Source organism: Balaenoptera musculus, chromosome 14 (assembly GCF_009873245.2).
Source record: "Balaenoptera musculus isolate JJ_BM4_2016_0621 chromosome 14, mBalMus1.pri.v3, whole genome shotgun sequence".
Classification (NCBI taxonomy): domain Eukaryota; kingdom Metazoa; phylum Chordata; class Mammalia; order Artiodactyla; family Balaenopteridae; genus Balaenoptera; species Balaenoptera musculus.
In genome coordinates this window covers 43,072,645-43,331,726 of record NC_045798.1, presented here as the reverse complement: position 1 = coordinate 43,331,726, position 259,082 = coordinate 43,072,645, and the positions used below count along the sequence as shown (strand labels likewise).

The window sequence follows — 259,082 nt, the reverse complement described above, 5'->3', positions numbered from 1 at the left end:
CCTGGGTGATTCTGTGGACGATGGCCCACTGATCACATTTGGAGAGCCACTGCCCAAGATCTCAAAGCCCAATTTAGGATACAAACAGAAAGAATCAGGAGTTGGCTGAATGGGAAATTGATTCTCCTCTTGAACATACCTTACATTCGAATCATTTATGACGGAGGATCATTCTATGCAAAAATCTTCTGACTTGCAGTGTTTCTAGAAGGAGTTTTGAGAAAGAAACACATACACACACATTGATGGAAAAGACTAGATTTAATCTTTCTATTGAATTCAATTTACAATTTTGTAAATTAATTTATTACTGTGGGAAGCCTACTGTGGGTGATCTTATAGAAAGAAGAACCCTTTGTAAAGCAAATAATTGCCTCTGGTTTGTCCACTTTGAACCCTTGATATTCATTTAAACTGAATGTTCTCAAAGCAGAACACACCTGGTATCTAGTTTGTCTAAATACTTAGAAAGTCAAATTGTCTAATTATTAAGCTCCATCCTTATTTCCCAAACATGTACGAGTGAGCTTTCAGGAAGCATTCACAGTGATGTACAGAGACAAAAAACAAAAACAAAAAAACCTGTTCTTAAATGCATTTTCCAGAGGATCTATGTTTAACTTTCTCTTCTAATAGATAAAGGCAATAAAAATGTTTGTCCAACATTGCCATATAGTTTGAAATTCCTTGCCTACTGAAACCCTAGCCAAAAGGCTTTCTGAGTTTTATATTAAATTATCCCATTTGGTTGGCTGTCTTAATCAACTTAACCGATTATTTACCATATCACGGTTTCACTCTGTGCAGACACTCTCTCAGGGCTCTTGTGAACAATTTCTTGGGCTCCTTTCTTTCCTTCTTTCTAACCATTGTCTCCCATCCCACCTTTAGCTGACAACCTCAGGTTCACAAGGCATTGCGGCTCTGTTATTGCGTTTGTCTAAAAAAAGTCGTAATTTCAGATTTTTCTTTCCTATTTGGGGGAGAGCTGACTGGGGCGGGGGAGGGTTGGTGAGGTGACTGAAAAAAACCAGTTGAACAGTTAATGCTTTAACCTTGCGTATAATTTATACAATAAACAGAGTCACATGCTCCCCTAATAATTTAGATGTAAGCAAATGTTGATTTATTCAGGAAGGCTAATGCCTGAAGCCAAGCCTGAAGCACTAAAATTTGAATTAAACTAGGACAGAAGCAAGCTAGTCTATAATAACATTTGTATAATTTTATTTTTGCCCTCGGCTCAGTTCATTTCCTCGTACAGTAGATGCATGAAATTGGTTCTTCAGCCACCTTTAGCTGATATTCATTGATATCTGGGCAGGCGGGGAAGCAAGAGAATGCACCTTCCTCAGCTTTGTGTTTTCAATCATAAGGCCTTGAATTCCTAGGTCATTTCTGACAATGATTATCTTCCTCTGAATTGTGTTTTTGGCAAATATCTCCGAATAGCTTCATATCACCTCGAGATACGGTTTTCCCCTCTCACTGTGAAGGGGCTCTTAGAACTGAGATTGTTAAGTAGATGCAAATGTTGTGCTGTTTTTATTCCTTTATTCAAGCCTGGGGGCATGAAATCTGAGTTCTCTTACTCTGCTTTCAGCAGCAAAATAAGGGCCTTAGGAAATTCTTTAAAGGATGGTAAAAAAATAAACATTAACTTGAAACACTCAGGGACCAAACGCCCTTGTACTATTAACCTTTGACTTAAATAAAAATTAGGAACTACATCTTACCACTTACCACTTTTGTTAGGGACTGAGGCTCCTTTTGAGGGATCGGGTTTAAGCCAGTAAATAATTTGCGAGAGCTTCTGAAAAGTAGGCGAAGTTTTCCATCCAAACAGAGCGAAACTTGGTTTTTCATAGTATTTCCCTGCAATCCGACACACACCAACAGGCACAGTGCACAAAAGAAAGCAGTCTCAAAACCCACAATTGCTTTAAATGTCTAACAATTTTTATTCAGCCTTTCAGGCAAAGTAACAGCTCTTTGGGGGTCAAAAGTTCTGAAATAAAGAATTTCTTCCCTTAGGTCAGGAAATCAAATATGCTAAAAATTCTCCCTAACCTTTTGTTTAGAGGGAGCTAAGGGGAAAAAAAAAATCCTGAAAATTACAAATGAAAGAATTGGTATTTGCACTTTATGTGAAATCTGCATTTATCTCTCCCTTCTTCCAGCTGAGAAGGTAAATAGCAGCCCTAGTGTTTTGGAGGCAAATATTGTTCTGTCCTATTCTTGGTAACAAAATCTGCTCCCAGGCCCTCTCCAGCCCTGTCTGATTGTGCCCTAGGGCTGTCACAGGCCGCCAAAGGAGCCTTTCAGAAAATCCAGGCCATGTTTTGACTTCATTACAAATTCCAAATAGGACAAGTTTTCGCCTGGCTTAGGCTTGGTTATGAAAGTTTCCCACAGCTCCTGAAAATATACAGAATAATAAATGGCTAGGCAGAGAAAGAGGAGGCAATAGTAATTCCATCAAAGCTTTCCGGTCACATCATAGAGCACAGTTGCAGAGCCGGGGGAGCTTATATCATTAGGACCCAGAGACAAAATGTTTTGCCTTCGGCCCGGAGGTTACACACTGGGGCAAGAACTTTGAGGTTCTGTCCTTTGTTCCCCCACGAGGGAGATAAGGACACCTCTTCCCCTACCCTGGCCCCCTGGGCTTCCCTGGAGACACGTTGTGAAAACTTCTCACCCCAAGGGGCGGCTAGCAAGCTTCAAATGTTTTTTGGGCATTTCCAGCATAAAAGCAAAAACTGATGAGTTTCAGTGGGATAAGCCACGAGGCACAAAGGAAAAACTCCCACGGTGGTGGGTGTGAGGAGGAAACTTTTTATTGTCTTGTTGCGGATTTTTTCTTTCATTTTTCTTTTCTTTTCCTTTTGCTAGTCTCTTTATTAAGTCAAGATGTTATAGGAAGGAACCAGTTAAATATGACATGCAAGCTTCTTAAGGGAAGCCTTTCCTCCCCAGTTACAGAGGAGAATCCAGTTTGGCCATATTCCTGAACCCCATCCTTCTTCCTCCCTTCTCCCTTGTTCCAGGTTCTTCCCTCTCTCACCTGTTTTTCAGGGCGAAACATAATGAAACACTTTAAGGACAAATTCTAGCAGGCGGTACCTTACCTTCTGAGAACCCTACCAGCTTCCCAGGCACGCCCTTTTTTTTTCCTGCACGTCTCTATTTTAGAAAACATGCATGAAATACTTCAAATAAGTCCAATACTGTGGGGCACTTACCTAAATTTTTTTCCCAAAATAGTCCGTTAACATATGTGTCCCTCCCTAGAAGCAGATTTCATTAGCTCCTTATTTTTTTATTTTTATTTTTTGGTGGCACCCCATGGCATGCGGGATCTTAGTTCCCTGACGAGGGATCAAAGCCGCACTCCCTGCAGTGGAAGCGCGGAGCCTTAACCACTGGACCGCCAGGGAAGTCCCAGCTCCTTATTTTTGAAAAGCCAATAACAATAGACTGACAATTCCTAACCCGTCACTCTGACTTCGGATTGGTGGGCTGTGGCTTTTTGACATCAAAGCCGTCTATTACGGCTTTTCCACATGTGGTTTACAATGCAGTCATTGCCACCAGCCATACATTATCCACTGTCCTCTTGGAGCTGCTGAAGTGACGAGAGAGACAGGAGAGACAGGCAGTGGTTGGTGCTTAAAGGCTGGACCCAAAATTGCCCCCCAAACTCATTTTTGAAGTCTTTGAACGTGACCAAAATTTTATTAATGAGCTTTAGCTGGGAAGAGCGCTATTGTGCCTCTATCTGTTTCCCACATTTAGTTAAACTTGTAAACTCATCCTCCGGATGGCTTCTGTTGGTAGCTGGACCCAACGGAAGCATTAGATAGCATCCATAAGAAAATGTTAATACCATTTTTCTGTTTATACACCACCTGGAAGAGAATATACACCTTAAATATAAAAGGGAGATAAGTAGGTATTTCTAATTTGACTAGACTGGAATTATAATATGAAGAGAAACTGTTTCACTGGAAAATCTACCATTGGCAGGGGGCAGTCGGCCAGCGTGCGTGTCTGGGTGAGTGTGGCTATATTAAGATAAAGGAAGAAAAGCAGCCAAGAACAAGGTGAAAAGAAGTTCATTCATTGTCTCAAGGAAATAAAGACCTCTGACTTTTAAAGTGAAAATATACCATTGGCATCAGATACTAATCACAAGGTAATTATTTTTAAAGAGTTTCCTGAGTAATACACAGGCACCCATGACACCCTTAGGCTAATATATGTACCCAGAGACTAACTCTGCCCGCCCTTGGTTGTATGTGCGTTTGTTGTCCTTGGAGTGAATAAAAGCTGCTTTCCATGTTACTCTATCCTCCCGTTTTTTAAAAATAAAATGCCACTTCAGAAGATGGGGATAAAAATGCATCAGATTAAAAACACTCCTCAAGGGCAATTTGGATGAAAATTTAAGCTGGGCAACATCAAACTAGGCCCCTTCCTGTAAAATACATCAAATTCAAAGAAGTACTTTTCTTTAAGTTACTAATCTTTCTAATGAATATCAGACTCCGTCAGCCAAACTGCTTTTTTGGCAAGAACAGTTTTTACTGACGTAAAAGGCGGCAAGGACTGGTTTAACTGAAAGCACCCAAAATATTAATCGATTGCTAAAATATTTATCTATCCTTTGTCCAAGGAAAAAGGCTTTATTCAAGGAATTTCAAGCTTTGTTCAAGGAATTTCCACACTGGAGAGGATGGTCCCTGTCAATCCAGGTAAAATGTTATTGGTGGGGTCTTATCCCTGGGACCCCCCCAGTCAGTGAGCACTCTGAGAGGAACCCCCTCCCTCCCAGCACATCCCCTATAACAGCCCTGGAATGAATGAAACACCAGGTCATCTCCCCAAGACCTCTGCATTAACCCACCTCCAACAGTATAAAATATCAGACGCTGTGCCTGATGTTGTAGGGATTTTTTTCAAGTATAAAGAAAATTCCTGGGAATTCCCTGGCTGTCCAGTGGTTAGGACTCTGTGCTTTCACTATGGTGGCCCGGATTCAGTCCCTGGTCGGGGAACTAAGATTCCACAAGCTGCAGGACGCGGCCAAAAGAAAAAGAAGAAGAAAATCCCTGACCTCATTAGACTACATTTTAGACATCATATACAGCCATATCTCATACCCAGCTTCTGAGCCGTCCAATGTTCTGTAACTCTCTTCGGAGCTATACTGTAGTCAGAATTCTGCTTTCATTCATTCATTCATTCATTACTTATTGAAGACCTGCAATGTACCAGGCACTGCTTCTAGGAGCTGGGGAATCAGTGGTGAAGGAGACAGGTAACAACATCCCGCTCTCAATGAGCGATTTTCTACCAGGCAGAGGCATCAACAAACCAGCAAACAAATGAAGACAATCATTTCAGACAGTGATTGGTGAAATAAAAATAAAGGAAGATGATGACACAAAGTGGGCTAATGTGGATAAGAAGGCTTCGTGGGGGAGGGGAAGGTATTGAGCTTGAATCCCAAGAAAGACTCAGCTGTTGTGAATCTAGGAAGATGAATTCTGCCTGTTTCTTAGCCAGGACATTTACTCATATTATTGTATAGATTGTATACACCTGGAACACCCACGTGATTCCAAGCAGAACTCTTAAAACCCAGGTACAGAGAGAACACTTACCTTCTACTTACCTGCAGGACAACCCGGAGCATTATTTCTCAGCTGAGGGCATATTTAATTACCAAATGTTCTGCAAATGTCTTCCAAGTCATAGAGATAAAGCCATCCAAATTGCTGACTTTCAAGAACATATACTTCTTCCTTTATCACAGAAATGCCACCTTCCTTGATGAATTTGCATCTGCAATGATTCATCACTCATTGTAATTTACAATTATTTTCTTAAGTTCTTCCAAATGACCAGCTACCTGCAAAGCACGCTTGCTTTTATTCCATCAGCTAACTAACTTCAGTGCTCCACAAGCAATTCTGTGCTTGAGAAAAAAATGCAGCAGTGTTGCTATTTCACTGTTCAGGCAACACAGTCACCAAAGCAGCCAGATTGAGAAATGATTACTTTAGCTTGTGGCTTACAAGAAAAGACTTCAGATCACATATTAATTGTTTAATTGTTGTTCTTAAGCCCCCTTTAGCCTTATGGCAAACCCAGAGGCCAGGTAAAAATGAATTCTTTGAAGATGCTTTTGTTCAAAGGCATGAAAGTTTACCATTGCCTTTACCCCCCACGTCACATCTGGACACCTCCATTCTGGTTACTTAGGTGTCTGATGGTTCGTCAGAAGGCTAGCCATAACTTAGGTGGAAAACTGGACTCCCATTAAAAAAACATTAAAAGCGGAGAGGGAAGCAAGTTGATGTGGCATGGCTCCCAGCAATGAGGAAGCAAGAGCGCACACTGAAGCTTAGAAATAGAAAGTGATGTCCTCATAAAAACGTGGCTCCAGGCTGGTGTGCCACTAGAAATTCTTCTGTCAGTTTAGAATATTTAGCTCGAAGGGATTTCGACTTTCAGATGTATCTCTGGATGCAAAATAGGCTGCACAGGAGGATATAGCATTGAAGAAGGGAAAGAAGAATTGCTCCCAATTATGATCAGTTTATGTGACGCTGAAGACTTTTTTTTTTTTTTTTCAGATAGCATATTTGATCAGAAAGCGTGCAAGTGGGTCGGATGAGCTACCTCGCTGACATCAAGTGATCCGCTGGCCTTCATAACTAGAAAACGTTGCTGAGAACGGATAGACCAAAACAATATTAAAAGCTTCAGCACTACTGGTTATCAAGGGAAACTTTCAGCCTAATTGGAAAGCTCAGAGCCTTAGGCGTCTGAAAGTTTTGGTTTGGGGCTCTTCCGAGGCATTCCAATGCAGTATTTGCAATCAATAATGCGATGCTACTCACAGCACCATCACGAGGCTTATGAAGTCCCCTGAGTTTTGTATTTGACTTGTTAAACTGTAAAAAGAGTTGGAGAAACAAACAGAAAAGAAGTATCTCAGTCCCTAGCTGCCCAAACATAGAACAATCAAACAAACTCTGGCGGTCAAAGAAAACTGGAAATGGCAAAATGGAAAAGATATACAGATGCATTTTCATGCACAAAACATGAGCATCTTGGGTGTGATCTATCCTTCTGGGTGTTAGGCAAAGAGATCATCTCTCCAGGCAGATTGAATTATGTGCTAAGATTGAGTTATGATGATGTAGATTATCCCCTAAAACCTACAGACATGAGGCTTTTTTCTCCCCCAACAGATTGTGGTATTTTCAGCCCAACTTAGCTACGAGCGTTAGGTTACAAACACCAGTTAAAGCATCCCAAGAAGATTCAGAACAGTCCATTCCTCAGAGCGACTGTCCTCTGCACCTGGAAAACATCACAATTTTCTTAACCAACCTCTTTGCTCAGAATGGAGCAGCAAAATCTTCATACCCTGGAAATGCCGATGTTTATGGAATTGTGTGCTCCAGAGAACTTCCCCTGCAATCACCAGGGAGGGTTGAAAGGGAACAAGTCCAGAACAAGTTCTTTACTGGGTTTGGATTTTCCTTTTCCCCCGAAGGTTCACCCAGATGCCTTCATCAGAGGTTTGAAAGGGAACATAGGAGATCTGAGCGATCTAGTGAGAGAGCGGTAAGGAGCTGAAGAAGTTGAAGTACACATCCAACCCAGCACCTGCTCCTGCCCTTTGGAGTAAAACATCAACTTCTGGAACCAGAAGACAAAAGCCTCCTTCGTGTCCAGGATAAGAGAGAGACAGACCTCGGTTTGAATCTAAAGACGCATCTTTACCCACATTTTAATATTTCTGAAATCAAAATACATCTTAGAATCGCTGCCGCCCAGCAATCGTTGGCCATAGTTGTCATTGCCTGTAGACAGGGATAAAACTTGTGGAACGGCCCAGAAGGGAATTCTAGAGATAGTTGTGGAGGAACCTTTTAGGAAATGCTGCATCACCCATGCTCTGGATGGCACAGAGAACGAGCCTGCACAGCAAAACATGAATATTGCCGACTTCAAGTTGGAAAATCATTCATAAGAGTCACACTCTGAAATGAAGTTTTATAAATTCCTTAGCCAATTTACTTCATTTTTAGTTTTCTTTCTACATATGCACAAGAGATACATAGGAGTGAAATCAATGCCAAAATAAGTATAAGAACCTTTCCAATAAAAATTCTAAGGCATAAAATAATCACTGTGCTACAGCTGTAGGAGTACTTTTTGTTTTCTTAGTGGTACATAAAATCATAGTGGGTCTTACAACCGATGACATCTGAAATTCAATGAAATACAAGATTTCTGTCACCCAGAATAGTTTACTTAACAGCCCTGAACTTCAGATCTCTCTTCTGAAAAAGATCAAAACCTCCACCTCCTAGAGAGATGGGGGCTGACCCAGTAGCTAGCCCCAGCAGAATTCACAGAAGTCTATGTGCCACAGTGTCTATTCCCAGTCAGTGGAAGTAAATATTATTCTCTAGCCATTTATCTGCTTCAACCACAATACAAATACCGTAAACAAACTCATTACTCACCACTGTGTGCTTTCCTTTGTTTGTTTAACTTGCCAACTCTGCACCAGGTGGACAAAACCCCACAGATACCTATAAGGCCTTGATGACAAGAGTATTTTTTGGTGATCATCTGTGAAGCAAATGAAATGATAGGACTATTTGATCCAGTGTTCTAATGATAGAATGATTGTAACATCAAATCCAATTGTTTTTTGTTTTTAATAAATATATTTATTTATTTGTGGCTATGATGGGTCTTTGTTGCTGCGTGCGGGCTTTCTCTAGTTGCGGCAAGCAAAGGCTACTCTTCGTTGCAGTGAGCGGGCTTCTCACTGTGGTGGCTTCTCTTGTTGCGGAGCACAGGCTCTAGGCATGTGGGCTTCAGCAGTTGTGGCATGTGGGCTCAGTAGTTGTGGCTCGCGGGCTCTAGAGTGCAGGCTCAGTAGTTGTGGCACACAGGCTTTGTTGCTCCGCGGCATGTGGGATCTTCCTGGACCAGGGCTCGAACCTGTGTCCCCTGCATTGGCAGGCAGATTCTTAGCCACTGCACCACCAGGGAAGCCCTTTTTTTTTTTAACATCTTTATTGGAGTATAAGTGCTTTACAATGGTGTGTTAGTTTCTGCTGTATAACAAAGTGAATCAGCTATACATATACATATATCCCCATATCCCCTCCCTCTTGTGTCTCCCTCCCACTCTCCCTATCCCACCCCTCTAGGTGGACACAAAGCACCTAGCTGATCTCCCTGTGCTATGCGGCTGCTTCCCACTAGCTAGCCATTTTACATTTGGTAGTGTATATATGTCAGTGCTACTCTCTCACTTCGTCCCAGCTTACCCTTCCCCCTCAAGTGTCCTCAAGTCCATTCTCTACGTCTGTGTCTTTATTCCTGTCCTGCCCCTAGGTTCATCAGAACCTTTTTTTTTTATTATTATTCCATATATATGTGTTAGCATACAGTATTTGTTTTTCTCTTTCTGACTTACTTCACTCTGTATGACAGACTCTAGGTCCATGCACCTCAAATCCAATTGTTTTAAATACCACTCCAGGAGAATAGAAAAGAATATATCAATCTCAAGGTGGGTAGAGGAAATTGTTTTAAAATTCTTTTATCTAAAATATGTTTTAAACTTTGACAATCAGATTATAAGCCAACTAAAACACTTAAATATCTTTAAGTTGAATGGCTGAGCAATAGTTATTTTTCTGATTCTAAAAGTCTTTCTTTAGCTCCCACAGTATGGCTGGCGACATTAGCTAGCGCTCGCTCTACTCTCTTTAACGGGGAAACAGCGGACTACAAGAGACTGAGCTGTATCCGCCCCTATTTCCAACAGACTCACGTCCAACTTTCGCTCACCAAAAAAAGAAAAGAAAAAAAGCCGGGAAAATTTTATTAACCCTTTTTTAAAAAAAGTTAATATAAAATTATAGCAAAAAAGGAACCTGAACTTTAGTAACACAGCTGGAACAATCCGCAGCGGTGGCGGCAGCGGCGGGAGAAGAGATTTAATTTAGTTGATTTTCTGTAGTTGTTGGTCATTCGCTAGTCTCACGGTGATGGAAGATGCACATTTTTTCGAAAGGACCGAGAAGCTGCTGGAGGTTTGGTTCTCCAGGCAGCAACCCGACGCAAACCAAGGATCCGGGGATCTTCGCACCATCCCAAGATCCGAGTGGGACATACTTTTGAAGGATGTGCCATGTTCAATCATAAGTATGACAAAAACTGACAAGCAGGAAGCTTATGTACTCAGTGAGAGTAGCATGTTTGTCTCCAAGAGACGTTTCATTTTGAAGACATGTGGTACCACCCTCTTGCTGAAAGCACTGGTTCCCCTGTTGAAGCTTGCTAGGGATTACAGTGGGTTTGACTCAATTCAAAGCTTCTTTTATTCTGGTAAGAATTTCACAAAGCCTTCTCACCAAGGGTACCCACACAGGAATTTCCAGGAAGAAACAGAGTTTCTTAATGCAATTTTCCCAAATGGAGCAGCATATTGTATGCAACGCATGAATTCTGATTGTTGGTACTTGTATACTTTGGATTTCCCGGAAAGTCAGGTAATCAGTCAGCCAGATCAAACCCTGGAAATTCTGATGAGTGAGCTTGACCCAGCGTCATGGACCAGTTCTACATGAAAGATGGTGTTACTGCAAAGGATGTCACTCGTGGGAGTGGAATTTGTGACCTGATACCAGGTTCTGGCATTGATGCCACACTGTTCAATCCTTGTGGGTATTCAATGAATGAAATGAAATCGGATGGAACTTACTGGACTATTCACATCACTCCAGAACCAGAATTTTCTTATGTTAGCTTTGAAACAAACTTAAGTCAGACCTCCTATGATGACCTGATCTGGAAACTTATGGAAGTCTTCAAGCCAGGAAAATTGTGACCACCCTGTTTGTAAATCAGAGTTCTAAATGTTGCACAGTGCTTTCTTCGCCCCAGAAGATTGAAGGTTTTAAACGTCTTGATTGCCAGAGAGCTATGTTCAATGATTACAATTTTGTTTTTACCAGTTTTGCTAAGAAGCAGCAACAACAGCAGAGTTGATTAAGAAAAATGAAGAAAAAATGCAAAAAGAGAACACACACAGAAGAAGGTGGTGACTGCTTTTTAGATATTGATACCAAGGGCCATGCTTTCCATAACCACCACCTTGTAGTTGCAGAAAGCCCTAGATGTAATGATAGTGTAATCATTTTGATTTGTATGCATTATTATATCAAGGAGTTAGATATCTTGCATGAATGCTCTCTTCTGCATTTAGGTATCCTATGCCACTCTTGCTGTGAAATTGAAGTGCATGTAGAAAAAACCTTTTACTATATGAAACTTTACAACACTTGTGAAAACAATTCAATTTGCTTTATGCACAGTGTAATATTTCTCCAGGTATCATCCAAAATTCCGCACAGACAGGGCTTTTGTCCTCATTAGGTGTTGGCCTCAGCCTAGCCATCTGGGACTGTTCTATTCAACTGCTACCAGGATTTTGCATCCAGTTACCTCCACTTTCTAGAACATATTCTCTACTAATGTTATTGAAACCAATTTCTACTTCATACAGATGTTTTTGCAGCACCAAAGTTCTTCTTCCACGAGTCGAGTCCTCTACGAAAATGACTGCAGTTATCCATTTCGTGTATTACTATCTCACTGCTTCCTATACTTGTGTTACTTTAATTGATTCGTTCCTCACCATGGTGTCTCCCTCCCAACCACAGCCCCTCCATAAAGCAATACACTGTTACACTGTGGGTTTACACTAACCTTACACCCCAGAGGGGGAACAGGGGGAGGGACCCTGGGCTTAATTTTCTTTTAAGGTCAAGGGAGTTTGGCATTTTTCATTACCATGAGCTCTTTTGGAATAAGCTGGTGTTGACTAACAAAGAAGGTATAGATTGATACTAGAGAATATTGGCAGAACTGTATGGAAACTGTATGCCATTCTGTGCCCCCCCATTAAATGAGATTAGCTTCTCATGAGTACCATGCCTTTATTAACTTGCTAAGTAGTAGTATAAAAGAATTATCACTAAATTTGTTAGCAAGGAGATTTAAGATAAAGGTTGTATTGGATTCAACAAGTCAAGTCAGCTCAGATGACTCACCTTAACTTTTACATTCGTAGCCATTTCCACTAATTTCTATTAATGGTAATGCCATAAACTTTGGTTCAGGGCAGAATCAATGTCTTTGCCATCTTGTGACTTAGAAAGTTTTGTGACTTTGTGATGCATGTGATAGTGTTCTGACGGTTCCTCTTACTGGTATTTCTTTCACCATGGAGTAGCATCAAGTGATGAATGAGAACTGTTCAGGTCATTCAGACATACCACACAGTGAAGCAGAATGCTATCCATAAAACATAACATACAAAATTCCAAAATGGTCAATGGGAAATGACTAGAAATACAGGCTTAAAAGAGTTGGCATCTTGTAGCTGTATTTGCTAATATGGACATTTAAGCAGCTGAGAAAAGAGCAAAGCTGACTCAATTTTGTATTTCTTCTTGTCCTCAAACAATTTTTGATTCTTTCTGGATTGATGCAGTGATGTTTTTGTTCCTTCCATATTTATAAATGAAACACTTTTTTTTAGTGTTTCTAAACATAAATTCTACTTGGTTTGAAATCAAGTGGTTGGAACACTTTTGACTTTTAAACATGTTGTTGATTCAAAGCTTCATTGAAGAAGCTTTCAATCAATGGATCAGTCCGATTGTGTAATTAGCGCCCAGTACCTAATGTTTTGGTGCTATTATGAGGACCAATGCTCAAAGTAGATTTTGTTCTTGAACAGTGTCCCACTGGATTTGATGAACATTTATTGGCTTGAGGTCTGATTTCTCCCCCGCAATAGATTTAAGATTTCTATTTAATGTTGAAAAACTGCACAAATTTGTATGGAACAAAGCCTAGAAAAATGAAAGCTATAGATTGAATAGTAATCTAAATTAATCCTAGTGTGTATGACAGAGGAGGGAAAATTTTGGTGCCATAATTTCTCTCTTCATGATGTTGGACTTAAATCAGTTGAAATGTATTACTGTACCATAATTTAAGCTTCAATAAAGGTTTGCTTAATTCATTGTCTAGTGACAAAAATAAATAAATAAATAAAAGTCTCTCTTAAAAATAAAAGTAATAAGCAAATCAGCAATTTTCAATCTAAACTAAAATTTCTAAAATTAACTTTTACTTTTACTTGATGTTTTTTCCTTCCTGAAAATCCATTGTTAAATAGCTACTTCTTTGTCAGTGAATAAACAGAACTTACTGGCTTCCAGGGCTATTTTCTTTCTTTCCTTATTAGTATTTTCCTGCACAAATCCTCACTATGATTCTGTGGACATCTGCTTGCTGCTTGGTTGAGGTCTCCATTGGTGGAGTCAGAATACAGAGGTGAAAAAGCTAGCCAATTTAAGCCTTAACAGATGTGCAACACTGCACTATTAAAAGGGTAGATGGCTATTGAGAGAGAGATAGAAAGACATCAAAATAGAGCATATCAGGATAAATCAGCAATAGTTAATGTAGTCTAAGATGCATGGCATTTACTACTGAATTATATAATCCCATAATTTTAGGTCCATGGACACTTCAAACAAAGAAAACTATCTGTTTCTAACACTCGGGGGAGAAAAGATAACATAAAATATAACACCAAGAGAAAATAATTATACGCGGTAGAAACCCGTGGAAGAGTGAAATGAATAAGGAAGCGGGTGGACATCAATCTTTACCCTGGAGCCCCTTCCTTCAGTCAACTAGGTTGGGCCTCTTGGAACCGCTGGTGCAATTGCAGAATATTCATGAGACCCATTATTTCAGGCTGTTTGCTGTTTTGTATCTTTACAAATAAATACTCTGCATGTCCCAAAATAAGCTCTCGTGTTGGAGATGGCAGCACACCCAGAGCAAAGACCAGGCCCACAAACTGCGAGCCCACGGCTGAGCGCCAATCCCACAGCACGGCTGCTGCTGAAGTTAAAAGGGAATGTTCCCTGCCTCTGCCCATCTCCACGCACCTGGCTCCACACTTCTAGACAAATGTAGCTGTCCAGAGTGTATGCAGAGGCCGTGGAGAAAGACGGTGGAGGCCCTATGCTCCCACGACCTCACCAAAACTGCTTTCATGAAGCACACCGATGACGGAGAGCCCAATCTATGGGCAGTTTTCAGCATCTTTCTTTTCCTCTCTCGACCCCATGCTCCTTAGAATCGTCTTCACCTGGGGGTTTCAGGACACCATCTTCACTTGGGACTCTTCTGACTTCTCTGAATCCATGGGCTCTGTCTTTGGGGCTCCTTCTCACACCATCCCTTGATTGTTGATGTTCCCCAGGGCATCCTACTCAATGTGGGTTCAAGAGCCAGTCCCGTGGGCACTGTTAGAGATGCAAATGCTCAGAATGAAGCTTTGAGAGTGAGTCTACCTTCCACCATCTCCAGTGGGATGCCACCTCTCTCTCCCTACTGTCTTAGTCCGTGACCTGATTATCTCTCATCTGAAATATTAATCAGTCTTTTAGCTGGCCTCCCTAACTCCCTTCTCTCCTCTTCCATCAATTGTTTAAATGCAAATTTTATCATATGTGGAGTAGGCTGAAGAATGCCACACTCCCCAAGATGTCTACATTCTATCTCTGGAAACTATGAATATATTACCTTTTTTTTTAACGTCTTTATTGGAGTATAATTGCTTTACAGTGTTGTGTTAGTTTCTGCTGTATAACAAAGTGAATCAGCTATATGTATACATATATCCCCATATCCCCTCCTTCTTGCATCTCCCTCCCACCCTCCCTATCCCACCCGTCTAGGTAGTCACAAAGCAACGAACTGATCTCCCTGTGCTATGCAGCTGCTTCCCACTAGCTATCTATTTTACATTTGGTAGTGTATATATGTCAATTCTACTCTCTCACTTCATCCCAGCTTACCCTTCCCCCTCCCCATGTCCTCAAGTCCATTCTCTAGGTCTGCGTCTTTTGAAAACTATGAATATATTATCTTACATGGAAAAAGGGATATTGCAGATGTGATTAAATTAATAATCTTGACACGGGAAGAATAGCCTAGGTTATCCAGGATGGCCAAATATAATGACAAGGGTCGTTATAAGAAGGAGGCAGGAGTACGAGAGTGAGTAGTAGCGGGATGCAACAATGGAAGAAAGAGATTGGAGGGATATGAGGAAGGGACCACAAGCCAAGGAATGCAGGCGACCTCTAGAAGCCGTAAAAAGCAAGGAAATGGTTTCTGCCCCAGAGCCTCCTGAAGGAGCACAATCCTACTGACACCTTGATTTTAGATTTCTGACCTTCAGAACTATAAGATAATAAATTTGTGTTACTTTCCACCACTAAGTTTGTGGCCATTTGTTACAGCAGCAATAGGAAACTAATACGTCATCCCCTTTTTAACTCTCTCATACTTACGTCTCCCATAAATCCCATTTTCAGTCTCACTGCCTTATCCTCTGGTCCAAGACCTTCTGCCCCTGAAGACCTGAACATGTGTCGTTCCCTCTGCCTAGACAGGTTTTCACTACCCCTTTTCATTCTGCCAAACTCCGATCTCGCTCCAGGCCCATCTCAAATGTGAAGTTTTCTGCAGGCTCGGGGTGGCGGGGGGTGGGCAGGAGAGGTGTGTGTCTAACCGTCTTCTCTCTGCCTGTCACAGCACTCTGTCAATTCTCCAGTATGGCTCATAGGTCTTGAGAGGGAGCCTGTGTAACTGAGGGGTCTTGAGCCTGAGCTTCATTAGGGCCACAGTAAATCTGTTTCTGATTAAGAGGAAAAGGGAAACAAAAATTGTATTTAATATGTTAAAAGCAAAATGTTAAGCAAAAAAAGAGGAACTCTGGGGAATTTATTTAAGAGGCATATACCCTGTAAATTTTCCTCTGATGAGTGGGAATAATCATGGCATCTTCCTCCTTGGATTACTGTGATAATTACAAATAAAGTAATCCATATAAAGTGGTTGGCACCGCACCCCAAACTTAATAAGTGCTCAATAATATTAGTATTAACTACTCTTTTTATTAGCATTCAGCTAAAAGTTGTTGACATTTATTGAGCCTTTATACACCCCAGGTACTGTTTCGTGCTTTGTGTATAGTCACTTATTTAATCCTCATCTATCCTCTCAAGTAGATACTATTATTATCATCCCAAAAGATGAGGCAACTGAGGCAGAGAGAAGTTAAGTGGCTTGCCCAAGGACAAACATTAAAAAACAGAGCTGAGATTTGAACCCCAGCAGCCTGACTTGTACATGAAACCACTGTGCTACATATTTTATTGATTCTAAGATGTGCATTTTGTTTTCCACAGGATGGTCTTACAATCAATGATTGTCATAGTTTAACTGGCCACATTCTTTTTTGTGAGTGAGGGACATAAAATATGTCTTAAAATTGATGTCTTCTTGGATTCTATGAAATAGAGTGTATTGCTTCATTACAGAGTCAACGTGGAGAAGCTCTGGTTTCTACTGAAAGTCTCAAACAAAAGGTCCCTTCACGATCCAGAAGAGTAAGACCAATGATAGAGACCAGAGTACAGGAATATGCAAGGCCTGAAAACTTTCTTTCATTGTCAGGAGGAGGCCCAGGGGTAGGCGACTCACCCTCCTGTTCAGCTGGGTAGCAGAGGAGAGCCTTGAGGGGCGGGGCTAGGTCAAGGTAGCCCCCCGAGGGCTGGGTGCCTTCCTCCTTACCTAGAAGGTGTGGGTATGTGAGATTCCTGGAATGCATTCTCACTGATAAAGTTGAAAGACTGTCCAAAGTTCACAATAACAAAAACCCAGAAGCAAATTAAGAGTTAGGGTCTGGTACATCCCTCAGATGAAAACTCTCCTTAATTAGAGACCATCTCCTGGAAAAAGGACCAGGGCTTATCAAGACTTCCTTATAACAATACTAATGTCTCTAATCAAGCTTGCACTTAAGCTAATAGATGGTTACGTTTAGTAAGAGATGTATAAGCAGAACTGTTGTTATTTGATGATAAGGAAATCATATGCAGCCTAAATTCATGATCTTTCCTTTTCTAGGAGTCCTGAAGACTGAGAGTAAAGTTTAGAACAGGCAACAGCCTAAGACTATAATTCAGGTCTAATATTCATAAACCTCACAGCCTCTCACAGACTTTTCTCCAGGTATTTGTGGACTGACTGTAAGAATGAATCAATGGAAGAACGAATCAATGAGATGAGACGAACAGCAATATTCTCAGAAATCCAGGATGGGAGATGGTTTAGAGGAAACTGTTCAGAGTCAGGTGTTCTGAGATCATTGCTGGTCCCAGGAGCAGGGACATCTGGTTGACCTGAAGGTCTAGGAGCAGGGTCATGTTCACAACTGCAGCAGATTATATACTGGACCCAAGTGGTAAGTTCAAGATCTCCAGAATGTTCTCAGGCCCTAAAAACTCTAGGAAACCCCGAATATTTTGTCTATACACTTGGAATAGACTGAAAGATGGGGGGAAAAAAAAAACTTCTCGCTGGTTTGGGGCTAAGCTGTTCTGCGGGACTGGGAAGTAGTGCCAGGCATTTCTCGAAAGAACGCCCTCTGTAAAAGCTCGGAGTCAAACGCAGAGGTTGACTTTTCAGCTTACTTGGATGACTTGAAGAATGAGCAGAGTCTTGATGCAGTGGTTGGGGCCGGCAGAGAGGAAGATAAGGGGGAAGAAAGCCTACGAATGATAAAGACACTTTGATTTCCAGTTAAAAGGAAATGAGGGGCAACAGTCATGCTTCTAAGAAGGTAAATGGAAGGAAGGAAGGGAGGGAGGGAGCAAGGGAGGAACGAAGAAAAGAAGAAGGGAGGGAGAGACGGAGAGAGGGAGGAATGGGAGGGAAGAGTTCCCCACAGAATGAAGAAGATTGTTCTAGAAGCCCAAGGTAGCAACTTACTATGACTTTTGCTACCCAGGAACAAGCATCCTTCACCCCTTCACCCATTCCCCAATCTCAACAGCCCAAGTTGCATATGTCTCATAGGGTAAAATGCTACAAAAATAAAAAAGGTTTCAAAGCTCAATCATCCAAAAGATTCCTTTAAATATTATCAAAATAGGCGTATACCGAGTCACTGAACAATAGTTTGAGTTGTTAAAACAAATAATAATAATAACAACAAAGATTCTCTGGGGTTTTTCCCTAGGAAGCATTCTAGGTGCCACCGGGGAGGTGATATACTGATGCCTTATGAACGACTCCTTCTCAGTATGACTTGCTTGGGGGTGGGCTGGCGAGGAGGAGAGGATTCATCGTCTTACAGGCCGGGTACAGTGGGCAGCTGGATCCCCACCAGAGCCAGGTTTGATGTGGTAATTGAGGGTGACTCCCAAGAGAAAGTCTGTAACGGTGAACTTGAGGGAAAAGGGCAAAATCCAGGAATAAGAGGAAAATGGTTAATAGCAAGCTGAAGGGCAAAGAGAAACTCAACGTTCAGAATCAGCTGGGGGCGAGTTAAGGCGCCGTGTAGAGGGGCTCAAGGTCTCCGTGCCTCTGAGCGCAAAACCGGAGTCTGCAAGAGACAGGGAAATGGGAGACTGCTAGACAGAAAAGTGTGCAGATTTATGAAAGCAGCCTTGAAAAACCGCACACTTTATCAGAAACTAATGAAACAGAAGAATCCTCCCCCTCTTCTGCCCTATTACCATCGCTAATCAAAAGAACTGACGAATAAAATGAAAGATCGTGAAATTCTGAAGGAGGAAAAAAAAGAAAGAAAGAAAAGACAGACAGGGAGGGTTTGGTAAGGGGAGGAAGAGCATTCCACGTTTGAAGACAGAATCCTACAGATAAGACTGGGGGCGAGAGTTTCCAATAACAGGGAAGGGTGAAAATGGCAGAGAAGATATGAAATACCGTATTTGTGTTTGTTCTGTACTGCAAATGAGGATCTTCCTACCTCAAGGACAATTTTCACAGAAAGCGAGACGGACTGTGAGGGAGGACGGGGGCTCTTTCCGCGTGCACCCTGCAGGCCCCATCAGGCTGATCCGCTCCGGTCCACAGCGCCCACCAGCGGCCGCACCGCGCACTGCAGCCACGAAGAGGCCCGGCTCTGACCACCGTGGGTCCTTCACAAACTAAAGCATTCACCCGGGACCCAAACACAGCTTGAACACACACACCCACGAAGGCGTCTCCTCTTTTCTCAGCAGCTAATATAGTTCTCTGATTTTTTTTCCCCCTGTTCACTCCAGTCCGTGCTACATTCTGATAAATCTGGAAAATTCAATCTTCTCTGCCGTTCCTATCACCCCAAGGAGGCCTCAGACTGCATCGCAGGCTGACTCTGAACTATTACACGTGATGTTAAACGACCCACCTTGGCGGCGCCCACCCCCCCCCCGCAAATTCTCTCAAACCCACGGCTCAGCTGCTCGGATCACATTGTCTGTGTCTCCTCTGCTCTGCCAGCTTGCTTCTCTCTACTTGTCCAAATACCTCATGTCTTTTAAGATTCACCTCTTTTTTTTTTTCCCCCACAGCTTTATTGAGATATAGTTCACATACCATATAGTTCACTAGTTTAAAGTGTACAGGCACTTAGTACATTCGCAATGTTGGGCAACCACCACCAATATCTAATTCCAGAATATTTTTATCACCCCCAAAAGGAAATTCAAATCCATTAGTAGTTATTCTCTTCTCAGGACCACCCACACCATCCCCTGGCAGCCATAAATCTACTTTGATCTCTATGGATGATTCACCTATTCTGGACGTTTCACATAAATGGAATCATATGATATGTGATTTTTTGTGCCTGGCTTCTTTCACTTAGATTTCAGGGTTCACCCATGTTTTAGCGTGTATCAGTACTTCATTCTTTTCTATCACTGAATAATATTTCACTGTGTGGCTACACGACATTATGTTCATCCATTCATCAGCTGATGGACATTTGGGTTGTCTCCACTTTGGGGCTATTAAGAATAATGATACTCTGAATGTTTGTGTACAAGTTTGTGTGTATATATGTTTTCACTTCTCTTGGAGTGGAATAGCTAGGTCATATGGTAACTCCATGTTTAATATTTTGAAAACCTGCCAGACTGTTTTCCAGAGTGGCTGCACTATTTTACATTCCCACAAGCAATGCACGAGGGCTCCAATTTCTCCACATCCTTGATAACTCCTGTGATTTTTTTTAAGATTCACCTTTAACAAGAAACACACTTATATAGCCAATTTGTTGATCTCACTATGTGCCAGAGTCTGTGCTTAGTGATCTATATATGTTATCTTGTTTGATCTTTAAAACACCCCGAGAAACAAATATTTTCTTCTTTTTGCAAATGAGGTGATCAAGGATTAGAATTTAGTGACCAGACAAAAACTACTGGTAGTGCTGCCAGGACTCATTTCTATCTGCTGCCTCCAAAGCCCACTTTCAAATACTACCCTAGGGAGCCCCCCAAGATCCCTTTCCAAGCCAAACCCAGCCCCTAAGACCACTTCTTCTGAAACGAGAGCTAGTTGGTAATGGCTTGCATACCACCTTGTATTGTTCTCTGGTTGTTTACTGTATAAAACATTATTTTCCCAACTAGACAGTAAACACTGTTGGCTGGAACTTCTTTCCCTCCATTTTGTACTGGGGAAATAAAATGTTTAATTAACACTTAATGAGTTGACAAAAACTTTTGAGAATTTTTTGTTTGCTTTCTTTATTCTGAAGGGTGAGGGATACGTTGAAGACATACGATTTCCCTTTCAGCTTGTTTCCATGATGTTTGAGTGAAGCAAGAAGGAATAGACCACAACGATGCTCATACTCAAACTCACATACCCCTAGAGACTGTGGAAATTTGTGTTTCAGAGAGTGTCAGCTGTTTTTTAAAAAAAACACCAAAAAACAATAAAAAACAAGACTTTATAATAGGAAGCCTTGGCTTTTTCCCTTTGGAACCCAACACACACACACACACACACACACCCCACCCCATATATACACACACACTCCAGGCATACACATGTACATATATGTACATACACATGAGCATTTTTTGCACGTGTATTACTTACCAGGGACTTTATATATGTTATCTCTTATCCATCTAACACAACTGCAAGGTAGGTATTAATGACTCCCATTTTATACATAAGCAAACTTGTACACAAGTTCATTTGACCAAGGCTACACAGCTAGTCAATGACAGAAACGACTTTGGCCACTAAGCTGATGTTCTTTTCACTACACCATATGCCTGTCTCAGATGTCCAAGAAGGAGGCATGTAGCTTGGTCTTGGAGCTTCACTAATTCGTCTCCTTGTCTTCTTTCAGCACTTACCCCATGGCCGCCACAACCCGCCCCGCAAAGTCCAGCTCGGTGTAATCTAGCTCTGCGTTCCCATCACTGCACCCTCCACAACCAAACATCCTGATCAAACCCCAGAGATTTACATAAAAACATTCTGGGAAAAAGAGCAGGTGCAGTTTGGATTTATGGGCCTGGGACTTCCGGTTTTGAAATGATGCACTAGGACTAGACGTTGTTCAAGTAAACTCTTTTTATTTATTTATTTATTTATTTATTTATTTATTTATTTATTTATTTATTTTGCCGCGCCGGGTGGCTTGCGGGATCTTAGTTCCCCGACCAGGGATCGAACCTGGGGCCCTGGCAGTGAGAGCACCGAGTCCTAACCACTGGACCACCTGGGAATTCCCCAAGTAAACTCTTAAAAACATGCGCAGCCTCAATGGATTCCAAAGTATTACCCAATAAACACTGTGGGAAGGAAAAATAATAAATTCCACAAGTTAAAATGGGGTCAGCTTGACCACGTTCTCATTAGTTACGTCTCCTAGACAAATGTGAATGAGGACCATCGAAAGAACCTTCAACTAAGTCTAGATAGCTTGGTTTTAATCCAGTGTGACATTAGTCACTAATTTCCCTGGGCTTCTGTTTCTTCTACTATTTAAAAAAAAAAAAAAAAAAGTTTGATTGAATTACATGATCCCGGAAGTCCCCTTTAAATATGAAATTATATGATTCTTTAATAATGAGCAAGGGCCTCTCTGGGGGGAAGAGGATCAAGAACAAGATAATTTACCTGGAGTCTACAGATGTGCTTCAAGGGGACAAGAACCTCCGCAGAGGAAATGCAGAAAATTTTGTGAGTTCTTATAGGAAGAGAGAGGATTCCTGGTTTCCTTGGATTCTCAATAGAATCAGTAACCTGCCAAATCCACCAACTACTGGCTGCAGACTGGGACTCAAAAGTGGTTTTGGAAAACTCTTTCCCCCAGAGGACTGAATTCATGTGGAGGGCAACTTCAAAGTCCTCTCCTTAACCGCCTACAAATACATAGTTCAAGACAAAATATTTAGACAATTCCCTGGCGGTCCAGTGGTTAGGACTCGGTGCTTTCACTGCTGTAGCCCAGGTTCAATCCCTGGTTGGGGAAATAAGATCTCACAAGCCAAAGAACATGGACTTAGCTGAGCTCTCTAAATGTTCCTCCTCAAAGGCGGTGAGTTAGACCAGCAATGCTCGTGTGTGATGAAGAGTACATAAGTCACAGGGTAGGGACTTCCCTGGTGGTCCTGTGGTTAAGATTTCGCCTTCCAAAGCAGGGGATGTGGGTTTGATCTCTGGTCGGGGAGCCAAGATCCCACATGCCTCACGGCCAGAAAACCAAAACATAAAACAGAAGCAATTTTGTAACAAAGTCAATAAAGACTTTAAAAAATAGTCCACGTCAAAAAAATCTTAAAAATAAAAAAATAAGTCATGGGGTATAATTAGGAAATATAGTCAATAATATTGGAACAACTCTGTATGGTGATCAGTCTTATTGCCGTGATCATTTTTTTTTTTTTTTTAAACTATTTCAAACTTGTATTGGCTATCAGAGAATGTATTTACACTTTTTTTTTTTTAATTTTTTTTTTTTTATTTATTTATGGTTGTGTTGGGTCTTCATCTCCGCGCGAGGGCCCTCTCCAGCTGCGGCAAGCGGGGTGCCACCCCTCATCGCGGTGCGCTGGCCTCTCACCATCGCGGCCTCTCGCTGCGGAGCACAGGCTCCAGACGCGCAGGCTCAGCAATTGCGGCTCACGGGCTAGCTGCTCCGCGGCACGTGGGATCCTCCCAGACCAGGGCTCGAACCCGTGTCCCCCGCATTAGCAGGCAGATTCCCAACCACTGCGCCACCATGGAAGCCCTTGCCGTGATCATTTCATAATGCATAAAAATATTGAATAACTATGTTGTACACCTGAAACAAATATGATATTGTCTGTTAATTATAACTAATTTTTTAATGTCCTTACATGACAGTTTTGGACGCAGATTTTCACCATCACATGACAAGTTTGCTGGGTGAGCCTTTTCAGGGCTGGAATCCTGGAAATCTACAGGGGATTTTTATCCATGTTGGAGAGGATCATTCTTCATTCGTTACAATGTTAGAGATTCATATACTAGCTATACTCCTTTGTGCATAATGCTAAGGAAAGTCTAGATTTGGTTTTAAACTCTGTCTTTTGGATTTTAGTTTATCTCTATAGATAAATAATAGATTGGAACTGAGAGGCAATTAAACTTACAAATTCAGAAGACGGAACGCTGAATTGGGTAAGAGTGAGACTTGACGTCAGCGGCTGGATGCAGAAATGGGCCAGTGTGTGAGAGCGAACAAATGCCTGAAGCAACACCATCAAGGGAGTTGTTGACAAGAAAATCCTAATAAAAGGAAGTGATAACATGAAGAAGAATAAATCCATTTTCTATTATTTCAGCCGTGTGGCTGACAGGGTCTTGGTGCTCTGGCCAGGTGTCAGGTCAGAGCCTCTGAGGTGGGAGAGCTGAGTTCAGACATTGGCTCACCAGAGACCTCCTGGCCCCACGTAATATCAATCGGCGAGAGCTCTCCCTGAGATCTCCGTTTCAACGCTAAGACCTCCAATCAACAACCAGCAAACTCCAGTGCTGGACACCCTATGCCAAACAACTAGTAAAACAGGAACACAACCCCACCCATTAGCAGAGAGGCTGCCTAAAATCATACTAAGTTCACAAACACCCCAAAACACACCACAAGATGCGGTCCTGCCCACCAGAAAGACAAGATCCGGCCTCATCCACCAGAACATAGGCACCAGTCCCCTCCACCAGGGAGCCTACACAACCCACTAAACCAACATTACCCACTGGGGGCAGACACCAAAATCAACAGGAACTACAAGCCTGCAGCCTGTGTAAAGGAGACCCCAACACAGTAAGTTAAGCAAAATGAGAAGACAGAGAAATACGCAACAGATGAAGGAGCAAGGTAAAAACCCACCAGACCGAACAAATGAAGAGGAAATAGGTAGTCTACCTGAAAAAGAATTCAGAGTAATGATAGTAAAGATGATCCAGAATCCTGGAAATAGAATGAAGAGAATACAAGAAACGTTTAACATGGACCTAGAAGAACTAAAGAGCAAACAAACAATAATGAAAAACACAGTAAATGAAATTAAAAACTCTCTAGAAGGAATCAATACCAGAATAACTGAGGAAGAAGAACGGATAAGTGACCTGGAAGATAAAATAGTGGCAATAACTACCACAGACCAGGATAAAGAAAAAAGAATGAAAAGAATTGAGGACAGTCTCAGAGAGCTCTGGGACAACATTAAACGCACCAACATTCGAATTATAGGGGTCCCAGAAGAAGAAGAGAAAAAGAAAGGGACTGAGAAAATATTTGAAGAGATTATAGTTAAAAACTTCCCTAATATGCAAAAGGAAATAGTCAATCAAGTCCAGGAAGTGCAGAGAGTCCCATACAGGATAAATCCAAGGAGAAATACACCAAGACACATATTAATCAAATGATCAAAAATTAAATACAAAGAAAAAATATTAAAAGCAGCAAGGGAAAAGCAACAAATAAAATTCAAGGGAATCCCCAAAAGGTTAACAGCTGATCTTTCAGCAGAAACTCTGAAAGTCAGAAAGGAGTGGCAGGACATATTTAAAGTGATGAAAGGGAAAAACCTACAACCAAGATTACTCTACCCAGCAAGGATCTCATTCAGATTCAACAGAGAAATTAAAACCTTTACAGACAAGCAAGAGCTAAGAGAATTCAGCACCACAAAACCAGCTTTACAACTAATGCTAAAGGAACTTCTCTAGGCAGGAAACACAAGAAAAGGAAAAGACCATCAAAAACAAACCCATAACAATTAAGAAAATGGTAATAGGAACGTACATATCAATAATTACCTTAAAAGTAAATGGATTAAATGCTCCAACCAAAAGACATAGACTGGCTGAATGGATACAAAAACAAGACCCGTATATATGCTGTCTACAAGAGACCCACTTCAGACCTAGGGACACATACAGACTGAAAGTGAGGGGATGGAAAAAGATATTCCATGCAAATGGAAATCAAAAGAAAGCTGGAGTAGCAATTCTCATATCAGGCAAAATAGACTTTAAAATAAAGACTATTACAAGAGACAAAAAGATGCAAAATCTGAAAGTGAAATTAAGGAAACACTCCCATTTACCACTGCAACAAAAAGAATAAAATACCTAGTAATAAACCTACCTAAGGAGACAAAAAACCTGTATGCAGAAAACTGTAAGACACTGATGAAAGAAATTAAAGATGATAAAAATAGATGGAGAGATATACCATGTTCTTGGATTGGAAGAATCAATATTGTGAAAATGACTATACTACCCAAAGCAATCTACAGATTCAGTGCAATCCCTATCAAACTACCAGTGGCATTTTTCACAGAACTAGAACAAAAAATTTCACAATTTGTATGGAAACACAAAAGACCCTGAATAGCCAAAGCAATCTTGAGAAAGAAAAATGGAACTGGAGGAATTAGGCTCCCTGACTTCAGACTATACTACAAAGCTACAGTAATCAAGACAGTATGGTACTCTCACAAAAACAGAAATATAGATCAACGGAACAGGATAGAAAGCCCAGAGATAAACCCACACACCTATGGTCACCTTATCTTTGATAAAGGAGGCAAGAATATACAATGGAGAAAAGACAGTCTCTTCAATAAGTGGTGCTGGGAAAATTGGACAGCTACATGTAAAAGAATGAAATTAGAACACTTCCTAACACCATACACAAAAATAAACTCAGAATGGATTTAAGACCTAAATGTAAGGCTAGACACTATAAAACTCTTAGAGGAAAACACAGGCAGAACACTCTATGACATAAATCACAGCAAGATCCTTTTTGACCCACCTCCTAGAGAAATGGAAATAAAAACAAAAATAAAGAAATGGGACCTAATGAAACTTAAAAGCTTTTGCACAGCAAAGGAAACCATAAACAAGACGAAAAGACAACCCTCAGAATGAGAGAAAATATTTGCAAAATATTTGACTACCAACCCACCAATGTATCAGAGCAGGTAAATTCCTCCCAGGAAGCAGCCTCTGTCCATAGAGAGATCATCACAGAATCTCAGGAGACCTTACAGGGGGATGACAGCAGAGAAAGTACAAGAGTCAACGTCTTCATAGAAGAGAGACAGAGAAAGGAGGAGGGAGAGGAGGAAGAAGTCACTTTCCTGTTTCATCATTCAAACCAGGAGCTTAGCCTATGGATAAAGAAATTGGTTGACTTTTTTCTCTTATTTTACTTGCTGAATATTGTGGCATAGAATGAATTATTTGAGAAGCTCATTCGCTATTTCAGTTTATGTTTGTTTCCTACAAGAGCCTGTTTTGGGTCTAAGAAGCCAAAGATGAGTACAGAATAGACCAGACTGAGAGCAAAATGCCTGGTTATGAGTAAGACAAATGCGAGTTCTCATCTGGTGGAGAGAGCACTGGTCTTGGAGTCAGAAGAAGGCTCTTCCTCTTGCTACAAGACTGTCTCTTTCTTCATCTTCAGTACAACTGGGTAACACTCCCAGTTGAGAGGACCAAAGGAGGTAATGGAGGTGACAGTGTTTGGTTAATTGTACAAATATAACTTCTTATTGTCTCAGTCTGAATGAGGAAAGTTAGAAAGAAGGGAAAGTCTTAAAGGGAAACCAACAGGCTTAGGGTGGAATAATGGCAGAGTTAGTTAAGGCTAAATTTATTGTAGATTGAAATATAGACTCAAATCTGAGAAGTAGGTTTATTCATGTTCCATCACCCAACCCCAGTCCTGCTCCCATAAACCTGCAGAGATGTGAGCTGCTTGAGTTGGGTCCATCCCTTAATTTATTCATTATCAATTTAAAATTTTTTCTTACGTCTCTTCCATAAGGCTTAATTCTTTCTGGCCCAAATACGAGGAAGAACCTTCTATTCTGTTCAAGATTCTCCCTTTTGCTTCTGGGAGACAATTCTGGGAGGAAGAGTTGAATGTCTCAAAAAGACACTTCTCTAAGTGTGATTGTGATAGGCCCCTCTCCCATCAGCACCAACATTCCTTACAGAGAAAACACAGGAAAGAGTAAAAGATGAAGATGAAGACAAGTTTTTAGGTTGAATAGTTTAAAAACTAGTGAGTGACACCGCTATATAAAGAAGGAAATGAAGAAAACAGGAAAAAGCTGTGTTCTTACTCTTTAAAATCTAAAGGTTTCTCTTGCAATTGTTTCCAGAAACAAAAAATTCATTTCTGGGAAATAGAAGGGCACCAATAAAACTATAACAAATTACTACGAGGCTAAAGGAAGTGGGTGTTTAAGCTGAATGGACAGATCCAAGCATCTTTGGATGCCACAAGGAAAGAAGCAAGAAAACTAAGGCTGTGGCATATGTGGTTGATCCAACCCCAAGAGAAATTAAAAAATAAAAACATGGATTTTTAGTTTCATGAATTCTTAAAACAAAACAAGGCATCCAGTTCTGATTCCCACAACTTCCGTTCCATCCATAACGCAAGGCAAAGGATTACGTTTACTTAATTATTTCATTAATCTGCAAACTGTTTTAGATGTTGCATTTTCAAGGTGCAAGGTACAAGGCCATGTCTACAGAATGACAAACATATAGGGCACATCTAAAATACTGTCAAACAGCAGGCTGTTTTGCCTACATAATTCCAAGGATTCAGACACAGATGCTTTCTCTTTGATATTTCTCTTGACTACATAAAGATAAATTTTAAATTATGTATTTCTTGCAGGCCAAAGATTGAGGCTTTCCCACCTCCCCAAAATAATTCTTTAAGTAGGATTTACCAAAGGGAAAAAAACCTGGGAAAATGCAGCAATTTCCAGGGATTTGACCTGACTCAGAATATCCAAGTTTTCATAGCACAGTGAAGGAATCTTCAATGAACATGGGCATTTTCGCTGAGCTGGGTTCAGAATGGTCAGGTGGTCTGAGCTCACACTTGAGTTGGTAAAGAGATATTTGTATAGTTTTTCTTTTTTGTTGAGGTAGTGGTGGTAAAATATAGATAAGTTACCATTTTAATCATTTTTAAGTATACAGTTCAGTAGCATTAAGTACATTTACGTTGTTGTGTAGCTATCACCACTATCCATCTCCAGACCTTTGTCATTTTCCCAGACTGTAACTCCGTACCCATTAAACAATAACCACATTCCGTCCTGTTCCCCAGCTCCCGGTAACTACTGATCTACTTTCTGTCTCTATGAATTTAACCACTCTAGGTACCCCATGTAAGTGAAATCAGACAATATTTGCCCTTTGATCCCCATGGTATTTTGACATGACAGAGCATCAAAAAAATTAAAAATAGTAAACCCTAGGTGTAAGAAATAAAAAGAAAATGACAGATCTACTAATACCGACCATGTTCCAGGTTCTGAGTTAGATGCCTCTTCTTTCTTGTTATTTCTCATCCCCACATAAAGATAAGTTTTAAATCAGGTATTTGTTGCAGACCAAAGATTTCGCCCCTCCCACTCCACCCCTAAACTTTCTCTCAGTAGGATTTTTACTGTAGGAGGAACACCTGGGGAAATTCTTGCCGCCCCCCCCCCAAACTTTGGGAAATGAGGAGTTACAAGATGATTAGAATGCTTTACTGATCAAAAATCTTCAGAAACAAGCAAATAACAGAAAAGGCTGATGAGTTACTATCATTATCTTCTAAGCCCTTTCACAGAGCCTTTGTTTTGTTAGGGGCAACAATTGGGAAAAAAAGAGACACACAGGCTTTGTTTTCTCAGCAGGAGCTGCTGTACATTTGGTACAATGGATATGGGGTGGTTTTTTTTTTTTCCTTTTTAAAAAATTAAGATATCCATTATCTACAAAGCAACCTTAGAGGGACAGATTGAGGATTTTAGAATTTCATGTCTCTCATTGCCAGATGGTCTTTACACAATTGAAGTTCCCTCCCATCATTCATAATTGCTTCTTATCACTACTATCATTAATGTTATTATTAAGAATAATGTTGAAATCATTTCAACCCCCATGTTGATAGTCCTGTGGCTTTCCTCCCCACCTCCCAGTGCCCACTTTAACAGATCAGGCTCATGCTCAGTAGGACTCTAGAAACTGCTTTCTCTTTTTTTTTTTTAAATTATTTATTTATTTATGGCTGTGTTGGGTCTTCGTTTCTGTGCGAGGGCTTTCTCCAGTTCCGGCGAGCGGGGGCCACTCTTCATCGCGGTGCGCGGGCCTCTCACTATCGCGGCCTCTCTTGTTGCGGAGCACAGGCTCCAGACGCGCAGGCTCAGTAATTGTGGCTCACGGGCCTAGTTGCTCCGCGGCATGTGGGATCCTCCCAGACCAGGGCTCGAACCCGTGTCCCCTGCATTAGCAGGCAGACTCAACCACTGCGCCACCAGGGAAGCCCTGCTTTCTCTTTTGATAACTTTAAAGAAAGTACACAAATTCTTGCTTCCCGTGGCAATTTATTTATAGTGGCTCTTACCACATCTTGAAGAGTAATGTTTGTTTCTTGTTTAATTATTATTTTTTGACCAGATCCTTTTTGATACTATTTTTTGAACACATACTTTTTATTGCTGTTCTTGGGTTTGCTTGTTTTCAACTAAAGCATATTCACGATTCTTTTTCTTTTAAATAAATGTTGTTTTTAATCATAGGATGATTCCATTGGATAAGTTTTATAGGGTCATTTTCAGGGGTGGAGCAGGGAAAGGTTTCTTAAAAATTGAAATACAACATCCATATCGTTAGAGTTTTAAAGTTAGTAATGTGCTTAAGGCAGATTTTTTATGGTTAGCAAAGCTGAGATGTTCTGACACCCAAAGGATGCACAAAAAGATAACTTTACATAAATGTATACGGTGCCCCCGAGGGGCCTCAGTTGTATTATGGGTTTTCTCATGAACAGTCTTGGTTCAGACAGAAGAACAGTGAAGCAAAGCTAAGTGGCTCTGTACAGGATGGGCTGTGCATGAGATGTATCACACTGCAAATGGAGGAAACTTTCAATTCCAGCTAGTTTACTATGAGGCGCTGAAATATGACATGGAACAAAATATCTAATGAAATGTTTATCTTCTTAAAAATGTTTCCTTAAAAGAACCACTGCATAGCTTTAAAATGGATAGACTATGGAACAGTCTGAAAATGATATGGTCTAAAGCTTGGGAAAGAAGAATATACCTAAACTGCAGAATGTAGAAAATTGGGTAATACGATGTGATTGACTGATTGGGCCATTTCTTAAAGATGTGAATCAGCCCTGAAGTTCACCTCTTCTGATTTTCCAAACTGTATTTTCTTTTTTTTTTTTATTTTGTTTATAAAGCACTTGCTTGTACTGATTCTGTAATTCCTGAAAGGCAAAAAGCAAATAATTATGAAGAAAGAGCTTCATGGCAGAATTCTAGTTGAGTCCCGTTTCCTATACAAGCAATTATACAAAATGCTTAATTAACTGTTGTCTATGCGTGAGACAGTCTTGTCAAAATCAAGGATCCTCAGAGGAACAAAAAGAGTCTTCCCTCATGAGCAGCACCATTGATATAGGATCTTTCCTAGCTTATTTCCCTTGGAGAAAATCTCATTTCCCCCATTATTTTACATGAAAAAGTGAGGTGCCTGTGTGGTTTCTAGATGAAATAATAAAATGAAATTTATTAATCTTTAGGAAAGATCAACCACAGCAATTTCAATAAATTAGGTGTTTCCCATTGCGAAAATATCCTTCTTCCGTGCTACTAACTTAAACAGTAATACTTTGCTATGGAGTATGTCATTTATTCAACAACTTCTATAAACCACAATGGTCATAATTGCTATCATTTACTGAGAACTCACTGTACGCTAGGCACAATTCTAAATACTTTCCACATACTATCCCATTTAACCTCAAAATAAGGCTTCAAGTGGGGAATGTTCTTTCCTATTTTATGCCCACAGAAACAAAGGATCAGGCCACACTGAAAGTTGCAGAGCTAAGATTGTAACTCTATTAGAGTCATAGCACCTACTTGCAATTATTTTTTTGAAATATAGAATGTGACTGTCCAGCAAAGAATTTTGAAGGCCAGTAATGAATATAGGTGCTTCCCAACTCTCTTCTTTACACATCGGCTTCCTTGCCAACGAATGTATTTCTCTATCAAATAAGAAGAAGTGGTGGTCAGGGTATTCCATGACGCTTAAGTTTTATTTTTGCATTCACCTTCTGTGTTGCTTCATAATGTGAGATTCTAACCGGTGAATTTTGGTAAAAGACCAAACTGATTTAAGGGCCTCAGTACGAGGATTTGGTATCTGTTTCTATTCAGAATCCTGGGTGAGATGAAATTGATGCCCGTCAGCAGATCCGCCCCCGTTAGAAGATCTATCTTCTCGGAAACTGAGATATACAGACTCTTAATGTGGACAGTGATACAGAAAGCTAATCTGTTTCCAGAGGCTAATTATAAACAGGTGGTGGTTGGAGCCAAACCTCCAGGAATCACAAACCCATTCTGTTTGAGCTTGTTAATGCTTCTATTCAACTCCAGGAAAATGTGCGCATTCCACAGTATTATGGGGAGTTTCTGGTTGGCTGATAAAAAACAGGTGATTTCCTCCAAAAAACTGACTCAAAGATAAAATAAAAGAACATAATTTGCTTCCTGTGTTAAAGGGCCTGTCGGTGTAGTTTATAGGTGGATCCCTCTGGAGCCATGATGGAAATATCATCGTTTAGTGACATAAAGGGAGAAAAGTGTGGTGATATCCATGCCTGCCCAGGCTGAACCCAAGCGCTGAGGCTCCTTTCTTCCTCCTAATGGAAAGTGCAATGGAATTTTTAACTTTTATCTGGGTGTTTGGCTGCTTCAGTGGAGGGCTCTTCAATTTCACATTTCATCTCAGCAACTAATGTCCACATCTTGTCAAATGGCCACCAAGACTGTCCCGCAGGGCTACCCCTGGACAAAGCCATGATTTCTGTGCAAACGTGTGATATGAGGGTTCGTTGAATACGAGCTGTCCCCACGTTAATATTCCAAGGGGCCATCGCTCCCCTTAAAGAACATCTCATTTTCTCTTCCTCAGAGGTCCTAGTGCTAAACTTTTTTCCACCAAGCTCCTGGTTTCAATTCAAACTATCCTATCATTGTTTTTATGCCTTTAAAAACTGGTGGAACTCATTCTGAGAGCGAGACCCCGGAAGATGGAAACAGAGGCCTGTGTTTTCTTTTTGATTGTTTCCTTGCTGACAATTTCATTGCCACTGTCTTTCATGTGGCTGATGGTTTTTAGGCTGCTGGTCTCGCTTCAACTATTTATTGAAAAAGAAGGTTGGAAGGATTTTTAATATACTCTTTTCCCCAGTTTCTTAATGACTGGCCAAAAAAACAAAACACTGTAGAAATCACAGAATGCAGAAGTTCACTTGCACAGGTTTTATTAATTAGATAAAAAGTACTTTGGGTAATGTTATGATTGCAGGATTGATTGAGATAACATCAGTAAGTTCATATCCTATACTTGGCAAGATATGGACCCTGCTGTTCACCATTTCATTAAAAATCTATTTAAAAAATTTTTTCATTAAAAATCTATTTTAAAATTTAAAATAAATTCTCATCATCCTTGATTTCAAGGTCGTGACGTTGGTTCATCTGTTTATATTGCACAGGACAAAATAACTTTTCACTCTGAATCCCTATAGTCTCAACTTTGAGTCTCCCTCAAAATACAAGAACATAAAGGTCCTCACCACAATAAAATAAGACCTTACTCTGCAGGCTATTTGCCTCTGGATTACCACAAATTCAGGGATCAACTGAATAGGGTGGATCACTTTAAAATGTCACTGACCTAATGCCCCAAAAGTGCATCTTTTGGTAAGTGATGTCATTCTGAAGCAAGAAAACATCTTAAAAACGAACATTTCAGACCTCAATTTGCTCAAATAAATATTATTCCTTTCCAAGTAGCTATCCTGGAAAACAAAGCCCCAGTAATTCTACTGCTTAAAACATTTTGAGAACTGTCTTTAATCCATTTAAGTGCTAATAAAAAAACTGGCCTCATTGTTTTTAGTCATATTTTCTTTTTTGACTCTAAATAGCAAAAACTGTCTTCATCATTCATTTATTACTCCCCAGACCTGGTACTAATTTTTTTTTTTTTTTTGGTTGGGCAGGGGTTGGGGGAGAGGCATTGTTTCCCAAAGTTAAACATCAAAGGGCAAAGATTTGTTGACATCAGAGATATTAAAAAGAACAAGTTAATAGGCTTTTAGGACAATTCCAGGAAGGGAATTCCGAAAATATGGCTTAAGCCATGTCAGCAGAATTTGGAATGCTGTAAGGTTTCTCAAGGTGAGTGCCTTGGTCAGGGAAGGGGGAACACCATTCACCTTTCTTTTGTCCTGCCTCTTGTGGCCTCGTCTTGGCCCTGTCAGTGGCTGGCTTATGACCTTGGGCAAGCTGCTTTCCTCTCCTCATCTGTAAAATGATGCAAAGAACCAGATGCCCTCCCACAAAGGGTCTTCCCAGCTCCCACATTCCAGGATAATAATACACAGTTCTCCAGACTTGGGTTAAAAGTCACTTTAGGCTACACCTTTAATGTATTAAGTCATATCAATGAATTGAGAATGTTTCTTCCATGGTGTCTTTTCTTCTCATGTTCTCCTATATTAACATTTAGAGCCATTTGGGGGCAAGAACAAAGTTTTTACTCAATTGAATTTGGGGTTTTGTAGCCATTAAAAAATTTTTATTGCAGATCAGAGACTATATCTACCGTGTGTGTGTGTGTGCACGTGTGTGTGTGTGTGTGTGTGTGTGTGTGTTTAGGGGGAGATGGGGAGATTGAAAGAGAATGTGCAAAGAACAGCATAATTTTGTTTTGGGTTGTTTTGTAAGCCACTCTTTTTTTCTTTTTATAGGGTATTGATATTCTGAAACCAGATTCCTATGTCATAGGAACTTGTTATGGTTTTTTTTTTTTTCAGTCTACCAATATCCCTGATTCTCCTGATGACATTAATCTCATGTCATGATAGAACCGATCTCATCAACTATATTTTTTAAAAGCTTGGCCCTTCCCTTTCCTGCTGGTATCGCAGGAGTTACTACCTTCAAGGTAAAATGATGGCTAAAAAATACTTCCTGTGAAATCCTGCCAATTGCAGGTATTTGCAGAACATGTCTGGTTCTATTTAGGGTCCCCCCTCCATTTCTTTCTTTTTTTAGTATCCTTGGCCTTACAGCCTGGTCTTTTTCATAAGAAATGTCAGCAAAGTCTTTGAATTAATGAATTGTGAAGTGCTCAAAAAAAAAATACCATTTCAAAAAGTATGCTGCGTGGATATAACACTAATGGGAGGTGATCCTTGAGTTAAAACCAAATATCCCACTCTAACTAAAAAGAATTAAGATAACGACTGGCTCCAGCACAATCTCTTTGAACAAAGACCCAGAGAGGAAGGAGAAGTGATGGGGAGTGGGGGAGGTCAGAACCAGGGTAGCAATCTGGGGAAATGTGTTTATGTTAGAGTCTCTTTAGCTCTGTTGAACAAATAATGGAATTATACAACCCCCTCCCCCCATAAAAGATCCCAGGTGGAAGGAAGCAAAGACAAGGGAGCAGGGGAGGTATGTTTACAAGGTTGATCAAATAAACCTAAATGTAAGGTCCTTGGCTACACCTAATGTAGGTTTTGTTTTCTTTTAATTTTGCTATTTTAAAAAATGCAGTGTAACTCCTTCAATCTTTTTGCAATTCTGCATGGTTGAACATTTGAAATGAGTTTGTGTATCACCCCCAGGCGCTGATTCAGACTTGATTGGGGCAAAGCAGACTGCATGTGCTTATTTTTATCCACGTCATTTGGGACGTTATGTCGCCAAAGGAACCAAAAATGTGCTGCTCTATTGCCAAATTATCACCTATCCTTTGATCAGACAGGGCGGTGATCCTCATCAACAAGTTGCGCGACCTTAGTGTAACAGCAATGTCAGGTCAACTTGAGAAAGTGAAGAGAGAGCCCTAAACACAAACAAAAAGAAACAACCAACAATCCTTATAATTATCATCATCTGCTGCTTTTCCCTCTTTTGGCAAAGAAACACTCCATCCATTTGCAGAAATCGCCTGCGGAAACGTTACATCAAAACTAATCACAACGATTAAAATCAGCTTTTCTGTGCAAGAGGAGGGTAAAAAGGAAGTTGGAGGCTGGAATAAGACTGTTTTTCCACCAAAAAAAAAAATCTGGAAAAAAATTTCCTATATGTATATTTATCTATACGTCTATGTAGAGCTTTATTTTTGAAGGAGATCAATTGTCTGCCCTGCGATCAGTTAATTTGATTTAAGTTTTATTTTGGAGATTGATTTAGACTGGAGGTAGAGGCATGAGCTAATTGTATCCTGATCCTTGCCTTGAGGGGTTTCAAAGCCCTGGAGCAACTCTTCTCTGTATTTTGTTCTGTCTACCTTAGCCAAGCTATTGCATTTCTCTCTGGTGTGGCGAGCCGAGCAGATCGCTGGGAGAGAAATCGGAAAAGGGGGGAGAGGAAAAGGAAAAGGGGACTTGGAGAGAGACTTTGTGCTTCAATGTTTCAGGTAAGATCTGACGGTTTGGGTTTGTTATTATTTGCTAAGGAGGGTATGGCTGGGACTTTGGGCGCAACTCGCTTTTACGCATGTGCCAGGCATGGGGCGAGAGCGCGGCACACTCGCGCACACACAGCCCGCCGCGGCGGCTCGGGAGCCGCTCGGGCCGGCGGCGGGGCAGCGGCAGCCGCCTCCTCCGGGGCTGCTCCCGCTGCTCCTCGGCGTTCCTCCCCGAGAGGGAGCGGGCGCGAGCAGGGCGGAGCAGGCGGCAGGAGCGGCGCGGCCGCCGGAGCCGGGGCCGCGGCGGCCCGCGCGCCGGGGCCGGGCTTCCGGATTTTGGGGCCCGGTTCCGGCTCACGGAGCGGAGTGGTCGCGGCTCTCGGAGCCTGTGCCAGCGCCGCCCGCCCGCCCGCCGCTCGCGCGCCAGCCTCCCCGGCGGCTGCTTTGCAGCCGCTCTCCCCCCCCACCCCGCCCTCCCTCCCCCGCCCTCCTCGCCCGAACCGCGCGCGTCCCTTTCTTCCCCGGCGCCGAGCTCCGCTCCCGCAAACCGGCCCCGCCGAGAGCCTCCCAGCGCCGCGGGCCCCCACCCGCCGCCGCCGGCCGGAGCGCCCCCAGCCGAGCGCTGGGCCCTTCGGGGCACGCGGGGGCGGCGGCGCCCGCGGCTCCGCTCCTGCCAGGTGGCACCGCCGGCGCCTCCCCGCATCAGCCTCGGCGGCGCCCCCGGACGCCCCGTGAAAGACGCCATTGTGGCTGCCGAGTGGATTGGGTCCCGGGGCGGTTTTTTCTTCCCCCGGTGCCCGGGCCGGACCGCGCCGCTCCCCTTTGTGAGCGGCGCCGGGTGCCCAGCGCTGTCCGCCGTCCGTCTCCGGCCGGGCTGATCCGGATTCGCCGCCTCCGCCCACCCGGGTGCCTTTAAAGCCCCCTCCCATCACCCCTCCCTTTTCCAGCCCCCCTGCTTTGGGTGCAAACGTTTCATTTATTTTTTAAAAAGCTCTCATTCCTCTTTCTCCCCACCTCCTCCCCTGATAAAGGGCATGGCACGTGCTCCGGATTAGAAGTCTCCTTGGGAGGCGGGGACCGGGGAGGGGGCGCCGGGGTGGGGGAAGAATGTGAGCTCTGCAGGTAATGGCTGTGGATTTGCTGCGCTCGCCTCTGCTCCTCGGTGCCTGCAGCGCAGAGTCCGGAACCCGCATCCTTCCCTCCCCTTCTGGCGGCCGAGGTTCCCTTAAAGGGGCAGAGTTTCCTGGCCGCCTCCCCTCTCCGCCGTCTGAACCGGCGCTTGGGGCACGGAGGTGGGCGGGAGGGATGCAGTTTGGCTCCTTTCTGACCTCTTCCTCCCCCCCGCCAGCCCCCCACCCCGCGGCCCTTCTTTTCTGAAATGTGAAGTGTGCTTCCTCTCCCGCCCCCCAGAGGGACTTAACTGGAAAATAGAGTCCGCGCCTCCTGGAAAGTGAACCGGGTGGGGGGCGCGTTCTGGTGAATTCGCGTGAAAAGTGAGGTCGAGCCCCCAAAGCATCCAGGAAGAGGAGACGGGAGCCGTGGTGCAGGAATCCCTTACCTGGACGCGTGCTCCGCGCCGCCGCCCCGAGTACCGCAACTTCCTAGCTAGCGCGGGTCGACGGTGTCTGCCTTTGTGCTTTCGAACACTTACACTGCCGTGGAAATGATTTTCTGGTATCAGAATGTTTTCACCGTGACTGTGCTTCGGGGGCCGGCTGGGTGGGAGCCAACTAAGTGAGCAAAGTTGGATGTCGGCTTTGTGCGTGGAGAAAAGCACGCAGGAACTGTCCAGTATAGCTATGCCATTGGCTTCCTCGCTCAGAGGTGCACCGCAGTGGGCAGAAGTAATTTGGTACAAACCCTGCATTACCTTTAAGATCATAGAATGGGCTGCTTTCAAGCAAATCCTTGACGGGTGTGTGTGTGTGTGTGTGTGTGTGTGTGTGTGTCCGTGGTGGAACTGGGAGAGACATAACAGTTTAACGTACTCATTCTTTAAGAAACGTTTGCCTTCTGTTTTCAATCAACTAAGCTGGCAGCTACAGATACAAGTTTATTTGAGAATACCCTCTGGGTCCAAGCATGCTTGGATTGTTTAGCAAATTAAAAATGAGCAAAATGCTTTTACCTTCTCAGCAGTAGACTCCTTAAGAGACCTCCTGTTTTGTGTGTATGTGTGTGTTTTTTAGAGAAACATTTTCTATGTGTATCTCAAATGCGTTTTTAATGGGGAAAAGGAGAAAATAAAAGAGTTTTAAAGGCTGAGGCTGATGCCATCGAATGATTCATTAAATCTGATTTTACATCAAGGCATTTACCTGCATATATGGGAATCTGTGGAAACTAATCGCTAATCTACTTGGTGAATTTGAAATAGTGGTGGATCCATTTGTCTCCCGGATAACGGGCAATGTGCCGATCTATTCCTTGTGTTTATGTTTGTGTGGCAGTTGTCGTAACATGAGGGGCTGGTGTTCAGAAGACTGCACACTGACTACAAGAATTTGGCTCAGGAGTCCTGCTGCTGCTTGAATGGAAAGAATTGTTAGCAATTGTTCTGATGACAGTAGGTTTCGTGTTTAGTAATTAGGTTGCAAAGGTGATCGTTGATTAGTAATTAGGTTGCAAAGGTGATCGTTGAATTTTAAAACTTTGCATCCCGGAGAAAACTTCATTGATAAGTTTATGTTTATAAAAAGAAAATCACTCATTAGGCAAAAATATCATACATTTGCTGGGAAGAAATTTTGAAATGAATCGAGCGTGAATGATAGTTGGCAAAAAATCTCCCACCACAGTATTCAAAATGACTGCAGTGATTTTGCTGTGTTAATTATGCCTGAAGCCCAATATAAAGTTCTCTAACACACACTAGAGGTCTCTCTTCTAGCTGTAAGATTTTCATGTTTGTAATTCTTTGCCAGGGCATGCATGCATCGTAGGGTGGGAAATGATAGCTTGCTTCAGACTTATTTATGTAATAGTGATTTACTGGCCGTTTACATTACTCTGATGTGAGGTATTTATTTTGGAGAATATTCAGTAATTATTGTACAAATTATACCACCTAAGTACTAGGAAAGTTACTGTAATGAGACTTCTACTACATGATGATGAAAACAGCTTATTCAATTTGTTGAATAGCATTATGGACCTTTTGGCATACAATTATTTATCCAGAGCAATTTGGTTTTAAATGTAAAAGTAATTAGCAAAAGATGTATTATATTGGAGAACTTTCTGAAAATTAAACTTTCATTTACCTCTAGGTTTAGGAGTAAGTTGCTTGCACAAATGCTTTTTTATCTTGACATTTCTAAAATCAGAATGATTGTTTTCTAATCCTGAAATGTGTTGTTTTCTGCTAAGATATTTTCATTTACATTGCTTTGAGTCATTCAAAGGATGTTTGTTTGTGAACCATCAGTTCACCAAGGCTTTTATTTTTTTGTTTGTTTGTTTTGTTTTTTTGCTTTTTTTTTGTTTTTTTTTTTGGCCACACTATGTGACTTGTGGGATCTTAGTTACCCAACCAGGGATCGAACCCTGGCCCTCGGCAATGAAAGCACAGAGCCCTAACCACTGGACCGCCAGGGAATTACCCTCACCAAGGCTTTTATTTAGTTGGATCTTAAGCTGCATTTCTGAACCTTCTTTGGGACTGCAATTTATAATTTTCCAAGCAAGTGAAGCTTTTCTTTTCTTTATCTTTAGGATGAACCATCTTGGGGGAAAAAATGAAATGTTTGGATGCAAGCATGTATGCTTATTTTAATAGCTCATGCAGAAGTGAGGAAAAGTTTTTAAAAATTAATGCAGAAGTGTGAAACAATTCAGTTTTCTTTGGCACTGTAATAGCGTTCTGGTTTTTCATTCATAAAAACGTACTAGATGTAAATCACAGTTATGCTTGTTGATGACTTTGGTTTGAGATAATCGTGCAGAGAATGAAACAGAGAGATTATCCTTTAAGAATAACAAGCCAGTATTCATCAAGTTCATTCATTCAACAAATATTTATTTGTGCCTTCTGTATGCAAGGCACTGTGCTAGATGCCAGAGAGACACGATGGTGAGAAAAAGTATGCAGAGTCCCCAGTCTCCTGGAATTTGTGATTCAGATAGAGAGACAGACGTTAATCAAACAGTTGAACAACAGACAGAGAATAGTGCTTCGAAGGAAAAGAAACTAACCAAAGAGGGGCAAAATTGCCAAGATGGGTCAGGGTTCTGAAGGAAGTGTTACAGACTGAGATCTAAGTAAGTGATGAAGAAGCAGGGCAGGAGAAGCAGAGAGAGAACAGGAAGTAAGTTCCAGGCAGAGGGAAGAGGGAACAGCATTTGCCAAGCAGGGAGAGGCATGGCAAATGGAGAGGAACTCAAGGATTAACTAGCTTGAGCTGAGAGAGGGAAGAGGAAGTGATGAGAGAGCAAGTTGCAGGGAGAGACCTCTAGTCTTAACTCTAAGAGCAGAGTGAAGGGGCTTGGCCAGTATTGGCAGGAGGGCAACAGTGACATAATCAGACTTGTGTTTTGCAAGAATAATTCTGATGTCATTGTGGGCAGTGAATAGAGGAGCCCAGAGTGGATGAAGTATAGCCCTTGGAACGCTATTACAGTTGTCCAGGCAAGAGAAGATACAGCTGGGGTTAGGGCAGTGGCAGGGGAAACAGAGGGATGGGAGATCTATTTACAAGGTGAAATTGACAGAATGTAGTAAAGGATTGGTGATGCGTAAACAAGGAGAGAGAAAGAGAGATGTCAAGTGGACACCTAGGTTTCTGACACATTAATAACTGAATGGACACTGGGATTCTGCAGACTGCATAGATTTTGTGTTTTTCACTTTATTTCTGGTAGACAGAATGAGGAGCAATGACAAGCCTCATTCACATCCTGTGTAACTGAATTCACATGGGAATTTGATCACCAGTCGTATATGGGGCACCTAGTGTGTCAGGCACTGATCTCCCTGCTCTTGTCCTGTTGTCCAAGATGCCTTTTCGTTTATGAACTGCGCCGCAAAGTTTCATTTCTCCAATTCCAGCTGAGTTGGAATGCATCATTTGAATAGCCTGTGTTTAACCTTCTGAAACAAAAATCAAGTCTGTACCTTATAGTGCAAATTAATTGTGCTTAAAAATATTATAAACATAAATTAAATGACTATAAAAATGAACTGCTCAATCATGCTTTCTAAAAGCCCATTTACATACAAATAACTGGCACAATTATTGTGAATCACTCATTGGAATAAAAAACTTTTAAGGACCGTAACACAGTAAAGTTTGTTTGGTCTGACTTGAGTTTACTCAGCTCTGCTTTCTCCCAGTTAGTTAGATTTTAGTATGTTTGTCCTTCCCATGTCTCTAACTTTTTGTACTGATCCTTGGCTAATCTTGTCTCAATGCAACATTTTCATATTTTTCTTAAATGGACATTGTTTTTGGTATTTCTAATATCTTGTCCATGCTTTCCATTTGTTCTTATTTTTCTAAAACTTTTCCCCTCACATCTGGCTTCACAGACATGTATAACAATAGGGAAATAGTGTTTTGGTGATTATTCAACACCAAAAGAACACTAGTTGATGAATAATTGATTAATTTTATTTGTGTGGGGTTTTTTTGTTTTTTGTTTTGCCTGTGTTGGGTCTGTTGCTGCGCACGGGTTTTCTCTAGTTACGGCAAGCGAGGGCTACTCTTCGTTGTGGTGCGTGGGCTTCTCATTGCGGTGCCTTCTCTTGCTGGGGAGCACGGGCTCTAGGGGTGCAGGCTTCAGTAGCTGTGGCACTTGGTTTCTAGAGCACAGGCTCAGTAGTTGTGGCTCACAGGCCCAGCTGCTCCGCAGCATGTGGGATCTTCCTGGACCAGGGCTCGAACCCGTGTCCCCTGCACTGGCAGGCGGATTCTTACCCACTGCTCCACCAGGGAAACTCTGATTAATTTTAGAATAATCTAAAATGAGGCATTCAGTTTTTCTTTCAACATCAAAACTTATTAGAAAGAGGATTTCGGGAAAAAAAATCTTCCATGAATGCTTTATAATTGCTTTTCCCCTTTCTGGTTGTACTGCTTCTAGGAAATTCCAGGTGGGAGCTCCTTCCAGGAAATTTGGGTTTTAGTTATTTCCAGGAAACAATTTGAATATCACTCTCTGTATTGGCGTTTGAGATACAATTGCAATTCCACAAGATACTTTTCTTGGTGGTTCTCCTATGGGTGGCCCTGAGGGCAGGCTCTGGTTGGAAAAACATCTTCATTTTAGCCAAGTCACCTGGGGATCCATTTCTTCTGTATATATGGGAATGATTAATATCTCTCCCAACCTGCCTTATAGGATTTTTGAGAGGAAAAATAAGAGTACATATGGCAAACTGATGTGCAAATAAGTAGCATCAAGCAACCCTAAAGGGCAGTTTTTCTGAAGGACCTCCACCCCTCCAAATTCTGGCCCCTTGCTACAAGTAACAGAGGCCAGCCTGAACTACCTCACTTGAACCCCCAGAACAACCATGTGCGGCAACCCCATCTCACAGGTGAAAGAACTGAGGATTCGAAAGATCACGTGACCTGCCTGAGGTCAAAGTCTAGGCTAGTGGCAGAGAGCAGGGATTGTAGCCCAGCAGGCTGACGACAAGCCCCTAACCTGCCATTAGGCACTTTTTTGGCCCTCCACACTCCTGGTTCTTTCTGTCCAGTAGATAGCATCTTAGCACTTTCACAGGCGTTTTCTTCTCTGCCACCAGCTGCTATTCCTCCTCTCCTCTCTTCTTCCCTCCCTCACCCCGACACCCACCCTGGTGTCATCTCCCCACCAGCACCCTCCCTCTTACACCAAGAGTGAGAAAAAATAAAAAGCAGTTTGAGGTTGGTGCTGTCAGACATCTGAATTGCTCCCAAGTTCGTGCTGAGCAAATCCATCACTCTCACATCTCTGTCATGTTGACCAATATACAGATTTGTTTTTCATCCAATGAGAACTGACAACAATGCAGGTCTCGCTATACCAATGCTGCTATTAAGAAGGAGAGGTATGAACTGAAAAGAATGTTAACTAGATAGATTTCAAATGCTTGCTAGAGGAAGGGATAGTCTTCCTGATAAATCTTCCCAAAGCATCTACTCCTATCATCAGTTACTGTTTCGTAGCACTTTCACTTTGCTGGAAATCTGCTTATAGAACAGAAAGTGTGTGTGAAAGAGAAGACCCATGCTCTCTGTGTGGAGGGGGGCGGGAGGCCGCATGTTATCAACACTTCTCTCTTCTACATACTACCTCTACCCCATGTTCAAATGCCACTCCCAACTCTTCCTAATTCTATTGTCTTGAATAAACGAATTCAATCTCTCTAAGCTTCAGTTTTCTGAACTGTAATTGAGATAGTAATAGTCACTATGAATGAGGTAATAATATGAGACAGTTATACGTGAGATAATAATAGATTCTAGGGTTGTTCTGAGGATTGAATTAGATTTTATGGGAAGTACATGCCTGGCACATAATAAGCACTCAGAAAATATCCCTATAACATTATTAAGAGCAGGAACTATGTTTATTCATCTTTGCTTCCTCAGTTCCTGACACAGTTCCTGGCACACAGGATAAGTGCTCGATAAATAATTGTTGGGTACATGAACACAGAATTTCAGCGAAAGCAAGAATAAAACCAGCTGGTGATTTCACTTCCCTGTAAGTACTTTTTGCCTTTGAGAGGAGGGTCCAGGTTCTGCCAGATGCCCTTGCCGAAGAGTTATGGGCTTTTCCTAACCAATTAGGTCAACTATTTGGGAGCAGACCAAATCTGATCTGGAGAAGTATTAATGCTAACTAGGACATTGCTTCAAAGATGTCGTCAGTTTACCTTTTGATGACTCACATGAAGGTCCTTCTATGCGCAGTTGTCATGAGATTTCCAAAATACGCAGACATCTAGAACTGATGCTGTGAAATGATGAAGCCACTAAGTTCTGAACCCACAATGGGAATCAGTGAATTTGTTTATTACGCAGCAAGGAAAACATCGGAAGTGGTGTGATACCCATTCCATCCAGCAGATGGCAGCGCTACACATTCACAAGCCAGTTCTCAGAATAGCCTCTGGTCTTTCTCTTAGTTTCTCACTACTGCCCCACCTTCAGTGGAAAAGGAAGTCTGAACCAACTTTAAAAACCTCCCTTGGCCCCTCCGCAGGAATAACTGGGCAGCTGGAAGAATCTGCACCTCGGAGTTACCCATTTCCCCCTGTGCTGTGAGAAAGCAGGTACCGGGGTCTATTAGAATCCACTCACTCCCACAGATAAGTACAGAGTCTGTTTTGTTTGCTTAAAGCAAATCAATAGAAGGAATGGAAGTGTGCAACTAAAGACCCACATGTAATGTGCAACTAAAGACCCACATGTAATCTTCTATGTAGGGTAGTGAAATGAGCTTTGGTTTTTGAGTCGCTTAGAACTGTGGACTCACTGTTAGCTGTGTGACCCTAAACCTTGGCTTTATTATCTGTACAAATAAGGATACTGACAACCACCTCAGAGGGTTGTTGTGAGAATTACATATGTAACACCCGTACAACGCTTCTACGTGCCAGGCTGTTTTCCAAGGACTTTACAATGTAGTATCTCATCGAATCCTCATCCATCATTCTAGAGGGCAGTATTCTTGGTAGCCCTGTTTTTGAAATGAGGAAATCAAGGCAGGGAGAGATTAAGTATCTTGCCCAAGGTCACATAGTGGTGAGTGGGAGAACTAGGATTTGAATGATGCACTCAGGCTTCAGAGTCTGTGCTCTCAGCTCCCAGGCACTACTGTCTCTTATTAATAATGATTGTTACCAATAGCCAATAATTATTAAGTACTTTCCCTGTGCTAGGAACTTCACGTGTGTTAATGCCTCTCAGCCACCCTAGAAGGTGGATGCTATTCTATTACTTTCCGCATCTTATCAAATGAAGAAAAAATGTGCCCCACTCTGTGAGAAACACAGGAAAACAAATTAATGGTGAGACTGTAATATGTTAAAGCACTAAATGGTGAGTCCCACTGTAATTGTCACAGTGATTTAGAGATAAGAGAAATTAACAATGAAAGTATATGGGGTTATGTTCCAACTGTATATGATAAGGCACGTGGAAAAATGTTAAATGTCTAATCCTTTAAATTTTCCATCAGGGCCCTTAGGTATTTATAGCCTCGGAATCCTTTTCAGAAATGGTGCGTGGCCAGCAAAGATTGGGGTTGTTCCCACTCCTGTTTAGCACTGCTTTCCTCTCCTGAGAGTCACGGCTCATTATTTTACGAGGTAGGAAGATGCAGGTGCTTTGCTAAACGGCCATCGCCTTCCTCTCATACATGAGGGCCAGCTCTTAGCACATTTCGTTTGCCTGTGAGTTGCAGGAACTCACAATGGTGAAAGAAATTCACCTGCAGCATGAACTCACTCAGCTTCTCCCTGATCAGAAACGCCATTCCAGTCTGGGACGGAAGAGAGGTTTTAGAGTCCAGAATATAATGACTTTGGACTCTACTTTCTGTAAGATGCTCAAATGAAGTTTGGGAGAACAGACAGCTCCTTTAGAATGAGGGCCAAATTTTTAGAATGAAGGCTTCCTCAGGTAGCTGACAGTACTGTGTTTCAAAAATCCGAAATATCTGAGAAGTGGACCATTCTAAGGTTGCAAAAGTCAAACTAGCTATATAAGAACTGCAGGTTCTAGACCTACCTCCAGTGGCGATCATTCGTAGAAACAGCCACAGAGTTCACGATCCATGGTGTCACGGGGACCCCGCCAGTCATGTATATTGCTGGGCGGTGAGCCAGGGCTGAGTAAGTGAAAGATAGGATAGGAGTTCTACAAACTTCCACCTTAAGAAATCAGGGACATTTCTTATCACTGTTTTTCTTCCAAATAAGCCTTTGTGCTCATGCAAATCTTTGCATAATGTTATTCTTTCATTTCTGATTTGTCTTTATGTCTAAATGCATTAGAAATTAAGAATATTTCTAGCTAAAGCACTCAAAAGCTCAATCATTCAGCTCTGCATAATTGTTCAAGGGGTCTTCTTTGTTTCTTTTTCTCTCTTAAAGAAAATTGAGTCAAATGCATTTTTAGATTTAGACTTAGATTCAAATTTTTCTTTTGAAAAGATGCACCCAAATTACTTTTATAGTCATAGTTTTTTTTCATTGTACAGTTGAAGCATTCATATATCCGAGTTTTTTTTTGTTTTTTTTTTGTTTTTTGGCTGTGTTGGGTCTTCGTTTCTGTGCGAGGGCTTTCTCTAGTTGTGGCAAGTGGGGGGCCACTCTTCATCGCGGTGCGCGGGCCTCTCACTATCGCGGCCTCTCTTGTTGCGGAGCACAGGCTCCAGACGCGCAGGCTCAGTAGTTGTGGCTCACGGGCCTAGTTGCTCCGCGGCATGTGGGATCTTCCCAGACCAGGGCTCGAACCCGTGTCCCCTGCATTGGCAGGCAGATTCTCAACCACTGTGCCACCAGGGAAGCCCTAAAATATGAGTTCATATAGCCACATATATAACACAGATACTTAGGCTCAGTTTTGGGGTGATTCAATAGCTGATGACCCAGTTTCCATATGATCTATCTTCTCTTCTTCTTTTCCATTGCTGTCTGCCTTTTGGCCTCGTAATTACTTTTTGGTACCCCTGTCAAAGGATGGAGAAGGGGGAAAAAGCAGGAAATAAATTTCAAATTTGTTTCTCTTTCTTTCCCTCTCCCTCACACAACTTGACAGAGTATGTTGGTGAGGAATCAGCTCTTGATTCCTGCTAACGGAGAGACATAACCGAATGAATAATCCAAAGGGATCGGTGATCCAGAGTCATTTTTATTAATATTTTGATGAGACTTGTAACTAGGCTAGGATTAAATTTTGCAGTCTTCACGTGCACATTTTCTTCTCCGTTTCAACTTCTGCCGTCTTGCTATATGATTTCAGCGTTAGTGTGGGTGACCGAATGCAACCCTTAATGAGTAGTCTTTCCCAATTATGAACATGAATCAGTCTTTTCCAAAGTATTTTCTAGCTCAGTGGTTCTGGACTTCGGTTTGCAGCAGAAGCGCCTGGAGAACTTGGTAAAACACAGATTCCTGGCTCCACCCTGAGTTACTGATTAGACAGGTCGGGTGCGAGACCTGTGTAGTTGCATTTCTAACAGGTTCCCAAAGGCTGCTGATGCTGCCGTTCTAGGAACCGCAGCTTGAGAATCTCTGTTCTTGGAAACAGTAGACCCTAGAGATGCCCCCGGAGGGAAATAAAAAGGCTTCATCAGTCACATAAATTTAGGAAACGACGTCCCTTCTCTTGAAGTCTTTTTAAGCATTGGAAAGATTTGTCGAAGTCTTGCAGTACGTGAATCAGTTTTTAACTCGTGTTTCCTAAACTTATTTGACCATAGAGCCCTTCCTTCTGTTGGTGCCAGTCAACTCAGGATGACTATTCCTGGAGCACGGTGGTGCCTCCCTGGCGCCTTGATGGCTACACTTCAGCACCTCCCACCTGCCAGTTCCTGTTGGCAGTCACCTGCCGCGGACACAGGACAGTTTCATCACTCGGCACCTCTCCAACTCGGCAGTCTCCCACTCAGCTTTCTCCTTTTGACCAGAGTATCTCATCCTCCTACTCACGCCCCACTCAACCTGCTTTTGACGCTCCCACACTTCCTCTTTTCCCACCTCCCTGACCCTCCCTGTCTTCCTCGTCATCTCTCCCTCCTTATCCAGCCCAGGCTCACTGGCACCCTTAATTTCTCCCTCGTCTTGCCCTCTCTGTCATCCCCACCTTGCCAACACTCAGTCCTGGGAAACCTTTCTTTTGCCACACTTTTGACCCTGGGAGCCCAGGTGACCCTGGTAGAAGGTCAAATAATTCTTCTCATTGGTGCCATTACAAAACCATTCAGCCAGCCGAGGCTTCTTTGGATTTTACTGTGCCAGGCACTACCCTAAGTTTTAGAAATACAGCCACAAGCAAGGCTGAAAGGTCTAAGGTCTCATGGAGCTTACATCCTATTGAGGGTGAGTAAGAACTGAATCAGATATGATTAAGCGCTATGCAGAAAATTAAAACAGGGTGGTCAAGCGAGACTTCCATAAAGAGGTGACACTGGAGCAATCGTGTTATCTCAGTGTGACTGGCCCTTTGATATTGCATGGCAGTCCCCAGTCCACTTCTTTTTTTTTTTTAATTAATTTATTTATTTATTATTTTTTGGCTGCATTAGGCCTTTGTTGCTGCACGCGGGCTTTCTCTAGCTGCGGCGAGCGGGGGCTACTGTTCGTTGTGGTGCGTGGGCTTCTCATTGCGGTGGCTTCTCTTGTGTGGAGCACGGGCTCTACGCACGCAGGCTCAGTAGTTGTGGCGCACGGGCTTAGTTGCTCTGTGGCACGTGGGATCTTCCCAGACCAGGGCTCGAACCCGTGTGCCCTGCATTGGCAGGAGGATTCTTAACCACTGCGCCACCAGGGAAGTCCCCCCAGTTCACTTCTTATCTCATTGCCCCATGGAGGCTCTTCTGGGTCTTTTTACTCTTCTTAAATTACAAACCCTTCCCCACTTGTCAGGAAAACTGGCCTCATGATTTACTGAGAAGTCGTCCACTCCCTGACACCAAAACTCCCATCCGTGGCTCTATGAGGCATCTCTTCCATTCCCGCTGTCCCTTCCTCAGTGTCTGACTCTTGCTCTCTCCACTGGCCCCTTCCCCTTAGCTTTTAACCACTAAACAATCCATCTGTTTGTGTCCCCCCAAAATTCCCAGTTTCAAGCCCTAACTCCCAATGTGACTGTATTTGGAGGTTGGGCCATTATGGAAGTAATTAAAGGTAAAGGAAGTCAGAAGGTAGGTCCTGATCTGATAAGATTAGTTTCCTTATAAGAAGAGACACCAGAGAGCTCGCTCTTTCCTCTGGAGCACAAAGAAGTCATGTGAGCAACAGCTAGAAGGCAGCTGTCTACCATCCAGGAAGACAGCCCTCATCAGAAGCCAAATCAGTCAGCACCTTGATCTTGGGCTTCCAGCCTCTGGAACTGTGAGAAATAAATTTCTGCTGTTTAAGCTACCCTGTCTATATAGTATTTTGTTATAGCAGCCTGAGCTGACTAAGGCACCATCCTTCATCGTGAAACAGAAAACTCCCTGCGTCATGCTTCTGCTTCCCTCGCCTCCCCTCACCGCCAGCACACAGCCACTTCTGCACACACCCCACCTACCACAATCTGGCGACTCACACCTCCTTCCTTCCTCTCCTCCCGCGCAGGTTGTACTTTTCAAATCACCTTTTATTTTCGTGCATGCTCCTGTGTCTTTTCAAAATGGAACAGCGTTGCAAAGCCTAGGATGTTCTAGAAGGCTTTATTTTTAACTTCTCTTGGGATCAGAACGTCTGTAGTCTTCCTGTGCTTCATGCCACTTAATTGTCCTTAAACACCAGATTTAATCTCTGCTTGTCCCCCAGACGCAATCATATTTCTCAGTGAAGTTCCCTTTTTCTATTTCCTCACCTGAATGTTTTTGCAAACAATTTAAGGAAATAGGGAGTAGTTATTGCTCGATTTCGTATTTTTCTACATCAACACTATTGGTTTTCTGCCACTTTCCAACTGAAATGGTAATAGCCCTAAGTAGGCCTGGAAGTTTAAAAGTCAAGATTGGGAAGACGGTTTCTTCTTTTTAAGGAAACTTTCCCTGAACTCTGTCTTCTCTTTTAAATTTAATTAGAATTCCATCACGCATTGCTCATTTAGTGGAATATCGTCACAGTCACATGCCCCACAGGCACTGGATCTCTGGGGGAAAGTCAAATGTCATTACTTCCTCAAGTCGACCTGTGGCTTCCAGACCCCAGTCACTCTCTCTGAGGGAAAGGTGATAAGAGGTAGAGCTGAGGCAGGATCAGGTTATCTCACTTCACTGCTGCCATGGATTTCCTCCAAAGCCTCCATGCTGCTCATGGAAAGTTCCTGGGTCTACTCCCATCACATCCGCAAAGGGAAAGCCAAAAATTCGTATCTAACATTGCAGTGATTTAAGAGCAACCCCAAGATTCCACAGGGCGTGAAAGAACAGCAGTCAGGGAAGGGGGGATTAAGTGAAACAATGTCTGTAAAGCACTTTGCATAATGCCTGGCATGTGGTAAGTGCTCAGAAAATGGTAGTTATTATTATCAACACCATTGTCATCCTAAGTATCTCTGTGGCTCATCATACACACATGCACACCTATAGACACATACATACATGATGAATGAGGATCCTCTCTGGCTTTACGTGGAACCTATGAGTCTTGAAGGACCTCAAGATGAAGTTGTGAAGCTCTTGGTGGAGATCTGTTACCTGCCACCCATTATAGTTGCCTAGAGGGCTGGTGAAATATCGCTGAGTTCTGTGCCAAAAGAAGGGGCATAGAGCAGACTAGTCCCTCCTTAACCTCATCAGAGTTACTTGGTTACAAAGAGTCAAATGGTTAGGCAAACATGGCACATGGGAAGGAATGCACCGTAAGCTCTAGGATGAGGGGATGACATAAACTGGGAGTGAGGAAGATTGAGGTGTGACTGTGATACAAAGTAGCGGGGAAGTGGGAAAAGGAAAGTGAACAGAAGTTGTCTCAGCTCCCGGGCGCCTGTGAGCCTTCAAGTAGCAAAATGCCAAGCCAACAGGGAAGAATCTGCCATGGGAAGAATCCACGGAGCTGGGACTGAGCTAAAAAGGGCAGAGGAGCTTCTGGTGCAGAGAAAGTGTATTTTCAAAAATCCAAGCTATACAAGTGAAATAATATGCTCTCTGCTGTGGGTTATGAACATCTAACTAATCAGCACCTTTTTGTCAGGCACTGTGGGCCTCCAAGGAAGGCAGAGCCTTGGCCCCAGATGCTTGGAATCTTGGGGGAAACAAGATCTATGGTGGGGGGCGGTGCGCTTGTAGGGGGAGCATGTGAACAGAGAGCTGGAGGCTCAGTGGAGCCGGCTGGGAAGGCTTGCTGGAGGAGATGACAGTGTAAATAGGCCTTAGAGACGCAGAGGCACAGCACGACAGGCTGGGACAGTAAAGTGAACCAGAGATGAGTATGCAAAAATAATTCCGAAGGCTGCTGAGGGGTCAGCCCGAAACTGGGGTTTGGGGAGGAAAGCAGTGGCTCCAGTGGCCTCTTCCTGTTCTCATCCCATCCTGCTCTGTGCTCTCTGAGTGTTGGCCACTCTGGAACCTAACCATCTGGCTCTGCTGTCCTCTCTGCCCGTGTCCCCAAGCTTCCTCTGCAGATGCCTCCTTTTTGTTCTGTCCTTTCTTCCCAGGGAACCTCACGTCCCTTGACTTCAGTACGAACGCGCAGTGACTCCCCTCTGCTTTGGCCCCTCTGCCTCTAACTGCCTGTAAACATACCCACCCGGCAGCCAGCACCCTCTCACGGGGTCTCAAGGGGAACTCATCACCTTCCTGGTCTCCCCAACGCTTCTCCCTCCCACCCAGGTGCTCAGTAGAGAGTCTTCATGATTTTCCTTCACGCCTTCCTTCCCCTCGACTCCCGCCTAGACACACGCAGACACACACGCTCTGAGTCATCAAGGTCTGTTATTTCTACCTCCTAAAGGTCCCCGTGTGCATCCTCTCCCCCGCGCCCACCCTTGCTGCATCACCCCCGTTCGTCATCTTTCACGTGACCTTTGCAGCTCCGTCCAGCTGTCTCGCTGCCACCACGCTTTCTGAACCACTCCCCACCTACACAGCTCCTTCAGGCTCTCACCAAAACTCTTTTTAAAACCCCAATCCAGAAAATTAGGGTGCCAAACTCTATTTTAAAGGAAACTTCACCTCTCTCTGCACATGTGTGTGTGTTGACTGGGTAATCGCCGAGCAGCTTAGGGGTTCAGAACTCAGGGGCCGGAGCCCCATAATCTGGTCCAAAGTCCAACTCTGCCACGTACCGACCACGAGACCCAGAGAAGCTTCTTAACGCTTCCTCACCTGTTAATAACTCTGTCTACAGCAAGGAGTTGTGGTGAGGATTACATGAGGCAAGCTCTCCATGCAAGACTCATCACGCCTGGTACAGAGTTAGCCCGCGGTCACAGTAGCCACGATGAGAGAGAGAGAAAGAATAAGAAGTAAATACAATAATGTCATCCATGTTTATCTCTGGGCCATTAAATTTTTATTTTCTAACTTTTACTTTTCTGTATTTTTCCAACTCTCTGTGATAACCATGAAATCCTTTTATGACCATTAATCTGATCTTGTCTTTGGAAATTACACGATGTTACACCCTTGTTAAGATTGTTCAGTATCCTCCCACCGTCCACAGTCTTACAACCCAAAGCCCCAGGCTGGCCTTGGGAGTCCTGCGCCGCCTGCCTCAGCTCCACTCCCACCGCCCCCCATCACCCCAGGCTTCAGCCTCTCCAGCCTTCTTTGTGTCCAAATGCTGTGTCCTGCCATCATCTCCTCTTTTTATTGTGTCCTTTCTTCCCAGGGGCTCTCATCTCCTGTGACTCAGACACACCCAATCGCCCCCTGTTCACCGGCGGAGACACAGTTCAGACCTCAGCCCCCCTGGGGGCATCCGTTTCTAACTCTGGGCTACCCTGGGACTCTGGGCCAGCACCACACCCCGCCCACTGGAGCGAGTGCTCCCCAAGTCTGAGGTCTGGGTCGCAGTCCTGTTGACATCTCCAGATGTCTGCAGGATCCCCAGATGTTTGAAGACAGGTGGAAGGAGGGAATTGTGAGGCTCTTCCAGGCGGAGCTCTCCACACAACACTCGTCAGGAGGGCATTTTTGAAGATTTTTTGAGTCAAAGGACAACATGCTAAATGTCCCATTTTAGAAAGAGAAGAAATTGGCAAAATAGTATGCAAAGTGGAAAATGTGGGGAGGCCAGAAAGATGAGATGAGGCTTTGCTCTCAGGTGGACTGGCCATGCCGCTCCTGGTCCTGGGCGCCTGCCGAGGGCCCCCCTCTGCCGAGCCCTTCCCCGCTTGGGCCCAGGGACCCCCACCAGCCTCGGGCAGGTACTAATGTCATCCCACATTACTGACAGGACTTGGTCACACGGCTGACTGCTAAGCAGGAGTGATATGATTCAAACTAGATACATCTGACCCCCAAACGAGGGCTGCTGTCTAAGCTTTTCACACCCTAAATGGCCCCCAAAACACCTTCAGAACAGAAACACCAGGGGTGTTAAAGAAAACAGGAAGGTGTACTCAGCCCTGGAGTATTCTTGCAGGTGTACTTTAAGAAAGTCTTAAGGTTACCCAAAAAACTGAAGTGAGAGATAAATAAAATGTTTAAAGAGGAAAAAGAAGATGTTGAAGTGTCTAGGAAATGATCAAGGTTAGGAAGACAGTGAACTTGGACCCATTCGCCATTGAACTGTGAGAGTGGGAGCTTTTGGGAAGTGAAAGAAGCTTCTATTTTACATAGCAGGCTGCAGAGATTTTAAACTTAATTACGTACAGGGATGATACAGGCTGGAAGTAGAAACTGGGTGCAAAAGGTTTGGACATATTGATGGATGATTGATTTGAAACTGTTTTTTCAAAACTGACTACACATACGTGGGAGGTATTCCCCCAACTTTTTTTTTTTTTTAATTAATTAATTAATTAATTTTTTTGGCTGTGTTGGGTCTTCGTTTCTGTGCGAGGGCTTCCTCTAGTTGCGGCAAGCGGGGGCCACTCTTCATCGCGGTGCGCAGGCCTTTCACTGTCGCAGCTTCTCTTGTTGCGGGGCACAGGCTCCAGACGCGCAGGCTCAGTAGTTATGGCTCACGGGACCAGTTGCTCCGCGGCATGTGGGATCCTCCCAGACCAGGGCTCGAACCCGTGTCCCCCGCATTGGCAGGCAGATTCTCAACCACTGCGCCACCAGGGAAGCCCCCCCCCAACTTTTTGAAGTGACACCAGGGAGAGCCAGCCCGTGATCTCAGACTGTCCTCCAGAAGACCACATAAGATAAAAAGAATAATAATAGTAGCTGCAGTGTCCCTTGTACCAGGCACTGTACAAGCATCATCTTATTCAATCCTCACAACTGTTTGAGGAAGGAATTATTATCCCCACTCTTCAGATGAGAAAACTGAGGCACAGAGGGTTTGTGTAACTTTCACAGGGTCGCACAGCTACTATACTGGCAAAGCTGGGATTCCAGCCCAGGTCAGTAGACGCCAAAGACAATGCTGTTTCCATTACAGACACTGCTTCTAAGGTAGACTCAACACTGGACTCACACAGAGGAGCCTTCCTAATAGTTTTGTGTTCTAGATTCTTCCAACAGCAGAAAACAAGCCTCATCCCACTGAAGCGACAGGCCTCCCTCTCTCTCCTGAAAGAACACGGAGCCTCTTTGTCATGGGCCCCCTCCCCGCTGTTTCTAGCTCTTGCAACCGGCAGTGGGGAGGGTGACCACCCTAGATGGGCCGACCCCATAATAGAAGACTTAACACACCTCTCTTTCCTGCCCACACGCAGGCACCCCCTCCTCACAGCCAACCTCCGCACCACCCCCAGCCATCTGGAGAGTCCCCGTGCCATTCGAGAGAACATCCTGAGCTGTTCCCAGTCTCTGCTGTTCACAGGAAGCCCAGGTTAACTCTGTAGAGTGTTTCTATAGTCCTGTGACGAGCCTGGACTGGGGCTTAGAAGGCACAGATGGGGGTCCCTAACAGTATCAGTTCAAAGGACGCGCAGTCGGGAAGAGAAAGGAGCAAAAGAGCAAAACATGGAAGATGCAGGGAGATTTCCGAGTACCACGCAGGAAAAAAAAAAAAAATTTTAAACCATTTAAGCGATTTGAAAAGCAGAAGCAGTGCTCCATTTGTTTATTTTTGTGTTTATTTTCATTACTCTCAGAGGGGGATCAAAAAAAGATCTTGCTGCGATTTATGTCAGAGAGTTTTCCTCTAAGAGTTTCATAGTATCCGGTCTTACATTTAAGTCTTTAATCCATTTGGAGTTTATTTTTGTGTGTGGTGTTAGAGAATGTTCTAATTTCATTCTTTTACATGTAGCTGTCCCGTTTTCCCAGCACCACTTATTGAAGAGGCTGTCTTTTCTCCGCTGTGTATTCTTGTCTCCTTTGTCATAGATTAGGTGGCCGTAGGTTCGTGGGAGTGTTCCACACGTCAGCACAGTCGCTGGGGCAGGACTCATCCGAGACGCCCTGGCAGTTGGCGGGTGGGCGAGGGAGGGTGTGGGTTGGAGCACCCGCCCCAGGAGCAGATACTCCGGAGTCCACGTCCCTGCTGCACCACCACCAGCAGCCGGAGAATCGCTGGGGAGTAGCTTAAACTCTGTGAATCTCAGTTTCTTCTTCTTTGTAATGGGGGCGACAACGACTGAGACAGTGAAAAATGGCCCCAGGTAGCTGCTGGCTAGGCTGTGATGGGTGCAGCCCTTAGATGTGTGGAACCCCAGGCAAATATATTTTGTGGGACCCCGTCTATATAAGCAATTTGAGTGGAGTCTAAAAAACAAAGTCAAACTCATAGAAACAGAGAGAAGTGGTTGCGGAGATGTGGCGGGCAGGGGATAGGGTGGGGGAAATGGGGAAATTTTGGTAAAAGGGCACAAACTTTCAGCTATAAGATGAATAAGGTCTGAAGATCTAATGTAGAACATGGTGACTGTCGTTGAGAACGCTTATTTGTGTAATGAAATTTGCTGAGAGAGGAGAACTTACATGTTCTCACAAAAAGAGAAATATGTGAGGTGATACATGTGTTAATTAAGTAGATGGGGGAATGCTTTCACAATGTCTGCATATATCAAATCATCACGATGTACATTTTAAATAGCTTCTAAGTTCATTTGTCAATCACACCTCAATAGAGCTGAAAATTTTTTAATTAAAATAATTAAAATATGCATTAAAAATAAATAAAACACTACATGTAAAAAAAAAAAAAAAGGTTACTCCAAATCAGCAGCATTCTGGCAGCTCAGTTTCACACAGTTCTGCAAAAGGAATGCTGTATCAGCCCATGGGAACTACCTGCTCACTAGGCTGCCCTCATGGGACAGGCGTCCACACACAGGCCACGGATGACCACGTGGGCGTGAGTCCTCGAGCATCTCAGGGCATCAGGATGATCCCTGAGCAGGGCAGGTTCACAGGGTGAATCTCTGAAGGGGAGAAACATGAGTAGCAGGCCAGGCTCAGGGGGCCCGGGCGTGATGGCACTGCAGCCCTGGCCGGTCTCGGACACCAGCAGAGACTCAGAAAATCCCAAGGAAGTTACTCCCACGTGAAGGGGGCCCAGCCTGGGCAGGTCTGGACAGCACTGGCTGCAGTGTTCCTAAAGGCACATAAACATCGCTCACAGAATAAAAACAATAATCAGACAAGGTCACTCCATGACTATGTTGGAGCAAACCAGCAACATGGTCACTCGTGACACAAAACAGAGATAAGGGCACTCTGCAGACACAAACAGAATTAATACCCCCCTCTTCTGACCAACTACTCCTCTGTAATGGCGGTTCTATCCACGTTAACCCTCTGTCTTCCTGGGTCAAAAAGAAAAAAGAAAAAAAATTACAAGGTGCCCAATCATCAAGTTGCCCTTGTGCCTGGAGGGCACCCAGGTCAGAACTGGCGCCCCAGCCCTTAACCCTCCTGAGATTCCCCCAGTGCAAGACCAAATCCCATAATAAACCCCTCCAACTCCCTCACACGGTCCCTGGGTGTGTGTGTTCAGCTTGCAGCAAGCTGAATAAATCTTTGTGCAACTAGAGGTATGTTCGTGGTGGTCTTTGGCTGGTGGGTGTCAGCATAACAGAATCCACCTTACAGGGCTATCGTAAGGTTTAAAATGCTCACAATGATGCTGGTGGAGAGTGCGCTTTCATTATTTTGGTGCATTTTAGTTTTTCTGACCACTCAGCACGTGCCCTGACCGACAGCTCCTTACCACACAAAACAAGTAAGATCCACGTACCAGTACCATGGGCATCAGCTGGGAGCTTGTTAGAAATGCAGCCTCTCATGCCCCATCCCAGACTGACCGAGGACCGAGTCCAAATGTGGTTTTGAACAAGTTTGAGAAGCACTGCTCTAGCTTAAGAGGTACCTCCTTGTGCCGCGTATTCAGACGGGGGCGGGGGGGAGGGCAGCGTGACTGAGGATGACACTTACCTCAGGCATAACATTTAAGGGGGCACCAAAAACATTTACAGCACCTGAAACTAACACAACATTGTAAGTCAACTATACCTCAATATAAAATAAAAACTAAATTAAAAATAAAAAATATCAAATTAAAAAAATAAATATCAAAACCCTCAATAATCAAGATAAATAATATTCCAATGCAATATTAATGTAATTAATCAAAATTAATGTAAACATATCTATGATGAACAAAGTATCAAATTTTTCAATAAAGACAAGGTCCAGTGGAGCTGGGATTAGGGTGAGGCAAGTGAAGCCAAGCCAGGCAAGTTCAGGGTGGTATCCTGTCTTTATTTAAAATTTTGATGTTTTTGTTCAACGTGGCTTATTTTTCACATTTTTTTCAAATATTATTTCTCCTGCTTTCGGAGTCTCTCAGCACCCCTTTAAATTGTTCCCCGAGATGAATGTCCCACTCGCTTCTCCTAAACTCTCAGACAGCATTTAACAAATACTGAGAGTTGTACACGTGGCTTGTGGAGTTAGGCTGCCTGGGTTCAAATCCACGGTTTGCCACTTCCCAGCTGTGTTTGTTTGGGCAAGTCAATTAAGCTTTACAGCTTAGTTTCTTCTCTGTAAAATAGAGAGAGCTAAAGTTCAATTCAATGTACTTTACTTTCAAGTGACAATAAAGAAAGACTGATATGATGTAGTCCAAATACATAGTTCCGAAGTTCGAGTTTAATCCAATGATCAAATTTAAAATATGTGCAAGATGGACAGCATTTTCTTTGAGTAGTCCTCTGCAAATATCAATTTTAAATACACAAATGAACAAATGTAACCGTATATACTGTTGTTTTTAGCTCATTCTTTTGTCTTTTAGCTTGATGCCCTTTCCTCCCTCTTTTCCTTCCATTCCCCACCCCTTGTAATTCATGTTAACATACCTAATACGTTATCTTCCGTATCTTCCTTTGTATTCCTGTAATGAGATACAGACACTACATCACAGGTATATACATGGATACACATTTAGATAGGGGGTGGAGTCATTGTTTTACGAACATGGGATTATATTGTTAATGCTTTTCTGCCCCTTGCTTATAAACAATACCTTGTAGAAACCCCTCCAAGCCAACTGGTACACATACCTCTATTCTTTTTCATTGTCTGTGTACTCGTCCTTGATGTGGATTACCTGATTCAATCAGTCATTCTGTATTAATGAGGATTCAGTTTCTTCCTAGTTTTTTTACCACTCTGCATAGTGCTGTGATGAAACACCTTGATACATATGTCCTAACACTGTAGATTAGTTTTTCCTGCTTTGGAAATTGGCATAAATGGAATCATACAGTCTGGACCCTTTTGTGTCTGGATTATTTTGTTAGCGTAATGGTTTTAAGATTGAACCATGTTGTTGCATGTAGAGTAGTTCCTTCCTTTTTATTGCTGAGTAGTATTCCACTGTATGCATAAACCACAGTTTGTTTACCTATTCTTTTGAGTATGTATATTTTAAATGTTAATAGATAATGCTAGATTTCTTTCCCCAAATGCTGTAAAATTTACATTCCCACCGGTCACATATTTTGTAGTTGTTTTTAATTTTGACTGGCTGATAATGACGTGATGTCTTATTATTACTTTCATTTGCATTTCTTCAACTATGGTAAATTCAAGCATCTTTTTGTATGTTTTTTGCCTATCAGGATTTGTGCTTCTATAAATTGCCTTTTCGTATTTTTTGATCATTTTTCTACTGGGTTGCCAATTTATAAAATCTTTCCATATTATATAAGTTAAATTAATCCCTATATTAATTTCTACGTAATTAATTTCCACATAATTTTCTATACTATATGAAGTAATATAAGTATTATATAAACCAAATACTTATTACAAGTATTTTTTTCACAAATCTATGATTTGAGTTTTGAATTTGTTTATGTCTTTTACCATACACATTCTTAATGTGGTCAGATATATCTTTTCTTTTATAGTCTCTGGGTTTTCCAATCTTGTTATGGTTTCCTTGTCCCTAGATTGTACACAAAGTCTCCTAGATATTGAGGCAATATTTTGTTCTGTTTTGTTGTTTACTACTAAGATTAATCTCTGGGGAATGTATTTTGGTATATGGTGTAAAATAAGAATTTTGTTTTATTTCTGTTGGATAGCAGTTATACTGGTATCCTTTTAAAAATAATTTCTTATTTTCCCACTAAATTGAACTACCACATTTGATGTATAATATATATTAAATTCTCATATACAAGATTATTTCTGGATTCTCTTTTCTTTTCCACTGACCTATTTCTCATTCTCATACGAATACCATGTTTATTTCATAATGGCTTAATAATATACTCTGATGTCTGGCAAGGCAATTCCCCTGTTACTGTTCTTTTTTATACACTTGAACATTTATTCTTTCGTATAAAGTTTAAAATCATTTATCCAGTCTCCTCTCTGACTCAAAAAAAAAAAAAAAAGAAAACCTGAGCAACTGTAATTATAATGGCATTATATTTATATATTTGGGGGGAGAATTAATAATTTTGTGATATTTCACATTCTCATTTAAGAAGGCAGTATATCTTTCCATTTGTTCAGACTTTGTTTTGTGACCCTTAATAAGATTAGTGCCTTTATTACTAACTGTATTCCTTGATATTTTTGCTCACTGTTTTATGAATAAAATATTTTCCCTTTTCCATTTCTACATGTTTATTATTAGAATAAATAAAAGCTAATATTTTATGTGTATTTATCTTATATCCTCTGATTCTTAAATTCTCTTATTAATTCTAGTGCTTTAAGAAAACAGGATCGCTTGGAAATTCATATCATCAGCAATAATACCTAGTATTCATTTCTTTTCAAGTATTTATTTCAGTTATTCATTTTTTAAAATTGCATTCACTAAATCTCCCCAGATGAAGTCAAATTGTCATAACAGGCTTTCCTGTCTAGATCTTGATTTTAAATGAAATGGTTTTAATATTGCCATTAAGATATTTGGTGGAGGGCTTTTTTTGGAAATATTTTTATTATATTTAAGCAGTTTCCTTGTAGTCATATTTTAGTGAGTTTTATTAGGAATATCTGCTATGTTGAATCAAATGCCTTTGAAGTATCTATTGATAAAGTCATATTAAATTTTCCCTTAATTTGTTTAAGGAAAGATATGGTAACCAATTTTGTGATATTAAAATACTTTTTCCATTCTTGGAGTAAACACTAACTGGTTTATTGACATGGTGTTTGCTTCTATTCCAATTAGAATTTTTGTCTCTAAATTTACAAATACAATACAGTTTTCCACAAAGGACATTTTAATAAATTTCCGTGGAAGAATTAGAGATTATATTGTCTAACAGCTACCTGGAATATCATCACCATCAATTTTGTCAGAAAGTATTTATAAGTATTGGGAAGATATCAAGATCACAGTAGCAGATAGGAAGGAGTCTTCCAAAATTCTACAATTTTCACATGGAAGCTTGAGTTTTATCATTGGCAACAAGTACACGTGTCGGTTGCTTTCCTTCAAGTGATAGGTATCCTTCATTCAGTTTTAGGCAAATGGCTGCCAGCCCCCCATGTCTTAATAACCATGGTTTGCCTGCTAATTATTTTTCCAAGTGAAAACGGCGTTCCTTGAAAAAGTAGCGAGTGCATCTCACAACTCAGTCGCACAGATGCTTTGTCTTGAGACAAACTTCATACTTCGGTGCTCAGCAGGAGTGCTCTACTACATACTTTCCAGTTCTGAACACAGAATATTAAAAAGATTTGTACTCAAGGGTCAAGATTTAATAAAACTGATGATTTTTATTGCCTCATCAAGGACATTCTTAAGCAAACAGGCACTTTTTTAAACCGAGTGTGTGGCAGTGAAAAACTGACTGCGGGGACTATTCGCTGTACTTCATTATTGTAAGGCACCAGCAATCTTACCCACCCTTGCTTTTGCACCATTCCTATAAATGTCAACACACACACAAAAAGCAAATAGCAAATATCTCAGTGTTATTATGAACACAGTTTTGACCTTGCCGACTTCCTGACAGGGTCTCGGGGACCCTGTGGACCGCACTTTGGGAACCACAGCTCTAGACATCTTGGGCTCCTTTTTGGTTCCTTGGAAGGGCCTAGCTCTTTCCCACCTCAGGGACTTTGCCCACAATGTTCCCTCTGATTGGCATCTGATCCCACAGCACTTCGCCTCGTCAACTTTCCTCCTCATCTTTGAGATGCCACTTAATTTTATTTACTCATTTATTTATTTATTTATTTGGTTGCACTGGGTCTTAGTTGCAGCAGGCGGGCTCCTTAGTTGTGGCATGTGAACTCTTAGTTGCGGCATGCATGTGGGATCTAGTTCCCTGACCAGCGATCGAACCCGGGCCCCCTGCACTGGGAGTGCGGAGTCTTAACCACTGCACCACCAGGGACGTCCCGAGATGCCAGTTTAAATGGCTCTTTCGCAGGACAATTTTTCCTGGGCCCACTGTTCAGCTAGACTCAGTCCCCGCATTCTGTGCTCTCAGTAAACCTTGACATTTCTATCGTAGCTCTTATTAGTTCTTAGTTTTAATTAACATATTACCTGTATGTTTATCCATTAACGTCTGCTCCCCCGAGAATGTAAGCTTCTTGATCCTGTGCACCTTTTCTGCCTCATTATCCCCTTCACCCAGCGCATTGCACTCAATCAAGATTATTAAGTGAATAAGAACCTACTGAATAGCACAGGGAACTCTACTCAATACTCTGTAATGACCTATATGGGAACAGAATCTAAAAAAGAGTGGATATATGTGTATGTATCACTAACTCACTTTGCTGTACAGCAGAAGCTAACACAACGTTGTAAATCAACTATAAAAAAATAGTGTATTGAGATTTGTGAGTTGAGCTTAAATTCTTAAGGGAAACTGGGTCTTAAATATGTAATGTTAAGTAGATTTATTAAAAATTTACAACTTAAAAAAAAGATCATTGAATGAATGAATGAATGATTTGTTTTGCCTGTGACTGGTTAGCTCAGTGGGTTAACTTGAAAGGCTGAGGCTAATGTTGTGGGTTGGACCTACCTTATCCTTTTCCCCTTTACTACTCCAGTCATCAGCTTTTATTTCCCAAGCCCACACTGCAGATGAACTGGGATGAAGGATGCAGGTAAATAAGGGCAAATCCATCACCATTAGTAGGAAAAGAACTCAAAACTTCCTCCCTAATAATGTGTCGTGGATTTGTTGTCACCTGCAAAGCCAGAAAGGCAAGTACAGCACTTCCTGATTATCTTCGTGATCTCATCTCATCTGAGACCTACTTAAACTTCCTGAGACTGTGAAATCTTCCTTATTTATTCATTTGCTGCAAGTCGCCTGGTCCCCCAGCAAATACACACGCCTCACAGAACCTCGGAATGTCATCACAAACTCTCCAGCAGTTATGAACCATAGTTTAAAAACCTCTGAACTAACAAAATTATCATTCCGTCCCAGATTTAAACTGAATTGTGGTGATTATAGCGTATACTCTGCAGTTCTGGTTGAGAGGGCAATTTAATTAGAAGCCTCTATCTTGAGGCTCTTATAACTCCACCCCATTCCACCCCCCCCCCAAAAAAAATAATTCTTTAGGATGAAATTTCTAATGCTCTCTCTCAGCCTAAAGGTATGTTTTTTTGTAGAAATTTGAGTAAGAATCCATTTAGGCTATTTTTAAAACTCAAGAAAAAGGGCAGAAAGGGAGATTTCACCACTTAAGAAATTACTCAGATACTTTTTTACTATTCTTTTTTCCCAAATGCAAACTGCTTCCTTTAGAACTTTCAAGTTGTCCTTCTTAGTGCCTTTGGCATGTTTGAAGAAATTTGGTTGAGCTGTAATGAAGTTGTTCACAGAACGTGTGTTGCTCATATGAAGATTTATTTCTACTCTTTAAAAGAAATTTGCAAGGAGATGCTACATGGGGAATTACGATCCAAATCAGGTCTATTAATAAAAGTGTGTGTGTGTGTGTGCACGCGGGTGTGCGTGTATCTACAAGAGGTGCGTTCACACCTTACCAATAAAAAGTTATTGGTCAACCAAATGGTATTTGCTAAAAACAAACTTCGAATCAATGTGTAATAAAGTTGGTCAAAATATATATATGAAGATTTATTTCCACTCTTTAAATGAATCTTGCATGGAGATGTTACATAGGGAATTACAATCAAAATCAGGTCTAGAATTAAATATGAAAGGATGTAAGAGATAGGAAAGAAGTAAAAACAAAAGATTAACCAGATTTGATGACTGTTTAGATATAGATGATGAATAAGAGGATTAAATGAAAGATGATCTGCCATGTCCCTGAGAACAAAACTGTCCCTAGTTGGCCCGGAGGGCCCCGTGTGCCTCTCGCACCTACATCTTGTCCCTGTCTTGCTCACTCACTGCCCCATGGCATCCAGGCCTTCTTTCGACTCCAGATGCTCCTCGGGCGTCCCCTCTCCAGCCCCAGGGCCCCTGCAAACATTTCACCCTCCCATTTCTGCAGCCCTCATCCTCCTGCTTCAGGTCTCAGATTAAATGTCGCCTTCTCAGAGAAACCTTCTCTGGCCACCCAAATTAGGTCCCCGTCCTCTCACAGGCGCATGTGCTCGCAGGCGCGCGCGAGCATTGTTTTCAATTGGGTCTTTTTTTTTACCTTTATAGAACTTACGACCATTTATAATGGCCTATGTGTTTGCTAACCCCTTATTGTCCTCCCTCACCAGACTTTAGTTCTAGGGTCAGAGGCTGGGAAGGATGCCTGGGTTTAGGTCTAGGTGAGGAGGAGGGAATTTAGTGAGCTGTCACCAGGCGAGGATGCTGGGAAAGACAGACAATTTATGGGGAGAAGATGGCGGCTTTGATGTGGGGCAAGCAGAGGCTCTGGCAGACACCTAAGTGAAAATACAAAGTAGGAAGTACTAGAACGTCAGAATGTAGAGCTTGAAGAGACCTTAGCCCAGGGTTTTCCCGAAACGAGGCGCATCTTTCTCAGCCCAAGCCCACTCACCGCCTCTACTCTTCCCCCTAGCTCGTTATGACTTGGTTCCTCTTTGCCTTCCTCACCTCTTTCTTTTTCTTACTCCTGTGGTCTTTGGTAGAGAATTTAGATAGCTTGCAATCCACAGTTTTATTGGATTGAGAAATGTTGGCCCTAGTAAGTCCTTTTATTTTGCAAATAAGAAAAATATGTCCCAGAGATGCTAAATGACTTACTCAAATCCACACCGCTAGTTAGAGAGAAAACCTGGACTAGAATCCTTTTTTTTTTTTTTTTTTAATTACAGTTCACTGCCCTTTCATTACCCCATGCTCAGTACAGAAGTGTAGGTCAAGCCTTGGGAATTGACTGCCTGAAAAAAATCCATGGACTTCCTGGTTCCTTTCTGGAACCAATTTAATTCTCCTACAACGAGCCACAAAAAGTAAACGAGGACCCTCAAATGCGTATTTTGTTCCTATTTAACGTGGATTAAATGTGCTTTCTGGAATGCACGATGACACTGTAAAAGAAAGATTTGGCTACTCCAGTGCCTTTTAATAAAAGAAGGTGGATTTGCAACCAACTCCGTATTAACAGATATTATTAAAAAATAACATTACCAAGGATCAAAATATTCAACAAGGGGCTTCCCTGGTGGCGCAGTGGTTAAGAGTCCACCTGCCAATGCAGGGGACACGGGTTCAATCCCTGGTCCCGGAAGATCCCACATGCCGCAGAGCAACTAAGCCCGTGAGCCACAACTACTGAAGCCCGCCCACCTAGAGCCCATACTCCGCAACAAGAGAAGCCACCGCGATGAGAAGCCCATGCACTGCGACGAGTAGTAGCCCCCGCTCGCCGCAACTAGAGCAAGCCCAGCGCAGCAACGAAGACCCAACGCAGCCAAAAATAAATAAATAAATAAATTTATTAAAAAAAAAAAAAGTCAACAGGTTGGCCTTCACTGCCCATCCGAGCTGCCCCCTTGTGTCTATTTCATATTAGTGCATTTTGTTAGAACAGCGGACAGGGGATGGGGGTGAAAGTGGGATTCTTCCTTTGCCTTCAGATCCTCCTCTCCCCACACATCAACCCTCCTTCTCCCGTTTCTCCATCTACAGTCCAAATTACAGAATCAGTTCACGGACAACTTGGATTTTTGTGTGACCCTGAATTCCCCCCTCAGTTTTTAGCCATCATTGAACAAATTGTGGAGGAACTAGAAAGTGCTGAATTCAGGGGTTGAGGGCAAATGTGGTCTCTGACTTCACAGAGCTTGCAGTCGGTCTAACAGGGAAAGCATATACAGAACAAGTGGTCACTGGCAAGATTGCTGTTCTGAGAAGAAAAGGACAAAGGGTGAGGGGAGCAGTTATTAGGGGGCCCATCCACATTCATCCAAACTAGTAAACCATATATTTTTAAAAAATGAATTCTTAGACACAACTTTGTGAAGAATTCTTTTTTCAGTGAGGCATGGGCATAAGGATGAGTGCTACCCAGCACACGAAGTCACACCACGACCTTTCTCTCTTCTTTTAATATTGCTTAATATTCAATTATCAGTTTTGACCCTTATCATCACACAGTTTCAGGTTAACATGTTGTCATTTCTCCCTAAGATTTACCTTCACCAAATGCAGGCCCAGTGTGACTTTGGTAAGCACAGCTTTCTATAGAACAGCTGAGGACTCTATATCCATGCTCAATAATTGTCACCTACTGTCGGGTGGCTTTTTGGTCATCAATTTCCTCATTCCACAAAATCTTAGTGCCTGCATTGTGCCAGATATTGTACTAGGGTCTGAGCATGAGGGCAAAAACAAACGAAACAAAACAAAACTCACAAAACAAAAAAACCAACGAAACCCCTAATCTCTGCACTCAAAGAGCTCAAAGTCCTGTGGGAAAGAAGCAAACCAATCATTCCAATTTTGCAGGGTCTGCGTTTGAAGACTATTTTATGACAAAGAAAGTACACACAATATACTACTGAGAGAGTGAATGCATGGCGGGTAGGATGACTTTGGCTATAAGTAACAGAAACACAACTAAAAGTGACTTAAACAAGGCAGCCACTTGTTATCTCACAAAACAGGAAGTCCAGAGATGTCATCCTGGAGCCCATGAATTGGGTGGCTCATCAAGAAGGGAGGTGCCCTTCCTTCCTCCATTCTGCCATTCGCAGTGCTGACATTGTCTTCCCTGATGACCTGAAGATGCAGAGAGTGCCCCCGTCAGTGAAGAAGGGGCATTCCCTCCCATGCTTCCATTTTACAAGCCTCCACCCATCTGCAGCTGTCTCCTCTGGTCCCATCACCCAGGCCTTAAGGCAATCACTGGCCCAGCAACAGGAGCCCTGCGAGTGGCTCCAGCCAGCCCCCTTCAAGCACATAGCTTTGAAAAACGTGAACACAACCAAGTTCTAAAAGCAATGAAGGTGGGGAGAAATGGCTGTCTTTAGAAAACCTGTAGTATCAACCACACCACATCTGTATCACCTCCACAAACAGGCAGACGGCATGCACCAAAGTGTTATCAGTCGTACTGCTGGGAAGTAATAGTATGGAAATTTTTCATTTTCTTCTCTTTACTTTTCTATTTCTAAATTTCCAAAAGTGAGCATATAGTCTTTTTATAATCAGAAGTAAAATCTATTATAAAAGTCAAGTAAAGAAATAAGCAGTACTTCGGGACAATTGTTAAGGAAACAGTCTAACAGGAAGAATGGAGTAGGAACACAAGTAGCATCTGATATATTTCTTATCTAAAAGGAGTTCAGTTGTTTGTAACAACTAGAAGGTTCTGCACTCAACCCCAATGTGTGGGGCTTGGGGATTTCCCTACACCAACAAGCAACTCTCAGATACCAGCTGGGTGTCCTATAATTCAACTGAACTCTACTGGGAGATAGCATCATATCCCGCAGGTGAAGGGCTCAGTCCTACAAGATTGCCCCCTACCTCCCCCCATTTCAGACGCTAGTCACAATCCAGCTTGTCAACCTCCTCTTTGGGTTAGATTAATTTGCTAGAATGGCTCACAGAACTCAGAGAAACATTTTACTTACCAGGTCACCAGTTTATTATAAAAGGTTATAACTCAGAAACAAGCCAGATGGAAGAGACGCATAGGGCAGGGTATGTGGGAAAAGGGCACAGAGCATCCACGTCTCTCCAGATGCACCACTGTGTCAGCATCTCCACATGTTCACCAACTCGGAAGCTCTCCGAATCCCGTCCTTTTGGGTTTTTTGGAGGCTTCATTACATAAGCATAATTGAAGAAGTCATTAGCCACTGGTGACATATTCAACCTCCAGCCCCTCTCCCCTCTGAGAAAGTGTCACCCCTCTAATCATATGGTTGGTTCTCGTGGCAACCAGCCCCCATCCTTAGGTGAGGCCCAAAAGTCACCTCATTGTCATAACAAAAGACACCTTTATTGTTCTCATCACTTACGAAATTCCAAGTGTTTTAGGCTAAGTGCCAGAAATGGGGACGAAGACCAAATATATATTTCTTATAAATCACAATATCACAACAACAAAGGCATATATTTATCACATATCTAGGCTAAATTTTTTCTAGTACTGAAAATTAGTATCAATGATGCTAATTATGGCAACTAGATAATAATTGTGCAAGAATCCAAAGAGAGCAGAGGATGTATAGAACGTCCATCTATGGCAAGAAGAAATAGGCACTGGCTTTTCATGGAGGATTGTAAAATACTGACCTTCATATTCTTAAAAAAAAATTGAAAAGTCAGCATCCAAACAAAAGTGCACTTCTTCTATGTATAACTCCCCAAACGTCAATAGAAATGCAACTATACTTTAATTCTAAATAATAACAATCCTGATTTGGAAAACAGTTGAAACACTAAATGGATTTGCAGCCCATCAAGTCCTGTATAGGACCTAACAGAATGGGTTCACAGGGTCATTCCTGAAACAATTTCTTAAGGTCCTTTTCCATTCACATTTATCTTTGTCAGAGGATCTGAGTGTCTGAGAAAGATGAAGATAGAGGCATTGTTTATTTGATAATGTGTTTCCTTGAGTTCTTGATTTGTGGTCCTTTGAAGATGGAGTTAGAGGTGGTAGGTGGAATACACTGAGTCCCTGGAGTATGAGGTCCAGTCTGCTGGCCAGGGTTCTCTGAAATCACGTAGACACCGTAATTTATCATAAAGGAGTACTGACCAGACGAAGTAGGCTGCTTCATCTCCCTAATGCATTCAGCTAACTTCCTTGAAGGTATATCTTCTGAACCTGTGAGAATCCCTCACACTTGTATAACACTTGAAAATTTCCAAGGGCACTCACCTAGTCTGCACAATCCCTTGTAAGATAGTTGTCCCACCTATTGTACCAATGAGAAAAAATAGGTTTTAGAAAGAAAAAAACAATTTGCTCAAGGTCACATGGCTCTGAGTGGCAGAACCTATTTTTCTTAACTGAGGTTTTCTTGTTCATCCAAGTTCAGGGTTTGTTCCTTCATTAACACAGTCTTGATACACAGACTTAGGGAATCAGTCCACAGAGAAGCACTAGGTACTTGGACTGTGTGGAGGAGGGTTATATTTCAAAAGTTCACATAGGGCTTCCCTGGTAGCGCAATGGTTAAGAATCCACCTGCCAACGCAGGGACACAGGTTCGAGCCCTGGTCTGGGAAGATCCCACATGCCGTGGAGCAACTAAGCCCATGCGCCACAACTACTGAAACCCGTGTACCTACAGCACATGCTCTGCAACAAGAGAGGCCACCGCAATGAGAAGCCTACGCACCGCAATAAAGAGTAGCCCCTGCTCGCCACAACTAAAGCCCACACGCAGCAACAAAGACCCAACGCAGCCAAAAATTAATTAATTAATTAAAAAAAAAAAAAGTTCACATAGACTTTCCTTCTTCCTTTCTTACTTTTTTTTTCCTTTCTCTTCTATTTTTTCTTCTCTCCCTCCCTCCTTGTTTGTCCCGCATTGTTTAACACCAAGCTCAGAGCTGCAGTGTTTGGGATAAAAACAAATATATTAAGCTAAGTTCTCTTTTCCACCCACACCCTATTATTGCCTCATCCAGCTTTTGGTTCCATTACAACCAACATATGGGAGACTTGGACACCACATTCTAAAGGCCAAAACCATTCTCTGCCACACAGGAGACTGTGGCATCGTTTGAAAAATTAAATACATTAAAATTATATTGTTGGCTCCTTAAAATAGCTCTCATCATTTATAAAACATTATGCCCTTTGGTTTCTCTTATTTTTAGCTTTGTAAGTATCCAGTGGACCAAAAGACACTTACTTATTTATCCTGACTTTCCCATATCACATTTCAAAAGCTAAATTGTTAGTTACCCTATTGCAAGACTTTCCTCCCTGGACAAAGCATGGGAGAGAATTATGTTGAGAAGCTTCAGCTATGATAGGCATCTTTGTACAATGGTTGACAGCATACATTCCTCTTGGCTGATATAACTAGCTCTGTGGGTTATTGCAATGCCTGTTCCTTGACCCTGAATTAACTGTACTCCAGACATAATCTATTTCTTGAGCAGTGTTTTTGAATGGACTCAGCCTGGAGAAATGACCTTGAAAGATTATCTTGGAATGTCCAGTTTGTTTACAACACATGGGTCCACCACTCAAAGGTGTTAAGTGAGCAGAGAAAGACAAACTCAGCAATTCCCACCTTCTTTCCCTTCCTTCCTGCACCAAGTCAAGGTCAAGCAGGGTATACATAACAGTCTAATAATAACAGGACAAGTTTTGCTTGTTCTCCACATTGGTGAAATACAAAGAATTGAATTTCTATAAAACCCTACTGGACTGGATTGAGTTCCCACCAGGCATTCTCTAGGTCATGACTGGGAGAATGGATAAGTAAGGCGTGGTGGAGTTCTAGCTTGCTCTAGAAGTAATGGATTAGACATAGACATAATATAATGGATGGGCCTTGAAGGAATAATACAGAGTGCAAAAAAGAAATAGGCATATAAAACAACAGTCCATAATCCACATCTGGCAAGAAGGCGTACAACAAAGAAATACATCTTAAAACCCCTGAGGAAGGTGGTCTGTGGTGGGAGGAGTGATGGGGGGGAGGGGATGGAGAGAAAACGTGCTCGATCAATGCACTGGTCACCCAATGGAGAGAGGGCCTGGCACAGACCCACGATGGTGAGCCAAGAACTGAAGAGTACAACTAACTTCAACTCAGCACCTGAGGTCCAACTAGGAAAAGAAGAAGACAAAAGAAAGAAAAACAATTTTTTACATTATGGTCTTCCATGACAATTAAAAACATTGATGATTTCAATTTCTACTGCTGTAGGCTAGTGCTGCAATGTTTTCTTTTTTTTTTTTTTTTCCATGCCGTGTGGCTTGTGGGATCTTAGTTCCCCGACGACCAGGGATCGAACCCGGGACCTCGGCAGTGAGAGCTTGGCGTCCTAACCACTGGACCGCCAGGGAGGTCCCCTGTAATATTTTCTTTAGAGTCCAGGGCGTATCCCTGGAATTTCCTTTTGTTTCTATCCAACAAAAATACTCCCATTTAAAAATAGGAGGGTGAGTGTTCAGTTCCAGTCACAGTGGAGTAGGATACTCAATCTCAAACTTTTTAAGTGACCAGTACTTTAAGGGGACAGAGTAGTAAGCCTGGAAAAGCCTATCCAAAGCAGACATTTCCTTGACATCTCCTGATCCAGATTTAAAACCCAAGTAGATTTTGCACTCCTAATCAAATAGGTCCTCACCTGAACATTAAAATGCTCAATACTACTAATTTCTTAAATTATTTAACTCCTCTCTCTCCTGCTCCACTAACTGTCCCCTCCCCAAAACTCTGAGTAAAACCGACAGACTAGAAAAGTGATCACTTCCATGCTGTGGTTTCCAGTAGCTCTGACATAACCCACTTGAGCCACAGAGATGAGGGGAGAAAGAGTTCTGACCTGATTCAGGTTTGGTTCAGCCTCTGAGCAGCTGGGCACCACTGGCCCCACCGTTCCACCTGGCTGAAGCTTAGGTTCTCACCTATAAAGTGGTGGCATTGGTTTGATCTGGATGGGGTTGGGAAGGGATGGGAAGTTATTTACAAAGCTCTGATAGTCTATACATTTTCCATCGGCTCATAAACTTTCCCCGCTTACGTGGGGAGAATACTATGATTTATGTCCCCCTTCACTGTTCAGTCCTTCTTACATCGATTGCATGGACTTCACTGGGCACATGTAACCAGATCCAGAGGCTTCCTTGAGAAAATGCCGAGTTCATTTTTATGCCAAAACATAAATGAAGATCCCATGTAAGGTAAGTTTATTATTTTAAAAAAAAAGAAAGTAAATAAATCAATGAGCAAATTGCCAATGAAAGCCCTTAATTACGCTTACAGTGGTGCCACACTTTTATGGTGTATCCTTGCTGAGAGAAAAGGTGTCAGTACGTATGTGTAGGGGATCATGATAAGCATAGTCACCACATTAACGAGCTCAGATTCAGTGATACGCTGATAAACACCCAGGTTTCCTGGGTAGGAGATGGACTAGCCGAAGATGGCTTTAAAATCCTACCTTACTTAATGCCTTTAAGATAAAATTCAAAAGCCTTTGCTGGCTTTCCATGATCAGGCCCCCAACCCTCCATTCTTGCCTCATCTCCTGCTACCTCTTCACAAACCGAAGGAAAACAGGCCTCCCACTGCCAGGACCCCAAATGCCTAGGACTCACTCTGTGTCTTCAGGATGGACTCCCCAGCCCTCCCCTCTCTGCCCATCAAACTCCTATCATTGAGGGTCATTCTGCCTCCTTCCTTTGTGCTTCCAAAATACATTATTTCATCCATCCTTCTGCTTTGTCCTGGATTTTTGTGCTTGTCTTCCTCCTGGAAGATGAAGTCTCCAAAAATAGGAATTGGGGTGATTCATACCATAGTCCCTCCAGGGCTTTTGCACAGAGTAGGAAAGCAGCAAATATTTGTTCATTCACTCAACAAATATTTATTGAATGCATACTGTGGGCCGGACACTGTTCTAGATGCTGAGACTATAGCAGAAAAGGTTTCTATTCTCATGGAGTCTATAGCCAGGCAGGGGACAGACAATAAATAAATGCATATGTGTTGGATAAACATATATGTGTACTCATACATACTTTTTTCTGACTGTCAGATGGTGAGTGATAAATGTAAATGAAGAAAATAAAGCAGGGTAAGTGAAAAAAAAAAGTCACATGGAGTAGGAGTGAGGGGCTGAAATGCTCTTTTGATAGAGTCATCAGGGAAGGCCTTGCTGAGAAGGTGACCTTTGAACATAGGCTTGAATGAAGTGGAGGAGTGAGCCTTGTAGATAGATAATCTGGGAGAAGAACAATCCAGAGGGAACAGTAAGTGTAAAGGCCCTGAGGTAGAGACCTGCTTGCTGATTCTGGAATAAATGTACAAAATTTTGTTATTAACACATTCTGTCAGCACTCTGGTCATATAAAAGTGCCTCTTTTCTCTTTGTTGAAAGTGGGACAGAAATTCCTGCCTGCCTTGTAAATGTTATATTAAAGCCATGAATCTAAAGCTATGTAATGCAGTTTATACTTGGAAGATCTTAGACCAGTTTCTCATGTATCTTTGCCTCTCAGTGTACAACTTCCTTTAGCATTACAATAAAAAAAACAGTTTTTAAAAAAAATTTATTTAATTTATTTATTTTTGGCTGCCTTGGATCTTCGTTGCTGCGTGCAGCCTTTCTCTAGTTGCAGCAAGCGGGGGCTACTCTTTGCTGCGGTGCCAGCGCTTCTCACTGCGGTGGCCTCTCCTGTTGTAGAGCACAGGCTCTAGGTGCACGGGCTTCAGTAGTTGCAGCACGTGGGCTCAGTAGTTGTGGCTCACGGGCTCTAGAGTGCAGGCTCAGTAGTTGTGGCACGTGGGCTTAGTTGCTCTGCGGCATGTGGGATCTTCCGGGACCAGGGCTCGAACCCGTGTCCCCTGCATTGGCAGGTGGATTCTTAACCACTGCACCACCAGGGGAGCCCCGAAAGAACTGAGTTATTTTTGAATCTTCAGAAAGAAACCAAAAAATCTGATTCCCTGTTATTCCTTTCATGCCCTTGTCCGGGAAATCCTGGATACCAAATAGCATTCCATCCTTCTTTGAAAAGAGCTGAGAGAAAAACAGAAATGATAGACTGGAAATCCAGATGAGCAGTGACAGGCTGTTCATTTTACTTCACAGTCTGTGTGGTTTGGGCCCAAGAATTCCTTCCACAGCTCTGTGCTCTAATGTATGTGGCTGTTAGTTTTGAAAGGGAATAGTCAGAGTGTCACTTCTTTGAAAACAAGATGGGAACAAAAATATTTTCGTTTTAGGCTATTTTTCACCACTAAAAGTAGCAAGTTGAGTAAGAAATTTCACATCCATTGATTTTCCATCATGAGTCAATCCTCAGTATGCTGAGTTCAAGGAACCAAAAATATGCTGGTCAACTCAGATGTGTGTTGCACTTTGGTTGTGTGTGGGGCACTAGCCCAGGCATTGTGGTCGGTACAAAGAAGTATTAGACGTGGCCTCTCATCTCAAGGGCTGTGATCCCATTGTCAAGGATATGATCACAAGAATATTAAAAAGTGATAGTGGGCACCACGCAATCAAGAATCAAATGAGGGTCTTCCCTGGTGGCGCAGTGGTTAAGGATCCGCCGACCAATGCAGGGGACACGGGTTCAATCTGTGGTCCGGGAAGATCCCACATGCCACGGAGCAACTAAGCCCGTGCACCACAGCTACTGAGCCTGTGCTGTAGAGCCCGCGAGACACAACTACTGAGCCCACGTGCCACAACTACTGAAGCCCACGCACTTAGAGCCCATGCTCCGCAACAAGAGAAGCCACCGCAGTGAGAAGCATGCACACCTCAGTGAAGAGTAGCCCCCATTGGACGCAACTAGAGAAAGCCCGCACACAGCAACGAAGACCCAACGCAGCCAAATATAAAGAAATAAAATAAATAAATTTTAAAAAAAGAAAAAAGAATCAAATGAATGAGGACTTCTGCTTCCACCTAAGAGGGGACCAGAGTTCCCCTTCCATTTGGAACAACAACAAAAAATCAAAGACGCTGGTTTTTAAGACACTGGCTATCAGACAACAAAGGACTATGATCCCTGAGAGATGGGAAACTTACCCTATGATTGTTGCAGTGTCCTGCCTTGAGTTTCTAGAGCACAGTGCAAGGAGGAGGTATTACTTTCCTAGCACTGCCTTAGCGAAGTATCACAAACAGGTGGCTTCACGGACAAATGTATGGGTCACAGTTCTAAAGGCTGGAAGTCTGAAGTCATGTGGGCAGGGTTGGTTCCTCCTGAAGGTCATGAGGAGCGTCCAAGATGGCTCCCTCACATGGCGGGAGGCTCGGCTAGGGCTGGCTACTGGGGTGCCTTCAGACGGTCTGGGCTTCTCAACGGCATGGCAGCTGGGTTCTGAGAGGGAGCATCTCAAGAACAAAAAAGTCAAGAAACCCAGGTGGAAACAGTAAGGCTTCTTGATCTAGCTTCAGAAGTCCTGCAGTTTCTGCAGCAGCATACTTTTGTGGGAAGCAGGTCAGAGGCCCAGGCCAGATTCAAAGGGAGGGAAAACAGACCCCACCTCTTCCTGGGAGGAGTGCTAAAGAATGCTTCGTCACCTTTGATTACTATACCCTCCGTTCCCTGACACCCTCCCATGTGCATTTATATTTACTTATCCATAGGGTTACAAGGTAAATATGGACGGGAACCACGCACATCTTATGTCATGCCTCATTCTCTTGGCTTCTCAGATTTTTAAATAAAGCACTTTTGAATGAGTTGTTCAATGTTTAGTAGAGAAAATACTCACAAGGTGGGCATAGTGCAAATATCCCCATTTTGCAGCTTACAGACCAAAATCAGCAAGTTGACTCATTATATGTATTTCAGAGGAGAAATTTAGCTCACTCTTGGCAATACCATTTTAGAAGTTTATGTCATTGGAGCCTCTGGAATTTAAATGAACCATCCCAAATGAAAGGCAATTAGTTTTATGCTTGTAGAAGTCACATTTAGAAGGCTTTTTCTAGAATTTCAACCACTGAGAGAACAGAATATCCTGTTGGTGGTTAGATTGGCAGACATGTTAACAGTTTAAGCGTTGGAGTCGATCCAAACTACCCCATTTAGAGCTCAAAAGCAAGGCTTCCATACCATTCTGAGAAATAATCTTAATGAGAAGAAAATCAGTCCATGATTTAAAAAGTAAATTGTATCCCGAATTTTAAAGAGCAAAGAACTTTATGTACAGGGAGATATCCCTATCCTTCAACTGTTAGCGAGATCCCACTTTTAGATAAGGTGGTCCATCACCAGGAAACATGGTCCCATTAACCTCCTGAGGGCTGAACTTGGTACTTGAGCAAGAAGCCTTTTGCTTCAATGCAGTTGGCTTGATCTGCCCAGCCTGGTGGTGTACTGTACCAGGGATGCAGGAGCTGAATTCGTTTTAAAATCACAGCCCTTTAGAGAGAATTAGGCCATGATGCACTAGTGCCAGGCACTTGAGATGTTTCCTCTTTTCATCAAATTTTTTTCTTCTTAAATATTTAATGCTTAGAAGTTTTTATTTAAATGTATCAGACAAAAATGCAACGGCTGATGTGGCAGGACTTTTTCATCGCATTATATGAGGTCTTGGTACTATTTAAAAATTTATCCTATGAATCCAGAGAGGTCTGGTGGACGGGGCACAAGAGTCATCACCTCAATTTTGACATCATCTTCTCAGCCTTGGGCAAGTCACTCATCTCTTGTCTGTGTTTTAGTATCTATAAAACAAGCATCGTAATTTACTGAGCCTCACCAGAATACAATGGAGTATAACTAATTAGTGTTTACAGTCTGGTTTGATAGAAGGCGTTAAATGCTATTGTTGTATTTTTATGTAAATGATTGTTAACTTTGACATCAGAAACAATTGGCTTGTGACAGCAAAGCTTTCTGGTGAAATCAGATCTTACAAGAGGCACACAGAACACTTCTTGCCAGTAGAGTTCCTTCTTCCAACTAATTAAATATACTGTGTTCAATATAAAGTCAAAGAGGCATCCCTGCATAATAAGACATAGGACGAGATTAATTATATGTTCAGATGTTTGGGGACTGACACATAAAATACAGTCATGGGTAATGAAGGGGCAGTGGTTTGGGCCGGCAGCACAGAGGAAGAAGAACAGCCCACAAAAGTCCTTCTCAAATGTGCACCGGTATCTACTCCCAGACTCCTTCCAGGAATGCTATGGTGATTAGCAGGATCATTTTCATGCCTTTGTTCAGGTCCATTCTGTCACAACTTTATCATTTTGCACTAAGGACTGACAATTCAGCCATGTCCAACTGGCATATCACAAATGAAGGAATGGGGTGAAACCTAAAGAATTGGAAACCACAGGTCACAAAATCCTACCTAGTTGCCAATAAACCTGTGGTTAGAACAACTTACTCAACCATCACTACTCTCACTTAGAAAATTAGTGAGGCAAAACAGATGAGAAAGCAAACAGACCAGGTGACTTTTAATCACTTTTAAAGAAGCTCATGGTGGGACATTAAAAGCAAATGTGGGGGCTTCCCTGGTGGCGCGGTGGTTGAGAATCCGCCTGCCAATGCAAGGGACACAGGTTCAATCCCTGGTCCGGGAAGATCCCACATGCCGTGGAGCACCTAAGCCCGTGCACCACAACTACTGAGCCTGCGCTCTAGAGCCTGCGAGCCGCAACAACTGAGCCCGCATGCTACAACTACTGAAGCCCGTGCGCCTAGAGCCCGTGCTCCGCAACAAGAGAAGCCACCGCAATGAGAAGCCTGCACACAAAGACTAAATAAATAAATTTATTAAAAAAGCAAATGTGTACATTTTTAGTCTATTTACGAGGATGTGTGGTGAATGTGGTTGACAATTCAATTGAGCAATTGAGAAACTTTAAGGATTTGAAGTTTTCGGAGAGTATTTGTAAGTAACATGACTGTCCAATATGGGAAATCACCAATCGAGGAAAATATGGCACTGCATAGACTTAAAAGCCACCTGTGGAAAGGAAAAGAGGCATAAACGCATCAGCCGGCATGTGATAAATGACTGAAATTTGGGGGAAGCATCACAGAAGGAAGGACCTAGGCAAAAAAGAAAGCATATTTATAGTTTGAAAGAAATAGAAAAGAGAAAGCATTATATATGCTTAGCACTCTAGCATTTGTTTATTCACTCACGCAACAAATTTTTTTGGTACACATCATATGATGGGTCATCCTTGCCCTCACCTAGCTCAGCCTAAAGGAAAGACGGATGTGGGAACAAGCAACTATATCTTGCATGCTATAACAGAGGTGTGAAGCTCGTTAAGAAAGTGGCTAGATCTGCCCAGATGGGGACAGGAAGCATTCCCACTTAATATTATATTTGATCTGCATCTTGTTAGATGAATTTAGATGATGACTGGACTCAAAAAATAGGCCTTTCAAGGCAAATGAATAGCACAAGCAAAGCACTGTATATTTGAGCTATTGCCACATGAACATTACGGACAAGCCTTCCCAAAGCTTAGTGGCTTAAAACAGAGCCATCTCATGAGTCTACATGTCAGTGAGGCCATTCTGCTGATCTGAGTGTGGCTTGGCTGATCTTGGCTGGGCTGGCTCACTGGTCTAAGGTCAACTGGCAGGTTGACTGAGGGCTGGATGGCAGAAGCAGCCTTGGCTGGGATGACTCAGCACCACGCCACTTGGGCTCTCATCATCCACCAGGCTAGTCCAGGCTTGTTCTAACGGCAGAGACAGAGCCAAGAGGCAGCAGAAGTGCACAGGCAGCTCTATAGGCCTGGGCTCAGAACTGGCACACAGTGATTTCAGATATATTCCACTGGCCAAAGCAAGTCACAAGGCCAGCCCAGATTCAAAGAGTGGGGAAATAGCCCCCATCTCTTGATGAGAAGAACTACAAAGTCACGTTGTAAGCAGAAAGGGTTAAAAAGTGTTGTAATCAATCTACCACAGTTACTAAGATGTAAAAGAATGTGGTATACTCAGGAGAAAGCCAGGATTTAGGTATGGCTTGAGCATGAAGTTCAAGTAGAGAATGAGATGAACAGAAGCTGAAGTTGTAAGCTGGAGCTAGATCCTAAAAGGACTTCATTCAGAAGTAAACCACATGTAGAAGATTGGATTTTTTTAATTTTTAAGGCAACTAGAAAGTTATCATGCAATTGACATGATTACATCTGTATTTTAGAAGAAATATAATACACAATTTTCTAGAGGAAAGAAAGACACGAGTTGGAAAGACCAGTTAAGAAGCTACTGTGTGGGCTTCCCTGCTGGCGCAGTGGTTAAGAATCTGCCTTCCAGTGCAGGGGACACGGGTTCGAGCCCTGGTCCGGGGAGATCCCACATGCCGCGGAGCAACTAAGCTCGTGTGCCACAACTACTGATCCTGCGCTCTAGAGCCCGCAAGCCACAACTACTGAAGCCTGTGCGCCTAGAGCCCGTGCTCCACAACAAGAGAAGCCACTACAATGAGAAGCCCGCACACCGCAACAAAAAGTAGCCCCCGCTCACCACAACTAGAGAAAGCCCACGCACAGCAATGAAGACCCAACGCAGCCAAAAATAAATAAATTAAATTAAATTGAAAAAAAAAAAAGAGCCCTCTTTAAAAGTCATGAGGGACACAAAATAATTAAAAAAAAAAAAAAGAAGCTACTGTGGGGGATTTCCCTGCTGGCGCAGTGGTTAAGAATCCGCCTTCCAGTGCAGGGGACACGGGTTCGATCCCTGGTCCAGGAAGATCCCACATGCCGCAGAGCAACGAAGCCTGTGCGCCACAACTACTGAGCCTGCAAACCACAACTACTGAGCCCGCATGCTACAACTACTGAAGCCCATACGCCTAGAGCCTGTGCTCCACAACAAGAGAAACTGCCCGTGCACCGCAACAAAGAGTAGCCCCCACTCACTGCAGCTAGAGAAAGCCCACACGCCGCAGTGAAGACCCAACACAACCAAAAATAAATAAATTAATTAATTAATTTTAAAAGAAGAAGAAGAAGCTACTGTGGGATCACCCTGTGACATCTGCAAGCCTCACAATTCAGAGGCAGGCAGAGCTTCCAGTTACAGGTGAATGGAGCGCAAATCCCACACTCCTCACGTTCCCATGGGAGGGAAGAAGTTCCCTCCACCCTATGACTGGTGCTTCCCAGTGGCAGAGAAACGTCCTTGAGTCTCCTCACAGACTGTATATTGGTTGCAAAGGGAAAAATAGTAGTCATATGGTGGAGAAATCAGACAACCCCTTGACGGAGTGGGGTGATCACGATCAACACCACCAGGGAGGGGTAGACGGGAACTGGGTGGCTCCAGGAGGGACACCCTGAGCCAGTTACCAGGTCACCTGGGTAACACTGAATTCCCTCCTGACCACGACGAAACGGCAGTGAGCACGAAATGAAGACAGCTTGTCTTAGTTTCTAAAGGTGGGGGAAATCTATTCTGCAAAACTGTCAATGTTACACCAGACAAAGGAAGGCTATGAAAGGTTTTCAGGTTAAGGAAGACAAGAGAGACCCAATAATTAGATGGAAAACATGGCACTAGCCTGCACCCCACCCTGGAGGAAAGAATCAAGGACATTATTGTTGGGTTAATTGTCGACATTGAAATACAGACAGTACCTTAAATAGAAGTACCTAATCCAAGCTAACTTGACCAAAGTTGATCAATACTCTGGTTCTGTAAGAGAATATTCTCATTCCTAGCAAATATGCACTGGCGTATTCTAGGGTAAAGGGCCACAATGTAGGCATTGTGTTTCAGAAAAAGAATTTTAAACATCTTAATAGCAAGTGAATCTCAGTGAAACGTGCTGTCCTCATTTTTATAACTTTCTGTAAATTTGGAATTATTTTCAAATAAAAAGTTTAAAAAACAACAACAACGAAAAAGAAGCTACTGTGGTAATTTGGGTGAGAATTGACTAGGGTTTAATACAAGGGAAGGAGGAATGAAGAAGAAAATGGGGGGACAAATTTGGAAAATTGTTGGGGACAGAATTGACAGATTGAATGTGTGGTAGGAACTACTTGTTATCTCTCCTCTTTTCCCACAATAGTAAACCTCCTAATATTCGTGATTCTGTGTCAACTCAGAATAAAGACCACATTTCCCAGCTTCCCTTGCAGCTAAAGGAGACCGTGTGAATATATTCTAGTCAGTGAGATGTAAACAGGTGTGTCATGGGAATCCCCTGGCAGTCCAGTGGTTAGGACTCCAAACTTTCACTGTTGAGGGCCCGGGTTCAATCCCTGGTCGGGCAACTAAGATCCTACAAGCCGTGTGACATGGCCAAAAAAAATTAAAAGCAAACAAACAAACAAAAAAACACGTGTGTCATATAGCCGTTTCCTGGAACCTTTACTAAAAGACACTTGAGGCTTGCCCTTTACCTACTTTTTTTTCCTTCCCTTATCTTATTGCCTGGAATGCAAACATCCATTTTATATAAGGGGTGAGGGCTGCACCTGGGAATGGCAGAATAGTGAGCTAGAAGGAACCTGAGTATCTAAAGAGTTAATTGAATGAAGCCACCATACTATCCCTGGGCTGCCTGCCCACTTTCTGACTTTTAAATGAAAAACAAATAAACCACTATCACATTTAGGCTTCTATATATTATTTAGCGTCTCTGTTATTCACAGCTGAGCCTAATATGAACTGATACAGATGTGGAAAGGAGAATTTAAGGTTTGAATTGTGACGTTATTAGGCCAGGAGGAGGGAAGTTCATGAGTTCTACCATGTAGCTCATAAGTTTATAATGCCTAGGGAAGAAACGATAAAAGTCTTTATTGTCTGGGAAGAGGAATTGTGTGATGAAAACCTGAAAAGATTTATCTGATACTAAAAACATTTTGGTATCTTTGATATGTATTTTGTAGCATTTGCTTGTTTTACCTAAGCATAAATAAATATCAAGTGTCACAAACACTTCCAAAAAATAAAAGAGAACGCTTCCCAGCTCATTCTATGAAGCCAGTATTACTCTGATACCAAACCTAGATAAAGACATCAGAAGAAAACTACATCAATATTCCTAATAAATATAAATGCAAAACTCCACAACAAAATGGTAGCAAAACGAATCCAGAAACATATAAAACCACAATAAAGTGGGATTTAACCCAAGAACACAAGCTTGGTGTAACATATAATAATCAGTTGTGTAATACACCATATTAATGGAATAAAAGACAAAAGTCACATGATCATCTCAACCAACACAGACAAATCATTTGACAAAATTCAACACCATTTTATGATAAAAACATTAAACAACTTCTTCAACTTGATACATAAAATTTTTATGGCTACATCCATAAAAAGCCCACAGTTTAACATCATATTTACTGGTGAAAGACCGGATGTTTTCTGCCTAAAATCAGTAACAAAACAAGAATGTCTGCCCTCACCACTTCTATTTAATATTATACTGGAGGTTCCAGCAAGGGCAGTTAGACAAGAAAATAAATTTAAAACATCTGGACTGGAAAGGAAGAAGTAAAATGCTCTCTATTCTCAGATGACATGATCTTGTATACAGAAAATACTAAGGAACTCACCAAGAACTATCAAAATAAATGAGTTCTGCAAGGTTGCAAGATACAAGATCAATATACAAAAATCAGTTGTATGCACTAATGATGAACAATCTGAAAATGAAATTAGGAAAAAAAATCCATTTACAATAGCCTCAAAAAGAATAAAATACCTAGAATAAATTTAACATATGAAGCCTAAGACTTGTACACTGAAACAAGTCTGCACAACAAAATTGGAAATTTTCTTTCCAGTGGAAAGATCCCATGTTCATGGATTGGAAGACTTAATTTTCTTAAAATTGAAATTTTCCCCCAATTGATCTGCAGATTCAACGCAATCTCTGTCAAAATCACAGCTGGTTGTGTTGCAGAAATTGACAAGCTCATCCTGAATTCATGTGAAAATGCAAGGATCCAGAATAGCCAAAACAGTCTTGGGAAAAAAGAGTAAAGTTGGAAGAGTCACACTTCTTGATTTTAAAAGTTAGTACAAGGCTCCAGTAATCAAGATAGTTTGTTACTGGCATAAGGATAAGATATAGATCAATGAAATAAAATTAGGAGTCCACAAATAAGCCTTACATTTATGGTCAATTGAATTTCATTGATTGCCAAGACAATTCAATGGGAAGGGATTGTCTTTTCAACAAATGTTGCTGGGACAACTGGATATCCACATGCAAAAGAATGTTACAAGAAAATTAAACAAAAGGTATTCTTCCTCATACCATACACAAAATTATATACATACCATATGCAGGATACCATATATACAAGTTAAACTCTTACACCTAAATGTAAGAATAAAACAGTAAAAGTTGTAGAAGAAAACATAGAACTAAATTTTTGTGACGTTGGATTTGGCTATGGTTTCTTGATATGACAGCAAAAGCATAAGAAACAAAGGAAAAAATAGGTAAATTGGATTGGATCAAAATTAAAAATGTTTTTGCTTCAAAGGAGACTGTCAAGAAAGTGAAAAGACAAACACACAAAATAGGAGAAAATATTTATAAATCATAATCTGATAAGTGACTTGTACCCAGAATATATAAAGAACACTTACAATTCAACAATTAAAAGATTAAGAAAACAATAAAAATAAATAAACCAATCAAAAAATGGACAAAGGATTTGAATAGACATTTCTTCAAAGAAGATACACAAATGGCCAATAAGCACATGAAAAGATGTTCAACATTAGTTATTAAGGAAATGCAATTCAAAGCTATAATGAGACACCACTTCACACCTAATAGAATGGCTGTAATCAAAAACACAGGCAATCACAAGTGTTGGTGAGGATGTGGAGATCTTGGAAGTCTCAGATACTGCTGGTGGGAACATAAAATGATGCAGCTGCTTTGGAAAACAGTTTGGCAGTTTCTCAAAAAGATATAACATTACCATATGACCTCACAATTTTATATACCCGAGAGAATTGAAAACACATGTCCACACAAAAACCTGTACACAAATGTTCATACCAGCATTATTCATAATAGAAAACAGTGGACACAATCCAGATGTCTGTCCATCAGCTAATGAATGGATAAACAAAATGCGGATTATCCATACAATGGAATATTATTCCACCATGAAAACAGATGAAATTCTGATACATGCTGTGACATGGATGAAACTTGTAAACATTTTGTTAAGTGAAAGAAGCCACACACAAAAGGCCATATGTTGTTTAATTCCACTTATGTGAAAAGTCCAGAACAGGCAAATTCAGAGAGACAGAAAGCCAGTTATTGATTGCCAGGAGCTGGAAGAATCAGAGAATGGGGAGCGACTATTAATGTGTACAGTGTCGTAATCAGCCATTTCTCCAAGGAGTCCTGGTTTCTTGGACTTGAGAATAGTATTTAGAAGCCAAGATCTCAGTCCTAGGTATGCTCATTACTACTGGAATGGTGTTGCGCCCAGACAGTCTCAATATAAAGAGGGAACTCATGTATGTACACACACACACATAATTTGCATCTATATTTATTTCTGTATCTACCTATGTTGAAAAACTTGAGATTATACAGGTACCTTCAATCCCAATCCCTCATCTCAGGACTCCCCTGGTGGTGCAGTGGTTAAGAATCAACCTGCCGGGGCTTCCCTGGTGGCGCAGTGGTTGAGAATCCGCCTGCCAATGCAGGGGACACGGGTTCGAGCCCTGGTCTGGGAAGATCCCACATGCCGCGGAGCGGCTGGGCCCGTGAGCCACAATTGCTGAGCCTGCGCGTCTGGAGCCTGTGCTCCGGAACAAGAGAGGCCACGATAGCGAGAGGCCCGCGCACCGCGATGAAGAGTGGCCCCCGCTTGCCACAACTGGAGAAAGCCCTCGCACAGAAACAAAGACCCAACACAGCCATAAATAAAATAAAAAAATTAAAAAAAAAAAAAAAGATGGCTAGCAGGACATCAGAGCCGTTTAAAAAAAAAAAATTCATTCTGTAAACCTCTTAAAAAAAAAAAAAGAATCAGCCTGCCCAATGCAGGGGACACAGGTTCGAGTCCTGGCCCTGGAAGATCCCACATGCCGTGGAGCAAACTAAGCCTGTGCGCCACAATTACTGAGCCTGCACTCTAGAGCCCGCGAGCCACAACTACTGAGCCTGCGTGCCACAACTACTGAAGCCGCTTGCCTAGAGTCCATGCTCCGCAACAAGAGAAGCCACCGCAATGAGAAGCCCAACGCACCACAATGAAGAGTAGCCCCTGCTCACCGCAACTAGAGAAAAGCCCACACACAGCAACGAAGACCAACACAGCCAAAAAAATTAATTTTTAAAAAGTGTGTGGCCAATCCCTTATCTCAGGGTAGTTTTCTCCCTTCCCATATTTGTTAACTCCCTTCTCTGATGGTGAGAATCAACTCCCTTTATCCTTATGCACTTTACTTATGTGATCAATCCCTTATGTGCAGTCAATATCCAATCACCACTACTGCCCAACCCTGCATAGATACGCTCCTCTCAGTTTTCAGGCACTTCAAGGCAGTCTACCCTTCCTTCACACGGATATCCTTGTCACTTGCTCAGCTCTGACAACCTACACCAGGGTCACTCCTTGCAGAGTTGCCCTCCTGCCCCTAACTCCAGGCTCCAGCTTCCATCTTAGGCTTCCTCTCTCTGGATGTGTCTCCTCAACCCTACTTGGGCTCCAACAATGTGCGCCAATCTGCCTCTCCCTCTAGATGACCACCTCACCCAGCTGGGGGCTCTACTTACTTCCTGAGACCTGAGGGTGCGAGAGATGGAGATCGAGGCTTGAAGAGAGAAGAATGTTTAAAAACAACCATTATGGAGAATAATAACAGTAGTAAAAAACAATAGCAATATGGCTACCTGTTATCTATTAAACCATTCCTATGTGCTGGGCACTTCGATTTAATTTAGTCTTCACAACAACCTTGTGAGTTGGATATTAATTATTATCTCCAAATTTGCAGAAGAAGAACCTGATGCTTAAAAAAGGTAAAGCAACTTGGTCAGGTCACTCAACTCTCAGAGACAACAATGGAATCCAAATGTAGATCTACCTGAATTCAAAGCATGAGCTGTTTAATCGCTAAACTCTCTTGCTAGAAATTCCCTTACCAGGTACGTAGTTAGGATTAGGTTAAACTGCAATCTTAATATTAAAGGTGTCTCTTCTTTAAACATAAACCTTGGGGAATTCCCTTGCAGTCCAGTGGTTAGGACTCCATGTGTGCACTGCAGGGGGCACGGGTTTGATCCCTGGTCGGGGGAACTAAGATCACGCAAGCCCCGTGACGCAGCCAAATAAAAAACCCCAAAAAAACATAAACCTTTGGAACTAAGAGGCTCTAATTAAAGTAGACGGAAGCCCAGGTGTCCAGCGGTGTTGAGCTCAAGGTAGATGACGTTGCCACAGTGCTGGACACCCAGGCTTCTTCTGTGTGATTGCTCCCCTGTGCACGGCTTGATTGTCCCAGTCACCCCATGGAGATTGAGCCATCACATCTGCATTCTCTGCCAAAAAGAAGGAGGAAGGAAGACAGTGCCCGCAAGCTGCACAGACCCACTTCCTCTCACACCCCATTGGCCAGAACATAGTAACAAGGCAACTCAGACCTGCAAGGGACACTCGGAAAAGTAGTCTTTATTCTAGATGGCCGTGTTCACCTAAGAAAGTAAGGATTCTGTTTTCTAATCGACTACTGAAAATGGAGAAGGTTATTGGCAGTACCACTAGCAGCTTTTGCACACCAGAGAATGAGGAATCCTAAAGAAACTGAGGGCTGAGCTGAAGCCCGGAAATGAGAATGTACAGATGCTCAGAGCTGTCACGGGGATAGGGAAGCGGGGAGGGGGAAGACCCTATGCCAGGCCTGACATCATCATGAAGAGCCTCAGATTTAGACTTTATGTCTATAGCTATACACAGGTCTGTATTAATCAGGGTTCTCCAGAGTAAATAGAGCCAATTTGATGGAGAAAGAGAGAAAGAGAGAAGGGAGAAAGAGATTCTAAGAAAATTGGCTCATGTGATTGTGAGGGGCTGGTGGGTAGGCTGGAAATTTCAACAGGAGTTGACATTGCAGTCTTGAGTCCAAAGGCTGTCTGGAGGCAGAATTCCTCCTCCGTCTAGTCTTTATATTTAAGGAACTAATTGAATAAGACCCACCCATATTATGGAGGATAATCTGCTTTACTGAAAGTTCACTGATTTAAACGTTAATCACATCTAAAAAATACCTTCCCAGCATCTTGACTAGTGTTTGACCAAACAGCTGAGTACCACAGCCCAGCCAAGTGGACACGACAATGAACCATCCCAGTAACGTGAGGTTACACTGACAAGATTGAAATAATTCACCCAACAGCGTTTGTGCTGCAGTCTTCCAGATCTTGCTACCTAGAGAACCTAGAGTACACTGCAATTTTTTTTTAACTTTATTTACTTATTCATTTATTTATTTTGGCTGCGTTGGGTCTTTGTTGCTGCCCGCAGGCTTTCTCTAGTTGCGGTGAGCGGGGGCTATTCTTCATTGCTGTGCGTGGGCTTCTCATTGCGGTGGCTTCCCTTGTTGTGGAGCACGGGCTCTAGGCGCACAGGCTTCAGTAGTTGTGGCACGTGGGTTCACTAGTTGTGGCTCACAGGCTCTAGAGCGCAGGCTCAGTAGTTGTGGCGCACGGGCTTAGTTGCTCCACGGCACGTGGGATCTTTCCCAGACCAGGGGATCAAACCTGTGTCCCCTGCGTTGGCAGGCAGATTCTTAACCACTGTGCCACCAGGGAAGTCCCACACTGCGATTTTTGTTTCAATTATCTATCATATGGATAGCACGATCATAATGCAAGATATGTGTATATATTTGGGGGGGTGCCAGTGTTTTTTTTCTCTTCCAGTTTTATTGAGATATAATTGACATACAGCACTGTATAAGTGACTATCATACATCATGAAATGATTCCCACAGGTAAGTTTAGTGAACATCCACCATCTCATATAGATACAAAAGAAAAAGAAAAAGAAGTTTTCCTTGTGGTGAGGAACTCAGGATTTACTCTCTTAACCAATATGTAACTTATATTCGTACAGCAGTGTTCATTATGTAATCACGTTGTACATTACTCCCTAGACTCATTTATTGTGTAACTGAAAGGCTGTACATTTTGACCACCTTCATCCAATTCCCCCATCCCCCTTTTCTGGTTTGTTTGTTCTGAAGTATAAACTGACCTACAACGCTATGTTAGTTCCTAGTGCACGATAGTGATTCGATATTTCTGTACATTACAAATGATCACCACATAATGCGCTATGTTTTTTAACATTAAAAATCTAATTTGTGGGGACTTCCCTATGGCAGCAAGCAGGTGACAGTTAGCAGAAGATCCGCCCTGCCAATGCAGGGGACACAAGTTCGAGCCCTGGTCCGTGGAAGATCCCACATGCCACGGAGGCAACTAAGCCCGTGTGCCCACACAACTACTGTAGCCTGCAGTTTCTATGTAAGCCCCGCGAGCACAAACTACTGCAGCCTCACCGTGCTGCAACTACGGAAGCCCAAGTGCCTAGAGCCCATGCTCTGCAACAAGAGAAGCCACTGTAATGAGAAGCACGAGCACCGCAGCGAAGAGTAGACCCCACTCGCCGCAACTAGAGAAAGCTCCCCACACAGCAACGAAGACCCAACGCAGCCATAAATAAATAAATAAATAATAATTTTTTTTAAAAAATCTAATTTGTTAAATACGAACTTTAGGATTTTTAAGGGAACCTAGAAGTCTTCACCTGACTACTAAGCATCGATTAAGAAACAAGAGTCAGCATTTGGATGCTAAAATTATACCTTTACTGCTGAATGCACTTCTGTCGGGGAATGCGTCATACAGCCACAGGTGAACGAGCTTCCTGATGTCTTTCAGGCAAATTTACCCACGCTGTCACTGGCAGCACTTGACCTAGGCCTTCCCCAGTTGGAGTGGGTGGAAGCAACCCCTTTAAGGTGGTGGCTTGAAGGAGCACAGGGAAACGCTTGGAGGACAGAAAAGGAGGAACTGCTTCCAAACTCTCCTAGTTGATAAATGGCCACTTGTTATGTTAATGGAACTTCTGGACCAGGGAGGGAATATTTTCCCAAAATGTAAACATTTAAATAGTCCACAGTCTTTGGACTTTTCTGTCTCCTATTCCTATTCCTCTCTGTACCCTTTCCTCTCCTCCTCCCCTCCCGCCTCGTCCTCCCTTTCCCCCTCCCTCTCCCCCCCACCTCTCCGTTAATAAATATATGAGAAGCTTCAAAAAACAGAAATGCCTAGGACCTCCTGGCCTCGCTGAATGCCCTCGGCAGTCAGGGAGCAAGAGTGAGCCATGGAAGTGGGGCATCTTCCCAGGGGTAAGTGCTAACCAGGACCAGGTGGTGAGACATCAGAGGAGAGAGTGAATAAAATGACTGACTTTGAAGCCCAGGGGGGGATGGGAGACTGGAAGGGTCCCAGGACCTGCCTTGTCTTTGAGATCTAAGAATAAAGTTGTAGGTGTGAGCACTGCAGAGAGTGAAGGGGAGGGGAGAAACCAACTTTACTGAGCATCAACTAAGTGTCTTGCTTGGTGCTTTCAGTCCCAGGATTGTAACCCACATCACAATGCTGCAAAATCGGATGTTTCTCTTTCCCACATAAAGAATGGGAGGCTCAGAAATATAAAGTCATTCGCCTGAGGCTACACAGCTAGCAAGTGGTAGATCCAGTATTTAAACCCTCTTCTCTCTGGTTCCCAAACCCGTGTTTTATTTGCCCGTTATATCAGCTGCCTCCAGGGACATGAGGAAACTAGAAAATAGGAAGTTGCAGAGAAAAGAGGATTATAATGTTTAAGCTTTCAGAGCTGGAGCAGTTTCCAGTGAAGACAAACTCAAGGGTATGGCCTTGGGGTGGTTTGCTGAAGTGGAGTGGAGGTCAAGGTCAAGCTCTTTGGAGTAGAGAAGGTCACCATGATGGCTCATGTTGAATGGACTGTGGTGAATCAGCCTAGGAGGCTTGTCCAAGTAGAGACAAGTAACATGTCAGGTAGAAACCCCAAACGTATGTTGAGGAGGGAATTAGAGGTTGGTAAGCACGGAATGATGGGCACAAAACCCTTACACCTTGGTGATATGGTAGCCATGGAAATATTGTAAATGAACACTCCCGAGGTAACCACGGAATTCCAAGATTTTATCCTTTTCATGTTTTTCTCTGAAAAGGACATGTTTCAGTCTCACAGGACCACAGGCATCTTCATTTACTTCACTGCAGGAGAACTAAACATGTTCTGCAATGAAGAACGGAACAGTTTTGAAGAATTATTTAAATCATTTTTCCAGCCAAGGCGGCGGGTGCAAGGGGGGAACCTGTTTCTAAGTTTTTGTAATATAAGAGATTTTTTTAAAGGATGGGTTTTAAGAATGAAGATAATTCCACTCTTAATAGATAGAAACTGAGAGCTTAATCCTTTGTTACTGGAGTAACAAAGTAACCAGTAGTCATGGTTACTGTGTAAGTGTGTGATTTTTAGGCTCTAATGTTAAAAATAATTCATTGTCCCAGGATCTTTATTTAATTGCTTTCGATAGATAGGATGTAAGGGTAACTAGAGAATTAGTACAGCTGATTACTGGGTATGGAGATAATGGAGTTCTTTTCTTCTACCCTCTCCTTCTGTGTACCTTTTGAACAGTTTGCTACTTATTACAATTTCTGTAGACAGGAGACCATGGTGAAGGCAAGGGGGTAATTCTAGCATGCTGGATGGAGTTTGGGGTACATCTGGGCTCTGCAGTCAGGTGAACCTGGAGTTCAGTCCCAGTTCAGGGCCTCTCCTTTACCAGCTGGGAGGCCTAGGGCAATATGCTTTAGTTTTCATCTTCAGGTACATTTGCTGAAAGAAGATAAAATAAGCCTTTAAAGACATGTAAAGGAGGTTGCAAAATAATTTAGTTTTTCAAAATATTTTGATATACTTTAATCAGAACCATTGATCTTTATATTCCCCTTAGTGTGGATATCAACAGTTAGCTTTCCTGGTCTGTCAAATAAACCAGCAATGACTCAGAGTTTACCATCAGGACTGTTGGACGTGGAAAAAAAAATTTTTTAATTAGATTGTTTTCTTTTAAAATTGGTCCCTGTAAAAGGGAAAACATGGGATCTGGCCAAAATCTATTGCACACATGACAAAATGGATATAATAGATCCAGATTTCTGGAGTGAGAACTACCAAAAATGCATAAAGGCAATTTTCACTTGTTAAGGAACATAAATAGTAACTAAATAACTGAATATCTGCAGCTGCATCATGTAACCTTTTAACATTGTTCTGCAAATATCTATTCGTTTTTCAGCAGGTACAAGGGTACCAGATAAGCAGAAAAGAAAGCCTGACTGAGTTTATATTTTCTAAGAGAAACCTTGCTAAAACAAAAGGAATGTATATTTTTAAGGTATTGCTTGATCAGCTACCTTTCTAAATAGATAGGGCAATACATTATAAGTAATTATGTCATTTAGGATGCTTTGGGCTACAAATAATGAAAGACTCAAAAATGATCTAATACATTTCTAAGTAAGAAGAATGTATTGTCACTTAAGAAGGACAGAGGTTGGGTGGTTCCAGGGTTTGCTAATTCAGCAACTCAACAACAAAAGCTTTGCCTCCTTTCAGTTCTGCCTTCTCAGATCAGCTCCCCTCGTGGCCACAAGAAGGCTGCCACAGAGCCGGGTATCACATGTAGAATGACTACATGAAGTGGGAAAAGGGGCTATTTCTTCCCATGTAACTATTTATCAGCAGGAGCGTATAACATTCCCCCAGGAAACATCTCGTCATATCTCACTGTCCAGAATTGCCTTGTGTGCCTGTATCTGAACTGTCAAGGGGATGGAATCACCCTGATGGGCTTAAACCAGTCAAGATTGGTCCTTTAGGGTCAGGGAGGGGCCCAACCTCCCTTGATATCTGATGGCCACCAGATATCAGAATAAAATTGGGGTTCTGTTAGCAAGAAAGAAGGGGAATGGCCAAAGGGTAGCCCATTAATAGTAACTACTAGAATGACCAAGGTATTTTGAAAGCATTGTTGCCGTGTCTTTGATAACTTTATTCAAGTTTATTTAAAGTCTGAAAGACTTTATATGACTTGTTTTCCTTGAAGATTTCAGAAACTTGGTGCTAATAATATATGAATATTGATTTTTTTTAAAGAATGTAATTTAAAATACCAGGACAACACTTAAATGGCTTTTCTAGGGCTTTCCTTAACCACTTATCACTTCAGAATTTTTTTTAATCACAATCTTTTTTTTCAGCTTTATTGAGGTATAAATGACAAATAAAATTGTTATATATTTATAGTGTGATTTAATGTGACGATTTGATATTTTGTTACACATATACATTATGAAAGAATCCCCACCATCAAGCTAATTTACACATCTATCACCTCCCATATCTACCTTTTGTTTGTTTGTTTTTTTGGTGAGAACATTTTTCTCTCTTAGCAAATTTCAGTTGTACAATACAGTGTTATCAACTATATCATCATGTCCTATATTAGATGCTCAGACCTTATTCATCTTAGAGCTGAAAGTTTGTCCTCTTTTACCAACCTTGCCCTATTTTCCCAGCGCCCTGGCACCTGGCAACCACTTTTCTACTCTTTGTTTCTATGAATTTGACTTTTTCTAAGATTCCACATATAAATGATACCATGCAGTATTTTTCATACAATCATCTTCTGTTGTCTTGGCTATGGCCTAACTACATTTCCAAAGCTGTGTCTCCAGCTCAGACTCTATCCTGCTCTCAGTTTTCTGACTCAGGGCACCTCCAATTAGATGTCCTATAAACACTAAAGATTATATGTTGAAAACTAAGCTCCCTGAGGGCAGGGACCATGCTCACCGCTCCGTCTCCTGTGAGGTACTTAGTGGGCGCTTCACAGATATTTGTTGAATGGATGGTTGGAGGAATGGTAGAAACAGCAAGCTCACTACCATCCTTCTTAAACCAGGACGACTCAGTGCTTAAGAACAAGGGCTCTGGGATCACATTACTGAGTTCAAAGCATGGCTCCATTGCTCACACCCGTGCGCCTTTGCTCCAGTTATTTAATTCCTTCAAGCTTCAGTTTCTGTAAAATGTAGATGGTAATAAAACCACATAGAGGTTTTGTGAGGGTTAAACAAGATCATCCTTGAAAAGTGCTTAACAGGATGCCTGGCATATAGTAAAGTTCTCAGTGCTAACTGTTATTAACCCTTCACTCTTCACAATGTCCTCACGTGGCCAATTGGCTGGCCCAGCGTGCAAGACTCAAACGCTGAGCCCCACGTCTGAGCCCCATCTCTCTGTTGCCATCCTATCCTCTCCCAGCTCCGGTCCCGCAGCCAGGGGTCTGGTCGGAGCCTTTAATTGTGATGTAGCCTCCCATAGATGTGCCTCCCTTCCAAGCCTTCCATTCCCTGTCCATCTCCCCCCCCGACACGGGCTCAGGGGAAGGGAGCCTTGGACCAGACACTCAAGAGTATTTACCGGTTCTGCTGATGGTTTGCAGTTAGATCAGAAGCCTCAGTTGTGCTGAGTATGTAACCCACCTCCTCACCCCACCCCTTACATGCTTCAGAGGAAGGCAATCCTAGCCCACATTTCAAGTTTAAGAAGTCCTGATTAATTTAAAACAATCAGAGTAGGGTTGTTCCCTTTGTCAGTGATTGGCTTGGGGCTTGACATGTGACTCTCTTCTGGCTAATGAGATGAGAGGGCAGGTGGGCTGGGGTTAGAAGTTCTTTTTGTATTTTTTTAAAAATAAATTTATTTATTTATTTTTGGCTGCGTTGGGTCTTCGTTGCTGTGCACGGGCTTTCTCTAGTTGCAGTGAGCGGGGGCTACTCTTCGTTGCGGACTTCTCACTGCGGTGGCTTCTCTTGCTGCAGAGCACAGGCTCTAGGCATGCGGGCTTCAGTAGTTGTGGTGTGCGGGCTCAGTAGTTGTGGCGCACGGACTTAGTTGCTCCGTGGCACGTGGGACCTTCTGGGACAAGGGCTCGAGCCCATGTCCCCTACCTTGGCAGGCGGATTCTTAATCACTGTGCCACCAGGGAAGTCCTGGGTTGGATGTTCTGAGAAAGCTTTCATTCAAACTCCTAAAGGGGCATTGGAAAAGACAGAATCCCTCAATTCGATGTTTCTTGGATGTGATGCCTGGAATAAGTGCATCATCTTGTGACCGGAAATGACGAGGTGGAGGGACTGAAGAACCAGAGCCCATGATGACATGATTGAGCCACTGGATTCACTAGCCTCGAAGCTACCCTCCCTCCCTCCAGACTTAGCAGGTTGGAAAGCAGGTTCCTATATTGTCCTAAGCATTTTGAGTCAGGGTGGTATTTCCAGATGAAGACATCAAAACTGACCTCATCATGTAGCTGAGAAGTGGCAAACCCAGATTTCATCCCAGGTCTGGCTCTGAAGCCTGTGTTCTTTCCACTTCATTCTACTATTTTTCAGAATGTGAAATTGTTTAAAACAAGGGCTAGAAACTTCTGAGTTCTGTGGGGAACGAAACAATGGCCATTGTTCTAAACCACTCAACTGTCTACTCTAGCACATTCTTCATACATTTGACAATAGATTTAGCCACTGCACAGGTAGATGTGCAGTAAGTACAACATAATGCTTAAGTATATTTTGTATTTTCTTCTGTACTGTCCCTATCTTTCCATATGAATCATAAGTTCTCTGAGGGCAGCACCCATGTTTTGTTTTTCCATAAATCTGTATTTGTCAGTTTTCTTTTCATTGCAAGTGATAGAAACACATAGTGAATTAACTCGAAAGGTGAAAAGTGAAGCTCTGGCTCCTGTAACCAAACCACAAGAATGGTGAAGCTGACCTCATGCATGAATGGGCCCAGGATTGGCTTGTGACTCATATACAGTCAGGCCTCTCTGCAACTCACAAGGCTTTCCATTGAACTTTATGCCTTCACTTTTCCCTGCTTGGCTGGGAACATGACTGCTGGCCACTTCCAAGTCACAAATGCACAGCTGCTAACAAGTGAGAAGTGATAAGGGTTTCTTCAGCTTCTACAGAAACCTCCTGGAGAAGCCTCCTGATTGGTTGGACTTGGGTCACATGCCCATCCCCGGACCAGTCACTGTGGCGAGTGTACCATGATTGGCCCATCCTGGGCTCTGTGTCTGCTCCCGTGTTCACAGGGTTGAGTATGTTAAAGAAAAGTATTCTGGGCAGATAAGGAAACGGGATACCCTCCCCTCCCCCAGGGCTTCTTTTCAAACTACTAGCTGAGTGGTGGGTAAATAGTGGTCACTCTGCAAATACTGAGAGAGCTTATGAAGACAAACTAGTCTCTCACTGGTCATTAATGAACACACACACACACACACACACACACAGTGCACCCTCACCAAGCTCTTTCCCAACTTCAGAACTCCATGCAGACACCATGGGAAGAGCCCTAGCTCTTCCCATATGGGTGCTGGGGCTCTTTTTTCGGCCTTAAGTCCTCATGTGTATTTTATACTTACAGCACATCTCAATCTATGCTAGCCATATTTCAAAGCTAGTGGCTACTTTATTGGACAACGTAGGTAGATCCACTCCAAGAAATTTCTGTCCTAGGATATTTCCGGGATACTGATGGCCCATTATAGCTATCCCTCCAATCCCAATATTGCTTCAGAATCCTGGTCTTCCAGACCAGGAATGATCTCAACCTTCTGGGCTGGCACCAGACTCATCTGGCATCTGGAAAATACAGAGAGGCCACTGTGTAGGACTTGCCCTTTGATCTTTGGACTCATGTCAACTCGAGGATGTAAAAAACAAGCTAAACTCAAAACTGAGGAAAGCCTGATGTTCATTTGGAGGGAAACTGGGCGGTGTGCTGTCCTGTACGGTGAGAAAGTAGATACCATTATGGAGATTATCATAATCTTCCCCCCAGGATCCTTATGAGCTGATTTTGTATTTTGTTAGACTGAGAAGTCCGACAACTTATCCTAAACAGAAAGGATATTTCTAAATTTCCTAAAACAACTGTTAAGAAACTGTCATGTAATCAAAATAATAGCTGACGTGACTGACTGGTGACCTCACTGTATCTTTGTTGTGCCAAAGATTGAGACATAACAAGATCAGATGAAGGAAATTTTATCCATTTTAATTCAATTTATCAACGGCCAAGTGCTTGTGAATTCCTATAAGGTAAAGCAGAATGCATTAGATAGTACCCACTTGCATAGAATAAAGTCACATGGAGCCAAATTACATATTTTAGATGATATGTAAATCATATTCAGAGTATATGAATATACTCTGAATATGATTTACATATTTATGATTTAGTACTTGAATAAATAGAAGCCCATGCTCACTTTTGCTGTCTTACATCTTCATTATGACTTATTTTTTAAATTACTATCCACTGTTACTATCTATCCACTATTAAACATTATAGAAATATATAATTCAAAAGTGAAAGTTCCCTATAATGTTAGTTGTATACATTCTTTCAGATTTTCCTATGTATATTTGCTATTTTTTTCAAAATTAAATTCATACAATTCATATTTCAATGTTAATTACATTTATTAAATAAGATATAAAAGGATCAAAAGGTATGAAGTAAAAGTGAGGCTTCCTTCCTCCCTGTTCCCCAGCCAAACAGTTCCCCTTTCCAAAGGCAACCACTGTTACCACTTCTGTATTTTTCTAAAGATAGTCTATGCAAGGAACTCCATATAAATCCTTTTCTTTTCTTTCTTTTTAAACAACTGGTATCATTCTATACATGTTCTTTTTATCTTTCCCCTTAATATAACTTACAGATCCTTCCATATCTGTACATGAAAAGCTGCCTCATTCTTTTCTAGGGCTGCCTGGTATTTTTTAGCCTGAACATTCATTTATTTCTCCTATTGATGGGTTATTTCCAATATTTGGGGATTGCAAACAATGCTGCAATTTAAAAAAATGTGTAATTGTATCATTTCAAATGTGACTGTTTCTACAGGATGACTTCCTAGAATTAGAGTCAATAGGTCAAAGGGGATGTGCACTTTAAATTTTGGTTAGATATGGTCAAATTGAACTCCCTAGAAAACTTTGCCAGTTTACAATTCCACTAGTACAATGTGTCTTAATTAGCTGAGAGATAAGATGGACATTTTTAGTTAAATTTGTTTTTCTCTGATAAGTAGCTTGATCATCGATTTGCTGTTTCCTTTTCTGGGAATTGACTGTTAATATTCTTCATCAACGTTTCTATTGGGTTGTTGATATTCTTATGGATTTGTAGGAGTTCATTAAGGAATAGACTCTTGGTGCTTCTTTTGAGGTTTACCAGTAGTCTGTTGACTGCTCATGGTGGTCTCACCATGCAAAAAATATGTTTCTTATTTTTTAAGTTTTTATGTAGCCAAAGTTATAAATCTTTTCTTTTGTAGCTCCCTAGATGTTGCATTATATTCATTCATTTATTCATTCAACAAATATTTACTGGGAGTGTTCCATGGATCACAAGGTTCTAGGTACTGAGGATACAACAGTGAACAAAACAGACCAAGGACTACTGGAGAACCCAAATGTATTGCACTCAAATTGTTTCCATCTGTTTTACTTAACATATCACAGACATCTTCCTGTGGCAATAGATAGAGATTTATATCATTCCTTTTCATGGTTATAGTGTTCTTTTTTTTAGCATATACCATAAATGTTATAGTCAGTTCCTTGCTGAGCCCATACTCTTAACCAGAGGTCAGCAGACTTTCTTATAGGGCCAAACTGCAAAGACTTTAGGCTTGGTGATACAGTCTCATCACAGTGTTCAGTTCTACTGTTGTAGCATAAAAGCAGACATGGACAATACCTAAAAAATGAGCATGGCTATGTTCCAATAAAACTTTATTTATGACTGCTGAAATTTGCATTTCACATCATTTGCACATCACAAAATATATTTTTAAAATTTGTCCCAGGCATTTAAAAATGTAAAAAAAACAAAACAAAAAACTTAGCCCATGGCCATATAAAACAGACATAAAAACAGACAGTGGGCTGGATTTGGCACGTGGGCTATATAGTTAGCTGATCTCTGCTCTAAGCCAGCAGTGGGTAAGAACAATCGTTGTAGTAATAACCATAGTAATAAATCACATCCTCAAGTGCAGAAAACAAAGGCTTGTTCCCAGCCACTGTTTGTCCTGCAGTGTTGGTTATCATAGTGTGCCTTGTCCTTACTAAAATGTAGATCTGATTAAATGATTAAGGTGCCAGGTTCATTCCAGAATCACTGCTCATTGAGACCTGCGGCCACGGGGCACCCGAGTCTCCTTCCTTTCCAGCAGCAATCCCCGCCCACCCCTAGCGGTTTCCCCTCATCTCTAGCCACCAACCTTGCTTTGTTTTTGCTTGTTGCACTGAATACAATTGACACCTGACAGTACATTATATATTCATGTGTTTCTTGTTCATCTCCCCCACCAGAAAGAGGGCAGAACTCTGCCTGCCCTACTCGCTGTTGATTCCCAGAACCTAGAACCAGGCTTGGCATACGGTGGGTGCTCAGTACTAATTTGTTGACTGAATGAATCACCTCTCCTCGCAAGTCACCCACTTGGCATTGGCCAGGTGGAGCCGGAACTCTCATAAACATAGAAAGTCTTGCTACAAATGGAACTTATCTGCTTCAGAGAGAATCAGTGAGGACCAAGTTACTGTTGGCCAGCATCTCCAGACAGCCGGAGAGAGGAGGAGAGGGAAAAAAGGGGGCAGCTCACATTTTCTTCATTGTTCTACACTTCCTCCGTGACTCAAAGGATAAACAACGCTCCTCCCCTTGTCCAGAGACCTAAGCACCAATGATGAAATAGTTCAGAAATGGCCAAACTAGAGCCTGAGAACAATAGGTAGGCAACTAAGTGCTTTGTTTTGACTCAAGCTGGAAGGAGAAAACCAAAGCAATTTCTCTGGTTGGGCCCCTGCTTAGCTTTTCTCCTTTCAGCTTAATAGTGAAAAACAAAGCACTTAGGTGCTTACCTATTGTTCCCAGGCTCTGGTTTGGCCATTTCTGGACTATTTCATCATTACTGAATGTTTTCGCATGATAATAAAGAACGGGAATATGAAATTTCTTTTGTCTTGCTCACCTTTTTTTAAAAATGAAGTATAGTTGATTTACAATGTTGTGTTAGTTTCAGGTGTACAGCAAAGTGATTCAGTATACACACACACACACACACACACACACGTTATATTCAGTATATAATATATATATTCATTTTTCAGATTCTTTTCCATTACAGATTATTACAAGATATTAGAGTTCCCTGTGCTATACAGTAGGTTCTTGTTGTTTATCTATTTAATATATAGTAGCATGTATATGTTAATCCTAAACTCCTAATTTATCCTTCTCCCCCCTAGTCTCCTTTGGTAACCATAAGTTTGTTTTCTATGTCCATGAGTCTGTTTCTGTTTTGTAAATAAGTTCATTTGTATCATTGGGAATATGAAATTTTGATGATGAGAAATAACTTCTGGTTTTTGCATGTAATTTATGGGAAAATCTCTTTTCCAAAATATTTCTATATAATATTTATATCTTAAGTAGAACACAACTAAATTTGAAGAAGAAAATTAAGCTTCCTAGAGGAAGCAGTACAGAAAACCCTAAGTAAACTTTATGTAAATCAGGTTGCAAAACAGTTGCCCAATTTAATTAGTTCCTAAGTTCATGCCAAAAAATAAAACAATTACCTATCACCAAATAGCTTGTGATTGCCAAGTGTGTAAGACATTTTTGGAGACTAACTGGGAGTAAATATAGGTGAGGTCCAGGGCAGATACAAGAGTAATGTTTGATGATGTCTTTGCCTACAGGGTTACTATAGCCAAGTGGAGATTGTAGAGCATAAACCTAGGAAAGGGGCTTTTTGGCCTTGTAGTCACATTGTCACACTGAGCCTTATCCATACCCACTGTGAAATTTGGTGGAGGGGCAGTAAATTGTTAATCATTAAAGTAATTTCCAACTCTAGGGACTTCCCTGGTGGCACAGTGGTTAAGAATCTGCCTGCCAATGCAGAGGACACAGGTTCGAGCCCTGGTCCGGGAAGATCCCACATGCTGCGGAGGAACTAAGCCCGTGCCCCGCAGCTACTGAGCCTGCACTCTAGAGCCCGCGATCCACAACTACCAAGCCCGCATGCCTGGAGCCTGTGCTCTGCAACAAAGAGAAGCCACCACAATGAGAAGCCCGCACATCGCAACGAAGAGTAGCCCCTGCTCGCCGCAACTAGAGAAAGCCTGCGCACAGCAACGAAGACCCAACGCAGCCAAAAAATAAAATAAATTTATATTTTAGAAAAAAGTAATTTCCAACTCTAAAACTTTTTATAAATTTAAATGCCACCCTAGCATATTCAGGCCTTTGGATGCTTTTTTTTTTTTTTTATGATGGCAAGAAAAAGCTCACACTGTAAAAAAATTAACTTCCTTTCTACTATATTTCTACTATAGGTATTTTAAAAATCCAGTAGTACATTTAGAGCACCTACAGCGTGCACAGCTCAGTGCTGGAGGTACAATGGAATAAGACAAGTAACGAGTTTGCGGTCTAGTATGTTTCTTATTTCCTATTTCTTTGTCTTCCATACGTATTCAGTATTTGGTGGAGTAAAAAAAAAAAACAAAAAAACAAGTAAGAACAGATCCTGTGGGAGCTATAGGGGACACATAAAATAAGCCTGGCTTTGTTGAAAAGCATTCTTATTTCCTATGCAATTGGCATGTGGTAATTATATTTGCTTTCTAATTCCTAATGAGCACTTCTTGAGTAATTGGCACCCTGTTCACGCTCCCCAGAACTAAGAATTACACTGGATAACCCCCACGGAAGTGGTGTGTGTGTAATTTGAGGAACTGGAAGGGTAAAGCATCCACTGTAATTGAAATCAGTTTCCCTGTTGCATTTAATATCGGCAAACTAAGAAGGGGAAGAGAAGTCATGTATAACGATGATTAAAAGGGAATTTGTCAGGCATTTCAAGGGATCCTTCATACAGTGACCTAAGGAAGAAATGGGTGAAGTCTTGCTATTTGCGTGGCGTAGAGACCAGAAGTCTGCAGTGGAGAATCTACTGAATCGGTTCAGTTAAGTTCAACGAACCTAGTCGAACACCAAATACATGGCATGCACTTTGCTAGGTTCAAATTAAAAAAAAAAAAAATTGGGAATTCCCTGGCAGTCCAGTGGTTAGGACTTTCACTGCTGGGGCCCAGGTTCGATCCCTGGCCGGGGAACTAAGATCCTGCAAGCTGCACGGTGCAGCCCCCTCCCCCAAAATTAATAAGATGCAGCTTCAGAGTTCTTCGTAGGGGTGGGGCGAGGGGATAAATTAGCAAGTTGGGATTAACATATACACACTACTATATATAAAATAGATAACCAAAAAGGACCTACTGTATAGCACAAGGAACTATACTCAATATTTTGTAATAACTTTGAGGGAAAAGAATCTGAAAATAAATACACACACACACACACACACAAACACACACATATGTATAACTGAATCACTGTGCTGTACACCTGAAACTAACACAATAGTAAATCAACTATACTTCAATAAAAAAATAAAATAAAAATGAAGCAACAACCAACAAAAAAAGTTCTTTGTGATTCTTCAAAGAGTCTACTGTCTACTTGGGAAGACAGGACATAAGAACAAATGGTGACAATAGTTTGTGATACAAACCATTTCAATTCCTTGGTAGAGTTTTTGTTTTGTTTTGTTTTTGTTTGTTTGTTTTGTTTTCTGTTTTTTGGCTGCACTATGCCAGATCTTAGTTCCCCAACCAGGGATCTAATCTGTGCCCCATGCAGTGGAAGCCTGGAGTCCTAACCAGGGGACCACCAGGGAATTCTCAATAGAGTTTTAATTTTAGTGTAACTATGCTTTCATTAAAGCCAGTTCAGGTCTTTTATAAACAACATGATGCTACCAAAGTTTGTCCAAGTGATTTATGGAAGAGGAAAAATGCATCATTATTTATAGAAGAACTTTGCTGTTATTGCTTATTAGGAGGCAAAGTAGAGATAAATAGGAAAAGCTGTGGTGAGTACAGTGATGGCATGGAAATAATAATCTTGACTGACATCTTTCCAAATCCTTAAATTCTTTCTAACACAATTCAAATCACATACACAATTGTACTTACGGGCAATTAGAGTTAAGAGATGCTAATGAATTTATCTGAAAGAAACAATTGCATTCAAAAGAAGCAAAAGAGCCCAGTTCAAGATGGCAGGCCAAGTACTTATCTCTGCTACCTCCCCAAGCCCCATCAAATAATAAAAAAGATATCCTAAAAAGAATTGGTTTTTAACAACTCTAACAACAAGATAGGTGTTATTAAGAGACAAAAAATCTCATCTAATATCTGGATGCCAAAAGCAGAGTACAGGAGAAATGGAAACCATTAAAGCCCAGATATAAACATCATAGACCTTGACAGCAATGGTGTAGATGAGAGAAATTTGACGGAGTGGAGGGGTAGGAAAGTACAGATGCTCTAACATCTGCCAAGCACCAGCAGAATACCAGTATTTGCTGTCTAAGGTTCAAGCAGCAAGACAGAATTTTAAGGAGTTTATAGAAGGTAATCAATATAACCACTAAACACAAGGACAGAAAGAAAATCAGGAGGTGGAAGGGGGAATGAGATGGAGTGAAAGCACTAAATTCCTCAACTTTCTTATCAAGGAGTTGATAGATACTATCTGATGTTGAGAAATCAAGAAGTAATTTGGAGTTGTTGGGATAACCACCAAAAGTAGTAAAACTAAGCACGATTACAGGTGTTTGCCTCTGAGGTATGGAATGGCCAAAAGGATAAAGACAGTTTTACTTTACATTTTATGCCTTCTGGACTGTTTGACTTTTCAAGCAAGTATACTGAACATTTTTATAATGAACAAATAAGAAGATAAATACCTGAGCAAAGAAATATTCTGAGTTTAAAAATAAACAAGAATGAGATATTTTATATATTAGGTAGAAAAAAAGCAATACACAGAACAATACCTGAAATATAACCCTGTTGTGTTTCTTAAAATATTTTTGTTTTTATATTAAATATATGTTTATAAATGCAAAGAAAAATCTTTAACAGTGGTTTTCAGTGGAGGAATGGAGTGGGATCGATGAGAAGAGATGAAAGGAGAATCATTTTTTCCTTTTAATATACTTTTGAATTATTTGAAATGGTTACCAGGGGCCTCTGTAACTCTTGAAAGCTCAAAAACAATTTATTAAAATGAATACATTAATCAAGAAAATGGCAAAAATACATTAAAATCTTAATATAGGTCTACACACGTATGTATCCATTCGTCCACTTAACAATCGTATACTGAATTTCTACCATGGGCTATGCATTGTACTAACCACAGGTGAAAGGGCAATAAACAATACAATCTCTTGCCTTCAAGGAATTCATTGTCAGATGGCTCAAAGGACAACAAACACACAATTACAATATGGTGATAAGTGCTTTGATGTAGGCAGAATGCTCAAGAAGGGTATAAAAGGGATATCTACCTTAAAGATAGATGGGGGAGAGGGGGGAGGGGCAGTGTTAGTAAGCCTTCCTGAAAGTGAGGATGTCCAAAGGGAGGACAGGTGTATGAGAGTCAAGGCACACATGGAGGGTGCACTTCTGTAGGTATTTTATGCATTAGTATTTGTATGAAGTAAAAGCAAGCAAGCCATGCCAACAGCAGGGTGATTCCATATATTGCCATGGCTGACATTAGAGCCTCAACCCTTGGCTCTGTTTTGGGAGCTCCAGTGACCCCAAAATAGGTGTGTTCAGTGAGGCTTTGGGGAGGGTCTAAGGGAGAGAAGATAAATTCTCAAATTTCCAAGTGCTCCAAACTCCCTGAGAAATTTGGGGCCCACGATGAGGTATGACCGGCACAGCCTAAAAAACGAACAAATGTTTTCTTAATGGTTGAGTCTTCCCTTTGAAGATCCTAAAGCACTTTTGCAAATAAAGACTCTCCTCTTACAGATGGTGAGCCTGAGGCTAAAAATCCATTTCCCCAAGTCACAACAGACAGGCGCTTGGAGAAACAAAACAGACCACACCATTTCTGGCTTCCCTCTGGTGTTGAGATCAGGCCCCTCCCTCCGCCACTGAAGACACGGAGAGGAAAGTTACAAGTGGTCCTGCTCAGGGGGGTGGTCACAGAATTTGGTGTTAACAAGTGTTTCCTGAGCCCTGATCGCACGCACACCTAGTTCTTCAGGACACGCCGCGTGTGGTTTCCGAGGAAGGCAGACCTTGGCAAAGCACTTAGTGTTTCAAGTCTGCATGAGCACCCAAGTTGCCACAATCGGCAAGGCTTTTCCGGCAGGTTAGTTATGCCCTGCAGTACTTTCGGTTGGCTTTTCTGATCTTTAAAGCCACCAAGAAAGTCATTGGGCCTGGAATTCAAAGTTCTGAGATATTTGACTCTGTTGCTGAGATTTCAGTGTTCAAACCTGTTTCTTTTTGCAACAGGAGTCTCAGCGTTTAAGACAAGATAAACATGATAAGACAATGGCAGAGGAAATTGTGGGTTTATGTCTCCAGGTGGGCTAATTTCCAAATTACACTAGGGAAAATTGCTCAGGATAATTTCACAGGTTTCCTCCATGGCTCGCGGTGGCAGGATTGTTGCACCTGCAAAATTTAATTACGGGTTTATTTATTTTTTTCCACAGCAAAGATATCACTATAATTGGGAGTTGCTTGCCTTAGCCAAACTTGTTTCTTGTAGGGCCCAGGAGAAATAGTTTTATCCTGGGAATGAATAAGTGATGACGTGAGGCTATCTGGCATAATTAATCTGCAGATTTCAGGTTAGTTCATTTTATCTGCAATGAAATCACTGGAAGAATACCTGCATGAAGAGTTTTGATCTTCATCACAACTGACTCATGTTTGTCTTCACTGATTGTAAGATGATGTACTTGAAAGTGGATCGTACATTAAAGTTCCATCTATCTGGAGGAATTGAAGCTAGGGTGTTTTGATTAATTTAATATTGGTAGTGACTATAAATATCTTACATGGGCAAATTCTAATCATTTTCATAAATATTTATTGAGTGCTTTCTGGGTTCAAGGCTACATGGGAGGCACTGTGAGAAACAAGAAAATGGAGAAGGCCTGACTTCAGGGCATTTGCATTCTTGAGAATTACATTTTTTTTTTTTTTAAGTGAAGAGACAACAGTAAAAGTTTGTGTTAACTCAGACCCATTTTGAATTTGAGTTAATCTTCCTTAAATGACTGGAGGTACTTCAGGTCACTGCACTTGCCCAAAGGCCAGTGGTGAGGAGTCCCTTGGCAACGTGCACCAAGAATTAACTTTTAGAACCAGTATCTGATATTGGCTTGTTGGTCACCTTTTATAAAAGTAGAAAGGAGAGTGTTTATTTACGATTCTCTATTATTTGGTTTTCAGCTAATTGGGCAATGCTCTTAAAAGCCATTTTATTACTTATGATCGATAAGAGAAAAGAGAATTATGAGCTCCAAGAAGGAGGAAATCATAGCGGAATGAGAAATCTTGAGACAACATCAGTGAGAGTGTGACTGGGTCTGGGGCACAAAGGATGGTCAGCATTTGTCAGTGGCTGTCCAGAGGAGGCATGATGAAATTTGGGGGGACTTTTGGTTGTCACAGTGACTGTGGGGCACTACTGGTATTTGGTGAACAGGGGCCAGGGATGGGAGATGTCCTGCAGTTCTAGGAACAGTCTCAAACCACAAAGACATATCCTGTGTCCTTCACAACCCAATATGTAAGTGAAAAATCTGCTCATAATTATCTAAGGATCCAACTTGTTTTACATATAAACACAATGTATCTTTGCATGATTCTAAATATGCTGAATTTACCCCAAATGCAATTCCCACATACATCGAGAGAAAATTGTGCTTTGTTTTGTGAACTTCCTGAGAGTTCTTCACCACTTGGTAAATGCCATCCTCAGCGTCGCTGCTCTGGAAACGCACATATCAGACCGAATCTGTACCACTCACATCATGATGATTCCATGGATAGCCAGCTTCTAACCAACTCCTTATGTTTTCTAACATAGGTGTGGCCAGGCATTAAGTTTTTGTTATTTGTATTATTTCAGAATAAATTACTATCCCTTTATTTCTCTTGTACATTACAAGTAGGTCAACATAATGATTTTTTTTTAATTGTGGTAAACTACATTTACCATCTTAGCTACGTTTAAGTATACAGTTCAGTGATATTAAATACACTCACATTATTGTGCAACCATCACCACCATCCATCCATGAAACTCCTTTCATTTGCAAAACTGATACTCTATACCCATTAAATAACTCTCCTTTCCCTCCTTCCCCTACCCCGCTGGCAACTACCATTCTACTTTCTGACTCTATGAATTTGACTACTGTAGTACTCACAGTATAATTTTTCAGAGTCTGTGTGTAGATAGGTTATAGTATCCATGACTTGTGTTGCAGCAGGACAGTAAGGAGGAGTTACAAGATATTTGTTACAAAAAGGAGGCATTGAGTCTGATAGGGTTAGAACTACCAGTGTCTATGAATCAGCTAACAGTACATTTGCATGGTCCGTATCTTAGAAAATCAACCTTTAACTTAGTAACATGTTTAAGATAAAATAAAATTATTTCCTCCAAACCTAAGCTGTTTTGAGGAGGGCCTTTGTTTACTTGAGCTTCTCCAGTATTGTTTCAATTCCTACACTAGCTTGATCTGATCTGAAATGACAACCATCTTGAAATTGAATTTAATTAACAAAAATGGGAGCTCCTTGCCTAGACTGTGGTCTACTTTATTTAGTACCTCGGGGTTCTCCAGCATACTGAGCCATTCCTGAATAAACAATTGCAGTGTGGTTGACTGAAAGACATTTTAAAGAGAAGAAAACTGGAGTGTTTGGCAGCCCTAACCCAAAAGGCTCATCAGTATCAATCCGTATCCCACTTCGCAGTTCCCGCCTTCCTTGTGTTGTGACCCCGCACACTGATCAGTTTGTTTTTTTTTTTTTGGCCGCGCCTTGCAGCATGCGGTTCCCAGACCAGGGATCGAACCCACGCCCCTTGCAATGGGAGTGCTGAGTCTTAACCACTGGACCTCCAGGGAAGTCCCCTGATCAGTTTTAATAGGAGCACAGTACTGTCACAGTCATCCTGATGTGACATCCCTTAGGCCCTCTGATAACTCTGGCTCTAATAAATTACCACCAAGAACCGATCAAAAGAACTTGGTATAATCTGACTCATGCACTGGTTTGTACCATGCCTGTGACTTCACTCTCTTTGAATTACCTGAGATGATTTTCTCACATAGAGAGAAATCTCATTTGTCATTCTTTAATGGCGCCAGCTAAGAATAAAAAACCTTACCACTAGCATGAGGTTCGATTTTTTAAAATGGTTGCAGAATTAAGTACCATCTACTATTTTGCATTCAGTGTAAACTCACTCAGTGAGTTAATTTGTTCTTCTTGGCTACTACATGAAACATTTCATGCCCTTTTTTTAAAAAAAAAAAAGACAATATGGAACATTATATATGTAGGTACGTTTTAGCAAAGCTTACATTTGCTGTCCTGTGATTTTTTTCTGGGTTATATTATGACTGCCACTTAATATGCATGATCACCATAAATGATTCCAGAATACCAATATATATAACGCTAACTTTTTCATTCAGATGTGGGCATTTTTAAAAACTGCAACATGGAGTGTTCTTGACTGTGTCTCCTCTTTTTGTTAAGGCTGTGCCAGTTTTCCCAAAGTTTGGAATATCGGATCTCTGTCACTCATTTATTTATTCCTCCCTTCAACAACATTCATTCCTGTTAATGCACAAATCAATGGGACTCAGTCCCTGCCCACCAACCAGTGAGAGAAAGAATTTTTTTTTTCATATTCGGTGGTTACTTGAAAATTTCCTGTTGAGCCCTTACATTCTGTAAAGGAAAGCCAGGGAATTTTAGATGCAACGGATATTCAACAGTAAAAATAGTTTATGATTAGTAGCAATAGAAGCAAAGAATTTGGAAATTTCATCTGGCAAAAATATACTTTGAACTACGGTAGTGCCTGGAGCCCACTCAGAACGTAATAGACTTATACCCAGAGTATGACTGGACATCTTCGCAGGTAATGGAGTTACTCAGAGGATGATTAAGACATCCTGACAGAGTAAGGAGCTACCAATGACTGGGTCATCCCCACAGAGTAATGGAGCGATATGCTCAGAGCCTACAGGGTATCCTCAGAACGTAATAGAGAGTTATAATCTTAGTAAGACTAGAACATTCTTAGACAGAATGGAGTTATACAGTCCCCTTGATGAGAAGCTTATTTTCGAATTTCCTCCTTTCAGTCAAGTGAGGCACCATTTTCCCTGTCTGCAAGGTGTGAATCACCAGAATCATAGAATTCTTTCATGTTAGAGAAAGAAGGCAACTTAGTCATTTTCAGATGAAGTCCAGAAAGGCTTATTTGCCCGAAGTCAGAGGTCACATCATAAATAGGAAGAAGCGCTCATGCTACAGCCCAGCTCCCCTGAGGAAGATGTCCTCACTGGATTCCTTCTAATCAATCGTCTGTTCTAGAAGCTGCTCCTTGCAATGTTCCTCAGATTTTGCCCTTCCTCATCTCTGCTTCTCCTAAGCATCTTTCTCCTCCAAATTTCTCTGCACGTTCCTACAAAATTAATACTCCCGGAACACAGCTTTCTTTGTGTCACTCCCTAGTATGAGATTTACAATGACCTTAGCAAACACTTCCTGGAAGAGTAACACAAAGCCCTCCCCGCCTCCATGAAACCCTCCCGGGTTATTCAAAAGTGTATTTAGTTCACCCTATTTGGAACTGAGTTGCTTTACTACCTAGCATGTGAGTACAGCCTGATTGGTATTGTGGGTCAGTGATTTTACTAATATGTCTTTTCTCAGTATTGTTGTCAAGGATCTTTGGTTTCAGAGAAGTTAAAGTCTCACTGCACAGGGACTTCCCTAGTGGTCCAGTGGTTAAGACTTCGCCTTCCAATGCAGGGGGTGCGGGTTCAATCCCTGGTTGGGGAGCTAAGATCCCACATGCCTTGCGGCCAAAAACCAAAACATAAAACAGAAGCAATATTGTAACAAATTCAATAAAGACTTTTAAAAAATGGTCCACATCAAAAAAAATCTTGAAAAAAAAAAATTCTTGCTGCACATGGATTGTCTGTTCTGACTCATGGGCCCTTGGCTTCTCCCATAATTTTAACTTGCATGTGACTTTGGTTGGCCTTGGTGCCAAATCTCCATGATCTTTTCCTTAATTGACTGCTAATATCTAATGAATTTAGTTTCTCAATGTATTACTCAGTTATCTGTGAGTGGATAACTTTATAAGCTATGTGTCTTTCTGTCCAAAACTAAGTTCCAATCGGTGATTTCAGGTCTGAGCCAGGAGAGGGTTGAGATCCAGTTAGAGGAATTATTTCATAACCAGAGGTGAGTCGGGAATTTTCTGTTCTTTGTGAATAATCTGTGTCCTTACTTCCCCCTCAACAATGAATGCAAGTTTAGTTGCCATTGCCATGGGAATCAAGGCAAAGTGCCCTCTCCTCCCTGATTGGAGTCCCAAATGCTTTGCAAGAAGAATCTGACAGCCTGAATTGAAGAGTGTTGTCGGGGGCGGGAGAAAGGCGAGAGGGGTAGGAAGTGTTCCTTTTCCCTGACATTTGAGCTGTGAATTGTCAAGAAGAGGGAGATCTTGAGTGGGTTTTATCACTGAGTGAAGCTCTGCTCAAAGCACTAAGCTTATTTCTCAGAGCCCACGGGATGCTGTAATTTTTTTAGGTGGTAGCTGTAGTAGTGAAGGAATACAGGATTTGGGATCGAAGTACTGGGGCCACTGCATCTTAATACCTGGGTTAAATAATTTGGGGGCAAACTATTTAAATGCTCTCTGCCTCCGTTTTCTTCTGTGTCAAGTGGGGAATAACAATAGCACTCCTTGGGATTTCCCTGGCGGTCCAGTGGTTGGAACTCTGTGCTTCCACTGCAGGGGGCATGGGTTCGATCCCTGGTCAGGAAACTAAGTTCCCGCATGCCCCGGGGCATGGCCCCCCAAAAATCCAAAAAACTAAAAAAAAAAAAAAAAAAAAAGCACTCCATTCTTTGTTGTGAAGTCGAGATGAGAAAAAGCATATGAAAGTGCTTTGTAAACTCTAAAACATCAGACAAAGATCAATGACACATTATTAAAGGTGCCTCAGCTCTGTCTAGTCCGTATGATAAAATGCTGTTTATGCAATGGAGGTGGGATCGATGAACAGGCTAATTACCTTTTTTAAATGTTAAACAGTAATTCCTCTCCCTTCCCCCCAACCCAAAGCAAATTTTTATGTGGAAAAGAAGAATAACACTGGTATTTTCACAAAGAAGATACATTTGGAATGCAACTTTTGGTTTTTCAACAGTACCAGCAAAGGCCCCTTTAGCACAAGAAGATATCAGGGCCGTTTGCTGGGCTCCCGGGGTTCAGCTTCCACGCTATTGAGCTCAGTCTCAAAAGTATATCAGTAGCAGCAAATTAGTTACAAATTAATAGGGAGCAAACCCAGTGTTGGCCTTGGTTAAACTCTCAATGGATCCTGTTAATTACTCTATTTTTTACTTGTATTATTCTACGGTGTAATGGTTTTAGATGGAATGATTATACAAATGGACTGCCTTTACACCTTACCTACCTACCTCTTTTTTTTTTTTTTTTTTTGAAGGAAAAAAATCATTTAAAAACGCATGAGCTGGTTCATTTATATTGTTAACTTCTCTACTCTTTCCCCCTTGATAATTCTACTTATATTACTTCTGCTGTATTTGGGGTTTCATTTAGCACCACCTCTTGGAATTTGTTAATCATGCCTTATTAAGTAGAGACGAAACAGGTACAGAATGAATTTTCAAGTGGTCAGAGAAGAAAACAATCTAAAATATTCTAACTTAAAATCCTACAAATGTTTAAGAAAGTAAGGCCTTGGTTTTCTTGATTTTGATTTCATAAACAATATTTTTCTGAAAAGATATCATCACTTCATTGTTGGTTTTCTTCTCATGGGGTCATAACACACACACACAGAGACAACTGCTTTTTTACATAGGTTAGACGAAATCTTAATCATCATCTTCAAAGTGTGTATTCAATTCCTATTTGCTATGGATTTTTTAAAAAAATTATAATTGACACACAATATTATATTAGTTTCAGGTGTACAATATAGTGATTTGGTATTTTCATACATTACAGAATGATCACCATAAGAAGTCTAGTTACCATCTGTCACCATACAAAGTTATGACAACATTATTGACTCTATATTCCTTATGCTGTACATTACATCCCCGTGACTTATTTATTTTATAACTGCAAGTTTGTACCCCTTCTCCTACGTTGCCCGATATGATGGGTATTTTAAACGGAGAAGTACTAGATCTGTGTCTCTAAAACAACAGCAGTTCCCTCTCATCACCCCTAAGACAAGTCTTTCTTTGGCGTTATAACAACGCCTCTAGCCCCTTACTCTCAAGACAAAGTGAGAGAGTGGCATGGACATATATACACTACCAAATGTAAAATAGATAGCTAGTGGGAAGCAGCCGCATAGCACAGGGAGATCAGCTCTGTGCTTTGTGACCACCTAGAGGGGTGGGATAGGGAGAGTGGGAGGGAGGAAGATGCAAGAGGGAAGAGATATGGGAACATATGTATATGTATAACTGATTCACTTTGTTATAAAGCAGAAACTAACACACCATTATAAAGCAATTATACTCCAATAAAGATGTTAAAAAATAAAAAGAAAGCACGTTGGAATTGCAAATAGATTCCAGGGTGGTAGTTATGTAACTTGTATGTAAACAAACTTCCAAGTTCCACATTTTAGAATTAGTAACTCATTTCTTGAAACAATGAGAAATGCCTGGACATTTCTTATCCTTACACAGAGATTAGCAGAAACCATCCAATTCCAGAGACACTGATGTTTGGATACATCTTTTGTAAAAATAGTTTGTGGACTACTAGGCAACTAGTGTCAAGGGAAACCTCAACAGCATTTGAACTCCACTGGGAGACAGTGGGTTTGCAGGAGACCCTCTGAGTCATTCCCCTTCTTCCCTGGCTCCCAGAGGGCCTCCTGCAGCAGGGAAAACGTTCCCTTGATCTTTTGCCTCAGGAAGTGGCCCTCTGTGGCACCAACCTCTAAGCTGTTGCCTGACCAGCCCGAGGACACGGGGGCACAGATTCCTGGGCGGAAAGGAACAGATGGCTTCGTCACAACCCTACCATCTCCCCTTCAAGATCTGGCTTCCAAAACAGCACTTGGGGATTATTGTCTAAGATTCTGCAAGCCACCACGGGAAATGGCAGCTGTGCAGGCTGTGACTTTGGAAGCAGACCACAGAGCCTGTAGAGTCCAGGTGAACCTCCAGGTGCCAGCCTTGTGGATTTCGGCACAGAGGCTGCTCCAGCAGAATGTTCCTGCAGACGCTCCACAAACAAGCTCCCTCCCCCAAATGCAAATTCAGACCTCCCCAGCAGATTCGTCAAGTTGGAAATCTCTACATATACCCACTGTCACCCTCTGTAGGCAGGAGCAATTTCAGAGCTGTCTTTCTCAGTGAATTGTTAACCAACTCAGAGTCCGGCAGTGCGCCCGCAGTGGCAAGCTTTTGTTGGTTTGTGTTAGAACAGCCAGAAGGAGCTCGGTGGAACTGGTCTGGTGCCTCTGTAGTGCAGGTGTGGACCTGGGTGGGCGGGGAGGGGGACTGGAAGTGCAGCCAGGGAGAAAACTCAGGGCAGCAGACTGGGCAGATGCAGCTGTCCTAGTGGAATCCGGCTTCCTACTTCCCTACCCAGGCCACAGATACAGCGCTGGGATCCTTGGACAGACTATGCAAGCTTGAAAATTGGAATTTCAGGAAGAAAAATGGTTTAAAATGCCAAACTTCTGAGTTGACTTAATGGAAGAGGAAACAACATTTAATTACAGCTACTTGATCACATTTCAAAATGGCAAGTCATTCAGATTCAATTCAGTTCAACCAGTGGTTGTAGGTCCCTACTATGTGCTTGGTTTTATGTTAGGCACTGGGTAGGAAATGAAGAAACAGACAGACTGTATCCCATAGGGTTCATACACTACTAAGATAAAAGGCTATTTTGGGTACAAAATGCAAAGAATACTTGTGAAAGAAACATATTTTTCCTAAATAGAACTTAAGATGTCAGAAATCCAGAGAGAAAATTATTCAATAATAAAATACTCTTTAAATGGCAAATTCCCACAATAATAACAAAAACAGCAATGACATGTATACTTAGCGCAGATCTAATTTTGCCTTTCATCTAATGATTTCAAAGGGTTTAGCCACCACTGCTGAGTTAATCCTCAGTGCTAAACCTGACTCTTCCATTTTCTTTTGAAAAAAAAAAAATTGGCACTAACACTTAACATCCCACAGGGAAGAAGTTCTGGAAACAAAGAATGCTCACCCCCACAAAAGCATCAAGCAGCGAATTAAAGATAGTCTAATGTATTCAAAAAAGTAAGCTGGGACTCAGAAGAATCAAACCAATGCCCACAAAATGAAAGTCACTGGAAAAAGGAGTGCAAATTGTTCTTGCAGATGGAAATGACCAACTTTAATGTACTTTTAGACATTCTTGTTGGGCTTTCTGTATTTCTCAGGGACCTAAGGTCCTGAGTATATTCTGAGAAGTCTTGTTCCATATTCAGAGAGGGAACTGCTTCCTCCTGTTTTAAAAACAGAATGGAAGATAAAGATTTCATTTCCATAACATAATATATAGAGGCAACCTGATTCAGCTGATCTCCAAGCCCTTTGATGGGTCCCCTTAGAACCATGTTCATATGAAAGGAAAGGTTATGAATGAAAGAGTTCAATTGTCTGCAGAAATAAAGTGAGAGTCTGCCAGAGATGGAGGTGATCTGGAACAGATCTGATGGCTAATTACATAGTAAACTGACACTTAGCACCCTCACCTGGCAGTCTTCATCTTCAAAGGATCGGACCAATACTAATGAATTCTTCACCTCCTTTCCTCTTATCTACTCCCAAAATAGCTACTCTTTCAAGAAAATTGGTCTAACTTTTAAGCAGACCTGACTCTCATTAGCATATCATTCTAGGATACAGTTACAAGTATCTCTTTTTCCTTTTGATGTTCTGTGATGTTGCCTTTTGGCTTGTTTTGAATAGATATTGTATAGTCTATGACCGTGTTAAGACTGTTCTTAAAAAATACACACACATATAGGCACACTGGAGCCTCTCTGTGGAGATATTATTCTGACAATAAAATAATATGCAAGTATTAGCATAGGACAGAGATCAGAGATGGCTTCATGAAAGCCTCTAAGACATGAGTTGGATCAGATAAGTACAGATCAGTGGGAACGTGTCAAGTATGAGGGAAAGGCATCCTAGGCAGAGCGGAGTTGCACAGACAAAGGCCCAGAGCTAGGCACAATGCACTGAGCTAGAGCCCAGGCTGTGGATGTGGGTAATGTTAATTGGAATGAGACTGGAAAAGTGAGTTGTTCAAGGTTACCCAGCTCGGAAGTGACGCAGCCATGACTTAAAGTGGGCTGTCTAGCTCTGAGTCCACGCTCACGCTAACCTATGCCTCACCGCCCCTCCTTATTCAAAGAGTAAAATGGGTGCAGGGAGCTCACAGACTAATGGGTGATGCAGGCAAGTAAATTCATATTAAATTAAATTCATTATAATACATGCAACAGACATCTATTGAATATCTTCTATGTGCCATAACTATGCCAAGCAAAGTGAGTTAAAAATAAAAGACTCAAGCTCCTTTCTTTTAATGAAGGCAAGGAGTCTGATTAAGGAGAGAACAGCAATTATAATACATGCAAATGCTAAACCACAGGTCTGTCCAAAATACCAGGAAGCGTAGGGAGTCAGAGAAGGTGCCTGGGAGGACTTGAGTTGGGAATGGAAGGCTCGCCATTCAGCAGACGGGGCCATAGGTCCTGCGCAGGGTCACCATCAACGCTCACATTTATTATGCACTTACAGTATACCAGCCACTGTTCTGGGCACTTTGCCCATATAAACTCAGTTAATTGTCACAACAACCCTCCATTCTGCAAACAAAGACACAGGCATAGAACGGTGAAGAATTTTGCCCAAGATCACATAACAGGTAAGCAGCAGAGCCAGAATCTGATCTGAGTTGTTTGGCACCAGAGCCCAAGCACTTCACACCCACACTACACTCTCTTGATACAGAGAAAGAAAACCCAAGCCTGCTGAGTCAGGGCAGGCTTCCAAGAGGGGGCAACATGTGAAATCATTCCCAAAAGATCTCTGGGAGTTCAGCCACTGGGGGAGGGGATGAAAGAGATGTGAGGCCAAGGGAGTAGGAGCTAAAGTATGCGGGAGGAGAGACAAGCGTTCAAAAAATTCCTTCCTGGTAGGTGGAGGGTGGAGGCAGGTATTGGGGAATGGGGGGCCACTCACATTGGTTGGTTTTCAAGGAAGAGAAGCTTACACAAATAAGCCAAGTTAAAAGATCTAAAGGTATCCCGTGGACATCTCAGGACAAGGCACTAATCCCAGCCTGGACCCCAGTGGAGGTTGCTCCCTCTTCCGTGGCTGGCACTGCCTCAGTCTTGGCTTCTACTCTGTTCCCTAAATCACAGAACTGTGGAGGAGATGCCTGGATTAGGATGAAGGCATTGGAACCGCAGAGCACGGGCTGAATGAGACGGATAACACGAGGGAACAGTGATGGTGACCGCTGGGTTCCTAGCTTGGGTGCACCGCAGAGACAAGAAATATAAGGAAGAGCAGGTCTGGAAGGTATCATGGACTGAATTGTGTGCCCCCAAAGCCATATGTGGAAGCCCTGATTCCCAGTGTGGCTGTATATGGAGATAGGGGCTTTAAGGAGGTAATTAAGTTACATGAGGTCATAAGGGTGGAGCCCTAATCCAATAGGACTGATGTCCCTATAAGAAGAGGGAGAGAGACACCAGAGATTTCCATCTCTCGCTCTCTCCACACATGCACAGAGAAGCAGCCAGCCAAGGACGCAGCGAGAAGGCGGCAGTCTACAAGCCTGGAGGAGAGGTCTCACCAGAAACCAGCCCTGATGGCACCTTGATCTTGGACTTCTAGCCTCCAGGACTGTGAGAAAATAAATTTCTGTTGTTTAATCCACACTCGGTCTGTGGTATTTTGTTATGGCAGCCTGAACTGACTGATATAGAGGGAAAGACAATGAATCCACACTTGGATGAAGATGGATTTAAAGCTAATGGTGACTTAGAATTAGCAGGTCTTGGTGCTTCGCTGGAAGTGGAGGGTGAGAAAGAGCACGAAGGAGGAAGAAGGGGAAGGGATGTGGTCTAGGTTGCAATCTTGGATAGAGGATGAATTGTGGGGACTTTCTGAGTCTGAGGCTTGGGAGCTGGACCTGGGCGGAGGGTGAAGGTGTAGATAGGATTTCTTGGTTGTAAGCACGAGAAATTAAGTCAGGGGTGATGAACCGTAGGGATGTAGTGTGCTTGTAATGGAAATGGAAGTTCATTGAAACCCAAGGTCAGGATTCCAGTAGGGTCACCCCCCTGGAGTCTGGAGACAGAGCAGCTCCGGGGCTCTCAGCAGACGCTCATTCCACGAGCAGGGCTGTGCTGCCTCAATGGTCTGTCTTCTCCCTGCTGGCTGACTTACTCTCATCATAATTCCTAGAGAGTTAGAGAGATAGTTTGGCTCAGGAGTTTCAATGCTGGCTTCTAGATAGCTTAGGGATTGGTTGTATAGGGACCTCTCCTTGATCCAATCTGTTAAGGCTGTTGGTCACGTGACAGAATGAATACTTGGCTTGGAAATACTTGGAAATCTGTCCCTTCATCAGTGGCTGTGAGCAAAGCAGCATCTTTTAGAAAGGTCTGGGGTATGCCAAGCAGTGTCACTGAAACATCTAGAATGGGGGGGGGGTTAGTAAGAAGATCATTATTTTGGTTTTAGGCTTGTTAGGTACGTTCGTAAAATGTGCATATATCATTTTAGTTCAGTTTTTGCAACAAATGAACTCATACTTTACATTAATGTTCTTCACTCGTTTAATAAAACGTCTTGGAGATCTTCCACTCAGCACCTACAAATCTATGTTATTCATTATATCTGCAGCTAGTATTCTGTTGAATAGATGAGACATAAATTTTTTTATTCACCATCCACCTCTAGAGTTAGATTGTATCTGATGAGTCTTTATTACAAACAATGCTTCAAGAACATCCTTGTACATTTTTCTTTGTGTGCAGCCTAGATTCCTAGAAATGAATTGCTGGGTTGAAAGGGATGTGCATTTTGCATGCTGATAGCTACTGCCAAATTGTCCTCAAAAGACACTGTATCAGTTTATACTTCTAGCAACAGAGCATGCATGTGCTTATTTCTCCACATCCATATGAATGTTTCAACTATTTTGAATCATAAACCCCTTTAGATTCTGCTGAAAGCTATGAATCCTTGTTGTAGGAAAATACACAGATGTACATATACAGAACATTTTGCATACAATTTCTATGAGTTCACAGACCACCTGAAGACCACCCAGGAATCCCAAGACTTCATATTAAGGGCCTCCGAATAGACATGTATGAATGGGTCTCCCAGTCTAGGTCAGTGGGTCTCAATCTTACCTGCACATTTGAATCACTTGGAAAGCTTTGAAAATTCCCCATGCCCAGGCCACTTCCCAGACCAAGTCAATCAGATTCTCTAGAAGAAGATCTAGGTATTAGTAAATTTTCTGCCAGTTTTCTAGATGAGATGATTCTAACACACGCTCAATGGCAAGAACCACCTCAGTTTAGGAGAGGCCTAAAGAAGGATAAAAAGAAGTCATTTGAAGACAGAAAACCAGAGTCTACAAGGGGCTCTAGGGACCTCAGACCTGACTGCAGGTGTTTTTATTTTCATGGGTCGGTGTGGGGGGCAGGAGGGATGAGGACCTGGCATTGATACATATGTTTTCACTGAGAAAATGTTCCACATACACAAAAGTAGAGAACCTGAACACCCACATGACCTAAACTGAACACTTATTAGAATTTTGCACATTTGCTCTGTTCTTGGGAGGGCGGTGGTGGGTGAGGGCTGACCCTTCTCCCTCAAATAATTCGGTGATGTTGTTACTTTTTAAAAGCTGCCCCTGGTGATTCTAAGGTGTAGCCAATGTTGATAATCACTGTGCGTTGTGAAGCCTCCCAAAGAGAAGAAACCCCAAGAAACGAGAGTAGAAGGAAGAAAAACTAAATGCAACCCTGAGAACTTGTGACTCAGAACCAACAAGCAGAGCAATACCCCTGTGGGTGGCACTGACAAAAGGGCTCATCCAGGAGGGTCAAAAGCAGGGACAGTTGGCTTCAAGCTGCAAGGGTGAAAGAAGGCTTCATGGGGAAGGAGGATTTGGAGCTGGCCCTTAAAGAATCCAGACAATTTAGATCAGCAGAGGGGATGAGAAGAGGAGTTTCCCAGTCGGAAAGGAAGCTGGTAATTAGGGCTGGTTCAAGCCTCCTAACTGTTCCTCCTATTATAGGCTCAATCGTAGGAGTCATACGAGAGGTTCCCTCCCCCCTGATCCTGCCCAATCAGCTTAGGGGTGCTCACCAGGTTCCACTCCTTCAACCTCTAACCCCATCTTTCCTCCCTTCCTGCACTGATTCTTCCCATTAGAAATGTTGATCTACCTTCTCCTGGGACGGTGGTTCTCAAAGTGGGGTCCAGGAACCAGCGCACCTGGGAGCGTGCACATTCCTGGGTCCCAGCCTTGACGTGCTCCATCAGACACACGGGAAGGATGGGGGGCGGGGTCCGACATCTGTCTTGACGAGCCCGAGCCCTCCGGGGCATTCAGATGCACACTCAACTTTGAGGATCAATGTCGTGGGGACTCCCAGCCACATCTCCAGCACTGTTCTCTCTGGAGTCCTTCCCCACAGAGGGCTGGACTCGCCGTAGGGAGACGCAAGGAAGAACGTTGGGAAATTAGCCTGGGGCAAGACTATGGGGCGTTTGGACTTGAAACTAACGTAAGAAATGAGCCATGAAGACTTTTGACCAGGGGAGGAAAAGTACTCAGATGGTGCTGGAGACCACGCAACAGTGTTTTCAGAATGCAGGTGGCCCCCAATCCCACCCCACCCCCCCCGAAATGGTAGGCAGAATTCAGTGTGAATGTGCATCTTCTGAGGAAGAGGTTTCATAACTTCCATTCAATTTTCAAATGAATTATGGCCCCTAATTGATTTAGTAATCATTGCTATAGAGAGGAAATTATTTTATTGCTTGCTAAATTATATTAGCTTTTGAGGCCGTTTTTCTCAAAGCATGGTCAGATTAGTATCAGAATTATCTGAGCTGTGTGTTAAAAATATACCTTCTTGGGCTGTACCCTGGACCTACTAAATCAGAATCTCTGCAGTTGGCACCAAGAATCTGCGTTTTAAAAAATGTTCCCTAGGTGATTCTGGCTGATTCTGATGCATTCTGAGGTTCATGAACTGCTTCAGGCTTTAAATTCAAAAGCCAAATAATTCTAGGAAAGCTAAATTAATAATGAGTTTGGAAAGCATGTGAGCCATTAAAGCATGGTGCTAAGGCACAAAAAGTCTTACGATGCCCACAGTCCCACAGAACTGGGAACAGTAGCCAGAGCAAAGATTTTCCTGGGCTGTTCAGTGATCATTTAAAGCTAGGTTCTATGGGAGTTTGGGAATGACATATACACCCTACTACATTTAAAATAGATAACCAACAAGGACCTACTGCATAGCAAAGGGAACTCTGCTCAATATTCTGTAATAACCTAAATGAGAAAAGAATTTGAAAAAGAATAGTTACATGTATATGTATAACTGAATCACTTTGCTGTACACCTGAAACTAACACAACATGGTTAATCAACTATACCCCAATATAAAATAAAAATTTAAAAAATAAATACATTTGAAATAAAAAATACATAAAAATAAAATAAAATAAAGCTAGGTTCTATGTGTATTACTATATGGATGGCAAAAAAGATCTGAAGCGAGATTCATCCTCAAATTCTGAGTCCAACTCAACTTCCCACTGTTGGATAAAGAATAAGTTAACGTGTTTTAGGGACTTCCCTGGTGGCACAGTGGTTAAGAATCCGCCTGCCAACGCAGGGGACACGGGTTTGAGCCCTGGTCCGGGAAGATCCCATATGCCGCGGAGCAACTAAGCCCGTGCGCCACAACTACTGAAGCCCGCGTGCCTAGAGCCTGTGCTCTGCAACAAGAGAAGCCACCGCAATGAGAAGCCCACGCACCACAATGAAGAGCAGCCCCCGCTCGCCACAACTAGAGAAAGCCCATGCACAGCAACGAAGACCCAACGCAGCCAAAAATGAAAGGAAAGAAAGAAGTTAACGTGTTTCTTCTGTGGCAGATAGAAATAAGGCAGAAGGAAAACTCTTGACCACCTGGACCTACTGAAGGTTCACCCCTCCCTGCAGTCAGGCCAGACATGTTCCTGGAGAGAATCTTCCGCTTATCCTGCCTCGTAGCATATACTTGGCAGTTTGCCAGAAATCCACTAATTACATATTTTGAATTACAGATTTTGAAATATGTAGTACTTAAACAGAAAACCACATAAGATCAAATTCATGGAAATATACTCGAGTAAAAAGAGTGTTTTTTTTTCTGGGCAATGGAAAACAGAACTGAAGGACCTGTTCTGGTGGATTAAGAAAGTGTGTGTGCTCGAGTCTGACCCTCATTAGCTGTGTGATGTTGGGCAAGTTATTGAAACTCTCTGGGTTTCTCCTCATCTGGAAATTGGGAACAATGCTCACACGTATTCATGAGAATGACTTGAGAGTGTTAATATAAAAAACCAGACCTGCAGCGAGCACTCTCTAAACCTTAACAAGAACGAAATAGGGTGCATATACATTTTTCCAGGTTTCTAGACTTTCTGAACCTGAAGACCCACTGCTTTTACAATCGGGAAAGAATGATAAACCACAGTTTTGCTGTGTTGTTGTTGTTTACTTGAAAGTAACAAGGAGCCGTAAAGAGAGAAAGGATAGTGAAACAAACAGATGCCATCACAGTCAGATGAGTCAGTTTTTATTTGGAGTAGTGACAACATGTAACCCCCGGAGTATCCTAATCTAAGCACAGATTGTAGGAAGAGTAAACACCAAGAATGATGAGTTCTGTACTGGTATCTCCCATGCCCTGGCTCTACAAATTTAGATCCCAAAATAGAGGGGTTAGGTCACAATGTTTCCTGCTTCCCCACCCCTCTCCAGGGCAGTCTTCTTCCATCAGGTTCAAAGCCTGGATTTCCAGCATCACATTAAAGAACTAGAACAAACCCATCCCAGGGCTTCTTTAAATATTCAGATAAACCCATGTGCCCCTATCGGTTAAATTAAGCTTTCCTAAGAAAAAGTAAGTCAATTAGTTCAAAATGTGGGTTAGTGCTTCTGGGTATTTAAAAGGGGATTTTTTTTTTTTTCTTTTTTAGTTCATTTAGAAACAGCCACGGGGCAGGTACATACCTACTCCTCAGCACGTCCTGTGAATTGCCATGACATACCTAGATACTAATTTCTGATATCTAGAGCTTTAAAATCTGGTCCTTAAACTTTCTCCAAGTCATGAAGATATTGAAATATGAGCTTTAAAATGTATCTTGCTTTGCCCTTTTAGTTCATATACTTTATCTTCACCTTCATTACTGTTATTTGTCAAAGGATGCTTGGCATTGCTATATAGAACATGAGAAGACAGGATTCTACCCTAATTGAACTTCTTCCTTCATTCAACAAATATTCTGTTGAATATTTGTTGTTCATTCAACAAATATTCTAAATGTCTATAAACAAAGGTCAGTGTCCAAGACACAATGAAATGTAGTTCTAGAGCACACTTTATGACGTATACTGCAAAACTCATTTGTCCGAGTGGTCCAGATGCAATCAACCAAACTTTACCAAAACACAATTACATATTTCTTAAGAAGATGAATTTCCAGAAGCAATTTCTGGGTCACAGAATATGAACGTTTTTGTGGCTTTTGAGAGGTTGCCTACTTGCTTTCTTAAAAGGCTATCTTAATTGATATTGACAATAAAAATACATAAGAATAACATTTTCATACCAACATTTGGGGATAGAGTGATGTTTGACATTTTTGTTGTTTGTTTTGTTTTGCTTCTACTAATTTAATAGGTTACTTTTTTGACATGTAGCTAATAGTTTCAGGAATATTTTATCTTCTGAGACAACTGTAAATAGCTCTTCCATTATGTAAAATACATGTATTAGTTACATGACATTAACACATATCTTTATCTCCTTTTCCACCTTAATTAGTATTGTAATGGCATTGAAATAAATGTTATTTAATACTAGGACTAACATCCACTTCAATCCTACATGCTCTTTAAATATATATGACTAGAAGATAAAGAAAGAAATGACTATCATTATTAATTTTATGTTTGACTTATCTTTGACAGACTTTACGTTTGACTTCTTTATTAGCCAAGAGGAGTTTCATTGTCAGAATATCATAACAAAGAGGAATAACAACACACTTTTAAGCTCTACAAAAACACGATTCTCTTACGGAAAACTACATTCCTCTCATATATTATTCGTTTTACAAACAGCGTAGGAGACTGGTAGGTGATTATTAGGTGGAAAGATCAAGAATTATAGTTACCAGGTGGCAATTAGAAACTAAAAATTCTACTCCTGCCAATCTGTGTGGTAAGTTCATTCAGACCTGTTTTCTGACAAAACATCAAAGATAAAAATAGGTAAAGCCCTCCTTACCCCCAGGAGATTTATGCAGGACAGCCCAGGGTGTTTCAACAGAAAACACCTAATTCTAGTCTGATTGAGTTTGTGGGTGTTCCTTTTGCCTCTAAAATCTTCACCATCATTTCTTCTAAGACACAAATGGGTCTCTACTTCCCATAGCCCAGGAAAATAATCCCAGTTTTTTAGGTGCCAAATGACAAAGGTGACAGCTTCTCAGGCTATTTCTGCTGTGCTCACTGTCCGAGGACTTGGCTTGGTACTGTTCTAGCTTTCCAAGATTCCCAAATCAAATGACACAGAGAAGTATTTTAATGATAGGAAACTGTTCCCTTGAAGATTTTTATTTTTATTTTTTTCATCCTTTGGTTTCTAGAAACTGAATGTGGCCCGCTAAGCTTGGGCTACAGAGCCAAACTTTCCTGCCCTCAGGAGGCCTGGGAGACCTTGGGCAAGTGGCTTAACTTTTGTGAGCCTTTCTGGCCTTGGTTTTCTTGTTTATAATCAAGCCTGGAAAATACTAGAGTCTTAATAACTAGGAGCTAACAGTTGAATGTTTACAATGTTCCAGACACTGTATTATGTTTATTCATATTAACCCATTTAATTCTCACAACAACCCTGTGAGTTAGGGGTCATTATTATTATCATCCAAGATAATAAAATAATGAGGGCAGCTGGTAAGGCCAAATTAGGATTCAAACTCAAAGATGCAGTTTTTAAGCACGCTGCTCCATGACCTTTTGTGGTGGTTAGCTCTCTCCCCACACATAAATATTTGTATGTTTACTGAGTGTCTACTATGTACCTGCCACTCTGCTAAAATACGTGAAGGAACTGTACTGGAAATGAACCAGAGTTGAAGTGATAAATAAGACACAGTTTCTGCTCTTATGGAGTTTTCTTCCACCTCACAGAGTTAGATTACATGGGTTCTATTTTCATCTGAGTTCAGAAAAACATTGCTCAAGACGATCTTCCATTAAATTCAACAGAATTTAGTAGTAATACTCTGAAACAAAGACATGTCAAAACAGCTTCAATTTGAATTCATATTTAACCTCCAAAGTTCTTTATGAATCTTTTGGTAATCAAATCAAGAAAGCATGACTTAAAAGTGACGAACTAAAAACAGTGATGAACTAAAACATGACTTAGACGATGAACTAAATGCTTTTTCTGGCCTCTGCCCTCAAGAGCCCACAAGATTTCTTGAATTTATCCATCTAAATCCTCCCCAACTCACATCTCTTGATACATAGCTACCTCCCTTCCCTGGTCCCTTGCTCCTCCAATAACTTCCTATAATGTGGTCCTCTAGAGAGGGATCTAATGGCAGGAAAATATTAAACCAAAGCAGGCATTACATTCATTTTAACTTGTAAACATTATTGCAAACAGTAATGTTGCCTTATGGTTACTTTTCATCCTACGAAATTTTTTTAATATAGAAGTTCAGATGCATGATATTTCTGATTTTTCCTCCACATGTTTCTTCCTTAAAATAGGGGTTAACTAAACACAGATCCTGTTCATGCATTCATTCATGAAAAACAACTGGAGTGTTCACCGCGTCCCCGGCACCAGCCTAAACTACACAGGTATATCGGTTTAGGAGAGGAAACATCAAAAGCAACTACATCAATTACATAACAGATGAGGTCAGAAGGCTGCAATCAAAGAGGAGGAAGAGGTGAATCTGTTTCTTTATGGCGTAACCTTTCATAAAGTGTGAACTGAATGGGAGTAAGTAGGGGGGTTATAAAATGAGGAAAAAACATTTGCAGTTTTTCCTTCCAAAATAACCATGTCACTACTTTCAAGTAATCTTAGAAATGGAGAAGCACGGATGGTACTTTATAATGATAATGAAAGAGACAAAAAATGTGGAGCATCTTGTTGAAGTTGCAAACCTCTTAGGGTCGCTTACAGTAAAGAGTTCTCTGACAGTTACATCATTGCAATCAGTGTGCCACACAGTACTGGGATCGTTTTTATATAAAGAAGATATGTGTTTTATATGTGCAGAAGCTGTTCTACACAAGAAATAACTGTCCTTGCAAAGGAGTGAGGGACAGCTGTCAGTTTCAAGTGGCGAGCTAAAGGGATTTCATGATAGGGCGAAATCAAAGTGGAGGAATCGAGGCTGGGCTGATAGGCAGAAGATAACCAATATTGCCTGTCTACCAAAATAATTAGAAGAAAGCTCTTTTGATTCTGTCAGTTTGGAATTGTGTGGAACCACAGGATGTTTTTAAGGAACCATTTATTAAAGCTGGAATTGAACTCCTGTATGAACTCAACTGTAATTCTGTGTTATTGGGTTTTAAAAATTAAGCAACATTTGGGTGGGGAGCGTTGGTGTGTGTGTGTGTTTGGGGGGGGGCCGGTGAACAGGTTTATAATTGCTTGGTTTCCCTGGGTGTTCTTCCTGGTAAATATTGTAGGTACTAACTTGAAGAGGTCTTTTCCAATATTTGATGAAGTATCATTACGGGGAAAGAATTCTGGTAGCGTTTCAGGAGCTGGTGCCACGAAGCAGATTCACAGTCGCCTGATAATCAGTCAAGGCGTACTTTCCAAGGTGCGTTTTTTCGTATCTAATATTAGCGGGGGTCCTGCCCGTTGTTTGCAAAATATCCAGGCAGCCTCTGAAGCTGCTGTTTTTCCAACTCCGTTAAAAAGATATTTGTGCTTGGGGTTTTTTGGTTCTGCTTTTCCCCAACCCCGCCCCCTGGCTTTTGCCAGTAGAGACCTGCCCTGAGGGGGAAGGGGAGGAGGTTTGTCCTGGGAGCACAAAACCATTTTCTTTCCTGGAAATAAGTTGACGTCAACTGGGAGCTGTTTTTGGTTGCTTTGTTTCCCGGAGCGTCCAACCCAGCATACTGCCTTCGGCAAATTGCAAGCAATTCAAAGCAGCTCGCCCAGCAGGGAGGGGAACCGGGGAGGAGGGAGCGGGGAACCCCCGCCGCCCGCAGAAGTGGGGAGACCTGGGAAGCGGCTCCTGTCCTGGACTGGAATGTGGGTCCGAGTCCCCAGGCCGAGCCGGGAGCGCAGCCCCGAGCCATCGCGGCCCCTAGGTTCACTGCGTTGGCGGTGAGGGCCGCCGGGGAGCAGCCCCTGGTAGGTAACTTGCCGGGCGCCCACCTGAATTCTCAGAACCGCTGAAATGCCCAGCCGGAGAGTTCCGGCGGCCCAAAAACCTGGCAACACCCCGGCACAAAGAGGCTTCCGGAAGTAGCCGGTGCTACTGGTGTGTGCCAACTCGTGTGCGCGGGCCCGCGTGTGCGACTAACTTAGCTGCCTACTGCCTTGGGCTCCTTTCTACACATTTCCGGGGGACAATGTATTTTGAACAAAGCGGGCCGCACCTCCGGGACGATTCCCGAGGAATGCCACCTCCGGATTCCTCGCGTCCCGAGACGGTTCTCTGCGGATGAGAGCGTGTGTGTGTGTGTGTGTGTGTGTGTTTCCCCGAAGAGCGGGAGAGGGCCCGCGATGCAGGGACTTGCTCTAACTTGTTCACACCTGGCGCGGTTTCCCCAAAGCTCGGCAGCGTCCAGGGCCGAGGAGGAACACGGAGAGCGAGGACTCATCGCTGGGGAGACAGTCAACTCCCACTTAGACGCCCAGGCGGCCCAGAGACCTAGTCTTCTTCCCTTCCTTCCTCCCTTCCTTCCTTCCTTCCTCCCTCCCGCCCTCCCTTCCTTCCTTCCTTCCTCCCTTCCTTCTTACAAATGGACAGATGGGTTACTTTTGATGCGCAAAATTATAAACTGCCCTGAAAGCAAGACAGAGGGCCCCGGGGAGAGGGGGTCCTCGGGGGACCGGCAATTGACAAGACTCTCACAGCGGAACTGCTGAGAATTCAGACTCGGAAGGAAATCCGAGGACGCCCTCGAGGAGCTGGCGAGGCAGCCTCACAGGCTGGCCGGCTTGGGCCGCGCGCCGCTGGTACCTGACTCCGTAGGTTCCCCTAGCCCCTGGGACTCGGAGTTGACTAGCGCGCGGGGGGACACTCAGGCTGCCAGAAGAGGAGAAAGTTAGAATACAGGGCGAAATTCGTAGGTGGCCGTGGCTGTGCGTCCAAAAAAATCAGTCGAGGCCTCCGGAGGCTCTGGGGGCGCTGCCCCCGGGCCTGGAGACCTGGAGGCGGTGACGAAGACGTGCCCGGAGCCTGGGCGCGCCGGGGGCGGGCCTTTGGCTGGAAGTGGGACAGTGTCTCCGATGGGAAAGCGGGACCCGGGCGAACTCTTTGGCCGCCTTTCCAGTTTCGGAGGTGCCCGCCCCCGCGCGCCGAAGGCAGCGCAGCCCTGAGGGCAAACGAACGGCAGTTGGCAAACTTGGAACTAGAGCACGCTCCGGATCCCAATTGCCGGAATTGTGGCGGCGGCGGGGGCGGCCGAGACCCAAGTTCACTTTTTCCGCCCTCCTGCCCGACGGATCTTAGGGACCGGCATTGCTCGCTCCAACTAGGTGGAGCGCCTCGCCGGAGGGAGTTGTGTCAGTTTGCTCCGAGGCAGGAGGGCGGTGGCCTGGGCGGGTGGGGAGGGTTCCCTGGGGTCCCCAGCGCCTCTTCCCGCGTCTCCCCTCCCACCCGCCCCTCCCAGTTTTTCTTCCTCGCTCCTTCCCCAGGCTGGCTGGACCGGCGCGGACTTGCCCCAGACCTACGGGGAGCGCCCCCGGTCTTTAATGACAGCTTAAAAGTGGCTGTTGGAAAAGTCGAAAGGGATGAGGCTGACGTGGGGCGTGTTTTGCTCCTTTGCAAGAGTCGGAAAGGGAGCTGGGAGCCTTGCGGCTGGCCGCAGGCCCCCGCGCCTCGCCCCCAGCAAGTAGGTGGGGGAGTCGCCGCTGCCGGCAGCCCCATCCCGCTCCCAAGCCTCGCCCGCTGCGCCCTGGCCGCGGGCGCAGAGAGGGTGCGGGGCCCCGCCGTGCCTCCTCCACCCTACTCATTAACCTGCCTGCTCCGCTCCGCTCCGGGCGGCCCCAGACACGGGCTTCTCGAAGTAGCATCCGCGGCCCACCGGGTGCTGCCGCCTCCCGGAACCCCCGGCTCCGGGGGGCAATGAGGGGGCGGTGGAAGGGGCACTGCTCCTCGGGCATTACTTAGAGAAGCGAGACCGCCCCTCCCTCCCGCCGGCCCTCCCTCTCACTCTCGCCCGGGCCCGCGCGCCACTCCGCCAGAGGGTAAGTTGGGAGTGTTTCACCCCCACCGACAGCTCTCCCTCCCCTTCCTTTTTTTCCCTTCAAAGTTTTCTTCGGAGTGGGGAGAGAGGTGGGGGAGGAAGAGGGTCCAGCCAGCCTCGGTCCTTACGCTCTCCCTGTCTAATTTACCCCCGCCTCCCTACCCCTCCATCCCCTGCGCGCCGCTGCCCCTCCGGAGCAGCGCTCCGAACTGACAATTGGAGCGCGGCTCCTTTAAGAGCCCGGCTTTGCCTCCCGGTAGCTGAAGGTCATTAAACACAAAAGCTCTCAGCGCTGCGGTCCAATATAGCGCATGCGCCCTGCCCGAGGACTGGCAGAGAGACGGCAATATGGCGAGAATGCCTGGCAGCGGGGACTGTAACACCAGCGCGGGCGGCAGCGCCAGCGCCGCCGCCGCCGCCGCCGAGAACAATGGGGAGCGGGGCGAGGGCGAGCGCGGTGCGGGGGGCCGAGGCCGCCGCCACGGCCGCCCGCACTACTGCAGCGCGGGCGAGGAGGAGGAGGAAGAGGAGGAGGAGGACGAGATCCAGGAGGTGCAGATAACGGGGGACGAGGAGGAGGACGGAGGTGGGGGGCTGGAGGAGGAGGAGGAGGAGGAAGAGATGGGTCTGGACTGGGACGAGCCCCTGGAGCCCGAGGACTCGGCCGGGGAGGAGCTGGAGCCGGAGCCGGTCCATATGATCAATATGGACCAGAGCGCCGCGCTGGAGCCCGAGGCGCCGCCGCGGCTGCTGGCGCCCCGGGCCCGCGGCGGGCCGCCTGGGGACGGCGCCGAGCTGGACCCCGACGTGCTGCAGCGCCCCGAGCGGGCCCGGCTGAGCGAGAACACCCGGCTGGCCACCCGCTACGCCGTGCGCATCTTCCGGGAGTACCTGAGCGAGAAGGCGCAGAGCCCGGACTTCGAGACCATGGACAAGGGGGCGCTGTGCCGCGTGCTGCGCTCCTTCTACGCCGAGGCCCGCTCCAAGAGCGGCCAGCTCTACAGCAAGTCGTCGCTCATCAGCATCCGCAGCTCCCTCAACCGCTACCTCAACGAGCCCCCGTACTGCCGCACGCTCGACCTCACCAAGGACCCGGAGCTGCGCAGCGCTAACCTGACGCTGGCCGCGGTCATCCGCAAGCTCGAGGAGCAGGGCGCCGGGCCGGTGGTGCAGAAGCAAGCCATCACGCGCGCCGACCTGCGCAAGCTCTACACCTCCAGCGTCTTCAGCACCAACACGCCCTTCGGGCTGCTCAACAAGGTCTGGTTCGAGACGTGCATGTACTTCTGCACGCGCGGCCGCGAGAACCAGCGCGAGCTGGAGGAGGACTCCTTCGGGCTGGCCATGGACGAGGACGGCCGCAAGTTCGTCTACTTCAAGTCCCTCGGGCCCTACCACAAGTCGCGCTCGTCGTCGTGGAGCAAGAAGCGCGCCGAGAGCAGCGACGAGGAGAACTTGCCGCGCATGTACGAGACGGGCACCGAGTTCTGCCCCTACGCCAGCTTCGTCAAGTACCTGTCGAAGCGCAACCCCCTCTGCAAGGCGTTCTTCCAGCGGCCCCGGGACCACTGCAGCGAGGGCGATGTGACCTGGTACGAGAACAAAGCCATCGGCAAGAACTTGCTGGGCACCAGGATGCAGATGCTCTCCAAGGCGGCCAAGCTCTCCAAGACCTACACGAACCACTGCATCGGCGCCGTCTCCATCGCCACGCTCAACAGCATCGCGGGCATCGGCACCAAACTGGGCTCGCCCGCCCCGCAGGGCTGCTACGCCGAGGCTCTGAACGGGGCGGCTCGCCACCACTCCCCCCATCCCCCCACCCATCCCTCTCACCACCACCGCCCCCAGCCGCCCTCGCTGGGGAACACCTATATCCTCCCCAGAGACAGCCAGGTCGGGCCCGACGTGAAATCGGAGGCTGCGCCCAAGCGCGCCCTGTACGAGTCCGTGTTCGGGTCGGGGGAAATCTGCGGCCCCTCTTCCCCTAAAAGACTTTGTATCCGCCCCTCCTCGGAGCCTGTGGATGCGGTGGTGGTGGTTTCCGTGAAACACGACCCCCTGCCTCTTCTTCCAGAAGCCAATGGGCACAGAAGCACCAATTCTCCCACAGTAGTTTCACCTGCTATTGTTTCCCCCACCCAGGTAACCAAACCAAACTCTATGCATGAAATGTTTCTCTGGTACCACTTCGAGACTAACTTGGGCTAACGCAGGTCTGGGTTGGGGGGAAGTTTTTCAAAGTAGCAAATATGCTGAGTCGGATTTGATTTCACCCTTAGAAGCTTAACTCTCTTGATGCTTTTCAGGACAGTTTACACCTAACCTTAAAGGCTGTGAGAGGGCAAGCTACCTAACAATCTCTGCTGCGCAGTAACGCTGAAAACGTCAAAGTTCGCAGAACAAAAGGGTCAGCTCAGCCCCCGCAGCCTCTCTCCACCGAATGCCTGCGTTTATAAGGCAAAGAGTGCAGGAATACTGTGCATATAAATGAAGCAGTTACTTAAAATATCTTTGAATAAAGTAACCATTAAAATACTGTATTACATATTCGCCCTAACTTATGAAGGTAGAAAAAGTTATAAATTATTTAAAAAGAAAACATGCCAATCCTACTTACTGTAAAGGGGTGGGTTTTGGAGAGACTGGCAGTTGAGTGCCAGTTTATACCGGAAGGTGTAGTTGAATGTCAAGCAACGTTTGGGATGTAGTTTTCATAAACTAAAGTCACTTGTTAAAGTTATGGAAAGGTAGTATCTCCACTGCCAGCCAGGCTCCCAACTGGAGCGTGCCCCAGGGTGCCCAGCAGAGTGGGCACTGAAACATTGCCGTCTTTCCTAGCACCATGGAGCTCTCTGTCTAGGGGGCAGATAAGTGGTGGGAAGACAGACTACTGAGATAACAACACAGTAGAGTGGAAAGAACACTAAAGTAAGAGTGCTAGCCCAGAAGCTGAGCCACCTTGGGCAAGTCAGTTCACCTCTCTGGACTTCAATATCCTCAACAGAGATAAGGAAACTGTTTTTACACAAAAATTATTTATTTCTAAGCACTTAGAATTCTGGGTAGAGATTGGGGATTCAATTGGATGCTTGTCTTATTATTTTTCCTGGAGGAATATATTCATATTATTAAAACTAGATTCATCTTTTGGGTACTATGCTGTAGCAGCCAGAAAGCAGGGGTCCTTGGGGGCTCTGCTCTGTTCTCCAGGCAGGAGTAGCCACTGGGGGTTTTACAGCTTTGCCCTCCCTGCCATCAAGCAGAAGTAGGAATTTCAGCTCTAAGTTTGGAGGTGTAGCGCAGGCCTTTCAAGGAACAGATGTCAGGTACCTCTGTGCTTTTTCCAAAGTGGAAATTCCAGTTCTGGACACACTGACCCTTTCAAACGTTTACTTGCTAATCAGCAAGCCTCAAGGCCAACCGAGAAAGGGGCTGTGAAAGGTACTATAAACACCAAAGTTCTCTAAAATACACGAGACCCGGAGGCTATGTGTCTTTCTGTACTTGTAGTGTGCCCAGTAGTTTCTGACAGACCAGGAGGTGGTTGTAGGGAGTTGTAAGGATGGAGAGGAGAGTTCTTTCTCCTCTTTGGGGAATTTGTGTTTGCTTTTTCTTTGAAAGCAGAAATAAATGATCACATTCTTCTGTTAAAGTAAAAACCCTTAAAATGCCCTGGTTTCAAGTAGCAACTGATTAATTAAGAGTTAAAAGCCTAAGAGAGTTTATTAAAGTATCTATCTGCTTGAATTTAACAATGAAGCGGTTTGTCCCCTGGCATTTGTCTACTGGTTTCTTGACACCAGTGTCACATAGAATAATGACTTAAGATCCACGGAAGATTAGGGGGGTTTGTTTAGTTGGTTTGGTTTTGTTCTAAGAATTGCAGTCACTCTGTCACAGTCTTTCATTTTAACTGAGTGAGATCAATCATTTCTGTAAACCTGAACACTGATTCTTTTATTCTTGAGTGATTGTCAGGTAACTCCCAGGTTAAATGTAGATTTGAGGGTCCATATGTTGGTTATGTTAGCATTATGCCTCTCAAACAGTATCTTAGCTAAGTCTCTTGCAGTTAAAACACTACAAAAAGTTGCTCTCTTTGCTTTCACTAATGTTAGAGTGGACAATTTTTTTATCAGCATTAAGAAGTTTAAGGGAACTCTTTAGTAACTCCTGTAGAACTCACTTTATGAAGTCTGAGCATTCTAAGTATGAAACAGGTGTTTAGTTTAAGTACAAAGCTGATATTAAACTTTCCCTCCTGTATTTACTAAAATCACTGTTGAGGTTCAGGGCATTTCCTGGGGATGAATGACTGGTTGGGGTTACTGGCCGGGAGGCTTTGCTTTAGGTCGGCAACTCCTTTGGCTGGTCATTAATCCCCAGGAAATGCCCTGTGTACCTTGAACTTTGGTCATTAGCACTTAATTATAAACATAGGCTGTCTAACCTTAATACAGGCTAGACCCTCGTCAAGTGGAGTGGCACAGAATTCCACTAAGGACCACTTGATGCCACAGTCCCACCCTGATGTTTGATTCTTTTCTAACATTGCAAGTTTCTCAAAAAAATGAAGAGCCTATTACTATAAATGCATTTACTGTTTTTACTTCTTGAGGGTGTTCATAAGTGTATCACTTATGGGACTGGTTGAAAAATGAATGCACTCAAGGATTAATGAAGATTATGGAATTTGTGATTTTTTTACTCATGTGAAGTGCCTGGTGTTAGTTGGTTTTGGAGTGGGTGGAGGGCTTGGTGGTTGTGATGGTGACCTTAACTGGTTCACTCATGAATTCTCTCGAAGGTCTGTATTCAAAGTAAGGGATGGTTTTAGTTCCCTCCCCTCCCCACCCAAGGCTGTTGTGATTTAAGATGATCCAGTTACTAGTACAACATCTAGCTCCCAGGTGGAGATAACGTGGTTCATATGTAAAGGCTTAGCGAGTCCCATATCCTACCTCTTCATAGCTGTTCTCTTTGCATGAAAATGCAACATTTTTCCTGCCTCAGTCAACAGTACTTCAGCCTAGATGGGATGATAGAGATCTGTAACTTCAGTCTTTATCATTTACAGAAAAAAGAATCCTAGTAGGAGTTTAGATCCTAAATATCATAGTTTTGTTCCTAAAGTTTTTATGGACTGTACCTTTCTCGGTACCAAACAAAAATGTGAAAATTAGCTCCCTAAAATATACTTGGCAGCATTCGTAAGCTTGTGACAAAGGTGCCTTCAGTTGGAGCTACTTGACCCTAACCCAGATTACTTCCAGAAATACTTTTAAGGAATTCTGTAAGTAGGAAATCTATTCGTGGAGAGATTTCTGGGGTTGATGGTGCACGTCCAGTGTTTCTGTTTCATCGACTTCACTAGGGGCCAGAGTCTGTCCTTAGAGTCTCCAGGCTGGAAATTAGAGCAGCTTCCCTGTGAGGCACACCCAGTGGTTCATGACCTTGCCTTTGAAGAAGCCAGATACTGATAGCACTTGGGAAACCAGTCTTCATTCAGGTGCTGTCATGTGGGAAGGGAGAAGGAATATTCATTCTATCTACTTACTAGAAAAAACATGCATTTTATGTATTATTGAAATTATCACCAAAATCTTATTTTGAATTTGGAGACTAGGCGGGAGGGATACACTTTTTTTTTTTTTTCTTAAAGATGGAATCAAACTTCTGTAAACGTGACAGGAGAGTGTGTTTAACAGCTATGGCAATTATAGGTTATCTGGAGCAATTAGGATTAACCATCTTGTTTAAAATGGGTATTTTCCTGATTTTTAATAATATTTTGTGGCTGTATTATTTTTTCTGATGCAGGAATGTTTGCTCTCCTTTACAGAAAGTTCAAATTGGTGAAGAAACTAAATGGCATTAACATAAGTGTGGAACTTTTTTCATTCATTCAGGAAACAATTACTGAGCACCTACTATTTTGGCTTTGGTACCAGGATTTGGTGAGGATTAAAGGAGACCACGTAGCCCACTATTTTGGCTTTGGTACCAGGAATCTTTATAAACTGATCATTTCCCACTTGGCAAGTGGTCTCATTGGCAAGATTTTGGCCTCATTAAATATTAAAACGAGATTAAAATAAAGAAGGTTAAAAGGTGACGCACTCAGTGCAACAGTCACTTGGGAAAGAAATCTGTAGTTTTACTCTTGCATATTCATATTGCAGTGAGTACTCAGGTGTATTATTTTAAATTGATGTGAACCTACATATATGTCAGCTCACTATCTATCATATCTGATCCAGGAAATAGAAAAAGAAGTATTTGCCGCCAAAGGAAAAAGTGGATGCCATTCATCTAGAACGTAAACCCTGATTTAAAATCTGGTTCCCCTAACTAATGTCACCTAAAAGGCCATCCTCTCGTCATTGTAGATGGATTTCAAGCAAGAAGATCCCCTTCTTCAAATAGGACTGTGAGTTGTATGTGAGACCTCTTAGGTTTTCACCTTGATTTAGGCCAAAGCTCCACTTCAGTGATTTAATAAAAAGTTCACTTTCAAGTTATCTTTTGGTATCTCCACTGCCATTTCAAAAGCAGAATCGATATAGGAGTTGCTTTGTTGGTTACGTATGTTGAAAATCTTAGGACCAGACATAAACTAGTAATCTAGAACCTATTTTACTTCTCTTGATTGATCATTCACTGCATTGTACCAATTAGTCAGGATGCCATTTGAAAGACTTCTTTGGAGAATTTAGATAGGGGATAGGTAGTGGGAATTAATTGGTCCAAAAAGGGAGATTGATTGACTTTGATAAATGAAAATGAAAGAAAATGGAGCTTTAGAATTTGAAACCTTGTGCTGGTAAACATTTTTATTTAACACTAGTGATATTCTAAAGAAGCTGAATTCAACTCAACCATTGTATTTTGTTGTTGTTTTTCTTGGCCGCACTGCAGGGCATGCAGGATCTTAGTTCCCTGACCAGGGATCCAACCGTGCCCCCTGCAGTGGGAGCAAGGAGTCTTAACCACTGGACTGCCAGGGAAGTCCCTCAGCTCAACCATTGTTACCTGAACCTCTTGCTACCTGCTAAGTACTGCTGAGAGGAGCAGGATTCAGTTTTCACCCTCGGTCAGGGTTTGCAGAGGACGGGCTTCCAAGCTGAAGTGATTCTCTGCTTGATGCATGAACATCACAAGGGAAACAGATGAACTTGTAAAGTTTTAGGCCCTTTGGGTTTCCAGATCTGTGAAAGTTTCTTTTTGCCTTCTCTTCTCTTTCAAGAGAGGATGGTCTCTGAATGGTGTCGTCTTTATAACAGAGACTGAGCTTCTATATGGTCTAGAAATAAATGGGCATTTAAGCCATTCAAGATACCTCGCTAATATCAGCTATGGGCTGAGATTGAACCTGCATGTGAGGGGATATTACCTAGCGCCCATGGCTGTGAACTAGACACTGGACCCCAGCGCATCCTGTCAGACTACCGGAGGCCCAACCTAATTAGACGTGTTTTAGGTTTTCAGTAATTCTGTTCAACACTTTTTTTCTTTACTGTTAGACTTTCTTCCTTTCAGCTTATGCTATAACAATCTGACGGAGCCTTTTTTTCCTTAAAAAAAAGATCCATTTATATCTGACAGCAAACTTTCCTTAGTGACTGATTTTTTTTTTTTATTCATATCATATCCTAAATTTGTCCACGTCTTGGGTCACAGAATTTTCAAAACAAATGGAAGTGGGAACCATCTTCCAGTATTGGAAGGCCAGAGTGTCTGAGCTTTAATTGTAGTTTTCGTCACAGCAGTTTGCTCTTGGGCAGCTTTGCAAACCCCAGTGGAAACTTCCTTTTTTCTGGAAACCCACTACTTTCTGAGATTTGTGATTTGTGTTTAGTAACTGGAAACAGTTCAGCTCTTGTGGGCGCTCCAGGTAGTTAGTTTGGTTGTTTTTAATATGGGGCCGGGTGGCGGGGGGAGGGGGCGGGGGAGCGGTAGGGAGGGGGCAGGGGGAGTACAGGGAAGTCCCACAGGCGTAAAGGAGCGGGGATGGGGGGCCGTAAGGGTCTCCTATGTCGAGTCCATTTCTGGAACCCTGGGAAACTGCAGGAACCTGGGGAGGCCTTGGAGGGAAGCCCCGGGCACCATCCAGGGCCACTCAGTTCTTCCCCCATCACCAGCCCCATCTCCACCCGAGTATAGACATTTGAAACTCATCTTTGTAATGCAAGCCTTTCCTGGGAGTGTCTAGACTCCTTCACACCCTGAATTACTGCTTTCCCCTGATCACCTGGCAGTGAACCCTGGCAGATGGGCGGTTTGATCCGGTCTGTAAGGAAGGAGGCAAAAATGTGCTACCTACAAAGGGCTGACAGATTTAAGAGATCGTTAGGCTGTAGGCTTCTGGGAAGAAAGAGGAATTCGGAAAGGAATGCCGGAGAATGACAGAGATAAGTGTTGCTTCCTTTGTGATAATTGGGTTACCGAATGTCAAGACTAGTTTGGAAGCTTGTAATTATCGATTTCTAGTTTTAACTACATGTCCCCAGTCCAGGGTAACTCACCCGGTTCAGTCCACGGTCTCACCGCTCAGTCCCCATCCTTCCTCTCTTAACACAAGACAAAGGGAACTGTTATTTTTAGCACCGGGTCCCATAAGGGCTCTTTCCACCACGTTTCTTAAGCTTGTGGATTAGTTTTGATACCTAAACTTGCTGTGGCTTTTGCCATGTAGTTTTTGGTTTTTGAGTTTTTTTGGCTGCGGCGCGGCAGGCAGGATCTTAATTCCCCAACCAGGGATCGAACCCGCGGCCCCTGCATTGGAAGCGTGGTCTTAACCACTGGACCGCCAGGGAAGGCCCTGCCATGTGGTTTTTAAGGAACTTAACACAGGTGAACCGTTTCACCATCCTGGCTTCTTCGCTGTTCTGGGTGAGGGAATGGACATTTGGACCAGATCCACGCAGGAGTGAAGGGAGGGAGCGCGCGGCCCCGAGGCTGCCATTTCACTGGGCTGCAGTCCAGAGACAAACGCGATTCCCTCCTCGAAGAGTCTCACAGTCAACTGTCCCAGCCTCTAACTGACTCTGTAGTTAGGAAGTGGAATGTCATCATGAATAATAGCCAAGACGAACAGAGGGCTTTAAAGTGGTCCCCCGACCGGCAGCCTCTGCATCGCTCGGGAACAGTGGGCTACGTGGTCTCCTTTAATCCTCACACAGGCCTTCCAGGAGTTATGGTTATTATTTCCATTTTACAAAGGAAGAGTCTGTGAATAGATATTGACTTAATTTACTGAAGGTCCAGCAACTGATTAGTGACTATGCTGGGATTTGAGTCCAGAACTGTCAGACTTCAGAGTCTGCTTTTAAATCCATGGTCTGTTGATTCCAAAATTCTTAACTGTTCAAATAAAAGAATCTATTAAAGAGAAGATGATATGACATTAGATTCATATCACTGCCTGAGGTGCTTTCCTGGAGCAACTTAAGAAGAGCGAACTTGTTAAAATACAGCAAAAAAAAAAAAAAAAAAAAAAAAAAAATTGGGAACACAGAAGAATATTTCCAGTACTTAACATGCTTCCATTTTGCTGTGTGTGGTCCCAGCCTCTGACAAGTCTGGGGACAGTATCAGCCTCTTTTGAGAAGCCCCATCACATAGAACATGTTAAGAGTAGACTCCAGGGCCGGACAAGCTCAGCTCTGCCCAGAACCAACCTGGTCTTCAGTTTCCTCCTGGGTCAGATGGCGACAGTGGTCATACTCACCTCCTAGGGTCGTCAGCGTTAAATGAATTACTGTTTAAAAAGTGCTTAAAACAGGAGTGCTCGATGAACGTTTTCTATCATTTTATTATCTTAGCACAGAATGTGTGACGTATGAAAAACGGCTGATCTTGCTGATAAAGTCCCAGTCTCAGTCTTCAGCGTTTCTCTTGTGAATAGGTCGTCCAGGTGCTGCGCAGGGGCCTTTCTGCCGTGTCTCCTTCTGGGGTGTCTGTTGCCTTGGGCCAGTAGCACCCCCTCTGGTCTCCTAGGAGATGGGCAATCTCAGGAGGCCTCTGGCACTGTGACTCACCCAGGCCCCCTCCCTCTCACTGTCGCCTCAGACAGCCCATCCAGGCGGATGCTTTATACCAAAGCTGGTTTCTCTCCCCTCTGCTTTTCTTTGAGATTTAGCCCCACAGCTTCTTCTAAGTTTGTTCTGCAGACCCTTCCCATTGCTAGAGGGGGTAGGGGGCACTCTCTGAGGGGCATAATTGCCGCCCAAACTCCAGGGGATTCACAAAAGTTGGCTTAGAAGGTGATTGACAGTTCTTCACAAGAGTAAATTTTATTTGGAATGGTTTGGGATTAGGGGAGCAGTCATAATACTGGGGTTCTTAAAACATTATGAAGGTCGTTATGGCAATGACTTTCGTAAATTTTTTTGGGGGGGTATAATTCAGATTTTATTGCTTATTATGTCATTCCATATAACTTTAAGTAAACAGACGTTGAGAAAATATACTGGAAGTACTAAACAGATGATGGCAATATTGGTGAGAATGTTCAAGTGTTTTACATAAGGTCCTAAGAGGCACCGCTGCCACTATCACCCCCCCTCCGAAATTTGTACATTTCATATAAAAAGAGTAAAAATAGTTCACTGGCATTTAACTAGCATTATTGGTAATGACTTTCATAAATTTTAATTCCAGTATTCTAGAAGTAGGGCCTGTATTTGGCTAGATCTTCTGTTATGTTGTTTGCATTTCCCTAATGCATAATTGGATTATAATTTTCTAATTCCTTTTTTTTTTTAATTTTCTAATTCTTAACTTCTGTCCTGGAGACTATATAAAATCAATAGAAGTTTTACTTGAAGTTGATGTGTACTAATATATGCTTTGAATAGGCTGCAGAATCAGGGTAATGGGTTGGTGTTCTTTTTTTTTTTTAAATTATTTATTTATTTATTTATGGCTGTGCTGGGTCTTTGTTTCTGTGCGAGGGCTTTCTCTAGTTGCGGCAAGCGGGGGCCACTCTTCATGGCGGTGCGCGGGCCTCTCACTATCGCGGCCTCTCCTATTGCGGAGCACAGGCTCCAGACGCGCAGGCTCAGTAATTGTGGCTCACGGGCCTAGTTGCTCCGCGGCATGTGGGATCTTCCCAGACCAGGGCTCGAACCCGTGTTCCCTGCATTGGCAGGCAGATTCTCAACCACTGCGCCACCAGGGAAGCCCCTGGGTTGGTGATCTGATGCAGCATTGCTGACCAGTTAATGACCTCTTCTGACTTGTTCTTAGTTTGACAAAGCGAGCACTCTTATAAAGTAGAAACGATTGCTGTGATGATGTAGGGATCTGTCACCTCTAATTTAGTTTGCTTTTCAAATAATCAGTATTCAGCCACCATATTCCCAGTAGTATAAGTTTGTGGGTTTGAGAATTATATTAATTAAATTAATTAATTATTTATAGCTTTAATTAATAATTCTATTAATTCCATTAAGCCAGCTCATCTGGAATGTTGGTTTCTATTTTGTGACTTTTTTTCTGACAGAATTATATATAAATAGATTTTAGATATTTTCTTTCCATCTTGAACAAATATCTCATTGTTTTTTACTCCAGAAAAAAAAAAGACTGGCAGAATATTTACTTTACAGTGGAAAGCATGTTGCTGCAGAAACACACAGACCTAAATAAAAGTATAACAAGAATATTAGAAAACGGATTATGCTAGCTTCATTCTCTTTTCTTCTCAACGTGGTGTTCATTCACACGTTGAATTTTTATAATTAACAGTAGGATATTCATAGTGCTGGTGATTTCACTATTTTCAGGATTATTTTACGGGTGGGGTGGTAAAGTTCAAGGTATGTTTCTCAAGTTTATGTTTTTAAACTTATGAAGAGGATCATGGAATCCTAGATCCTATTCATAGCATTTAACTACTATCTCAAGTGATGTATTTTAGTACCACCTCTTGGGATGTGAGTGATGATCTGAGAACAGTCAAGATGAAGGAGACTGCTATACAGAAAAGCTCTGAAAATAGGATTCATTTATTGAGCACTTACTGTGTGCAAGGGCAGGAATTTGGAGGTAAAGTATAACTTAGAAATAGTTAACATGCTGGAGAAACGACAGTGGGAATACCTGGGGCAAGTCAGAAGGAGGACCCAATGGAGAGGACGAGGGTCTTGTACCATCTAATGACTGTTCACAAGTAAGCCTGGGTAGTAAACAGTGTGTATTACTTTCTAAGAAATGGGACCGAAGGTGGCCCGACCAAACTGAAAGACTAAACATTTAAGCCTTAGAAGTGTGTGAGGAGAAAATGTAAAAACTCAGAAGAAATAAAATCTTGCCTTGTCAAAATGTAAGCCTTTTCGTTGCTGTGACATTGATCTCTCTTGGGAAGGCCTTAGTATACTACTCTTTTAGATGTCCCAGAACGAAGTAGGCTGCCACATCTCTCTCCATATCAGCCCCTCTAAATGTTCACACTGTGTTAATCCACGTGTTTTAAGACTGAGTATTTATGTAATAACCCAAAGAAATTCAGAACTGGTACTGTGTCCTAGTTTACATTTCAGTTCCAGCTCTTTGAATTACTAAAGCCTGGCTCCTTTGGTACCCAGCAGTATTTCTTTCACATCTCCAGTCTGGGACCATACAACGAGTAATCAATTACTAAGGTACATGAGAATAGTGCTTAACGATTTGCAAACGGCTTTCTTGTATGTGACTTCATTCTAAGAAAGCTTTGCAGGGCCCTTTGTAGTATCAGATACTGGGTTAGATAGATGGTGCGGGCACAGGTAAATTCCTTGTCCTTGGAGGACTCAGTCTCGTGGAGGGGGCAGACAAGTAACCTGAAAGATAAACCCCGATGTGTGATAACTCCTGTGATACTCTGTACACACAGTATAAGCAAGCTGAAGGGGGAGGGGAGGAACTGTGATTATACCTATCCTACAGATGAGAAAAACTGACCCTCAGAGAGGTTAGGCAGTTTCTCAAGTTCACCTCACCACTGAGGAGTGAAGTTCCAAGTCCAGGTCCAGGCCTCTTTTACAGTGCTACTTTGGGGGCTGTCATTTATAGCTGAAGTTTTGTTTTGTTGGTTTTTTTGGCTGCACCGTGTGGCTTGTGGGATCCTAGTTCCCCGACCAGGGATTGAACCCGCACCCTCTGCAGTGAGGGCACAGAGCCCTAACCACTGGACCGCCAGGGAATTCCCTAGCTGAAGTTATAAAAGCAGTGCAGTTAGGCATTAAAGAAAGAAAGAAAGAAAAAGGACCCTGAAGCACAAGCATGTGGATGGATGTGTCTTTTAAAAACTAAAAGAGGCTTAATGTGATTTTCATGCTTTTGGTGTTTCAGGACAATCCAAGGGAACATTCTGGATTAGGGTGAAATAGAATGGCCCAGCACAGGCTCCAGACTGTCAGTGACTGACAGCTCTAGCCAGACTGACTGGGGGATCTTTCCTTACAGTGAAGCCAAGCTCCTGGAACCCTTTCTGCAGTGGTTGAGGGCTGACCCCCAAGGGGAGCTGCACAGTTCTGTCTGATCCCTGACTGGTTGGCAGTTGAAGACCAGCTCCCCAAGGCCTTCAGTCTTTCCCACTTCAGCCAGAGCACTTAATTAAAACAAAAAGTGAACACAGCTCTGATGCAGCTATGGCTAGTAAAAAGAACCAATAAAAATGACAGTGAAGTGCCCGCCAAATGGAAGATGTTAATGATACTAAGCCGCTTCATGGGGCAAGTCTGTACCTCTTGGCACAGGACGACAGGCTGCCCACAGAGGCTTTTCCTCACAGCGGCCCTTGGCCGCCAGCTCCCGCCCAGACTGCATGGGCGAGCTGCCCGGGCTCTGCCGACCTGGGGCCACCCGACTTCTCCCTGCAGGAACATCGCTGGGAAGTGACCACCACCAACATGTAGCCCTTTTCACTGGTGACAGCAGATAACACAAGGTTTCAAGGATACTTTGGTGACACGGGAGCAAAAAGGAGACAGGGAAAAGGCACAGGAGCAGAAAAGTAAAGGGGAGGGAAGTAGCCAAGGTACCTCCAAGCTTACTGGACATTTGGAGCAAACCCAGCATTCTCCATCAGTTCTAATTAGACTTACCAAAGGGTAGACCAAGTTAAAGCTAAGAGAATAATAACTCTGAATTACCCTTGGGCAAGTTACTTAGTTTCCCATCTGTTAGATGGGAAGAATGGGAATCCAGTTTTTCCTCGGTATCCTTGGAGAATTGGTTCCAGGACCCCTGCAGATGCTCAAGTCCCGTATGTAAAATGGTGTAGTATTTGTATATAACCTGCACACACCCTCCCTTATATATTAAATCATCTCTGGGTTACTTATCATAACACCACGTAAATGCCATGTAAGTAGTTGTAAATACAATGTATTGTTATAGTTATAAACACAAATACTATTATAAATACAATGTAAATGTTATGTAAATAATTGCTGGTGCATGGCAAATTCAAGTTTTGCCTTTTGGAAGTTTCTGGAATGATTTTTCCAGTATTTTCGATCTGCGGTTTGTTGAAACTGTGGATGGGGAACCCATGGATATGGAGGGCTGACTGCACTCCAGTTGTGAGTGGTAAAAGCCCATAGTAAGTGCTCAATAACTGACAGCTTTTAAAAAATTTCAATTGGTTAGAGATTGCTGACAGGCTAGAGGAAAAGTAGAGGGATTGTATACAATTTCCAGCTGATCCTCAATATTCTCCTTTAAAGCTAAGACCGTGGATCCAAAAAAAAAAAAAAAACCCACAAAATATTTATAAACACAGGTGAAAGAATGGAAATATGCAAAGAAACCAGCTGGAGGACCCACATCTATGGTAAGAACAAAATAACGATAACAAAAAGGCAAATAATAAAAGAGAAAAATGTGTATTAAATTCTAGGTATCCCTGTTTGAGCCAGTGTATAACTCACTGAAGTATAAAAATAAAATTAAATCTGCAAGCTTTTATTCTCTCCTTTATACCATGAAGAGGATAATTTAAGTATATATAAAATGTTTAACGGATTAATTTTGGACTACCTTTTAAGTAGATCTTAGAAAAAAGTTGAAATGGCTTACAAGTATTGACAATATGTCTTCAGTGTTCAATAAAAGTATCCATCTCATTAAAAAATACACAATTTGATTTCTTTTAATTATAAGCAATAAATTTATAGAAATTGATCTCTTTTTATTTGTAATTTTCATTAGAGTGTCGTGATTCCGGTAAAGTATATTCTAAATTGATTTGAATAAACAAAATATCTTAATCGTATAGAATATGGAACTGAGATCTTTTAAACTTTTATCATTAAAAACAATACATGTGACCAGATGATAAATTGCAGGTTTTGTTTTTTGGGTTTTTTAAATAATAGTTTTAAAAACATTCTCATGGCCACTTTACAACCAGAAAAGATCTCATCCAGATACAATAAAGAATATGAAACTTTCTGGCAATGTATTAAATAGAACAGTGGCACTCTTTGTGTCAAAGTGCTAATTTGAGAGACTATGTCATGCTTTTAACTCTCTTTTCCGACGTGGCAATAAAGTACTTGCTCAACTGACATAAATCATCAAATATTTCACATTTTAGTCTTAATTTAGTTTATACCAACATGTTTAGAAATGAAGTCAGTAAATATTATTTGCATCATGAAGTACGGATTATAATTAGATTATTAGCCTTCAATGCATTGCCTTTACCAAAGATACACATGTCATTCCTGAAGAATTCGTCCCTGTGATCCATCCAGTAGCTAACACATATGTGTGGAACTTGTTACCATACATACTCAGCATACATGATTCGATCCAATCGCATAACAATCTTGTACCCTAGAAAGATTAAGTAGCCTGCCCCAGGAAGTTCAGTTAGTAAATGGCAAACTCAGGGCGTATCCCAGGGCTCTCACTTGACCATTTATTCAACAAATATTAATTCTTTTTTTTTTTTTGACTGCGCCACGCAGCTTGTGGGATCTTAGTTCCCCGACCAGGGATTGAACCCGGGCCCTCAGCAGCGAAAGCATGGAGTCCTAACCACTGGACTGCCAGGGGATTCCCATCAACAAATATTGAGTACCTACTATGTGCCAGTCACAGATGGCCCAGTAAAGAACAAGACAGAAGGTCTCATTTCTCATAGACTTGACATTCAAGTGGGAGAGACAGACATTAAAACCAACAAGAGTATCATTGAAATAGACTGAAGTGACTGGGGTCTACTCCCTCTCCATCAGTTGGGTCCCACCTGCTGAGGAGTGGGCCACACACACTGAGCGCAGGGGATCTCCTAATCCCAGAGGAGGCTCTGCATGAGCCCAGAGCAGACGGACCCGTGACTGGTCTTGTCCACTCTTCCAGGTACAGGTGGGCACTTTTAAATCAGACTTATAGTTTCCCTAATTAAAATACTGGTTTGGCCAGAACGTGCGTTCGGGTTTTTCCCGAACGCACGTTTTGGCCAACCCGATGTTAGGGGAAGGACGGTAACCTGTATAGAACAGGTCTTAGTATCGTTTCTTAAGAGCTCAGGGCGGACAGCACATCTGAGCACCTCAGCTCGTTAGGCAGGGAGAGGAGACGGAAGTCCAGAGAGATGGGTAGCAGAATCCGATCCAGAGTCAGGAAGCGCTCCTTATTCATAGGCTCAGAATCTCCTTCCTGGTCAACAAAGCCCCCTCTTCTCACTTGCTAGGTTATGTGCAACCCTTACGATGTGATAGTTTCAGACTTTATTCAGTTGATTCCCATCCCGGGCAAGGTCCTCCCATGCCTTCAGAGGACTGGGGTCTTTCTCTCAGGGACATACTTCCCCACACTGCCTCACTGATGATATCTGTCAGAAAATCTGTGCTTTTCTCCCCACTCCTATACTAGAAAGCAGCCAAGGTATTATTGATGGAATCAAAAGAAAATATCAACATGGGTGGGCACTTGTTAGTCCATATTTGTGATGCTGAAGGATCGTGGGATTAGCATTTGAGAGTGAGATCACCTGGCACGGCTGCTGGTTACTGCCCTCACCTCACTGGGTGTTAGTCTAACTTACCTAAACCAATTTATGAGAAGTCCTTCTTGATGAGACAGGCATTACCGGAATACCTGGTCAGGTGATCTTGAGAATCCCTTCTGCCCTAAGAACCTATGATTCCATCCTGGCAAAAATGTCTGCAAATCAAAATTTTACAAATCAAATGTTTGTAAATTAGATTGCAGTTGAAAGACACTGAGTGAATTCTCTTTTGGAGCCCTCATTTGTCCTCGATGTGAATTCCGTTATTGGGTCAGGCTGTTTAAAGTTAACGATACCTTGGTATACTTTCTAGTGTCTGTTGCCATTTCTGGTTGGGATTTATGTTTCAAGGATGTATGTCTTTTTCTACAATATTCAACTTAATGTGATGTATAAAGTAGTGTATCTGATTTAATGTGTCTCAACCTGCGGTTGAAATTTTCTTACTAATTTAGGGTTGTTTCCTCTTTTATTTGCTGTATGCAGAGTAGCCTCTCAAAAACTAATGGTTGAATATTTTTTAAAGTGAGAGTTAATATTTTCATGATTTTTATTCATTGGACCCTTTGCATAAGGACCATTCCTGGGACGTTGCTTCCTTTTCTCACTGCTCTATTCTCAGTGCCTGGCACAGTGGTTGGCACATTTTAAGTGCTCAAAAGTATTTGTAGAAATGAATAAAAATATTCTGTAATAACAATAAAGGTGAATTTATAATCTTTGCCCTCCTAGCCTTGAGCAGAACGGGTCTAAATATTTTACTCTCATTTGAAAAAATGAAAACTAATTCTTCAGCTGTGAAGGTTAGAAATAAAAAGCTCCTCCAATGGCACATACGGAAAAAAAGTTTCCTTAAATATGTGTGGCACACCTACTGTGTGCCTGGCACTGCGCTCTGCTCTGAAGGTCAGACGATTAAGACAGTGCCCTGAAGATTAAATCGAGTTCTGTCCTGCATATGTTGCAGAAGCAGTTTGTTCTCTTCTGTCGATTTCTTAGCACACGACAGGGATCACATGCACCCAAATAAATCAGCAGCTAGGTTAAATGCGGTGGTGGTAGCAGTGCTGTCCTAGTAGAGGTGCAGGTCTGGTTGGTGAGTTGTGCCCTCTGGGGATGACGGTGGGGCGAGACAAAGATGGACTTGCCCTGAGGTCACCACACCTGGACTTCAGCCCCTTCTGTGCTTTAGGTCTGGACTAGTGTTCACCTCTCCACCTCAGGCCTACTCAGGTTTTCTTTTCTTTCTTTTTTTTTTCCCCCAGAGCCCTCATTTCTCCTCTGCCTTTCCCTGGGTCAACCTCCAACCCCATAACAACTAAGAGAAACCCTTTTACAAAGGAATCCGTTTGATTTCGTAGAATCATCCAATATGTAGTATTTGCTCAAATTATAGAGTTGACAGTGCACAACTGCGAAATTCTTAGGGAGGGGACTCCAACTTTAGGGGGTCAGTGTTATAATTTGGATTTAGGGAAAAGAGTTCCTTTTGCTTGTCTGTCTGTCCAGTTGTCTACGTTGGGCTTTTGTGGTTATTCTGCCTCTTCTTGCTCTCCTATGTTAATTCTATCAATATTAGGATGTATCATATACTGTATTAGGAAATATCAATGACTATTGTCACTAATACCATTTTTCTTTTTTTTTTTAATTTTATTTATTTTTGGCTGAGTTGGGTCTTCATTGCCGTGTGTGGGCTTCTCATTGCAGTGGCTTCTCTTGTTTCAGAGCACGGGCTCTAGAGTGCACAGGCTTCAGTAGTTGCAGCATGTGTGCTCAGTAGTTGCGGCACATGGGCCCTAGAGCACAGGGGCTTCAGTAGTTGCAGCACGTGGGCTCAGTAGTTGTGGTGTGTCGGCTCAATAGTTGTGGCACATGGGCCCTAGAGTGCACAGGGGCTTCAGTAGTTGCAGCATATGGGCTCAGTAGTTGTGGCACGTGGGCTCAGTAGTTGCGGCACATGGGCCCTAGAGCACAGGGATTTCAGTAGTTGTGGCGCGTGGGCTCAGTAATTGCGGCATGCAGGCCCTAGGGCATGCAGGCTTCAGTAGTTGTGGTGCGTGGGCTCAATAGTTGTGGCTCGAGGGCTCTAGAGCGCAGGCTCAGTAGTTGAGGCACATGGGCTTAGCTGCTTCGCGGCGTGTGGGATCTTCCTGGACCAGGGCTTGAACCTGCGTCCCCTGGATTGGCAGGTGGATTCTTAACCACTGTGCCACCAGGGAAGTCCCATTTATCTTTTATGAGATTTGATCGTGGACTCCAGATGCCTTTTGATTGATCACAGGTACAGAAAATAAAATCAGTGCCCTCACAGTTATTTAATTCCGTTTGAGAACTTATATCTGTTCTGGCTTAGGCACAACCTCCTTGGGTTACGTTTTCTTTTAAACTTAAAGAATACTGTCTGAGAGGGCAAAGTACAGTTAATAAAGGGATATAAACCAAACTGTCTGTTTTTCCTTCTTGGTGCTTTTTTCAACTTACCTATTTCTCTTGGTTCTTATTCTCCCTTGGGCTTTACTCTTAGTTTTCACTTCAAAGGGGTGTAGAGAGAACAGAGAAGGGAAGAAGGAATTTGATCTGAGCGACGTGACACGGGGAGGTGACACAGGGAGACACAGGGAGGTGTGTGAGCAAACACCTGTGATGGGAAAGAGCATGGTTCATTCCAGAATATTCCAGAACAGAAAGGAAGTCTGTGGGCTTTGTGCATAGAGTGATGGGGAAGGGGTGAAAGAGAAAGCTGAAGGGTTCGGCTCCAGCGCTGTGGCATCTAGACCATGTTAAAGGTTTCAAACCTCATCTGTGGTCGGGGCAGTTGTGGAAGGGCTGGAAGCAGTTGTGGAAGGGGTGTAAGCAGGACAGGGTTCAACTTATTTGCCTTGTTTTGTTTTGTTAACAAGTTCTCTTTGGTTGAGAGATGTGGACCTTGGATTGCAGAGGAACTAGAGCAAGGGAGAAGTGATGGTGTCCAGGGACTAAGATAACAGTAGCAGGAGGGGGGAGAAGTAGTAGATGGTTCCCAGAAATATATGGGTGGTGTACTCCACAGGACATGGACGTCGGTGTCCGGGGGACAGGAGTTCAGGTGATGGACAGGTGAATGGTGGTGCTACATATTGAAACAGGGATCGCTGTGGGGGGGAGCCCTGGGGGTAGATGGTGAGTTCTGCTTGGGAGATGTTGGATTTGAGAGGCTCTGGGACACCCGAGGGGAATGTTGACTAAGCAGGTAGATAAACAGGTCTGGCAAAAGTCGTCTGGAGGATAATATTTGGAAGTTCACCAGTTTGTGGATGATAATTGAAGCCACTTGGGGTGGATTATTTTGCTTTAGAAAGAAATCCTAGCTAGAGAATAAAAGAGAGCCCTAAGAAACTTGAATATTGGGTAGAAGGGTAGAGAAGGGGGTGCTGGCATAAAGCCAGGGGGGCGGAGGGCACTGGTAGGTTGTAGTGTATTGGGACCAGAGGGAGTAGTGGGCTTTGTTAATGCGGCTGAGATTTCCGGAAGATGAGACCATGGTGTACGTCCTCTGGCTTCTCTGCAGAGCAGTTCTGTGGGGTGGTGGGCAGTGGGCAGAGGCCATATGGAGGGACCCGAGGGAGGGAAGAGAGGCGAGGAAAGGGGAACAGCTGGGCTGCTTTCAGGTTTGACTGTCCAGGAGAGGGGTCAGGAGAGCGGGAGCTGGAGGGAGCTGGGGCTGGAGACGAGTTTGTGGGGGATTTTATATATTTTTAACGTGAGAGACACAGGAGCATGTTTACATGCTGATGGGGAGGAGTCGAGAGCAGGAAGGAGGGGGGGTGGGGGTGGGGTCCCCGAGGACAGATGAGGTGGCAGGTTTGGGGTGGTCTTGTTAATATTTTATGTACTTTTCTAAAATCACAGAAGGAAAACACTGACCCAGGTTAGACGCAGATGACACTGCGACCTCAGCTCCCCTGCCGGCCCTCAGAGCCCCTCCTCCTCCATCCGGCCCATCGTGCTCCCCAGGGAGTCTGGGATCCTGGTCCTAAAAGATCCTGGCTCCCACTTCAAGGGCGTTCCTCATTCAACCGGAGAACATCCTTTGTGTTTTAATTGAGTCAGTGACAAAGTGGAGGATCACATTCAAGGTAGGGGCCCATTTTATCGAAAGGAAAGCTAGATAAAATAGGAACACTGCCCGAAAATGTTTCTCAGCCAGGGAGGGAATGAACAAGTTGCACGAGAATGAACGTGCTGGGTCTCAAGTTTCATAGCATGAAGATGGGCGCTTTTTTGGCATCACTTGAACTGATGTCGAGTATTGTGCATGTGCAGAGAGAGTTTCTAGATTTCAGGCTTCTATTCACTGGCTTTTTTCTGGGGGAAAAATTACTGTGACTTGCAACAAGTGTAATTTTTTAAATTTGTTTTTTTTTAATTGATAAACTTTGTTTTTTAGAGCAGTTTTAGATGCCCAAGGAAACAGAGCAGAAAATTCAGAGAGTGCCCACGGATACCATGTCCCACACAGTACAGCCTGCCCCACTATTGATGGTACGTTGTTATAATTGGTAACCCTCCACTGACACCTCCTGAGCACCCAAACTCCATAGTGTACATTAGGGCTCATTCCTGGTGTTGTACATTTTATGGGATTTGACAAATGTCCAATGACATGCATCCACCATGTAGTATCATACTGAGTAGTTTCACTGCCCTAAAAATCCTCTGCTCTGCCTGTTCATCCCACCCTCCCCTCTATTTATTTCTATGTGTGTTTGTTGGCTTGTTTGCAGCCATCTTCTTCCATGTAAGCATAGCAATTAGATTTTCAGTCTCTCCTTCTGAAGATCTTGATAGAACCTTAATAACAGCTTTGTTTGGGCTTTGAGTACTTTTGTACCTAAAAGAAAAATTCAGTCCCTGACCTGGAATTATGATTTTAAAGCAATGACATCTAATTCTGGCTTTATTCTCCTCTCTGCAAGTATTCCCTGCCCTACTTTTTAAGCTCTCTGTAGTTAACATTTCAAGGAAAGTTTTTTTTCCGTTTCTTTGCGGGGTGGCCAGGAGAGCTGAGAGATTCACCCTTGACCCTCCCAAACCACCACAGGGCAGCCAGCTGAGGAAGTGTTCTGGGCCTCTCCTGAGTCTTGCAGAGTAGATTTCTGTTCCTAAAGGGCCGGAGGAGAAGCAGAGAAGTAGCGCTTCTTAAAGGTACTGGCAACAATGTTGGCAGCAGGGGCCTTAAGAGATGGAGAAAGGTAGTTTGGGGATTAAGGGGTTAAAGTATTAGCGTTCAGGGCTCTGCTTTTTACTCATTGCTACTTTGTGCAGAAAATATGTTGCTTTAAAGCCTAGGGAAACTGGTCATTGTAAATTACGCGGTTTGAAAACTGTTGGGAAAAAATCCCAAAATGTGCAGGGAGAATTTGGACTGCAAATACCAGTGCTTCAGAGAAGAGCCCCCTGGGCGTTAAGCTTCTTGACCCTCGCATTGTGTTTCCATTACCAAGGCTTTACCCAGGTCATCTCGGTTTCCAACATCCCTCTGGATGCCTTGGAGGAGACGGGGTGGGGCTGTAAAGTGGGGATCGCTTCTCCGACGTCGCAATGCAAGGACGTCGTGACTTTTGATGTTTCTCGTTTCGCCCATGTTCATGTTTACCTGGCATTTTTCCTGACTATTTCCACTCATCCCAAGTGACAGTAGCCACGAAATCACAGGTTTGATGTGCTAGCTGTATATTCTAATACTCACTAAAACATCCAGAACTATTTAGAAGCAAGAAGATGCACGGTGCCCTGTTTGGGAACACCGGTGTCGACCACAGCCTCATAGAGCTGGAAGGTTTCCCCCCCCCCCCCCCGGATTTCCTGAAGCCCATGAATCGAGGCCCCCCCCCCGGAGGTTCATCGTGCACGTGAGGCACGGTGCCCCTTGTCCAGTCGCTCCCCGGTGCCCAGAAGTGTCAAGGAAGGGCTGCTTCCTTGCTGGTCTCTCCTCACATTTGGCTAACTCACAATTTTGTGCATCTTGGATTTTTTTTTTCTTCCCACGCAGAGGAAAATGCTCTCAAAGACTGGTCTCCAGCGTCCAGGATTGTGTAAACGGAGGGCCCCGCCCTGGGGGGGGTGGAGCTTAGAGATACCTAAATCATTTGCGTATTTCTCAACTACTTTTAAACACCTACCCGCAGGTGCTGCGTGGGCCCTGGAACGGACAGCTGTCCGTCAGACTGCCGAGGACGAAGCCTCTCCTCAGCTTATAGACTCTAGCGGGTGAGACAGACGGAAAGGGGAAATAGGTAACAGCGAGAAAATGGGATACAGTAGCAATATAGTAGCATATAGTCGGATATGTTCTACAGAACATGAAACCCTGGGGACATGACAGGTGGTTATGGGCACGCGGGGCCACTTAGATGGGGCACGAAGAGACCCACCCTGGGAAGAGTGTTTTCAGGCAGAGGGAACAGCGTGTGCAAAAGTTTTGGGAAATCTTTGGGAAATGCAGGTTAGTTTAGTTTAATTCTGGGTTGCCAAGAAGAGAATGAGGTAGACAGTAGGTTGGACCTTACTGGAGGCAGTGGGGAGATAGGGACACCGGCTTACACAGGGTAATCATGTCCCAGAATTTAGCACGGGACGAAGCAGATCGCAAAGCGGACCAGCGCACGCGCGTTGGTGCAGTGTCTGCGGCCTGAAGCAGGTTATTGACCTCTAAACTGCACGTGATCTGTCCTGGCTGCTTACTAGCAGGGCTGCCTCATGCAGGGGTGTCTGTACCCCGCTTGGCACAAGGCCTGGCACACTGAAGCCCCCAGCTGCAAAGGTTTTGCTAGCCGAATCTTCCTCTTAACCCCGGAGGCCTTGTGGAAAGTCCTTATGGGTAGAAAGAGATGCACGGTGAGAAATAAGCCAAGATTTAAAAGTTGTTTGGGTAATTCTGCTCCTTGCCAGCCTCATCAAAGGAAGGCTCTGGAGAAGAGTGCCTGGTATTGGCTGGGTTTTATAGGAGAGAGATTTTTTTTTTAGGGAAATGAACTCTTTTGATATTCAGCATTCTTTCCAGAGGGCCTTTCTGGGCAGAGTTTATCCAGGCAGTACATATAAACAGTGAGATCAAGGCATTTTGTTTGGGGAAGAGTAAAAGTCGTGGCTCTAACAAATAAGTCTGGAAGGGCATATGTGGTTTTGTGTCTTTAGATTCTTTTCTTAATTTAAAGAATGTTTTATAATTTAACACATGCGCATATTAGATTTTTTAAATATGCCATGAAAAACGGCCTTGCCTCCTACTCCTGACTTCCGGTTCCCCACTTTCCTCCCTAGAGACGGCCACTGTTACATTTTCTTACAAATTCTTATGATTCAGCCATTTAATACGCATATTCAAATATATTGCATGCATCCCATATGTGTTTTGAAAAGTAGTGCTTTCTTAAACGTTTGGGTGTATGGCAGCTACTCAAAGGCTTGGGTAAAAATCAGACGACATAGAAAGGAGATGGAATAATGGGATATTATTATTGGAATATTGATTCCTGAGCATGAGTGAATTTGGGGGTTCACATAAGTAATACAAATCATTGCTAAGGGAAAAAATTAAAATCATATGTACAGTACAATGGAGCTCATTCTATCTGTAGAGACAGATTGTTTTGGAAATAAAACAGAACCTTGAATATTCTGGTTATGTATATACTCTTGGGGAATCTTTTGGAGTCTTTTCTTCTCTCTCTCACCAAAACCTGAAAGCGTTTGAGGTGCTTGTGAGTGCCTTCATCTTGGCCCCTACAGCAGGCAAATGTGGTCCACGAGAAAGTGGAGAGGTGGGCCTGGGAGCTGTCCTCAGGCCCCCTGCTGGAAAGCAGGCAGTTTGTGCAGGTGAGGACCAGCATCCTCATACAGATGTTAGGGTAGGCGCCTCACCTCCTGGTAGCCCCTAGGGGATCCTCCTGAACAGGGCAGCGGCGAGATGCTCCAGCTGGTGATCTCAGGGCATTTGCATTAGAAGCCACCAAGGTAACAGCTGGGAAGCTCGTGAGTTAATACCTCCCTGCCCCCCAGCGTAGTGTCCAGTGCAGCTCCTGAAGCCCTCGAATCCTGTTCGGCCGAGGTGTTCCAGCTTCCAGTCTGTTCCCTGCTTGGAACCACCCTGCTACAGCTGGGTTCCAGTGAGAGTGGGCAGACCCCGGAGCCCGAGAGTGGTTCTGAATGGCGCCAGCCACAGTTCCATCACCTAAACCTTTATCCTTCTTCCACAAATGGCCTTTGCCCGTCTGCTAGCAGCTTTTCTTAAATTAGCAAAGAAGAAATCAGCAGTAGGTAAGGCAGATCTCCCCACCACGATTTTTCCAAACTGAAAAACTGGGTTAAATACAGGTAAGTAAGATTTTTCACAAAACCACTCAAGGCTTGCCTTAAGTTTATGATTTTTCAGATTTTAATGTCCTTTCACGTATATTATATACGTGACCCCGACAACAACCCGTCGTGACCGTAAAACATTATTATCCTCCTTTGATAGATGCAAAAATCGAGTCTTGTAGTAGCCAAATCCCATAGCAAGTTCGAACAGAAAGTAAGACATTGTACACAGTGGACTTTCCCCAGAGGAAATGAAGGGAAACACTGGTTCTACAATAGGTTCCTAAAAAGTAAGGTTTCCAGGTCAGGTGCGTTTGGGGGAACATTGCCATCATCTTGAAACCCTATGTAAGGAAAACTATTTAATTCAGTGTTTTCCAGATTTATTTGAATTAACTCGTCATCTTCCCCCACCTGGGATAACTAGCACTACTACTTTTCATAACATTTTGGGAAACACAAGTCTACGTCACCAGGGAAAATGTAATTTTTTTGCAACTTTAAAAAACTGCATCTCTGTAAATTTATTTGTACTATTTAAAATAATTTTAACTTTAATAATTTAGAAACTGCAAAAGATAACCACATGGCTATCAGCCACCACTAGTATTTTCTGATTCAAGGAGCAGTGGACAAGCTGTGGGAGATGCTTGAAATCTCCTTTGGTTCTCAGCCACTTACTGGCTTTGTGACTTGGCCAAATTACTTAACTTGTCTAAACCTCAGTTTCTCTGTCTGAAAATGGTGTTATATTAATTCTTACTTTAGGGTCATTGCAGAGATTCAATGAGTTGACTCACGTAAAGCACGTGGCACATAGTAAGTGCTCAGGAAACACTAACCTTTATTATTCCTGAGATCCACGCAGATTGCTGTTCAGCAGAGTCTGGTAGACTTATCTGGGGGATAGATGCCATCAAGATTTGATTAAACTTGAGAAAATTACAGCTGAGTTTCCTAGGGCTGCCATAGCAAAGTACCATAAACTAAATGACTTAAACAGCAGAAATATATTATCTCACAGTTCTGGAGGCCAGAAGTCCGAGATAAGGTGGGTATCGGCAGGTCTGGTTCCTTCTGAGGGCTATGGGAGAATCTGTTGCATCCTGCCTTCTGGCTTCTGGTGGTTTGCTGGCAATCTTTGGTGTTCCTTGGCTTTATAGTCACGTCACCCCGATCTCTGCTTTCGTGTTCACATGGGGTTCTCCCTGTGTGCTTGCCTGTGTCCAAGTTTCCCCTTTTTCTAAGGATACCAGTCATACTGGATTAGGGCCCACCCTACTGCAGTCTGACCTCATTTAAACTCATTACACCTTCAATGACCCTATTTCCAAATAAGGTCACCCTCTGAGGCACCATTCTGAAGTTAGGGCTTCAACATATGAATATTTGGGGGACACAATTCAACCCACAACACCAACATAGTAGGTCAGTCCCACTGAGAACGTGCAAGAGGAAAGAGATCTGGTTAAATATTTGGTTGTGAAATTTTGTACTTGCTTTTTTTTTTCTTGGAACTACTTTTTTTCAATCACCTTCATTTTTTTTTTTTGTCTTTATTGAATTTGTTACAATATTTCTTCTATTTTTTGTTTTGGTTTTTTGGCCACGAGGCATGTGGGATCTTAGCTCCCCAACCAGGGATGGAACCTGCACCCTCTGCTTTGGAAGGTGAAGTCTTAACCACTGGACCACCAGGGAAGTCCCTGAATCATCTTTATTAAGGTGGGATTACATACAACAAAATGCATCCAGTTTAAGTGTAAGTTCAGTGAGTTTTGACAAGCGTATACACCTGTGTAACCACCACCCCAGTCAAGACATAGATCATTTCCAGCATCCTAGAAAGTTTCCTCTGGTCCCTCCCCAGTGAGCCCCCTGCCATAGCCCAGCCCCTAGGCAATTGATCCCTGGCCTGCTTCCTGCCACGGTGGATTAGTTATAGTTGTATCTTTTCTAGTCTTTCACATAAATGAAATTTTACAGTATATATATTCTTCTGTGCTGGCTTTTTTGCTTGTGTCTGCTTTTGAAGTGAACCATTAATCCACAGGAATCTAGTGTAGAAGTTTTTAGTAACTATAAATCCAGCCCTTAGAATTCTGTAGCTAGATGGAGCACAATTTTGATAGATCTTTTTAAAAAAACATTATTTCCTTACTATGCCTGTGGTTCTTTATTAGAGACCTTATGCCCTCATTAAATCCTTAGATCAGCCTTGTGAGGTAAGTATTCCTTTCTTCGTTTATAAAAGAGGCAGTTTCTTGGTGCTTTTTTTTTTTTGTCTTTGATTACTGCTACCTGGAAAATGTGTTTAGTTGAGGGAGGTTGAATGTCAGAATATTGGAATATGGCTGTAATGGCATTTTTAGTGAAATGTCACAAGGTCATTATAAAGATTAAGTGAGATCGTACGTGTCGCGTGTTGGGTATAGTGCTTGGCACACAGTGAGGGCCCCCAAGTGCCTCTTGTCGCTATGGTTATTAGTGGGCTCAGGGGCTGTCGCAGCTGGAGCCCCTCTATGATAATCCAGGCCCAAGCTTTTCACCCTTCAGGGCCCAGGGAGGGGTGGGCCTGGTGGACAGAAGGTGGTCCTGTCCCCCCTCCCTCTCCCCCTCCCCCAGCAGCACTGCCTTTTTTCTGCTTTTCAACTGCAACTCAAGTGTAAGCTCTCTTCTGAAAAGTAAAGGTTCCACGTGAACAAATGAGGGCGCTCCCCTGAAGTTCAGCCTCCTCATTGCATGGCAGGAGAAGGTTTATTGACTTCAGGCAGCAGGAGCACTTGAACTCAGCTCTCCAAACTTCCAGCCGTTAGGAAATTAAAACAGGGGCAATGCCAACCCAACACTGAGTTGGTAACATTGTGCCAGTTCAAAACGAGGACTGTTCTTACCCATCTCGGCATTTCCCGTGCCAGCCAGGCTGGAGTAAACGTTGATAAGCATGCATATTGAAGTTACTCACCTTGCAGTTTCTTGTGTGGGACGTATTAAACATTTTAGAGCTAAAATATGGAACTGGCTGACACCATCTTTTTAGCAGTCATTTTCATTTTGTTTTCTTAGTTCTAATTTGTCATATTTTCCTCATCCCTTACCCTTCATATCACTTTTGAAATACGTGTGAATTAAGGTCAATTAGCGTGTGTGTTGACACCCAGCTCCAACTAGATCTCCGAATTATCTTCATATCCACCTTGAAGAGGTGGTAATTTCAGCTTAAGTGGCAATTAAAAAGCAAAGAATTACACTTAATAACCTCCGCGGGGGGTACCTGAGGTCTTCTGTTGTGGCGTCTCAACAAATGCTATTGGTCATCAATAATTTAGGCAGGATAGCCTGTGACTTCCATGCAGTTTTACAAGGTTACCAAGGGCGCCACTTCTCTCTGGGGAGATGGCAGAGGGAAAAGAGCCGTGTTGAAGCCCTGCTCACCAGATGCTTCTTAGCTGTGGGCCTGGAGCAAGTCTCCAAGTGTCCCTGAGCCTCAGTTTCCCTTTTTGGGGAAAACAATCACATACCAGCTCTTTTCCAGCCCTGAGGTCATTTGCTATTTATTATCAAAGTAGTAATGTACAAATTCTGTTTTAGAGCTGCTACCTCAAATATGATCCCATGTTACGGGATTAACAGTAATTTAGTTAAGCGTATTGTCAGAGTTGACAGTGAGGATATAGTCATGCTAATTAGAATAGGTACAGTGAATAGGATCTCGCTAGAGCTGTCTCATTAAGACTGAATTGAATTGATTTTGATGCTTTTTTACAGATTTTTAAATTAACAGTAACAAATGGCAGCAATTGGCTCCAAGTATATAGACTTTTATCTAGAACAGCCATAGTCCCTCTCCACGATGGTTATTTTTTTTACATTTCAAGGATGCTAATTTCTTACCTCCTATCTCCTTTTTTATCATCCAACTAAATTTATTAGTGCAACCGAATATAGCTTTAGAGAGAGACGTGGTAATCACCGCTTAATTTAACGTTTTAATTTCCGTAGTCCAACTACATGCAACAGGATATATCAAGTACATTATAAGCAGATAAAATAATTCCACTGATGAAATTTATTTTGAGTCTTATTTTATATAAATGGTTGAGTGAATATTAATACTGAGATCATCTTCCCCATTATTACTAACTTCCTTTGATTACCTTTTAGTTTGGGATTTCCATTAGAAGGCCAGCACGTCTTTAAATGTGAAGATTTAGAATATTTATTTGTTTCAACATAACACTTTCCCGTACAATACTGGACTGACTTACAAACAAGTAATTACTATTTTAGCATCACTCTCATACCAGACTCTCATCTTTTGCTTATTTGTCATACATACAAGCTGCAGAAGGAGGCATGTTATCTATGTTTGAGGGCACTTAATTCACATGGGAATTCTTTAGGTGGGCTAACGAAGCCCCTCATCAGAGTGAGGAGTTTCTGAAGACATGTGAAAAGCAATCTTGTGGGATTTATTTTTTATTTATTTATTTTTTAAATTTTATTTTTATTTATTTATTTATTTTTGGCTGTGTTGGGTCTTCGTTTCTGTGCGAGGGCTTTCTCTAGTTGCAGTAAGTGGGGGCCACTCTTCATCGCGGTGCGCGGGCCTCTCACTATCGCGGCCTCTCCTGTTGCGGAGCACAGGCTCCAGACGCGCAGGCTCAGTAGTTGTGGCTCACGGGCCCATTTGCTCCGCGGCATGTGGGATCTTCCCAGACCAGGGCTCAAACCCATGTCCCCTGCATTGGCAGGCAGACTCTCAACCACCGCGCCACCAGGGAAGCCCCAATCTTGTGGGATTTAAATAACATAATTGTGAAAGTCGGGCAAGTTTTCATTAACCAAGTGTCTTCGTTGAGCTAGAAGTTGTACTTCAACAGATTTGAGGATAAAGTAATAAAAGTAATAAAGTAATGAAAAATAAACTAAAAGCAGGAAAAAAATGAATTTACTGCTTACTGTTCTTGGCAGTTAATAATATCAGAAGTTCATCAATATACACTATGTGTATCAGTTAGAGTATATTCTCTTTTCTTAGCAGAAAAGATAATACTTGTAAAGTTTAAGTTTCTGGGTATTTGGATAGTACTGCATACTATGCAGTATAATGTAAGCTGGGACCTCAGAGCAAGTTCAGAACCACTAAACAGAGGGAATGAGAAAGGTTGTATGAGCGACATATGTGTAAACAGGTATTTTGTAAGTATCTCTTAAAATAATCATTAAATCCTTTAGAAATAACATCATTTGTAAAATCTTTAAAACCATCATTAAAAATAATAGCTTACTTGTGGACTTCCCTGGCGGTCCAGTGGTTAGGACTCCACGCTTCCACTGCAGGGGACACAGGTTTGAACCCTGGTCAGGGAACTAAGATCCCACAAGCTGCGAGGTACTGCCACAAAAAGAAAAAAAAAATAGCTTACTTTTGTTAAAGGTTATTTTCCAGGCACTAGGTAAGTGCTTTTCATAACTGTCTACTCTTATACATGAATTATTGATTTTTCACAATAATCACAAAAAGCATTATTATTACCTTGTTAAAGATGGGGAAACTGAGGCAGAGAGTGGTTAAATCGCACAGCAGGCACGTGATGGAACTAGGATGGAAGCCCAGCGCTCCGGCCCTGGAGCCCTCCATTCCATTCTGCCTCTGTGCACCATTGCTGATGTGTTAGTAATATTTTTCTAAATAGAATTTAGAAAGAATAGCTGTCAATTCATAAGATTATACCGTAAAATATTTTACTTCATTTGCAAATGTTATTCTATTACCGAATAAACGTTCACCTAAGTTATTCGTAACATTTCTCATAGTGTCTGTGTTTAAATAATGTGTGGCTCTATGTTGCTCTATTGTGTTGCTTGAAGCGTTCTGCCTGTTCCAGCCCCAGGTTCATTTTCTGTTTCCCCTTCTGCTTCTATTCTCTGTACAAAAGTGGTTTCCAGTCCCTTCAATGATTAGCGCAGCCATGGTGCTCCCATCTTTCCCAGCCCCTCCTGGAATTCAGTATTAAATTATTCATCAAATGGTGGTTAGTGCCTGGTAAATGCCAGGCTGTGTGCTGGAGACTGTCAACAAAACACTGTTCCGGTCCCCGCGGAACCTGCAGCCTGGTTGATTTCCAGGGGTGACTTTGAGTACATCTCATTTGTGAAACGCTTCACCCCGGACTGGGACTTGGTGGCGTTTGACTCTCTACTCTTGTCCAGCCTTACCCCACCGACCCCGAGTCTGTACGTCGGAGCTGCAGGAACCCAGAATCAGCTCCACAGAGCTGGCCACCTTGTCATTTTATGTAAACCTCAGCAATACCAAGACTCCTCATGCCCTGCTTCTCCGAATGTGGACTGCTAACCCCCGAGGTTCCTCCCAGCGCCGGTGTTTTTATTGTGCTGTATGGCAGCATTGAGCTTCTGTCTTGGGAAGTATGCGTTTATTTCCACAAAATCCCTATCGCCTCATTAGTGTTTAGTTTTTCCTTAATTGACATTTATGCCTATTAACACCATGGGATGGTGGGTTTTGTCTTTTCTTTTTTTTTTTTTTTGATGGATGGGATGGGTAAATAACAAATCCAAAAGTGTTTGGGGCCACGGCCCAAAGGGAGAAATCACTGAGGTCATTTACTGGAAGGCGAGCAGAGCTCTCAGTGATGGAGCCTTATAGACTTGCTTTATCATCATCAGTACTGTTTATTCATTTTCTACTGTGTGCAAAGATAAAAAAGTGTTTCATTAAGTACTGCGGGGAGTTGGTAGGAAAAGTAACTGGGCAGGGCTTACCCGCCTCATTTCACTCTGATTGTGGCTGTAAGCTTTCATTTGATGCCTGTGATCTTCCATCCTGCGGGCTGGAGCCGTTGATCTGCAAGCTCATATATGGGGCCAGCTTTCCATCAGGGTCAAGGATCTATCTACTTGGTTCTGTAAAAATTAGGCTTCATCTCCACAATCTTCAGAAGGAGGCAATACATAGTGGGATCATTCAGACTGATTATGAAGGAGACCAATGCAAACTGTAGGACCTAGAGAACGCTTCAAACCCTCCCCGCAAACCTCTCTCGCTGCTCCCCACTTAGAGGGATTAAGTAAGATCTACTGTGGAATAAACAAGAGGACCTGTGGTCCAGCAGCCGGGCGTTAGAAACTGACCTCCTGAATAGAAAAGTGGATAGGTGGTTGGGAAATGAGGAGATGAAACTCGTCCGATTCACCCCACTCTCCAAACACACACACTTTTCTTCCTGTCTCTTTCTTCCTGTCTCTCCGGAATTTCCCTTTTCATCAATTTCTCTTCCCGTCTCCCTCCCACATCACTGGCCTTTTCTCCCTTCCTGCCCCTCCTCCATCCTTGTCTCCTCATTTCTTCTTGGCCTCTGCTCTTGGGCTATTTTCTATTCTTTTCCTGCTGCCCTAATGGCAACCGCTTTTCCCCTTAGACGACATTTCGTTACCCACCTCCTCACTCCGCCACCCCCTCCGTCGCTGTGGCATTATATAGTGTCTTGTGGTTAAATAACCATCTAATATACAAAATTGAGCCGGGGCTTTTAAGACTACCAAAGGCGTTCTGCTGCATGTTGCACTTCCTTAAGTGGAAATGCTCCAGTGCAGTGCTGTCTGCTGCTTGCAGGCAAACCAGAGGGCAAGAAAGGATGGAAGAGGGGCAGGAAGGGAGAAAAGGCCAGTGATGTGGGAGGGAGACGGGAAGAGAAATCGATGAAAAGGGAAACGCCAGAGAGACAGGAAGAAAAGTGTGTGTGTTTGGAGAGTGGGGTGATTCGGACTTGTTTCATCTCCTCATTTCCCAACCACCTGAGTCTGACCCAAGTCCTAGTGGGTCAGGCACTACCAGATTGCCCCAGACCGAGGCAGCACATTTGAGAGGGGAAAATGCAAGCTTAGATCCCGGAATATTTTGCTTCTGACTTTTTAATCAACTAACTCTTTATGACCTCGGGCAACGATTGGGCCATCTGAATATTCCTGCTTCAGTTTCTCTTCTTTGCAAAAGACAGTATCGGCCTTCCTTCCTTCCTCTCTGGACCTTTTGGAAGGCTTATGGGTTGCGATTGTTCATAAGGTCTTTGGAGTTCTGGGATCTCATAAGTTAACTGCTTCTTAGGCATAAGGCACTATGTAAATTCCAGGTATGATTTTTTTTTCTAATGCATTTCCATTTTTGTACCATACTTTTCTTGCCAATCAGGTTGATCTTTAAAAAGTTAGTTTGTTTTTTTTAACTCTTGTTGGTATTTATTTTAAGATACTTCTCCAAGAACACAGACGTCTCCTTCTTTATCGCGTGAAAACTGTAAGCAATAGCTTGTTGCAATAAAATCCGGAGGAGGGTGGCCCCCTTGCTGCTGCCTTTACTGCTCATTCACTTTCTTCTGAACCCGTGCTTTCGGTGCTATCTCCTCATCCATGTGCTCCTAAGCAGGAGGTTTCATCAATCAATGTCCCCTCTAGAATTTCCCAAGAAACAACTCTCATCCCAGGACCAGCAGTTCACCTGCAGGCACTGCTGCGCCTCCCAGGGTCACTGGGCACCGCTGGCTGCTGCCAGATCCGGCTTCAACCACGTCATCAGGGGCAGAGCCAGAGCAATCCACAGAGTCACCTCCACTCTTACTTCACACCAGTTCCCACTGGCAGCTCAGATGGGACTCATGGAACTCAGAGTCAGGATGACCCAAACAGCCAGAATCCGGCTCCATCTTCTGAGGACAGATATTCCACCTGGCACGAGATGTCACCCGGGAGAAGCATTTTTGGCAAGCCACTCGCCCTCTGGCATGCCTGTCAACATGACACGCCACCCATTGGTTCTAGTGTGGAAACATCGAGACTGTTACTCTCAATTGCCCCGATTTTTTTTTTATGACTCAATATGTCTTTTTGAAAAGATGACACTGATTCTGCTTATAAGAGATTCTTACTTTATTAAAAAGCATTTGTTTTCTATCACTCAAATAACTGTTTTCTATTCTGTAAGGGAATCTCAGATAAGCTGCTTTCAGACCACTCTAGTATTTTAGAACAGTATTGTTTATAAATATATAAACAATACTGCAGTAAAATATTGCACCAAGGAAAGAATATCTCTGAAGTAGGCATTCTGCTCATTAAGCACCATATTTTATTGGTCATTTCCTCCTGTCAGTGAAGGCAAATAAAAAGCAGTAGTGATTAAAATTTAATCCTCCTAATCAGCTAGAGAAAATGCTATGATTGTTAAGAAATCTCTCTGTGTTGGCTTCTTCTTCTTCTTCTTCTTTTTTTTTGCCCTCATAGTTTTGGAATGCCTTTCATTTCATGACCAGTTCTTCTTTCTTTCAAAAGAATTTTGAATTCCAATTCTGACCTCCTAAAATGCTAACTTTCTTAAAACATTTGAATCTCTATGGTTTATATTTTTAAAAATCATAGAATTATTTTTTAAAAATCAGGATTGAAAAAAGCACTATAGACCAGCTGGTTCAATTGCATCTATTACAAATGGGAAAACTGAAGTGAGAAATGAAATAATTTGCCAAGGCCACATAACTCATCAGTAACACAGCTCAGACTAAAACTTGGGCCTCCACTCTGTCACATCCTCAGGAAAACATATCTGAGTTTAGAAACTTCAGTCGATGTCAACACTGTTAGAAACACTGCAGCTGGTTTCCTTTTTAAAAGATAATTGGGTCAAAAATTAGGAGTATGATCCTTGTAATGTGGAATTACTAAATACAGGTATGTCTTATTTAAAAATAACGTACTCTGGACTCATAAAACCAAGAGTGATTCATTCCTTACTGTACCAAAGTAGTGTTTGCCCTCCGAATGATTTGCTTAAGTAGTTCTCGGGACATTTAAAATATAATTTGATTTTTTTTTTTTTTTCTACATGGGTCTCTCTTGTCATCAGGAATTCCTTGTGTATATGGTTTATTCCTAAATCAGACTCTTACTCCCTGAGTTGTTCACTTCCACAGTACCCTAGCCCGGCACCAAACAGATTAGTGAGCCAACATTTTCTCAGCGAATGAACAAGTGAGCAAATGAACTTTTTGAACACACCTAGTATGTAAATGAGAGTAAGTCAGCATACTTACAAATTTGTGTATCTTAATTTTTTATTTTTTAATGCATAAAGGTCGAGCAGGGCTTCCCTGGTGGTCCAATGGTTAAGACTCCGCGCTTCTAATGCAGAGGGCACGGGCTCCATCCCTGGTCAAGGAAGTTCTGCATGCCATGAGGCACGGCCAAAAAAAAAAAGAAAAGTGTTTCTCATAAAGGTCAAGCAAATAGGCATCTTAAGAGGAGATTTCTAAGGACTCAGTTAAGGTTAGAAGGCACCCATTTAGCTTTTGACACTCTACCGGACAAGGAATTTTTATGGCCACATCGAAGAAAACAGTAAGTCAAGCTTATTGTTTATTTAGAGGCAGATGTGTCCTGTAGGTAACATCTAGGACTAGCAGTTAGAGCAATCAATGATATGCCAATTCTCTGTGCCGGGGAAACAGAGTCAGGGGCTGGGGGGAAGGTGTCCGCTTCCTAGACCAGCTGGCTCCTGCCTTGTGCCTGACCACTACCCATCCATCCTTCAAACTCTCCAGCCAGTTGTCTTCATCCCAAAACAGACCGAGTGGAAGAATGTGGATGGGGCAACACAGATCTCTCCCTTCTCTTGTGAAAACCAGGGCATGGATCGCCTTGTAGTAGAGAGTGGCAACCTTATCCTGGTACACAATGGCTAGCGTGTAAAATATCACAGTAAATTCATTACTAGGTAATTATAGGCTAAGCCACTTGACCTCAGAGCCAACTTCCTTCTCTGTGAAATGGTGATAATACTTAACATTGTGCAGGGGTTTCTGGTTTCAGACTAGGCCCTCTCTGAGTGTCAGGTACTGTTTCACCGTCAACCTTTGCTGCCATCTGCATCTTCCTTCCAAGAAAGCAGGTGCAGAACCGACTTCTGGAAACACCGGAGGTGTGTGTGTGCAGCTTTTATAATCTTGCTGGGTTTTAGATCTGGGAATGGAGAGGACCTGGGGGAGGGGACAGATGACCAGATAGCTCCCAAGAGTGTAGAAATCATAGGCCCCTGCCCCTTTCTTTCAGGATCAAACTAAATAGACTTGTGTCAGCTAAATATGAGCTTACCGTGACCTGAGGCCCATTTAATTTTCTGTTCCGCACATTTCCTCCCTGGCAAGAAAATAAAGGGAAAGAAAGCATTACCCCTAAGTTCTGTTCCATTTCTGTATTTCTTCATTCAGTCCTTCATTTAAAAATGTCCAAAAAATGCTGATTATGAAAGTAAGATATAACAGTGTGCCAAGAGTATGTACTAATTGATTCGATTGAGCAAAATAGTGCTGTTTTTCTCCTTTTTTAAAATAATATTTTTTTTAATTTTGAAAGTAATAAATGTTCAACACCATAAAGCACAAGAGAAAAAAACAAAAACAAAATTTGCCTGTAACATCATCACCCAGTCCTGCCCCCTACTAATATTTTGGTGCATTTAATTTCAATTTTTTTCATGGTACATACACATATTTTTGCAAAAAAATGGCCTTTCCCTATAGAACTGTGACAGAGCCTGCTTTCGCTTTAATGCTATGTTTTAATTTTTAAAAACCAGTAATATCCATAGTTGAGCTACAATGTCTATTTTAAAATACTCTATGATGTTTTAAGTACATTTAAAAATATCCAAGAAATCTAATTTAAAAATTAATCCAGCTATAATAAACACAGCAAAACTCTATCAAAGTGTTCTCTTTTTACAAATTCACTTTGCTTTTGGGAAAAAAAAGCAGAGAAATCTTGGCAAATAGTTGTTCTTTTCATGGTCCCAGCTTGATAATCTAATACAGGAACTTCTTGGATATGTATTTCATTACTGGAGGGGAAAAAGGCACATTGAGGGCACTCACTCCATATCTGGCAAAGATTGTGCATTAAAATAGATAAACAATAGTAACCCCTACTCCTGGCCCAAGGCAAGAAGAGTAACATTTTGCTATTTCAGATTAGGAAGTAATTGCAGATTAATTTAACACAGTTGCTAGTCATTTTGAAACAACTTTGAAGTCTCCTATTTTTGATTTCCGTTTTTTTTTTAATCTGTGAAATTAAGATTTGATCTGAAAAAAATATTAATACAGCTCAAGTGCCATTTCATTTATGAACCTACTGTGATGATCTCATTCTCTACTTCCTTTTATAGGCTTTGTCCAAAGCACGTAACTCACATGTTGTTATGCTCTGTCCTATTTTGTTTTTATTTATCTATATCCCACTATGTAGTACTTTATCAGTGTAAAACGCTGTCTTTCTCACCCATGGGTCTTACCTCCTCAACTGCTTTAAAACTTCTCTATACTTCTCACTGGATCCATAGACATCTTCTCTGTACATCGGGTGTACTGGTGTATTAAATTTCATTTTTCACGTGCAGAAGGAAAGAAACTTCCTTTGTCTTTCTCTATGCCATGCACTATATTGTATGCCTTCACAAACATCTCACCCACTGCCAGCTTTATCTCTCTGTGGGGTGGGAAGATTCATCCTGTCTTATAGATGAGGAAACTAGAGTTGCATAGGTTTGGTAACTTCTCCAAGATGACACAAAGGCTGAACCTGAACTCAAACCAGGTCTTCAGATTTCAAAAACCAGGGCTCTTTCTCCTGTACACTTGAGGTGTTCTGTGTAGGTGATTTTTTTCCCAGCTATATAAAGTTTTGAAAGTTGTCTTACCTTTAAAAGAAGTTTTTCTTTATCATATTTGGGCAGAAAATTTTCTTCAATATACTATATACTTTCCAATCTAAGTTAGTCTGAGGTTTGATCTGGGGATGACTTAATTTTGGATGATTCTTGTATAGGCTAGAAAACCAATGACCACACTTGTTATACGTCTCTGAATTAAGAGTAAGCAGGTTCTACGAGTTTGAAGGGAGTTCCTGTGAATAAAGTGAATGGAAGATTTGATATCAAATTTGGATGTTCAGAAGACTTCTCAGCCTAATTCTCTGCTGACTTCAGAGATTGACAGAAACAGTCTTTTGAAATAATGCTAGGGCTTGGTTGTTTTTTTTTTAAACCTATATGATATTATAAGAAAAGATTTTTTTTTTCTCTCTCTCTCTCCAGGGTCATTCTGCTATTTAAAGTCAGAAGAGACCATAAAGTTTGACACATAGTAGGAGCCCAATCAATACTACTTGAATGAAGAAACAATGAGGGCCCTTACAAAATATGTTGGCTTTATGGTTGAGAGTCTTACTACCCGTTTGAGTAACTATGGTCGGTGAAGGGATGTTTCTCTCTAAAAAACCTTCACTGTGAGTCCAACAGGATTGTGTCAGCTCTAAACTAACCCTCCCAAGGTAACCACAGATTTCCATCCTAGGAATCAGGATCCTGGTCTAAGACACTTTGATTACAGGCTCATGGCCTAAATGGTTGGCCAACTATCAGAAAACAGAATCAATCAGAACACTCCATTCTCCATGCATTCCATATAATTTAGAAGCTACTTGAGTATGCGTGTGAGAGTGTGTGTGATATAAAGACGTGTATTTTAAACCCAGGCTGAAATATGTGGAAAAGTTATGATTTGTGTTGGATTCCTTCGCTGCTCTACTGAATGTTATGAATTATAATATCAAATAATATAGATAAATATTTTACCGTAGACATGCTTTTCTGGAAGTATCCCTAAGAAACCTGTTTCTTTTCCCAGTGATAGAGGTAATATAGTCCTACCAGATAGTGAAACGTGACATGAGACAGGGGCATATATTCTTAACAAATAAAGTCATTAAAACTTTCAGTTTAAACTTTAGCTCATTTGTTCTAGGCGGTGCCCCTGGGGCTCCTGTTTGAACAGCACACAGCAAGGTTAGATTTAGGAGGCAAAGTTTTCATTAGCTTCTTTTGAAAGATGCCTGAAGTCAAATCCCTTGAAGGACTATCCTCCCCCAAAATCATTGCCGCTCTGTTGGATAGGTGAGATAGATGATTAAGCTACAAGGAAGCCGCAGACTGAAAGCAGCTGGGAAATGGAAATTTTAAAGATAAACTGATCAACATGCCTGGAAAATATCTACAGGATAGAAATGAGGGAAAGAAGAATTAGAAATAGAATTTCAGGTGCTGTTTCATGTCAGGGTATTAGAGTCAGATTTGGTGAATCCTACGAGAGGGAATAATAGACGTCTTTTTGGCTTTTAAAAGAAGACTGTATTTCACAGAAATTTAAATGAGTATCTGAACAGGAAAGTGTTTTGATTGGAGGAGTTTCTTCCAAGATTATTTTTGGTTTATTTTCTTTTTAAGTATAATGTAAGAGTCAAGTGAATAGGGGACTTCCCTGGTGGTCCAGTGGTTAAGACTTCGCCTTCCAATGCAGGGGGTACAAGTTCGATCCCTGGTCAGGAAGCTAAGATCCCACATGCCTCCTGGCCAAAAAACCAAAAACATAAAACAGAAGCAATACTGTAACAAACTCAGTAAAGACTTTAAAAATGGTCCACATCAAAAAAAAAAGAGTTAAATGAATAAATCTTAGACATACATACGTATACAACTGTTTAACCTCCGGGATTAAGATTCAGGACTTTTCTAGCTCTCCAGAAGGCTTGTTCTTATCCCCTCCTAGCCAGCTACCCCCCGCCCCCCAGAAAAGGTGGCCAGTGTTCTAAGCTTTGTCATCACAGATTCCTTTTGCTGTCTGTCACCTCGGGGGAAGGGAGTCGTTCGGGATGTGCTTTTACATCTCAGCGCTGGCTCTCTGAGCTCCAGAGATGGGTATGCAGTAGCCCCACTGTGTGGTTACTAATCTCTTTTATTTTCATAAAATCAGTAAAAAAAAAGGGAGAAATACTGTTAGAAGGGGAGAGGGAAATGCATGTGTTGGGTGGGGGGCAGTCGCAGACCATTTGTACTCACTTTAAAATGTCCCTGCTTCTCCCTGAGTGATAAGTTCAAGTTTATCATGATTTGGGCGTCCAGAGATTAAGAAAAATTCAAGCAAGGTTTACTCTGCTGTCCCATATGACAGCCATGAGCCACACTTGGCCTACCTACCTTAAAATTTAAATTGATTAAAATAAATTAAAATTACAAATTTAGTTCCTCAGTCGCCCTAGCGCCACTTCAGGGGCTCAAATAGCCACATGGGGTTCGTGGCCACCCTACTAAATGGTGCAGATATGGAACATTGTTTCCGTTCTTGCAGAAAGTTCTGTTGGACAGCGCTGTTTAGAAAGCTGCCTATGAGCTTCCCTCCTCTTCCTCTTCCCCTTTTCCCTTCATAAGGATGTTACGGTGGGTTTACTTATGTTTTCATTGTAAGTTACCATTTAATTCTGTGGTCCTCAGACCATCGTCTTACAAGCTTCTGTTTCCTGCACTTTCCCTCCATACTTGGGAAGAAAACAAGTGGAAGAATTCTCACAGTGTACTGAAGTTTTAATTTCTAGAATGTACCGTGTGCTCTCCTTCCTGCATCCCACTGTGAGTTGACTTCTCATCCATGAGATCTCAGCTTAGACTGTCTCCAGGGAGCCTTCCACGTCCCACCTCCCAGCCCCCAAGACCGGGTTATGTATCCCTGCAGTTAAGCTACCACAGTAAGCTGCTGGCCTTCCCCTGCCTGTTTCCTGGCTTCTCTCTCCCACTGAACAGGAGCAGCCTGTCCTGTTCGCTGGTGTATGTCCATCCCTGGGGACACTGCCTGGGACTGTGGAGGGAAGAAACAGTGGGCTGCACAAGGAAGGGGCAATAGCCAAGTAACTTAATGTTAGAGTGGGGTTCCTTCCCCCAGCCCACCACCCGGATGAGGAGTTCCAGAAGGGGGATTATCAGAAACACATTTCTGTCTGGCCACCCTTCCGGATACACCTCGGTGCTCTGAGCTGTTTCTCCGGCAGTGATGATGGCACATCCGAGACGCTTGCCCTCTCTCTGGTTAAAGTTCATGGTTTCCGTCTCATCAGAAGTGAGAGGCTAAAAGACATATACAAACTGAGATGGTGCTGGGCGAGCAATTAAAAATGGGCATGTGTAGTTGAAGAATGGTGATAATATGATAGAAAATTCTGCTGCATCTGGCAGCAGGCAGCTGTTCTTGGCATCACAGGCCAAGTCTCGCCGAGCCGCGTGACCTCCTGGGGAGGCGGCTGTATCCAGGAAGGGTAGGAATCAGGATCGGTAGCAGAAATCCCAACTCAGACCAGCTTTAAAGATGAACTTATTTTCCCAAGTATCAGGAAATCAAGAGATTGGAGGCTCAGAGTTGGTTGATCTGGTGTCTCAGCAGTGCCAGGGAGGACCCAGATCAGCCATCCTGGGCATTGGCTTCATCCTTAGGCTGGTAGGGAAGTGGCTTCTGTAGGCTCAGGCATCCCATCCGGGACCTCAGCATCTACAGATAAAAAAGAGAAGGTGTCAGTTCCGGTCACTGGTGAGGGGAAGGAGGGCCAGAGTTGTGTCACTGAAGCATCTGGAGTTGATGTAATAGATCCGAGGGTCTCCTACAAGCGCCAAGACCACCTGGCCCAAATATGCTCCCCCACCCCAGCCTGTGCATTCTTTCAGCCTGCCTCAGTGCAGAAAATACTGAGTGGAAACCCTTAACTCCATTAGTTAATGGCAGTTAATGCTTTAGAAATGATCTAACTAACGGGACAAATACGGAACACAGAAAGCTCCCAGGATGGGAAGAGAGAGCCTCGGAGAAGAGGTAGGAAGGCTCACCAAGGACCAATTATAACACGTCAAGTCTTACTAGAACCAACAAGGACCTACTGTATAGCACAGGGAACTATACTTAATAGTTTGTAATAACCTATAAGGGAAAAGAATCTGAAAAAGTATGTGTGTGTGTATACATATAAATAACTGAATCACTTTGCTGTACACCTGAAACTAGCACAACACTGTAAATCAACTGTACTTCAATTTTTTAAAAAAGTCTTACTAGTCTGCCTGAGCCAAGCCATTAGGAAACTTCCTGCTTGCCCTTAAGGGCTAATTCCCCCATTACCCCTCACCCCCCAGCTGAGGAAACACTGGTTTAATTTTAAATTTAGCAATATCTATACATACACGATTTTCAGCGTACATGGTACATATTCTGAGAAATCTGGAATCCTGCAACCGATCAGTTATGCTTTCACTTTTTCCTCCTTCTCCATAGACCTCACAGAATTAGAGCTGTGCTGAGTGAGGTCACAGTCTAACTACAGTATTAACCCTGCAAAACTGTTCATTTTCGCCCGAGCACCCAGAGGCAGGATATAGAATGTGTCCAACTGAAAAACTATTACAGATGATGCGGTGCTGCGATGGACTGAATTGTAACCGAGACGGGAATGTGTGTGTGTGTGTGTGTGTGTGTGTGTGTGTGTGTCTTTAGCCAAGAAATCATTTTCTAAAAGGAAGTCAGGTAGTACATAGCTCTTAAAAGTCGAGGTTATATGATTGTATTTTTAAAGGAAACATGCATTTTCTGACACCCAAATTTTAAAATGCTACTTTGAATATTTCCCAGCCTTAACTCTTTTATATTTCCTACCAACTGTGTCCTTGGTTTTTAGTTTTTTCCCCTATCCAGTACCTCTTTCACTTTTCTCTCTGTGTTACAAACATCCCTTGTGTTTTTTAATATCTATTTTGCATTGTTAAAAATATACAGGAATGTATAAAGAATAACACAGGGAACATCCACGAACCCATCACCCAATTTAAGAAATAAAACATTAGCTCTTTTTTCTATGACTGTTCCTGAGCTCTGTTTAATTCAGCCTGGAGAAAAGCACCACACAGATGGTCAACATTTTGTGTAAAGGCCCAATCACCACCCCGTTCACAGTAGATGCAGAGTTTCAGAAAGCACGTGCGTTCCCAGTCTTGCCTGGACATGTGGTTAATGCTAACTAGTCTAACAGTTGTGCCCCAGGTAACTCCTAAAGCTGTTTCGGATCATAAAATCTAGGATGTTTTGCAAATTTATATTTCATCATGCTGGGCTTTATGCACAAAAACTAGATGACTTCCCATTTGTAATCTCCATCAAAGGCATTTCTCAAAATCCCTTTGTTATGCCTTATCACTGGCGCTACCACACATTGTTTGCATGTTTGCAAACAATCTCTGGCTAAATTATAAACCTGCGAGTATCCTTGTGGCGTTCGCCTCGCAGAATTCAGACATAAGTGCTATTTTAGCTTATTCCTCAATCGTAGATTCTAAATATTTGACCCCCTTCATTGAGTGCCAGAGACCTGACTTGACTTGTCTGTGGTTTGGGCTCTAATTTAAAAGCAATCAACCATGTCTGAATAGTGTTTGAAATATTTATATTGTATCCATGGAAAGGATGTCATATTTTATTTTCTCAAGAGTACAGTTTCTTTAGCACACTCTCACTGCCGTCACGTGATGCTCCGTTTGCTCCCGTGGTACCTTTGCCTGTGGGGCAGCACATTGTACACGGACATCTGCCTCAGCCCAGCCTTGGGAACTTGATCTCTTCCAGGAGCCCAGCATGCAGAAGAGCGGCTTGCTCGTGGCTCCCAAGCACATACTTAATCACTGGAGGGGACATTCTTTTCAAAGTGTCCCCAGCTCCATAGTCTTATAGGGAGAGAGGCAGGAACCAGATGGGTAGAGTGTGGGTTGATTTTTTTTTTTTTTTTCATCTGTTGACTGAAGAACTTCTGGTGCTTTTTTTTTTTTTTTTTTAAAGAATTTCACTTTTTAAAAAATTTATTTATTTATTTTTTGGCTGTGTCAGGTCTTCGTTTCTGTGCGAGGGCTTTCTCTAGTTGCGGCAAGCGGGGGCCACTCTTCATCGAGGTGCGCGGGCCTCTCACTATCGCGGCCTCTCTTGTTGCGGAGCACAGGCTCCAGACGCGCAGGCTCAGTAGTTGTGGCACATGGGCTTAGTTGCTCCGCGGCATGTGGGATCTTCCCAGAGCAGGGCTCGAACCCATGTCCCCTGCATTGGCAGGCGGATTCTCAGCCACTGTGCCACCAGGGAAGGGAAGCCCCTCTGGTGCCTATTTGCAAGGTTGCTTTGAGTATGTGAGCTGGTGGCTAGACCAGTCATGTCCTCTTCTTCCTGATTTGGAAGATAGAAATTGAAGAAAACATTCTGCAGACCCCAAGTGCCAAAGGTCTGAATTTGTCCCGAGCCTACAGCAATAAGGACGTTTTCCAAGAGAAGGATAAAGCATATGTATTTTATTTAGAGTGGACTGTTTTAAGTGTTATCTTTTCATTTGGAATGAATAGTAGGTTCTCCACATGCCATTAACCAGTTGTTAAATGTGAGAATTCATTAGTAAAATAAGCCATCACAGTGTGTGGGATGATGTGAGATGAACATTAGCTCAGCTCCTTGATTCTGAGCATGGGAAGTTTTCCTTTTCTTTGTTACAGATTTGGGGGGCTTTGTGATATTCATTACAACAAAAGCGAGAGCTTGCTGATCTTCCAGATTTTATTGCCAAACGAATATCAACACTAGTCACTGGCTTCTTCTGTAGGATGTATGGGTTTCCTTTCTCTCCACAAAAGAAGACATGTCTAAACTTGCTTATCTCTCTATAGGACAGTCGGCCCAATATGTCAAGACCTCTGATCACTAGATCTCCTGCATCTCCACTGAACAACCAAGGCATTCCTACTCCAGCACAGCTCACAAAATCCAACGCACCCGTCCACATCGACGTGGGCGGCCACATGTACACCAGCAGCCTGGCCACCCTCACCAAATACCCCGAATCAAGGTAATCCGAAAAGCCGCAAAGTCACGCTCCAAAGTGCATGTATTTGATGATCTAACTGTTTTTCCTTTGACCAGCTTAGCAGTGCAGCCTCGCCAGGGCCAGGGGTAGGACATGAAAGCGTCATGTGGGCCACCTGTTATGGAGGCGGCTCTGGGACATGACCGTAAATCTCCTACGAGTCAGGGTTTGATCCAGAGCTTAGCCGAGTACGTGTGAAAGTGTCACTGAGAATGGAGTTCTGTGATATTTCACTCCTCTGAGAGCTTCACATTTCTCAGCGTAGTAAACAAAGGATGATGATTTCTACCCCTGACCTTTCTTCTGTCCTCTTCTTCTAAAACACACTTTTTTATCAAGTCTTAGAATTTTATAGTTGGCCCAACTTGTGAACTGGAGAAAAAAAAAAATGAGAGACTCTTATCAGTAGGGCAGTATATTTAGAACAGTTGGCAGAAGTCCAGAAAGATAGCCTTGTCTGAAAAAAAAATGAAGGGCAGTGGAAGTTATGAACGCTCAAGGCAGATAAGCAAATAGGAAAAGGGTATGAAGGGGGAGAGTGGTTTATAAATGGGCGTGTACACCACGCTGATGAAAACTCCCCTCCCACACCCCACTCACCCATTTCTTTTTCTTTTTTTAAAATTTTATTTATTTATTTGGTTGGGCTGGGTCTTAGCTGAGGCAGGTGGGCTCCTTAGTTGCGGCAGGTGGGCTCCTTAGTTGCGTCATATGAACTCTTAGTGGCAGCACGCATGTGGGATCTAGTTCCCTGACCAGGGATCGAACCTGGGCCCCCTGCACTGGGAACGTGGAGTCTTAACCGCTACGCCACTAGGGAAGTCCTGCCACCCAACCGTTTCTAAAGGAGTTTCCAAGGAAACAATTTACTTTGTGCCCCAGGACACCCCTCCTGGCTCCACCTAGATCTGGGGGCTGAGGCAGATCCTATTAGGGAATTTATCTTCGGGCCACTCGGCTGGTGGGTAGAGGAAGAGGCATGAGCTCACGTGGGCTGATGTCAGGAGAAAGGGTGTTTCTCTGCTTGTTTCTGCTCAAATGCAATGGAAACACAGCACTTGGCCTTCAGAAAAGCACTCATTGCATTTCTGAGAACCTCCTACAATATGACAGGTATCAGGTAACTTACAGCCCAAGAAGAGAGCACTGACATACAAATCACTGTCATAACTGCACAAAGACTGCTTTTTTGGTTTTTGTTAGTCTCACTTCACTATCTGATATTTTATGAAGGAATGTGAAGGTTGAGAAAAGATGAAATATTTTCCCTCTCAATTTCCAGATTTAATTTCTACAATAGACATGAAATGTTTTTTAAAAAGTAGATGTTATAAATTCAGTTACCCAAAACACCTGTATATTCGGAATTCCCTGGCGGTCCAATGGTTAGGGCTCCATGCTCCCACTGCAGGGGGCATGGGTTCTATCCCTGGTCAGGGAACTAAGATCCTGCAAGCTGTGCAGCATGGCCAAAAAAATAACAATTAAAAAAAAATGTATATTTTAAAATGAAATGATCATATCAGTCAGTTGTTAGTATTACTGAGTCTCCACCCTCCCTAAATGCATTGTTATTGGATGCTACAAAACTGTTACATGATGGTTATATTTCTTAAGAGTATCATTATATAAGGAGGCTCTTTTTTTTAAAAAAAGTCTATTTCCATTCCTTCTAACCTTCTAATACCAACATCGACAATAGAAAATCACTGTGCCTCTTCAGATGAACACTTAATTCTAGGGGGCAAGTCACCAAACAAACATGAGTCAAAAAGCAAGTTTCGACGATAGCAGAATGCACTGGTCTGATCTGGTGGCCTTTTGCTTCAGTCTGATTATTAGACTGTGATACAGGAGGGAAGTTAGTCATTACACTATTTGCATGTGACGTAAATGGTAGGTTTTCTCGTGCTCATTGCAGCTGGGTGGGTCTCTTCCCACTGACTAAGGCCCACCAGGGTTTTGGCTTTTGTGAAGCTCACTGGTGTCACTTGGTGTATTGGCAGTGGTATAAGATAGACAGTGAGGGACTCTGTATATTCAGTTCCTCTCTCTCAAATCATTTGCCGCTTCAATCGTTTCGATGCTTGTCAGTATTAAAGACCTCTGATAGTGTCTCATTTGGAGAACCTTCCTCAGGCCAACTTTCCATGGGTATTTCTAAGAGTCCCCTTTTTGTCCCTTGTTATTTTCCCCCTGAGACGTGCATCACGTTTCATGGATCTCAGTACGGATCCAGCGCTCTCGGTATCTGTACTGTCTCATATGGGAACCACTAGCCACGTGCAGCTTTGAGCACTTGATGTGTGGCTGGTCCAAACTGAAATGTCCTTTAAGTGTAAAATATACACTGGATTCTAAAGACTTAGTGCCCCCCAAATGTGAAATATCTCAAAAATTTGATATTGATTTCATGTTGGAGTGATACTATGATAATATGTTGAGTCGTATAAATAATAATAGAGTTAAATAAAATATATTAAAATTAATTTCACCTGTTTCTTTTTACTCTTTTAATGTGGCTACCAGAAAACACAAAATTACAGACGTGTCTCGCTCTTTATTGCTGTTGGACAGCACGGAACTATATATATGCACAGAGTTTTTAAAAAATCTCATTAAACCTCCCCCTCCCCAAACCTGATACTTACATGCATCATAAATTGAATTTCTCTTTCGCCAACTTAATTAGAAAAGATAAAATTGTTCATCTTTCTTTCTCGATCTTTCTCTATGCTTCACTGTCACCTCTATGCTCCCAGTGTCCTGGGAGCAACATCAAAAATAATATGTGTAGGGGCTTCCCTGGTGGCACAGTGGTTGAGAATCTGCCTGCCAATTCAGGGGACACGGGTTCAAGCCCTGGTCTGGGAAGATCTCACATGCCGCGGAGCAACTAAGCCCGTGAGCCACTATTACTGAGCCTGCACATCTGGAGCCTGTGCTCCGCAACAAGAGAGGCCGCGATAGTGAGAGGCCCGTGCACCGCGATGAAGAGTGGCCCCCGCTTGCCGCAACTAGAGAAAGCCCTCGCACAGAAACGAAGACCCAACACAGCCAAAAATAAATATAAAAAAAAAATAAAATAAAATAATATGTGGTTCTTTAGTCCCAGGTTTGAATGCTGACGCTCCCATTTAATAGTTGTTTGGCCATGGATAGGTCCAATTTCTAACTGCCTGTCTTCTGTCTTGTAAAATAGACACAAATACGTCTTCTTCCAGGGTTATTGGGAGGATTAAATGTGATTATGGAAAGCACGACATGGCCCTGTGCCCAACACGTAGTATTGCCTTTATACTTAATCTTCTGCCAAACCCAGCAATTGTTTCTTTTCAAACTGCCTTCCAAATTCCAAATATATACCATTCCTTCATTTCCTAGACCACAGAAACAGCCTCACTTCTGAATACTTGCCTGGATCCGTAAAGGCTCAAGGGCCTCCTTGCCTGCACCTTCTGGTCCTTTATCTTTAATGTCCGCACCTGTCTCGGAACTGCCGAGCTATTCCAAGATCATCTTTTTTGTTAGGAGATATTTTTAAGCCTATGTCCAAACTTTTGGGAACAAGCCCTACAAGTAATTTCTGTTTCTGTTGCTTACACCTAAAGCAGACGACATTGGTTGGAAGACAATGCTGTGGATGTTGAATGGACCACTGTGTGTTGCTTTGCTTCCTCTTGGATTTGGGAGGGGGTGGAGGGGGTGCTTGGAAAGAAATTAAATGTTCATTTCAAAGCAGCAGTCAGTTTAATGGGACCCGTCCACAACTTTTAGTAGTCAAAGATATAGGGAAGAAATAGTTCTTCATGCTTTTTGCGCAGATGTCAGATGCTCCTTCCAACTTCTGGGAAAATCTTTCACATATATCAACCTTTTGGGGATAAATTGTAGGACATTAGGTTGCGCCTGACCATAGAATTACAAATAATTCCAAGTCGAGTTCTCTAGATCCTGGGTGTCTTGAATACGTCTCACCCTACTGGACCATTCCCTGCCCCCTCTCCCTCTTAGAGCACCCTGGTTCCTCTCTCACCCACACTTTCCTTGGTGTAGCCCAGAGGGGAAAAGGGCTTTTTCCTCGGTTTTCTTTTCTAAGATTTCAGGAGGAGACTTGTAGTGTAAAAGTACTAAGTTGTTTGTAACAAGTGATCCTAAAAGATGTTGTGTCCTTCTATAATTTCAAAGGTCCTGCAAAGGTCCTTAACTCCATTTTGAAATATTGTGGGTGATTTTTTATTCTATTTCTATTTGTTGTCCTCTGGGCTAAAGACTACCTTTAGAACATTGTCCCCAGAAAGTGGTACATTGGACCACGCAGCTAAACATTAGAAGCACCTGCAAATCATCAAAAGGCCATGAGAGGCCACGCCCCAGACCAGTGAACCGAGAATCTCTGCGATTTTCCTAAGAGATCCTGATTTTAACCATATGGCTTTGCATGGTCCCTCCAAGTGAACACAGGCCTCTTACTTAATGAATCTCCCATGCTATATCATAATGGCCATTCCACCAAAGAAAATACATTTTGATCTTCATTTCTTTAATTAGCAAGGTTACCTGGTTCCACTGTCTGTGCACCCACATGCCCTATTTTTCTTTTTTTTTTTTTGGCTTGTAAACCCTGAGGACGGATTCAATATGCAAGTTGACTTTTATATTTTACAACAAGGTTAATTACTTATGTTGTTATTCACTTTCATTATTGGGTGGGTTTTTTTTTATAAATTTATTTATTTCACTTATTTTTTTGGCTGCATTGGGTGTTCGTTGCTGCACGCGGGCTTGCTCTAGTTGCGGCGAGTGGGGGCTACTCTTCGTTGTGGTGCGCGGGCTTCTCATTGAGGTGGCTTCTCTTGCTGCGGAGCATGGACCCTAGGCGAGCGGGCTTCAGTAGTTGCAGCACGCGGGCTCAGTAGTTGTGGCGCATGGGCTTAGTTGCTCCACGGCATGTGGGATCTTCCCGGACCAGGGCTTGAACCCATGTCCCCTGCCTTGGCAGGCGGACTCTTAACCACTGCGCCACCAGGGAAGCCTATTGAGTGGTTTTTTTGCTAACAGGACTGGACATAAAGGCTTCAAATTAACTGAAGTACTGCATACATCCGTGGTGTGGTCTGACTTTACCAACATTTCGTGTGAGATGCCAAACAGTTCTTCGGAGGTGTTTATGAGACAGAGGCTGATCCACACCACCTCAGTGAAAAACACTGTTCCCTTTCAGGGGAGCCTACAAGTCTCCAATTCTGGTTGCTATTTTGAATTGCAGTCACCAAGAAAAACACCCAGTTCAGATCTGCAGTAATTTTACATCAAATAAGTAAAACCAAAAATATATATATATTTTTAAATAGATATACAAAGAAGATAGAACATATTTAACAATTTGTTACCCTGATTTCTAAGTTGTAAATACCTAGACATGTGGGAGGTGGACCTCACTTGTACTCTTGCCCTGAGCCCCCCAAATTTTAAGGACAGACCTGATTATATCTGACTCAGAAATCCAAGGTACCCACTAACATCATTGGTAACAAAAAATCTAGGTATCTAATTTGTCATAAGTAAGTAATATTGGTACCAAATTACATGGCCTCTTTAAAATCTCCTACTGTTGACAGTGAAATATCTTCTTAGCCACACGTGTGTGTGATATTAAAGAAACGTTCTATGCTTTAAAAGAAGACGTAAGTCTTAGTTCAAAGTTAGGTCTGTTTCATCATTTACTGTCACCTCGAACAAAAACAATATTAACAGCAGTTATGTTGATGGTTATTCAGATGTGGACTTTTTAAAACCAAGAAGTGGGCAGATACTGCTGATTAACCACAGCTATTGGGTGGCAGTGAGGCAGGGGTCTTAGCTAAAAGAGCTACTAACCTAGAGGTGAAAGACACAATCTCCTGTTACAATCCCCTGAGCCATCCCATCTGCTTGCTTGACAGAGCTTTTGTATATTTTAAACCAAGTATATGAGTTAACTCCGACATAAGGAGATTATGCTGAATTGGTCTCTCCTAAATAGCAGCAGAGTTACTAAGCACACTGGCGTATGTAGGTAATTGCAAAACTCAAGAGACTCAGCTTTCAACGTTGCAGTCGACACCCATGGCCACCCAAGGGGTGTGTGTATCTGGAGCTTTAGGATGGCGATGCCAGGCATGTGTGCCTTGCCAGTAGAGATCTGGTTTTGGCAGGCTTCACCCCCGATGTGCTGGCCATTCCAGAGTGGTTTACGTGGAGCTGCACTGAAGGAAAAGTGGGGCACTTGCAACGTTAAGGGGCTGGTCCGCTGTCTCAGGACAATTGAATTCTAATGTCTGGATTTCCGGGTAACTGCTGGGCACCAGCCCCGGGGGTTTTCTGTAATCCCGTGTCAGGGCTGGGGGTTCTGTGCTCTGATTTCGACTTCACAGTTCCAGTTCACGCTCTGGTCCCTAGACACACATGGTGCGTCCCACGTTGTCATCACACAGGCTCACGCTTCAGGATCTCAACAAAAATGCCCCCAAATTAATGCATCCTGTTTGTTTGCCAAACAGTTCCCTGAACTTTCTTTCAGAATGATTGCGTGGCACTGAATACAAAGCTTTTTATTATGACCTGCTCTTTAGATCAGCATGATTTATAATTCAATATCTATCTCAAGTTTTTAAAAAAAATCACAGAATAGGCTATTGGGGGTTTTTAGATGAGTGGACATCAACCTGGCCTATATAGTCTCAGCACAAATGGAAAAAGAGAACGTATCCCTGCTGCTGGGAAAACGCCTGTGGAAATGCGTACAATGAGGACAGTCTAATGGTGAGCAGTTCTGACTGGTTGATCTTAAAAAAAAAGAAAATTAGTTTACGGAGGGATGTAAAAGGAGGAAAAGCACTTGGCCAATGAAAAATGGAAAGTTTCTCCAGGATCACAGAGACAAGTTTTCCTCTGCTCTGTTTCTTCTTTTCATCTTATAATAATGCTTTTCCAAAACTGCTCCTCGCTTATATAGGCAAAGAGTAAATAAAACCAGCTTCAAAAAACTTTTTTTTTTTTTCAAAACGATGAAACTGGATTTTCTGTTTAGTGCTGAAAATCCAGCTTCAGTAACAGGCTGCACTGCTGGCAGATTCAGCAAACTTTCTTTGCCACTTGGGCACAACATAGGCCTAGCCTTTAAAGTAATCTAGCTCATCAAGTCTTTTTTTTTTTTTTTTTTTTTTTTTACAATTTAGAACACAAACTGAGTTTCTAATTTTTTTTTTTTTTTTTTTTTTTTTTATGTCTGTGTTGGGTCTTCGTTTCTGTGCGAGGGCTTTCTCTAGTTGCAGCAAGCGGGGGCCACTCTTCATCACGGTGCGTGGGCCTCTCACCATCGCGGCCTCTCCTGTTGCGGAGCACAGGCTCCAGACGCGCAGGCTCAGTAATTGTGGCTCACGGGCCCAGTTGCTCTGCGGCACGTGGGATCTTCCCAGACCAGGGCCCGAACCCGTGTCCCCTGCACTGGCAGGCAGATTCTCAACCACTGCACCACCAGGGAAGCCCATCATCAAGTCTTATCTTAGACAATCATTTAAAGAAAAATGCAGCCATATTACAGGTACTGGCCTGTAGTTTCCCTGTCATGTTCTTTTTTTCATTCTACAGATTTATTCTGTGTTCCTTGTCAACCAGGGCATACACTGGCCAACAAAAGTCCTTGCTCTCTTGTCGTTTACTTGGGGGCAGGAGAGGACAGACAATAAACAAGTAAACAATCAATTAACAATATTTGAGTTGGTAGTAAGTAAAGTAGGAAGAAAAATAAAACAGGATGAATAGCCTTGGGATGTAGTTTGCTTCCTATGTTAAGTCTAAAGATAATTTTATTCTATGGTTTGTTTCTTCAGGATACATCTTTATTAGTTCGTCTACATTTTAAGACAAAATCTAGTTTACATTTTACAGTCGATGTAGAAGCAGATTATTGTTGCTTCAGTATCACAAGTCACACCTTATCGATGATCAATGGCCTCTTCTGAGTTCTGTGATTCACCTCCTGTTATCTGATATGTGGCAAATACATATGTTCACCCTTCATCTCAGCAGGAGGGAAGTACAGGGTGAAGTCTACTGTCTGGGCTACGGGTGTGGAACAGCTCCAGGCCAGACCATCATCTTCAGATCACCTTGCTAGTTATATTAACCATGATTTTTTTTTATATTAACTCAGTTCAAATGTCACTTCTTTATATTTTATTTATTTATTTATTTATTTATTTGGCTGCATTGGGTCTTCGTTGCTGCGAGCAGGGGCTACTCTTATTTGCGGTGCGTGGGCTTCTCATTGCGGTGGCTTCTCTTGTTGTGGAGCACGGGCTCTAGGCCCGCGGGCTTCAGTAGTTGCAGCACACGGGCTCGGTAGTTGTGGCTCGTGGGCTTAGTTGCTCCACGGCATGTGGGATCTTCCCGGACCAGGGATCGAGCCCGGGTCCCCTGCATTGGCAGGTGGATTCTTAGCCACTGTGCCACCAGGGAAGTCCCAGCCATGATATTGTTTCTGGTACATTTTCTGTAATTTTGCAGTTGGTGGTGACTGAAGTTAGATTTGGTGTTGACCAAAGTAGAGAGTTAACAGATGTTAAAATAAATATGGGCAGAAGGCCCTGGGAGGTAAACAGTACCAAGGCCGGCGGATCCCTTAGCCTGATCCTTAGACCAGGAAGAAGGTGAGGGCCGCCTTGCCCCCGCAGATGGTGCTGGTGCCTTTGATGGCAGAGCAGTAACAGTGGTTGGGGAGTAACACTGGGTATTCAGCGTGAAACAGCTCAGGACAGGACTGTAGGTCACGTTCTCGATTCTTATTAACTTCTCACTTGCCGAGAACTCAGCCTCAGCTTAGCTAGAAACCCTCTTCCTGAAAAACTCTTTCTTACTTAGTTCTCATCCCTGTGTTCTTGGTACCTAGTATCGGGCCTGCCACAGGGGACATTCACAAGTTTGCTTGATATATGGATTAATTACTGGGTGAGATACTGTACCCAGAGGCCAGATCCTCAAAACAATGAAGGTCAAATAATTGAATAAAGCTATTCAAAATAGAAAGGTACGTTTAAAGCTGGGCTGGGTTCGTTACCTATATCATTCAGTGTGCCGCCATAAGCTTACAGGTGGGGCTGTTACTGACCCCAGTTAGCAGATAAGAACGAGCAGCTCTACGAGGCTCAGCAACGTGTTCAGCCTTATTCGGCAAATGGGGAAGAGCCAGGATTTTCCAACTCCCACTCTGACACCAGGACCTTGGTTTTTTAATTCTTTTATAGCCATGCTTCTCAACCCTGGGGGCATGTTAGAATCAACTGGGATTCAAAAAAAAACCTGGTCCTTCCCACAGAGATTCTGATTTCATTGGTCTGGACCCGGGCACGGGATTTGCTAACACTTCCCGTGTTCAGCTATGCAGTCCATCTTCCCACCTTTTGGAACTGTGTTCTAAAGGTGAGCTTTAGCCAAGGGGGCAGCTCATCTACAATATCTCAAGCTATTTTATTCTCAAGGTGGCCTTCACCTAATTCTGGGTCAGTGCTGGGGCGTGTGTGAGCCCTGCCCTCTGCCCGTGGTGCCGGAGGTCCCAGCCTGGTCTCCTGCCGAGAGCAGTCTTCTCCTGCCGCCCAGTGTCATACAAACACAGTGCTATCATTTTCTGTGTGTGTCATGACTTTAAAAAGTCTGCAAAGCACCGCCTTAGACTGGGCAATGGGATAAATGAATCTTGTTCTTATTTGCCTGTGGGTTTCAGGAAGCTCGTTTTTTTCATGCCCCCATGTCCAGTGCACACAGTCATCCCATAGCAAGGGACAAAGTTGGCCTTGGACCAGTGACCTTGCCACCTGCTGATGGCCACTGGGTTGACCTGTGAAGAGAAAATCATTAGCACAACATTCAGTGACCAGCTTTGGCCCCAGCACGCTGTGCCCACGGGAAGGAACGGTCTACCTGATGCCAGGATAGGTAGGGCTGCTAATCAGGTTAGGGGCGTCTAGGTCCACTGATGTGTTAGTCACCGCCTCTCTGCTGGGCTCCTCCCTTTCCTGTTGCTACTGGAGCAGTGGACCCGAGTGCCCCGCGATGCAGCAAACTATCTCAGGTTCACACCACTGCACAAAACACACGTGCCTGCACCAATCAGAAAAATTGTTTTAAAAAGATTTTAAATTTATTTCTAAAACATGCCCTCTAAGCTTACGCTTTAAGTTTTAAAACAAATAATAGATCTACCAGTAGTCTTCAGTGCTTTGAACTGTGCCTGGCAATGCTTGATAAATATTTGTCGAATGTTGAATGAGTTTTGCTTAGTTGAGTTGAATGAGTTTTGCTCTGACCTGGAGCAGCTCAGCCATCACAGGGCTGCTGCAGTGTGAAGGTCAAACATTTTGAATCATCAGGTGCTAACAGTGATGTCAGATCGTAACGGCAAGCCTAGTCCAATCTGGGCAGCAAAGATTAACATCCTTTTTCCTTCAAGGCAGAGACCGGAAAGGGATTTTCTAGTCTAATTACGCTGAAGGGAAAAGGTAAGGAGAAGGGAATAAATCAATCCAGTCACAACCCAGAGACCAATGAGCCAGATTAACAGAAGGGTGACACCTGCCTTCAGAATGTTTTCCTCCAACTGATAATCTCCTCCCTGAGCCCCTCGGATCATCTCCAGATGCTGGAAAGAATGCAGATTCCTTGTCTCCAGCCGCCATCTGTATCCCAGGATGTGAGGGAAATGAGCAGTTTTCATTGGCATGCAGGTAATTCACCTGCATCTCCGAGTTTGGGCCACAGATCTGCAGAGAAGGGCAGTGAAACATCAATGCATCCCCCTGCAGCATGGTGGGGACAGCGGTGGTGTGGCTAGAGACACAGTGTTAGAGCGAGGCTTTTCTTAGTGCTTCTGGCTTGATTCTCAGCACTTGGGACAATAATACGGACTGTGCTCATTTTGATCTGTCGTGATAAATGGTGTCACTGGGCAACGCCAGCGTTGTTTTTGCCCCGTGTTTGTTATCGTACTTTCATGTTTCCTGCCTCATCATACAAGAAATACTTTGATAATAAACTATATGTTTTATTTACTTGTTTGAAAAAGTTAATTTGTAGGTATTTCGTAGAAGATTCTGGTAATTTCGTACAAGGTTAATATGTGAAAAATATGCTCCACTTTACTGTGTTCTTGAGAACAGTTCCATCAGAAGGGCTTAAAATTGACAATGTTATTTTCCACAACCCAGCTCACAAATCTCCTATGACTTTGGTTCCTTAAATCCTGTAGTTTCTGTTGCTCACATAACTCTGATTCTGGTTGAGTGCTTCGTTCGAGAGCTTTTTTATGGCAAATGAGAACCAACATTAATTTTAGGTGAATTTCCAAAAGACAAACTGCATTTTGGCTACGTAGGGAGCTTTGTGGGCAGAATATCACACCCCAGAGCTTGTGTCTACCATATACCTCTTAATTCTGTCTTCCCAGACCACTATGGTCTACTTTGCAGAGAGATGAAATCTCTCTGTATTTCTCCGTGCAGGATACAGCGAGGTGTCTATGTTGTGTGTATTCTTGCCTGGAATAAAACAATGCACAAGTTATTCTAAAGTTGGGGGAGCCTTTTTTATTAAGCCAATGCAGAAAATAAACTTCCCCTCCCTTAATTTCTGAAGAGAAGCATTTATTCAAAACAAAATCACATGATGTTATAATTTGCATGTAAACTCTGAGGACTTAAAACAAAACTCTGAAAGTCACACTGAAGGATCCCTTATGGGTCCACTGAACACCCAGATGCCCTCTGCTGAAACTTGAGCTGTGGTCTTAGAAGAGTCCGTTTCACTGCATCTGCCATGTCTGGCAGTTTGTTCTAGTATCAGTATATAAATAACCTATTAAAATGCCATTTCTTTTCATTAGAAATGCAGGATTTATTGACTCAAGTTGATGAATTATCAATATTATGCTTCTGAATGATTACTCTCAAGGTGCCTGGAGATAGAAAGTAGCAACAATTTGTCTCCAAAATAGCAAGCTGAACTGGGTGCATAATGCTTTACGTGTGGCTTCTGAATGTGCCCAGGGTGGTCCTGGTGGGAGGATGAGGAATGTGAGAGGTGGTGAGGGATGAGAAGTCAGTTGTGCTCTTACAAGGCGTATGCATTTCATGTGGTCATACTCCAAAGGCAGACACCCAGAAGTTCCAATTGGGTGGCAATTCCATTTGCAAAAAAAAAAAGTTAAAAAACAAAAAAAACACTTTCTTCAGTCCCACAGTTATAACAGTTTTTTGCTGGACTGTCTGAATCTAATCAAGATGCAGTGTCAGTAGAAATGACACAGTCACTTGGATAATGGCTTCCTGCTGCCACATAAACGCCATGTGTCGGTTTGCTTAGTAATGACCTTGCTGTTTATCTTTTTTGGTGGTAATGATTATTTTTACTCCTGTGCAAATTTTCTTATTGTGTTCCCCATATTCAGAAGATAAATTACAACTGTGCATAACAGCTAACCACCACTTTCAAACAGTGGCGGACCTCACCAGGCTCAGAGAGCTTCGTAACCGAGAGGTGAATCTGAACTCACCCAGACCTGTTTCCATGATTTGAGCTGAACGTGCTCCAGAACTCCCACCCAGCCTCATTAGGGCTTGGCTAGGTGCCTGCCACCCCTCCAAAAATTGATTTTTTTTTTTTTTTTTTTAAAAACAGCTTAGAAGGCCCTGAGGGCTTCAGAGCTTACCTAAAAAATGAAAACCCTTCTAGTCTCAAAGCGGTGCAAAAGAGTTAATGTCACAGAAAAAAAGAAGGATCTTTTAAGTGTATCCTGCTGATCCATAATCTTAGTGGTACGTAAGGTACTTCATCACAACATCACCATTTTGATGATACGTTACAGAAGGGACAAGGTGGCATGAAGGGTGGAATTCAGAGAAAATTGTTGGACACGTTAAAATGGGCTGGAATAAAGGTTATAACAGCGAAGCAAACCTGGGGAGCCATGATCAGTGTGAATGAAGCTCTGGTCTCCACTCTGGCAGACATCTGTGACGATTACAAAAACCCAACAGTGACGACACAGTTTGTATTTCCAAATACACGTCCTGAAGGGCTCTTGAAGAACCTATTTGTAATCCTTTATGTGGATTTAAAAACTTCGAGAAAGTAGTTATTTGTAAAAGAAGATTTGGCTTTAGTGCACTTTCACTCAGGACTTGCAAATGAAAAGTTATGTGAACAAAAGATAGGGGAAGCAAATGGTTATCAAATGACTCCTGCAGTCTGTCCAGTTCTATATATGATCACAGAAAGGAGGAAGAAACATGAGAAATTCTTGTCATTAGCTGGGATACTTTTGTTTCTTTAAACGTTTTGCAGGTCAGGGCTTGGTTCTGGTTTTTGTTGGAAGGGACAGGGAGAAACATCGATAGATACACCTACCGCCCAGCGAGTCTATGGACCGGCTTGATGTCTTTGGGTAAATTCTTAAACTGTGATAAACCAAGCCTGAGCCCCAGAAGGGCGTGGACGATTACACAAGACACTCAACTATGACAGCACATTGTTGACCGTGGTACAGCCAAAGGCAGGTGCTGTCAACAGCCACTTTCCTTATTTCTCAACCCCACACACCCGAGAATGTTGTCTTTGAATCATGAGCTGATACAAACTTCATATTTTTCACATGTCATTTTTGATTTGGTGACTATGTAAATAACGTTGCGACATAAATTCGAAATCTTAAGCTTCTCAGAGTACAAAGCCAACCAGGTACATCATCCATCGTGGTTTGAAGAGGCAATTAGATGGTGTTTTCAACGAAAGGGTAGGGTGGACATTTTATGTATTCTTTAAAATGTTTAGATACTTCTGAAGCTCTGTAAATATGACTCTTGTCCAATTAGCAGCTTTCTTTCCTTCTTCTAAGGAGGTATAACTCACAGTCCTGGGGCTAAATCTCCTCCCTTTGTCTTTGTCGTCTCAAACTCAAAAGCCTAGTTTCTGAAAGTGTTTTTAAACCTCCTAGTCACTCTGAAGTCATACAGTGACAGAATAATTCATTTTCATTCATCCAACCACCTTTCAATACTCCTGAGTATTTGAATGATACTCTAAGGCTCTTGAACGGTGTCGGTAATGACGTGTGTGTGTGTGTGTTTGTGTGTGTGTGTAGCAGGATAGGTGTACAAAGGACACAGTATAGATTCACTTACTTTCTTCCATACATCTTCTGTTAGGTTTTCAAAAAGCATTTACCTCGCCTTTAAGTAAATTATATTTTTCTTGTTCTTTCTTTTTATATTGAGCACTACGTGAAGCCTCTGGCTTTTTCACTTTTAGGTACTAAGCAAAATATGTAAATACTTCACTGTAAACTGCTGTTTTGCTGGCTCCATTACAAGTAGGAAAAAATTGTTAAATTGAAAATAGAAACAGCTGGCTTCGCCCTAGCCCTCTCCTAGTGTCATATAATTAATAGGATGCTTTTATTTGAAAGGACTGCTGTGACGTACAGTAAGCCAGTTCCAACAGCCTGGGATAGTAAGATACCAGAGGAAATAGGGATGGGCTCCGTTCCGCATCCTGTTTTTACTGATAGCCTCAAAGTATGGTGGAGAGAGTGGGGCCACTGGGAGAGCACAGCCACACGGGGATGGGCTGAGTTCATGCCATTTGTGAGGGAGATTGAGGGCACAAATGGAAGAGTCAGGAATGTTTCATCATATAGGAAGGCACTCCTTCAACAGTTGGGGCCGCTAACACTCAGAATCCCAGGAATAAGAACAGTCACTCAAAAATAAGTTAAATTCAACGGGAACACATGCAAAAGAGTTTGCTTATGTAACAAGAAAACTGGAGTGGTGCTGCAAGATGCAGAAAGGTTGGCAGGTGGTGTCTGAGTGGGAAAGGAGCAGGAGTTCTGGGACAGACGGACACGAGAGTCGGAGACAGTGTCGAGGCTGGGCTGGCCCCCCCTCTTCCAGGACGGGAGGCTGCATAGTTCAGCAGTGACCTGGTGGCTCTGCGCCTCAGTTTCTCCATCACTAACATCGAAGTATCAGCTATAAATACTCTACCGTTGCTGTGAGGATTAAAGCAGATAATCCAGAGAGTTTTTAGCAGAGTGCCTAACACAGACTCAAAAAATGTTTTATAACATTTTTTCTCTGAATAGTAATTATCACTGTAAAATGGAAAACATATTCGAGAGTTTTAAGTCAAGAGAAAAAAGGAGTGTGTCACAAATACCTCCAAATATAGAACAGCCCGTTGGGAACAGTGGGGGTGACCTGGGGGGCCAACTCGTGCACACGTGCGGGCTCGCCTGCCCACAGAGAAAGCAAGAGGAAGCCTAAGCAGAAACCGCTGGAGCCGAAAATACCAAAGTGGGTTCCCATGGGACACCATGATGCTCTGCTCCAGGACTGACCTTAAAAAGTAGCCCTTTGCCCTAGAAATCATTTTAAAACAGACACTTGCTCAAACCAAAGAGCAGGACCAGGTGATGTAAAATGTTGTCTTCTGGGACTTCCCTGGTGGTCCAGTGGCTGAGACTCCGCGCTCCCAATGCAGGGGGCCCGGGTTCCATCCCTGGTCAGGGAACTAGATCCCACAAGCCGCAACTAAGAGTTCAAATGCCGCAAGGAAAAGGTCCCGCGTGCCACAGTGAAGATCCTGCATACCGCAACAAAGACCTGGCGCAGCCAAATAAATAAATACTTTTTTTTAAAAAAAAGGGAAAAAAATAAACTACAAATTGTCTTCTGGGACTTACCTGGTGGTCCAGTGGTTAAGACTCCGTGCTTCCACCGCAGGGGGCGCAAGTTGGATCCCTGGTCTGGGAACTAAGATCCCGAATGCCCCGGGGCACAGCCAAAAAAATTAAAAGTCTTCCAATTCAAGATGCACAACAGGATTTTATATACCATCGGATTCTGTTTGGGCATTGCACATCGTCTCCAAAGGATGAAAATCTGTCAACATTTACGGAGCCCAGGCTTAACCGAGGGGCAGAGCAACCACTGGGCAGTAAGGGAGTGGCTCCAAGCTGGACTCTGCAGTCCCACTGCCTCAGCGCTGGCGGACAGGCTGCAGTGCCTTCACCTGTAAGACGAGGGTGATGGTGTCTACCTAGCAGAGTCGTTGTGAAGGCTCAGTACCGTGCCCTGCATGTAGTGGACACTCGGTAAACGTAGCTCGTATTAGACATCCATTTATTCCTCATAAGAATTCTTTGGACAGGGTATTATCCCATTCCTCAGATGACGAAATCAAAACTCAAACCGATTTGGTCCTGAAGATGGTAAAGCCAGGATTCCAACCCAGGCCTGTGAGTCAGAGCTGAACATCCAGGGGCTTCTCTGTCCTTCCATAGCACCCAGCAGGACCACATCTTGTTCATTTGAAGAGACCCGGCAGAGCACCAGGAACATGGTAGGCATTCAATAAATGTAAGAATAAAAAGGCTACTTTTGTAAATTCTGGTGTTTTTTTTTAAAAATCAAGTTAATTATAATACATTTTTCATAGTAAGCAGTTAATGTAATTTCTCCTAATTTAAACAACTTTCCCCATGAGTCAGGGGAGGACCATGAGATTCTTCGAGGATCTGCAGCCCCCCGAGTGGCTCTGGGCTCCCTCTGAGCCATCAGTATTGCCGTCAGCGATCAATTCTCCAAAATGCCGAGTTCCGCGATTGTTGGCGCTCTCATACATTTTCTTATATTTTAAACTTGCCTTTCCTTTCTCCCCTACTTTCTTCAGCTCTATGTATCATTAAAGAAAATGATGCTGCCACGGGGAACAGGTACTGGAAACGCTACTTCCCCATAAGTAGATATAATTTGTTCTGTTTGCTTTTACTTAGAAGGTATTTTCTTCCTTCTCTTAAATTACTTCCATCCATTTCTATAACAAGCTCTGAATTCATTTTTATCTGTGTTCATGAGATATAGACGAAACTTCCCAAGTCTGGAAACTATAAAGAACTATTTCTAGAATTTTGTTAACAGTTATAAGTGAATTAAATGCTGTGTGATAAGTAAGGTTTCAAAAACAGTAAGTTAACTGGTGATTTTTTTTAACATTATAATAATACCCAGCTTAGCAATCTCCCCCTTTTTTTAAGAAAAACTTTTTATTATGGACATTTTAAAATATATGCTTGGACTTTCCTGGTGGCGCAGTGGTTAGGAATCCGCCTGCCAATGCAGCAGACACGGGTTCGATCCCTGGTCCGGGAAGATCCCACATGCCACGGAGCAACTAAGCCCGTGCACCACGACTACTGAGCCTGCGTGCTGCAACTATGTGGCATGCGCCTAGAGCGTGCACGCCTAGAGCCCGTGCTCCGCAACAAGAGAAGCCCCTGCTCGCCGCAACTAGAGAAAGGCCCGCGTGCAGCAACGAAGACCCAACGCAGCCAAAAATATAAATAAATCTAAATATATGTATATGCAAAAACAGAGAATACGATATTGAACCCTCACATTTCAAAAAGTTTGAGATATCAACCTAGCACTTCTCTTCCCTTCCACCCATTTTGTTTCCTTCCTCTCCCATCTCAGCAGAAAGGAGGGAAGGGGACCCACTGGTTGCAATGCTGACTTTTCTGTCCCCATCTCCTTCCTTCCCTGCTGTTCCGTGTCCAGGTTCCACTGCAGTGACAGCTGCCCACACACCTCTCGTTTGTGTACCCACACCTACAAACACAGACCTCACACACACACACCCCCACACACGCAACTGCACAACACAAACACACACACCTTCACCCAGCCCTCTACCTCATTCACCATCTTCCTTAGGTATATGATATTAGGACAGAAACTTGGTTGGCAATCTACTAACTTGAGTTAGTAGACATGAAAAAGTATAAAGCCACAAGTGCTTCTGAAAACAAAATTATTCAATAGAAAAATACTCTGTAAATCAGATTTTTTAAAAAAGTAACATCCTACTGATCGGTGGACTCGTGGGCGGGTGTCCCCCATGGGCTTCAATGTGACCGTCCTCTGCCCATCCCCCCAGGGGCAGCATGGAGGGCTTACAGCCAGCTCTCTGTCTAGCCAGCTGTGCATCCTTGAGCATTACACTTCTCCATTTGTAAAACGGGACGTTGATCTAGGCCATCCTGGAGATTGTCACCTCTAAAAGTGTGGTTGGCTATTTAAGAAAAAGTGCTGTGACAGTTCAGAGTGACAGAATGACTGACTGAGAGCGTCTCAAGTCGGCGACGTTGACTTGCTCCTCTTTAGTCTCTCTGCTCATCCGCCTTTGCACTGGTTCTCAACTCAGCTGTTCATTAGGCTTCCTTGGGGAGCTTTTTAAGAGATGCAGATGCTTGGGTCCCAAGCCCGACCAATAATTACATCAGAATATGTGGCACTGGGCATCTGTATCTTTTAAAAGGTCCCCAGGTGATTCCACTGTGCAGCCAGGGTTAAGAAGCACTGCTCTATACAAATGACACAGTCAAAAGCAAAGCAAAGGAGGCAGGACTTGGGTAAGTTACAAGCTGCATCTGTGAGGAGATGTGATTTCAGATAAAGTGTTTTGATTGTCTCACTTCTAAAGGAGCTCTTGTCCTTAACATCGCTGAGAGCATAGCCTGACATCAGTCCCCATCGCCCTCAGTACCAAATCCAAACTCCTTGACCTGGCTTACGCAACTCTTTGTGATCTGACTTTTGCTGATTTCTGCTGCCCCAGCCTCATTTTTCAGTTGGCCCCAGTGGAGAGTAATCACGTGTCTGGTTTTTTCCAGCTTCAAGCCTTTGTATCTTCCCTACCCCTCTCCTTTCTTATCTAACCTTACCTCCCACCCCTGTACTTGGCCAACTTCTGCATATCATTCAGGTTCTCCAGTGGACTTTCTTTTTCTTCCCTGGGTACTCCCATAGCCCACTCTGCATACCCACTGGCACACTCAATCACACTGCACTTGATCTGCATTCGCAGCCCCACAGACTGTTAAATTCCACAAAAGTCAAGAGTGTGGCTTATTCTCCACTGCGTCCCCTGTATTTCACATGGCCAGGTTGAGTGAATATTGGTGGAAAGAATGAATGAATAACTGAATGACTACACAATAAAAAAGGAAAGAGAAATTCTTAAGGAACTGAGTCACGGTAAATTAGAGAAACCAGGTCCTCTAAATGAATGACTACACAAGAAAAAATTCTTAATGATTGATTCACACTAAGCCAGGTAAGTCAGGTCCTATCCCTATATTCTCTTTTATTTAAGACCATTCTTTAATGCCAGGGAGAGGGGGAGCCACAGTGAGGAAGCAGACTAACTTTCCACCAAAAGGAGCTTAATTTCCTTGGAGATTTGGGCTGCATTATTTCCTCCATAAACAAAAGTAGTCAACAGAGTTAATAATACTAAAAAGCAAAAAAGAGGAATGTATTTTAATATCTGTTAATGCATTTTTTTAGTGAAACTTCATAATTCTTTTAATTAATGAAATATTTGCAGATAAAAATGATAGTATGTTTGCAATTTACTTAAAAACTCCAGAGGGGGGACTTCCCTGGTGGCGCAGTGGATAAGACTCTGCGCTCCCAATGCAGGGGACCAGGTTCGTTCCCTGGTCAGGGAACTAGATCCCACATGCATGCCACAACTAAGGAGCCCGCAAGCCGCAACTAAGGAGCCCACGTGCTGCAACTAAGGAGCCGGCAAGCCGCAACTAAGGAGCCTGCCTACTGCAACTAAGACCCGACACGACCAAATAAATAAAAATAAATATTAAAAAAAAAACAAACAAAAAAAAACTCCAGAGGGGGAGAGGGAGGCATAGAGGTACAGGTGAAACAAGACTGGACAAGAACTGATAGCTTTAGAAGCTGGGTGGACACATGGGGGTTCATTATATTATTTCCTCTGCTTTGGCATAAAGTTTGAAACTGTCCAAAGTAGAATGTTAAAAAATAAATGTCAAAAAAATAAACTTGTAGAAGGAAGTTTTTCCCTGCATTGCCACTTGGTTCAATGAGTGTTAAAAAAAAAAAAAAAAAAAAAGGCAGCCATACATCATCCGGAGCCAGCTTGGTCTTGGTCAGTTGAAAAACAGGAATGTTCTCCAAGGTTAGTAAACTGTAATCAGTTCCACATAGTTTTCAGGCACCAGAGTTTACAAGTCACTGCAGTTGATTTGTAACTCCATTCATATGTCCACAAGAAATACAGCCTGTGTCGATGTTCCCCTCTATTTGCTTAGCCAAACAATGCTTTTCCACAGCACATTCAATCTCGAAACCGACCCAGGACCCCATTTTACGATCACTGGCACCACCCTGTCTTTCCGCATTGTTTTCACAAATTCAAAACCTCCTCTTTTTAAAGTTAGCAAAAATCTGCAGCAGTGTCTCTTTTTATTACTTCTAACATTTGTTGACCCAAACGCAGGGATTCTTTCTTCTCCCAGGGGCCTTTCACCGCAGCCAGGAACGTGCATCCATGTGGCCACGGGTTCTTCCTTCCCGATGCCGCCGTCCTCAGCTGCAGCTGCTTCCACCCCGCGCAGAAAGCGGGAGGGTTTTCCCACCAATTTCAGGCCACGCCCTTCCCACCTTCTGGTCCGCAGAGCCCGCCCTCCCCAGCCTGGCGCAAGCTCGGAGCGAAGGTTCCGGGCCAACACAGGTTCCGGGGCTTCGGTGGGTTTCTCATCTAACGCGGGGAGTCCAGTCCTTCCTTCCAGCTTCTCACCCCCTTTCGTCTTGAATGATTCCACCTACAGACTCCATTTTTCCCACTGCCTCGCCCAGAGGTCGCAGTCACCTCCCTGACCCCGCCCCCCCTCCGCTCTGGGTCTCCTTTCAGATTTCCCTCCTCTTTCCTTTGCCTCTTTTCCTATTTCATCCAAGTCAGATCTGAAGGCGCTTCTGATTGCAACTATGTGCAATTTCCCGTGTCTGCTGGAGGTGGGTTTTGTTTGTTTTGTTTTGATGGTATCCTAAAAACCACTTACGTGACACGTTTCTCCTGTCTTGGAAAGGTCTGTATCAGTACACTTAAGCCAAGATTGTTCCTTTTACCTCTTCAATCCTGTACTCTACTGTGCCCGTAGGCTTCTAAGAACTGTTTTCGTAGACATAGTAGTTTCGTAGTTTTCGTTTGCTACTTTGGGGTACCTTCTTTTGCTGTGTTGTTTTTGAGCGTGCCATGACTCTTTTTGTATCTTTCATCAACCCTGAGAAAAAGGGTACTTTTATAAAAGAAATGGAGACGCAGAGAAGTTGATTCACTCAGATTACAGCTAGTGACTGGCGGAGCCCCATTCCCCTCCTCACTCAGTCACTGCTTTACCCATTCACTCCGTGAAGATTTATTTAATCACTCATTCTGTGCTGGCGACCTTCCAAGTCTAGAGTTTGAGAATGAGTCTTTAAAAATTAAAAGCCTGGGATTTATTTAAGAATAAAATATTTACTTTTCATCTCATTAGTGAAGTGACTTGTAATCTTTGATATTAATTTATTTCAGGCCACAAAAATCATCAGTGTACACACTTGGATTTCATTATAAAACTTTTGCTGAACAAATGTAAGGTAGAAATGAAAACCCTAGACCGAAAGCTTTCATTCAGTAGTGGTAATTCTTTTCATTCCAATCATTGTAGGGAGGCCCCTTTAAGATCAAACAGACTGTGCCCAAATCCCCCAATGCTACTTAACTAGTTGGGCAAGTTACTCATCATTTTGAGCCTATTTCTTCATCTTTAAAAGGAGGATAATGGATTTGTTGCATACATAAAGTGCTTAGGCGAGTGTAAGTTATCTGGAAAGCACTTAATAAATATAGTTCCCTTTTCTTCCCCTGTCAACTGTAAATTTATCATTAACAGTGAAGAGTAGAATGTTTTCATAATAGGCAAACAAGTCTTATTCTTTCCCATCCTGCACCAAACTGTCCTGGAAACAGTATAAATACGTGACAAAATGTGTTTTAGTTTCACTGCCTCTTCTTTCTATATTCTACCATTTGATTGATGTGTTTATGAGAAATGAATGACAAGGTAGCATGCGGTGGAAGGATCCCAGGATGGTTGTAATCTACACCCTGGATGATCACCCTCAATTCGTGGAAAGTTGGATGAAAATAGTAGTTGAGAAAAATATACTGAGTTTTAAAAATATGATCTGACTAGTTGCTTTCTTCTTTGCGCTTACTACCTTCAGGTAGTACATGAGTTTTCTAATTATCTTTAAAAGATTTTTACTGAAACAAATTCACAAGTCTTTCTTTTTGGGGAGGGAGGGGAGCAGCTTTCCTATTTGTTGGTTGGTTTGTTGTATTTTAAGAGGGATGGAATTGTCGATTTACCATTACATCTGTCCCATTTCAACAATAAGATTAGAAAATGTATGATTTCAAAATCATCTTCAAATCAAAATCATCATCAAAACAATAAAGTGGTGTTCCAGATCAGAGAGAGACTTGTTATGAGTTCTACAAAATCTTTTCTTAAAAAATGGAACCATTTTCCAGCCTACACTGTTCATGAAAATCAAATGCACCTCTTAGCAAAGGAAGAGATTTCAAGTGTGTAAATTCTATTTTCTGATACAGGATATTTATTTGTCATTAGCCAGCACTCTACCTGTTCATACTATAGATGTGACTGCTTCCTATTCTGAGTATATACTAAAGTGTATAGTTTCAGCCTTCCTTAAACAGATAAATGATAATGGATACAAAATGCTTTAACTGTAGCACACTTTTCAAATGTTAACTGTAAAGAGGAAAAACATATTATAGATTCCTGTTTTTAAAAATTACCCATAGCCACTTATGTTCCAGAACTAGGTCATATTTTTTGGGTGGTCAAATGTTTATATTTTATAATGATTCCTGGCTGTTACAAATGATTTTTGCTGAAACCTAGGAAACTAGACTGCATGTTGTTAATGGAAAACATATTCTCTTAGGTGAGTGATATTCTCAATTATTGTTTTTTATAATTAAATGTAGATGTTAGCATATAGGCATTGCTTTATTTTTAGAAAATTTGGGATTCACGGGTAGGGAAAGCTCAGAAAACAGATTTCTTAAAAACAAAATTGCTTTTTTTGTAGAATCTGTTTAAAAGACACTTTGGAGCAATAATATATATATACACATATATACATATATATATATTTTAATGGCAGAGAGGGTTGTTTTAAGTAACACAGAGGGAAAGACATGATCTTCCATTACAGTGACAGCACTTAGCCATAATCACCATGTCAGGACATCTTCTTTACAGGTAAAAGACATTGAATAATAGAATTTACTTGAGAAAGGCTGAGACTATTTTGAATTGTCTGGTCTTGAGATATTTATCAAGCAGGGGCCAGTACTTCTCAGAGAACCATAACTACTTAGTGGGTGATTTTCCCGGACTGCCATCTTCAAAAGTGCTACCTTTGACAGTGACACAAAACAGTAGCTCTCAGTCTTAGCGGCCTAACAATTGATTCTAATTGTCTTCACTGTTCCCTCTTTCCTATCGCAGAATCGGAAGACTTTTTGATGGTACAGAGCCCATTGTTTTGGACAGTCTCAAACAGCACTATTTCATTGACAGAGATGGACAGATGTTCAGATATATCTTGAATTTTCTACGAACATCAAAACTCCTCATTCCTGATGATTTCAAGGTGAGGGATTCATATTAAATTACCAACAGCATAAATATGTGCTTTGTTTTGATATGCTCCAAAAAATATTTCCAGTTCTACGTTTTTAACATACACCAACTCTAATGGCATCAGAGGTTTCTGACATGGTTATACTGTCTTAATGAAATAGAGTATATGGTCATTAAAGTTTTACATGGCCAAAAGAGGACAACTTTTATGTGAAGAATAGAATTACAACTCATTTGAATACATTGAAAATAAGTTGGTTAAATTCAAAGCTTATTTCTGACAAGTCTTAGGTAGAGAATAAAAGGAAACCTCCTTACCTTAATAAAGACTTTCTCTCCCAGAAATTTAAAGGAAGAATTATACTTATCAGTAAAATTTTAGAAATGTTCCCTTTTAAAGTTACTAACAAGTGTTAAAGTTAGTCCTACATGGTGCTGGCAACTCCAGGCAATGAAATTAGACAAGAACAAATAGAAAGTGTTAATATTAGAAGGGTGTATACAAAAATGTTATCTTTGCAACTGTTAATACTTCTCTAAATAGAAGATTCTAAGGGATCAATTAAATACTATTACAACTAATAAAGAACTCATTAAAGCATCCACATTCAGGGTCAATATATTACTATCAACAGCTTACCAATAGAAGACCAAAAGCCAATTATAAAATGTAATGGGAAAACGTACCACTAACAGTAACAACGAAAATTATAACACCCAGGAATAAACTTAAGAAATATGCAAAGCCTGATTAAGAAAACTGCAAATCTCTACATACAAGTTTAAAACAAGAATTGAATAGATGAAGAGACATCCTCTGTTCCTGGTTGGGAAGCTTCAATATTGTAAAGATGTCAGCTATGCCCAAATTAACTTATACATTCAGTGCAAACCCATTTAAGTCACAAATTTTTTTAAGGAAATATGACCCATTTATAAAGTTTGTGTAGAAGAAAAGAATGCTTAAGAAGAGCTAAAAAATATTTGGTGGTGATAGTAATGGTGGGCAATAGTGGATGTGTCCTACCAGACATCACAACATACTATAGCGCTACAGTGATTAGAAAGTGTGATCCTGACAGGGCTAAATTGTACACATAGATCAATGGAGAAAACAGGGTTTGGAGACAGATGTGTGTGTATGTAGGAATTTGATATATTATAAAGGTGGTATTTCAAATCTGTGGGAAAAGAAAGGAATAGTCAGTAATTGGCACTGAGACAATTGGCACTAAGATCTTTGGAAAAAATGTAAAGCCAGAGCCCTATCTCTGTCATAAGGTCACCAAAATTCCAGGAATAAACATAAAAATTAAAGCTATAAAAGTATTGGAAGAAAATAAAAAGGAATTTCCAAAAGTATAATTTTCAGGCAGTGAGGGCCTACTTAAGCAAGACTTACTACCCAGAAGCCATCCTTAAAAAAAGAAAAAAATTGTTGAACTAAAGACACCATATACAAATAAAAGACAAGTGTCAGACTAGTTGAAATATTTGCAACAAAAAATTAATATCCATCATAAAATAGCTCCTAAAAATCTATAGGAAACATGCAAACAATCCAATGGAAAACATTTAAAAATGTAAACAAAAGCTTCTCAAAGAAAAGAATAGAAATTGCCAATAAACATTTGAAAAGATATTCAATCTCTCTAGTATCAAAGAAATAAAACTTAAATGAGATACCCCCTTTTATCCATCAGATTGGCAAAGATTAAAAAATTGGTAATATATAGTATTGGGGAACATACAGTGTGGTTGGGAGTGAAAACTATTAAACATTTTTGGAGGACAATTTAGTGGTAGTTTTAATTTAGTTTTGATTTAGCAATTCCATGTCTATTAATTTATCTTCTAGAAGTAACACATAAATATGCAAAAATATATGTACATAGAATGTTTATTATAGTTATATTTGTAATAGTAAAAATTGGACACCATTAACAAATGTTCAGCAATGGCAGATGGTTACAAATATTATACACTATTCATACTATGGATTAGTTGATGTATGGGGGGAAAAAATCACCAAGATTTTATTCAGTGAAAGCATTAAGTTGCAGAATATGTATAGTATGTTTCTATTTATGTAAAAAATTATGGGTATGTATGTGTCAATAGATAGAAAAAGATCTAGAAGAATAGATCCCAAATTAATAGGGGTTCGGGGGGCTCTCATCCATCCTCTCCTTCAGGACTTTGACCTGTGGGGTACGGGCCAAGGGTGAATAGCCATATGGAAAAGAGAGTGTAGAAGGGTCATATCATGGACACATTTCTCTTACATGAAAACAATATACATTTGGCAGAAAAATAAGAGAATCATAACTGCAACGAGTGTGTGCAGTGCCCCGCAGCCCTGGAATGAATCGGAGGAACTCTTGTGACCCTGCTGTTCCCCAGCCAGTTGGGGGTTCCCGGGGGCCTCTCACGGTGCTGAGCAGGATTCCAGGGTTTACAGACGTTGGAAGTTGGTTTGTGCAACGTGGCTCCTAGATGCAAAAGTCGGCAACTTTACCAAGGATGGTCTCCTCCAACTCAGGAAGGAAAACGTATTGCGAGTCTCTAATACGGCGCCTTCCTAGACGGTGTTCAGGGATGCTCTTCAACGTAGACACTCTTCTCTCCACTTGCCCTTTCCTGCCTTCCCCTCGTGCCACGTAATTCATCTGCGAGCATCTTCCGCAGTGGCCGCAGGGGACTCTCCGGGCCCCAGCCCTCAGTCTAGAGCTGGGGACCCACCTGCTTAGACACGAGGGCAGAGCGAGCCGGCGGGTTTAGACAGCGGGCCCCTCGCTGCAGGGACCCCCCAGCTGCAGAGTTGACAGCCGGCCGCTTCGCACGCCAGCTGCAGCGGATCGGGAGCTCGGAGGGAAGTCTTCTAGAAAGCGGGCAGAGGCCCTACGTGGAGATGCCAAGCGGGGCTGAGTCCTGCACTGGGCACAGAAGGGAGGGAAGGAGTGGGGGGGGGGAGAGGCCTGCTGCGCGTGGGCGGGGGCTTCGGCGGGGACCCCAGCCTCTCATCAGACCCGGCGCCCCGGGGGGCAGGCGTTCGCTCCCAGGTTAGGGCTGGGAGAGCAAGTCGGCGAGTAGAGAAAGGGCTGAAAGAATGAGAGCCAAGGTTTCCTTCCTCTCTGGTGTTTTCCTAGAAGGAAGGCACTAGGAGTGGGAAAGGGGGTGGAGGAGAGAAATTTCACCTTTAGCTCTATTTGAAGGTGATTGCATTTCCAGACGCCCACTCAGAACATTGACCTGGGTAGTTCACTGGCTCCTTAAACGAGCTGCCCGCCCAGGAGCGGCGGGGCCCACCTCCTCCTCCTCCCCGCCGCCGCCAGCACCGTGAAACCCGCGCCTCTCCCCTTGCGTCCTGTCCATCTCAGTGAAAATGCCAGAATCCACCGTCCTGCTCCAGGCCCCACACTCCCACATCCATCCATCGGTGGCTCTGCCTAGAGCACCCTCCGGATACTTCTGGAATCAATTCACCCCTCTCATCCCCCCCCTCCCTAGTCCAAGGCCCGGCAACTCTCTGGATGACTCAGGGTCGCTTCATAATTGGTGTCCCTTCTCCCACCCTTACCCCTTCTCATCCACTCTCCATGTTGAAACCAGGAGACACTTTTTTCCATTAAACTTTTTATTTTGAGATCATGGTTGATTCTCATGCAGCTGTAAGAAATAATGGAGAGATCCTGTGTTACCCAGTTCCCCCCAGTGTAACATCTTGCAAAATTATACTACAACCTCACAACTGGGATGTCAGCATTGTCACAGTCAAGGTACGGAACACTTCCATCATGGCCAGGATCCCTCCTGTTGCCCTTTTGTAGCTATGCCCTCCTCCCTCTCCCCCTCCTCCATCTCCCACCCCATCCCTCACCAAGGGACGCTTTTAACAAACATCGTGTATAGTGACTTGCTCCTGCTTCAAACTCTGCAGGAGTTTCCCATTCCTTGTTCAGGGAGCAAAGCAACACACCCCTGTCAGAGCCCACGAGGCCCCTGCCCACCTCACCCTGCTCTTAACCTACACATGTGCCACACCATCTTCTTGTTCCCCTTCAGAGCAGCCCGCTGTGTCTGTCTGATGCTCTTTCCCTGGCCTTTATTTGTCACTAAGGGCTCATCATATTCATCATTAAGCCATCGTGTGCCTAGTCTAGCTTAGATTTGCCTGTATCCCCACTTCTCCATGGTCACACACAGTGTATTTGTAATTATTTGTCTCTGTTGTTTAGCACTATGTACCCAGCTGTATGTTAGCAAATGCTTTCAGCTGCAAGTGTTGAAATAGCCAATCAACAGCACCTTAAACTAATGGAGATTTGTTTTTCTCACATAAGAAATCAGAGGTACATGGCTGTTGGCAGTGGTATCTGCTCAGTGATGGTATCAAGGACAGGACTCTCTCTTTTTGTTTTGTCACCCTCAGTGTTGACGTTCTGCCCTCATGCTTGTCACCTCAGGGTCTTAAGGTGACTGCCACAGCTCCAGGCATCACATCCTCATTCAAGGCAGGAAAAGGGGACAGAAAGCTTATAACTCACAAGACTTCGTCCTTGTCAGAAGATTCCCAGGTTCTCTTTATATCTCATTGGCTAGAACTGAGCCTCCCCTAGCTGCAAAGGAGGCTGAAAAAGTGAATTTTTTTCTTTTTCAGCCTCTACAGTGAGAGAAATGGGCAAAGGCTAAGGGGTTGGGAATAGCTTTTGGGGAAGCTAGCCAGCAGTGTCTGTCACACTTAGCTTAGCCCTGCACGTAGTAACATGTAAATATCTGTGGCATAAGTGAATGCATACACGGATGGATGAGTAAATGAAATGAGTCTCACATTCAAACCAGATTCTCATTCATACCTGGTCATATACTTCCTTATATGTGAACTTTGGATATTTTGTATGTACATCCTGACTCTTTAAATACTTTGTAAGAATCTCACAAACAGGATCATTTTTATGTTTTTCTAGAGGACATTGTGTGCTGGACACGTAATAATTAGTTAGTATTAATTAATTTAAACACAGCTGAAGAAGGTCAAAAGAGTCATAGGAGACCAGAAACTAACTATAAGTAGGCAGAGTACACTTCCATTTAAAATCATATAGGACTAAATGGAAAATATAAAACATGTATGTATGTAATATCATCATCCTAAGCTACTTGTCAGGGTAGTATATTAATTTATAATTTCCATGATTAAAAGAGATGCAGAGTCCAGGGAATATAAAACAATTTATGGGGAATTACAGTCAGAAAATGATAATAGCCATTTGTTTTTAGTTGCTTTATGTTCCAGAAACAGAGCTAGGTGTTTTAAACACATTTAAATGTGGCAGGCATTATTTTTCCTCCAAGAATATTCAGGTTGGATGCTGGGGAGAGAAAAACTGCATGGGAGATAAGCTGTGGCCCATTCCAGAAGACAGTCCCTGAGGACTCACCCAGTCACCACCCCCACCCCACCCCCCCACCTTCCCCCCCCGCCCCCCGGCTAGGATTGGGATGGGTGCTTCTCTGCACCTTTGGTGCTCCCTTGGGATTCCAGAGCTCTGAAAGACCTGCTGTTCATCAATTCTAAGCACAGAACACACCCTTTAATTGCCTAAGGTTTTAACTGTAGCCCACACTTGGGGAAAAAGACAAAAAGCATGTCAGATGAAACTCACGTATCCCAGGGCCCTGAAATGTTTCCCACAGAACCTCTGGGTGACAGGCTGTAAATTACAGGGAGTCTGGAACCTGGCAGAGCAGCCAAAGAGCAGGTGATGATGGAAGTGCATCCACCGCAGTCTGTGCGAATCACAAACGTGGGCGCACACAGATGGGCTCAGTCTGCCCGTCCCTGAGCAGTACTATAGTGCTTTCTTCCTTGGCAGAGTTTATCTCCTGACCTTGGAAAAGGGACACGGCATTTGGCTTGTGGAGAGAATCTCTCTTACTGGGTTTGCAGGGAGAGCATTCCTTGATGAGCTGCTCCCCTCTCCAGCTATTTAACGCTGGGTTGAGCAAATGCATGAAATCTTGAAATCACAGCATCCTATGACCCTGAAAATCTCGTTCTGCAAATGTGCCGTCTGAGCTAGATACCCATTTAACAATTTAGATAATTTCATACTTCAGAACACCACTTAAGTGGCAGCTGCTTGTGCGCTGCTCCCACTGAAAGGCGTTGGAATCTGTTCTCTAGATAAGTGATTGTAGAACTTCTCTGCCGTGTTTTATTATGGATAATAATAAAACTTCCCTTCATTTCCCCTCACCCCTAATTATACTGATTTGTTCACTGTTGCTCTGTCTTCTGCTCACTCCCAGGCATGCATGGGCGTGTGTGGGTGCACACACCCATATACACACGCATGCACACAGTTGGCATTCCCAGCACATCAGGAGTCCAGAGCTTTGGTTCCTTTTTTGATGGGGAACCACAAAATTACCCCTCTCTAGGCTTCTATTCTGAACCCCTTTGGTAAGTGCCCCCATGTTGCTAACATCTTTTGCGGTCTCTGGATAGATGTCTCCCCTTCTTAGATAAAGAAAAATTTGCTACCAGACAGCCTCCAGCTTACCTCTCCCTGGCTTAAGTTCAAAAGTCTATTAGTTATTTCTAATAACCTTTTAATATTGCAGAAGAAGTATATGTACATTGTAGGAAATCTGGAAAAATAGACAAGCAAAAAGAAAAGTTTCAACAGTATATTCCCACCACTCAGAGATTGCCGATGTTAAAACTTTAGTGCATAGGCTTCTGGGTCTTTTGCTATGCTTATTTCAGACAATATCTCTACCTTTCCATTTTAATAAAATTTTATTTCCTCTAATACTGCAACCATATTCAGATTTCCCTGGTTGACCCCCAGAATGTCCTTTCTATGTGGGGGTTTTTTTTTTTTTTTTTGATCCAGGGATTCTTTATTTTTTATTTTATTTTTGGCTGCGTTGGGTCTTTGTTGCTGCGCGCGGGCTTTCTCTAGTTGTGGCAAGTGGGGGCTACTCTTCGTTGCAGTGCGCGGGCTTCTCATTGCGGTGGCTTCTCTTGTTGAGCACAGGCTCTAGGCCTGCGGGCTGCAGTAGTTGTGACACACAGGCTCCGTAGTTGCGGTGCCCAGGCTTAGTTGCTCTGTGGCATGGGGGTTCTTCCCGGACCAGGGATTGAACCCCTGTGCCCTGCATTGGCAGGCAGATTCTTATCCACTGAGCCACCAGGGAAGTCCCTTCTGTGTGGTTTTTCCAAGCTGGTATCTGATCCGAGACCTCAATGAACCTAGTTATGTCCCTTCCTTTTATTATCTAGCATAGTCCCTTTTAATATGATGCTGACTTGCTGAAGAGACCGGGCCAGTTGCCCTACACAATGTCCCACCATCTGGATTTGTCTGGTTGCTTTGTCATGTGAGCTCATTACGCTAACCTCTCATTTCCTGTAAACTGTAACTTGTATCTAAAGACTTGATAGGTTTAAGTTAAATGTTTTGGTGAGAATACATCTCCAGTGATGTTGGGTACTTCATATTATGTCACATTAGCAAACACATGTGGTTGAATCACCATTAATGATGCTAGGAGTGACCATTCAATCAGGGTGCATTCTGTGCTCCTGTAGTTGCAACAAAAATGATTCCTGTCTAGCTCAGAGTTTCTCAGCTCACAGTATTAACATTTTGAGCCACATGATTGTTGTGGTACGGCTGTCCCGTGCATTGTCGGATGTTGAGTAGCATGTCCGGCCTCTACCCACTACATGCCAGTAGCACCCAACCCCTCCCAGTTATAGAACCAACAATGTCTCCAGACACTGCAAAATGTCCTAGCTTAAGGAAAAGAGGAAGGAAGGATTTATGGGAAGGATTCTCGTTTATCTCACAGAATTAGTGGGAACATTCTCTCAGGGGTGGAAACACCAGGGCAGCTCTGACAACCTCGGTTGTGGGAGTCTGTGGGCTTCTAGAATGCTGCCCTTAACCTGGCTCTGCCCCAGCAATGCCCAGGGTCTCTCTCCCCTTTTTTGGTTCCACAGAGAGACCATCTGATTGGCTCCAGTTGGCTCCGATGCTGGTGCTTTAGCCAATCAGCTGTGGCAACACAGACGTGGCTTCTAGGTACTCATTCCTGAGGAACGAACTTTCTCAGAGGAGGCAGAGTGCTGAGCTGGGGAGACCCCCCCCCGCCCCCCACCGGAAGTTTCTTCTTCCCTAGCACCTGAGAGGGTGCCCACTCAGGATGTCGGCCCCCGCCCACAGTCTCAGCTCTGCCACCTAGAGTTTGCGTCCCTGCTGCAGAGACCGTTGCTCCTGGTACGCCTGCCGAGCCCCACTTCTCTCCCTCTCCCCAGGACACCCCCTCCGAGGCAGGACAAGCTGCAGTAACCAGAGGTAGCAGCCAGCGCCAGCGCCCTGTCAGATAGCATCCCAGCCCTGGCCACACGCCAGGGTGTGGCTTCCAGATGCACATGGATCTGCCTTGGGCTCTGCCCTCGGCGCCCTGTCAGATAGCATCCCAGCCCTGGCCCTCGCCACACCTGCACATGAGCCCTAACTCCTGCAGCCTCGTGACCCGGTGACTTGCCGCGCCAGGGTGTGGCTTCCAGATGCACATGCATCTGCCATCAGCACCCTGTCATTGTCGCCTGTGGACACCTTAGCTTTTCTCTGGGAGAGTCAGAGAGTGGGGGGTGGAGACAGTGGCCGGGTAGAGAAGGGACCTTGCCACCTCTCGCGTTACCTTCAGTAGCCATCAGGCCTGGGCATCCTTGGCCCAGGAAAAGGAGTGGTCGCGAGGAGCTGGCAGATGGTGTTCAGATGGTGCTGAACAGGGAAGAAGCCTCCTGGCCAGAAGTACCAAGTGGTAGCAGGGCAAAAGGAGTGAGTGGGCCAGTCCTCCTGGGCTTTGAAGAAAAGGAAGGGGTTTGGGGGCGGGGAGAGCAGACTAGGCGGAGCACAGAGGAGTTTTAAGGCAGTGAAACTACCTTGTATGATATTATAATGGTGGATACATGTCATCAGACAGTTGTCCAAACTCACACAATGTTCAACAGCGAGAGTGAACGTGAGGACTTCGGTTATGATGTGTCAGTGTAAGTTCATAGATTGTAACAAATGGACCAGTCTGGTGGAGGCTCTGGGTAGCCGGGGAGGCTGTGCATGGGTGGGGGGAGGGGGCATATGGGAAGCCTCTCTAACTTCTGCTCAGTTTTGCTGTGAACGAAACTGCTCTAAAAAAAGAAAATTGAAAGGAAGGAGAAAAGGAAGGAAGGGAGGGAGGAAAGGAGGGTTATAGAGCCAGGGAAATTAAGAACCTTAGAGGTCCCAAACCTCAAACACTGAAAAAACTGTGATGGCCCACCTCCCCCTAAAAAACAAATGTTTTTAAAGCAAAGTTTTATAAGGATCTGTTTTTGTTTCTGATGACTACATGGATGCTATCGCTGAAATGTAGAATATAAAATCCTTTCATTTCCCCTCATTGTCTTGGCGCCTCCTCTTTGCAGGTGCCCAGATACATACACACCCTGCCTTCTGGGGAACCAAGCACGGCCCAGGAGACCCCGGAGCAGGATCCCCTGTCCCGAGCGTGGGTAGGAGAAGAGTTTCTAGAGCTCCGGGGAGGAGGTGGATGCATTCCTCGTAGAAAAACCTTCTTTGTGCCCACGGTACCTAGCATGGCCGCTGCACATAAACAGGTCTTAAAATGAATGAGTGAGTGGCTGAGTTGCCTTTTGAGTGGAAGGACCTGTGAAACTTCAAGTACATTAGGCGTGAAATAAGCCTTTCAACGGTTTTGTGGAGCTAGAAGCCATGTGTGGTAGGCTGAGTAATGGCCCCCAAAGGTGTCCACATCCTAATCCCCAGAACCTGTGAATGTCACCTTACGTGGCAAAAGGGACCTTGCAGATGTGATGAAGTTTAAGGGTTTGGAGATGGGGAGATGATCCAGGATAACCCAGGTGGACCCAAGAGAACCACGGGAGTCCTTAGAAGTGAAAGAGGAAGGCTGGAGGGTCAGAGTCGGAGAAGATATCAGGAAGGAAGTGGTGTGATGGTTAGCCACGAGCCAAGGAATGTGTGGGCAGCCCCTGGAAGCTGGAAAACACGAGGAACCTGATTCTCCCCTCGAACCTCCAGAAAAAAAGGCAGCCCTGCCAACACCCCATCTTTGTTCTGTGAGACCCGTTTCAGACTTCTGACCTCCAGAACTGCAAGAGAATAAATCTGTGCTGTTTTACATCACCAAATTTGTGGTAATTTCTGACAGCAGCAGTAGGAAACCAATATACTGTGTATATCACTTTCCTCCCTGTATGGAAAATGTCTTCCGAATTCAAATATTTAATCAAGAAATAAGCTTTTGAAAAATGGCCCATCTGCCTTTTGGGGTCCACCCACATTTACTTTCCTGTTCCATGTACTTCTCTCCAAGGTCTCAGGGAAGCCCAGTGTATTCACCTGTAAAATGAGATCTTGATCTTTCTGCCTCTCAGAATTATTGCAAATCTGAAAAAAAAAATTTTTTGTATTTTAAAAATATACATTCTAGGATTTTAAATTATTTAAACAGGATAATAGGTCTGTGAATAATCTATCTTTTACTGAGTATGAGGCTAAGCAAGAGATATGGTTGATGCTGTCTTAACGAGAGAAGGTAAAATCAGCGTGGGAGCAGAGAAGAATAATGGCCACTAGAACATTCTGGACCTGCTTTGCTGAAAGCAGATACGGATGCTTTGGATTCACTTCCTTCAAAAGAAGAACTGGGGCCAAACCTGCTGCAGCCCCATAAACGCCTGCCCATTTCCACCTCATCCCTTGGGAACAAGAGACTGAGTCATCTAGAGTTTGTAAAAGCCAATGAAAGGAAGGCGGGCATCATCAGATAGGAACTGAGTCTTCAGGGAAAAAGACTTCAAAAGATTGAGATACCAAAAGAGATGAGCACAAGGCCAGAAAATCTAAAAGGAAACAGGATAAACCCTAAACAACGTGAAATGTAGACAGTAAAATTATATGATCCTGATGGAGGAAGGAAAGGAGGACGAGGTTTCTGGAGAGAGTGGCCGTGGAGACTGAATCTGTTCTGCAGGGAGTTCTCGGATGAGATGGGAGGCGGGCGTCAGGAAGCAGAGAAGGACGGATGTAAAGGAGCCTGCCGTGAAAAGAACAGCCAGCGTGAGCTTAGCTGTGCAGAAGATGGTTACGGGGTGACCTTTCTGGTGCTCGGGCTGGTGGGGGACGATGCTGGGAGGCGAGTCAGAGTGGGGAGCCAACGGCCACGCCAAGCGCACGTGCTCAGCTGTTCTCCAGCCTTCGCTCCCTAGCGCAGAGGGCGGCCCTTCCTGCAGACCAGATGGCGCAGCGGTAAAGGAAGAAATGGAGCCAAGATAGTCAAGAGACAGTAAAAGAACACCTGGCAGCTTGAGGTAGTTCAAGGCTAGGCCTGTGAGATGACGTCCCAGGTGCAGGATGACCTTCGGGGGAGCCCTTTTAATCCTTCACTTTAACGACAGCTAACTAGCAGGGTCCTTGAGACGTCGCTGAGCAGGGCCAAAAGGCTGATAAGGGCCAGTGTTTCCCTAATTTTCCAAGAGCAGCTAATGATAACTGTGAGCAATCTTATGTAGGGAGGGGCTGTCAGTCCATGGGCGGACTTCAGAGTGGATTATTACACACTTGGTTTGTGAACTCAGAGGAAAAAAGGAGGAGGTCAGAGTCAGCATAGGGGGGACTTGTAACCCAGGCCCTGTGAGTCTCATTACTTTGGGGTTATGGTAGTCAAACTGGTAGATCAGGGCATTGGCACGGACACAGGCTCATACAGTAGCAGGGCTGGAAGCAACTTGAATGCTATTGATTCCACTTGCTTGACAGGTAAGTAGACTGGAGCCCTAAACAGTTAAGGGGACTATCTGGCAATATGGTGACTTGGAGCCCCTCCCAGACCTCCAGCCTTTCCCCTGGAGTCCCACCCAAACACACAGTATTTCAACAAGAATCTAACAAATGCCACAGTTATGGGCTGGATTACAGATTGTATAACCACTTGGCAGCCAGAATCCGGAGACTTAATTTATTACCTGACTGTCAGCCTAAACAAAAGCCTGTACGTAGCCCTGTCCTCTCAGGACTTTTAGAAATGATTCACACATAGAAACAGGACACCCAGTTCAAAATGACACAAAAACGAGAGGGAGACCGAGAACATTGGGTGAAAGAATTTGAATTTTTCTCAATACCTTGGAACAAACTCAGAGCCTACAGTATGTCATTTAAAGAGGGATAAATAATGGAGGACTTAACATTTTTCACAAACGCTGAATGAGGAAGACCTAGCTCCATAGCAGCTTGGTGAAAAAGGTGTAGGGATTTCACCGTAAGCCAAATAAGCAGAATGTGAATAGCGTGATGGGACTGTGGGGGTGCCAGGAAAGCTAATGTGACCTTATGCCATGTGGTGGGCAGAATGATGCCCCCCAAAGACGTCCATGTCCTAATTCCTGAAATCTATCACTATGTCACCTCACACAGCAAAAGGGATTTTGCAGACGTGACTAGATGAAGGGTCTTGAGATGGGGGGATTATCCTGGATAATCCAGGTGGACCCAACATACTCAAAGGATCCTTACACGTGAAAGAAGGAGGGGAAAGGGTCAGAGTAAGAGGAGGAGATGTGACAACGGTAGCAGAGCGGGGAGTGATGCAGGACCAGAAGCCAAGTGATGCAGGCAGCCTCTGGAAGCTGGAAAAGGCAAGGAAATGGATTCTCCCCTAGAGCTTCCAGAATAAACACAGCCTCAGTGACTCATCGTGGACTTCTGATTCCCAGAACTATAGGAGAATAAGTTCATGTTGTTTTAAACTACTAAACCTGTGATCATTATTACAGCAGCAACAGAGAACTAATACAGACTGCATTCATAGCGGTTACAGTGTCCAGCCAAGCAAAGGCGGTGCAGTGCACTCATGAGATCACATCTGAAATGTTAGGTTCCATTCTGGTTTGGGTTTTAGGCAGCATGTTGACAAATTCAAGTACAGTTGACCCACGAACAATGCAAGGATTGGGGGGCCAACCCTCCTCGCAGATGAAAATCTGCATATGATTTAGTTGGCCCTCTGTGTCTGCAGTTACACATCCGCGGATTCAACCAACTGCAGATCATGTCGCACTGTGGTACCTATTTACTGAAAAAAGTCCACACGTTAGTGGACCCGTGTAGTTCAAACCCGTGTTGTTCAAGGGTCAGCTGTACGTACTAGGTGTTGAAGAACTTCGAAGTCATAACAAATGAAAAGGAGCTGAAACGATTGGGTATTTTCAGCCTGAATAATATTTAGACATAACAGTTGTCTTCAAATGTTTGAAGGGTAAACATGTCAAAGATTAAGATCACTGAAACCCCAGAGGGCGGAATTAAGAACAAATATGTTGAAGTTACAGGAAATTCAGGTCATTCTAACAAAGACATTTACAACAATCACAGCTTCAAACAAAGTAAATACTGTGCCTTGTTAAGTAGTAAGCTTCCCATCTCTGGAAGCATTCAGTCAGAGGCTGAATGATCACTACTCAGTGATATTAGAAAGGAGTCCTCCATAGGGTCAAGGTTGGTCAAGAAGACTGCTGTGAGCACTTTTAAGATCTGAAGACTTGATGGCATGTTTTTCACCAGAGTCCAGATTCTTTTTCATGCTAAAATTTGTAATTAAACCTCACAGGAAAATAAAAAGCAGTAGCAGAAGTTCTCACTTCTATTGCTTGTGTAACTCTCAGTACTGTTTAACTCTCCTTGAGAGCTGTCATCTTGATGAGTAAGTAAGATATTAAGGTCAGTATGTCACAGTTGGTGGACTTCAAAGACGGCCAGGGCACGGTAGTGGGGTCCCCAGGTTGACCAGGAGGAACCTGCAGTTCCCTCACTCCTACCCTCAGGCTGGGCTGGTCTGGGGGGCTCGGTTCTGCCCTCAGAGGGACCACACCTCAGCTTGGCTCTCAACACCTCAAATCGAGCAGTATCTCCTGTGAGACAGGAGGCGAAGCAGGTGAAATGAGATGATGGGAGAAGTGGGCTGCTCTCCTGCAGGGAGCCAGGCTCCTGTAGTGATGGGGTTGCTAGGAGACGACAGAGCAAAGCAGCATCCCCTTCTGCTGACCAGCGTCCAGGTCATGTCTTCCACCTGGCCCGAGTTTCTCAGCACGGAAGGTAGACGATCCAGCTAGGGGCCCACTCGTACTTTCTTGCCCCTCCACGCTGTTTTCTGTGGAAGCCTTGAATAATGCTCCAGCTGTTGATTTGCAAGAAAAAGCAAAGTGCCAAATAAAGCAGCTCTCCTGAAGTCATGACCTCCTATGCTCCGTCCCGAGGCCTCTGGCGGCCCTCAAGCCCTGGGCTCAGGCATTGGCTCTCCTGCAGGCACCAGGCACCGCCTGCCAGCTCCAGCCCGTGGAAGGAAGGCGAAATGCGTGTCAGTTGATTAAAATGTTCTCAACCAGCGTGTCTGGACAAGTGTCCACGTACCTCACAGCCAGAGATGATTGTGGCCATAGCTACGTTTAGACATAATATTGACCTGCTTGATAACATTCTCCCTAAGCTGCTGCCTCCCCGTCATCCTCTTCTGTCCTCCCATTCAGTGGCTTGTGTGTGTTTTAACAGATTTTTTTTAAAAGACAAGAGAAAAAGAAACCACGCCCGAAGACTGGGTGACTGCATTTTCAGAAGTGGACTAGCTTCCTTTCCTGCACATCTGTCTTTCGGGAGCCCAGGCCTGAGGCTCTCTCACTCTGTTTGCCTCTCTCACTTCGTGATGGGGGCACCGAGGGCTGGTGGAGGGCAGTGCGTCCTCCATCAGCCTCCCCCAAACCATCACCCATCCCGCAAGTTTAGGTAATAACAGCATGCGTGCCCTCCAGGTGCCCATCCACCCGCTCTCCAGCCCCACCTCCACCATGGCCCTGCCCCTCCCCCTCCCGTGAGAAGTTCTGGAGCTGCCACTGAAGGCGACAAGGAGCATAGGCTCCTGGTGAATGGTGCACAGCTATACCTCCCTCGCCTCGACCCATATAGGCGTTCCATCCAGCTGCCATAAAGTGGATTCTCACGGACACAAACTGTAAACACCCAAAGGCATTTTTCTGCAAAAAGAGAAAAGTCTTGGTGAATCCTTTCACATCCTAGTTTACTCATCTGCAAAATGGGAATAAAAATGGTTCCCAAGTCACTGGGCAATTATGGGGATTTCATGAAAGCACTTAGAAGGGTCCCACCTGCCCCTTAATACCCTTAGCTCCTATCATAATCACTGAATGAATGAATGAATGAATGAATGCAAACTGAGTCTGTATGAAAGTGTTATAAGTGAAAAATTTACACCCAGATTTGATTATTGAAATAACAGGGGTGAAAAATTCACCTCTCACATGTGGACATTTTTGGCAGCTTATGTTTGCATTTTACACTGTGAAATACCTTTTTTTTTTTTTTCAGGACTACACTTTGTTATATGAAGAGGCAAAATATTTTCAGCTTCAGCCCATGTTGTTGGAGATGGAAAGATGGAAACAGGACAGAGAAACCGGTCGCTTTTCAAGGCCCTGCGAGTGCCTCGTGGTACGTGTTGCCCCAGACCTCGGAGAAAGGATCACGCTCAGCGGTGACAAATCCTTGATAGAAGAAGTGTTTCCAGAGATCGGCGACGTGATGTGTAACTCCGTCAATGCAGGCTGGAATCACGACTCAACGCACGTCATCAGATTTCCACTGAATGGCTACTGTCACCTCAACTCAGTCCAGGTATAGTGTCGTCACACACTGTGTGTTATGCTGTTATCTTGCCTTCATGTGGTACCCTTCCTCCAGAGAGCTGGAGAACCCTCACATGGTTGGGGGGGCGTAAACTGTTCACCCCTCTACAGCAGTCATTCGGTCATTCCACAAACATTTATTGAACATCTACTGTGTGCCGGGTGCTGGTATGAGCACTGGAGATACAGAAGGGAAGAAAACAGACAACAGCCCTCTTTTCATGGAACTTACATTACGGGAATGGGGGTGGGAGGGTGCAAACAATACCCAACCTAAATGATGGGCAGGTAGTGAGAAGAGGATGCCTAGGGCAGGGTATCCTGGCAGGAGGAGCAGCGAGTTCTGAAGCCCCCAGGGTAGGAGCCCGTGCTTGACATACTGAGGAGTATCAGGAAAGCCAGCGTGGCTTGAAGCGAGTAAAGGTGGGGTGGGTAGTGCAGAGCCCCCCCAGGGGCAGATGGTGGAGTGCCCCACAGAGGGTGGGAAGAGCTCTGGGATTCTTTGTTTTGGTTTCTTTGGGGTTTGGTTCCCTTGCTTGTATGAGTCAAATGGAAAGCCATTTGAGGATTTTGAGCAAGAGAGTGACACGTTGTAACTCGTATTTGAAAGTGAATATTCCAGCAACAGGTGGAAACCAGGGGGAGCAAGGGGACCAGTGAGAAAGCTGGTCCAAGCGATAACTGAGAAGTTTCCGACTCTGAATATCTTTTTTTTTTGGGGTGGGGGGCTGCACTGCGCGGCATGCAGGATTTTAGTTCCCCGACCAGGGATTGAACCCATGCCCCCTGCAGTGGAAGCACGGAGTCTTAACCACTGGACTGTCAGGGAAGTCCCAAAGTAATCTTGTTTGTTTGTTTTTTGTTTTGGAGGCGCCGCACAGCTTGGGGGACCTTAGTTCCCTGTCCAGGGGTTGAACCCAGGCCCTCGGCAGTGAGAGCGCGGAGTCCTAAGCACTGGACCGCCCTGAATATCTTGAATGTAGAGCTGACAAGGTTTTCTGACGATGGCTCTGGGTTGTAGGACAGAAGCCAAAGATGACTAAGATTTTAGATGGAGGAACTGGGTGAATGGAATGAGTATTTTCTGAGATAGAGCAGTTTATGGGAGAAGAAGACTTAAGGGCAGAATTCAGAAGTTTGGTTGACAAGGTGTGAGGGGCCACGTGCCTTAGACGATGGTGATTGTGGTCACCGTCGTGACTGACGCGTGCCAGCCCTGGGCCAAGCGTTGTCCGTGCTTGTCTTCTTACACCAACCCTGACAGGTAAGCACTGTTAATTCCCTGTCTTGCTGATGAGAAAACGGAAGCACACCTGGGTCTTGACTCCAGGTCTGTGTGATTCAAAACGATTTGAAGTCAGTGGCGTGAGGGTTTGGGGGTTTTCTCTGTCTTTTTAATTGGAATGGGTCCATGGCTTTATTCAATATTGAACCAACAAAACCTCTTCCCAAACTCCAAGACTAGAAGCACCCACTCCACCATTCTGCCTCTTGAGGATGGTTTCACAACTATTTATCATTTTAACGTTTTGTGATCAGGTGTCTGAGAGCACAGCAGCAGGAAACTGGCAGACACTGAGCCCTGGGCACGCCAGAGGAAGGCACACAACCCAGCAGGCAGCGGGTGGCCCCTGGGCTGTGCAGGCCCGGAATCGCACCCTGAGCTGCCCTGTGCAGTTCCTGAGCGGGGCCTCAGCTATTTAGAAAAGCCTCTAGAGCCCTGAAAGCCTTTGCCCTCCTCCCCGCGCCCTGCCCCGCCCCCCTCCCCCAGCTCTCTCTAGACAGCATTTCGTTGCTTCTCTAGGTCCCCACCCCTCGGGCCACTGAATAACTATCAGAAATTCACAAGCCTGACATGTTTCCCAGTCATTCGAGTCTGATCAGATGTGGCTTTTCATCTGGATTAGTTTCGTCCTATGACATGGCCACACGGGCTCCTGCTCCATCTAGAGGACAGGCACCATCCTCTAGGCATTCAGAGGCTTTGGGAGAAGGCACAGGAGCCCCGATAGCTACCCAAGTGATTTTAATATTCCCAAATGATCACTAACTTTAAGGAACTTTGCTATTAACAAGTTGTGGCTTAAAAAGGAACGGTCAAGAAGCATAAGCTATCTGCATTACACTGGAATAAGCTTTACCATCTTCAGGGTAACATTGGATCATATTGAATAATTATCATATGCATATTAGACCCTCTGGGGAGGGAGCTTAGGGGCTTCCTTATATTAGCAATTTAGCGACCTAACAACACTGAAAGACAAACGATATCAGAGTTAAGTTCTTTATTGTTCAGCTTCCTCTACCTTTGTAATTTCTCTCCTGATCAAGGCAAAAAGTCCTTTCCAGGGCGGTGGTTTGGCCAAGCAGACTGGGGTGTTTCTTGCTGACAAGCTACATGCCTGCCTCTACTGGGGAAATCTCCTGCGAGAGAGCTATTCACCTTTTTATTCACCTGCCACCAAAGCACATCTTAATGTGCTTGATTCTGAACTTAGAGATTGTTTTCTTCATAGTGTCCTTTTGCTGCCTGGTGTGCATATGCATTGTGAATTTATGTACAGAAGTAGACATTGCAGGGAAGAGTGTTCATTTTGTTCCCGTAAGGACTTGTTGTTGTTTTTTTTTAATTTGCCACCATTTGAAGTTTTAATTTTTAGAATGCATACTCTTGCTTTCCCATCCCATCTAGTTAACTGTTTTGCAAAATAGCAGATTATATCCCATGCAAAAGTAGCCAACCAAAAAATAATAATTCAAAAAAAGACATAGTAAGGATTCACTGTACATTACATTTTGAGAGTTATTTGGTAACATTTCACTTTGTTCCAAAAATTTTAAAAATTTGAGCCAGGCATTTTTTTCTAAAGTTATGATTGAGTCGTCTTGCCTTTAGAGTGGTGTAGATATAATTTAATTATATCCACAATCCTGGCAGGGAACATTTGCAAGTCTAATATTTGTTGGATTCCTAAAGAAACAGCATGCTCTAGATCAGTTTCCTGTATTTCTGCGTATCTAAGAGTTGCAGGAAATGTTTCCTGCATTCAAGAGTGTCAGACAAGTAGTGACAAACCCAGGGATCTTTCTGGCATTAGGTATTTGATTTCAAAATCAGAGATTATATGGGTTATGTTTGTATGAGAAGTTTAGAACATCTTTATTTTTGGATATATTTTCTAATACAGATCATGTACAACCATTGCATTTATTCTTGCCTCCCTGGATGCACACAAGGCAATAGAACTATTTCAAAAGCCACAAACTTGAAAAGCTGTAGATAAACCTCGACTGTCTTTAATAGTCCATTTCTTCTGCTGTTGAAATTGCATCAGTCTTTCAAGCTGAAATATATTAACTCAGTATCAGGAAATTTGAACAATGGCCCAGTCAAGAGTGAATGAGTTGAGGCTGCATCACCGATGGAGTAAATTCAGATAATATCACTGTCTCTCCATCGTCTTTATCATCTCATCGAATATATGTTAGTGGTAAATGAGCTTTGAAATGTGAACCCTCCCTTTCTGTAGAGAAGGTGGAGTTGCACATTGCAAAAAACATGGGATTTGAGGCCAAAGAGACCTGAGTTGGAAACCCAATTCTATCACTTACTAGGAGTGAGCCTCAGTTTTCTCATCTGTCAAATGGACTAACTCCACCCATTATGCAAGGTGGTTGTAATGAGTAAATGAACTTGGCATGTGTAAAGCTAGCGTGTGAAGGAACATTTTAGGTGTTAAAAACGTTTGCTCGCTCCCTCCTGCCCTGTAATCCGGAGCTTTGTTTGAAAGCAGAAAAACAGAGAGATTTAAGGGTTGGATAAGATGAACCAGAGCTGCGCATGATCTCAAACTTTGGGACAGTCTTTGGGCTGTTTATGTGGCCAAAGGACCTAGCTCACCCCTAACTGCATGCTTGTCTCGGCCCCTCGCAGGTCCTCGAGAGGTTGCAGCAAAGAGGATTTGAAATCGTGGGCTCCTGTGGGGGAGGAGTGGATTCATCTCAGTTCAGCGAATACGTCCTGCGGCGGGAACTGAGGCGGACGCCCCGTGGACCCTCCGTCATCCGGATAAAGCAAGAGCCTCTGGACTAAGTGGACATATTTCTTATGCAAAAAGGAGAAAGCATACACAACAAATAATGCAAACAAGAAAGGGACATTTATGTGCAGTTGGGACAGCAAACCAAGTCCTGGACCTAAAATTGAATAAAAGACACATTTATATCCAATAGAGACCACACCTGTATTCATATGGGAACAATTGGAATAGTGATATCCTCAAGGTGTAAAAAATATATAAATATATATATATATGTCAAAAGGTAGGAAATGCAAAAAAAGAAAAAAAAGAAAAAAAGGTGGTAGCTACAGTTGGTGCTGTGATGGCCTTGAAGTGTCCTGGGCCTCCCAAGGCCTCTGACCAATAAACAAGCCATGAGCAGTGAGGACGCATCTCCTTACAGTTTCCATCTCCAACAGCCATCCATTCTTTCTTTTTCCTTTGTCCTTCTTTTTCCTTTTTTAAAAAAACAAGAACACTTAGAATCGCATTTCTTTGCATATGGAAGTTTCATGTCTCTCTTTAGACGGGGGACTAGGCAGGACTTCAACTCTCCTGAGCACACTGCATTCGAAAGACGTTAGACATGAAATTTTAAATGTAGTTTGTACAGAAGTCACACTTTTTTGTCCGCCTCACAGATGTGAACATGACTTTGTTTTTAAACCGATCAGTTTTGCAAAGGGGCCAGAATTATTACTTGTTAGAGTTGCTCCAGTTTGAGTCTGCTGCTTTCCTACAATTTTTCAAATTTTATAATGTATTAAATACAATAAACTCTGTTTAAAAAATAAGGTCTGTGTGAAACACACGTGTTGGGGTGAGGCTGTATTAAAACGGAATTTTTCTATTTTAAAACTTTCTGTGTCGAACATTAAAAAGAGGCCTAAAAGCTGAGGCCAGTGTTGAGATCCAAACCCACTAAAGGATAAGGATGTCGACCCTCATTCTGAACAGTTCTGTTCCTGCTCTGGAAGTGTTAGCTCGAGTGCTTTGTTATTCTGCATTGGTTAGCAACATAAACCTTCCTTCCTGTGAGTTTACAAATTTCAGTTCTCTCTTGCTGCAGAGCGAACCACGCCCAAACTTAGCAGCTTACAACATTTTCTTCTGTCTCTTGATTCTGTGATCCTCTTGGGTGGATTGGCCTGCGTGTGATGTCATCTGGGGCGTGACCGGGGCGCCAGTCCCCACTGGCCATGGGCCTCTTCATGTGGTTTGGGCATCTCCCAGCGTGGGGGCTAGGTTCCAAGAGGGAGGAAGGAAGCCACGGTCCCCCGGAAGGCCAGGCCTGGAGCTACTCAATGCACTTCTGCAGGAATCTGTTAGTTCAGCAGATACAGAGCCAGCCCAGATTCAAGGAGGGGCAGGGGATAAAAACGCACCTCCTTTAGGGGAGAGTGCCAAAGAAGTTGTAGCCAAATTGAATCTACCATAACACCTGTCCAAAAAAATCCAAAATTAAGGCATTAATGGCTTTGGAAGAAGTAGGGAAAAATCTCAGGGCCAGAATGGTCACTTTCTTATTAGCCAGAGAGGCGAGAAGCCGGAGATGTCAGTACCACTTTGGAATTAGGCCCTCAGCTTTTCCAGGGTATTAGTGATTCTGAAGCCTCCTCTGTCAGTGCTGCCACCACCTTTCTTCCTTACTTCCTCTTCCTCATTCCAGACACTCAGAATAAACCTGGCATGATGATAAGATTGACAGGTAAACTATAATGTGTTTCTGAGGCAGAGATGTTCCTGTGGTGATACACTATTTCCATCCTGAACTTTCTTTTTTTAAATTAAAAAGTCTATGCCTGAGGACACTAGTAATAAAAATATTTGGGGCTTCTGAAACTAAAGGTAAGCTGTTAATGGCTCCAATCACCCCGCTGAAACACAGAGGCAGCCCAAACACTGAATTACTCTAATGACTGCCAGCCAGGCTTTCACGTGGTTGTTTAATTTCCCCTTATTGGCGACTAATACACACCACTGTATCAGATGGAGACAGCCAGGGCTGCTCCCACCGGCTGCTTGGTCATCCGCATCTGCTGAAAGGAAAACAAAATTGCTCTATGATTTTACTGGTAATCCATTCTCAGTGGGTAAAATTTCCTAAAAGCAATAAAGCAAAGGCCCCACTTTGGGACTTTCTGCTGATAATTGTCACCAGTGAACATTTACCCAGCACTCTCTCTGGGCAGGTAGTATTGTCCCAATCAAACACTCCACAGAATTATGTGTACTGTGTTCTTTTCTGAGCTCTTATGCCCATTGATACAACTACAACCCAGTTGTGCATTCTTTCTACAGAAACTCCAATCAACAGAGCAAACACGTCAGATGCTATGTTCATGTTTTTAGGTCTTACAACGAATAGATTCCCAGACACCAAAGTACTTCAGGAAAGAGCTGGTCAATCAAAATATAATTGAGTTACAATCTTATTTTTTTTCCCTACGTTTAATTATCCAGTATATAGGGTTATCCATACTTCACCAGTTGTCCAAATAAGGATCTTTATAGCTGTGCTTATTTTCCCCACAGAGGATGGGATCAAGGCTCAGCACTGCATTGATTATTAATGTCTTTAGACCCTAATTTAGAAAGGTTTTCCCTTTTTTTTTTTCTTTTTCTTTCTTTCCTTCTTTTCCTGTGTTCCATGACATTGGTCTATCTGAAAAGCAAGAGTCAGTTGTTCTGGGGTTTGTTGCACAATCTAGGTTTATGTGCTTGGTAGAGTCAATTTTTTTTGCAAGAATACTACATAGGGATGTTATTTCCTCATTACATCACATCACAAGGGTCTGTTTGGCCCATAATGGTGATGATAATTTTATTTATATTTTTTGTTTTTATTTTTTGTTATTGTAGATCTTATTGCATGTCAGTTGTGGTTTTTCTTTGGTGGCGGTAATTCTGACCCCTCAGTTGAGGTGACAGTCACCAAATTTCTCCAATGTAAAAGCAGTTCGTCCCTTTGTAATTAATAACTAATCTATGGGATGAAATTGTGAGATTGTAAATACCCTGTACCTCAACACACTTTCACCTGATGGTTTTAACATTCATTGGTAATCTCTTCCTGAATCAGTCATTACCTTGGTGGTTATAAAAGTGTACTCTTAAAAAAGCTACTATTGCCTGAAACTTTGGTATTTGAAATAACCTTTTTTTTTTTTTTTTGAGCGAAATACATTTCTTTAGTCTAAGTCACACAAACTATCATCTTTGACCTACTCTTTACTAAGAAGTATTTTTAGAAAAAGTAGAATGAAGCAAAGCCAGTTCTGAACTGGTTTCTAAATATTAGGTGAGTTTTCACATAGTAATAATAATCGCCATGCACTTGATGTTTGCTCTGCCCAAGGCACTGTGCTAAGTACTTCACCTGCACATAACTCACTGAATCCTTATGACCACACTAGAGGTTGTATTATCCCCGTTTCTCAGTTAAAGAAACTATTAAGCCGTCAAGTAAATGATATGATAAAGGCTAATGTTCAGTTAAGCTTTCTAAGGAGGGCCCAAAACAAAATATTTGAGAAAAAGTAAGTTTTCATGTTGTAGTAGGATGAGGAAGAAAGTAGATTATTAGCTAACAGCATTTTCTCCTGAGGATGGAGATGTATTCCTATATTTAAATATTTTGATCATCTCTCACAATATATTGGGCTCTTGGTTTTGGTGATACTCTGAGAATCGTGACATGGTTTCTGCCATGGGGCACTGGGGGGGGCGGTGTTCCCACACATCAAGCAGCAGAATTAGGGCCCGTACCCAGCTAACCACAGGACAAGGCACTGCGGATGTGCGTCACATTTACAAACCAACGATTATAGAAATGCCAGATGATAAGGTTCACATCTGGCTGGGGAAATCAGAAAAGCATCACAGGGGAGGTGGCACCTGAAAGATGGGTAGGCTTTCACAAGGAAGGGGTATAGAGGGAGGGCGGAGGCTCCACGCTGGGAAAGAAAGATGCAGGTTCAGAGAATGCTGTGGATGCAGCTGGCTTAACTGGGGTGTGAAACATGGCAGAAAAGGACAGTGGGCTTGGGGTTATCTTGAGTGCCAGGCTGGGGGGGTGGACTTGATTCAGCAGCTTTTGGAGGATCATAGGAGGCAGGCACTATGGATATTCACCTGCGGGGTCTGCGGACTGGAGTGGCTGGGACAGTGTCGGTGTGAGGGGCAGTTGAGTGGCTGTTTTTCCAGTTTATCCATTTATGACTACTAACCAGGTTAAGAGTTGAGAATTCAAAGATGTATGAGAAAATAAGACGTCACCTTGGGTGTCAGGGTGACAAACTCAGAGGCCTACAAGGGCCAGGTGAGTCGCAGAAATTAGGAAGCAGACAAGCAGGAGCGCATGCGCCCCATTCAGAGGGGCAGCCCCTCCTCCACTCCAGCAGGTACTCCAGCAGGAGAACAAGAAGCCTGTATCCTTCAACTTCTCATTTTTCTAGAAAACCTGGAAATCTAGATTTTTGTGTGAAATCTCTAGCTGTGAATGTTAGAACAAACTCATTTTTTTTTCCAAGCGTACAGACCAAGCAAGACATCTGCAGAGTTTGTAGCTCTGAAAGTTATGAAAATAATAAAAACAGTTTTAGACATTCTAGAAAAATTCCATTTGGGTGGAATCATAAGTGATGGCACCAGAACTAAATTGTGTGAGAACATGACTTTTATAAAATACGGAAATTTAAGGCAAGCTTTCAGTCATATATCATTTGATCATAAAGATTTAAACCCTGGTGTATAAATGACAACAACGATTATAAGCTACCTTCATTCCGTGCTTTCTACATGCCAGGCGCTGTGCTCAGGGTTTTACAGATGTTCTTCAGTCCTCATACAAACTCAAGGAAGTCGGCGTTATTATCCCAATTTTACAGATGAGAACATTGGTATGTTAAAAAAAAAAAAATGTGCCAAACTCCACAAGACACTTGGAACAACACGTTCACACACACACACACACACACACACACACACACACACACACACACACACGTTTGATGAATACCTTGGACTCAACTCTTTCTGGTTTTCTAATTCATGCAAAAAATGATTTTTCTCTGTCATTGGCAACTTCAGTAAGTTCATCATAAAGGCACTAGACAAAAGTGTCGCTGCAGTAACTTACTGGCTCTAGGGTAGGAATTACTAAGCCCTGAGGAGAAGTGTTGTCTCTGACTTTGTAACCATCAAGCAACTCTTCTCAATAAAAGTTTACATTGGTTATGTCGGGGCTCCCCCAACTTGCTGGCTCTTAAGACACGCAAAAGGCACTTGTTAAAGTTACAGTTTCCAGTCCCCCTCCCCAGCCCCCCGATCTCCCCACCAATGTCTTGAATCTCAGTCTCCAAGTGAAGAACCCGGGAAGCTGTGTTTTAACAATGCCCATCACAGGAGACATTTCGATTAGGCAAGTTGGAAATTACTGGGTGATATCACTGTGTCCCTCAACCTAGACTAAGAATAGTAGATGAGAACCTTCTGCGGGTACTTTTGTGACTTGGCTTTTTATGACTTCGTTGATGTTGATTAAACAATAGTTGGCCTCTTCCATTGATTTGAAGGCCAGATTGAATACTTCCAATGGAGTTAGTGGGGGTGGGGAAGTACTTAACTGAAATTTAACCTGAGGGCCCTCATCCTTTCCTAATTAGGGGGAGAACTACCTGATCCTGCGGAAATAGTCTATCAGCTACAGAATCCTTTCACCTCCTCTTAACAAGCTACCAGAGGTTTGAACGAACAGAAACCTTACAGGAGAGAATTACCGCAGCATTTGCCACGTGTAAAAATAGCTGACTACAGGTGTGCAGGACTCCGACGTTTCCCGTATATTTTAATTTGTGTGAGTTTCTTTGAAATTTAAATGATGATTTTTCAACCTTCAGAATTTGAAGAGGTATGTAAATCTATAACCCTAACCAGTTTAACACAGACGTCCTTTGCATATGCTTTAAAAATGCTAGATTCAGAGAGCTCAATCTGACTGTATTTCACACAACTCCAAGTTCATTCTCTCTCTCTCCACCCCCTCAGCTTCCTCTTTCTCCCTCACTCTCAGGGTGAAACCCAGTGTTTCATCACTCCTCACAATCTATCAGATCGTGCTTGTCAGAATTCGGAACAGACAGTACAGGTATTAAATTATACTGTTGACTAACACGACTAAAAAAGCCAGAGCAACGCTTGCTGTGCATTCCACTCAAACTCTGGAACTTGACTCAGAAAGCCTGTTCTGGAAGCTGAAAACCAAATCTTTGTCACAGAAGCCTCACCTTAGTTGGAAAAGAGGCAAGATCAGTAGGGACAGTTGATTAAATCAACTGAGGAGGCCCAAAAGGATCATTTAAAGATCGGCAGCTTGAGCCATCTATTTGATGCCACTGGTTCTTTTGGCTACACCGAGTGGCTTGCGGGATCTTGGCTCCCTGACCAGTGACTGAACCCCCTGCCCTTGGCAGTGAAAGCACAGAGTCCTAACCACTGGACCGCCAGGGAATTCCCTCCACTGGTTTTCCTATTAGTCAGCAATAATGGGCAACTAGATTGGCAAGAGAAAATGATGGGAGATGGATTGCTGGTGGGCCTTAACGTTTCAGTTTTGCATCCATTATTGCTCTGTATTTGAAATGGTATTGTGTTATTTAAAATATTGTTGTCCTACAGTCTTATTCTCACATATGTGCTCTCTTAATATATATAAGTACCAGAAAATTCAGAGTTCTGTTAAGTAGGTTGCATATTCGTGAAAACAATTCAGTTATAGCTCTTACTTTAAGCAGGGTAGATGTATTTCTACAACAGAACACTGACCTATATAATCTTTTCCCTACTGCCATCATAATTGCAAAATCAGAGTTATTTCTCATAGCTCCAGAGTCAGGGGAACTACATACACATCCCCACATCCTTCCTTCCTGTAGCTTTTTGCCTCTGTCCAGTCTGCATTAACCATCCTTCATCCCCCTGCCCACTCCTTGGATATTTTCTTCCAAGCAGAGATAGTCAAGTGGTGGATCAAAATATGTCTGTACAATCACTAAAAGCTTTTGTGTTAATATTTAAAATATACAAAGGAAATGACTTACCTAAACCAAAAACGCTGACAAAGCAGGTGGTATTTCATGGCGTCCATGGGAAAGCCCCATGGCAATGTGAAGCCAGGTCACTCATTTCTCAAATTCTCACCCCAAGGTGTGAACATCTTTTTCTGTGTGTCACTGCTCTTCTTGGGCTCCTCTCTCTCCCTGGGTGATCTCATCCATTGATGGCTTCCCCATCACCTATGCTTCAGGTCCAACCTAGTCCAGAGCTTCAGGCAGGGTGGGCAGCTGCAAGGACACAGTGACAAGTAAGCTATGGTCCTGCCATTCGACTTTCGTTAGGCAAGTGACTAAGATGTAATCAGATCACTTCAATATATTCTGTCATAGCAATGACAGATGTAGGGTCTGTTCAATGTTTCCCTTTGACTATCCAGAACTGAACTTATTTTAGCCCCAGCCCTGTCCTTTCTCCTTTTAAATTTCCTATCTCAGTTCAGGATGCCCTCTTCCATCCAAACCAGGCATCCATTTCCTGCCCTCTCCATTCTAGTTGGTCACCAAGTTCTACAGAAAGTATCTCCCAAACATTTCTCAAATCAGTCTCATCTTCTCCATCCCTACTACCACTTCTCAATGTCATATTATCAACTCCTCTTCCATGGACTATTTCCATAAGATCTTAATTGGTTTTTCTGCCAGGAATTGGGTGTGTCATCCCGCAAATGCTTCTTCCACTTTGCAGCATCTCACTCCCCTGTTAAAAGCCCAGCAATGTTTCCTCATTGCTTTCAGAATCATCTTGTTTCCTTAGCATGGCATCCAAGGCTCTCCTAGACCTAACTCTCAGCCTCATCTCCTGCATAAGTACAGGAGCTTTTAGCTCCCCCATGTGTCTTATTGTTTTAAGTCTTCCTGCTTTGAAATATATTTATCATCTTATTTGCTTAATCACCTTCCCCTCATCCTTGAAGATTCCCTTTACCTATTGCCACATTCCCATGGGCCCTTCAGCTGGGCAACCCTTCTTTATGGTCCTAAAGCATCCTATTTGTACTTTTATTATGACATTGATCACATAATACTGAAATATTTATTTACATGTCTACATCGAATGACCAAACTTAAGATCGTCAATGGGAGAAATCTCACTTATTTCTGTCACACCTAGTGGGTGCTAAAGAAATTATTTGTTGTGACAGATGAAATAAACAAATGAAGTCTATTATTCCTAGAAAAGGCAGAGTCTGTGTTTTCGTGTTACTAACCCCATCACTTGGAGAGATTATTGATCTGCATAAGCACTAGATTAAATGTAAATTATTTGTAAAGGAACAGGCATACAATAGGGAATACATTACTAGTCATATTAAATCCCTCAAGCACTATAGGTTTTTAAATGTGTACTTTGGATTTTGCCCAATTAAAAGTTATGGTGGACTTCCACATTTGACCAGTATGGAATAACAGATTTACTCTACCACATGAAACAACTAAAAAACTGGACCAAATATATGAAACAGTGGTTTTCAAGACACTGGATATCAGGCAACAGAGGACAGTGATGTCTGAGAGGTGGATAACACACAGCGTGATCAGACTTCCCTGGTGGCGCAGTGGTTAAGAATCTGCCTGCCAGTGTGGAGGATGCAGGTTCGAGCCCTGGTCTGGGAAGGTCCCACATGCTGCAGAGCAACTAAGCCCGTGTGCCACACTACTGAGCCTGCACTCTAGAGCCTGTGAGCCACAACTACTGAGCCTGCATGCCACAACTACTGAAGCCCGCATGCCTAGACCCCGTGCCCCACAACAAGAGAAGCCACCACTATGAGAAGCCCGCTCACCACAACGAAGAGTAGCCCCTGCTTGCTGCAACTAGAGAAAGCCCACACACAGCAACGAAGACCCAATGCAGCCAAAAATATAAATAAATAAATAAATTTATTTAAAAAAAAACAAACAAGAAAAAACAGGGTGATCCCTAGATTTGCCTGGGCATGGTACAGGGAAAGGTAACTCAGGCAGAAGCCAGTGGTCTCCTTGAGTTGGAGAGACAGAGCTGGCAGTCCAGGGAAGCCAAGACATCTAGAGTTTATAGAACAGAGTAATGGGGAGATGAGACCTGCACACAGAGAGAGAAGGCCAAAGAACTGAAGAGGGTCTTCCTGGAGTCTTCAGCTGAGTACTGATCAGTGCATGTGGCTGAGGAAACTGCTCAAGGTTAGGCAAAGAACTACGTAGAAGGATTAGAAAAACTATTGCTCACACAGGGCCAGCAATAGTTCCTATTTCCACCAGAGTGGAAAACCTCATAATTAATGGGGCATTGTCTAGAATACTCAGAACGCCTTAGTGGTAGGAAAAAATTAGCCATAAATTAAACATAGCTCTGATCTCACCTAACAAAGCTTAAAAGCAAATCCCAAAGGGATCAAACTATTTCCAAGTAACTCAACCTCATGCTAAAACAAAGTTCAAGAATATTTATAGGAATACAAATATATCCAGCAGCCAACAAGGTAAAATTCACAATATTTGGCATCTAATAAAAATTACCAGGCACGCAAAAGAGCAGGAAAGTTCAACCCATAGTAAGACGAAATATCAATCTATCTAAATCAACCTAGAAATGATAAAGATGATAGAATCAGTGGACAAAGACATTAAAACAGCTATTAAACTATATTCCATATGTCCAAGGAGCTAAAGTGAAGAATGAACATGTTAACTGGTGACACGGGAAATATAAAAAAGAACAGAGTCAAATTTCTAGAAATAAAAATTCCAGTGCCTGGAAAATACACCTGATAGAATTAATAGCAGATTATACATTAGAGAAGAAAAAATTAGTGAACTTGAAGATACAGTAATAGAAACTATCTAAAATGAAACACAGATTTCTGAAACAAAATGAACAGATCATTGCTGAGCTGTGGGGCAACTTCAGTCAGCCTAATATACATGTAATTGGAGTCTCTCTCAAGGAGTGAGGGGAAAGAAACAGAAAAATATTTGAAGAAACAATGGTTGAATATTTTCCAAATTTGAAGATGACTATCAACCCACAGATCCAAGGAGCTCAATGAACTCTGAGGAAAAGAAATATGAGGAAAAACACACCAAGGTACATCATAACCAAATTGCTTAAAAACAGTGATAAAGAAAAAAATCTTAAAAGCAGCCATGAGGGGAGAATGAAAATACATTATAAACAGAAGTAGATAGGATGATAGCAAATTTCTTGTCAGAAACAATGCAAGCCAGAAGACATTGGAGTAACATCTTTAAAGTACTGAAAGACATAATCTGTCATCCTAGATTTCTATACCTAGTAAAACTATCTTTCAGAAACAATGGCAAACTAAAGACTTTTCCAGACATACAAAGGCTAAAAGAATTCATCACCAGCAGACCTCTCTACAAAAAATGTTGAAGGAAGTCCTTCAGGCAGAAGGGAAATGATACCAGAGGGAAACCTGCATTTATACAAAAAAATGAAGAGCACTGGAAATGACAACTACCTGGGTAAACATAAAGGGCTTTATTTTTTATTGCTTAAATATTTTTAAAAGATAATCGACCATTTAAAGGAAAAATAAGAACACTGCATTGTAAATTTATAGCATATGTAGAAGTAAAATGTATGACAATAGCACAAGGAAGAGAGAAATACAAGGTTCTCATGTCACTTCACTACTTGTCAAGTGATCATATCACATGAAGGCAGACTGTGATATCTGAAAGATGATACTATATATAAACACTAAAACAGCCACTGAATCAATGAAACAAAGAGTTACAGCTGATAAGACAACAGGGATGAAATAAAATCATTAAAAACACTCACTTTATCCAAAATAAGTCAGAAAAAAGGAGAAAAGCAAACAAAGTGCAATGGAATAAGTAAAAAGGAGCACCCAACTAGAATTAAGCCATATCAAGAATCACATTAAATATAAATGGCCTAACACCTCAATTAAGAGACAGATGTTGTCAGATTGGATGAAAATACAACACCCACCTATATGATGCCTACAGGAAACCCCACTTTCAATAAAAAATAGGTTAAAAGTAAAAGGATGGGGCTTCCCTGGTGGCGCGGTGGTTGAGAGTCTGCCTGCCAATGCAGGGGACACGGGTTCGAGCCCTGGTCTGGGAAGATCCCACATGCCGCGGAGCAGCTGGGCCCGTGAGCCACAACTACTGAGCCTGCGCGTCTGGAGCCTGTGCTCTGCAACAAGAGAGGCCACGATAGTGAGAGGCCCACGCACCACGATGAAGAGTAGCCCCCGGTTGCCACAACTAGAGAAAGCCCTCGCACAGAAACGAAGACCCAACACAGCCATAAATAAATAAATTAATTAAATTAAATAAAAAAATTAAAAGTTTAAAAAAAAAAAAAAAAGTAAAAGGATGGGAAAAAAATATACCACACTAACACCAATCAAAAGAAAGCTAGAGTTACTGTATTAATATCAGGCAAACAAGATTTCAGAGCAGAGAATATTACCAGGGATAAAAAGGTCATTCCATAATTGTAAAGAGGTCAAGAGGACATACTTCTAGCCTTTTTTTTTTTTTTTTTGGCATGTAATAACAGAGCATTAGAGTAGAATAGAATAGGAACTAAAAAATGATAGAATTGCTGAGAGATATAGGCAAATTGTACTTACTGCAAAAGATTTCAACACAAATCTTTTAAGAACTGATAGAGAAAGTAGACAGAATATTAGTAACAATGGAGACAACTTGAACAACCCTAACAACATAAATCAGAAGTGAGTTAAGTCATACTAAGGATGTTCTCTAACCATAATGGAATTAAATTCAAAATCAATAACAGAAAGATCTCTAGAAAATTCCCAAATATTTGAAAACTAAATAATACATTTCTAAACAACCCATGAGTCAAAGAAGAAACCAAAAGGACAATTAGAAAGTATTTGAACTGAATGAAAATGAAAATACAACATATCAAAAAGTGTGGGATTCTGCTAATGCAGAATACTCAGGGGGAAATTTATATCACTAAACATCTATATGAGAAAAGAAGAAAGGTTTCCAGTGAATGACCCAAGCTTCTACCTTAAGAAACTAGAAAATGAAGAGCAAATGAAATCCAAAGTAAGCAGAAGAGCAAAAATAACAAAGATCAGAAAAAAAATCAACAAAAAAAAAAGAAAGAAAAAATAGAGAAAAACAATGAAATCAAAAGTTTTCTTTGAGAAAATCAATAACATTGATAAACTCAGCCAGATCAATCAGGGACAAAAAGTAAGAGGACACTTATAGTCAATATCAGGGATAAGGCAAAGAGTAAATCAATGAAGGAGCCCAGATTCCAGCCAGGTCTGACCACCTGTCACACCCAGGTTCCATGGACTCTTCAGGGTTCCGAGAGGCACACTAGATTGGCAAACAGGTTGGGCGAGGCTTGTGTAAAATTTTTTCTGGGCCCATAAAAGTATCTAACAAGCTTAATAACCCTCCAAATTACACATTTGCAACCCAAACACTTCACAGCAATACTTTTATGTTAAAAAATTTATATTTTGTAAAAAATTTTTTAAAAACATTATTTTTTTGGCAATTCATCTGACTTTCAAAATTAATTTTTTAAAATAGATTCTTAAATTCTGTACATCTTTCAAACTAAGAGTATTTTCCAGAAAACAAAAATAATTATGGCTTGTATTTCAAAGACGCTTTACGTATGGCAACATGCTGGAACTCTGGCTATACTGGTTTGAGGTAGCGCTGTCTCCTCTTCTTATAAGCATCAGGAAGTAACTATAGGGTTAATCAGAGTGATGGAATAGCAGCGGAGAAAAGAGACAAAGAGTCTGATCTTTCCCTCTGCCTCTCCAGTCTGAATGAGCTGATAAATGAGTTCATCTACCACACAAAACAGCCTTTGTTTTATCCTGTAGTTTACTGGCTTTACACTGCTAAGAAAAGAAAAGAGGTAACATGGTTTGCCCCAACTTGCCTACTTACCACCGGAGCTTTTCGTTTTTAGGCTTACAACACAGTAAAAATTTGCCTTAATTTCAATGTTAATCCACTCTTGCCTGAGCTTTCATTTGAAAATATTCAAACCTACAGAAAAGTTGAAACGATAGTACAAATAATACCCTCCACTTAGATTCATCAGTTGTTAACATTTTACCATGTTTGCTCTTCCCACTGGTCTCATTGTGTGTATAGTTTCTGATGAACCATTTGAAGATAAATTGCAACCATCACGACAATCTAACCCTAAGTACTTCAGCATGAAATCTCCTAAGGAAAAGAACATACTCCTACATAACTCTCAAGAAATTTACCATTGATGCGATAATATCTCATATGCACACACCCACATGTGTAGGGTCAATATTCAAATTCCCCCAATTGTCCCAATAATTTATTTTAGAACTGTTTTGTTTGGTTTGCAATTCTGGAACCAATCAAGGCTCACACGTTACATGTAGTTGTCATACTGCCAAGCACTTTCTAACCCACACTAAGTGTGTCTGTCTGATTTGCCGCTCCCACCAATTAGGAAGTCTCAGATAAATTAAAGCTTGATTTTGCAGTTAATTTGGAAGTAATAACACTTGAAGTAAAGCCCTAATACCAGACCCACGATTCCAAAAGGCAGAAGGAGCTATTTCATTAAATTATGCTTTTGAATAAGTGACGTAACTCATTGGAAAATGGTGCAAGGCAGCGAACATCGAGCATTCCGCTCACAGCCATGCTGGTGTTTGCCGGGTGGCTGGTGGGGGACATAAGGGCATCAGTCGCTTGCATCCTGTCATCATCTGCACAGTGATGAACACAGTTGGCAGAAGGGTCTGATGTCCAGCATGGGGCCTCCTGGCGATCACAGACACTCAGAGCCAGGGCCCGGAAGTATTCACCTCCGCGGCACCCCTGCCATGATCTTCCAGCTTCTCCTTCAACACCTTGATCATGGGAAACTCAGGGAGTCCATCAGACTGGAAACCAGAACACCTGGCTTCCAGTCTTAGCTCTGCCACTTGTGAGCTGTGTGACCTTGGGTCGGTCGCTTAAATGCTCTTTCTTTAGCTGTGCCGTTTCTTTGGCTGCAACGAGAGCACATCATCCTCTGTCTCAACTCTACCCAAAGGCTGTGTGGGGAACAAATCAGAAAGAGAATGTGGAACAGCGAAGCCCCAGACGAGTGTAAGCAGCCGCAGTTACGGGGAGCTCGCCACGCTCAGATGCCACATGCTCTTGTCACCTGGATCACCTTTACCTTGGTCCACTGGCCTCCGCTGTTTGAAGAAAGGCATTGAATCCACCCTTCATACTTTCTTCATCAGATCCAGCAGCCCTATTTTCACGTGAACACTACCCCCAGCTTAGTGCAGCCCAAGAAACAGACACCACCCTGAGCTTGACTTCCATCAGGCCACGTATCCCACATCCCTTGAGCAGTTGATCATTTGTAACCAGATGAAGAACTTGGCATTAGTCCCAGTGAACTTTCACAGAACTGGTGTCTGTCCTTCATCCCCGCCTCTCGGGTCCCGGGGGAATCTTGCCTCTGTCCTCCAGGAAGCTCTTCACTCTCCGTCCAGTCTGAGTTGTCTGAGAATTCTGTGATCCTGGCCTGTTTCCCCCCAAGCCACGGATGTACTTGTCCAACTGAAGCACCATCCAAGTTCTCTCTCCAGCATGAGGCCAGTCCATTAGTCAGTATTCTGTGGGTCAGCTGTCTTTCCTGACAGCTTTTCTTTTTCTAGACGTCACCCTCAGTAGGACTCGGACCCCGCTGCTGCCGCTGCTTTCTCCAGGCTGGGAGACCGCACCCCCCGGTCCCCACCGCCTCCCTGGCCACAGAAGGCAGTGCCCTGCTGGCTAAAGAAATAAATGTTGCCGCCCAGCAACGAGGGAAACCATCTCAGTAGGGCTTTTCACGCTGGAAGTTCTTTACAGTGACATGGGCAGGGGAGGGGTGTTCTCTCATGATACCCAAATCAGACAGCCTTGGTAGGCGGCAGAGTTGAGAAGCTGCCCCTCCTCAATCTCTCCTTAATTTTCTGCTACTGAAAAAAAAAGAAAGAAGTGAAATAAAATTTACCAAAATGGACTCGGAGAAACTGGAGGTCCTAACCAAAGCAACACTTACAAACTCACATTGGGTTTTTCCTAACTATTAGCACTGCCATCTAACAAGCAGTGCTCGAAGTAGGAAAGGGGAAGGAGGAAGGGAGGTTCATTCTTTCACTCGTTGGCCAAGCCAGAAGGCGGGCTGATGTGCCAGGCACTGTGCTAGGCACCAAGGACACAGGCAGAAGGAGACGGCGCCCTGCCTTTGAGGAAGATGCATCCAGCAAGAGAGGCAGGTGGCCTGCTCATATAGCAACAGGGTTGATAGATGCCCTGACGGGGGGTGTGCAGACAGCCCTGGGGATACGGAGGAGGGGACAACTCATTCATCCCAGGGAAGCCAGAGGAGGCTTCACGGAAGCCTGTAGGATGAGCCCACCAGGAAAACAAGGGAGGGGGAATGGGAAGCAGAGGGTGTTCCAGGCAGAGACAACAGCCCAAGCAGAGCAGAGAGGCTGCAAAGCACAGAGGCTTGAACAAGCAAGATGCCAGTGTACTAAGAATAGCACATTCCCCGTGGGGCAGGAGCAGGTGCAGGGAGGACAGCTTCCAGACCCGCCCGGGGAAGTTAGGAAAGGAACTCCTTTTTACTGCAGGTATCCAGGCCTCACCTAATGACTCAGAATTCCTGGGGTGGGCCCCCAGGAATCTATCTCCAGGTGACCCTGAGGCCAGGCACCCTGTGTGGGAACCAGCCATAGTCAACAAGGAATCAGTGACGTTTTAAAGCCCAAGAGTGACGCAACTACATTTGTTTTTAAGAAATACTATTTTTTGGTGGCAGAATGGAGAAGGAAGTGGAGCAGACAGAGACTGAGAAATAAATTGGGAGATTATTCCAGCTGTCTCGTGGAGCTATGATAAATGAAAGCAATCGGAAGGTAGAAGAGGGGGTGAATTCATGAGATATTTCCAAGGTAGAAACAACAGAACTTGATGAGCAATTAGATGTGGGTGGTGAAGGAGAGAAAAGAATCAAGAATGATTCCAAAGTTTCTACCTCAGGCTCTTAAGGGTTGGGGAGCCCTTAAGAGGAGGAGGCAATGGAGGCCAGGCAGAAGCTTGCATTTGTAGGGCAGGTAAAGAGGACACTCAGTCGGGTTTGGTTTTGAGCATGTGGCGGGGAGGTGTCTGTGGGCAACCAGATGTCCAGACTCGGGGCAGGAGGGGTGGGCTCTGGGGGGAGGAGCTGCGCTTAAGCACGTGGCTTTGGCGTGGTGACTGCCAAGAAAGTGCCCACAACGTCCAGGGAGAGCGTAGAGAGGGGGCGTGGTCCCCACACGGAGAGGCCACCAACACCTAGAAGTGGTTGGGGATGCAGAAGGAACAGTCAAGAGGGAAAATGAAAACCAATGTACAATGGGGTGGGAAATTGGGGTGGAGGAAGAATTTCAAAGAAAGAATGAGCGTGTCCAGTGCCGGAGCGAGGTCCAGCAGCTCTGGCAACTGCAAGGCCATTGCTGACCCTAGAGAAAGCCATTGCGGAGTGCTGGGATCCAGAACCAGACCACGGCAGGCTGAGGAGGGAATCAGAGGCGAGGAAGCAAAGACAGTGATTGTCCATTATTCTTTTTAAGAACTTGTGAAAGAAAATAGAGCCAGGGCAGCAGCCAGAAGGAAAAGGCAGAGTGAAATACGCAGATCCTCTTCTTTTTCGAACTTTTTACTTTATTAAAATGGCATGCCTTAACACGAGTCAGTTGATATAATTATTGTTTTCTACATTCTGTAGACCAAGAATTATGAGAAATATTTTCTACACCAGCAATTCCTAATGATGTATTTGCAAAGGGTACAGGCTCAGCGAGTTGGGGTGTTACTATTTTTTTCAGCTGGAATATTTGAGAACCATATCTATGCATGTCATCTCATATTCTTGCAGTGAAAAAAAATTAATGCCAGGGTTACAAGTGAGCTTACATCTTACATGATATTTATGAGAAGGGATGGTAAGTGATAAGAATGAGGCTCAAAATCCATGCTCCTTGTGTAACTCTTGCATCACAGATGTGTTTCTATGAAGAGCGTATGACCCATTTAATCCTCACAACAGTTCAGTAATAATATAAATAATAGCAAACATTTATACGGTGTTTATTATATTCCAGGCAGTATCCTAAGTGCTTCAGTATATAAACCTAATAATTATAACTTGGGTATATATTCATATGAATATATGACATATATTTTTCCTGTTTTTTACTGTTTTGGTAATACGAATTGAAAGAAGAAATATTACTACCACAAAGGAAGAACCCCAACCAAAGAAATCTGAAATATATAGTAAATGCTTTTTTCCCCTTTTTTCTTCATTTTAGATGCTGGTACTAATCTTCCAAGTATCATGATTTTAAAATAAATTTTATGCCCTTCTTATTTATTTCTAGGATGAAGGGAGGATAATATTTTTTCTTTTCTTATGTGACTTCCTTTGAAAATGTGCAGTATGAAGGTCCTCAAAAATAAAATTTTTACCCTTGAAAGGAAAAAAAAAATACCCAAAACAATTTTATGAAAAAGATGCTATTGCCCAAAACAATACCTGAAAAAAAATCTTATAAAAAAGATACTATTATTATCCCATTTTACAGATAAGGAAGGAAACTGTAGCTCAGAGAACCTAAGTAACCTGCTCAAGGTCACATAGTAAGTGGGAGTGAATTTTTTTAAATGATTGTATTATATTTAGGAATTAAGGGAAAACAGCTAAATGTAAAAGAAGTTAAAAACACAAAAAGTCCAAAATCAGAAACAATCCAAATGTCTTCTAATGAGAGAGTTGGTAAACAAATTGTGATTTATTCAAACAACAAAATATAGTAGTCAAAAAGAATGAACTACGGGTACATGCAACAACGCAAATGAATCTCAAAAAAAATTATGTTGAATGAAAAATCGAGCAACCAAAGGAATACATACCCTATGGTTCCATGTATGTGAAGTTCCAGAACTCGCAAAACTAGTTTCCAGTGATAGAAGTTAGAATAGTGGTTACCTCTAGGGTGGAGGCGAGGGGGTGAGGGCTGGTGGCTAGAAGGGGCTCGAAGGAACTCCCTGGGGTGATGAAAATGTTTCCTATGAGGGTGGTCATCCCAAATCTAGTCATATCTAAATACATTTTAGAAAATAGGAAAAGGTCCAGAGCTAATTGATGGAGCAAAGCTGGGGAGCAGGCTGAGGTGCTGGGTTCACAACCAGAGATGCAGGCTTAGCTCCAGACAAGCCACTAAGGCCTGAGGAGGACAAGTCAGCCCAGGGTCTGGGCAGGGCCCAGCTGGGGGATTGGCAACCGAGGCTTATGTGTCGTTCAGCTGGACGAGTGAGCACAGGGAGAATTCTTTTCCAAGGGCGGAGGTTCTTGGGGTTAAGGACGTTAGGGCTGGAAGAGAATCCTCTCTTTATAGATAAGGACCCAGTGTTAGTGACTTATTCATGGTTCCACAGCTAATTAGCCACAGAGCTGGGATTAGCATTTAGTTCTTTAAGCATCAATAGGATAAGTCAATTGGGGGAGTGTAGGGCTTACCTCACCTCCACTGTTAATGAGGGCTCTGACCCTGGCTTACACACAGCAAGGAAGGACTTGCAGTCATTTCTTTCATTTAATACACATTCATTAATCACCTCCCATTGGCCAGGTGCTCTCAGGTGCTGAAAATGCAAAAATAAAAAGCCACTGCCCCTGTCCTCAGGTAACGCAAGGTTGGTTAGGGGAGGCCCACGGGAATAGACAACGCACTGTAGTATGAAAAGCATTAAGAGGAGAGGGGATAAGATTTACTGGTCAAGCAATTCTGCTAAGGTGCTGGGTTGCAAAGTCTTCATAGAGAAGATATTTAAGCTTCTGAGAGGATGAGACAGGTTGAGGTTAGGGGAAATGAGGGAGGAGTTGAAGAATAAAATAACTGCATTGAAAGCACGGGGAAGCCCATGTGCAAAGACACGGGACCCTGCCCTCCCCCCTTCCCACCCAAGACCCCAGGCCCCAAAGGCAGCCCTTAGCCAAATGCACCAGCCAAATGGACCCATCACATCAATCAACGCCAAAAGTGCCCACGAACAGACTGACATATACACCCCTGAAAATAAATGCAACAGAAGCTGGACCTTATTTTATAGATAGAATGTCCACGATAGAGTTAGGACTGAGTTTTGCTGAGTGGAAACCTGGTATTTTTAAGCACGTTTTAACCAACATAATGGTCTCAGAACAGTCACCTAAACCGGTTCCACAGGCAGTAATCCTGGCAGGAACCTGCTGGTTTTATCAACCACTATCTCCTGAGTCCAAGAAACATGCACAGTGGCTGAAATGCAGGCTAGGGCTCCACCAGTGATGGATAGCAAAACAAAGGCAGCACTAATGAAAAATTAATGAAAATGGTTACTTCCATAAGAAAAATGATCTGTTCTCTCTCACCTTTGTATTGATTTTTGACCAGCCCTGTGATTGGAAATGTATGATTTTATCCTAAGGTAAAGGCAGGCAGAGGGGCAGAGTATGGGAGGCCTTCAGCCACCCAGCCAAGCTTCACCCTGGGAGGACAGCCTGCATCCCTCCCCCGGCCTCTCTCCCGGAAACCTGACCCTCCCAAGCCCTGAAGCCTGAGTCATTTGAAGGTTACTGATAATAAATGACACCTGAATGTTCCCATGTCCACCAGCCTTTTGGGATTACCTTTCCTGTGTTATTCAATTAAGATAAATACAAGCCTCAACCTACATAACGCAGGAGGCCCCACCTCTCCCCCAATTTTTTAGGAATTCCTTGGGAAGGTATTTCTCTTTTATCAGGTGGTCAACTGTCACATCTCACTCAATTCCAGCCTCACCACTCCCACCCCTTCTTAGCTCACCTGCCCTGTCTACCACACGGGGCCACAAGCTTGGATACAGCCCACCTTCTGGCCTTGCCAAAGACACTGATCTAAAGCAGTACTAGCTTAGGTTAGTTAAAGCAGGCTTTATTGGAGGTTGGAGGGCGGACACCTCATTTGCTTTGCTCACCACTGAATCCCACGTGCCAAACTACCTCTTGAGTCATCATAGGAGTTTAAAAATAATTATTGACCTAGGGTCATCAAATTTATGGAGGCAGAAAGTAGAATGGTGGGTACCAGGGCCCCGGGGGGATGGGGAGTTATATTTAATGGGTATGGAGTTTCAGTTTGGGGAGATGAAAAGTTTCAGGAGATGGATGGTGGTGATGGTCGCACAACGGTGTGAATGTGCTTAATGCCACTGGACTATACACTTAAAAATGGTTAAGATGATACATTTTGTGTTATGTATATTTTGCCACAATTTTTTTAAAAAGTTGAATGAAGTACTGATATTATAAGAGAGGGCTGCAACTCAGAATAAATATAACCTAAAACTTGACCTCAGAATTTCTAAATTTCCCAGCTTATAGGGTGGCTGGTCCAGAATTCTCCAAAGTGAATGTTCCAAATCTATTCCTAATATAATTCAACTGGGGAGAGGAAAAAAAATACTAGAACTTCTATGTATATATTTGAATTCATTCTTTAAATTTTTCTATTTGGGGATAGATTTAAATACACATAATATAGAATAGTATAAATGCACATGTATATAATTTATAAATAAATAAACTTACAGAGGAGGAACAGTATCAAAAACTTTGTACTCCTGGGTTGCATGGTCAACAAACTCTGAAGACCACCATTGGGGTGACTTTATGGTGTCTGGCTTACCCACTGGGCTGTGAGCTCCATGAGGGCAGGGGTCTTTATGTTTTGTTCAGACATGTATCCCATACCCTGGAACAGTGCCTGGCACGTGATAGGTTCTCACTCAGTAGTTGTTGGATGGAAGAGCCATGGCTGCTGTTACTGGTGCTCTCCCCATATGCAGGTGCTCTCAGCCCATGACAGCCATATTGCTGGGGGCTCTGGCTTCCCTAGACCATCTCCTTTTCCTCCTCTTCCTCCCCTTCATTTTTTGCCACTCCATCTCCCAGTTTTTAAATCTGTAAAATAAGGACATTGGACCAGATGTTTCCAAAGTTCTTAACCTTCTATAATGCCAAGTTCCTTGCACAAATGCCAACTGCCAGGTAGAAGTCATTCCAAGTGACAACATGATTCTGTGTCAGGGATGGAGGCAGCTCACCCCTACTGCCCCAGCTTCAAGGTGACTTTTGGAACTTGGTCTGACTTTCAGTCACTGACAAACTGCCAATACTTCCTTTAGGGCACCAAAAGCCGCATACCCTATCTAAGATCACTCATCAGGGCCCTTCCACTGTTCAAAGTAGGTATCACGAAAGCTGGCCCTTTTGGGGGTAGAAAAACAAATCTATATCAAGTCTCCATTAAGGTCTTGTTCCTATAGAGTCTGGGTCTAGTGGGAAATCTGTGTGTTTGAGGACTTGGCCCAGTGCTGGCTTTGCAGCCAGGCCATCCTGGACATAAGTCTCCTGTCCCCCACGCATTCTCTGGGTGACTCCAAGCAAGTTGCCTAACTGTCCTGAGTCTCAAGTTCCTTTTCTGATAATTTCAGAAAATAACACCTGTCTTGTGGGGCCATTGGGAGAATAAAAAGGTGAGTACACAGTAAGACTCAATAAAATATAACCATGATGACTACTATTATATTTATTGATAGTTTCCCCGTATGTGAAACAAGAGATTAAATCAGTAGTTTTCAGAGGAATTCTAGAATTTTGAAGGGCTACCAGAACTATTAGAGGATGGGGCTCGAGGTAGCTCACCCTCCAAGATGCTTCTCTTTTTCAGCTCTGCTTTTCTCAGATTTATGAATTTTTATTTATTTTGGGAAAAAAAGAATTCTAAAACTTTTTTAAAGTGCTTGAAAAATTCTGGACTAGATAATCAGATAATATTCAACCTTACGAATCTAATTAAAAGATAGTAAGACATTGGAACTCCAATCGGGGAGGCGGGATCTCACCTGGCAGGGAGAGTGTGACAGCCTGGCCCCAGAATTCCAGACCCCAAACTTCCTAAGTTTCCTTCACTGGGCTTTGTAAGGACTAGTTCCCTGTTAATCTCCAGGATCAGTCGCTCCTCTGCTGAACAAATGGTGGTTAAACCCCTCCTCGGTGAGATATCTCACACTGTCATCTCTGCCTACGACTGCTCATTCCCCCAAACTCTCGCATTCATGAAACGGAGGAGGGGAGAGGTAGTTATTAGGAAATACTTCTGGGTACTTCTGTCTCTCACATCTTTTCAATCTAATTTCAGCCCTGGGCATGGATTTAAAACGAAGCTATTCTGGAGGTGATCTTCAAATGCTTGATGATCAAGGCTCACGCTGTCCTTTGAGGCCATGGGCTGTCTTGTGCACTATTCCCCATGGCTGCTGCTAATCTGGGCTCAGGGTAAGGGTGGAAAAAGCCTGGCCTAGAAGTCTGGAGCAGACCCAGCTCCTTCATTTGTTGGCTTAAAAACCTTGGGCAAATAATGTGCATTCTTAAGCCTTGGTTTCCAGTCTGAAAAATGAAGGTAAATAATATCTGCCTTGCCCACCCCACAAGACCTTTTTAAAGATCTCATGAAAGAATGGATACAAGAAGCTCACAGAACTACACAGAAGGGAGACAGAGACCCCAAGGTTACAGAGACCCTCGGAGCTGCCCCTCCTTGAAAAGGTCCAGCTTGGCAGAGAGGGGCCTTGCTCTGGACACGCACGTGGGTCCCTGGGCGTGGGGTGATCTGGAGAAGGCTGGGCCATGGGGGCTGCAGGTTACCACACGATCCCTCCTCACATCTGATCAGAGCAGCTCACATTTACGGCTTGCCCAATGCCAGGCAGGTTAGGATGAAAGTGTCCTGGCTGAGATTCCATCCAGATACCACTGGTTCTTCCATGATTAAACAGATAGTGGATCTTACTCCCCTCAGCTTCTCCAAGGCAGAGCTGGCCTTTGGCTCATTGGGACCCAAGGCAAGAATGGCTGGGGCCCCTCCTCCACCCAACGCTCCCATCCAGCCCCTGAGGAAGGTGGGTGTGAGTGATCCACAGGTGTAGCCACTTATTTGGGGACCATCAGGATGTGGAAAGCCAGAGAAAGCCAAGAGAAGAGGGCTAGTGACACGGACCAGGAAACACGTGTGGCTGAACTGATGTAGGGAAGTGAAACAAGATGAATGCGAAGTTCAGTGCAAAGTACATTTGGAGGCTTACCCCGTGGTCCTAGACTTGGGCTCCGGAAACCTGGCTCTGCTCCCTACTCTGGGGGCCTTGGGCAAGTCATGTCTCCTCCTCAGGCTTCTATAAATCTGTAAACTGATGGGGTTGGACCAGAATCTCACTTCTCAAATGGGTGCACTTAACCCCAGCTTACTCACTAGCGAAAAAGCTACAAGTTTCTTATCTTCCCGGAATGCCAACTTTACATGAAGATGGTGAGGGACAATTTTTATTTTTTTAAGAGCTTTATGTGATATAATTCATATCACATACAATCCACCCATTTAAAGCATACAATTCAATGGTCTTTAGTATATTCATGGATTGTGCAACCATCACACAATCAATTTTAGATCATTTCCATCACCCCAAAAAGAAACCCTGTACCCTTCAGCCATTTCCTCCCATCTCCCCCAGCCCAGGCAGCCCTAGGCAACCCCTACCCCACTTTCTTTCCCCGCAGATTTGCCTATTCTGGGCATTTCATGTAAGTGAAATCATATAACATGTGGTCTTGGGAGGGTAATTTTATATGAAACCAAACAGCTATGTTATGAAAAGCAAGCAAAAAATTACATTCATTTTTAAGTCACAAAAGATATTTCAAAAAAATTTCTCTTAAATCTGGCAGCTTCATGGTAAGTTTGTCTCCTTCAGGGAGAGTGATTCACGGTGCTCTGCCCCTAGGGCCACTTGGTAGAAATTCTGGGGAGCACTGAACTTAATGATCTTTTATCCCCATCCTAACTCCAATCTTTAGAAGACACCAAGGCCCAGCCTGATAAACCTACAGAGAGATTTTTCCAGGAGAAACTGCTAGTGACCTTCTGTTACTAGTTCTTCCTTCATCTCCTTATCTGTCCATCTCACCTCTACCCAGAGGTCTGCATTTAGAATAACTGAAAAAATAATCAGATTACAGCAATACTGCAGCTTTCTCTATAAAAGAATGACAGGTTGGGTTGTCCTCCCTGCCCACTCACCCTATACATTCCCCCAGATCTTGGGAGGAGCTTCTTGATCTGTTTTATTCACTGAAGTCTCTCCAGTGCCCGGTGCAGTGACTTGCAACATCACAGGGACTCAATAACTATTTGTTGGAAGAAAGAAATAAAAGAAAGGATGAAGGAATTAAAGGAGGGAAGGATAGAGGAAAGGAAGGAGGAAAAGAGGGAAGGAAGGCAGGAAGCAGGGCGGGCCTTGGTTAGCGTCATCATACAGGAAGTTAGGCTGTGAGAGGCTCTCAGCATCAGTGCCAGGAAAGTTTGTCTGTCTTCCAGGTTTGACACTCTGAAGGAACTGGTTCTGCCCCTTCAGTTCCATCCAATGGGAAAGAAAAAAAGTAACCATGAGCAAACAAAAGAAACAGGAAGATGAAACAGAGAAGGGACTCAGGGTGCCCTCTGAGAGGGGGCCCAGGAAAGTAGACAGGCAGTTGCATCTTCTGCACACAGTTCAGTACTCTCTAATAGCGAGTTTCTTTCCAAAGTAAAGTCCTGACCCAACACGAATGCCAAATAACCCCAGGATCCCTCCTTATACTCATGGACAGGGAAGCAGCTCAGGGCAATTTTGACACAAAGAACCAACCACTCACCAGAAATAGTGGCAAAGAAACATTGAAGCCTGGGACCCAAGGGCCACCAAGGCCATAGAGAAGTGGGTAGTGAACTTCTGTGGATTTGGCCTGTCCTGGTTGCCTGGACCCCTGGCTGCCTGGACTCCAAGGCTCTAAAGACAAGAAATGAATGAAATAAGCTTTTGAGCTACATAAAATCTATTAATTTAGTCAACAAGGATTACTGTTCTTATCACCAAACTGATGAAACAAAGAGAAGAGTAAAGGCCACTTCTTTCCTTTTGTATCACTCAGCTTTTTCTAGGTTAGGCTGCATAACAAATGTCCCCCCCAAATCTGTGTCATACAACAACAGGTTTCTTGCTCACATTTCACACCTTCTACAAGTTAATTGCAGGTTTTCTTCCATTCTAGTACCAAGGCTGAGGGTGCAGCCCTCTCTGGAACAAGCTGGTCTCGTGGCAGAGAAAAAAGATCCAGAGGGCTGGTGGAGACAAGCAATGACTCACAAGTGGCAAATGCCACTTTCACTCACATCTCATTGGCCAGTGGAAGCCATCCACCCAAGCCAATGTCAATGATGTAGAGAAAAACAAAACTCTCACAAGAAGGGCAGCAAATAATTGCAAACAACTGTATGGTCTACCACAGTCCAAATGTTGCCAGAAAGACTAGGCTGAACCTCTTGAAGGGCAGAACTGAGACTTTTTTCCTTTGCCCCAGTGTCTGGCAGAGCCTGGTTATAGTAGAGTGTTCAAGAATGAAAGGATGGGGCCCACATTTAAAGGTGGAAAATAAGGACAATGACATTGCCAAGATTAGAAATCAGACATCCTGATATCAGCCTCCTCTCTTCCCATCACCATGCCATCCTGAAATGCATCCACCTAAAGAGCTTTGACCTTGCACATGGCAGTAACTTTGCTTTTCAGAAATCGTTCCTGTCCCAGATCAGGACAACAGAACCAACTGCTGACTAAAGAATTTGAAGATGAAGAGGGGTGAGTGAGTTGGGGATGGTGGTATTAAGTCAGGAAGCATAGCACTTTTAACTTATAAAGTGCTTTTGCATATGTTAAGTCATTTGACCTTCCCAGAAACCTGGTGAGAAAGCAAAGTTTATTTAGGCTGTTTTTGATGAAGAAACAGTGCTTAAGTAGAAAACAGTGGTTTAGCACACAGGTTCTAGAACCACTCAGCCTGGCTTAAGTCCTGGCTCAGCCCCTTGCTAGCTGTGTGACCTTGGGAACACTGCTTTACCTTGGTTGTGCTAATGGACACAGGCAACAGCACTGGTCATTGGGGCAGAGGCTGGAACACACAGGGAGAAGGGGCAGCCGGTGCTTGGGTGCTGTATTCTCCCGGCATGGTGCCCCATGCCTGTGCTCCAGGAGAGGAGACCTCTATCTTTCTACTGGCCATGAAAGGAGCCTTGGAGGGTGAGGGACAGGTCAGGCCGGGGTACTAGGAGGTCTGAACATCTGAACATAGACCTGGGCTGTTCAAGGAGGTGCTGGGAGTGCTGGTGCCCAGGATCTGGAGACAGGGAGCAAGTCAAGACTGTGCACAGCCCTCCCACCTTGGTCCCAGAGACCCTGTTGCCAGGCAACTTGAGGGTCATCCATTGAACAATTCATCTGACATTACATCTGACATTTGGAGTGGGAAGGGCTGGGCACAGTGGCCTCCTGGAGGGGCTCACGGGGCGGAGGGGGCAGACACGCAGGATGTGAGTGTAACACAGTGGGTGTGGTGGGTGACTGCACAGAACTGTGAGCGCTCGAGCTGGACCAGTGGCAGGCAGGAGGGATGCTTGACGAGGGAAGAGGCAGGAGCGGACACCTGAGGAGGTGAGGGAGGCCTCCCAGGTCAGGGTCAGCCCAGCAAAGCGAGAGTCTGTGCGGGGAGCGCTGAGGGGCCTGAGGCTGGGAAGAGCCACCCTGACCTCCGAGCAGAGAACAGATGGAGGCCTGGGAGGGATGCGGGGCCGGGCCTGGGAGCTTATAGGCGCACACCTCATTCTGCATGGATGAGGAGCCAGTGAGGCAGGCCCGGCCACATAATTAGGGGCCCAGTGCAAAATGAAGATGCGGGGCCCCCTTGGTTAAAGAGTGTTCGCAATTTCAAGACAGCAGCAAAAGAGCATTATACCAAGTCCAGGGTCCTGAGTGCAGGCCCGGTGAGACCGCCCAGGCTGCAGCCCTGGGAAGCTGGCTGTGGGTGTGGCTTAGGGAACGAACCCAGACCCAACAGCTGGCAGTTCCCAGTCTCGGCCAGGAAAAGCCTTGTACTTGTCTGTCTTTGCAATACTGCTATTTTACAGGCACACCTTCATTTTATTAGGTTTCACTTTATTGTACTTCACAGGTATTTTTTTTTTTTTTTACAAATTGAAGGTTTGTGGCAACCCTGTGTTGTCAGATGATAGTCAGCATTTTTTAGCAATAAAGTATTTTTAAATTAAGATATGTACATTTTTTTAGACACAATGCTATTGTACACTTAATAGACTACAGTGTAGTGTAATCATAACTTTTTATGCACTGGGAAACCAAAAATATTGTGTGACTTGCTTTATTGCAATATTTGCATTATTGTGGTGGTGTGGAACCAAACCTGTAATATCTCCAAGGTGTGCCTGTAGTTTTTCTTCAAATAGAAAATTTTAAAATATATATTTTAATCTTTTATGAGATATTGACAATTTTTATAATGTTATATGCCATTAAATACACAAATTATTCAACTAATAGGAACATTTCAGAGACAATTTTTTGAGAATCTCTCTTCTCCAGAGAGGGACAGCTGGAGTAAATCATCAGGGTTGCCCCTGTGGCCGGCATGCAACTTGCTGCTGGGGTCAGGAGCCAGCAGTGCCTCGAAAACAGGGCAGCGACACCTAAGGCTTAAGTTCTGGCAACAGTGGTCTGTCTCCTTCCACATATTTTACATCAAAGCCAGCCAAATTTCTCTGAGATTCCCTAAGAATTTCTCTCACTATATTCCTAGGAGAAGATAGAGTTGGAGAGAAGAAATCATGTTTTTAAAGGGCCAGTGAGGACCCTCCTTTGGGGAGCCTCACAGCCCTTTGTCCCCGAGCCCTGGGCTCGTCCAGCAAGGCGGGGCCCCAAGGGATCTTGAATCCTGTCCAAGTTCACGGTCAGATTCCATGTCCCACAGGAGGGAGCCCTATGGAGAGAAAGTTCTACCTGTGCACTCCATGCTAAGAAGAGACCCAGACCCTCTCCAAGTGGACGGCACATGAGGCAGCAAACTTTCAAATATAGATGTGATTTTTTTAGGTTCTTATTTCTCTGGTCCTTGAATTTCTGCCTGGAATGTGAGGAGGTTTCCAATAAGACTCCAAGCTGTACCCTGAACTGGAACACGCAGAGTGGGAGCCTGGGCTTCCTACCCAGCTTCACGGAGGGTGTGACCCAGCCCTGCTAAGCCTCACTTTCCTCATCTGTAAAATGGGCATAAAAATACTCTGCTGCCACAAGTCCCAGTGGTGCCATGAGTATGAAGTGGGGAGAAGGACATGTCTGCACACAGTGAGAGTCTAATAAATGTTGACTGTTGTGATTTCTGCCCAACAGAAGTTTGCTTTAGTTACCTAAAGCAAATATCCTCAATCTGGAGGGTTGAGAATAGTCAAGCTGTTAGAAACGGTCTGGATGGAAGGCTGATTTTTCATAAAATTACTGTCTTCACTGTCCTCGTAATAACCCCTGTGGGATGCCCACCCAGAGGCACAAGTTTCCCCCTGTGAACCCACTGCCCTGGATTTTATCTGTGGCCTTTGACCTCTGGTAATGGCCATGGGTGGGACTCCCAGTGATGCTCTTGAGCTTAGCCCCACCCCTGCTGCCCCATGCTCAGTGCACACCAGCTGATGGCTTTAGTTGCCGTAACAACGCAAGCTGCTGCCCAGAACACAGCTTCAAGTTTTTCCATCCCTAAACCGTGCTTTATGTGTTTAAACTAATAACAGAGTATCCATCAGCACAGAAAAGTGGATTTCCTCCTTCTATCGGAGAGAGGAGTGAATGGGGAAGCAAATCACTTAAAGGGGTTTCAGAAATGAACAACCAGGAGCTCTTGGTTGTGAGCAGGTTGGAAGGAGACTCTGCCCTCTCTTCCACAGGGTGCCCGCCGCTCGCCAGGGAGCAACCACCAAAAACCACGGACAAGGTGGAAATCTCCAGAGAGGTGAGAGCTTCTGTAACTCCTACAGAGCATGACTTGGGCCCTGGGAACACTCCAAGAACTGTCACCTGGACCTGAAGGCTATTCGCTAAAGAAGAGTTAATTCCAACTGCTGGTGGTCACTGAACCTCCAGAAGGAGAGAATAACATGCATCCTTTCCAAAACAGAACTCACCACAAAACGCTTTTATTCACGGAGTTCTGAGGGAACGGCTCCCTCAAGCCATTGCTCTAGGGACGTGAGCAAAGGGAGAAGACACAGCTCCCGGACACAGGAGGGGACAAGCAAGTTGAGGCCATGCTGCCACCATGTTGAAGAAACCAGACACACGACCCCAGGCAGCCAAGCCAAGGGACGTTGTCGTGGAGTGAAGGGCCTTCCCCTTCCTTTGCTCTCCCTCCTTTCTGAGTACACGCTCCTGGGCGTTTTCCTGGTTCTACCATAGCATCCATCACAGAGGCTCGGGGGGTTGGGGGGGGTAGCCAGGGTGGGGAGGTCCAGCCCCTCACATGGCCTGGACACCTGACCCAAGTCCCAGCCAGGCCTGAGACAGAGGTGGGGATGCTGAGTTTTGTCTTTGTGTTTTCTATGACTGTACTTTCCACCATCAAATGGACTTTTTCAAAGCAGTCATTCTCATTGTTTTAAAGGATGAAATTTATGGTTTGAAAGTAATGGCTGCCAACCTCATAAAATGAGCTTTAATATCACCACAGACATTCTCACAATTGGCCAAATCCCCAGGACCCCTATAAAGAGTGAATCGCCCTAGGCAGAAAAGGATTAAATTCACTGAACATCATAAAAATACACAATGAGCTCCATATCCTTTCTCATTTTCCAGTGACAGTTGTGCTGGAGAGGGGTTCTTTGGTCATGATCTCCTCTCCCCTCACCGTGCCCTCCTCCCAGTGTCCATGTGCTGGCCTCCACACTAACCCCACACAGCCTGGTCTTCTACCGCTGGTCTCGGCCCCTGACATCAATGTGGACCTGCTCCAGCCTGATCACAGTCAGTGTCTTCTCTTGGATCCTGAAGAACCAGATGAGTCCAGAATTTGTTTCTAGATGTTGGGAATATGGACTCATTAATATAAGGCAATTAAAGGCTAATATTCACCTTGACCTGTGAGATGTGTGAAAATCTCTTTATAGGTAGGCTATGCTCTGCTTTATAAACTGTGACCTTGAGAAAGTTACTTAACTGCTCTGAAACTGCTTATTCATCTGTTAAAAAAATTTTTTTTAATATGGAAGGTAACTTTATTATATCATCTCCCTTAATACTCACTAAAATCCAACTTTCACAGCAGTTGAGGAAACTGACATTCCCCAGCCAGTATGAGTGGAGTTGGGGTTCAGATTCTGGTTTGTCTGATTCCAAAATTCACACTCTTTTTCGAGAGCCCTCCACCATATCCTGGGGTGGGGGGGAGGGGTGGGAATTTCTGGAATAGTAGGCAAGATGGCTGAGAAAGGAAAGAGGCCAATAGCAGAGCCTGGCACACTGGTCCAGAGTGAGAGATCCTAAACCAGAGTAACAGCAACTGGAGGGGACAGAGATGCTGTGAAGGCTGAACCAACTTGATAGGAGCCAAGGGGGAGAAGAGTAAGAACGTGGGAGGGACCATACTAAATTGAAATTTTTTGAACCTAAATGACCCGGGAGGTGATGGAAGAGATGAATGTAAAAAATTTAGAAAAGAGAGGCATCTTGAGCATCAGGACAGTAAATGAAATGTCTGGAAGGTATTTAGGGATACAAGATTTTAGATTTAGAAGAGATTAGATGCAGAATCAAGATGTGAAAAGCAGCCCCATTAATTAAGGCTAAAGTCACGAAGGCAGGGGGCCCCCCAGTACAGAGAGGAAGGCTGTGGGCTGAGAGAGGCTTGGGTGGAGCGGTCACAGGTCACGGGGCAGGGGGAGCACCCCAGGGAAGGGATACTTTCCCAGCAGGAGTGCTCAGAATCGGTACACAAAGCTGAGGGAAGGATGTGGTGATAGAAGGAAAGCTTTCCTTTTTAAGAGCATAATCTCAGTAGATAGGTAAGGGTGGAGGTCAGATTATAGTTGGTTAAAAAAAGACTCAGGGCAAAGAAAGAAGACAGAAGTCATAGACCACATGTTTAAGATACTTGGAAGGGAAAAGATAAAAAAGGGGACACAGGACCAAGGGAAGAGATTTTTCTTTCCCCTCCAAGTCAAATACTTGAGTGTGTCTGGCTAGAGGAGGGAGGAATCTAGTGAAGATGGAGAGTGAGTAAGGAAAAGAGATCATTGGAAAAGCTGATTTCTAGAGAAGGCAAGAAGGGATTCATTTGTTAAGTGACAATGAGCCATTGTATGCAAAGTATTGTGTTCAGGACAGTAAGAAATAATAAGGATAAAATGAAAAACAGTGCTTTCTCTAAGGAGCCCACAGTTTAGTAGGAGAGATGACAGTTAAACAAATAGTAATATTGCATGGCAGTGTGAGCCCTGTGTTCATTTAGCAATATAGTGTTATTTGAGGTTCAGAGAGGAAATTTGAGATGAAAAGGAAAGGGACACCTCAAAAGGCATCACAGAAGAGAAAGTACCATATTCAGCCTCAGAAGATGAGCAATAATATGACTGACAAAGATGCAAAGGAAGTGTGTGAGAAAGGAGGAATTCCAGATGCAAAGATAATATTCAGCACAAGGATAGAGGAGGTAGCCCTGGAAAGAGGAAAAATTCTCTAAATGGGACTTAAGGAAAGAATAAGTAGGGCGGAAAAATAGGATAAAGAGGTATTGGAAAGCAGAAAGGAGGGAGTACAAGAGAACTCATACCTGATGGTCTCACTGTACTTTGTAAGGTTGGCAAGCAGAGGAGCCTCTGAAAGCAGAGGGTCAGGGGTCAAGGTCAAGAAGAAACGGGTGCATCTGAAAGAGATGGAGACACAGACTGCAAAGCAGCCAGGTGGGCTTGTTCTACTGAAGTTAGAAGCTCCCAAAACTTTGTCTAACAAAAGTTAGCACTCTGGGAATAGGAACTGGAATAGTAACTGTTGGGAGGACTTTTACTTCTGGAAGCATGGAAGAGATATGCTGGCCTACCCTCCTATGGAAAACGATTAACAATGCTGATCTATAAAAAGCATTGTTGAGTTTGGCCAGAAAAATGGCAAGAGACTGAAAATTAAGTGAAAGTGAAAAACTAGAGAGATGTGTAGACTTCCAAAGCCAGCTTTTACCTTGATGACATTTGCTGCAACAGTGAACTTGAATTTTGTTTTTCACAGCCTTGCTGGGTGAAGGAAATAGGGCCCAATCAAGGTGAGGAGTCTAATAGAACACCCCCTACATAAAGTTAGAGACTCACTGGGTTATATCTTTCATGTAAGAGTGAACTGAGAAATAGACTCATCTATTCCCTCCTCCAAGGGGGTGCAAGGAGTTTCCCTTTGTGAACCTAGAACTCGGGAAGAAGGAAAAACTTCAAGTTGAATATTTAGTTTAAAGTTATTTATGACAGGAGCTGCCCCAGATACCTGAAAGAGGCAAACACAAATTTTCCCAAGAGAAACTCATCAACCAAGCCTCAAATAATTCCCACAGGTATCAGCTCACAGTCAAGAATCACAAAATACATAAGGAAACAAAGCATGAGTGGGTACAAGCAGGATTTTTAAAAAAAAAGATGAAGAAGAATCAGACCCATGGAATTATCAGATAAAGAATATATGTTTTAAAAGATAAAATAAGGAATTTTAAATATGAGTAAAGACAAGACTATATGAAAAAGAACCAAAAAACCCAAGAAATGAAAATGATAATTATAACATGAAACTCAGTAGTTGAGTTTAACAGCAGATTGGATACAATTGAAGAGAGAATTAGTGGATCAAAATACAAAACGTTATAGCATATAATCTGAGATTAGAGGAGGGGTTTTTTCATAGGAGTTAAACTATCCCTCAAATCATGTATTGTTCAGAAAGAGGGAAAAAATACTGATTAACTTTGATGTTAGAATTTCTAGAATAGTAAGAAAAAATGGGGGAAAATTATATAATTTTTAAGCTAGTAAGGGGGAAAAGGAGATAAGAAAAATAATTTTTACTGTAAAAAAAGAAAGAAATGGGTGGGCCTTACTGGATCCAATTCAAGCAAACCAATACAACAGTAAAAAAAAAAAAAAAAAAATTGGTGAATGTGAGACAATTAGGAAAATTTGAATACTAACTGGATATTTAATGATATTAAAGAGTTACTATTTTTTAAGATGTAATAATGGTAACATGGTTTTGTTTTATAAAAGACTTCTTAAATATTATAGATACACACTGAAGAAGGTATGAATGAAATTATATGATGGCTTTGTTTTGCTTAAAAACAATCCAATGCTGGGTTGTGGGGAAAATATAGAGGATAGAAAAAATTTATTTGGTGAAGCTGAGAGATGGTTTTTCCATTTTTGTATGTGTTTAAAACTTTCTGTAATAAAAAGTTAAAATAAGAAAATAAATATTAAAAAGATAAAAGAAGGCAAGTAAGGAGAGAAAAAGAAACAAAGAAGGCAAGACAAATAGAAAGCTTTTGATAAAATGGCAAATATATCAGTAATCACAATCAATACAAACTGACAAAGTTTCAGTTAAATAAATCTGTCTATATGCTATTTATAGGTAACACATAGAAACATAAAAGGTGAAAGTAAAAAGGACTGAAAATGATATTCCAGGCAAATGCTAATCAAAAAAAGCTGGTGTACCTAAATTTAGAGTAGACAAAATAGACATGAAGGTAAGAAGCACCACTAGAAATAAATAGAATCAGTATACAGTGATACAAGTTTCAGTTTACTGGGAAAATAGAGCAATTTTAAACATGTGTAACCCAAAAATATAGCTTCTAAATATATAAAAGAAAAAATGTACACAATTACAAGGGGAAATAAGTAAATCCACTCTTATGGTAGGAAAATTTATTATACCTGTCCCAGTAATTGAAATATCAAGAATACAAAGCAAAACAAAACAACAACAAAAAATAAAACAAAAAAGCAAAAAACACATACAAATATAGAAGATTGGAACAGCACCATAAGATTGATCTAAATATATTTATAGAGAACTATACCAAACAACTATAGAATATAAATTATTTTCAGTGATAACACACTGAGTCAAAAAATGTCTCTATAGATTTTAGAGTATTGATATCACACAGACCACATTCTCTGATTACAATGCAGTTAAAATGAGAAAGCAGTAACAAAAAGATAACTTCCTAATGGTTGGAAATTTTCAAATATGCTTATAACCATTGATTCAAAGAAGCTAAGGCAAACAATTTATAATAGAATTAATGAGCTAAGCATGCAACTTAAGAAGATAGAAAAAGATAGAATGAACCCAAAGAAAGATGAAGAAAATAAAGATGAGAAATTAATGAAATAGAAGACAAAAATATAGAGAGAATCAACAGAGCCAAAAGTTGTTTTTGGACAAAACTAATAAAATTGATACATTTCTGGCAGGATTAATCAAGAAAAGGAGCAGTCACAGATAACAATATCAGAAATTAAAAATGAGACATAATTATAGATGCTGCAGACATTACAACGATTTAAGAGGTTAATATAAACAACTTCATACCAATAAACGTGGAAGTGTACATGAAATGGACAAATTACTAGGTAAGTATAATTTTATATAACTGACTCAAGAAAAAATAGAAAACTCAAATAGTCCTTTAAACATTAAATAAATTGAAATAATAGTTGAAAATCTTTCAAAAAGGAAACACCAGGCTCAGATGATTTTACCAGCAAGTTCTACTAACATTCAAGAAATGAAACTAGTTTCAAATTATGTTAAGATAGAGAAAAGTAGGTACGACTCACCATTTCATTTTAATGAAGCTGGCAGAACTTCGGTATCAAAAGCAGACAAGGAGGGCTTCCCCGGTGGCGCAGTGGTTGAGAGTCTGCCTGCCAATGCGGGGGACACGGGTTCAAGCCCTGGTCTGGGAAGATCCCACATGCCGCTGAGCAACTAGGCCCGTGAGCCACAATTACTGAGCCTGCGCGTCTGGAGCCTGTGCTCCGCAACAAGAGAGGCCGCGATAGTGAGAGGCCCGCGCACCGCGATGAAGAGTGGCCCCCGCTCGCCGCAGCTGGAGAAAGCCCTCGCACAGAGACGAAGACCCAACGCAGCCAAAAATAAATAAATAAATTTATTAAAAAAAAAAAGCAGACAAGGACAGTAGCAGAAAGTTACAATCTCACTTATGAAATATAGATGTAAAAATAGTAAACGGCTAGCTAACGATGGCAGATTAAAGATGACTGCACTTTTTTTTTGCGACTTCTCCCATTCAGAGGTAGAGTCTAATTCCTTCCCTTTTCTTCTAGAAAAGTGCTTCATCAATAGAATGTGGTAGATGTGCCACTGCATGACCTCCTTCTGCCTTAGTCTCTTAGAAACTTCCTCTAGGAAGCCCTGAGCAGCCATGTAAGGAATAAGACTACCGTGAGAACGCCAGGTGGAGAGGCAACATGAGAGCACTGTGATTGACAGTCCCAGATGAGTCCAGTTTTTCAGTCATTTCTGTCAAAGCACCAGACGCATGAATGAGGCTGTTTTGGACCCGCCAGACCAGCCCATCTGCCAGCTTAAATCCACCAAGTGACCTCAAGGAGTCCACATGAAGCAGGAAAATCCCTGAGCTGAGTCCTGTCCAAATTTCTGATCTGCAAAATTGTGAATAAAATAAAATGAATATTGTTTTAATTAACTAAGTTTTGAAGTAGTTTGTTATGCAACAAGAGATAACCAGAAACACTAACAAATTCCAGTACTGTATAAAATCATTTATGACCTAGTTGGTCATAAATATTAGAAAATCAGTTAATATAATTTACTCCATTAACAGATTAAAGGAGAAAAGTCCTCTTATCTTCTCAAAGTAAAAAGAAAGGTAGTTGTTAAATTACTACTCATGATTTAAAAAAAACAAAAAACTCTTAGTAATCTAAGTACATAAAGGAACTTCTTCAGCCTAGACATCACTTTACAGACATCATCATATGGTAAAACATCGTCTGTATTTCTTTTAATATCGGGTACAAGACAAATGTGTCCGCTCTCACTACTTCTAATCCATTTTGTACTGGAGATTCAACCCAATAGAGGAGGGCAAGAAAAAGAAGTAAGAATTGTAAAGACTGCAAAGGAAAAAGCAAATCTGTCGTTATTTTTTATTTTTTATTTTCTTATAAATTTATTTATTTATTTATATTTATTTTTGGCTGTGTTGGGTCTTCGTTTCTGTGCAAGGGCTCACTCTAGTTGCCGCAAGCGGGGGCCACTCTTCATCGTGGTGCGCGGGCCTCTCACTATCGCAGCCTCTCTTGTTGCGGAGCACAGGCTCCAGACGCGCAGGCTCAGTAGTTGTGGCTCACGGGCCCAGTTGCTCCGCGGCATGTGGGATCTTCCCAGACCAGGGCTCGAACCCGCGTCCCCTGCATTGGCAAGCAGACCCTCAACCACTGCGCCACCAGGGAAACCCAAAACTACAAAACTTTTAAAAGACAACTTAGGAGACTATCCTTATGAACTTGGATGTAGTTGAAAAGGGTTCCTAAAACCAGACACAATTATGCAAATTCTAAAGGGAAAGATTAAAGAACTTAACTACATGAAAATTAATAACTTCTGTTCATCGAAAGGCACCACAAAGACAGTGAAATGATAAGCCAAAACCGGGAGTATATATTTGCACAACACATAACTGACTGAGGATTGACATCCAAAACATATAAAGAACACCTGTAAATCCATTAAGAAAAATAGGCAAAATATTTCAATAGGTGCTTCACAATGGCTAATTGGCATAATTAGAAGACACCCATCCTCATTAACCAACAGGGGAATTCAAATCAAAACTATGGTGAGCTGTCATTTTCTGCTCACTGGACTGACAAAGATAGAAAACAACATCAAGTGTTGGTAAGGAAACAAACGGTACACTTACTACACTGCAGCAGAATGGAAACTGACCTGGCCACTTTGGAAAACTGAAGATGTACACATTCTAGAACCAGTCATTTTACTTCCAGAGCAAGTCTCGAATGAGGAGACATATCTAGAATGTACATAGCACAGCAGGAAAGTCTGAAATAGTGAAAACAACCTAAACGTCCTTCGGAATCAATATCACCATACGATGGGACTCAGTGAGCGGAGACACTGAACAATTTCACAGCCGCAGCCAAAAGGATGCTTCTCGGGAGCCTGGTGTTGCCGGAAAGAAGCTGCAGAAGAATATTATTCTATCATGTAAAGTCCGGAAACATGCAAACCGAATATTCTAGTTAGAGATACTCAATATACATGAAAACGTAAAGAAAAGCAAGGGAATGGTGAACACACAACTCAGGATGATCGATCACTTCCGGGGGAGAGAGAAGGAGGTGGATCAAAGAAAGCCCACAGGACACACCACAGGCAAGAGCAACGGCCTTTTACGTAAAGTGAGGGTTGGGCACATGGGTGTTCCCTAAATCATGAGTCTTTTTATTCTATTCCGTCTCATTAAAAACAGCGAGGGTCCCCCAGGATTGGCGACTGGTGGCCAGAGGCGCCACTACAGGACAGAGATCCCTGTTTAGCCCCAGCCTGCAGACGGTTGGGCTTAAGAGGAAGGTGTTATAATTCTCTTCGGTCACCCCTCAAAAATAAGAAAATGCTTTTTTAAAAAAGCAAAAGCCCAGGTTTTCCACCTGTGCTAGCTTCAGGGAAATCTCTGACTCTGATGGATTAAGGATTACGCACGTGTGAATGCGTAGGTGGCCGGGGAGGGGTTGAAGAAGGATGAGGGAAAGTGAGAAAAGAGTGTGATGGTGGTGGTTCGGGCCCCAAAGACAGGCACCCAATGGGAGAGGTTATGGGAAAGCTTCCTGTAGTCCCCAAGGAAAGTGAGGATTAACGCTGAATGCACCAATTAACGCACGTAGCGTCTACACTCAGAGTCTGATGAAACCAGTTTGATTCTGGCCAACAGCCAAGGGGAAAAAAACGCACTGGATCTGATTTCATAGTGCCCTTGAGGATGTACCCAGTAAACGGACACCTTGGAAAGAGGAAGAAAGGGTTGTGTCAGTTCCTGCCAACTTCTTATCCTTGCAAAGTCCTTCCATCAGTTAAAAATGCCTCTGTCCTGTTGGGCCTGTCTGCCAGGGCACAGGGGAGGTATGATGGCCTTGCTTAATACCAGGGATTGCTCTGCCTTAGTTTTTCCTGAAGCAAAACTTGGCGCTGGCCTCCAGCGTGGCAGAAAGACAAGCCCGTCCCTCCCAGGCCCAGGCCATTCATTCCTCGCCTGGACTTGGGGCGGGAAGGTTGGTGATGCATGAAGCGCCTCTGGGAAGGGGCCACCGTGCTGGCCTGGCTTCCCAGGCACAGGGTTTGAATCAAAGGCGGAGGGGGAGCCGCTGGCTCCAGTTGGGCTGTGCTCAGAGCTCCAGCTGTTGGGTCTTTGGTTTTTATTACATTAGTCTTAAAAAAAAAAGTTTTTAATCAGCAAGAATCAGTGAAGCAGGCTTTATGGTGCAATAATTCTGCATGTTTTGTTATAAATATCCCCAGGCAAAGTTAAGGTTATTTCATACGACTATCAAAGTAACACGCCCGCTTCGGTTGCAACAAGGAATCTGTGAGGACTAGCAAGCAGGAAGCATACCATCTGCATTTAAGAGGCTTTTGTTTTAATAAAACGGGTACATATTTATCTATAAAAGAGATTGACCGGCTTGGTAAAGCCAGAGCCTGTAATAAGTAAAGATACAGAGAGAAGACATGTTATTTGCTGAATTAAAAAAAAAAAAAAAATCCATCCACTCACTTTCCAGAAACAGCACTCAACTGTGGGTTTTGGCCACACTGATGTTTACAATAAACTCTCGGAGCTCAAAGGCTCCAGGTCCAGTACCCGAGGCCTTGGCTCTACAGGAGATGCTGACGTCTGATTTTTTATTAAGAGTTAAGACCCTTCCCCACCCCTCCCCTGAGAAAACATCAGATGAAAGTTTGAAATTGTTCAGTCCAGGATGAAAAGACACTCCCATGGTTCTGCTTCATATATCGCGCTCGATCTTGCTTATTTCGACCCTGAAGAGGTTTGGCAGTAGACACCGGAAGCTTGCAGAGGGGCAGTGCAGAGGCGACAACCCCCCCATGCAGTTCTTTCTGAACCGCACACACTTTCTGATCACGGTGCAAAGACACATTTCCAAACTCCATGCTTCCTGCCGGGGAGGATGTCACAAATTCTTTTCCGTCAAACTTCCCGAAAGCTTCAATTCTTGATGCTGAGGCTATCCTGGGTCAGAAGGAAATACCTACAGGGTGTCAGATTTAGTAGGAAGTCTGTTTGTTCGCTTACCTTTTCATTTACTAGGCGTCTCACACATCCCAGGCTGGCCCTGGGCATCTGCATATTGAGACATCCAATGATCCTGCAAGGTAGGCATCTCCCCTGGCACAGACGGACCCGCAGAGGCCGGAGAGGGCAGGAAGGTGTCCAGGAGCACAGGCTGCTTGGTCACTGAGGGCTTGGGAGGCAGATCTGCCTGCTGCCCTGTTCTTCCTCTTTCCCACCATAAATAACCCATTCGGCTCTCCTCCCTCTGACCCCTCTGCCATCCAGGTGGGTGAGTTGTGAGAAATATGGGCAGCCAGGAAATGCAGCACGAACTTGACCTGGAGGCAGACCCTGTGGGGACGCTCAGGTTTTCACACCGTGGAGACAACAGCTGCAGGAACTCCGTGTCAAACCACCCGTCCCAATTTTGAGTAGGAGACATGGCACTGACTGTCACAGTGACCCTCCTTCTGCCCTTTGACTGGATGCTCTACTTGGAGACCCTCCCAGGAGTGTGTCCCGGGGACACTGTCGGCCTCCTGTCCCACGCTGAGGTGCAGAACAAGCATCTTTACCCTCCTGGCCTCCGTGCTTCTGAGCCGTGTGGAGCCACGGCCTCTGACACGGGGTCTGTGAGCCCGTCCGCCAGGCACCCAGCCAGCATCCACCCCCCAGGTAACATCCCCTGGCCCTGCTGTAGCTCAGGGCTTCCCTCCAGCCTGGATGGTGACGGCCACACCGGCGGGGCTGCCCGAGTCTCAGGATAATCATCTCCCTCGCCCCTCATACCCATAAATGCACACCTGACGCCACGTAACCCCCCTGGGGCTCAATCAGCAGCCTACGTGGTATTTGGAAGGGATTTCTTCTCTCAGAGCCCTTCCTACAATGGACAGACTAGGCTTCTAGGCAGTAAAGTAGTCCTCCCACCCCACAAATAATAAAATGACCAGGGAGCCCATGGTTGGTTAACAGGCCTTTAGTTGGTGCCCGAGTGGGAAACCCGGGGCTCTGGCTAGGGATAGAAGGGTCTGGAAGTAAGACAGGTCGACCCATCTTGATTGTGCAGCCAGAGGCTTCGCTCCCAGGACAACAGAGTGATGATAAGGGGAAACAATGACCTCCTCTTCTCGGTTTTCCAGCTTGAGAGACGGCGTCCAACCCTGTGGGGGAGAAATGGCTGGGACACCACACGACCACCGACCAGAGGAGGAGAAGGGGCGACAGCAGGAGAGGAGCCGCAGCCGGGCTTTCTATTACAGAACACGTTTGAAAGTGCTTAACCAGAGTCCATGATTTACACGGCACAAGCTACCTGCCGGCCGTGGCTTCCAGGAGATGACTTACGAGGGTTCTGCACCCAGAGGACCCACCTAAGCCTTCTCAGGAAGAGCCCCAGGACCGTGCCTGGGACTCAAAGGTGGCCTGTGCTGCCCTCAACAGTCAGGAGAACCACTGCCCGGCCCTGCCCAGCCAGTCTGGCTCCTGCTGACTTCCAGAATTTCCATTCCAAAGGAGCTCAAAACAGACAATAAAATCCCTAATTATGGCTTCCGTAGGCACTCCCTCCCCCAGGCTCAGGCTACCTGGCAGGCAGCTAAGCAGCTCCCAGGTGCCAGTGCCTGGGGAGGGGACCCCTGCTGGTGCTGGGCCCGCCCAGTCCCGCCAGGGCCCACAAGTCTTCCCTCAACCTTCAGACCTCTAACCAGACCCGGGGTTTTCCAGAACCGAGGTTGCCGTGAAGGGGCACCTCTTCTGCTTGTTACCACAACACAAGTCACGTGGCGCCTCAGTGGACCAGCCCCACGTGAGGCCGTCTGCAGACAGCCTGGAGCTGTGTCCTAACCCACTCCCACCAATCCCGCCACGGAGAAGGAGAGGGTGGGAGTGGGCCGAGGAGCCCCCAGAAAGACGCTCCAGGGTCCGACCAGGCAGGGGCTCAGGCAGCTGGGCAGCAAGCCACCCCCTGGCTGTCCTCTCGGTAATGGCGCCTGGCGGGCAGGCAGCGCCGCCATGAGATGCTTCGTCAGCAGTCCTGCCGTGTGTGCAAGACCAACGCCCGAGGACGGAGGTGGCTGGTGTGTGGGTGTGCACGGTGAGCAAAAGGGAGACTGTGCGAAAGCTGAGGCCCTCTCATCTTAAATTCAAGCAGGCCTTACCTCTCAGGAAGCCTGTGTGTGTTCCATCAATGTATTACCACGTAAAGGGCTCCAGAGTCAGGGGAGTCAGGGATGTGTGTCCTGTGCCACTATTGGAGGGTTGACTCCTGTACTCCCGAGCTGGCTTACGGAAGCTGTCATTCTGCACGTGCTCCAGCCTCAGTGAACAAACAAGTCCCCAGATATAGACACGTCATGGACCTCTGCCTTTTGCCTGGACAATCTTCTTCCGAGGAGTCTAGGCAACTCCTATTTATTCTTCAAGTCTCAGTGTAAACTTTTCCAACTCCCTCCCAGAGAAGGCCCTCCTCCTGTGTACCCCGAGGGGCCTTGCACGCCCCCCGTCCCAGCACTTAGCACACCCCATGCAGCTATTTGGTGACAAGTGTGTCACGTCACCGACATAGTTCACCTCTGTGTACCCATCCCAGTGCTTGGGTACAATGGACGTGTGATAAAATAAAACCAGGTATTACTATCCTTAAGCTATTTGATATTGATTCATTTTCAAGAAGGAAGAGAAACTGAAAGAAAAAGCAGAAAGTGAAAGAAATAGAGTTGATGCAAACAAGAATGAAAACCCTCCCGCTGCACTTGGTTCATCTTTCACCCTCACCACACTGTGTTCCGTCCACCTGCCTCCCGGATATCTTGTTTACTCTATGCAGGGAGCTCCCAGGGCAGGGAGTGTGTCTTCTTCATCCTGGAATCCCACTGCATGAGATGCAGTGCCTGGTACACAGTAGGCACCAAATATATGTCTGTTGGATGCATGGCAAAACCGATGATTGCAAGAACTCCATAGACAAGAGCAGCAGTACTACACGTTGAGGGAAAATGGTTGAGTGCATTGGAGTATATCCAACTCACAACCAAGACACCTGTGTACCTGGAAGCAAGAACCACAGCTAAGAACTGTCGCTGGGGAACAGGGGTAAGTATTTTGCCAGGCGGCCCAAGCAAATGCCCAAATATCAGGCTCTCAGGCTCCCAAGACCAAGCTCACAGCCACATGGGACACCCTACCGATCTGTTGGATGGTTCAAACCTCTGTCCCCCTGGACGCCAGTTTCTGCTTTGCCACTGACCATTTATGGACATTATTCTCCTTACCTGTAAAACGAGGTACCAGTTCCAGG

General features: G+C 43.2%; 1 protein-coding gene and 1 pseudogene across 6 annotated transcripts; both read left to right on the top strand.

The window, feature by feature from the left end:
• Positions 1–10,097: 10,097 nt before the first annotated feature.
• On the top strand, positions 10,098–11,100 carry LOC118880155 (annotated as a pseudogene).
• A 24,872-nt stretch (positions 11,101–35,972) lies between these two features.
• On the top strand, positions 35,973–217,038 carry KCTD1 (potassium channel tetramerization domain containing 1). Of its 6 annotated transcripts, XM_036823131.1 has the most exons (7): positions 127,008–127,566; positions 148,468–148,694; positions 149,006–149,100; positions 172,553–172,731; positions 196,256–196,400; positions 211,867–212,172; positions 216,118–217,038. In XM_036823131.1, exons 3-7 carry the CDS (start codon positions 149,017–149,019, stop codon positions 216,274–216,276), a joined length of 873 nt encoding a protein of 290 aa, XP_036679026.1. In that variant the 5' UTR covers positions 127,008–127,566; positions 148,468–148,694; positions 149,006–149,016; the 3' UTR covers positions 216,277–217,038. The 6 variants fall into 6 exon arrangements, with proteins under 6 accessions (XP_036679027.1, XP_036679025.1, XP_036679026.1 ...); XM_036823134.1 differs by lacking the exon at positions 149,006–149,100; XM_036823132.1 differs by lacking the exons at positions 127,008–127,566; positions 148,468–148,694; positions 149,006–149,100 and adding an exon at positions 35,973–36,048.
• The last annotated feature ends 42,044 nt before the right edge of the window (positions 217,039–259,082 follow it).

Excerpts from the sequence above, each read along its gene's own strand:
- KCTD1 (XM_036823130.1), top strand. The coding sequence starts at position 127,914 with ATGGCGAGAATGCCTGGCAGCGGGGACTGTAACACCAGCGCGGGCGGC. Across the intron at positions 172,732-196,255 it reads ACCAAATACCCCGAATCAAG|AATCGGAAGACTTTTTGATG; the intron begins GTAATCCGAAAA and ends TTCCTATCGCAG. Across the intron at positions 196,401-211,866 it reads TCATTCCTGATGATTTCAAG|GACTACACTTTGTTATATGA; the intron begins GTGAGGGATTCA and ends TTTTTTTTTCAG.